The 260666-nt window shown below is 42.2% G+C and overlaps 11 protein-coding genes across 14 annotated transcripts; 8 read left to right on the top strand and 3 right to left on the bottom strand.

The window, feature by feature from the left end:
* Positions 1-19698: 19698 nt before the first annotated feature.
* Positions 19699-63086, bottom strand: ccser2a (coiled-coil serine-rich protein 2a). Its single transcript, XM_079169146.1, is given in 11 exon segments — positions 19699-20333; positions 20336-20995; positions 31668-31814; positions 34697-34825; positions 34969-35034; positions 36934-37114; positions 37230-37338; positions 40258-40351; positions 50707-50918; positions 51013-52493; positions 62715-63086. Coding segments are annotated over 10 exon segments (3114 nt in total). The 5' UTR covers positions 52451-52493; positions 62715-63086; the 3' UTR covers positions 19699-20255.
* A 1779-nt stretch (positions 63087-64865) lies between these two features.
* sparcl2 (SPARC-like 2) lies at positions 64866-71995 on the top strand. 2 transcript variants are annotated; one of them, XM_079168562.1, is made up of 9 exons: positions 64866-65015; positions 65441-65519; positions 66229-66301; positions 66386-66497; positions 66722-66836; positions 66946-67100; positions 69495-69607; positions 70579-70673; positions 71110-71995. In XM_079168562.1, the coding sequence occupies exons 4-9, from the start codon at positions 66408-66410 to the stop codon at positions 71169-71171; spliced, it is 630 nt and encodes a 209-aa protein (XP_079024688.1). In that variant the 5' UTR covers positions 64866-65015; positions 65441-65519; positions 66229-66301; positions 66386-66407; the 3' UTR covers positions 71172-71995. The 2 variants fall into 2 exon arrangements, with proteins under 2 accessions (XP_079024688.1, XP_079024687.1); XM_079168561.1 differs by having other exon boundaries at positions 66718-66836.
* Positions 71996-79262: 7267 nt separating this feature from the next.
* Positions 79263-84073, top strand: ndnfl (neuron-derived neurotrophic factor, like; the record flags this gene model as incomplete). Its single annotated transcript, XM_079168701.1, has 3 exons — positions 79263-79441; positions 80874-80998; positions 82644-84073. The coding sequence occupies 3 exons, from the start codon at positions 79263-79265 to the stop codon at positions 84071-84073; spliced, it is 1734 nt and encodes a 577-aa protein (XP_079024827.1).
* Positions 84074-85620: 1547 nt separating this feature from the next.
* On the top strand, positions 85621-87610 carry dnajc9 (DnaJ (Hsp40) homolog, subfamily C, member 9). Its single transcript, XM_079168887.1, has 5 exons — positions 85621-85930; positions 86400-86540; positions 86808-87062; positions 87197-87283; positions 87373-87610. Exons 1-5 carry the CDS (start codon positions 85757-85759, stop codon positions 87478-87480), a joined length of 765 nt encoding a protein of 254 aa, XP_079025013.1. The 5' UTR covers positions 85621-85756; the 3' UTR covers positions 87481-87610.
* A 126-nt stretch (positions 87611-87736) lies between these two features.
* On the bottom strand, positions 87737-95792 carry fam149b1 (family with sequence similarity 149 member B1). Its single transcript, XM_079169434.1, has 15 exons — positions 95506-95792; positions 94955-95071; positions 94300-94444; positions 93455-93603; positions 93193-93333; positions 92654-92800; positions 92374-92555; positions 92122-92264; positions 90778-90890; positions 90230-90454; positions 89744-89867; positions 89460-89585; positions 89157-89238; positions 88714-88851; positions 87737-88574 (listed from the first exon to the last, which is right to left on the bottom strand). Exons 1-15 carry the CDS (start codon positions 95550-95552, stop codon positions 88492-88494), a joined length of 1962 nt encoding a protein of 653 aa, XP_079025560.1. The 5' UTR covers positions 95553-95792; the 3' UTR covers positions 87737-88491.
* Positions 95793-96344: 552 nt separating this feature from the next.
* Positions 96345-101743, top strand: ecd (ecdysoneless homolog). Its single transcript, XM_079169296.1, has 14 exons — positions 96345-96459; positions 96567-96791; positions 96887-97004; positions 97145-97232; positions 97540-97718; positions 98064-98256; positions 98421-98549; positions 98726-98851; positions 98984-99069; positions 99172-99275; positions 99700-99964; positions 100311-100378; positions 100482-100696; positions 100826-101743. Exons 2-14 carry the CDS (start codon positions 96587-96589, stop codon positions 101051-101053), a joined length of 2004 nt encoding a protein of 667 aa, XP_079025422.1. The 5' UTR covers positions 96345-96459; positions 96567-96586; the 3' UTR covers positions 101054-101743.
* A 101-nt stretch (positions 101744-101844) lies between these two features.
* LOC306703529 (solute carrier family 35 member D3) lies at positions 101845-106401 on the bottom strand. 2 transcript variants are annotated; one of them, XM_079169527.1, is made up of 5 exons: positions 106264-106401; positions 105744-105781; positions 105159-105360; positions 103374-103674; positions 101845-103278 (listed from the first exon to the last, which is right to left on the bottom strand). In XM_079169527.1, the coding sequence occupies exons 1-5, from the start codon at positions 106264-106266 to the stop codon at positions 102872-102874; spliced, it is 951 nt and encodes a 316-aa protein (XP_079025653.1). In that variant the 5' UTR covers positions 106267-106401; the 3' UTR covers positions 101845-102871. The 2 variants fall into 2 exon arrangements, with proteins under 2 accessions (XP_079025653.1, XP_079025654.1); XM_079169528.1 differs by lacking the exon at positions 105744-105781.
* A 1531-nt stretch (positions 106402-107932) lies between these two features.
* LOC306702697 (dual specificity protein phosphatase 2-like) lies at positions 107933-110547 on the top strand (the record flags this gene model as incomplete). Its single annotated transcript, XM_079168353.1, has 5 exons — positions 107933-108003; positions 108150-108280; positions 108394-108562; positions 109316-109452; positions 109895-110547. The coding sequence occupies 5 exons, from the start codon at positions 107933-107935 to the stop codon at positions 110545-110547; spliced, it is 1161 nt and encodes a 386-aa protein (XP_079024479.1).
* A 1964-nt stretch (positions 110548-112511) lies between these two features.
* On the top strand, positions 112512-125134 carry p4ha1b (prolyl 4-hydroxylase, alpha polypeptide I b). Of its 2 annotated transcripts, none has more exons than XM_079169232.1 (15): positions 112512-112638; positions 116368-116450; positions 116574-116670; positions 116944-117095; positions 117475-117612; positions 117816-118055; positions 118992-119209; positions 119314-119490; positions 120544-120614; positions 122175-122274; positions 122453-122506; positions 122588-122653; positions 122958-123026; positions 123450-123546; positions 123683-125134. In XM_079169232.1, the coding sequence occupies exons 1-15, from the start codon at positions 112625-112627 to the stop codon at positions 123751-123753; spliced, it is 1647 nt and encodes a 548-aa protein (XP_079025358.1). In that variant the 5' UTR covers positions 112512-112624; the 3' UTR covers positions 123754-125134. The 2 variants fall into 2 exon arrangements, with proteins under 2 accessions (XP_079025358.1, XP_079025357.1); XM_079169231.1 differs by lacking the exon at positions 120544-120614 and adding an exon at positions 119854-119924.
* Positions 125135-125288: 154 nt separating this feature from the next.
* On the top strand, positions 125289-141979 carry actn2b (actinin, alpha 2b). Its single transcript, XM_079168940.1, has 21 exons — positions 125289-125610; positions 128898-129012; positions 129241-129360; positions 129495-129581; positions 129721-129808; positions 130473-130551; positions 133113-133194; positions 133404-133489; positions 133744-133836; positions 134158-134388; positions 134618-134765; positions 135158-135308; positions 137388-137496; positions 138271-138411; positions 138663-138845; positions 139109-139243; positions 139538-139717; positions 140169-140315; positions 140930-140995; positions 141084-141242; positions 141414-141979. The coding sequence occupies exons 1-21, from the start codon at positions 125482-125484 to the stop codon at positions 141570-141572; spliced, it is 2688 nt and encodes an 895-aa protein (XP_079025066.1). The 5' UTR covers positions 125289-125481; the 3' UTR covers positions 141573-141979.
* A 2650-nt stretch (positions 141980-144629) lies between these two features.
* On the top strand, positions 144630-199880 carry ryr2b (ryanodine receptor 2b (cardiac); the record flags this gene model as incomplete). Its single annotated transcript, XM_079168352.1, has 104 exons — positions 144630-144677; positions 146441-146560; positions 146832-146936; positions 147966-148040; positions 148176-148254; positions 148404-148516; positions 148752-148875; positions 149231-149327; positions 149423-149497; positions 149891-150047; positions 150206-150370; positions 150505-150626; positions 151670-151853; positions 151939-152074; positions 152330-152425; positions 152659-152777; positions 153019-153152; positions 155673-155914; positions 156535-156727; positions 156827-157046; positions 157225-157329; positions 157446-157549; positions 157672-157755; positions 157931-158090; positions 158385-158532; positions 158805-159013; positions 159421-159595; positions 159783-159991; positions 160155-160341; positions 160594-160726; positions 161068-161182; positions 161496-161656; positions 161934-162093; positions 162219-162305; positions 162548-162774; positions 162963-163176; positions 163282-163911; positions 164064-164264; positions 164361-164472; positions 164568-164708; positions 165005-165281; positions 165434-165548; positions 165796-165928; positions 166225-166328; positions 167533-167668; positions 168436-168622; positions 169310-169418; positions 170368-170488; positions 170799-170968; positions 171215-171435; positions 172012-172102; positions 172206-172346; positions 174006-174169; positions 174378-174456; positions 174690-174779; positions 175026-175163; positions 175296-175373; positions 175723-175798; positions 175909-176032; positions 176226-176341; positions 176681-176757; positions 177582-177694; positions 177902-177951; positions 178152-178212; positions 178590-178837; positions 179356-179437; positions 179833-179963; positions 180109-180429; positions 180534-180771; positions 181141-181228; positions 181341-181427; positions 181593-181754; positions 181928-181990; positions 182601-182729; positions 183548-183660; positions 183969-184065; positions 184413-184543; positions 185017-185068; positions 185307-185360; positions 185561-185660; positions 185983-186062; positions 186290-186366; positions 186481-186554; positions 186891-186971; positions 187232-187320; positions 187545-187673; positions 187796-187900; positions 188142-188223; positions 188322-189610; positions 189767-189834; positions 190135-190264; positions 190344-190430; positions 190897-191112; positions 191373-191503; positions 191699-191741; positions 192826-192962; positions 193934-193994; positions 194324-194470; positions 194672-194806; positions 195848-196004; positions 196278-196342; positions 197486-197586; positions 198788-198839; positions 199785-199880. 104 exons carry the CDS (start codon positions 144630-144632, stop codon positions 199878-199880), a joined length of 14865 nt encoding a protein of 4954 aa, XP_079024478.1.
* Positions 199881-260666: the final 60786 nt, after the last annotated feature.

Below are 260666 nucleotides of genomic sequence, written 5' to 3'. Positions count from 1 at the left end.
TCCGTCTCTTATTGTCTCCCAGTTTTCCGTCCTCCCCATCGCTCCCTCTTTTCACAGATCATTATGTTAGAATTATTGCTCGCTTGTGCTCTGCTCCCCATCTGTCCCTCCGCTTAAGTTCGGGTGGCCGACAACAGCCGTGTTTGCATTCCCCGAGGGCGAGGCTGAGCTTGGGTAAAGTGGCTTCTGCTTCACTAGCGTCCCCCCTCTCCCTCCCACCCGTACTGCACTCATTAGAACAAAAAGGCAAAAACACAAGGCAAGCAGAGTTAACCGGCAAAGCATCAAATTATCGACGAGAGAGAATTAGTATTAGCTGAGTTTCGCAGAACGGTAATTAAAGTTGGAGGCTGTCATCTGAACTTAACTATTTCATTAAACACAAAAGGCACAGAGGCCGAGGAAGCGACAAGAGGGCAACAAAGAGGGCAACAGGGCTGGACCTGCTCCAGTTATTGTACGCTAATGGATCCTCACTGCTGATTATATATATATAAATTCATGTATATCATTAGACTATGTTCGTTTGCCATTTCACATTAAATGTGTCCACTACCTTTTTTGTTACATCTGAATTAAAGTGCTGTGTTTATTATCTAATGCCATTTGGCAGCTCATTATTGTTATATTTTATTAGCCAACACATAGGTAACTTAATTGTGTAACAAAATGTTTTAAAATGCCGCAAACAACACGGACGGAAACGTATTTGAAGATAACTGAGAAAAACAATAGCGATCTTGGTCCTTCTGCATTTCGTGAATAATTAATCATTTTTAAAAGGTTCGAGGAAAATTACAGAAGGTGTTTTCTAACTGACGTTTGTCAGGCGACAGAGCAAAAGCCAGTTTTCTCAAATGAACCTTATTGATGTTTCTTTTGAATGCTTCTCTTTACTGAGGGAAGGACGGTGATCTAATACATTATTCACCAATTGAATTAACATTTCATAAACTTGTATTAATTGCATGATTGAAATGGAATTTTAATGAGTCACTTCATGCATTTATAAGAGGAGCAGCACCCTTTGAGTTGTGTTGCGCTAGATTGCAGGATGAATGGTGAAAAAATTCATTTGCAAATATTTATTTATCATCTGAGTCACTCTACAAAACAAAAACACCATTACTTGATTCTGGCTTCTCAAAAGTGAGGATTTGCTGCTTTCCTTTGTTTTTTTTGTGCTAAAACCCAAAGGTATTAATTATACAGTTCGTTGAACAAAACAAGCAATCTGAATATGTCTCCATAGGTTCTGTGAAAAATGTTCAGGAAAAATTGCCCAACTTTCTGAACCGGTAATGAAGTGCATAAGTAGGATACGTAGGGCTGTCCCGGTGACGGAATTTTTCCTTGAAGTAATAGTGATTGGATCAACAGCGCGATATGCTGTATTGTGGTTTTAAAACCAATTAAATAGCCTACTTGTTTATTGTTAAATGCAGACCACAGAAGGGCAACGAGACACAGCGTTGTTTTCCACTGAGATGCTTTAGTTGCATGCATCTGGTTGCTATGATACAGAATATCCACAGAAGTAAAAATGTTGGCACAAGGTGAAGTAGTTGCCCTGGTTGAAGAGAAGGCTGAAGCATGCAAGCAGAGAGGACAAAGCCATCGGTATAGAGTACTAATTTCTCCTTCATTGTTGTTTTTGTTCAGCCCTTACAGCCTAAATTGTGATTGGACGAGTGATCGCAGCATTTTACCAAGTGCTGCTGGCCTTTAGTAGTAATATAGTATAAATATGCAGCGCTTCAATTGCAAAGATTAAAAAAAACGTGAACATAGCGGTTGTGGGGGTTGCGTGCAATCCCCTGCAGTTGACTTGTCAATGACTGGGTATTGCAATATCGCAGTAAATGTATAGTATATTGCACATTTAGCACATTGTTCATTCACTGCTATTATAGGAAATAAATGCTGCTCTGTGAAGTTCTTTGGAGACAGACACTCTGGAGAGGGGTAAGCCAGACTAATTAGAACAGTTTACTTCAAATGAAGCACATTATTTGCTCATGTTGAATAGTTTAGCAAAAGTTTAGAGGAGCCAATTCCCTTTTCGTTGCACTTTCTCTGTTGAGACGAATGATAAAAAAAAAAAAAAAAAAACACTTCAAGACGACAGAGCAAAGAGTTTCTGGATCGGAAGACAACATTTAATGCACATGTGGCTGCTACATCGCCCCTTTGCCCTTTGCGGGAGTGGATGAGTGTGTAAGTTAGGGAGAAGTCGTTCCCAGGCCTGTGCTGATAAATATTTCAGGGAGAGAACTTCGCCTCGTCTCTCTGCATCAGTTCACAGAGTCCCTGTTCCTCCCCACACTCGCACCTACAGTACAGACACAAAACAGAAAACACACTCGTGCCATGAGGACAAACCATTAAAGAGCTGCAGTCGACAGGTAACCTTTTTCTCCTGCCCACTGCTGTTAGGCCGGCCGCAGCGACATCAGAGTTACAGTCAGAGCCGGAGGGAGGACGATAGGCAGAGTGAGGTGAAAGTGGGCAACCAATGAATTCCTCCATTGTGTAATGAAGAGTGAGTAAGTAATAAAACAAGGCAGGCTTTTGACTTTCACGCCGTTGAAAGCAACAATCAGCTACCAACGTCTATAGTGCAACAACTCAAAGACACTCAAATTACTGCGCATCATAGGCTCCCAGAGGTCACGGTAACTTCTTCAAATGGCGTTTTGTCTGATCAGCAGTCCTAGACAAAGATTATGACTATGTGACGATTTGAAGGTTACCTCAGTCGATTGATTAAATTGTTTCAGCTCTAAAGTTCACAAAGATTTTACAAACCGAGAAATCATCACATTTCTTTAAATTGCAGCGAATGTCTGGCATGTTTGCTTGATCGATTCTTTGCTTAAGCACCATAATGATGTCAAGTGCCCATTTGAACTTAATTGCATCATAACAATTTGGATTTCAAAAAAATGTTCCCAAAAAAGAGGAAGATTTTCTCTGAACAGAAAGAATAGTCTTTTAAAATAAATACTATTTCTGTGGTCATCAGCTCGATGTCCCGTCTCTATTTTGGTTGCAGCTCCGTCTTTGTGCCATTAGTCAATCCTACTGCACCTAAACAACATCCAGTGATGCCCAAAATAACAGTGGGAGTGATGCAAAATACATTTGCATTTCAATGGTTTTTCTGCTATATGCTGTTGTAAAATTGCTGCAAGCATGGCTTAAAATCTGTAGTTATCTTATCAACACATTTAAACATTTCCCAGTAATTATTTTCACTCTCAATTAATACTTTCTCAATTGTTTGATTAATCGTTTAGTCTATAAAACATCAGAAAGAAAGACGGGTGAGGTGAAGCCTTCAAATCCCCTTTTTTCCTGATCAAAGATATTTAACTTAAAGCAAATCCACACACTAAAAGAGAAGAAGAAAGATAAGAACTTAAAAGATTTATCAAACAATCTTCTCAACTCAGCGTGCGACCAAGTGACATTTAGATAATCTCAAGCTGTTCTACTTCCACCAAGCTCACTCATAAATGTCACAACATCTACTGCATTGCGACGTTTGCACTCCGGGGAATGACCAGGCCAGAGAGAGAAAAGACAGGAAGAAAGGAGGTTAAAATGGAGAGACACAGGTGCCGAGTCATTTTGACCCGTATGGCGGAGGTCATATCACTGAGTCACTGTGACTGAGTGAGTCCTCTGTCACTCGACATGCAGACGAGGAAGATGTGAAGACCTCTTAAACTGACTTGATAGGGATTTCCTCCGCTGCCTGATGGAGTTGACACTTTTCTACCTCTGTGCCATTTCTGCGAGGGCACTTTACACCAAGCGTCAGTCTACATCACCCCAACCTTTCCAATCTGTCCAAGACCATTGCTGGGTAATTGATAAAAATGTGGTATAGGCCAAGGCCAATGCGACAACTGAGAAAGTCTGCCTGAAATCCTAAATAGGCTATCTGGGGTGAAACGGCAAGCGAAGGCAACTGAATATCACAAATTAGAGCCGTTTCCCCCTGGAACCAATTTCAGCTTGTTGTACCCCGAGTTGAATTCAAAATGTTTGCATTCACTGAAAAGCAATGGAACGTGCCAATACTCTGATACTCATGGGCTGTTATAGAAGATATGCATTCAAGCTGACAAGTGACAACATGTAGTAGCATGTTTGTGACACCTGTCTGACACAGGGGAGGACATCCAGCTGTCCTCTAAAGCTCGGCCTTCAAGCTGGGAGCTTGAAGTTCAGAATAATTGAAAACTGAATGTGATGTACGACTTTTCTCAAACAAATCCACAAGAGATCACTGGAACTTGAAACTTGACCTCAGCAAAGCTTGAATAAAAATGGTTACTGTCCGTCTGGCCTGAACAGCTCACAATCTTCAAAAACAGCTTTATTTATCTCGTTACGGGATATTTAACTCAATGAATCTCTTTGCCGTACTATTTCAAGCATTGTCAAAGCATTCATAGCCCCAACGCCAGGTTCTCTGCCATGGTAATATCCCATTGTAAGGAATATAAATGAGCAGTAGGAGGCTCGTAGAGCACTGAGCACTGAGAAAAGGGCTAGGCGAGGTCTCTTCCCTTTTAAAAAGACCCTTTCATACACCGTCTGCATGCCTGAAGAAATATATTCCAAAAGTCTTCGTTCAAGGACGTATGAACTCTTAGAATCTCAGTGTTCCACTTATTCAGGCCATTGAAGTGTGAGTTATTTTCCTCGCTGGCTCATGCAGGCAGTAATTTGCTACCTCTCCATCTTGTTGTGTTATATGTCGTGGCCTCCAGGGAGGCAGAGTTTTATTACAGCCAAAGCCCAGTTTAGCATGTTTGGAATGGCTCACATCTGTCCGATCCTTCGCGTGAGAGGGTTGCAGTTAGGAGCTAAGTTTTTACACCTGCTGAGATAATGAGGGTAGCTTTGATGAAGCTCAACCTCGTGGCTTTTTGGGAGCCTTCTGTGTGAAAACCTTTCGATCTCGAGAACCTTTTGATTTTCAACCGTCTGTGTTTGTAGCCCTTTTTTTTATGATCTCCTCCCCCCCCATGTCAGCAACTCATTAGATATGCAAGTTTTTCATGCAGAAGTTGATTTGTAAATAAATGTGACTCAGCGAAACCCAGAAAAAAAAAGTAGGGGTCTGAGTATGATCTGAAAATATGATTCGGTGAGATATTTTTGCCCATCAAATATCTTCAGGAGACGTGCATTCAAAGCATCAACACTGTCAATAAAAACCAAAGATAATTTAGTTTCCTCAGCAAAGCTATTCTTCAACCACTACCCTGAGAATCTGTATCCTGTCAAACGGCATACTGATGCATCTGAAAAATGGAAAGGCGCTTGACAGATGTGTACTGGCAAGAAAACACTCTGTGATTGTGTCTGTCCATCACGCGACACCGTGTTCTCTGGTCTCACTCAGGAGACTATGGGAGAGCTATAGAGGCTGTGTCGGAGTGTGTTAATGTGAGCCTGGGCTGACACGATGGTGTCCTAAATATTGGACAAGTCTATTATGTGTTGTGAGATTGAAGACGGTGGTGCAACGGCATCCAGCACTCAGCAGCCAGGGAGGGAGGGAGGGAGGGAGGGAGGGAGGGTGCATATCCAAGCCCTTCTCCCTCCCAATCTGTTGAATACCAAAGCTTGGTCAGCGGCTGATACCGATGCACTGAGGCACCCAATATGAGATGTGCAGGGCTTTCAACCTAATTCAATGTAAACCGTGAGGGAAATTCCACGGATCATGCGCAACGTAATCATGTGAAATTCCCCCGTTTGATCATGCTGAACCTGATCATGTAACCTTAGACTGAGTGAATACTGGCCTGATCGCCTAAACTAACGACTTGTTGCCCATCAGAAGGCTGATCGAGCCTTTGTCCTTTGCACAGAGACATGAAAGATACTAAAAGAAGCAACCAGAGGGGGGATGACCAAGCCAACAACCTTTTCCTAAACCTAACCAACTACTTTTGTTGCCGAAAGTTCACCTATAAACTAAGTAAACCTACGTTTTGGAAATTTACGCTATGCATGTAGGCCTAAGGCTCCTGACCAATTAGTATCACACAATTTCTTTTTGCATCACATAAAAAGGTCTCAGATTTCTGAGCGTTCTTGTGAGTGCCCTCCCTTTTTTGGGCAGATGCTGCTCCGTGAGCCTCGAGGCCAACCTACACTCATTCTGAGCTATGGGCCAATTCTCCGCAGAGCTTTAACTATAGATCTCCTACGAGTCCCCAGTTGTTCGAGGGTCTCTCAGGCAACAGATGTGTTTCCAGACTCCACTTAGGCAGACATAGGGAGCTGATCCATGCAGGGGAGGTAAGGCCCCACAGAGGTGATGGAGATACCTGCCACCGCAGCAGCACCGGCTGATCCGTTACTGACAAATACTTCCTCAGGGACATGAATCTCCCCCCAATCCCTCCAACCGAGCCGGGGCAGACGAAGAAGAGAAAGACAGAGGGGGAACGTCTAACTAGAATATATCATGCAGAAAAAGTAAAGTGTTTGGAGACATGTCCTGCTTTATCCAAAGTTTCAAGGTCGGATGCATTTCTTCAGTGTTATGTGGATGAAAAGAATCCAGGGAGCTTTAAGAGAGTGATTAAAGGCGAGTATGATGGACAAACCTCACGCAACTAAACATGAATGAGCAGCCATGGCCTTGATTCCTTGCAGATTTACAACACAGTACGTGGCTCTGTGTGGTTTGCCTCTGCCACCCTCCTCTTTACAATCACAAGGTGCATCCAAGGCAGAGCTCCAGCCTGGAACCCAAAATGGTCGATTATGCAATAATGTTGTGTGTGTGTGCGAGCACTAATATCCCGTGTGCATGTACTAATACATTGATTGCATTCAAAATGTTGCACAAGTAAATGTGTGTAAGTTTATAATCAAAATGTACTTCAATAATAAAAGTACTCACTGTGCATCCAAATGGGCTCTATACATTGTTACATTATCATATATTAAAATATTAGATTATCATTATTCATGCAGTAACATGTAATATGAATTGTAATGTTGTAGCTGGCTGCGACACGGCTCATTTTATTCATTTTGTACTGTCGGTGGCTACATTCTCTGTATGTAATCCGATCCAAGCACATATGCCAATGCAGCAGCAATGCAATCTTCAAATGATGTCTTTGTTTATAACGTAGCTTTTATGATACCGTCTGTGAAGTCAGTTCTCTTTTCAAGTGGAAATTTGATATTCCCCGTCTTGTTTACTGGTCATCATGTTGCATCCAGATGAGTGGATTTCAAAATAAAATTAAAGAACGGTGTTTTTTTTCCCCCCCAACAGAATAGTGGGCTAGACGTCATGTAAGGTAAAGCAGTATGTATCAGCAGTGTGGGATGATGAACAACAGAAGGGAGGTTGGGTCAGTGTGGAGTTACAGCGCTCCATGAGCCGCTTGTGAAAAGGAATGGTTCTTTTTGCCAAAGCTGATATATCAATCCTACACACAGTGCAGTTTTAAAGCAACTTCTCAACAAGGACGACGTTTTTCTTTTCACGGTGCCAGATGAGACAATCATATAGCCTTGCCAGTAACACCTCATCTTTGTCAGCGATGCAGTCTGCCCGACATCCCCCTGTCAAGACTGACATATGGTTTGACAAAAATCGATCAGTTTTGTTCTTTCACATCGCTGCTGGTTATGTTCACTGTTTCTTTTAGTGGAATGTATCAGAATTCAATCTCTCAAAATTGCTTCAAATCGATATTTTGTTTTTCTGAGCTGGCCAGAAAATAAGCTTGAGGCTAATTTTAAAAAGTAAGTAAGTAGTCACTAAAAGTAGCGATAAGTTATTCAAATGAAATGCCTCCATTTCTAAGAAAAAATTTAACATTTAAACTATCACTTAAATGTTTATCCCGCTGACTTATTTGAGAGAACAATTAGTCATTTAATCAATTTGTCTGTTGGCAGCCATGCAAGTCACTTATCAGGACAAGCCACACATGCATGTGTACCAGCTGCTTGGATGTGAGGATAAGAAGCTTTTCAATGTTTTTCGAAAAACAGGAAACTTAATACTTTTTGGTTTTAGGCTGACAATTTGAAAACGTCCGCTCAGGCTCTGGGGAACTTGTGAAAAATCCCCTTCCACCACTTTTCTAAAACATAAATCAAATAATTGAAGAAACCGAAATAGTTGTCACGATTAATCAATAATGAAAATCATTGGTTGCTTTCTTTGGTTCTTAAGCTTTGACATTGCAGAGTCCACCCATGTGATAATAAAGTATTAAGACCAGAAACAATTATTGCTTGAGTCCACATTTGAAATGTCTGAATAAAATGGCCCGAGGAAAGGAAGGGAGTCGGCAATGTCATATAAAAGAAAAATAGTCATCAAAAACTAAAGTGAACATGAACGTCATATTCATTTTAAAATTGATAATAAACTAAAGCAGAAGTAGTCCTGGAGGACTCACGCTCCATTTGGTCTTAGCTTCATATAACTTCATGTCACTAAATGTCAAATTATCTGAATGAACATTAGGGAACAGCCCCCAATAAAAATAAAATCACCCCACATGAAGCCATTCTTAAAAGAGTACGGCTCTCATCTCTTCTTAAACTAATTATTCAGGGGTTCAGGCACTTAACATGAGAAAGCCAGCCAGCTGTGCTCTGTATTCAGAATGGAGTGAGAATCTGTGATACGAGGACAATTCTGAATCTCACCGAAATTAATTCTGGCAAACAATGTCATGCTGAATAAACTATGCAATGGATTGATGACTCATTTAATTACTTTTTTTTCACTGCATTGGCGTATTCATATCGGCCCGTTCTTTGGCACGATTGTGTGAACCATGCTTCTTTTAAGCTAGCCGCTCATAGATGTGCTCAAACCGTCTGTCTTTTTGTGTTCTTCCTCTGCATGTTGTCAGTGTCTGGATGTCTGTGATCTGCACCATCTGTGGGTGGCTGTGTGGGTGAGTTTAGCTGCATTATCCTCAAAATAGAGAAGAACGAGTTTAGGTTCATGAATGCCGGTCTGAAGCTGGAGACTGATCTGTGCAAGTCGTTAGAGGCTAACAACCTACAGCTCTGTGATTTACAATTACTTATACCGCTAAGTAGTGTAAAGCACAGAGCTGTAGGTTGTTGAATTTCATGTAAGAATCAACATTCTTATCTTCAAAAGATGCTCTCAAAAATCTATTTTTAAAAATGTCTACAAAAAGAAAAGACATTGCACTCCAGTATAAAGTGTATCGAGTGCCTCGCATGCACTGCATGCACAGTATGACGGGAGTCACACATCACTTTCATTGATTGAAAATGTAAATGTAACGTTAGGATGAGCGAGGAATAATTTAATAAGCCACAGCTGTGCTCTCCAGACTGGAGAAGTAGCCGCTGAAAAGATGGGCGAGTTGTACTTGCAGCTTTTAGACTTTCTTCCAACATATCTTTTAAACACAGAAAACAAGTTTTATTTTTTGATATTTACTGGAAATGACACACAACATAGCCAACAGCAAGTAGGCAACTTTCAGCTCCCCAGCCGTTCCTCGTCTATCGCGGCGCTTTCATCACTTTCACTGGGGGACAGTCACAACACGGTTTCATGGAAAAAAATGCATGCGATTTGTTGAGAAAATCCCTCTTAATGCAAGTTTTACTATGTTATTTTGAGCACAGAAATAAAAAGGCAGCTAGTCCACCAATTTTATTGATGTATCTAGCAACATTTATATTTTTTGCTTAACTTGATCTTGTTATTCTTGGAGAAACTGCGGATTGAGAAATACTAAAAACTTTAGTTCAGCGTGAATAAATGTTTTGCACGTTTTCATTATTGCAATCAGTTGGAGTAGATCCGGAAATAAGCTCCCTTATGTACTTTGATTCACAATAGTGATCCCGAGAATCACAATTGAATCGAATAAAAGTTTGTGAAACATTAACACCCCTGCTGGACTTAGACCTCACCTTTCACTGTGATCATGTTTCAGAAGGTTTTAGCAGATTTCAAACACACTGAAGATTTAAATACATGGCAGGTCTGATAAGAAAGAAAAAAACACAATAGCAGAATTCAAAAAATACAATTTAATGAAAAAAAAAGCTGATTTCAGAGCTGAGACGATAAGTAAGTCCTGTGTGCAATGCTGTGAAATCTGGTCAGTGCTGAGGAGGTTGATTATCATCTGTCAGAGGTGCGTGTTGATAAATTTGCAATAACAGATCGGTCAAGACGATCAGGCCGACCGTTCAAACCAGCGCTACCTGCAGAGGAGAAGATCATTATTGTGAAGTAGACGAGCCGTCAAGCTCTGACATGTGGCCTTTTTGGATGGTATAGCGTCAGTTTAACCCTGGATGTCGACATGCATCTCGGATGCACTCAAACCTACAATGGTTTGTTTAATCCCTCTTAGCTTTCTGACACGCTCTTTGCAACTGCCACCACCAGCGCAGTGTCTGGGTTACAAGCCAGCACTCAAGAGTTTGCTTGCTTGCTCTCTTTTTCTGTTGCTTTTCTTCGTGCCTGCCTTTCTTTATGCAATTTGATGGAGGTGATCGTGACACAAGAGCTGGAATTTTCTCATTGAATACCTTTTAAAAAAGAAAGGAGAGTAGATAAAATGAAAAAGAATGTTGCTGCTGACAATCAAGTTAATACTGAGGTGTTAAGAAATGCAGTCAAGTGCTTTGAGGATGTTGTTGACAGATCTTGGAGCTCAGTTTCATTGAACAAAGTTACGTTTTTGTCCTTTCTATATCCAATATTGGTTTCATCATTGATTCAACTGCATTATGATTCATCTTGCACCTTGTAGAACAGAGGTTACTCCACGCAATTTAAGATTTTCTTCTGTCAAGCACCAGTGTTGCTGACAAGGAGGTTTCAGGATCGTCCCGAGTGATTTGTCTGACTTCATTTTGTGCAGACTGTCCTCCGGCCCTCTGATTTCTTTCTAATCCACGACCTCCCTGAGAGGAAAAGTCTAACATACCATAGAATAGGCTACAAAGCAGGCTCCTTTTGCCTATTTATTCATCATCAGCAAGTACCAGACACTCAAATGCTTCCTCTTCATTCAGCCACATATATTACATAGACATCCTGATTCATCAGTGCACACAGTCTGACATAAATAAACAGAAATAATCATTGTAAAAAATCTCAGAAGACAGAGAAAGGTCCACAGAGAAAGTCTATCTATAAAGCTTTCTAAAGAAATGGAGGGTTAGAGTGTAATGCCTTGTCAACAACAACTGGCACAAACACAGACATCTATTATTGCACGTTTAAGTAACCTAATCACAGATACAGGCATTGCTACAAATGTTGATGTGCGCTAGTTTGAATACCAATTAGTAGCATTTGCCAACTGAACGGCACTCGTTTCTTTGATATGCAAGTTTTCAAATGAACATGAGACAATTAACAAGAGCTCAAAAGAGGCCAAATGATCTGTGCTAAATTGCAGGTGTATCAGTCCAAAATTAATAAATTAATTAAATACATACATAGACAACAAGACAAACACAAACAACCTCGGGACCGAGTCACATTAACAAGGATATGTTGAGCTCTACATACGGCAGGTTGACAAAAAGCTCATTAAATTGTCAACTAATGTTTAGCGGAGTTAGCAGCAGGTACTTCAAAGTGTTATTTTGGTGTTCCCGGCATTAGATAAACTATATTGTATGTCTATATATGATGCACATATATTGCATGTCATCCCCCCCAATCTCATTCTCTCCTTATTTCTTGTCAGGCTCTCTGATGTCTTTTATCTAATAAATGCAAAACTGACCCAAGCTCGAAAAGAATGAGTTTCTATCCAGATCTCAAAACTTTTCTCCAAAAAGAGGGACAAACCCAACCTGGTATTTGTCAGGTACAGGACCTCAGCCTTCACACGGAACTAAATATTGCACCGTCAACGTACACAAGGACATCATTGTTTTTATTTGACATCCTACAAAGCCGACAAATACCCCCGACAGCAGGCACTCGTAAATGGTAGACGGTGTGATCTGTAGGTCATTTAAAAGTGCAAACTGATCAGGACAGCGACGCATAGCAATGAGCGTTTGTGAGTGAATTAAAAAGAGTCAGAGGGAGTGGGTCCTGTCCTAGAGGAGGTAGAAGTCAAACAGCTGTCAGGGGATCCAATTATGGTCATGTACTTCTGCCATCGCACAGCGCTCACTCCAATGTTGTGTATTCCCCCCTAAACCTTCCCTCTACACTCAAGTTAAGCCGTCTCGCCTGCAGCGTTTGTGAATATTTGAAAGTATTGCCGGAGGAAGAGAACAAGGTTGGAATTTCTCCTTTATGGGGAAAGGCCGGGTACCCCAGGTGGCAGAAAGTCTCTGCCTGAAAACATAACTCGAGTCAAAAGGCCCTCTTTGCCTTTGTCACTGCTTAAATGTTTAAGAAGAAAAACTCTCCTACACGTTGTCACAGAGGGTCCAATGTTTTAAGTAACGGTGACAGAAAGGTGGATGAGGAGTATGCCAAAAACAAACAAATCCCCCAATTAAAAAGATCAGCTGGCACAAGCATCTGGTATGTTCTCATCCACTGCTCTGGGACAGAGCACAATAATCGGCAGTGACAACTCACTGGAGTAGATGTTAAGGAACTTCTTTTTTTTTCACCTTGTACGAGCTCAAAGTGTTCAGAAAACATGTTTAAACAGGCTTTCAAATGCAAACAATAGAGACTTATTGTATAACTCATGAAATTAAGCTGAATTCAATATACTTTATCTACCTCCCACGCACCACTGAACGCAGAAAGAGCGGCTTGCAACTAACAAGGAGAGTTATTGAGGTACACAGGAACCTGCGACATGCACAATGTGCTATATTAATGCCGTAGCTCGGTTGAAACTTTGGCCTCAGCATAGATGTTCTGCAACACAATCGATACACTATGGAGCTACTCATTAAGCCATGCCCCGTCCCTACATTAACCCTGCTACAACACGCCAGGGATTAAAATCACATTCTGTACAAATATGATTACCAGTGTCCCGTTTACCTTTTATGCACCACTCGCCGTTATAGGTGCACTGTGCACGGGAACTTTCACAAAACACCCAAGTCAAAAGTACAGTGCGGCAACATCCATTGCTTACCAGACAGTCAACGTAACTTTTTATACTGCAGAGCTGAGCCAGCACATCTGCAACAAAGACCACAACATCATAAAAGGTTAAATAAAACATTAACCCTGAATTGATCATGAGACGCTGTGTCTCGGGATCTGAATGACTTACCACCGTGGCTTTTTCCTTTGATTGATTCCTTATGAATCTTAAATAACAGGACCCTGCAAACTGAATATCAAAGACGTAGCATATTAGTGTTTTTCCAGTATTGCTCACTAATTTAATTGCTTTTAAGCACATCACCTGCACACACCTTTTCAGTTCAATGCAGTTACAGTACAGCATCTGGAAGAGATTGCCGTCTGGCGTGAGCAGGCTTCACCTTGTGACATCCGACAATGCACCGCAAAAGGTTGAAGAGATTAACAGCATGACAAGTCGACCTGTCAGATTGAGATGTGGGGTTATTTGGCCCCAAATGTTAATGGATGTTTTATTTATTCATTCAAGTAGGAATATATATTTAAATGAAAGGAAGTTTAAGGTACGGGTTATGGTTAAAGGGTGCAGTAGACAGCCTGTGAGCGTAATGTTGAAGAGCGAAGCAGCAGTAAACAGTAAGGAGCTCAACAGAAGAAATGTAATTATGCCATGAAGAACAGAAAAGCAAGCCGTGACATTAAACCCTTTGATTTGAGGGGTTTTTTCTCCTAATGCACGACAAAAGTCTTGTATTAAATAGTATACATCAATATTACAGGGAAAAAACCTCGTCATTGAGCTGTGTGCATGACAACAATAATATTTACATCTCCAAATTCAATTTACATAATTATTTTTCTACACAAGTTTGCAGTTTGTCGAGAGAAAATCCCCCCAAACAACAACAACAATCCAATCAAGGGGTAAATATGCCACTAAAATAATTCAGCGCCATAACACTGATAGTACCCAAATCAATAGTACTAATATATCATCTCGAAGTGAAAAAAAAACATGACAGCATACAAAAATACACATGCCAAACAACATCAAAGAAAAACTAAAACCAAGCCAGTACACGATGTTAATTCCCAAGTTTGATCAAAACAGACAGAAGCAAAGCAGCACAACACGTGCAGCCTGCAGGAGCCAAGACTTCACGAACAAGCAGAGCACTCAACCTCCTCACAGCAGCACACCACAGAGCCAACACACCACCACATGCAGCTCATCAGCACAAACAGCTTACCTTGAAGAAGTGAAGGCGTTATTTTGGACCTTATGGTTGGCTCCCAAACCGGCGACGGTTTGAAGTGTGCGTTTGAGGCCACAGCTGGTCTGATTAAAGCCTTACCTACATCATCATTTGTCCACAAAAGTCTCTTAGAAGCACATGTTGGCAGGCGAACGCGACTGCATTTGTATGAATTGCCTGCAGCAACGTTAACAGCACAGTTAGGTAAACGAGCAGAGCAGCATGGGTCAAAAAGTGTGATGGAGAAATGGTGTTTTTAATTGGCTGCCATTTCGAAAAAAAGGTGCGTTTGGTTCCAGAGAGTAGAGAAGGTCACGTACGGACACGTGACCATTTCTCCCACCTGATCGGATGCTTAATTAAGTAATTGGTCGTGTTCCAAGTACATTATATTGTCGTAAAGCTGTAGTATTTGGGCCAGGGAATGGTTTGTTTTTAATGATTTCTCTTTCTGTCTTTATTCCTCTTCCTGTTTGGATTTTATATTGGATTAAGTAGCTAATAAATCATCTCAAAAGGATTTTAATCCATTTAACCTCAGGCGCTAGGGGGGACCTAGTTCTTTAAATTCTGGTGGAGGCTTGAATTTTCCAAAGATACTTAATACGCCAGGCTGAACCTGTATGCAATTTGTATGAAATTATGCAGAAAGAAGTAGTCTTATGTTTAAATAGTATGAAGCTTCAATGAAGAGCTTGAAAATACAGCCTATAAAATGTGTGAAAAGATGATTTTTAATGCAAAATGAAAACTGAATGTTAAGGGTTTTACCACCTTATTCGTAGTATAAACCTGCATAATTGAAGAGCCCCAATTGTAGGCCTACATTTTTTTAAATTATTTATCTCACATGAGAACGGGCACTCACCTTAATATTACCCCAAGAATGACCTGCAGAATTCAAACATTATATATTTGCACAGCATATATTTGACAGTCTATGATAAAAGACCCTGGCTTCCTTTCAAGAAACAAACTTGTGCACTCCATCTCCAACTTTTCTAAGTTAATGACGGTGTCACGCTCTTTGCGCTTGGCAGGCTGTTATCCACCCATCGCCTCTGAAGCGTGTAACCTCATTAGTAAGTGGACTATATGCAAGGTGTACAGAGGCTGCATAGTTTGTAATGAAGAGATACGAGTAATGCTTCGTGAGTAATGCCTTTTGCTTGAAGTCCTAAAAGCAGCTTCTGTGCTACTTGTGCCAGGGCTTTGTGTCTGCCTTTGAAGTGTGAAGACATGAACAGAAAACAAAGGGCGATACATGTTCTGAAAATGACAAAATCACCACCAAACTACATGTTTTTCGGATCATACTTTATTTCCGCAGAAATACAACCAGTGGACAGTGAAAACAAGTAAAAGAAACCGAGAATGAGGTTCTCACTTTTCGTCTTGAGGTCAGCAGCTTTCCGTTTGTGTGTGTAAGCGCTGGCGAGGGTCTATGATCTCTAGATCAATGAATAGCAATGACTGTCAAAGAAGTGCCGCCCACCATATGGCCGGGGATTTCACCTGTGGCCTCTCATTGACGGCAGAGCACCATCTTCTTTAACATCTTGAGCATTTAAGATGAACACATCTGGAGGTCTGACATGATGGAAACAAAGCTCGATAAGCTGAAACACCCGGGTCAGATTTTTGGTTCCGCCTTTATTGCTTTCTCACGTGGCTTCCATGAAAAAGTGCCTTTGCAAACAGAGACACACTGGGAAAGAAGAACAAATGGAAGAAACAAAGTAGCTTCGAAATCCAGTTTGATGTTCATTCAGCTTTAACAACTAATGACATTTAAAGTGCTTCAGATCAGAATTTTCGAAAAGATGAATTTGCTTTTTTTTTGCCGTTTGCATAAAAGGTCGCTGAAAACATGATGTAGTGTTCCCTCGTGTTTTTGCTTCAAACAACATTGCACAGTGTACCGGAGACGGTGCTCAACGGCTGAAAGCAGCTCACGATGGAGATGATCTAGTGACGAATACGGTCACCTTGCATAGTGTGGGAAGAAAATATTTTCTACACTACGGTTTTTGCTTTATCTTTTAACTTCTAGGTTAAAATTCAGCTATGATGAACATGACAACTGTTGGGATATGAAACTGCTACGTCAATGGACTGTACCTTGTCTGTTGCTGCTTGGACAACAAATATACTTAAACACAAGTCAAATATAATGATAAAGTTACTCAAAAAAATATGCAAAAGCATATTTGCAAGTTTAAGCTTTTAGCATTTGCCTTTAAAATAATCATCAGGAGCAGAAGTGGTCAGTAAACATATTACATTGATATCGAATGTGTTGGCAAACGGCAGCTTACGGTGTTTACTCGTTCAGAAGATTCATTTGGAGTCATGTTTGGGTCAACCTGTAAAAATGTCCAATTAAAAAAAAGACAAATCCAATATTTTCTAAATGTTTTGCTGAAGGAAGCTTTCACTACCTTCATTTGCCTCTTTGGTGCTGGGCAGGTAGTGTACAGTACATTCATCAGACTCTCTTTTTTGAAAAACCAAATCAATGAGCCAAAAGGCGCTAAAACTATGAGCTGAGGGGAGCTGCAGAGTTACAGTAGCTGATGATTATCTGTGGGTCTGTCACTACAAGACACTGCTTTTAAATTGTTATCAATAATAATTGAATTATATTTGATTATATTGTTAGTATAAAAATATAGATTATAGCAGCTTTGAAGTAAAGCTGGAAGCTTAAAACCGCAAATGTGCCTCCTTTCTGTTCTGTTTTTTGCAGTAACTCCACTAAAACATCAGTTGAAGTCAAGTAATGAGTCTCAGTTGCTGTGCATCTTCCTTGTATTGCATGAAAACATCTTCATAGATAGATAATGTGCGCTCAGTGCCGAAATGCAGCCCCTAAGCCATTCAGAGAAATAATATAGAACAGGGCCTCTTTTTTCCCCCTGTTGTGCAGTGCAGCTTTATCATTTGTGAGTCTTATCGCAATATAAAGTGGATCGAGATCCTGCATTACAATTGATCCGAGTTGCTACAGGGAGCCCAGTTGTGGTTTTGTCATAGCATAGCTATAGCAAGACTGAGTGGCTTCACTGCTAAACTGAGCAGGGACATCGATTTGGAGATAGGGAGTACAGCACGGGGAGAGAAGGATGTCGCTGCCCTGCTTTCCCTGGCACGGGTCTGCCTTTGGCCTGTGGGCAGACACATCTCTCGCTCTCCCTCTCAAACACACACACACACACACTCTCTCTTCCGAGGGAAACACTGGCAGTCAGAAGTGTCTGGAGATGCATGTATACATACACACACACACACACAAACACACACACGCACACAGAGAGAGACAGACACACAAACAGTGGGTAACATTGATTTCCTGTTTGGCATTACTAAGCTGTGAGGGACTCAGCTGGGTTATTCTCTGGACAATGCACGCAAACAAACATGCTACGTATTGTGTGTGTCTCTCTCTCTCTCCTCTCTCATACACACCCTCACAACATTGTATATAAACTAACATTCGCACGCAGAAAAGTTTGCCAGGAAAAAAAAGTCTGTCCTGCTCACAGCCCCTTCACTATTTCATCTCCACATCTATTATTCTTTGCTCTCTCCACCTCCTCCATCTTCTTGTCTCTCCCTCTGCATCCTTCTCCTCCTCTGTATGCATCATTCCCTCTGTTTTCATTAAAAGAAATGGGGCTTTTTTTTTTTCCCTTGGCTTCACATAGCAGTGTTCACTGCTTGGCCGGTTTCGGGCGCAGTGTTGAAACCGCCCAACAGGTAAACACGTTTTATCAGCCGCATACATCCACATTTCCAGCCTCTTCCCATTTCAAATCTAGGGCCGGCCACCTTCTTTTTCTGGCTACAGTGGACAGATGGATCAATGTGCACTTGGAGAGCTCATTTTGTGAGAGCGACCAAAACAACACAAACACACTTCCGAGCACTTTGCTACAGAATTCAAAGTGTATGTGTAGGCGCACTTATTTGGCTACTGGGGAGTGTGAACTGATGTGTGTGTGTGTGTGTTCCCTCCGAGTTTTGTGTCTCTTTGAGTTTTGTCAGAGTTCCTGTGCATGTGCGTCCATGTAACTTGTGTGTCCGGATCTGTATGCGTGTGATGTGTCCGTGTGTCACTCTCTCTCTCCGTCTCACTCCGTCTATGTAGGCTGCATTATTGGACGCAGTAGACCGGACAGTGCCAGAGGCGTACACCAAGCGGTCACGCGGCGTGACAGAGAAGAGAGCAGAGTTGCTGTCAGAAGGCCTTTTTAACACACTGCTGCTCTCCGTTTGGGGACATTTCGGGAGCGTTTGACTGCAAAAGGGCTCCGCGAAGAAGAGATAAACACAATTCTCAGAAGCTCCCACAGAAACACCTATAAAGCCCCAAAGGCTCCCTACCTGAAAATAACGCACTAATACCTTTGATGTTCCCAAAGAGATGAGCGAGAGAGCGAGACGAGGAGAGAAACGGGGGGGAAAAAAGACTGCTCAGACACTCAAATATATATACACACACACACACACACACACACACACACACACCAGGCAGCAGCTTCACACGTCTAACGAGTCCCTGTTAGCTGATGTTTCTTTGCGTGGGTCAGTGAGGGAGACAGTTCAAAGAAGTCAGTGTGCAGCGCAAAGTTATTTAATGAAGTTTGACTCAAATTGTCTGACACCAAATTAACGACGAGACATTATAATGTGTGTCTTTTTCACCTAAAGTTTTCAACATGTTTACAACTAATTGCTTTTTGCACTAGAAACGAGGGACATTTCCTCGCACGAGTGGCAGATGTTTGGTGTTGTATCGATGACGTGACTGTAAGATATTAAATTAGCTCCATTACTCTTCTCTTTGTTGCCTCCTCTCTCTCGTCATACATCATTCTTTCTGTTTCTCTTCACTATTTTCTATCTACAATGTGCTTGTGCAGACTTAAGAGTGAGAGAGCTTTGTTACGCTGCTCTTTTCAGCTATATTATGAAACGGAAAGTCCTCACTTGCACACGGTTTCTCTCATCACATCCCCGTCACCAGTGTGGTATTATTTTTTTTGTAACGCTATATTTCCGTCCGAGTGTCACCGTCTGAAACCCCTTTTACCAAGGTGCACGTTAAAAGGTTCACTCAAGATGGAAGTATAGCAAACTGAACTAGAAAACACGTATATATGCACCTCACCCCATGTGTCTCATCTCTCACTGCCATACAAGCACACACACACACACACACATACACTGAAACCTATATTCAGTTTGGCAGCAACAGCTCCAAAGAACTTTGATACATTTTGTTTTTCAGTCAACTCTTACACCCCCCCCCCCCCTACCCACCCATTCCACCACTGCTGTTATTTTTAATCTTTTTTTCTCCTTTCTTTCCAACTTTTTTGTTTTTGCCTCCATTTCCTCTGGGTCTTCTATTATACTGCAAAGGTCACATTCATATCACCTCCATGTTTAAAACCAAATGCACCAGTGTGTCAGAGGGCAGAGCGGTGTGTGAGGCCAAGTGAACCAAGACTTTTTACATTTGATAACAGCCAGTGGCTACTCGAAGACAGAAGCCGACTTCTCTGAAGAGTAACGCTCCCTCTGTGCGTCAGCAGCATTTGTGTGCAAGGCTTGTAAACTTCTTCCATAAATCCCCCTCAATCTAAAATCTCTCATATACAACTATGGTACATATTATTATTCAGGCTGGGGTTGAAGATGCTAATTTAGAAACAGGCAAAATAGAAAAGTCAACGACACAGGCAGACCCTGAATGGTCCATAGGGGTTAACGAGCTCAGTGTTTGTTCCTTCGACACTCAAAAGGTAAAACTGTTACGCTGTTATCATGGCAGGGCAGGGAAGGGGATGAATATCAATGTCAGAGTGATTCCAGTTTGAAGTTTTGATGGACGGGTTTCAGCTCCTCAGGGAATCTTTGGCTTGGGGAGGCATGAGCGACTCAAAGGGATCCGCATCTCGGCCGACCCGGGGTCTTTGAGTGTCCCCCGATCGGGCTCCTCCAGGTTCGAGTCGGAGCACCACAGATCCCTGCCGGGCTCGGACGCTCTGCGAGGCTGAAGCAGTGAAGTGCGAGACAGGCTCGGAGACTGAACCTGGGGTCCAGTGTTAAAGCAGGGAAGGCCTCTAGACGGAGGGGGCAGCTGCTTGGTCCGGTTAGCCAGAGGCCTTAAGGAACACCCGGGCTTCAGAGGAGCAAAGCCGCCAGTGACCCCTGGCTTGAGCGAAGTGAGAGACACGCGCTTGTGGAGGCGCGGAGGCTGCAGCATGCGAGGGCTAGTCGAACCAGCAGATTTAGGAGTGACAAAGCTCTGCTCGATCGCAGCGGGGGCTCTCGGTTCATGCTGTGCTGCAGACTGAGCTGCTGATGCCGGAGCGTCTCTGGCAGTTACCCCCCGAGGAGCCCCAGTGTCCGGGCGGCGCAGGTGGGTGCTGAGATGACTCAGCTCGTCGGCGTTTGCTCGGCCGGACACGTCCGCCATAAGGTCTTCAAGAGGACGTTCAGCGTCTGTGCGCGTTCCTTCCTCCGATCTACTCCTCAGGAGGTCACTGCGGCCCTCGGTGGGGGGAGTTTTTACTAGTCTTCCCTGGCGGAGGTGCTCGTTGAGGCAGGGCTTGAAAGGCTGTAGTATTTGAGGCTGCAGAAAAGAGGAAAGATGTATCAAGATATATAAAATTCAATAAGATCTTTTTTTTTTTAAATGGGTATAAAATAGTCATGGATCAGTCAGAATATAATGAGGTACAGCTCTCAGTTGTTTTGATCGTGTTCCAGAAATGGCTGGATTTTAAACTTCTCCATTTTTTTTGGTGTGTTTGATCCCTGTGGAATCCAGGCTTTTGAATATTTTTGCGACTGCAGAGAAAATTCAGAATCAAAAAGCAAACAGTTTATTTACTCTTTAATATCACAGCTTGTTTCCACTGCCAGTCGCTGAACTATTCCTAGAATGGAAGAGGCAAAGTCACAGAGGAAGCCCTGATTCAGCACTTAAAAAACAAGCAGAGGAGAATAACCTTGCCGTGTGAGAGACTGGGATCTACTGAAGTCTTTGACTCATTTTGTTATCGCTGCTGCAGAGAGGCTTCAAAAAACGTTCAAACTGAGCGCTACGATACCTGCTGCCTGTGTAAGAACGTGCTGAGTCGTTAACCACATGAAGTTTAGACCAACCATGGTGTTGTCCTCCACCAGGGGACATACAAGGTACACAACACAAAATCATGAACACCTGTACAAAGTAATGCAATTCTATAACAGCCTGGCAACAAATGCTGACTCACTGGCGCTTATGTTTTGTTTTGTGTGTGTGTTAGAGAGCTGCTAATTATCCAGCATGACGCAACAACAAACTACAAATTCAAACAAAAACTCATCACGACTGAACAGAGTTAGCATTTGTCTCCACACGTTTGTTTTGGATTGGTTTCGATTTGTACAAAGTGTTCATGATGGATCTGTCCACTCGCTGCGCATGCGTCACAGATTCTACATACTTTCAGCTCCACTTTTAAAAGAAGGAATGTAGATAATTCTGCTATTTCAAGAGGTACCACTATAAGCCCTGATGATGTATAGTTCCATTGAATACTGTAACCTTGTTTACAACTATTCCGCAACCACAGTTCAAGATAAGCAGAATATAAGGCCAACAGTGTTTATTAGTCCATAAAACTACCAGCAAGAGCAGAGTTGCTCAGATCACAAAAAAAAGTCAATACCGAACTATATATATGAATATTTTATACCGTTTATTAGTCCATTTTCTGAATAGCTTATAACCTCAGCATCTATAAAAAAAAAAAATACTGTGTTTTATGTTACGTGCCTACTCAGTTTGAGACCAATTCTGTAAGCCATCGGAGCTCCGAGGAATGGCCTTTTTCTGTCAATGCCCTTTGAGCAGAACCGTAAGAATCTAAATCCACCTGGAAGCTGCTGAAAATCATGAACTCGGTTTCAGCAGAAACATCCCCTCTGAGAGTTGAAAGTAAAAAGATCTCAAGAGGATGTGAATATAAAGCTGTGCAGGTCAAGCTGCTGTGCCCGTTTCTACCCACAGTCCCACATATTGGGAGTGGGAGTGGGAGTGGATGTCCGAGGCCACAGCTCCATCTCCTGGTCCCCTGCCACAATGCGTCCTTGAGCCTATTACCAAACCCTTGTCCACCTCTCAGTGTCAAGTTTGTTGTTGCATGTTTTTGAAGTCAGAAAAAAAATACTGTTTTTAGATTTCAAAGCCTGTAATTGAAAAACTTAATATGAACTTAACAATGGATGATTGTGTTGCTGCTTACAAAAGCTCGGATTAGTCCGTCACTCCCATCGTGAGCATGTTATGTTAACTTACAGTACAGCTCCTATTGGGACAGTCTGAGAGTGAGCACTCCCTACGTCTCATAGTGCAAAACTAAATAAAAGACTTCCAATCCACCAAGGACAGGTGTCATCAAAGAATAACTCAATAAATCAGACACCATCATTATAGATACAGGCCTATTTTTCAGTTTGGACATGTGGTTCATGTTAAAAATACCACCAGAAATTTCCATTTTTATAAGAACATATGATACCCTTAATTGCTTTGAGTGCATATATTTATAGCTGGCTTATCTGGAAGAAGCCTCCGACAGTCCCGGAAACATGCAGTGTCTATAAGGTCACAGTCCATAATGACTGCCATCCACAGCTGTCTCCTACAGATATTAATAATAACTAGCAATAATCATCATCTTCACTGCACTGCCAGGAATATCTCCGCTCACTAATGATAGCTCTCACTTGAATGGAAACGTTTTCTTTCTAAACCAGGAAAGACGCCAATTTGAAGCACCTGAAAGATGTTCTGCCCAACATAACCGATCTCATCTCATCGCTTCTCTCACTGTGAAAAATGTCTGCGTGATTGGACAAATCAACACGCAACAATTCGAATGAGGATGTAAATGATCCGCCTCATGCTTGTCGGGAGACAATGTGATTGCAGCACATAAGTGGCAATATGGTGGCACTGCCTTTCAAAGCTAGAATACACTTTGTAGTACCATTTAATATAGATGGTTGTGAAAATGGTGATTTGGATCGTGTTGGAATTGACGTAGTGGAACTAGTGTGAGAGCAGAGGATGTGTGGTTACTTTGATTTGTCCTTTGCTCGCTGTGCTTAACCGCTTGGATAGTGGAGTTAGAATGAAGGCGATTAGGGCAGCGGTGATATGCATTCACGTCCCGTAACACGTGTTTTCCTAAATGTTATTCCTTTCAATACACTCAATTTAAATTCTTTAAAAGGTAAGCATCTCGAATGTTTGAATGAATAAAATATAGAAAAACAAAACCACACAGAGAGATTTACCCATGCATGCGTAACAGCTCTTATATAGTACATTTGAGAGGATGGAACAAATTAAAAAAGGCACAGAAAATGAAATGTGAAAAAATAATAATATCAAAACTTAAAAAGCAAACTTTAGAAGAGCAGACCAAAGTTCCAAGTACAGATACACAAAATCCAAACTCCAAAACAATGGAAAATTGAACGCAAAGCATGCAGACGCAGATGTAGAAGGGCATGCTTCAGTTGTGCCTCATGGCGGCAAACCAGAGCCCGGCGTGCAGGAGGAGAAGGCAGCAAGTGAACCGCATGTTAAAGAAATGTTACTGTACCACGCCGTGTCAGTGAAGTACTGCACTAGGTGCTCCACTCCTTGTCATGGGCATTATGTGTGGGGAGGCAAAGGCAGAACAGAGAGAACATGGATGGTTCAATTTCATTGTTTGAGTGACAGAGATTAGAGATGAGCAGAGGAGAATAAAGGGTTAAGAGACTCGGAGAGAGGGTGGAGTGAGACGCAGGAGAGCGAGAGAGAGAGAGAGAGACTAGAGAACGGGACATTTTAAATACAGCATTAATACCCAGCCCATGCCTGCAATAAAAGGTCACACATTAGTTCAACAAACAAACTCATTTAATGCAAAATATAATCACTGCATCCCATTCAGCACAACCTGGGTGAAGAGTTCCTTCTCTAATTAGTCTTTTCTAAAAACTCGCATTAATGGCAGGAACTCTTTGCTGGTTTGGTCACAGCCAGAGCTCCCAGAGGGCGGCCAGAGCATTAGCGGTCACGTCGGATGTTTATCATCTTAGATCTGAATATAACTGTGTACCGACTGTATTCTATGTTTCCGCGACATTTCCTCTTTCCTCCTGTTGTTTTTTCCTCCTACTGTACAGATGATCTTTTGCTGTCTGGTTTAATTAGACCATGCAACCTACTGGTGGGAGGACAAATGCACTTTGACTAAATGCTGGGCTGTTCTCACATATTTGTCAAAACACCCTATAAGCAGAAGGTCACTTGAGATCGAAATAACCTGACATGCACTAAAATAAAACACACCTGTGCCACATTTTCATCACCTTCCCCCTCGATAGAAAGCTGAGCCCCACGGGGATATATCAAAAGAACACAGCGTGGGTTGTTCTCTTTGTCTCTTTCTTTATTCTTTTGCTCTTCGGTCTCGTACATATGTGTATTTTCTGCAGTCTATTTACCCATTGTCATCCTCTGCCTCCTCTACTTGCTACCTCATCAGCACAGCATAATACAATAGCTTTGGTGTGGGATTCGCTGCTTTTGTGACTGTGCTTTCATTGTTTTCGGCAGCCCCGTCTTTCTCAATAAAGTCAAACTGTTTCAGTCGACAGAAATAACGTTAATTTAAAGCATTCAAAGCAAAGACCATGTTGTGGTCACGTGTACCGTTTGGTCAAGGACAGCAGATACATCCTCTGTTAGGACCACCATTATAATATTAGATTGCAGTGTGAATTGATACCGTCCTTAATGCAAATTATGGGAGATATATTGTCTTTACAAACAGTTTAGGGGTGTAAAGTGAGAGTTAGAAATGCAGGTGTCTGCAGGTTTTAGAAAGTCGACAAAGTCAGCCAGTTTCTGACTACACACAGTTCAAGGGGAACTGAAGCTATAAATGGGCAGCACAGGGGAAAAAAACACCAGAAAATTAATTGGTAAGAGGTCAATAAGTCAGACTGTGTTTAGGAAAACTAACAAGGAAAACTTTGCATGCTAGAAATTAGTTTCAAATTCATCCAAAAAGAGACATACGGGACAAACCATCCCGTTATTGCGCAATGGAAAAAAAGCTGCAAAGGTCAAAGACATTTCAGTAGTCCCGAGGGTTTTAATTGGAGATAAAGTCAGGCTATTTACAGACCTATGGATATGTCGTGTTATGAAAAGATGGAGAAGAGGCTGCAAAGAGGATGTTAGTGACTCACTCTGTCTGCGCTGGGGCATGCTGGTACGGGTCAAGCCCTGGTGCTGTGCCTGCCACGGGGACAGCAATGGGGTGGGCAGCGCACCCTACACAGAGAGAAACACAAAGGACAAAAGGCATATGACGTACCAGAACACACACCCACACATTCACACCCACACACACACACAGAGAAGCATGCCAACACAGAAAACACACGCTCACAGTTAATGAGTATGGCAAGCCCAATTTACACACAAACAAACAGATTTGCACGCACATTATACCGACACAAACTCAAACACCGCGTCAGTGTTAAATCCATCCAACCGATTGGCTGCAAAGTTCTTAAATAAAAACAAATAAAAACTACATTTCAGCTTTAGTGTTAATGAGTGTTAGTGTTACCATCGAGGCTCCCTCTTCCCTTTACCCTGAAGTAGCTTTCTATGCTGGAAAAGTACTGTTATCCCACACTGTCTGACAGTATCATACAGCAAACTGCAAAGATTAGGCATCTGCTTGATCCAACTGTTCACTGAAGCTACATACATACAGGATACATTAGTGAAATATTCAGCCCAGGATCCATTTGTTTTACGGCAGCACTATTCCCTCAAATGAAGGTAATTCGGCACCCATTTGCCCACAATTGAGTGCTATTTGGCGTCTGTGGACACTTCGGGATCTCTACTAGAATTCAAAATAAAATGATGTGATTTGAACAATGTTCGGCTGCACACTGACTTTCAACCACAAATTTATTTCAATAGACAACATTTTGGTCCCAGTCTTCATTTCTGTCAACACACACACACGAGTACTATAAACGCTTAAGTTCTCCACCACGTCACATTATTAATGAGATTTTTTTTGTGTTGACAATGAAGCAAAACATTGCTCTCCACACCTTTTGCCACCATAATGCTATAATGTGTGCATTTGCTCAAACCCAGGAGATTAACTTATCACATTGTTTGACACATTCTACTCATCGTCCAATAAAACATTGGCTACCTGGAGACTTCCAATAGTCTTGATGTCGTTTCTCCCCGGGCTACCCTGAAAACCATTTTCGTCCCCCTACTGAGTCATTGTTTATCCATAAATGTAGTCAAATCCATTAAAAACCATCCCCAGTGCCAAGACTACAATCCTTTGAGAGAAGAGCACTCCATCTAAGGCAGTGCAAAAAACAAGGTGACACTGGAAAGGACAACTTTTCCACCCATCACTTTGAAAATTGATAGGACAAGTTTTATAAGCTGGCGGAGGGGGGAGGGGGTGGGGGGGTTGCATAAAGCTGTGATGGCATCACTAGTTGTGAATTTGAGGTAGGTCTACTGAATATGATGAAGATACTTTTCAGATTCTCTTTAGTACATCAGTCTTGGGTTAAGACGATCTGCAGGGATGATAAGTTTACACTTGGAGTATAATTAGCCACAGAAGTCCAACGATCTAATCTAACTGAGGCACAATGTGACAGCATGTGAATGTTTTACATAAATGATATATGTCAGACCATTTGCTGTGTATCTGTTCAACCGTCTCCATTTATCACATTTACTTGTTGTTGTCTGAACATTGTGTTCAAACCAGCATGTGTTTATCTGTGCACAAACATGTACCTGAAAGAAAACAAGCCCTTTTATTGATAGCAAATCTCCAGGTTAAGCAATTCAAAGATCCCTGGCCCCCCCCATCAGGAGAGGCAAAGTGAAGGGGAAGCATGGCCATCACGTTAAGCCGACAGACGGGACTAAAACCTGATCACTCCTTTCCTCTGCTGTGGAGAGGGCCGCTGCTCAATCAGGACTCTGACAGATTCCGTGCTCCTCTTTTCTATAACAGAGGGAAGAAGGACCAGATATAGAGAGATAAAAGACGAGGAGGGGAAAGCAGCAACTTCCCAGCAGGTCCAGCCCAAGCTATTTCAGAGCCCCCCTGGTGCGTCTACTCGAGGGGGAGGAATGGGTTGCCCTGATCTGCTCTCGTCCATGTCCATTCCTTGAACACCAACAACTGCTTCAGCGGGAGATGCTGGCAGAAGCCTCCTGTCGAGGCTTTATTTGCAGGGAGTAAAAACCTTAGGCGATGAGAACAAGAGGGTATGTTGGAGGGCTCTAGAATGTGTCTGACAGTGTCTGGCAGCGTGATTAGACCTCGGTAGCAGCGAAGCCTGTCAATTTCTCTGTTTTCCATATCTGTGAAGACTCTCCAATGAAGGGCTGACAGAGCTTTACAAGGACAGGGAGACAGCAATTGTGAAAATAGGAAAGTTTTTCATATTCCATCAAATTTCATCAAAAACTTCTTTCATTTCTCTCCCACCAGCACAGACACCCTGGGTTTGATGCCTGATGGTAGCTCCAGCTTTTTCCAACGAACACAACTCTTCACAAGTGGAAAGACAAGCGACGGGTTCTCGTCCTTGTTGCTGCACTCACAACTCCTTCCGGTTGGTTGGTTAGTCCGGTTTTAAATGTCATTCTCACCGACATAAGTAACTACCACATCAGTTATGGTCGTAGTAGTCTGTTTACTCGAGGCCCCTCTCATAGTGGTTCGTTAAGCTACTTTGTCTGTGCACAGTCCCAAAGCAAAACTTTGCGAAGTAGGATAAGAATTTAAAAGTCAAGTCAAAAGTTGTTCTTTGTGATCCTACAACCTTTTCATCAAATAACAACAGTATTTAGAGGACTCCGTGATGCTAATCCTCTAATCCACTACACAGAGCTTCTCGTGGTTGGCTACAGCTAATACCTCAGGTTCGGCTACAACGTCTCACTTCACAGACTCTGGCAATTAAATCCTCACCTGTCCAAGGTGACGCCGCTGTGCGTTGCGTGTTAATGAGCGTGCATGTGTGATGGTGTGTCTGTAATGCGAGGGGGCTGATGGGGGGGGGGGGGGGGGGGGGGTGGGGGGTGGGGGGGGTGGGTGGAGAGGTAATGTCAGGATCTGAGAGGCGAAAAACTTGTTCTTTCAACCTATACAGCTTAACACTGATCACTAAGCTTGTTCAAATCCCCCTGCCTCTCCCTGTCCTCCCTCTCCCTGTCCTCCCTCTGTCTGTCTCTCTGACAGCAAATTGATCTAATTACAACTGAGCTAAAAAGTAGAGAGGTAATGTCAAAGGAAGGATGACAGAGACCAAAATACAGGGAGAATCACTGAAGCAAGACAAAGAGAAAGCAAACAGACAGAGAGGAGTGATAAAAAAAACCGAAGAAGAGGTGAATTTAAACATGTTTAAAAAGGCAGAGAGGGAGGAGGAGGGTAGCTGTAATTATCTTCTCTGTCTGCCACTGATGAAACATTGCCTATTGTGTTGCCATTGTTTCACTGCTGCTGCTCATCTGCATGTTTGTTTATCTGGGTTATTAACAAGGTCGGCTCCCTGGTCCTCAGTCTGCTGAACCCATTGTTCATTCACACTGAGTACAAGATATACCCCCCAACACACACACACACACACACACACACAGACACACACACAGACACACACAAACACAAGGCTGCACAGTTTTCTATTATTCTACATGTGAAATTATTAAAAATACTGCTCATGTTTTATTTGTTGCGAAAAGCAGAGGAGGTGAAGAAAACATTACTGCTGCTGTGATTGCTCCGGGGTGATATTCAAGGCGGTTATTTTTCCACAAGTGACACTTGAGTAGTCTCCAGTTCCACACTACATGTGCGTCTTGCTGCGACACGCGTGTCCACTGTTTCTGCTTGACAGACATATACTCACGCCATATTGTGAGACCTTTTTTTCTTCTTCTTTTCCCCGAGCATGCTTTTGGACTCAAAATTGGATTGTAAGCAGATTAAAATGGGAAGCTGCAGGAGCTCGTGCACAAAGCAGTTGGTTAGGATGTGTTGCCAAAGCCTTCCTACAGATTGAGAAGTAGTAAGGAGATGAGTTCATCACAAAACAGTGAAATTGTTTAAACCTACTGAGCGACAGCCCACAATATTTTAGTTCCAGAAAAGAAATGATGGGAACGAATGGCTCTCTAGAAGAGAATATATCAACTGCTTGAATAACGAACGGTAACAGTTCAGCCCTTAAATAGTCCAAGGGTCATAGACCACGAGTTTACTCTATTGTTATAATCTGAGCTCAAAGCACAGCGAGATTTCTCCTGAATCCATGTTCAAGTTGCAGGAAAGACTCTAGACCTCCCAGTCCCACACATCAGCCTGTGGGCTACTGATAAGCCAACTAGATATCAGAATTAAAGCTATAAAAAGATTATAGCTGCTGGCCTTTGACATCAAAAATATTCTGGGCCGATCCTTTCAGCTTAGCACTCAAAAAAATACTATCGCAGGGCAAGAGCTGCTCCAGCGCTATGATGAAGCGGCACTTTAAATGTCAGAGGAGCCGAAAATCAACAGGAAACGGCCTTTCAGAGAGCACGAGGGAAAAAACAATAAAGATGACAGCAGATTATGAACGTGTGTGTGTGCCTGTGTGTGCGTGTGCGTGTGTGTGTTCTGGAGAAGTAGTGGAACGTGAAATACACACTATGAATATGGGAGTGGGGAAAAAGAAAATAATATTTGTCTAACAAATGGCAAAGGTTAGAAAGAGAATAGCTAGAGAGACAGATTTGGAAAAAGGCATTGAAGGATTGTGTGAAAAACACGAGGTGAAAGCAAAGCATTGTTTGAGGAACACTGTGAACCCGGGCATGCTGTAGGTGCTAAACTTGTCATCGTGGTACCAAAAGCTTTGATTCAATATAAAAGTAGGAATAACAGAGAGGGAAACATCCGTTTCTCTCTGTTATTTGTTTACTCTTTCGCTCTCTTTTCTTGTTACCTTGTCAAAAAACTCAGCGCTAACCTTTTAGAGCAATCGCATGCTCTGAAAAACAAAATGCCACTAACATAATGTGCTTGTCCCCACAGCGTTGCGAAGGAAACGGTCTCCACTCTGGTGATGACAAAGTAACTTCAACTGAAGACGGTTGCAAAACACAAAAACAACATCAAAAAAAGTTTGACAAAATAGAGAGAAAAGTCTCGACTGTGTTTGTACGTGTTATTATTACACCGGGCGCTCCAGGTCACAGGTAGATGTTCCCACGGAGACGCGTCCTGTCGAGCACAACTAGCCCTGCTTTGATGGTTGCCATAGCAACTGTTAAACCATATGCTCTTGTGGTAAGCAGGGACCGACTGTAGTTATTAGTGAGCTTTATTTATCCTTTATTTCTTTCCTCTGTAGCTCATGCGTACCCCAATAAAATGAGCTTTTGACAAATATGTTTTTCAAAGGGCCGGGCCTCATTTCTATAATTTATCTTAGGTATGTGTGTGTGTGTGTGTGTGTGTGTGTGTGTGTGTGTGTGTGTGTGTGTGTGTGTGTGTGTGTGTTTGTGTGTGTGTGCGCATCACACACTGAAGGATGAGAGCAGGTCAATTAGGAGAGTGTTTACTAGGCATCCTCCCTGTGACACTCCTGCTATTGAATCAATACTTGGCTGCCACACGGCATGCTAGTGTGGCATGATAATGAACAAGCTGAACACATATCTATCCATCCTCCACCTCTTGGTGTCTGTCTGTCTGTCTGTCTGTCTGTCTGTCTGTCTGTCTGTCTGTCTGTCTCCATGAATCCCTCTCCCTTTTCCTCCCACCCTCCAACTGTTCATCTCCTCTTTCTTCAGTCACTGGAACATTAACACCAGCCTCACAACTCCCTGTTCAGAGTGTGAGACCGTCCCACTGACAACCCCGTAAACTGTACTCCATAGAGGGGACATGATGTAGTCATTGAACAATTCAGACATGGCTGAGAGAGGCAGCAAATGAACGGGAAACTGACTTGAGGGACCAATGTGAGCGTTAAAACGGAGATACGGGCAAGTGCTGGTATCCAACAACATCTTGGTAACTGTTGATATGAGGTGAAACACACTTATTATTCCGGACCAGTGTCAGATTTAAGAAATCTTTGAGCACTTCAAGAGAGCCGTTATGGGTGCTGTGAGTGTTTGGACTCACAGCTTGGCTTGGTGGTCTCCAGTACGTCTGGGTGGCCTTGTCATAGTGAGGCTGCAGCCGTTTGTCCATCTGTCGGTCGCTCTGTCGTAGTGAAGAGGGAGCCCTCTGGTGGTGGCACTGACACCTGACCGGCCATCCTTGAGCAGGCTGAGGGGGCAAGAACGAATAAATCAATATGAGAAAGCGTAGAATGTCGTCTAAAAGTACAACCTAAGCAGTAAACACAGCAGGTTGTAAACTATCAGATATAATGACATGTATTAATTAACAGACAAAAACATGCATTATGTTCTTCACGTAGCTGCTTTAAAATTCACAAATAAAGCTGATGACATTTTTAAAAGAGCAATGCATATTACCAGGCTGCAGCAATGAAATGTCATCCTGTATCTCCACAGATAAATGAGGGGAAATCATCAGCAAAAATCAAGCCTAGGTTGGTAAATGGCTAAAGGTCTTGCAGCAATTTAAACTCGTTGATATTTACTTGAAGCACAAGAAAATTACCTCCTTTTTCATTCGGTGAAACCACGATGACTAACTAACGGATGTGAGTAATACATGCGACTTACGAGCCTTTACTATTAGCAGGTAACTCAATCCAATATAGAAATAAACGACAGAGCAACTAATGAGGTGCGTTAAATCATTAACGTAACCATTCCTGTAAGAATCTCATACTCTTTCTTATGCGCGAATAAATAGCAGAGCAACTTGTGCTCGGCATGCAAAGTATACGGCAGAATCTGACAGAAGTTGCTACTTTTTTTTTTTTTTTTTTTGCCAGCTTTGGTGAAAACTTCAATGCAGCTCAAACCAGAAGAGCGCATAATCACGAGCAGTCTGCCTCAACGGCGGCAGAAGCTGCATCCAAAACTGCATTCTGTCAAGTAAGACTGAGAAATCAGTTTTCTGTCTGTGATAGCTCCACTCCTCTCGCTCCCATTACTTCATTTTCTCTCCTCTCAGCCCTCCACACACACACACACACACTCACTCACTCACAGTATACTGCAACAGACGTTCTCCCTGCCACACACAGCTACTCTATTGTTTTGTTATTACTCCGTTATGTTCAATTCAGTTAACTGTTCCCCCCCTCTTCAGTCTCTCAGCAGTCTCTCTCTGTAACACTTCGCCTCCCTCCGTATACCTGACACTTAACCAACTGTAACATCATCTCTCAACCAATTTTGAGGACAAGCAGCAGGTCGGGAAACTTTCCACGTTCTAACTCTAGATATCGTATGAACTAAAATGTCTGTCAATCTTCACAGGCTCTCAACCAGCGTCGCTCTAATTGGTATTTCCTCACGACAGATCCGAGCTTAATGTGTTTGTTTTATTGGCTTCCTCGTTGTTCAAACCTGTCCTGCAGGAAATGAGAACACAAACCATCTTCAGCATTCCTCTAACCTAGCACCCGGATTGCCCACATGGTGCTTCTAAGACAGAGTCAGCAGAGTAAATATGTTTTCCTCTTATCGTCTTTCTACTCCCCCCCCCCCCCCCCCAACATCTTCCCTGGCTCAGCCTCTACACTCATTAATGTCAGGCAGAGATCAGAAAATATGTCCCAGCTTTTTCTTACTCTCTTTGCTTATTGTGCGTGAGGTTGCGACAATATCGTGCTCGCCTGAAGAGACCGCTGTGGGTGGGTGCTGATTCTAATTGGAGGGATAGAATGCGGCAGGGAGGCTGGAGGACAGGCCTCGCGTTGACATTTTGGTATTTCTCGATACGGCAGGGATTTGAATAATGTCAGCGAAGCAGACGGTTGTTTGGCTAACAAGCGAGCCTGGTCAAGACACTAATGAATGTTAGAGAGTGGAGACGGAGGCAGCTAAAAGCGAACAGAACGGAGGTTATTGGTAGGCATTCGCAACCGCGCGAGGACACGCACTAGAGTGCACGTGTGAGTGCAGAACTGAACTCCCACCTGAGATGAAGGGCCCGACAGTATGTCTTCAGTGACAACTAGAAATCTGAATGGTGACCCTGTACATGCACCCTTCTTAAACTGTGTGCTTTTATCAGTCCCTCTCTGACAGATTCAGTTTGTAGAATTTGTTCTCCTATCATTTTTTGCTCCACTCCTTCCTACCACGCTCTGTCTTTATAGAATCGGATAAATCAGGTATTTGGGTAAACAAAAGACAATGGAAGGCTGTGCCCGGGCATGCTTAACCATCTCAGCCCTGTAAGAGAATTGGTGTCACGGCAGTGAACTCCCAGAAGAGAAGATGCAAGTTTGCAGCACATGAAGGCTACATGAAAGCAATCAGCAAACATGAGCACAGGAGCTATTACAGGCCTGTTTGTATGTGCCCGAGGATCACGCGTCTAGATCCTGGAATACACGACTGAAGATGAACCTGCATTGATATTCTATGTATGATCACGTGACAGCGCATGAGCGCCACCATGCTGCGTGTCATTCATAAATACTTAATGTAGAAACCCCTTCAGAACAGCAAAAATGAAGTCCAAACCATGAATTTGTGTCCATTGCCCAGGTCTTGTCTGAAGCACATTATTCATATACTGTATGTTTTCAGTTAATCTATCCAACGCTGTCATTCAGTTTCTCCATATTGTTCTGTCTGCCCACACTGTGCATTAAAAACACTAATGACATGCTCTTCCTTCCTCCTAAAGATAGAAGCTGTCATCTGTTGACCTGTGAGGTCAATGTCTGCTTTACACAAGCGTTCAATCCTCTCAATGTTGATCTTGCTTCTGTTTCTAATCTCACTAATCAAACAGAAATAACTCACATACTCCACCTAAATAAAAAGATCAACCGTCTAGTGTCAATCCTGCCACAGTAAAAAAAAAGAGCTCTGCACACTGTACTCATAGCTCCCAGCAAATGATTTGTAGAGCGACATTTGGATCTGTCAGACATATTTGCTGGAAGCTATCATCACAGTGTGCAGATCTTTCGTCAGACTCTTGCCTTCAGTTTGTTATATATATAGTATACAGTCCCCTTTTCATGTGTAACAGTCCTGCTCACACAAACTCACCATTTGTTCCCGCTGATGATGTTGTTGTTGTTGTAGCTGTTGACACTGCAATGTGAGCTGAGCAATAGTTTGGTCTCGACTCCTCAGCTCCTCTCTGAGCAACTGCACTTCCTTAATCAGCTCCTCCGACTGAAAACACAAGACAAACATACTGTGAACTGCCGTGGTAGCGGACTACCTCAGAAAGAAGCTGGGGGAAAATAAAGAATAAATATTTTCATACAGCATCTCAAATCAATCACTGCTATAAACCTAAGATGAAGTTTCTTTACCTGTGATGCAGCGGTATTGTCTTCAACCTCTTCAGGAACATCTGCTGGAGATTCATTATCCTCGAGCTAGAAACACACACACGCACACAGCAGCAGGCACACACACACACACACACACACACACACACACACACACACACACACACACACACACACACACACACACACACACACACACACACACACACACACACACACACACACACACACACACACACACACACACACAGAGAGGGTACACGGTGAGCTGGATCAATGACAATTGCCTTAGGCATGCCTCAAGAGCTATATTTTGCTACAGTGGAAGAACTTTACTCTTAAGCATATATGCACTGCTGACCCTGAACTGTCAGCCACCAGTGTAAGACACCTGAGGCTAAGTGTTGCTGTAAACTTTATAATACATTTATTTCACGGAATATAAAAAAAAAAAGTTTGTATGCAGTACTTGTGTATTTTTGTTTTCCAAAGCAGATCCACACTTCATCTCATATCGACAGAATATGTAATGAAACACTCCAATTACATTCTTTGATGATTTTACCAATTCATGTTTGATTAAGTGTTTGGTGATCAAGAATAATGAGAAGTGCCAATCACAGGTCATTTGAGCACATAAAAAAAAAGTTTTGAAATTGCATATTTTATCAGGCCAAGAGTCACAAAAAAAGGTGTTGAATTTACGATGTGAAATGGTTTCTTTTTTGGAAGTTTTTCCTCATTCTAAAATGAATCAAATAGTTGATAAATATTCAGTCAACATCTGACATATACATTTGATTTCAACACTACATTTCACCTGCTCCATATTCCGCTCAGGAAGATTCATTTAGTTACAACCAGCAGTTCTATATAACTGACTGTAAAGCAAAGATCAATTAGGATTCAGCTGGAGGCTATAGTTACTAATGGGGCGACAGACGTACTTTCCCTCATGAGGCTATACAGCCAAAGCGTTTGACTAATTGCAGTGAGCACAATGCATCTGCAGGAGACATTTGATTTAAATGTGACAATTATGTTGCAGAGGGTAAATTGAGTCAAGGCATTCAAGATCATTTCCTTTTACTCAGTGTGCAGAGTGATCTGTGCATTTTCAGCGATGGCATTGTGTGTTCATCTCAAATGCAAGAGCACATTTCTGTAGCTGACATCTTTTTTTTCTCTCCCGGTCACCCTCTATTCTTCCCATTAAATGGAATTCTCAGACTGACAAACTGACAGAGAAAGATCTATTAAGTTATCAGTTTCACACAAGCACAGATATATACATGTATATGCATGCACGCACGCTAATATGCAAACTACAGATCACATAATAATCATTTGAAGACAAGACCCAGAGCATCTAATATCTTGAAAAAAGTACTTTTTGAAGCTTCATGTGCAGCACATTAAAAGCGTGTCTTTACCTAAAATATCTTCCTTTGTTGAAATACAGGGCAGCAGCACTGTGCGATGACACTACTCATTAAACCGATGTAATTAAACGTTTAAAAACTTTTAAATACTTCATTCATGTGGAACCACATTAAAAATAACACTAGCTTTGTTCAGTTTTGTCAGAAAATACGAACACCTGAGGACAAAGATGCAGTATACTCCTAATAAGAGAATTATTACATCTAACAGTCTAGCAAACCAATACAAAGCTGCATTTAATAGACAAAACAGCAGCTGAAATCAAAACTAAAATCCAGACAGTTTACAATACTAAAACTAATTATAAGAATAAAATAAAAGAACTGGGGTACGCAACACTATCTGCCTGTGATTTGAGGGTGATGCAACAGCATTACAACTAAGAGTCAGAGAGTTTCAAGGTCCACGGTTGAGTCTTTGTATGTGTATGTGTTGCCGTCCTGCAGAACTGTACGCCTGCATTCATGCGTGTCACTGTGCACGTTTTGGTACGTGCAAGTGTACATGTTCATTCATCGTTTTGCAACTGTGGGTCGAACAAACCTGGAGTAATGTTTTGAGCCTGAGCAGCTGATTGTTGAGCGAGCTGCAGTCCTGAGTCATGTGCTTGAGTGTGAGTTCATCCAGCATTGCCTTGTAGCCACTCTGCCTGCCTTCAGGTGGAACCGGCCGTGAAGAGATCCTTGAAGCCTTGAGACCGTCGTAGTGCTGGACGACATGGGCCCTGAGAAAGAGACAAAAAGAGAGACACAGTCACAGAGAGTCAGGCAGACAGAAAGACGTTTCTACTTTTTACTTCTTGTCTGGCCACATGTATTAATCTTTCAGGCCTTAACAACCTGCTATCATTGTAGAAGTGATCGGGTCCACTCCAGCGATGGTGTCTACGCCGCTGGCCCTGCCGACCGGCCCTCTCTGAGCGCTCAAAGTGGGACATCCTGTCAGCGTCTAAATGGGAAGAATTTAGCGCAAAGTCAGCCAGAGTAAAGAAACCGGTGCATGTCTGAAACAGAGAGGATGCAAGTGAGAGATAACAGATCATATAGACTGTGCAATCCAAAAACAGTGTTTGGGGTTTGCTGTAGATGCAGTATAGATGCAAAGTTTAAGAAAATCTCTTCTATTTCTGCTCTTATTTGTTGAAATAGAACATGTTTGTGGTTGAAGACGAGCAGTATTCTGCAAAAGATAGAATTTGTTTTTCTCTATTTTCCTCTGACAGTTTCTGTCCATTACTACACACAAACACAAAATGCAAGACTGAGAGTCAGTTTTTCACATCTTATGGTGATGATTGCTGCTGTGTATATCTCAGATACTCTATTCTAGAATATCTGCATATAAATCATGATCTGATCCGCCTCATTCTCTTATTTCTCTCAATTGAGTGACCGGCCATTTCATTTTCAAGAAGGAAAAAGGACACAGCATTTGGTGACACTCAATAGCACACAGCTGTGAAATGAACTGTGACCACAACAAAATTGACAACTAACAGAGCGTGACCCCCAGGAAATCAAAAGGACCCTTGACTTTCTGTACTCCAGATAGTCCCTTTGACTGAGACAAAAAGGAAGAAAGAGAAAAAGAAAAAGAGAGATAAAGAAATATTGGAAGATTGAAAGACCCAATTCAAGTACTGCAGCAGCGGTGGTTAAAATACTTTACCCTGAGTGTCACCACACAGCACAGGAGTGGACCTTCCGCTTTATCATCAACTGTTACATTCCAGGAAAATTCGGTGCCTCCAATAACCCTTTTTCAGCTCAGAAAAGCTCCACTAAAAAGTAAACTTGTGGGTAAAAAAAAATCCACAAAGGCAGAGAAACTAAGAAAGAGAGTGGAGAAGAAATGACTTGTCCAGTCAGTTGGTGAGCAGTTAAAGGGCCAGAGAGGGAAAATCAACTCAGCTCCCACCCTTCTGTCTTTGTTGACAGCCTTGTTTTTCTGGGAACTCCCTAGGAACTGGAGCTGGGGAGAAATAACTGTGGTGTTGGTGGTGAGAGAGCAGCCAAGGTGACTGGTTTGTGTCCAAGCTAGAAAGTCAGCAGCATAGGCAGGCAAGGGAAAGAAGCTGGAGCCTCGCTCTCCTGTCACGGGACGACTGGAGGAAAATATGACATGAGGCCTCTTCTCCCCTTCCTCTCTTCCTGTTCTGTGGCAGAGTCAGGGTGTCTCTGGAAGGGAGGGACCACCCTTCCCGGGCCTGCCTTGTGGGCCGGGTCTAACTGGACTCTTCAACCCCGTCTTGCTTTCTCTCTGACTCTCATGACCCGAGCTCTGGCCATGACATAGAGCGCTATAAATACGGCCGCTTCCCGAAAAGGAGTAGGAAAGGATGGCACTCCAATTCACATTCCTCTGGAGGGAACAGTTCTCTCTCTCCCTCTCTCTCTCTCTCTCTCTCTGTGTTCTTCTCTCAAAAACAAGGAGAGCACTGTTGTTTAAAGACTAAAGAATGACATCAGCTGCCTCAGCAATCAATGTATAGCCAGTTGAAAGTTTATTAGGCGCACCTAGCTAAAACAAATGCAGTGTAATACAACAGGCCTGCAAAAGATTCAACCAAAGGGAAGATTATGATGTTCAGTTTCTATTGAGGCTGTTTTAGAGAAGTAATAATCCAACTTTATGGTCATTTTGGAGGATGTAGTTTATATCACCGAGGGTCGACTAAATATTAGAAATGCCTCTCAGCGTAACAGAATGCAATTCAACAGCACAACAATCAACAACCTCCAATATGACCGTAAAGTTAAATTAACACCCCTAAAACACTGTCAACAAAAGCTGAACATAAGGGACTTGATAAATGTGGAATTTACTGCAGAGCTGTTGCACTGGACTGCATTTCAAAGTGGACCTAATAAACAGGCCACTGTGTGGGTATACGTGCATGTGTGCATGTGATTGTGCCCAGCCATATACTTGAACGAGGCATAGGTGCCCTTTGCATTATGTCAGTAATTCAATGTGTGCAATGAACGTATTATCCAATAATCAGGACTGACAAGAGAAACGTAACTTCATATAATTCATTATGGCTCATGACAAATTACATTCATTTTCCTCAACCCTCCTTTCCCTCTAATGTTTGTGACACACACACTACCCAATGAATACATAACGCTGTAAACACTATTATTATGTGTTAATAATCTGACCCGATAACCTTTAACACCTACAAAGACGCTATTTTACTCAATGCTATTGAGATAACTGATTATATTTCCAAGGCTGAGATATATACGGTATCAAGATGGGAGGGGGTGGTGTTATGTGGAATAGAGAGCTATTAAACCAGTCATGTAAATACCATACTGCCGTTGTCAAGGCAATCAATTGTGAAGTCTGCTCCCACGAAGCCTATATATGCGCCGTGAAGGGGCTGGTACCATACCCAAGTGTGTGTGTGTGTGCATCTGTTCATAAAAACGGAGTCGGACAGCTGACTGAACACTGCTCCAAGTCAGCTGCCCATCTTTCATTAAAGGCCAGTTGTGTGGCAGTGGTGGAGCTGTAATTAAATAACTCTTCAGCAACCACATTTTAAAAGAGTAACAGCACATAATAGACAGCAAGGTGTCCAATAAAAGATTTTTAATGGATGTAGCAGAGGTAACTATTCACCCCCGGCAATGTAGGATTCAATTTATTCCAGCCATTATATGCCATAAAAGAATATTGCTGGAAATAGAATGTTAAGACCTTGGTAATGCATTAATTTACAACTATCATCGGAACAGTTCTGCTAGAGGTTTCCAGTTATAAGAAAATATCCCATCCCAACATCCCGCCAATGAGACTGAAGCATTTGTATTGGCCATAGAATAACCTCACAGTGTGTGTGTGTGTGTGTGTGCTGACCATGCAAGCCATCCTCTGGGAGGTCCACATCGAGCATGAGGTCATCATCGTCCAAGTCTCCACTTCCTGGAGGTTCCAGGTTGTTCAGGATATCCTGAGAAGCACAAAATGATCATGTAACAATCACTTCATTGTAAGGCATTAGATAACATTATAGGTGCATTATTGGCACATTATGGGTGCATTAGACTCATTACATCATTCTGCCTCTGGGCAAAAAAGGGGTTTTGTTCTGCAAAACCATCTGCTGGGATAGAAATATCTAGACCCGAGGGGCCAGACACATGGATGTGCAGGGTCAGAAACAAAACAAAAAAAACAACACATAATGCACAAATGGGAAAAAGAAAATTAAAAAAAGCCTTTTCCTGCAAATAATAAAGCTTTGCAAGCACATTTGTTTCGTGTGTATGGACATAAACCTTACTCCAAAAAGCATACAATTAGCCAGAAATGGATGTAAATCTAAACCAGGAACCTTCTGCCCTTGGTCTGGTATTAACAACCTCTTCCAACATCGTTATCACACAGAGGTTTAATTGATGCTGTGATATGCAGTAGTCGTTTCATTCTTAACTGTGAGAATTAGGAGGCTATGCAAATGAACAGGGTTTGGACACAAGAGCAGGAACGCCTACACAAAGTAACGTAATCGCATTACGTCATAAAAAGAAAGCCATGATGAACTCTTGCATTTATTATGCATGGCGTTTTTTTTAAATTGCATCACGACATTTGAACATTCATTGTTTCGTTATCTATTCATTAACATGCATTTCAATCCCTGTAATTTGTCAATTTTGTCATTAACAATAACAGTTTATGAAGGGCTGTAAATCACATTTGTCTTTCATACCGTTTCACATGAGTCTCTCCCTCCAAAAGCTCAGATTATCACATATATCTGCAGATAACAGGGCAGACTTCTGGAAAATGTCACTCAATTGTGAATGATAATACAGAACACAAAAGGCAACAAAAACACATCTCATTGCAGCCTCAGAATATGCAGTTAGACTAACTGCCGCGCTGCCGTCTACCGAATAATTCAAAGCATACCCAAAAGCAAAAGGACTGAATCAATAGTTCAAAGCTTTATTTTTCAAGGCAATTTTGTGCTTCATGAAACTAAATTGACAGGGCTTTGACTAAAAAGACACAAGCATAAAATTACTCATTATAGGAAATCTCATGTGTTGCATGATAACTGGCTGGTACTCAGTGTTTCAGGCGGAATGATGAAGGGGAAAAGAATAAACAATAAACACTTCTGGAGCCATCCAAATACTGTCAACCAAGATGTGGGGGCGGCATCTTTGTTGTTTGATAGATCAACCCGACTCGTCTGTTGTATTCTCTCTCACTTCCTTACCGTCCTCAGATTTATGTTTCTCTTTCCTCCTCCATCCTGTTGCTCTCTGCTCTCGCACCTTTATATTCTCTCTGTTTCAGAAGCTCGCACAGTAAATGTCAGTGACATATTGACCTCAAAATTGCGATCCTGTGACACAGTAGAGAGCTATAAGTACACGCTTCCTCTGCTCCAAACATTTCAACTCTGGATCTTTTCAACTGTCTGACAGATCACCTGTTTAAAAAGACTCTCTGTACAGTACACCAGCCACACAACAGCAGCAGCAGCAAGAGTCTATCGTCAGTGTCTACGCGGTTTGACAAAAAAAAAATCACAGCTCAGTGCAAAATCATACACTTGTTGCAAGTGGAAAAACACTCAAACTGAAAAAGGCCTCTAAAAGACTCAGTGGGCTGCTTACAATCAGTGGTTACAATTGAATTCTTATTATTTTCCGTCAGATGGATGAACCCGAAACGCATTCAGTGAGGACGTCTTGTGCATTATTACACATACTTTCATCACAGTTGTCTATATAATTGTGCACACTTCAAATAATAGTGTGATGAATCCCTAAAAGACGCATTTAGCTCACAACATATCGCAAAATCGCCTGCATTATGACGACATCGTTATGGTGGGAAATGTGCTTTGATAGTATTGCATTGTCAGTTACATTTAAGATTTCATTCCTATCTTTCATCTTACATTCTGCTCACATACTGAGTAAATTGTGGTGCAATACATTCTTTTTTTCTCTCTCTTTTCTTCATTCACAACTTACTCTCCGTCTCTGTCGTGCCTTCCATTGACTGTCTTTGTTGTCGTTGACTGAGTGCAGCTCCAGAGGTTTGAGAGCAAACCACACGACGGAAAGGTTGATTACTGAAATTACAGAACAGCAAATGCTCAGTATAGCAAATATCCAGTGTGTCCTGTGCATTCACAATATCTCGTTCTGATGACGTGTTGCTAAGCAAGATGTTCAATCTTCCTGCTACAATGACCCTGCACTCTTCCCTCTTCCCTGGAGAGTGTACAAACTATGTTGTTTAATAATGAATTCAAGTTGTGGACCCTTGGAGTCGACTGCAAAGACAATATCTGTTACGCGCCGTTATCAAAATGCATCTCAACAGCTGCTCTGAGCCAATTAAGTTGTAGCTGTTGAGCTTGCTCGCACTAAAAGGAATAATGATTAGACTTGTAGGAGTACATGAATTTGACACATGACATGCAAATTCTCTATCCATCTCGGACTGGTTGTCCAAAAAGCCTGCAGCGTGAGCAGCATTCAGAATCGTAACAGCCGAGGGAAGGTCTTCCGACATACTCGGTTTCATGGCACACTCTCTGATCCCACCGCATCAGATGAATCTTCCAACAAACACAGCTGGATCAAACACAGATTAGAACCTTCAAACTCGCTGGGAAAGTTCTGAGGCTGAACTTCTCTTTGACAGTTTGCCCTCTAATGACCCGAGTTGTCTGCACTCCAGATTTGTGGAGCAAATTAAAAGCTCATTACTAGGTACCTTGATTCTACCCGTCGCTTTCTTTGAGAGTATCTTTTCAGGATCTCTGGTAGATGTTTGGTATTCGTGGGCTGCATGTAAATCAGCATCGCGGTACACAATCAGCCAACGTGGCAAAGGAGGCGGCTAATTTTCTGTTCAAACTTCAGCGTGACACAAAGTGTTTCAAATCGATAAGTGCTAAGGAGAAGGGTTTAGACTCTTCAAAGATACATCTGTCTTTGTCTTCTCTTTTGTCTCACAGGAAGCAAGCCGCTCTTTTCAGCCCAGTACCTTTCTATTAGTTTGTAATGAAATCTCAGTTGAGCTACTCTAGCAGAGACGAGGGCTAGAAATCAACATTTCTTTCTAGGGATCACTAGTTTCCCGAAGGTCAAATGCGTTGCAAAATAATGTCCTGAAAAATACAGAAATACTATGTGATTGCTTATGCAGTGTTTTTACGTCAAGGTTTGGGGGCTGATGTGCTCAGCTGCTGTTGCTGTGTGTGTGTGTAGGTGTGTGTGTGTGTGTGTGTGTGTGTGTGTGTGTGTGTGTGTGTGTGTGTGTGTGTGTCTCCTGTGTGACATTAGCACGTCTACTTCATTCCTTATACTCTATGACTTGGGACTCGCTGGTGGTTTTGATGGAGGATTTGTCCTCTACCCTGATCATTTCCAGATGTCATTATAATCCATTTACCCGACTCATTTGCAGCTGTTGGGCGAAGACCGATTTCTCCTGGTCTGTCTTACTGAATGTGGTGAACGATCCGATTGTTCTGTGGCACGACTGAAGGAAACCTTTGTGAGATGTGTGAAATGTAGGATAATCCAGTACACCCACTGTAATAGTCTTATTGGGCTTACAGCGATAATTGGGTGCTTGAGAAATGAATGAGTGGTGGGAGTCTGAATATCCAAAGATTTAATCCACATTATGGGTTCACAAAGAAAAATACAGAATACCAGGAAATCTTAATTCAAATATAAAAAAATAATCTGTTTTTGTATCGATTCTCGTATCATTCTCTTCCCTTTCAACTTTGGCTAGAATGGTGATAGTGATACTGTTTCACGGTACATATCAGCCTTCCAAGAGGCAACCTGTATTTTGTATTTTCAATTTCATATAGCATCAGTTTTACAGCCTGTTGTGACCCTTTGCCTTTAGGGAGAGTGTTTGTGTAGAGGAATACGGAAGTGTTTGAAATGTTCCTTATTTCTATCATGAAAATTGTATCCCAAAGTTGCCAGTGGGCAAAATGCCACGTCAGTCCCCAGCAACAGGAAGATGTCTTTGACACTTGCACTACTGTCTGTTCAAATGAAATGAAAAGGATCTTTATGCATTTGGTTATTTTTCCCCACTGTACCAGACTCGCATCACACCGTGACTCCTGTGTACAGTTACAGCCCCACTCGAAACATGCTACAAATGTCCGTATCCTTTCTATTAACACTTTATTTCCGTTGTGTTATGCGATGCCCGGGCAAACTTTCAGAGGACGACACAGCAGCAGTGCGGAGGAGGCACACTTGAGTGAAATTGCTTGATGAGTGATGGCAGCTGCAGAACGGAGCTAGATAAGAGTTAGGTAATCCTCAAATCAGTATGTTTTTCCAGTTTTATCTTTTTCACATTTTGTTTGGTGCTCAACATGTGTGTGTATTGTTGATGAAATGACAACAATGTGCGTACTGTGCCATAGTGTAACACCTTAGACATAAAACAGACTGTCACTCAGAAACCTCAGGTTTCTGTGCTGTTTACACATCGCACTGTTTTATAAGATGATCGCAGTTTGAATAGGGTTTGATGTTAAGATGCAGTTACTGTTATTAACAATATAAGTAGTTTCATTTAGTTGTTTATTGCTTCGTATGATATACAATTAGTGCTCTGCTTAGTTTGATATATAATGATGGATGCCTTTTGAGAGAGTGACTTATTAGGATCTTTATACTTTATGCATTTGATTGATCTTGTGTTTGTATAATGTCTTAGAAATCTGATGTAAAAACTGATCTTTCTCCCAAACAAACACGAAAATAATTCTGTTTTATTGAACGTCCTTTTAAAATGATTTCGGAGCAGATTCCAGGAACTCAATCCACATCCTAGAAAAAGGATTTTTTTTGTAGATCAAGTCCCAAAATAGAGGAATCCGCACTCTCAAATATGTGCAAAAATGATTTTATAAAGTGAGCTTTCGGTCAGAGACCTTCTTCAAAGCAAGAATAGGTAGCAAATGAATTTCGCCGTACAAAAAGGTTCAAGGAACATCACTTCATTAGCCTTAATGCAGACAACTTGTGTCAATTAGATGATCTTGTGTGGCTAAGCATCAAGGTAATTAAAAAAAGAATATTCACGTCTAAAATTAAACTTTAGTTTGAGATTACACTCAGAAATGAAGCGTTCTCGTTTATAACATTTAAGCAACAAACGAGAACAAATGTTGCAAAACATTAGACAGATGCACGGCGTCACGGCCAATCATGTAGCTGCAAGTAAAATATAGTCAATAATCTGAATACACTTAATCAACCAAATCTTGTCCGGGAAAAGTGGTTCTGCTTTCATATTAGGAATGAGCTACTATTTTATTGCCTTTATCTCTCACAGGGGACCAATAAGCAGCCAATTTAAGGTTTGTAATATGTGGGGGCCAGTTGAGAGACCGAGTGGGTTTAAAAAGCAGCATGGTAATGATCTGTAGGAAAATAATAGTCACGACTGCGGTCGGAAAATACAGGGAGTCATAGGGGATAATGATAGGAACTATAGGCTGTAATTTTGGGAATGACTCAGACAGCAGTTGACACAAGTTGTGTGTGATGGGCTCTATTGAAAAGCAATGATTGCTTTCAAAACAGGTTCACAAACAACACCGTTTATCCGGAAAGGGCTGCTGCTGTCAATTTAAAAAATCAAGACAAACAAAAGCAGGTGAGCTATTAAGCCTCATTAATGCAAGAGCATAGCCGGTTCACTGGCAGCATGTTACATAAATGGCTAAGCACTCTGCAGACAAAAGGCTTAAGTACCTCACTAATTTAAACACTAATGAATTGACCCGTCTCAACCTGGCAAAAAAAAAAAGAGACTAAAATTAGAGGCAAAATAAATATATCAGGGATAAGAGGCAGCGGTAACTCTGTGGCTTTGAGGAAGCAAAGGGAGAACTAGAGGATTAGGCTATCCAAGAGCAGAAGGGATACAAACTGACAGAGTTATAGAAGGCAAAAGGGAAACATTCAGGCGGTTTCCATGCAAGGTTTCCATGCTGCTTGGAGGGATACTGGGCTGTAACTCAGAGGGAAATGTATTACTTCTAATTACAGAAACCTTACAGTAAAAGTTTGACTGCTTCTCAAAGTTACTTATCTGCTTAAGTGTGACCATACAGTTTGAGGTCATGTAAAGATGAAAGCTGGTGACGGTAATGCAAAGCAATACTATATAATAACCCTGCAATGCATGCAACGTTATGAGACTGTTAATGTGTTAATGTGGTTGATGGAAATCTGGTAGAGATGCGTTGATTCTAGCTATGTTGTATTAAAACTTATATCTTAATTGAGAGGCAAATACAGAGGGGAGACAAAGGATTAGTCCAATAGCAAAACAACCTTCAGACACAGTTTCAAAAGAAATTGAATATCATAGGCTTCACAGAGGTTATATGTGTTGCAGAGGTATTGTACTGGGTTGCAGTTCACTGCACAGGTGTTGCTATTATTGTATCCACCCATATGTAAATACCAGAAAGCCCCTTTTCCTCCCCATACCCTATGCATCTATGATTGTGTGAACACTTCAAAATACTTCAACCATTTAAATATAAATTGTGCCCGGATCTTCTGATGCCGTTGCACTGCATTATAAAATTGCGCTGAGGCCTGGGAAACATCAGCAGTCACTGAGAAGTGGCCCTGTGTTTCACAATGCCAGTGTTTTTAAAGCCGGTACTGTACCGAGCTGCACGGTGCATCATGGGAATGTTATTATCAGCTCAGGTAGCCCACTCCTATATTCTGCACAGAGGCATAAGAATGCAGATAGAGCCATATATAGCCAGAAAAATACTGGGACACACAAACCAGGAACACGAGCACGCACACGCACGTCGGGTCGTCTTAAGGATGCACAGCGCCTCCAAGTGGACCGAGCGCGCCACTGCAGCACAGCAAACTAAACCTGCTAGGAGCAGAATATCTAATTCATTCTCTTATACCAACAAACTAACAAACACAGGGAGGGTTTTAATTACACAAATGCTACAAACAGCAGTTCTAGTCTTTCTTAAAAGGGTTTACTGTTCTTTTGGCTTGGAGCCATGACGGCCTTGCCCTTTTACAAGATTAAAATTGGGCCTAATTACCCTGCATTTATCTTTCTGCAGCATCAAATTCAGAGCAGGAGTAGCTTTTCCTGGCAAACTATATACATGTTATTCAAATACTACAAAAGAAATGCACTGATACATTGTTTGATGGCCATAGATGACGCAGGATAAATCCCCCCCAAAAAATTACAAATCATTTTGGACACTGCTTTTTGACTATATTCATGCTTTTCTTCTGCTCATTACTCGGGATTATTTACTCAGTGAACAAGGTATAGGACTGAGTAACAGTAATTCAAACGGATGAAAATAAAAAGAGGAGTAACAGGGGTGGGACAGAGAGAGCTTAGTGCATTTAATTACAGTAAGTGGACTAATTTACTCTAATCAAATACCTCAGTGAAATATATCAAAGGCCCACTCCCTTTAGAGCTAATCAGCAATCAGTCACTACAGTAAATCTCTCCCTTTCTCTTTCAGGTTCTACTCTTTTCCTCTTCACTCTCTTTTTCCTCTTTAGCTCCCGCTCACTCATCAGACCGTTCCCTCCCTTAAAGTGAGGACTAATAGTATTCCCTTCTTCTCTGCCCAGAGATCAGTACAATACTTAAAGACGTTACTGTCCACGCTGCACATGTTCAGTAAAGCTAATAAAAGGTAATTTCACATTTTGTTTAGAAAGGTTTCAGACAAGCTGCAAAATTGCAGTCATTCGTTTCTCCACAGATTTGTTGGATGCCGTCGCATTGGCCTCGGGGCGTGAACGATGGCAGCTACTGATGCAACAACAGTCTCTGGTTACACTCGCAGGAGACACACATCCTCTGGTCAAACACACCAGGAGCCCTGTGGATGTTTCATTCTGTTAGAATAAAACTGCATTGGATTTGGGCTTTCCATCTCTCCAATCAACCTCTCTTTGCACAGTTATTTCAATAAGAAAATGACATGATATTATCATGTACAATAAGCCTAATCTAGCGTCGACCTGCAGTCAAGTCATGTGAAGAGTATCGTGTACTTTTGAACTGACGCTTCTTTTAGGACCGATTCAAATTCCCTAATCTGTATTTAATTATCCTCCATTTATGTAATCCTGCAAAGATTTGAGGAGTGTTATCTAGAATATTGTGTCAATGTACAGTAAAGTATGAAGATTTAGGTGGAGCACATGATGGGGAAATACACAAGCTATGGTCTGAGCTATTGTCTCCAGTCTGCTATTGCGGAATGTCTATCACACTTTGCCTTTTCGAAACATAGAAACAAGTCTACCCCATGATGACAGTTCAACTAATCTGCTACACTACACACACACACTCTCACACGGCTCTCTCCTCCTTTTCATATTGCTTTGGTAGTTGCTAGAGAATCCATTGTTGTGAGATAAAAAAATGTCAGTGGATCAGAGCTTGTGTCAATGTCACATGGTAAAAGCAGTAAACACATAAAGCTTATTATATCATTTATAATCCTGCTCATTTCAAGCTCTTTACGCATTCCTGAGATGCGGTGCCGTGGTACAGGAATACAGAGCGCCAAAGGGAAGGCCATCGATGCTATTAACATGCAGTCGGGGGCCAGGTCAGCGTTCCTCTCAGCGAGAGAGAGGCCTTGGCATGAAACCGGCAGCGAGAGTCGGCAGAAACCTCTAGACAGTTTTGCTTTCCTTTTCAGTCTTTGTTCTGCCAGTTTAATCCCTAATTATAGAAGGAAGGAGGAATTATTTCTGCTAAAAAAAAAAAGGCCTGTAGCTGTAAGCAGGTCTACAAGGACAGTGTACATGTGCGCCTGATAATGGCCTCTAAGTATATTAGCTGAACAAAGCCAACCTTCTACTAAATGGAGTTGAGCTTAATGGCTACTGTCCACCGCACGTCAAACACTTCGATGGACCAACTTTAAAAAAGTTGAACTTTTCTAATCACGGACCAAAGAGAAGGATGTTACGATTGCATAATACTGCATATCTATATTCTTTACGGATATAAAATACCTAAAATGCATATGTAATAGGATAATAGTGATACAGCAAGGCACGCAAACATAAGCTTTATCACGCGCATGGAATTCATATCGAGTAAAATATATTCATCAGTATGCAGTGTGATTGAGGGTAATCTAGGTTTGGCTCCTGAAGCCTACATTTTGTCTTTTGTATGTATTACAGGCCGACATTGTTTGTCTTTTGAGCTGATGCTTGAACTCTTGTATGAAAAATAATAAGAACTTTATTCATACAGCACCTTAAAAAACAGAGCTTACAAAGTGCTTTGGCAAAGCGAAGCAAAAGCAGGATACAAGGCAATGCAACAACTGAAAGCCAAACAGCGAGGCCAAACAAGTGTAAGAGAACACTAAGGGAAAAGATAAAACACTACAATAGGTACAGACAATAAAAAATATCAATAAAATAGATACAAACAAAGTGGAAAGCAAAGAAAAAAGCAAAAGAAGACGATAGACGGATGATAAAAAGACAACATCCCATAAAGCAAGTCTATAAAAATGGGTTTTAAGTGATTTAGAAGAGATTACTGATTCTGCAAGCCTTATATCCCCAGGCTGGTCGTTCCAGAGCAAATGGACCCCGATGGCAAAAAGCACGGTCCTTTAGTTTTAAGCCTCGACTTTGGAAAAGCCTGAAGGATCTAAGGTTTGCGAGCTGGCTCGTATCGGGTCAACATCTCTTGCTATGTAGCTTAGGGGCCAGACCCAGAAGTGCTTTAAAAGTGATCAGTAATATCTTAACATCAATCCTAAAAAGAACAGGGAGCCAACGGAGAGAAGGCAGGATTAGGGTGATGTGATGTCACAAGTTGAAGGCGAGAGAGTGACTTTTGGTTGACAATTTCTCAAGTTTTTAGCTTTTGTAACCTTATCTTCGCTAAATGGTTTTGGATGCTCTCCATCCATCTTCCTTGGTGAAATATGCTACAGAACAATCTACCAGTTGGCATTAAGCAAGAAAGAGTGGAGAGCACGGGGAGCTTGTTGGCAGACGTTACAAGAAGAGTGCTCACTTTCTTATCAGTTTAATATTAACAATTGAGATAAAGTTGATTTCAACACCTCACATTAATTAGTCAAGGCAGTGGCAAGAAGTGGAACCAGTGGCGAAATAGTTTCAAGAAAGACTGGATATTAGGACGGCCAAATTAACAAAGGTTATGCTTTTTTTTGTACACATTTATGTCACAATTCAATGAAAGTTGGAATCTAGGACTCACCATGCTGTTGAGCTCTGAATCATCATAGCTGTCACATGGATGTGTCCCAGGCCCCCCGATGGGCTCAAGACCATCTTCATCCCACATGTAGGTTCCACCAGAGCTGTTGGAGGGAGACAGCTCCACAGACGAAGCCTGAAGGACATCACTCTGCTCTGGAGACAACACCAGTGGTCCCTGGGAGTCCTGCATCGGGCTTTCTTCTTTATGCCCTGCAGAAGACATACAAATGCTGTCCTGAACAACTGACACAAATGTAACACACATTTTTACTAGAATTTCCTTTCAAATAATTTTTTTTTTTACCTGCCAGATCCATAGAGTCCCAGTCAAGGGTCTCAATGAGAAAGCTGTGCAAGCGGGTTTGAGTAGTGCTGCAAGTTTTTCTGTTGTCAGGCAGGTCCACGTCACTGAACACATCGCTCACAGAGTCAAAGTCATCGAGAAACTCTTCACTGGTGTCGCCTCGGTCTAGAGATGAGGCCGAAGATAAGGACATGTCCTCCAGAGTCTCGCCTGCTGTCTGGCCAGAGCTCTTCCTGAGCCCACCACTTCCTCCTTTTCCTGCTCCAGAGCTTCCATCACTGTCACTCTGGGAGTCTGCTTTGTCAGCCTCACCAGTCTGCTCAATGTCTATTGCTATCGCTAATAGCCCTGCACATTCAGGGGCAGCTGAAGGTCTGATATCCCCCTTGACCCTTCCTGGAAAAAGATTCTTTTGCAGCCCAGATCGAGCCAGCCTGAAACCCAAAGCCCCCCCACTGCCGCCCAGTGATTTGGTTAGGACACAACTGGGGAGCAGTGGCTTCCTCAAAGCGCTGGGAGTGTTGGGTGCTGGGGGGATCGAGAGGGTGGGCAGAGAGGAGGCAGCTGAAGGAGGTCTACTGTACTGAAGTCCTCCACCAAGACCTCCTGAACCTCCAAGGCTGCCATGCAGGCCTCCGAGTCCTAAACTCACCCTACCATTGCTCAGCTGCGGGGGTTTGAGGTAACTACTCCGAGGAGGCCGGAGCTGAGTGTTTGCCAGAGGCTTGGCTAGCTCCACAGCCCGGTTAAAGGAGAAGGACCGTGTCATGGGCTGGCTGCTGGGCGAGGGAATCTGCTTAAAGTGAGTGAAGCTGTGCGACCGCACCATGTTGTCCTGGGCCAAGGTCTTCAGGCTGTCACTGGACTGGGACAGGCTGTCTTGAGAGCTACTTCGGGGAGAGCTGGAGTCAAACCTCGGTCGCGCAAGGCGGGACTCCGACCCAGCTCGAGCAGGAACGCTGGAGCCAGTATGGCCCATTTTAGGACCTCCGTTCAGTGGGCTTTGGCCTAGCTTGGTCCCTACTTTGGGACTCATCTTCAAGGATTGCTTAGGGATGGCTTTGGGACTGGAGACGGCCAACATCAAAGCACCTGACCTCCGCATCTTGGGTGTCGCCGGAGAGCCGTTCTTTACCTCCTTTGCCAATGAGGGAAGCTGTGTCTGAGCCTTGTCTTCAACTCCATCTCTGGGGCTTGCTGGGGTGGTGGGGCTCGAGGGGGTCATCCCCTCATCTCTCTTCCATTTCAGTGAAAAAGGAGAGGCACGGATGACACCATTTGGGCGTGTTGCCGGGGGATGGGTCTTACCATCCTGGGTAGGGGTGGTTGGCTGTGTGGAACCATTGGACAAAGGGCTAGCACCACCAGCTGAGGAGCGTCCACCGAACTTAGGCAGTCTAGATACCATGGCAGACTTGGTGGGTGCTTTTTCTTCCATTAGATGCCAACAAAGGCATGGAGGAACATGAAATCACACTCCACTGGGGAAAGAATAGAAGAAAGACAGACAGATTAGATTCAAGTGTCCATGATTTGACTTGGGATACACTGACAAGCATCTTTATATCTTACTTTAATTGGTTAACATAGTCCTGTTGATGGCAAAAAAAACACTACTGTGAAAAGTTCCATTACAGGTTGAGTGAAAGAAGAAACTCAAATGTAGTTGAAAACACACATTAGCAGACGCAGTGAGACACACACTTGTGAGCGTATGCCCTTATCTGTAATGTATCTGTAAAGATGAGCAGTAATAATACCACGGCTCGTCCTGTCCACCTCCTGCAGTGGCTGCATGTCTCTCTCCTTTCAAAGATCGCTGACTGTGAGGAGCATTAGGGATTAATCTGGCAAGCTTACAGGCTGACTTGAGACTTTGTCACGGAAAGCCTTTGTCATGACGCTTCCACGTGGTAATGTAAGAGACACAATGGCTAATTCAATCCCATGCAACTGGTACATGGCCACACATTTGAAATCACACACGATGAATCTGATGTAAGTACTTGACTATTTTCAAAGTAGACAGCAAAACTGTATGGAACTAAATCCAGTGCAGGGAACTGAAGCGTGTGCTTGTTGTGATTTGTTTGAAATAATGTAATCGTTACATAAAATCTCCTCAAACTTGAGGGTAAATAAAAGAAAGAGTTTCACACATGACATGACCTGTAGCTGCCGCAGGTTTTTGCAGGATATGGTGCAAACACACCTGGCCAACAAAACAACGGGCAAACGGACAAGGCCTGGGGGACAAGGAGAAAAACCAGCGCTGGGAAGCTGGCCAGCACTATGAATAGTGAATGGAGGACGTACAGCATGTAAAGCCAATAGAGGGAGAACACAGGGCTGCTTCCTGTTAAAATCATTAAATTCCAAATCAGCCATGTGACAAGTGTACATGTGTTTGTGGTGCACCTGCGTGTTACATCCATCTGGCTAGTGCTGGAAGATTATGAATAGGAAAGTTAGTGAGATCCAGATGGCTGGTGCAGTTAGTAGAAAGTGATCAATCTGCATGAGGAAGCAAAGCAGTTACTAAAAAAGTGTCTGTAGACTTTTTCACCCCGGTAGAAAATAAATTAGTCTTGCATCAAACTTATACATCAATATTCACTAATTAACTGTTCAGAAATGCCTGCTGTGTTGCTCGTCCACAGTAGATCGAGCAATGTCTCACATGCGAGTGAATCCTTTGACAAACTGGCACAAAGACGCAAGAGGCAGATACTGGAGCAAAACAATCCACTCAATTTTGAAGGGGTGGGGGAGGGGTGTTGTGTTACAATGTGGGTCTCCTAATCGGGGGGGGGGACTCCACGCTGCCCCACATTCCCATGCGCAGACACACGTGTCTACAATCAAAAGAGACACACTCGCCACTGCCATAGAAGTCTGGCTATGCCACCATCCTAATCCGTTGCATAGACACACATGGGCACGAGCACTAAAAACACACAGTTACACACAAAATCAGGTCAGCATGTGCAGGCAGGGCAACCAAAGCCTCTCTGCCCCGGGGAGGGGGGGGAGGTGATTTATGCGTCTATGTGTGTGTTTAATGGGAAGCAATTCGATTAGGTTTTTTTTTTTTTGCCACTGTGACTGAACCCACAACCTCTCAACTTTCATTCACGCCCAGCGTGGCAGATCCACACACTGCTGACGTTTATTCATCTGGGTCATCTCACTCATCATACAGCCGTCTGCAGTGCTGGTGCAAGTCACCATAAAAAAAATCCACAGCTTCAATTCTTGTCATATATAAGTTTTGTTGTAAAAAGTGCCAGAGGACCACACATAAACAACAGCGTTCTAATGAGCGACACACATTCAGAGGTAGAGCAGTAAACCGTGCAGGCCATCTGTCAAACGCTCATATCTGAAGGCCAGCCCCTCTTCCCCCCCCCCCCCCCCCCCCCCTCCAGAGTAAAGAACTGTAAATAAATAGACCAAAGCTTCACTAACATCTAGCAAATGGTTTGTACTAAACCCTTATCAACCAAAGAATGTGCCTTTTGTGCCTCTGCACTGCATATGAAAGAAAACATGAAATCTTAACAGTGTGAAGAGATAAATAATGTAAAGACAACAGTCCAGGAAGACGCGGTCCGACTGAAGTAAGGGTTGTAATCATACCTCTGTATATCGTGAAAACATTACGTTCCAACATTGAAATCTACAGAGATATAACAATGAAGTTTATCTTTGTTTTCTTGTTTGTATTCTTCATTGCAGTTGTATCCCGATTCCCCAAAACCTCAATGTTTAATAGATTGCGTCTGTTTCCTAGAACTGAAAAAGGGCCGAGATGAACATCCAATATCACCCGGTGCTTGTACGGCTTCACCGCGATTTCACTCCCCATCAAGGGACACGAACAATACACACAATGGAATGCACAGAGATGTAGACAGATACTGTTAAATAGTTAGAAATGAAGAGACGGTGAGACAAGACCTCAGGCTTCTCCCACAGATCTGCATCTTAGCATCTCAGCAGTGATCCCCCGTGTCTGAAATGAGCAGGAAGCTGAGATGACATCTTTTCTTACTCTCTGCAGACGGGGAATGGGATCTTTCCGTCTGTCTGCCAGTGAGGCTATTTGGCCTTACTACATTTCCGACTCAGAGGACAGCCAGACAGAATGCACCTGGCAGAGACGCAGGAAAGGCTGAAAAATTGGATTGTGCAAGAATACGGACGTTTATTACTCCTCTGGCAAAGCTTTCACTTTTGAAGTGCACACACACACACACACACACACACACACACACACACACACACACACACACTACAAAGATGCATTCTTCCAGAGTAACAGGATGGATGCAGATAGGATGCGACGGGCCGAGGGCTACGATCTATTGGGTCATGAATGGACGTGCTCTACTACACACAGTAAACCCTCTATTCTGCTGTGTCTGACTCCATCTCCCAATGCTCACAGTTCTCTCCCACTACAATGTCTCTGCACCGCCTCTCAATAGCAGAACGTCAGTCTTCATCCACCTTTTCTCTCTCAACTCTCCTTCATTCAATTCTGAAAGATTGAGAAGGGGAGGATTTTATTTGACTTTATTGAGACTGTGGAAACCCCAGAGATAGGCTCCAGAGTGAGGGATGCCATATATAAAAAAGCAATCTCGTTTTCTATAGAATTTTCAAAAGAAAACAAACAATATCAGAAACTGAAATCAAAGCTGTATATAAACATGGGTGTGAAGCGTACCGTGACTTCTGTCTACTGAAGCATTAAATATATATGTAATATATATTTGCCCAGCTTTGTTGTCCTTGTTCCTAGCTTCTATTTCCTGTGTAGAGTGGTAAATTATAGTTAAATGTTCAGAATAGCTTCCTAAATACAACAGCAGTGTTTGTAACTGCAGAGGCTGAAAATACAAACAAAAAGTAGCTTCAGCAAGACTTAACAAGAAGAGCGCTTTCTCTTTTGAATTAAAAGAAATATATATCATTATATCCTAGCAATTCAAACCATTGTGGACTGTGATTCTCCTCCATAATGAAGACAGTGGAGTGAAGCACAGGAAGGATGCCTGGAGTGAGCGAGAGAAGGTGAAGACTCTCTTGTGGCACTGTTTCATAAATAGTATGATGTTGAAGGCAGCTGCAACTTGCAACTCCTCCCTACCTCCATCTCTCTCTAAATCTTTCTGTCCATCTTGTGATAAATCTGTGTTTCATTGCGCCAAACCAATCAATGATATGGATCAAATGTTATATAAGCCCTGTCTGAAGAGCCTAGTTTGTCATCCAGCTGGCTCCACACTTACACAAGATAAAGGACCACCCGGACGCACACATAACCACTGTGGTTAGAAGAGCCGTGTCCTTCTCGTCTGTGAAGACTCCCAACAAACCCAAAGGCTTGTTTTAACCAACCACAGTACAGATTTAATTTAAAGAAAATATGTAGACCGGATGATTCAAACTCTCTGCTCTGAGGCTGGATGAAGGCTTTACAAATATAACCCGACAATCAAATGAAGCCCAAATTACTTTCTCACCTCCTACTGAATCTAAACCAAAGTGCAGCGTCATTTCCATATATTGACGGAGTCCAGTGTCCCGGTGGAGTAATAACCGGGCCCGTCATCTGGTCTGAGCGGTACTGGGCCGCAGCTCTGTCCCTGAAGAGATTAACAGAGTGCCATTAGAGCAGGCTAATAGAATGAGACAGGGATGAAAGCAACACTGGCGCTAGGCTAATGTGTATTGAGTGAAAGCAATAGTCTGGGCTGCACGGATGCTACGTGATGCTAATCCAATGAGACGGTATAGAGGGTTTGGTAATGCTGTACGCTAACTGTGGTAGATCAAATGGCACAGACCAACAGAGTGTTGTTGAGAGAGAGTCGAGAGAAGTGGAGAAAGACAGTGAAGGTGTGGCAACATGAACAACTACAGTGTGTACTCGTTGCATGTTGTAGTACACTGGACCAGCACAGTAACAAACGATTGCACCATAGTGCACCACAGAAAAGTAGATTACAAAAGATTACCTTAACCCAGTGAACTTGTGTTGACTAGTCCAATCATCTTCATCCCGGAGTCAGAGCTACACCCTGCCATGTCACTCTGAAACATCTACACTGAAAGTAATGTAGCACCCAAAAGAAAGAGCACAGCGACAGGAAGACACTCTTCAGAGGTCGATCTGTCTGCTGTCTGGCTCTCTCCCTGCATGTGTGCATGTGTGCATGTGTAATGTGACGTGTGTGTGTGGTGATGGATGTGCGGGTAGAGAGAACAGAGCCTTTATGGGTGCGTTTAATATTTGATAGGGCATCTTTTAGGAGCCCCACCCAGTGTGCTTCAAGTGGATGAGGAGAAATCATGTTTTGGGGGGAAAATACACTAAAAAGAAGAGAAGAAACACATTACAGACACCCATTTCCAGTACAAATGAGATTATCTGCAGCAGGGAAAGAGGCTGATCAACTATCCACAATATGGTACAAAGTCTAAAGACTAAAGCCACTTAATCCTCCCAGCTCAAGACATTTTTACCAACAAGCCAAAGTAGCAATTTTCAGTGTGCATGCTGCCGCCCCGTAATGTCCTGAGGATCACCAGAGGGGGTAATATAGGCAAACAGACCCTGCATGGCACTCAGCTGCACATGAAAAGTCACTCCAGCAAAGAGGAATTTGTTGTGGTTCTCATAAAGATTCAATGCGAGTTCAATTTCCTCCGACTCATTTCATGGTCGACAGCATACTGGTTCCAGTCAGTCAACCGTTTTCTGCTGAGTGCCGGTAGTAAAACAATACGAGCACTGCCAGCTCCTCCATATCTCCCGTTTGTCAGTACACGCCCTGATAAATCCCAGCAGGGAGTCTGATGCAACCCACACCAGCAACAATAAAGTCAAAGGAACACTTCAGCTTTTAAATTGCTTCAGGTTCGGCTTCCATTAACAAGCTTCGATCAAAGACAGCTGTTGAATATAAAATGCAATTAATTTCCTACTAAATGATAAGGAGGAGAGAGAGATATCTTTTGTGGCGCTGCATTCATTTAGGATGTACGCACAGAACCAAGACAGTGACAAAGAAAGTCTGAACCAAAATGAGTCATACTTGTGAATAAACAGTGAATAACACTCCTGCCTTCTCTCTGAGGTGCGATGCTGAGCAGCAGAAGTCATGGCAGGACTTGGCAGAATCTAATTATCTTCCCCGTTTGAGCCGCTCAGATGTCCACGCCCCAATCACCATAATCACGTTTCTCCTCACACCACCTCTCTCTGCTTCATCGTTCACTTTAAAAATGTACGCCCTGCACGGACAGACGGGAGAGTATCTGTTCTCTCCACGGCCTTCACCTGAACCCCACTTTGAGAGGACTGCAGGGCATTTCGACAGCTCCGTTTAATTCTCACCTTTTGATTGGCCACAAGGGCTACAGCGCAGGTGTCAATCACTGTCAAGTGAGGTCATTACAGTCGTTTGTGTAGATGATAGCCGAAGGCCGCGCGGACAGCAGCCCGAGGCCAGCTTTTCTGATGGCATTATCTGTTATCTTTTTGTAGCCAGTTATGTCAGGTGAGCAGAGAAGTTCACTTTATATACAAGCAAACAACCCTCAGCTGTTTCAAGCTGGACATGATGGCATAGAATGGTTATTATTGAGCTCATGCGCTGGGTTTATGAGTTCTCATGTAAATCTGTACTGGTTTGGAGGTCCAGCAAGTGTTGGTTCTCAGTGGGATCAGCAGTGCAGAATCAATTGATTGAATGTAAATTAAAACGATCGCTTACGCTGAGCTATACTTGTAAAACCATTAAAACGATCAAAAGGTGTTTTCACTGTCGATCATTTGTAGTCGTTTTATTTCTATCGCATTAAATCAATTAAGTTGTTTTTATAATAGCCCGTCTGAAGTGCAAAATGTCAAAAATCAATTATTAAAGCAATCAAGATTACATTACAAATTAGAACTTTTTTTTTTTTTTCCTATAATTACGAGTACAGCCTCGGTTTCGACTCAAAATATCCCGTGGCGAATATCGGCACTAATCTCGTCAACAAAGAATCGAGTGCATGTAACGTGACCGTCAAGGAGCGTTGCCCCGTCAGAGCAGGCGAGCAGATGTGTGCGATCCGATAAACATTCCCCGATAAGCCGAAATCATCCATGAAAAATATCTATTGAAATGTTGCAACTAGGGAGTAAGTCACGCTGTTGTGAAAGCATATTCTATGATCCATTATTAAGATATACCGTTGGCATGGTATAACATTTAAATAATTAGTCTGCTTCAAAGCTATGCTGAGAACTTGACAACATTTATACGAAGCACAATATCACATTTAACTGAAGTTTCATTCTTTTAGATCATAAAAAGGTACAGGCACATGCATCGGATTATGCACCGCCACCAGAGCCCCTTAAGTGGAGGATAAATCCTTTAGAAGCATATTTTCTCACATGATTCATGAACACACACACACACACACACACACACACTCACGCACACACGCACACACGCACACGCACACGCACACACATACGCACACACACACACGCACGCACACACGCGTAGAGTTACGGCCAGTTCAGCAACTGCCTGCCTTCCCCCAAAGTTTTCTTTGATACCAGAACAATGCCATCACATAACCTTCTGCTGAATCAACGGCTTTTCTTCACACCGACATGCGAGTTCATCTGAATCATCTCCGGCTCATAAACCTTCTGTTACACTGCGAAACACAGGCCTGTCATGAGAGGTGAGAGACGAGGCTTTGGTAAGGCCCTGGATATGAAACATTATATTATAAGCGTTAAATAGATAGTGTTCCTGGTGGATTTATCCTCTGTGAATGGACAATGCACTGCTACTTCCTCTCTGCCCAACTTCCCTCTATTCCTGTGCCTCCTTCCTGTTCACCCCATCTCAATTATCCTCTTCGACAGCGCATGCTTCTGCAGTAACTAGCAAACAGTCTCACATAAGGCCGGAGGAGAAAAAGGCCTCCTCGTATCAAATAAGGCCACAGTTCGGGGTTAACATCCATCAAACGCCATACCTTTGTGTCCCGTTTCTCACAGGGATTAGAGCTATAAAGTCAACTGATGAAACCTATCTAAAAGAGCGTCTGATACAATAGAGTAACCTTTCTACTCCCCTGGGATAAACTGGCTGAATACTCATTGGTGGCGGTTGAGGCCAGATAAACCCCGCTGTGCGAATCGCTTTGAGCACAGAAAGGCTATTGTGCGCAGTGAAGTCCATTACATGGTGACGATAAATGCAGCAGTTTGAGCCCGCCATGCAAACACAGTATTTGAATATAAACGTCACGTCTGTGCAAGTAAAAGTCTCCCGCACATTAGTAGAGCAACGGCTTTATCCCAAGCACATAAAGACTCTATATAATGTCACATGACTCAAAGCCTTAAAGGATTATTGAATGAGACGTAAAGGTTTTAAGGAGAGCACCCCTCATGACCTGATAAGACACGGAGGAACTGGGTGAAGCACGGACATAGACTTCTTTTATCGGTCACGTGGGAACACATACTGAAAATACCATGCTTCTGCATCTGCGCTCAGTACAGGAAACAGTTCATAAGAATTACCGTCAATTGACAAATAACGACGACAATGACAGGAACTTCATGTGACATATGTGCTTAAATGTATCTGATAAATGTACATACAAACTATCATTTTTTATCTCGTTAATTCCTACTCGAAGGCCATGCACACTCATTTAAAGCTATATTATTAGGCGGAGACGGACGTTCGACAACGTCAACAATGCACAGTCAGCGTACACGCCCACACACAAGGTGTAATCAGGCCAAGTAAATACACCTGTGTGGGTGCACCATCAGTATAGAAGCATGAAAATAGAACATGACAGTAGGTCACTATAAGGACCAAGCTAAATCCCCCCCCCCCCCCGAGGACTGAGGGACTCGCACACAGTGAAACGCACTCAACCCATTCCATCTACTGGAACAGGGCTGCAAACGGATACAATAGAGCAGTTAACCAATGTGCCATTATCACAATGCAAATAAGGAGATAGTAAATGTATCGAGAAGTCTTTTTTTATTCAAATGGCATTTCCTGATCTTTGAGGGACTTCTAAGCTCCTGTCAATTATTTCTGACCCCGTCAGTGCATCTGAGACCCGATGTCTACACTCTACACATTGAGCTATTCCAAGCCCTTAAACATCTGTGGTCTTACCGAGGCAAACTGATAAGCGTGGCTAAGTATAGCTCCAATGACAGGCCACATACAGAGCAGCGGGCAAGGAGGATCAGAGAAAAGTCAAAGTAAAAATCAAGTACACCACAGCACACAAAACTAGAAGCACAGTGCAGGAACTTGAGTGCCCCAATCTCAGCTAGATCCCTCATCTTACAATAAATGAGAAAGAAACCACAACTCACAGTAAATACTACACCGACAGTGTAAAGGGTGCAGAAAGCTCAAGTCTGACAGTTTGAAAAAGGTTGCGTATCACTCACCTTGATCTACACTCCCCGAGTCTGTGATTTCTGGCATTGCCAGACAAATTACTCCACACTTTTCTGTGTTGTAAGTAGCCAATGTTAGCATCATGCGAGCACACACTTTGACATCTTATCTGTTGGCCCTCAAAGTCATATTACAGTGTCTCAGGAATGACTACGATGCACAGGGTAATGGGCATGAAGTGTATCTTCACACTAGTCAGTAGAGGGTTAGGGCACAGAGGAAGACAGGCAGACAACAGACACAGTCTGGGGAAAACCCCTCACATATTGAACTGCAATTTGGGGGGTCCACATAGTGGAGACATTCAGCTGTTGTTGGGGGGGGGGGCAAATCAGATTGTAAACACACCCTCAGCCAAGGTGGCGCTACAGGACCTATACGCCAACAGGTGCCTGAGGAACACACACATGGATTCTGCATGTATGTGTGTTTGAACACCCCCCCCCCCCGCCTACCCAAAACACCAGGGACGTCCATCTCACTTACACTAAGGGCAATCAGTCATGCCGTATCCTAATTTGTGCCGGCACGTTGATGCCATGGCGCTTTGCACCGTCTGGGCTGTAATAGATCACAGCCTAAAACGGTACACACACATAGTTATGAGACTTGACTGACAGCAACTTCAGTTGTGGTATAAAAATATGAATATGTGAGGCTGCACCGCTGCGTGGTATAAAAACCCTGGTTAAATTTGAACTCCTGTCTGAGTGGAGAGTGAAAGCTTGCATCTTGAGTTACCCTTTAATCCTGACATGTGCACAAGGAGCAACCATCTCAATGGTGTCTCTAAGACAAGATTGAGTTCCCCTCAAGTCTCAACTACAGAGCCAAGAGACTGTGTCTGACACAGTGAAACACTGCAGAAACACTCCATTAATCTTCCAATGCATCTACATTATGGTATCAGTGTGCACAACTGCTGCTATATGTTGTTATATAACGTGCAACTTTTGAATTATGCTCAATACATAAAGGCCTGGTCATTCTCATTCATGGTACAGCAACTCTTTCCAGGGCATGTTATGACTGAGGGTTTATTAGTACAGTATATATATATATATATATATATATATAAATAAAGGCAGTAAACATTTTCTTCACATTAAGTTGAATTGTCTTCCCATAATTTCACAATCATAACAGGGCATATGTGACCGGATACATGATTGCACTTACCTGAATTAAAGCATGTTTACAGCCTCAACGATGGGTCAGCAAACAGTCCGATTGTGCTCTTGTGAATGGCATGTTGTCTCTGAACGTTATGGTTCATTGAAGTAGTGAAAGATAGCAAAGTCCAATGAAAAGCTTTAATATATATATTAATATAAAGTCTGCTTTGTAACTAGGTGGAATCCTGTACACTTAAGACGAGCTAACCGGAAAATAAACACACAACATGGTGAGAATTCCTCGCATTTCCATAAAGTACTTCCACTTTAAGGTAAAAAAAATAGCCCGAAGCTACTATTTCACTGAGCCGTTGGTTGTCACGATGTTAATAAACAACGACCAACTGATGGTACCGCGCGCACTACCGACTGTCCGTAAAGCGACGGGGAAGGCGTAATCAAACGTGTAAATGCGGTGAAATCCTTATACAAAAACATAGTCCCAAGTCTTGTAGTTGAACTGAACACAGCAGACGAGCACACGGTGCAGGGTGACTTCCCAAAGCACTTTATCTGACACCGTCCTCTCGCTCCCAGCTGGGCGGAGCGTTCACAGACACCACCTGGGTCTCAAAGGGTGACAATCAGTGCTAAGCTCAAAGTACTTGTTTGTTTGTGTACTATTTTTGGGAAGTTGTCTACATGTCTACCGTTTTTTTTTTTCGGTTAGTTAATTGAGTCTACGTGTTTCCAAAAGCTGCATATACCATATATGCAAATGAAGCTTGTAGACGACAGCCTTCCGGCTAGCCGTTGATGTGACGTCAGACTATAATAAGAGACCGCGTGCACGGATACCACACCACAGCTGTCCAGTAATGATCACAGTGCTGTAGAAGTACTCATATTTTTGTACTTTGGAAAAATATAAATATAAAGTCCATACAGCAGAAATACTCTGTTACAAGTACAAGTTGTATCCTGCATTTAAAATATTAAGTAGTAGCATTAATATATAGGCTATAAGCACAACAAGTTTAAAATCATTGGATTATGATTAATGGTTATTGATGCATTCAAGTGGACATCACTCAACAACTGTTGAATCTGGAGTTAATTTTTATTTATTTATACATTTTATATTTATCAGAATGTATTTGTAATGTAATGTATTTGTATAATTTCTATTATTAATCTGAATTCTGATTCACACGCTTCCCAGCAGTAACTAAAGTAATTCAAACCAACCTTATTACCATCTGCAACAATAAGTACACATTATGGCATAATTATCATACAATATACATACAATACATACAATAAATTTGCATGCAGTATACTACACTTTGGTATTGCTACTCTTACTTACATAAAGCATTTCATTAATTATTTCACCTCTGGTTGTAGCAGCAACAGTGGTTGTGCAATGTATTATTATTATTATTATTATTATTATTTCATATTTTCTGATTACAATATGATCGCCTAATAGCAGATGTTGCCACACACACTTTTTTACCTTTTTATGTTTTACTAATTCATGTTATATCTTTCATGTTTTGTCCTCAATTTAATATGTACTACGAGAGGATCTTAGGAAAATGTCTAAAGCATGGTTTCATTTAATACAACAACAACAATGACTGACAGGTGACTTGGTTGCTTTAAAATGCATGTTGTGATTTTACCTGTAGGCTCACAGAAGTTGGACCAGTCATACGGTGAAAATGTCATTGATCAACATAACCACTAGAGTGCAGCCTTTTCCATATTATTGCCTTTGAAAGTTCATATTTTCAGAAGTGTCCTTCCTTATTTCCTTTTCCCTTTGCGTGTGTTTGCATGTGTCTGAAATATGAAGAATGTTTGAATGTGAGAAAGACAGAAAACAGAAGAAGTGTGTGTGACCATATGTTCCCTCTGGCTAGAAAATCTTTCTGCAGTGCCAACTTCAATGAAAACCATCCCACCTTCCCCAAAACTCAGCCCCTCTCTCGGCAAGCACAGCTCGGTGTATTTTTCACATACCTCAGCAACATCCAACTGCACAATGTCTCCAAGTAACGCTGAGTTCAGATACCTGTGCACTCAACTCAGCCGCAATCACCAAGGAGCCAATGCGAAGGGAGGAAAGTCAGACAGACGGGGAGGAAAGCACAGAGGAGGGGTTTCAGATATGGCAAGAATGTAAAAATAGATGGATCAAATGAAAAGAAAAAGTAAAGACTGCTGAAGAGGGCTGTACAAAAAGAATACACCCTCACAGGAGCCGGTGAGACGGAGGCAAAGATATCTGGCAACAAGGAAAAGAAGGAGAACACTAACAAGGGAATAACAAGAGAAGAAAGGAGTGACAGAGGCCCGGGTAAGATGGTGTGTTTTCAAGCAGCCAGGGGATATAGAATGACTTGTTCGACTATAATAACTTCCTCGACTGAATGTCCTCTCAGTGTAACTCTACCCTCTGTTTCCTCTGTGATGGAAAATGATTGTTTTCTTGAGACTCAATGAGCGGCATTGTTTCCCCGCTGCATTATCTGAATGACTGGAAATGGAGTAAAAGCCTGTAAATGACACCACAAAAAGAAAGACGGGAAAACTGCATCTAATAACGGAGCATTATTAACTCAGATGTATAATTGATATCACGAAATGTAAAGGTAGATGTGGGATGCTGCTGGAAATAGATACCAATATGTATAACTTGTCTTTTTCAGTCTTGTATGTGTTATCAACCACAGCTATGTCTGCGTGATCAGTGTGAGTTAAGCTAATATTTTCCTCCTGTAGCTCACTGGATGTTTCAGCCATGAACCTCTTGACCTGTGCCTTGTTTCTTCTCCCGAGTCTTCACTCTTGCGCAACCATGGTGAGTCGAGCTTACCGACACAAAGCTTAATAAACGTGATGACCTGAGATCGTTTCATAAGCAGATCACGTGGATATTTTGTAAGGTCTTCCCTCACCTGTTTGTTCGTCCAGTCTTCAGGAATGTTTTGTGATAGGTGTTTAAATAGCATCTCATGACCTATTGAAGCGTGGCACCAGTATTTTGGGTCAGCATTGCACCTGTTTCCAATCTCATCTGGTAGGACATTGGGGGCAGATGTGGTCCTGGCGCCGACTACAAAGTTTTTGGAAAAAGGTTTTGATTTGGGGCGTGTGAAGGAAAATGAATATGATAGAGAAAGCATACCATTTCATTGTGGTTTCATTTGATGTTTTTTTTTTAATCATTATAGTACACATTTTTTTATTACTTAGATTAGATAATAAACGTCTTCACCTGTGATGCATCACACTGATTAAAACATAAATTATTGGCATGTGAGGACACATCATTTTGGCTCTTGATCCAAAGTTTTACTTGTTTACTTGTTTATGACAAGTTTATACTTGAGTTTAGTGCATGCCTGTGGAATGACATGAAAAGAAAAACTTGATTCCTTCAGCTCTACCTAGAACATGATAGGAAACCTGTGCGTGTGTGTGTGTGTGTGTGTGTGTGTGTGTGTGTGTGTGTGTGTGTGTGTGTGTGTGTGTGTGTGTGTGTGTGTGTGTGTGTGTGTGTGTCTCAGGGAGGCAGAGCTCAGCGCAGACAGAGACAAGCTGAGGAAATCCTGAGACCATATATTGGCAGAGTAGAGCCAGGTGAGACTTTAACTGTTTTAGGGTATTTGTTCTTTTTCCAACGTCCAAAAGATAGGCTGCAGCAAATATTTTATATAATTTCAGAAAAGCTTTGTGAGCTGCTGAAATGCCACAGTCCAGTGGGATCTTGGTGCCAGGTAGTTCAGGAAAATGGAGTCCTCGTCCCCAAGTGTGTTTGTCCTCAGTCCTGTCCACGGTAAACACATCACAATTGTCTTTAATTGACCAGCAAGTTTACTCAAATGTATCCTTTATTTGTAAGTTGCTTATTCCCAGAATTTGGATTTGTTAGTGAAACTTGTGTGAAACAAATATACCTTGATTTTGGGATGAAATCGTAAAGTAGAGCGGTTTATTTAATCCAGCTGTGCACCTCACATAATGTTTTGAATGTAAGCACTGGCTCATGTGATCAGGCAGAGGGCACCAGTGTGCAGTGTTCTGGGAAAGACCTACGGAAATGAGTGTTTGCTGCATAAAGAAGCCTGCAGAAAGAGACGCCGCACCGGACTGGCTCACACAGGACCCTGTCTGGGTAAACACACACACACACACACACACACATATATAGTATTAGATATTACACACAATTTCCACTGTGTCCTGCAGCCTTCCAAAGTAGCTCTGTTATCCTTCTTGATCAGTCCCAAAGGCTAGATGCACTGAGGAGGAGTTAAACCAGTTTCCATATCGCCTCCTGGACTGGTTTCTGCTCCTGAGTCGTATGGGGGAGTCCTACGCACCTGCTGCTCCGCCCCAGAGCTGCCTCAGCCACGCCAAGAGGACACAACTAGCACAGGTAGCTGAAACTTCACGATTAAAGCTAAATGCTTTTTGTCTGTTTCCCTGTACTTTAGTGTGTTATATATATTTTTGTACATGTAGAAGGTCCCTAGAGTTGTAAAACTGAAGTCCACGCCCAAAAGGGGGTTACTCTCCCCCTCAGAAACACTGCTACTGAGCCTGAAATGTCTGAAACGACTCAAATTAATTCTGTCTTTACTTCCGTAACATAGTGAGTCACTATGTAACACATTTGCATCATACCTCCAACTGGCTAATTTGGCACTACCTCAAACAAAGCCAGAGAGACGGTAGCTGGAACTCAGTCCGAAGAGTTAGGTTTGCGGCCGTCGTGTCCAGAGGACGCTGTGTTCAGCTCCGCGAAAGGAAATATCCTTTGTATGGACCACCAAAAAAAGATGACCTGAGCTTCATTTATGATGCATTTCTGGTCTATTTTCTTCGTCCGAACCAGGACAATAGCAGCGTGTGCAGTCCGAACCAGGACATGTTTAGGTGTCAGGCATCGGCTAAGTGTTGATAGCTAACGTTCTTGTGTTCAAACGGCTTCGCTAGTCAGCGTTAGGCCCAATGTCACCAAGCATACTTGGTTTAAAACAAAAAAAATACTATTTAAATGCTATGTTTTTACAGTACGTATGAACTGATTAGGCTCGTATTTGAGGAGGTGTTTGAGGAACCAACTCCATTTGTTGTGGAGTTCCAGACAATCCCCAAGGACCTGTCGTCCCAATGTGAGAGACCCTCAAAGGAGGAAGTGATTGCCCGCCATGTGTCCCGCTTCAGTCAAGGAGCAGCCTGAAGCCAACATTCTGAACCAGCCGGATCACGAAACTCCCTGTGTTTTCCGAAATACAACACACGACGGGATGGCGACCCTCATGTGCCGTCCTAAAAAGTAACAACTGACAAAGTTACGGTAGGCGAGAGGCTGGTATCGCCTGTATGGAGAGTCATTGAAACATGTGATTGTAGATTTAAGGTATGGAACTTTTGGAAACTCCTCCATGAGCATTGAACAGATCCCCTTCAAATTTGGTCACCAAGATCTCAAGACATTGTGAATGCCTTGAGATTCGAGCTTTTGTGATGCTATCGTTACCGTGGCTCCGACAGTGTTTTTGGCCTGCCAGTGAGCCTTTGGAGCTGAATTCTGTTTATGATAAGGATTGTGACATTTCCGACACATGCGATACGTGGTTGACCAATCACAACAGAGTGGGCTAGCTGACCAATCACGGCAGACTAAGCCTTTCTGGAGCGAGGAGCAGGTGCTCGGACAGAGCGTTTCAGGGTAAGAAGAGGTGCAGCAGGACAGCCAGGATCGGAAAAACAAGGTGTTTTTGAGTATGTAAACATGTAACTTGAGATAAAAAATATGCACCCGAAGAAAAGCACAATAGGTCCCGTTTAAAGTGAGCCCAAGCAGCAGACTCACTAACACTAAACATGCACCCAAGGGGAGAAGATGAACGTAGCGAACTAAATATGATTTATGATGATGCAAATGAACTCCATTACAAAATGTCATACAAAAGAAACTATAGCCAGAAGAAGAATATGAGATCACTTTCACTCCCAGTGTAACCAGACACTGAACATACAGTTGTTTTTTCATACTAGACACTGTCATCGTTGTCCAGCAAAGAAATCGATGCTAACAACCGACTGTAAGTGGCGAGTTCTTGTGTTGCTTGTGGTGTGGTCTTCAACAGCATGAGACGGGGGCTTTCAAGAACACCATTTATAAATAGGATTTGGTCAATATTCACTAAATTATTCAATAAGATGACGAATGAAGGGATAACTTAACATTCTCACGTCCAGCCACCTTGACTTCCTGGCCTCCAATGAATTCAAAGAAAATGTTTACATTATTTTGATGAAATTACATACTTTTTGAAATAACAATTTTTTTTGTGGTACTTCATACATCTCCAGCATAGTGTGCATTGTGGCTTATTTTAAGATTGTATTCATTAACTCTGGCATGGACAGAAATTAGCTCTCAATGTCAATGCATTCGAACTCGCACACAATGACAATGCTAACATGCTGATGTTTAGCAGGTATGTTTCGTAGTTTAGCGTGTCGGCTTGCTTATTACCTGTAAACACAAAGTGGGCCACAACGCTAATGGGAATGTCATGAACTTTGCAGCTATTTGGTCGTATCATTTTGACCTTATGGTGGCATTGCATGAAACGTCATGGGATCACAAAAATAATTAGCATTCATTGAATGTCAAATTTCATGGCAATCCATCAAATAGCTGCAGACCGACATTGCCTGGCAAGGCATATCTATTTAATCTATTTCCGTATCAATTCTAATAAGCAGACTTATTTCCACCATTACTTTTTTTATCTCTCTCATTCTCTTTCTTTAGCAAAGGTTTACCGTACTGGATAAGAACAACGATGGGAAGTTGAGCCGCAGGGACCTGACGAAGCTGCGTTACAAGAGGATGCCACTGGAGCATTGTGCTTCACCATTCTTTCAGTCAGTCCCTCCTCCAGCAGCAAACGTGTCGCATGTATTTTAAGGAAGCCAATAGCATGGGAGATGAAAAAAAAAACAATGATTATACATGGCCTATTTGATAAGTAGGTAAAATGATAATCCTATACCATAAGGTGACTGAGTAGTCAACAACGGTAGGGGCAGTGTTGCTCCCCGTGTACATGTCACCATCACCTCATGTCACACAAAGGTTCATAATGGGAACCTTCTGTCTCTTGCAATATGTTACTTTCCTGCTAATTACTGAAACACCAAGGGTTAAAAATGTCACACGGTGATGCATTTCGCCCCCTCGCTCTGTGACCAAGTTGCACCTCCCACCATGCTGTTCTCCCTGCACGCCATCTATCTATCCATTCGTCCTCCATGCCAACACCCGCTTCCTGTGTCCTCCTCCCCTCCGATCTCATGACCACGCCATCTCTCCATCATCTTACTCCTCCTCCATGTTGGAACACTTCTTTCCCCCTTCAGTGCTTCCTACTTTCATCTTGAAATACACTTATCCTCTGCTTCCTTCTCTGTCAATCCTTTCTTCATTTTCACTCATTCTTTCATGCTTCCATCTCTCCCCCTTCTCCACCATCCGCTCTCCCAACCCCCCCTTCTCCCCTGCCAGTCTGCAGTGACAGGTTTTGTGGGAGTAGGGCTGGCTGTGTCAATGTCAAGCCATTCCCAGCAATGATAATGTTTATTACCCACTGTGTCTCCCGCTGCCCATGGATTAACACAAATTGAAGGAGTACCCTTCAGAGATAACGCTGCAGGGTGAACTGAAAGACAATGGTTGTTGAAGAGCCCCAATGCAGTTGTTTCCATATACACTTCATACCATCTCCATGTGCATCTGTCATGTTGTGTAAGCACGTAGCATGTACATGGGTCAATGAGAGCGTGAATGCATGCCACGTCATGACGTCACCACGTGTTGTACTGTGTTGTGTTTGCAGGTCATGTGACCGTAACAGGAACAGGAAGGTGACCCTGCGAGAGTGGACAACCTGTCTGGTGGATCGCCCCGAGGCCTGGTTCTACCAATTTATGTGTGAGTCACAACTTTTGCCCAATGTTATTCTAATTCCTCATGGTGACAGATGAAGTAGATGAAGGTTATAGTTGACTTAAAGCCCCTTTTTACTGTATATCTTTTACCGATTAAAAGTAGTCTACTGCATTTCATGCTGTTAAAGAAGACGGGATACTTCATGGTGCATGTTCTTCCATACATTTTGCTTCAAGTTTTACTCTTTAAGTTAGGTCTAAGTCATGAACCATATGCTTAGAAAAATAATTTCCTGTATGTTGATTACACTCATTCATGAAGCCAGCAATTTAGTGTTGCACATCCATTCATTTTTGTAGGACTTCCGAGAAGCAGATTATTATTATTATTATAAGTATACAAGCCGATTGTCAACAGCATTTTTAGTTTGTCTCTACCAAACCGAAATGATATGTCGTTTTGTTTGTTGTATTCACAGCAATGAGAATGGGCTCCCGCAAGCTCTGTCCTACAATCAAAGAGAACTACCTTTTGACATGAAAAACAGCCATGAACTCCTTCCTGCACGTCTTCTAAACTGTAAAGAACTTGCTGAAGACAACATCGTTACAGTTACCTGATTTAAAGGCTATACTGGGTGGCATCTCGACACACTGCTCTCGCATCTGTTTCACGCCAGTGTTGCAGCTCGTAACGTGGTGATTTATAACCTCATCAAATTTGAACGTCTGCTGGTTGTGTGTGCATTCGTGTGTGTAAATAAATGTCTGGACGAACTGACCGCCAGTCTTGTTAATTACATTAGCTGACATTTGTATATTTGTATTGTAAAAGAGCAGAGACGATTGGCAATATTAAGTAATTACATGGCATGCTTTGAATAACCAATTAGAAGACAGCAGTGCAGACAGACTGCGTGATGTTCACTGAATGACAAGATGGGAAATGAAGATGAAGGGGAAAAGAATCGCTTCGCATGGGATGACGTGACCAGAGAAGAGACAAAGGGATCATATAAAGGGGGTGAAGGGGAGAAGTAGAGGAAAGTGTCATAGTGCACTGGAGGAGAGAGAGGGAGGCAAGGAGGGAAGCAAAGTGAGTGAAGGAAGGAGGGAGAAGTATAAAGTGTGTTTGTGAAAGATGGGAGGAGGTAATGCATTGTAAATGGGAGTTGAGAGTAATGGAGTAATGCATAAAAAATGGATCAGAAATGAGGGAAAGACTGAGAACGGAGAGTGAGAGGGGGGAAGGGATGGCTGAGAAAGCGGGAGGAACTGAGGAGACGAGGAACTGCGAGAAAAAAGGTTTTTGATGCTGCAAAAGATTTCCTTTACAGTCAACTCTGTAAATAGCATCACTGAGCAGGATGCGGAATAAACACTTGACCTCTGTCAAGGTGAAAAAACAGAATTGCATGATTGACTGACTTTCTGTTCATACGTACCATCTATAATACATGCTGCTCGAAAAACTCTTGTTGCATCTTGTTTGTTTTCCTCTGTTTTTCGTGTGGGAATGTGTGTTTTACTTGTGTTGGTGCTACAAGATCAATAGGGGGATGTGTGGCCTGCGGTGGTTTCTTTGGTGTGACTGGTTTCTCTGGACTAATTAGCCTTCACATTTACCATGCCTGAAGGATGACGGGGAGTGAGAGAGAAAGACATTGGAAAAGAAGATGAAGAAAAGGGGGGGGGGGGGGATTTTAGTACTCGATGTGAGATGCAGATCAAGTGCAGACGCGAGGCAAACGAGGACCGAGGACTGCTTGCTCTACATGTCGTGCAGAAAGAAAGTGCATCATCATGAATATCAAAACAAGATGTTTTCATTCCATCAGATTTTCACTCAAAAACTTAATAAAGTGGAGTGCACCACTGGAGGGCTGCAGTTCGCCTTGGCATAGGGAGGGAAAACAAGTCTACACTGGGAGAAAAACAAGGCGAGAAGAAGGAACGAAAGCAGAGAGATTAACTGACATGGAACTTTATTTGCTAATGATGAGTGACCTGCGGAACGGCAAGCTGTTGGTGCTGTCCCTCCTCTGTGTAAAAATACAAAGTCTGTGCCCCCGCTACCTCCTCCTGCTAACATCTCTCCTCAATTGCTCCTTTCTTCCCCAAGGAACTACTTCCTTTATCCCAAAAAATAAATAAAACGAGCTATTGGGGCCACCCCTGGAGGTCCAGCATAGCCTACACACCACCTCCTCCTCCTTTCTTTGTGTGTCTTCATACCCCCCTCCATGTGCCAATAGATTCCCTCTCATTACCTCTGGACCACCATCTCCACCTCCTTCCATCCCCCCCATCCAAACACAGAGAGGGCAGTTGTAGATTGATCCATCTAATCCTACCGTGCCTTCCTGTCACACGCACACACACCGTTCACCTCCTCCCCTGTCACACCCCATTTGGATATTAGAGCAGAGACATATCTGTGTGCCACCCACCTCTCTAACCTTGTTCTCTCCCCTCCTCCTCCTTTTGGTGCTGATCAGAGATCTGATCTGTGATGGCTGGCTTGCATCATTCTCTCTCTCTCTCTCTCTCTCTCTCTCTCTCTCTCTCTCTCCCTCCCTCCCTGCCCAAGGGACTCTGACAGCACAGGAGCAGATGGGCGACTGGTGATGACATGTTGTTAAAAATAAGGATTCCTGCTAACCCGTTGTCAGCTAGCACACCCTCCCTCATGTCCCCCCATTTCATCTCATCTCACTCTGTCAATTTCTCATTATCGCTTCCTCTCACTGTCAGTCACCCTTTCTCTCTTTGCTAGTACACCACTATCCATGAAAGCTATTACTCAGTGCTAAAGCCAACTAACTGTGGCAGTGGAAGCACGCAGCCCGAGACCCCCCCGACCCCAAGAACATGATATTTAATACATGGTTGTCATAAAGACGGCCCCGCTTGCATTATGCATGGCTTGTAAGCAGACATCCATAATAGATGAAAAGGCCAGTTTTGCAGTTTCTTTTCATGCAATTATGCCAAATGAAATTTTAACTCTCACTTTCTGTCGCTCTCTCTATCTGCGTATGGAGTTTGTCCGGCGACTGTATGTCGATCAATTATTTAAACGGCAACACAAGAGGAGAGGAGCTGTGCGGATCAAAAGAAATATTCAGGCCAGTCATGATGGCGGTGAAACAGAGAGAAAGAGGAAGTGTGTGAGAGCTTGTGAGTGCGTGTCACCCAAGCTTGTGCATCGATTCCAGGTCTGACACATGTCCGACAGATGTCCGAAGTCTGACTACAATGTGTTTCTCAAATCACAAGAAAAACTGCATAACAGTTGTTAGAACGCAGCTCATACTCAAAGTTGTACGTGTGCAGTAATCTCTCGAAGGTTAATCACCATCCAATCTTCAAAAGCAGCCGCCGTATCGTTCTCTGCCAGATTGTCGACTTTCAGAACTTCTTAGGGACTCCAAAGTGGGCCAGCGAACAGAGAGGGATACAGACTGGTGGCTTTGATAGAGAGTCCAGCAAAGGGTCCTCACTCAAAAAATATATATATATACCAGTTGTGATACAGTTATTAATAGCGCTCATGTGCCACATTTTTTGTATTCTTCTATGAAGTAATGTTGAGGACAGAGAAAGAGAGGAAGGATGCGGGGGGGTCTATCCGATTTAACCTCCGGTCAGACAATATTCCCTCAGGGTGGAGTGGGTCCCATTCAGAGAGACCTCAATAGCCCTACACTGAAGTACCTGCTGAATGAGTGAGAAAAGGCCCCATCCCAGAATGGGAGAGGGGGGGGAGTTAGCACACAATGTGGCGAGCCTCTTTCTATTTTCCTAATGATATTGATTAAAGAGCTCAGGAGAGAGAGAGAGCCGTACATGAGGCCCACCATTGTGTGGAGATGAGAGGGCTGCTGGGGTTGGTGAGCTACTGATATGAATGCTCCCAATCCTCTGAGGTCTACACTCGGCTGGAGGACCTCAAGCCTTCCATATGGATGTGCATATACAGACTTTATAGGTAGTCTTTGTACAGTTAAATACATTGCACCCTCACTATAACATGCAGATGCACAGCTTTTTTTTGTTTCAACTCTACAGTCATTAGGATTCACTCTGAAACCAAGCCTCAGGCAGAAAATACAATCTACAAAGCATACTAGCAAATGCAACAATTTCCCCTAACTTCAGCCAGACTGAAATCAAGACTGCAAAAGCTTAGATACAATAAAATATGCAGAGACAGAGAGAGAAAGTGAGGAGATTTGTTAAAGGGATAGTCTGTACAGTAAATAAGCTATTAGCTAAGCTAAGCTAACCGGCTCAAAGACTAGAAACAGGGGGAAACAATGCACATGGGAGCAGAAATCTCCGTAGGTTTAGGCGTTAGATCTATCATTAGGTTTAGGAAAGCATCATGGTTTCGGTCAAAATAAACTCTTTCTGACAAAAAGCCCTGAAAGCAAACATCTCCCATGTACAGAAACAACTCGCATGGCACTCTCACAACCTAACAAGAAATTGTCTTGCGCATAACCACCAGATATCTTTACTTTACTTTGGTTTTATATTGATTAAACAAACAAGAGATTGTGCGGTAATTAGTGTTGGATTTTCTTACCTTAAGACAGAGACAGGCGAACTGTCTATGCCTGTTTCTAGTCTTCATGCTAAGCTAAGCTATAGCATTATCTGGCTCCAGCTTCACAGTATAGATGTGACATTTGCTGCACTGTACTTTCATTTTTGGAAACTTGAAGACCTGATCCCTAAATGTATTCAAAACCACATGCACCCTAAAATCCACTGAAATCCCAAAGAGATGTTACTCACATTTTTCAAATAGCATACATTTTTAATGTATGCTATTTGTCATCAAATCATTAGTGAACAACTATGTAATGATGATTGTGCATCATCTTTTAATTATTTTTAATTATTTTCTAATGTATTCATTAAATGGAGAAAGATGAAGGTGAAAATGTGTTTTATGTTGCCGCAGCACTGTGTGAAACATGTAGAAAGTTAAATTGTACTCTTTTTATTTGACTTTGTGCAGTTTTTAATTCAAGCACAATATATATTTGCATAAATCCATTAAGCCTCTGATAGGCTGTCCTTCCACATAAACAAGCAGTCTAACAATCGATAAGGGCACAAGGACAGTGTAACCTCCAACATGCTGTCTGAAGCCCTCTCCTGCAGAAGTTATCAGCCAGAGAATGGTTAATGTAGGCTATTTAACTTTTACATCACCTCCCCTTTCCCTATGCTCTTGACAACTCTCTCTCTCTCTCTACCTCCCTCTCTCTCTCTCTCTCATCACACTCTCCCTCTCTCTCTTTCTCTCTCTCTCCTCATCACCACCCCCATTCAGCGACCTCACCGCCAGCCCCCTCACACTCACCCACTCGCTCCCTCACTCTCAGATTGCACATACAGATACACAAACACACTCACACATGAGCCCATTTGAATTGCAAGTGAGCTCTGTTAAACCACCAGAGGAGGTAAACAGAGGGAACAAGTGAAAAGAAAAGGAGGCGGAAAAAACAGTGACGGAAGGAAAACGAGAAGAGAAGAGAAGAGAGGAGAAGAGAGGGACACAGGCTCCAGTGACCGGATGACATTCACACAGTGTTTAGCAGGACAAGCCTCCACGTGTGAAGGACTGACAGACAGAGAGTGAGGGGAGTGTCTGGGGAGCCTTGCACCGCCCCAGAGCTGGGACAGCCCCGAAGGGACACCTGAGCCCTGAGGAGACACCTCCTGAAGTAGGGAGTGAGCAGCACCCCATGGGAGACGGAGTCAGAGGAACACCCAACAGCAACCTGCTGTCGCTCCTCCTCTCTTCACGACCGGCTCTCATCCCCTTCTCCTCCTCCTCCTCCTCCTCCTCCTCCATCCTCGCTCCCTCTCTCATTTGATCCCATCCTTCACTTCCTGCGCAGGAGAGGGAGAGCGTGCACTGAGAGAAGGTAAGGATGCATGCATGTTGTTGTCCTTGCAGAGCACGAGTGTGTGTGTGTGTGTCAGCGTCTCATCTTTCAACTGGATATTTAAGTCAGCAACTTGTTCTTTGGATCAGTTCTTTGTGTGTGTGTGTGTGTGTCTGTGTCTGTGTGTGTGTGGCTATGGAGGGTTTTAAAAGCTGAGACAGATGCGGGGCACTTTTCATTTGTTGCAGGATCGTTTTCATCTTGACAGCATGTTTTAAAGGCCGTGCTCATCTGTTATGTGTATTTTATTGCTCACTGTGTCTGTCTTTTCTCTCTTGACGACCAACGATTCTCTTGTCATTTGAAAGGAAAAGTACGTGGAGTGGATCAGTGATCACAGAGAAAGAGCAGTCATAAAGTATGTATCGAGAAAGGGCACGATACTGTCCCAAAGTGTGAGAGATGCAGGCACAAAGGGACAATGAAAGTAAGGAAGACAGGAGAAGGGTTAAAATATTCAAATGTAGATGCAGCGCGGTAGAAAATCAGCCGTAAAATCCTATCAAGTTCCATGGTCATTGCATTTTTCCCCGCCATCATCCCGTCAACCCCCACCATGAACCGCAGGCCGGTTCTTTGCTCGTAGTAGTTTGGGGGGGGGGGGGGACAACGGATCCTGCAGGGACCACCCCATGCCATTTAATCTGTCCCTGCCCACAGATAACAGAAGGCAGATGGTCCTGCCAGAGCACAGGGAGATAGAAGATTGTGAATACAATGTGCAGACAGATAGCACACAGCACTCAACCTGGACCTCTGAAACTGAGCCTGCATCAACTTCTAAACGAGGGGGCCAAGCGAAGTGAAAAGCAGGCAGAAAAAGAAGGGCAGAGAGGGAGAGAAAGAAAAAAGACAAACAGAGCAGGGATGAAATATCTTTAATTAAAACCCAAACAGTATTTATGCAGTAGGTCGACAGTCTGGGATACACATATTGGAAAGAGGGAAACTCATCTAAAAGAGGAAAAAAAAAAAAGAACAGAGAGTGAGCGGGACCATCAAAGTCATGAGCTCCTGTGTTTAAAGGGGAGTGTGTATTTATTTATAGAGGGCGGTGGTTAAGTTCACTAAGCTCCCTCTCTCTGTAAGACCCAGCCTTTCTGCCTTATGAAAATTCAATTGGCCATAATTTGCTGAGGAGCCGTATGCATATTTCATCAGCGGGTGCGTTTTGAAGAAACAAGCCCGCCAAGCTTTTTTTCTTCATTTTGATCAAGACTGAATGAGGGGGAGTGTGAGGTTGTGCAGCCGTCTGGTAACATGTGACACATTAGACACATTCGACATGGGGGCTAAAGTAAACACCAATCAGCTTCATGTGTCTGGCTAAAACACCGTCACAAATTCATTGCGACCTTGTTGCATGGGGTTGTTTTCTTTTCTCCCCCTCTGATTCCAATCTTCTCTTTTCCAGAGAAGCACTTTCTCCTCTTTTCCTTCCTCCGTCTCATTCCCTCTAATTACTGATCCAACATCCTCCTCTTCTTGCTCTCCATTTCCACAGCCTTCTCTTCCTCAGCCTCCCCTTCCTCCCCTTCCTCCCCTCCCTCCCCTCCCATTTCAATCTGCCTCTCTCCCGCTGCATGTCTCTCAGTTAAAGCTTTATGGGTCGTTCACTCCCTCCCCACTCTTTCTTTGCAAGGATAATGAGCAGGCGCCTCTGTGCGACTTTGTAGCTGTGCGACGGTTTGTGAGTTTGGATCTCTGCGCGTCCCGGGGCCCGAAAGACTCAGATGTACTGTCTGTAACCGCCTCCATGGTTCCACTGTGATTGTCATCTGATCTATAGGGCACAGCACTGACATAATACACCTTGTTAGAGGAAGGCGGGGAGTGTGTTTGTGAAGACTCTGTGACTTTGAACAAATGTGTTTTCTCTGGGGGGAAAGAGGAACAGTGAGACCTGTAATCATCCTATCCACTATCACCAAATCGCAGCCACACACACACAATCACACAGCCATATATAAATATACACATGAAAAAAGACAGGAGAAAGAGAAACAGTAAAAGGGTGTGAAATAAATAGAATAAAAGATAGAAAAGATACAGATACAGAGCAAGACTCGCTCTTGTTCGGCGTTTCATGCTGATTGGATCTGACTGCATCTGAGCACCTCCAGGTGTTGTTTGTGCACCTCGCTCCACATCAGCATGGCGTCGCTTTTCTCCTGATAAAATGGCTGCTAAGACCCATTATGAAAGATATTTGGACTCATTTGAACTCCACCGACTAAAAATAGAAATGTGGATGTAAAGGCGATGACTTTAGAGTGATTGGAAACCCACTTTTGCACTTTGAAAAGTGTTTTTTTATAGTGAGTTTCATGCTGGGCTATACACACACACACACACACACATCCCAGAGTAATATAGCATGGCAATTTCTATTCCTCTGCATGAATAATTCTGTCTGAATAGGATAGGATGTTTCTTCATATCAATGAATCATCAGCAGCCGCTACAGCTCTTTAGTGTATGAATAGTACAGTAGAAATTTAACTGAGTGTGTTTGAGTGCTTTACTGTGTGTGTGTGTGTGTGTGTGTGTGTTGATGTCCTTGACCTTTCCACCATGTGTTGTCAGAGCCCGGGAGAGATATCCAAGACGTGGTGACTGAGGAAAGTCAAAGAGCGAAAGAAACAAGACAGCAAGAAGCAGCGATGGCGCTCATGTCCCTGTGCTGGTGTCTCGGTGCAGCTTTGGCTCTGTTTTGTGGCTCTCCGTGGCCCCAGGTGCACTCCGCCCTGGCACCTGAGAACGAGGTGCCACTTCGCCCGACGACGTGGTTCCCAGAGGGGAAGATCACCTCTGTTACTCTCCCCAAAGGACGCACTCGCAGGTAGGGACAGAGGCAGTACGCAGCTAGGCGGTCTAGCTGGATCTAGTCTGTTCAGATAATTGTCAATGTTGATACATTTGTATCTTATCTTATCCTAATACATCATAATTTATTTATTGATTATATTTTGTACTATTAATCAGAATCTGCAAAGTAAGTTATCAAATTAAAAAAGTAAAACATAGAACATTTTCCCTCTGAAACACGGATCTACTGTCCACCACTGGCTGTGACTGACAGCAAAGATGTTTTTGAACCTCAAGACCGCACTAAATGGCTCCAGAACAGTTATAAAAAGTGAAGATTTTCCCTGGTTTGCAGTTCATTAAGGGCTTATGAATAAATCTTGAGGCCTGCACATCAGATGTGCCCTTCTTTCCACTTCAATAACAAGTCACCAGCCATCCACCAACCACCTTATTGGAGACGGTGGCTGATTCCAGCACCACTGTAGCGAGAGGGAGAGGAAGTGGAGCCCATTTGGCCTGAACCCTACACAACAGTGCCAGCGCCTGCTTTCTGAAACTGGGAGCTGAAAAATTGCAAAAATGCATCTCCCCTTGTGCTGCAGTCTGTCCACCGGTGCAGTGATGCAGAGCCACACGGCAAATAATGGAGGGAAAACACTGATACAGACAGTAATCACTCTATTAAATAAGCCGCAGAGCGCCCTTGAGAATGATGGGTGTCGCACATCTGTTTGGAAACCGACCACCATCTGCACAGAATCATAAATAATGATGTTTGTAAGGACTGACAACTGATATTTACAAACAAAGAACCGGGCAGTTGCTTATTAATTTCATGAAAGGTAACTAGCTGTGAAGAAATGACATGTTAGATATCTGTTTGAGTCAGGTGTCCTCTGTGGAGGAGAGCAGTTCAACATTGCCTCGTGAGTTAACGATGACTATTCGAATCAAAATAAGACCCGACCACCACAGCAGGAATGTTAAACGTTCTTTAACTGCCATCTAAAATGCAAATCTGTAATCCAACACGCAATAACATCTGATCACAATAAGGGACTCAATAGTTTCTATGCAAAGCACGATCCCAGATAGTTACAGCAAACCGGCAGATATCCATCTGAAACTGTCAATGCGGCCTTATCGTCTGATCCCCAGGTCACCTCTCCTGATCCGCTATCAAATGACTGATCAGCATGTAGGCAAATGGAAAGACAGCGACTGGCAACAGCTGGCGTGATGACATTTTCAAGCTTTTGGAGAAAGAGAAACGCTAACCAGCCCCCCGTATCTGCAAAATCACCCAACAAAATGACAGAACGTTGCACAGTATGCAGTGGAACGATATCTTGTCTTCTCATCCATCACCTCGCAGCTGAATCGAAGCAGGATGTTATCTTTTTGACATTCCCTGCGATGAATCAAACAACTTCTCTGCGGTTATCTTCGGTGTTTCTCCCCAGGCTATACTTCACGCTGAAGAAGAAGGCCCCGTCGATGTCGGTGACTGTCAGCCCCTGTGACCTCCCCATTGAATGGAGCTTGGCAGCCCGCACCCTGAAGGACAAACCCCTCAAGAGCCTGCAGTGTGAGTGAACAGTAAGACCACAACCTGCACCTCCAGACACCCGCTTTAGCCTGAAGATCACCACCGCATCAGGCTCAGCCAAGACAATCAAATAGATGTTATCATAAGAGATAGGGATTTAACAGAGGGCAGAGACTCTAATCTTACTTTACTTTGTGTTTGTAGAAGAGAGTTTTCTATTTGGAAGAAGTCGTAGAACAGTAGATACGATGATCAAACTATTAAAGGTCTTATATCGGTTTAGTGCTCATCAGTCCCGTGTTTGCTGCCTGGAGGTCATAGCTTCAATTTGCCACCGCTGTAATAACATTTATAGACCAATAAACGGATTCCCTTCATCCAATCACATCACAGCTGAGGCCTTTATTTTTCAACATGCGATTGTCTCCAAATTTCTTTGTCCCAACTACTCAGGTAGATAAGACTTTCTACTTATCGTCTTATCAGCAGATTGTACCAGTTTGTTTAAGTTCAAAGCACCATAAATGCTAAATATTTATTCTAAATGCCAACCGCTATCTCTAACAACGACAGATACAGTGAGTGTGATCATATCTGATTGTCCCACTGACACAAATGTTATATAAAGCTTTGGATTTGGATTTCACAATCGCATAAAACATTGAATAAACAATGAAATATTTTGTGCTTCGCAAACCAACCAACCAAACAAATCAAATAAACTCAGGAAATTAAAACATTCTATAGAGCAAGAGAATTACAAAAAGGCTTAAAACTAATAAGTGCTCAAAGAAATCACATTTCTAAGCTAAATAGGAGCAGATTTCTGGAAAAGAAAATATACCTCAAAGCGTTCCATGAACACTTTTTCCAGGTTAACTAGAAAGGCTTCTCTACTTGGTGAAATAACGTTGTGAAGTTATAAAATGACACATGAATCATTCAGACAGTGGGTTCGTGGGTCCCCATCACCAGCCTGAATTATTCACTTTGATTCTGTAACATTTGGTCTCATTTGAGAAGCAATTTCTCATCTCGAGAAGCGATGAACAGTGGAGACGAGTGGTGACGGGTTGTTTTTTTTACGCTTGCGTCGTTCCAGTGAAGAGTGTGTACTTCAAAATGAAAATGACTTTAGGTATGAATGGAAAAAATTGGCAACCAGTTTTGAAGTGGCATTTGACATTGTATTTATGTATTTGTTCATTTATGAGGTGTTAGGGTTTTCTTTATATCAGCCAGGTTCGGTGCGCTTTGTTTGTTGTTCTTGTTTTTTGCAATTTGCGGTGCTTAATGTGTCACGCAACTGCCAGCATCATTTTAAAGGTGAAATACAGTGTGTGCTTGTAAGTATAACCGTGTTCACACAGCAGGAAACAAAGCAGAGAGAGAAGTTCTGTAGTTATGGTTTGTCTGTTCAATTACGATTGCAATGATTCACAATTCTTTCTCCATTTTTTTTACTGGTTAATATACCGTATATCTGCTACTTCGATGAAAAGTCCATTCTCAGTGTATGTGCACCAGAGGCAACAGGTCTCCACATCACACTTCACACATCAAACTTCTTCATCAGATGCACAGTGAAGGTCAAACATCCAAACGAAGTAGCGATTAGCAACAACACATTGATCATTTAGATGTGTAGAAAACATGTTTTCATTTTATCTCTCTTTCCTCTCAGGGAGCACCAAAAAGAGTATCCCCGAGGTGTGGTGGCGAGCTCCTGGGACTGAGCAGAAAATGCACAGCTTCACAGGCAATGCAGTAAACACCTACAGGGGTCCTTCCTTTCCCCAGGCTTCCATCTACATCCTGAGGCTGCGCTCCAAACAGCAGAACACCAGAGCTACAGTGTACCTCCATGAAGGCCTGGGGCCCTCAGGCGCCTTCCCTCTCCTCCCAGCTGACCCCAGAGTCCTCACGTTAGGTGTAGGCATGACCAGCGTCACCCTCAGCTGGGCGCCCAGTGCCTCCGTAACCAGCCTCCCGCAGACGCAGAAAAGCTACGACTACTGTGTCCTTGTCAACTCTCAGCGAAACTACCCCAGTCTTTGTGCCGCGCAAGAGGGCACGGGGAAGAAGAAAGAACAGAAAGAAGAACAGACGGAGAAGAGGAGGAGAGTGACAGTGTGGCCGATTCTGAAAGAGTGGTGGTGGCAGCAGTGGGACTCCTATCCTGAACCCCAGAGTCCACCTTCCTCCCTCGCCGATGAATATGCTGATCTCCAGTGTGCGTGTCAGGGGACAGAGAGCGTTTGCACCGTCTCCGAGCTCCTGCCTGACACCCGCTATTACTTTGACGTCTTTGTGATCGACAGGCTGAACGGGACCAGCGCGGCCTACAAGGGGACGCTTGCTCGGACGCACGAGGAGGCCCGGGCGGCTGTCGTCGCTCTGAGAGAAGGGGAGCTGAGGTGGGTGACCTTCCGCGACAGAGAGTCCCACTCAGAGCAGTTCTTCAGTTTCCGTCCTCGCGCCTCGCAGCAGAGTGGCCTCCTCACCTTGCAGAGCTGCGGCGGAGGTGAAAAGGTCAAGGCCACCGTGTCCAGTAAAGGCCAGGTTTTGACCTCACAGCCCGTGGGGGGAGATTTAGTGCACATTTGGCTCCAGGGAAGTCCGTCCTATCTCATCCACTTGGAGAGAGAAGGAACGACCACAGACCCGGCTCTACCAGGAGGTCTGATGGCCTCGGTCAAAATGCAGACCTCCTCAGCGTACCACCGCAGAGGGGTCCCATCTCTGCCCTCCACCTTGCAGATCAAATCCTTCAACCGGTTGCGCGGTTGCAACAGTGTCACCCTGGCGTGGATGGGCACAGAAGAAAGAAGTCTGTACTGCGTGTACCGCAGAAAGCTGGGGGAGCGTGAAGCTGAGGCAGGGGGAGCGTCAGCTCTGACTGCGCCCTGTCTGGGACCAGAGTCCCGCTCTGACACCGAGAGGGTTCTCTGCAAGTATTTCCAGGAGCTGAATCCTCGGCGGGCCGTCACTACAGCTGTGATCGGGGGCCTGGAGCCAGGGATGGCCTATGTGTTTGATGTCTATCTAATGAGACGCTGGGGGATCCCGATCAAGTACGCCAGTAAGATGGTGAAGACCAGGAAGGAATGCTGAGTTGCCGCCCCCCACAGGAGGTTTTTAGACTGTCCCAGTTTAGGGGGAAATGCATCGGCCATGGACATGCTGAAAAAGCTTGACCAAGCGAACGAAGCCATTTGACTGTTGTGGAGAGACTGTTACCATAACAAGGACATATTCCCCCAGGAGGAGCAATGATTTTTTGTTCAAACTCCACTCGCGAGCGGATGGGAAGCATATGAGTAGGATTTGCACACCAGCAGACGTTCATAACATGTACAATACAGCTCTTGTGCTTTATTTTGTTTTTCATTGTTGATCCTGATGATGATGTGCCAGTTGTCCAAGTGCTTATTTCTGTGTCAGAGTACAAAGAACAGAGAGTTTGTGATGACAAGAAAAAAGTCAATACAAAAACAACAACAGAGACTGTGCCAAATATGCAACAGAAACAGATGGGGCAATAATTGGATAACATCTGAGAACGGGGCGGGCGGGGCGGGGGGGGGGAGGGGGGCTTTTGCAGTGTATATCTCCAGTGCTGCATATTGTACAGGCTTATAAACACAGATGGGCGCAATCTACAGATGCTTAGTTCAAAGTCAGTGTGTATCTTTGTGTTCTGCTTTCGCATGAAGCAGTGAGAAAATACTTAGTGACTTGCCTCATTGTCTTTGATGTATTCTTATGCTGCTTCAAACGCACCAATAAATACTAGGGTATCTGTACGTTCTTGACTGAGTGATGCATGTATGGAAACTGGACTGTCAAATCAGTTTTCCTTTGCTACCAAATTGTTTTCAGATAGCTTTCTCTTTTACTGTAGTAGATGAAGCCTTGTGCAGCTCGGTGCCATATTAATATGTGACATTAAATTCATTTTTTGTATCGATTACATGTGTTTATTTTGGTAACATGGGGTTGCATTGGAAAGACCCAGGTTGTAAAATATATCACAGGGTAACTTAAATACTGCATGCTCTGTTGCTTGAACCCTGCATCTTTCTTAAAGACAAAACTGTCTTTTTGCTGTCAAGTATCCTTATTTATATTTACCAAGCAACCCTAGGCTGCAAAAGAAAAATCAAATATTACCATAGACATATTTACACTACTTTAGCAGTATAATTCTGATACTTTAAGTGAGTAAAGTGTGTCAGTGAAGAGTATATGTCACGCTCAGTTAATCATGCATTTAGGATCAATGTAGTTAAATAAAACAAGGTTTAATTCATTCATTATTACCAGTCAAGAGGAGATTTCATATTTAAGCCAGGCTTTGTTGAACCATTTGACACGTGATAGATGAGTTTTAATGGACTGATCACATTTCGTGTAATTTAGTATAACTCCATCAAATCAACATAAACATAAACAGTAAAGATATTGGCGCCACAAAAAATCAACACGGTGTTTATATACGTTTAAATAATATCTAAAAGAAGGTACGAAAAGGTAAAAGACGAAATATTGTATTATATATATATATTATTACGTAGTCTGACGACATCGATAATGGGAACCAATAAGAGGCGTTTATTCTTGTTACGTCAGCACGTCGCCGGGACGCACGGAAGTACGCGACAGGCCAGCGCGCGAAATAGATATCACCAACAAAGGGAAAGCAGGGGAAGACACCTTACTTATTCTGGATATTTAGCCACACAACTAAACTTTAGAAATAAATACTTTACCGGATTAACGGTCAAAGCTGTTGGGATGGGTTTGCTCGAGCGCTGCCACGAGCTCTTCAAGACCTCGAACCTGTACGAGGTGCTGGCCGTCAACAAAGACGCGACCGAGACTGAGGTACGGAGGAGCTACTACAAAGTGTCGCTGAAAGTCCACCCGGACCGGGCTCCGGAAGACCCGCTGGCCACGGAGAAATTCCAGGTGAACTCTCGTTTGAGGCTGTTAGACACACGATGAACACAAGCTAGCTTAACGAGCTACTGTAAGCTAACACAGCTAGCTAAGTACAACAGTGAGTGAACTCTATTTACTACAGTTTACCCAAACTGTATAGATCAGATAATCACATGCAAGTGTATTTGGATTGTTTTAATTGTCCAGTTAATTAAATACCTGACAGATTGTACTACATAGCATTGACAATCCTGTTAATCCAATATTGTCAGGTAAAAAAAATACCTGCTCATTAATTAATTGCCCACAATTGGCTAAATCAGACTATTGAGGAATTTCCCATGTCCCATACTGTTCTGTCATATCACCTTTATACAATATAGATCAAATATATACACACATAGGTCACTACATTATTATGGTTACATACCATTCTTTTTGTTGAGGCCTGCAGATGTGTGTGTAAATCTGTGCATCTCGCCCTTTCCCCCTCCAGGTGTTGGGACAGCTGTATGCGGTGCTGAGCGACAAGGAGCAGAGAGCTGTGTACGATGAGCAGGGGACGGTAGATGAAGAGTCTGATGTCCTGAGTCAAGACCGCTGCTGGGAGGACTACTGGAGACTGCTCTTCCCCAAGGTAACGGAGCACGGCGGGTGTTTACTTTGTTATAAACGTGACTTAATGAGTCTTTGTGTTAGATACGTGCAATGATGTGACACCCGGAGGGAGTCACTTGTATTCCAGGAATTGTATTTTAAATGATGTACAGTAGATCAATGTGGTGTCACGGCACCTGCCATGGTACAACCGATACAATCCTTCAACATGAATGTACCCAGGGATAATGGTGGATTATTACATACAGCTGTCACACGTGCTTTTCTCTCTGCATCCTTCTCCCAGATTACGGTGCAGGACATCCTTGAGTTTGAGACTAAATATAAGGGCTCTGAAGAGGAGCGGCAGGATGTGATCCAGCTGTACGTGCAGCACCAGGGGAACATGGACGCCATCACGGCTTCGGCAATGTGCTGCTCCCAGGAAGATGAGCCCAGGCTCTGCGGCATCATCCAGGCTGCCATCGAGGGCGGAGAAGTCACCGCGTTTCCGGCGTTTACGAAGGAGAGCGACAAGAAGAAGAGGGCTCGCAGGAAGAGGGTGAGCAATGTGTTTGGGGTTGAAGCCACGAAATCCTCACGGCTCATATTGGTTTTTCTAGATATTCTCTCACCGTTTATACTTTTCTACGTATGTCAAAATGTCCCTAATGTTGATTGCAATTAACCTTCCAGGCCAATAGGGAGCGACAGGAAGCAGAAGAAATGCAGAAAGAGATGGGGCTCGGTGATGAGGATGACAGTCTTGTCATGATGCTTAAGGTAACGAATGCACACGTATGAAGTTGTTCGGCGAGTTGTTTGTGTTTCCCTCTCTAAAAAAAATCATCTTTTTCATTCTTATTTTCCAGCAAAAGCAGAAGTCCAGAGAGCAGAATTTCAACGGTTTCCTCTCTGACCTGGAAGCAAAATACTCCAAAAAAAGTGGGCCCCAAAAAGGAAAAAGAGGGAAAAAGTGAGAAGTGTTGAGGCTCTGGTTATAGCAGATACAATGTATATAAATAGTGGCACTTGTTAAAAAAAAAACGTTGAGATTAATAAGCGCATTCGATGTATGAGCTGCTGCCTTGTGTGTTCTTTGTCGGCCTCACAAGCTTTTCATGTGACGATTCTCAAAATGTAAATACATCTTTTATTTCTTGTCTTTTTTTTTGTGTCAAAGTCTTAATAAAAAAATGAATAAACTCATTTATATACTTTGTCAGTACTCCGGTTTTTAATATTTTTTGTACAAAAGAAAATGCATCGAAGATGAGCTCTGATTTTCAAGCTTTGTCACCTGTGTCACATGGCTGTCTGATATATTATTTTATTAACGAATGAAAGGAAAACTACCCTGATGTCCCCTGTCAAAGCATCCCCACATGGCTTTGCTCAGGTAATAAGCAAAATGTACCTCAAATATAGTCATTTGTACAGACATGATGAATTAGTTATTTACAGGTTCTTCTATTCCTACATTTATCTTGAGGTGTAAATGTTAAAGCACGTGGGCTCCAGAGATGTTCAGCCACCATATTCTGATTAATATGATTTTAAAGTGAGTCCTTATAAAAGATACAGTACCGAACTCTGATGTAGCATCAGAGAGGAAAGAAAGTGCTTTTCATCCTCGTCTGGGTGGATGTGTTATTCCCTGCATAGTCATTTACCAGCACAACAACACACCGGAGGATAATATACTGTACATTCACATATAAATAGATATATATACACATACAAAGTACAAATGTCCACACATACAGCTCGTGCTGTACACGACGACGGAGTTACTGTGTGTTTGGCAGCCACGTGAGCTGATTTGTGAAATACAAAAATAGGCCCTCAAACTAAAACTTAACCAAAAGCAGCATAATATGAAAAAAAAAAAAAACCTGCTACTTCTGTAAAAAAAACAAAAGAAGGGGGCACAGATGCTGCACTTTGTTGGAGTGAATAAAGATTGAATGGCTGAAGGGTTTGGAGGCGAACTACAAGCCAGGTCTGCCGGCCCTGGTCGAGATGCTTCCTCTGGTGTAAGACCGAGGTGGGGCTGACACAGGCACTGGTGTCGCTGTGGGAAAGAAGAAGGACAAATAATAAAGATACGGACTTAAATCATCCTACCAGCAGGTACATCTCACTTGAAGCCAGCCGCTGCAGCCTCTTTCATTCAGTCTGGAAGAGCGTCATCAGTGCTTCAATCCACTGACCTGGGACGGGGGCTTGTGGGTCTGGCTCCTCTTCGTCTTTGATGGGCGAGTGTCCCAAGGGGTGGTGGGGAAACGCGTCCAAGAAAGAGGAGCTGCTGATGCCCAGACTGATGCCCGTCACACCGATACCAAGAGAGTCTGGTGGAATGAATGAATAAATCAATTAATGCGTAAGTGAATAACTGATGTGCTACGAGATCCATATCTGGGTATGTGCAGTACAAGTACAGGCAAAACATGAAGTAACCCTAAAACAGGCAAATGAAAAGTAAGGGTCTCAGTGTACAGTATCAGTGATTCCCAACCAAGGGATAGACATTTATAGATTTATATTTATATATAAAATATATATATTTGGGAGCCAATGTTCGTGGTATACCACATCCCTTTTCCAGGAGCATTTTTATGTTTTCATATGCAACGATTGAAGTTGCATTTCTGACCTGTGGCTACGGAGGCTCTGCCCGGCCGCCCCTGCCCGATGTTGTCCAACACTGTGAAGGAACGACGGTAAGGAGTGTCGGACTGAAAAAAAAAAGAAAAACAGGGGTCAAACACACGGTCTCCTATACTCAAACATCGCCACATTTGCCAACTCATTACTTTTAAGACCTAAACCTAATGGGTTAAAAAAAAGAAAACCTCTCTCCAGAGAGATACACAGAATCATTGACCTCTGCCACCTGTGATAATACGCCGTATGTGTATGCAGGACGTGTGATGTGTGACGATAAAGAGCGTCTCACCCTGTATGTGTGAGTGGTGTTGGGCCGAGAGAAGACGTCCAGCAGGTGGTGACGATCCCTCGGCATTAAGCTGCCAGCTTCGTCATTTATAGCACTGTGGGCGCGGCTGGACGGGCCTCTGTGACGCTGGTCGGACGGAAATAACGGACAAATACACCGTCTTTTAAACAGTTGCTCACAGGTGCTTTCAAAAAATGACTTATGTATTTAATAGAAGCTACAATATAATTGTTTCTAAGCTTCCTCTGATCTGTGTGTCTGCTCAGGTGCTGTAACAGGTTCACCTGTGCAGGTTTGCACTGCTGCACCGAGTGAGATGACTCTGGGTCTCCGCTGCTGATGGGGGGAAGCAGTGTGTTCCTGCTCAGCAGCAACAAGGGAGACATCAGGCAGTTTCTGGCTGTGGGTCTGTGGGAAGAAGACACACACACACACACACACACACACACAGACAGTAAGTGCAGATAGATTGTTCTATGGTGCATCTATGGCGCTAACATGTACTTCCTTCTGAAAAGGCCGTGGGAGTTGCGAAGATTCACAGCTTAGGTGTGAGGATGAAAGTCAAAGGTAGAGTTTTACTTTATGTGATAGCGTAGATACTTTCAGAATAAAGAGCAGACGTGAAGAGAAAAAATGTAGATGATCCCACTTTCATATAGGTCTGTTAAATATGAAGCTGGAGCCAGGAGACCGGTTGCTTAGCTTAGCATAAAGGCTAGAAGCGGGGAGAAACAGCTAGCCTTGTGCCACCCAAAGCTTGAACTCACAGACGTGTCCCACGGACGACGTCATCCATGGATCCCGCTGCACAGGACGGACTCAGACTGGGAACCAGCGGCAGGAGGGTTCGGGGCGGAGGGTTTCTTCGTCGGGCAGACTGTGCTGGGCGGGACAGCGAGGAGGAGCTCTGCTCCAGGGCTCTGCGAGGGCACAGTTTGCTGGAGGGGACCACGCTGGAGGCTGGCCTGAGAGACGCCCGCTCTTCTGGCTCCCTGTGTGGCGAGGAGAGAGAGAGTGGAGCGTAATCACTGAATGGTGCATTTCCACCTGCTGCCAACTGGCTGTGTCCTCTGCCAAACAAGGTGTTAGGACCAGGGACAAAAACACGGCATGAGTGAGGCTATGTCTCTCTATAATGTGTCTGTCTGTAAATGGAAAACAAGGACCACAAGATGTCTGTGCCTCTTTCATTCCCATTGGAATATCACATATTAAGGATACACAAATGTGTAGGTGGAGGTGTCATTGAGTTTGCTTTTATTTTTCCATTTTGGCACCAATGCTCATTGGTCGGAAGAGTAAAATGTGTCCATACTGGGTTCTTTCCAGCACACCAAGGTTCCTCTGCTGCAGGGGGATGCTGTGGATCACGATTAGGTCGTTCAGGTTGTGCTGGGTCGCTGCTGCTCCTACTGGGACCCTTCCAGCCTGCAGCATGGTGTGAGAGGAAGTAATAAAGTAGTGTGATAAGAGGAGGGAGGAGTCAAGGAGAGGGAGGAAAAGAAAGAAAGATTAGGAGGGATGTAAGAGGGGACAAGAGACATAATATAAGTCAGATATAAATATATTATGTTATGAAGGCCAGTGGCCACACTGGTTAGTTGATTTCATATGTAGAATACAGCACATGCGTCAAAGCATGCAGTGATGTCAGGAGGACCCCATATCTGCTGTGCCACCAACCAAAAATAACATTCACAAAATGAAACCAAAAAAAAAAAAGCATTCCAGCATTCTCGTTGTGACAGAAAAGGAAGATCTAAAAAAATAAATCAACAGTAGTTCATGTTGAAAATAAATTGCAGTTAATCAATAAAAAAAAGCGGTGGTGATGCTTTGGGGTTAATCAACAGGCACATTTATTCTAGAGATAAAGATAATGAGCCAGCATGGACGGCGTGCACACAACACACCACCATTTTGGCTCTAAGTGAGGGAGTTACATACAGTGGGAGGCCTTTTCTGCTTTTTGGATTTCCGTCTGGACTTGTGCTTTGAGCCCCTTGACTTTGTGTTCTTTAAAAAGGAGAAAGAGGAATGACCAGAGGAAGAGAGTGGAGGAAGGAGAAAGGAAGGGAGGCGAGTAAAGAACATGAAGGAAAAGAAAGAAAAACACAGAGAAAGAAAGACAAAAAAGAATAACATAAAGAAGGGGAAAACAGACAAAGGAAACAAAAAAGGTACAAAACACGTTGGCAAAGTGAAGGGCAAAGAGAGCAAAAGAGGGAAGGAAAGAAAACAGTGATACAAGTTACTGAACTGGAAGCACAGAGAGACTGAAAGAGCAACAGGCAGGAAGTGGACTGTGGACCAGAGACGCGCGACTCTAAGACCTGCTGAGACCTCACAGTAGAACTCTTCTTCAAGACCATTCAAGGTCCATTTGACTAAGACAGTCTTCCACAAACATCATTTCATTCTCATGTTATGTATTGCAGTAACACACAGTGAAGAAAATTCAAGGTAAAATGTAAACGGTTGTTTAAATGCAATTTGAAGTGGGTTTTATATAAAAGGTCACAATTGACTGTGTTTCATTGTTTCTTTTAAAAGCACAAATAGATTACTTTTTAAAAAGGGTCATTTTTAAGATTTATATCGACCTCGTGAACTGCTGACAGTGCTTAAAGTGAAATGAAGCTCCCCTCCAACCACTGACCTGAAACTGCAGCCCAGCTGTGAGCGGGAGCACCCTGCTCTGGCCGAGTTTGGGCAGCATCGTCGGCAGCATGGAGAGCAGCATGAAGGGGTTCTGGGAGTCCTGCGGCGCGGGGCTTAAGCTCCCAGAAATCTTTTCGTCGCCTGCCAATCAAAACACACAATCGCTTACGAATACTGTGCGTAGAGAAATGGACGGTTGTCGATGTAAGTTCGGTCCGGTGCGTGCAAAATAGTTCCAATTCAGGCGTACCTGAGGTGCAGCATTCCCAGTGGCGTTGGACCAGCTCTTTCGTCCAGCCGACCAGCTGCCGCCACACGTCATCGAACAGCAGGTCGAGAACAGCTTGACGGCGACACCGGTACGGAGAGACCGGGGGCATAGAGTGATGCCTCCGACCCGACTCCGAACAATCCGGCTCCCACTCGTCCTGCCTGCAGAAGGCAGACGTAGAAAGTCATTTTAAAAGCTGAGGTTTAGATATTGACTCTGGCGTTAGAACTGTGCCACATAAGGACAGCGAGTAACTCACAAGTCCCTGCTATCGAACGCCAGATATTCCTCCATCAGGCCCTCCTCTTCAATCAGTCTGCTGGAGCCACTGGAGGTGCCAGGAGGCTCATCCAACTCCGCTGAGGAGGCCGTGATCAGCGCCGCTCTCCTGCCCTGCACGTTCAACCTTCACCCCCCCGCCACCAAGACAAGGGCACACATAGTTAGGCACCTAAACATGTACACATACGCTCACAGACACAAGCCCACACATCCTGTGTGTTTTACTATGAATAAATGATAAATAAACCCAAGAGAAGGAAGATCGTGAGAAGAACTTTTACAGTATACGCACGGATGCACAGGCTCACACGAACACACCGCAGACTGACATTAACAAACTCCTTTATGTCAACTTAGTTTTTAAAGTGGCAGTCCTTGCAAACTGTTCATCCCAGCTGGTCAACGTGACCCACCAAACTTGATTAAGAAGCCGGAGCATCTAGGTCAGCCAGCACTATAATTGATGCCCTGACATCAGTCATCTGGACAGCCGACCAACAGCCACTTCGGACTTACTCTGTGCTCTTATCTTTCTCCTGGGACTTCCCGCTGCTCTCTTTGCCTGATGATGGGCTGCCGGCAGAGCTGCCTTTCCCTGAAGTGTCATACCACTGGAAGCCCTCATCACTTGGTAACATCAGCTGAGTCCCCAGGATCCTGAGTGACACACACACAATGTTTTCTTTCAAGAGTTGATTTTTCAGCATTAATCTTTGATTCCCACTTGAACCCTGCAGTAACAGGTGAGGAGGTTGGTGGGGAACCGTGGAGAACATACCGGAGATGTGGGAAACGTGTGGCCCACTGCTGACACTCATCGTGCAGCCCCTGGAGTATCCCTCCCCCGCTGCCTCTCCCCTCGTACAGCTCTTTGTCGATCTCCTCAAACATTTGCTGCACCTGCCGTGACGCTGCCTTGTCGAACTCCTACGGGACCGAAAAAAAACAGAAAAAGAGAAGGAAAGCTCGTCATTCCTCTGTTCTCATACACCGGCTCTATGACAGAAAGCTGCTGCTTTTCAGTTATTGCTACCACATCGCTGTTCCTTTAAAAAAAAAAAAGATGTTTATCTCATGGCAAGCCTCAACATGCATAATAATTAGCCCTTATGGCCCTTTGAGATGTCTGTATGCGTTTGAGGTCAAGCAGGATTGTTTTTATGCTACGACAAAAAAACTGAGAGAGAAAGCAGTGAGTTAGGACTGAGTTAGTTTGTGTAACTGAATTATTATTATTTTTTTCTCCTTTCCCAGACACAGCTTGAGGACAACTCACTAAATAAATAATTGAGTCCTGGAAAAGTTTTGTAGACCAGCTGAGGCTAGAAAGCACAGAATAATAACAAACCAACACCCCGAGGAATCTAAGTCTAAAATCATATAATCATATAAAAAGAAGAAGCCGACAAATGAGGTATCTTCCACGGGTTTGCCAAAAGGTGACAAACGTGAGGAAGTAAATCAAAATCTGACATTAAAATGTGCGTGAAAGTATGTCTTTGGCGTCTTTTTAGCTTTACAACACAATAACTGAGAGGATGAAGAAATGCTAGAGGAAAAACGATGTCTGCGTGTGTGTGTGTGTGTGTGTGTGTGTTTCTAAGATCTCTGGAGTAGACTTACATCGTAGCCCCAGGAGAAAACAGAGCTCCTCTCTGTGGAGATGCCGGTGCCTGTAGAGCTGTGGATGCCGGACCAGGACTGGTTGGAGTCGACTGAAATGACGGTGGGACAGTCGGAATGGCCCGAGGCAGCAGACGTGTCTGAGCTGCATAGAAAAGGACAAGAAGTCGTAGGTATGTATACAGTTTGATAAGTAATGTTTCACCACTTCTCAGTCAATTATACAAACACCCTGACTCTCTATGTCACAACATAAACCTGGCTCTCTGTTATGTGGCTGCGTACATCTTACTGATGGTGGTTGCTGACCTAATCAAAAGGCAAGGTTTCAAAGTGGAAAATAAAGGGCAAATGTCAAAGTAATTGAATATTCCAACAGCCTGACTCATTATGTATTCTTTTAACCGCACGTCCAAAGGAGGCAATGTGCTATCAATTAATCTGCTTCTTGGTGTCTTGTTTCACACAGCGAGAGCCCTGAGAATCAGCGGTCCACTCGAGACAATGTATAAGATTACGAAACACAGAGGCAAGAGTATTTTTGTGTACTAGTTCCAAGTGGTTTCATCTTGGCCTTACTCTGGAAGAAAAGGTTTATCTCCTGGCAAGAAGAAGTCAGGGCTGCCTGTCTGCTGCCTGACCAGGACTCAGTTACCTGTTGTGAGCGGAGACAGCTTCCTGGAGGTCATGGAGGTACCGCTGAGGCATTTGGTTATCGTCTGCCTCCTCTGGGAGAGGGTGGTGGTCAAGGCTGCTGCGAGACAACCCACGTCTGCATGAAAAGATTGAGAACATCAATCAAAAAAAAAAGGTCCAACGATAAAAGGGAGTTTGTGTAAATTACATTTTTGAGAGGCGACTGGTGGCGTGTTTGTTAATGATGGGCTTACAATCACAACATGAGAAAACATCATGAAAATATAGTTAAAACAGCTGATTGTCCACTATCATCATTCTTGTTGTATCTATCTTAAGGATCATGCTGTTGGTTTTGCATTTCTTAGCCCTTTAAACACAAATAATGTGACTTACTTTACAGACCTTGTTCAGTAGCTGGATCAATAAACATATGATTTCCCCATCATTAGTCAATCACTCATCTCACGTCCCTCCAGTTTATAATAAAAACATTCATCCTCAAACCCCGTGTTTATAGTGCTCAGCTGGTAACATCACAGTTACAAATCCAGGTACTTCGGTACTCACATCTCAAGTTTGTGCGATACAGGTCTTCTGTTGTATCGTGAAATCATTCTCCACTTGTCTCCGTTTTATCGGCTCAAGCCCTGGTCTCTTATCCTTGCCTCCACGTCCTGGACTCGCTGGGAACTGTTCAGAGGGAGGTCCAACATCTCCACTAGTCCGCAGATGAACGCCCTTAGAGCAGTGGGAGCTGGACGAGGCTTTGGCTACATATGCTAATAGATAGCTACATATGCTAATAGCTACATATGCTAACGTTGCTTCTAACTGTTCGCAGGATGCTATAAGCTAGCTATCGTTACATGGACGAGCAGATAAAACATCAGCAAGGCACGGTACGGTATTGTACATTTAATAATTAGCATCCTGTGTGGTCCAGAAGCTGCTCTTCAATTACGTTTACATTTTAAAATATAACATTAGTAAAGCGAGCTATCGCCACCTCAGAGGAATTTCGTGCTAACGTTAGCATCAGCAACAACAATAATAAGGCTGTCATGGATACGCAGCTCCGTTGTCTCACGGGAAATAGATTTCAGACTACCTACAAAATAGCCGTAGGATTATCAGCCATTTCACTCCAACTCCCAGAATGCATTGCGCAGCGTGATTGCGTCCCTGAAATGTATTCGCTTGCCGTAGGTGAATTCGTACTACAATGCAAATTATATAATGAATCATGCCATTTTTATGAAATTCAGTAGTAATCTGTTTTATTTAGGATGTACAGACATTATTTATTATTATATTTATTGGTAAAACAGTGACAATATGTCAATATAAAACGTAGGAACTGTTATTTGTTGCACCATTGTGGAAGTCGAGTGGAATTCACAGTAGGACCTAAACAGTGACAGATGGCGTGCTAGCAACGTTCGTGGGAATTAGAAAAGTTACATTTTTCTCCCGCATTGAAATCTCTCTGTCCTACCATCTCACATTTAAAAACAGAACAAGGTAAGACACTTATAAGAGATTTTCCTGTGATAAGTTGTTTGTGGTTAGCTGCATAACGTTAGCCTTTAAACCTTAATACTTCTCGCGTACCTTTTATTTGACTCTAGTCAGTCATTGAAAAACTACGATGGACGGCCTGCAGAGGACAGTGATTCAGGAAGACATGGTTCAGTACAAACTCTTCTTGATCCAGACAGACGGCTCAGCTTCACAGCAGACCGAGGAGCATCTCACACGTCTAGTAGAGGAGATTCTGGCAAAGGTCGCCTCACTCCTGATGCAATACATCTGGCAGCATCAGTCATTCAACCTCAAGTTTCATCCTGAGAAAGGTACTGTGTTGTCAGCACCTCAGAACTTATACATTTATTTCAATATTGGTACCCACAACGATATATACATATGCATACATGTGTTGTATCGACAGGTGGTGTACCTGCTCACATTGGAGGTAGCACTCAGTTTGGGGACAACGTGGAGGACGAGTGGTTCGTTGTTTATCTCTTGCAGCAAATCACAGAGGCCTTCCCAGAGCTCATAGCCAGGTGAGACAAAATGTGCTCTGAGTTTATCTTTTAAATATCAAATGATTTCATTGCCATATTACAGTACTTAAACAGGGAGCCGTTTCGGTTGTATGTTTGTTTATCTGTTTCTAACTTCCATTCCGTGTTTGTGTGTGAAGGGTTGAGGACAACGACGGAGAGTTTCTTCTGATTGAAGCAGCAGATTATCTTCCCAAGTGGCTGAGTCCAGACACCAGTGAAAACAGGGTGAGTCCAACTCATGAGATCTTTTTAGTCTTTAAGTCGTAGCCCTTTAAGTACAAACCATCTCCCAACGCATACTTTACATTTGGTTATTGATAGCCCACCTTGGTTTTCAGTTCATTTGAGTAAAATAACAATAAAAAACACACGTTTGAAACTTTTTGGTCTGATTTGTAAATGGTTAACATTAGTGTAAAGTAATCACATTTGTAAGTATTTTAACAAAACATGTAGAACCACTCATATGGCCAATTATGAATATATTCTTCTTGTCTGTAACCTTTATTTTTTTCACTAATTCTCCTTACAGGTCTTCCTCTATAAGGGAGAGTTGCATATTCTGCCCTGTCCCTCCAAATCCAGTCCGGTGGGGGTCTCGAAAGATGTGGCACCAAGTGTGACACAAGCTATAGTACTGCTCTCCACCCACCCAGGGGCCTGCCGGGCAAGCCCCAAGATATGTTCAGCCCTGAGGAAGCGATTAGAGGGGTGAGAGGACGGCTCCCTGTGTTAAACTCTACCTTTGATACACAAATGTGTTGCAAATTCAAGGCCATTGACGAGTATATATGCTTTCCAGTATGTATGCTCTACCCCCCCGGACCTATTTTTACAGTAAAGAGGGAAAAAAGCTAAATGTCAGAATCCAGATTTCATGGTGCAGAATCAGTGTTTTGATACTTCTTCACTACAAACTTGATAAAACACCTGCATCAGCATTAGACTGGCTTGTTAACGGCCTCATACATATTTTATGTAAGTGGATGAAATAATATATGTGACTGTAAATGTATCTATAATGAAAAAGCAAATCCATCTCTGCTCTCCACTCAGGTACCCAGAGAAGATTAAAGCTGGCCTCCAGTGTGCCCACTGCTTCATACCTTCAGCTATCGCCATGGTGTTAGCACAACGACCAGACCTGGTCGCCCCTGCAGTGTCGGCGTTCTACCTGCGGGATCCAGTAGATCTGCAGGCGTGTCGAAGTTTCAAGACCTTTCCCCCCGACACGAGAGTCCTCACCTCGGTAAATGCACTTTATAGATTCATGATCATAGCGGGGTTTCTTTTTCTTTATTTCAAAATGCTGCTGACTGTAATCACCGTTTGTGTTTTAGTTTTTAATTAGTATGTTCAGCTTTTGTGAAAAGCTGTAACCTTGTACTATACTGTATGTTTATGTATTTCCAGGTGACATTCACCCGTTGCCTGTACGCCCAGCTGCAGCAGCAGCAGTTCACTCCAGACAGGAGGAGCGGCTTCACCCTGCCTCCTCACGCTCACCCCCAGTACAAGTCCCACGAGCTCGGCATGAAACTGGTGAGCCATCATCTGTGTTTCCTCTTTAATCTGATCTGGCTTTCGGTTGAATAAACCTATGCATTTGGTAGAATCCAAGGTGGCCCTTTAGTGTTGTATTTGATGATATGTCTGTTTCTGTGTGTGTGTGTGTGTGTGTGTGTGTGTGTGTGTGTGTGTGTGTGTCCCACACCCAGGCCCATGGCTTTGAGATCCTGTGCTCTAAGTGCAGGCTGCCATCATCCGAGCCGGATGCCCCCGTCAGTTGTAACCCTCAGTGGAAAGGCTTCATGGACAGTCTGAAAAGCAACGACTACTTCCGGGTTAGTCACACTTTTTGAATGTTTGAGGCCAAGAGGAATAGTAGCTACCTTTCCACACCTGGAATATTAGGTTAGGTATAGTAGCACACTTTGTATAAAATATGTAATATACTCAGCATTTATCAACTGCAGGAAGAACTGGAAGGTTCGGCTCATTACAGAGAACTGACGAGATCAGCGGAAAACTTCTTCAAGCAGTCCGTCGCCTCAAAATCCGGGTGAGTACTGTAGCTCTGCATGTGCGTGTATGGACACTGTGTGAATATGCCTGCCTGTGGAATCCCAGTGTATCGGCCTGAATCTTACCTATTGTGTCTCAGTGCTTTGTCCGCGGGTGAGGAGGTTCTCCAGCTGCTGCACAGCTGCGGTCCGATCAACTTGGAGGAGCTGAAGCAACAAGAGTCACAGCTCCCCCAAGAGGACAGTGAGTGGAAATCTGTCCTTTTTGAATATGAAACACTCTTGAAAAGAATTGGTCAAAAAGTTTGTCGATGCGTCTTTTTAAGAGCACACCGACTTGAATTTGTCTCAGTTATATTTGGGTAGAATGGTGACCGGTCCTGACAGCAAAAATAAAGTATCAAAATGTCTGAACATTGAAACGTAGAGACTGGCCGACCTACATATTCATATGTTGGGTAATGTTTGCTTGTGGAGATTTTACTACTTTACTTTCTTACTAAAGTGGAGCTTGTTTGACATTGCCTTTGTCTCTGCCACCTGTGATTTTCTGCCTCCTGCCAAGTTTTTTCAGTTCCTGTCCTTTTTGGTGTGCATCCTCCATTCTCTACCCTCTCTCTCTTTAGAGCATTTCCCATAATTACTTTGTCTTTTGTGTCCATCTCCAGGTGACAGCTGGCTGGATATCACAACTCAGGATTTGGAGCGCATGTTGCAGGAGAGGAGTGGGGGGAGAGCTGATGTTGGCAGCCAAAACTCCAGTTCCACCAAACGGGCGAAACAGAATGTCCGGGGTGCAGAGGAGAGGAGAAAGGAGACGACGGAGGATGAGGAGAAGGAAGAGGAGGCCGGTTACAGCCTAGTAGCAGTCAGTCAAGGGATGAAGAACTTCCTCAACGCCATGTCGTCGCATGAGGGGGCTGAACTTCCCTGGTGAGACTGACTGACCTTTGATCATATTTAGCCAAGATCATCAAATGCACATTTGGGTCTAATGAATACAATGATTTAGGATTATTTATGTATTTATTTTCCATATGATACTAAAAGGTAATGGGCAGAAAACATACCCACACACATGTTGGAGTACAGTAAATTCAACCACGGTAGAAATGATGATTTGGCTGTAACGCATGCATTGTGATCTCTTCATGGTCCATCTGGGCTCCAAATGCTAGTGCATGCACACTGTAGCCTGTCTAGCTAATGTATTCAAGGTGCATTGTCCCACCGATGGTGTTTCCGGTCAGGTTTCACATTGTTTTTCTTTGTATTCCAGGAGCAGTTCGACTCAGCCTTTTAGTTTTGAGCCTGACTCCATGGCCAGCGCACTGGACAGACTACTCGGTATGTTGACGTTATGAAAGTTGTGAAACCAGATGTTAAAATGACGAGCAGAAACTTGCCACATCTTCTCCTGAATCTTTTTTTTTTTTAATTATTTTTATAGGAAGCAAAGAAGAAGAGCTAGATTCAGATGATCTAGATGATGATGACGACGATGATGATGATGAAGAAGAGGGTGATGATGATGATGAGGAGGAGGAGAAAGAAGGTCACACAGAGATGAACGGGACAGAAACTTTGGACGGTCTTAGAAAATACATGGATGAAATGGATCAGGAGCTGATGAGCACTAATATAGGACAAAGCTTCAACCTGGTGGTAAATTATATAATTACATATACTCATAAATTATTATTCATTTTCAAAACGTATGTGAAATAACGCATGTGTATCGTACTGACTCTAGTTATGAAACCATCTGTTTTACTACGTTTGTCCTTTCTGCAGAATTACAACAAGGCGGGCTCGGACAATGGCTCTCCTCATTCCTCTGCTTCTGTCCATGGAGCGGAGAGGGAAGAGGAAGAGGAGGAGGTCCAGCCTCTGGACGTAGACCTGAATCTGGTCGCAAACCTGCTGGAGTCCCTCAGCTGCCAGTCGGGGCTGGCCGGACCGGCTTCTAACCTGCTGCAGAGTCTCGGTATACACCTACCGCCCAACTCTGACCCCTCATAAAGGACGAGACTCGGGTACTGAAACACGCAGCAAGGATTAGCATCTGCAGCTGACGAGGCTTCCCTTAAAGCAGTTAGCTGAATGCCTTCATTCGCATTGGCAATACAGATGTCCCGTAGAGCTTTTATTGAAAGCAAACATTCAATGTTTCTCACTGGAACTTAATGTGCGCACTGTAAAACTGCATTCTTTATGGGTCATAAAACAATAGCAAAAATCTTTTTTTTATGTGTTTAAACCTGCATTGTTTGTAGTTTACAGTTGTTATAACATCATGTTGCCATAAATCTATATGTGGAGTTTTAATTCACGTTCCTTAATTGAAAAAACTAAGTCTCAGACCGTCTTGAGCTAGTATTTAGTTAATTTGGGGAACAGCGCTTACCATCGAACTTCAGCGTCTCCAGTTCGATCCCAGCCGTGGGACCTGTCTCTCTCTCTCTCTCTCTCTTTCTCTCTCTCTCTCTCGCTGTCCCCAATTACCTCCATCAGATAACGGTGAGAAATGGCCAACAAATTGTCTTAAAAAATAATAATCATTTTGAGAATGCACATTTGAGCTTTAAAGGCCAAAGCAGGACGAAGCAGAACTCCACTTACAGAAAAGTGATCTCAGCAAGTTATGACATTTCAATTGAATCCGGTTTATAGAGGATTTTTAATACGTGCAGTTTTGTGTAATGTTGTTGTGTGTACTATTTGTTTTTGTTTTAGTTTTTTTTGAGAGCTCTTACATTTGGCTGTTAGAAACAATAAATATTTTTGGAAATAAAGTCTTATTTCAGTGTAATTTCAGCTTATTAAATGTATACAGATTCTTTATTATATTTGTTTAAGCATGTGAAATATCAGCTTTTATTTTAAAATATAATACATAGTGTGAAAAATAATAAAAGCATATTCTTTAATTAAGACAACTTCTGGTAATAACCCGCAAACCTCTGGTTAAAAATGAATTCAGTTACTCATCCTCGACCCTTCTCATCTGAAAAATCTCAGAATCATCTAAGTTTAAATATGTTAATCTTAAATATTGTTCAGTAAATTATGTCACATTTATAGTGGGGTCCAAAGGTCTTTGTCCACTATCACAAACTCTCTTTGCTTATCAGACAAAGATGTTAATAAAACACAGCAGGTCTCAGTCCGCTGACATCGTCTCATCCTTGCAAATATTTTACTACAAAAGTTCTTGAACAGTATACGCAACAGCAGAAGTGAAAATACTGTATATAGAGAAATGTATAAAGAGCATATAGAGTACATAAGTATAGATTAAAAATAAATATGTAGAGCAAAACTGTAAACCCTTAACCTGTTCTTGTTTACAATATGCTATCATGGTTACAATTTGCCTCTCCGCTGATATTCTGTATTTTATCTAAGTGGCTCAGTAGCACAGGTCGTGTCAGAGGAAAAAAGGTCAAATGTAACTTGTGTTTCTAACAATTTCTCATTCCAACTCGTCGACGCTTTGTCAGACCCCTATTGCGTCACTTTCAAGGTCGCAGTAAACGCGTGTTGTGAATTCAAACAAAAACACTTTAGGCTTAGGTTTAGCCGACAAAACACCATCAACATCATGGTTGGGCTTAAAGATCCCTAAACTCCAAAACGTAAACGTTACATAATTACAGACAACACGTCGCAAACATCACTAACGTAGCTTTGGGGAACACCACAGAACGGGCTGGTTAGTCTCCATAGAACAGAATGACACCGTGGTCATTGATGTGGATTAAATTACAATGTGTGTGTGTGTGTCGCGTTGATGCAGTACAAAACAGTCAGTCATTTTGTTAGTCCTTTCCAGTGAAACTACAAAAGCTGGAGGAACGGCCGCACCAGCTGCCTTGCTGAGTGTAGCAGCGCAGCAGCAAGCGGTGAGACGCACAGAGCCGACATACCGACCAGCAAGTTCATCACCATACCCAGCAGGAGAATAGCGAACAGGTATCCGTGGAAGAGCAGGCTTTGCCAGCTGCTGTGACTCAACACCTGCCAGGGATTGTCCGGATGCAGCAGCCACAGGAGGCCCAGCACGCAGCTCTGGTTGACCAGCTGGGTGTAGTAGATGTCAAAAACGGAGGCTTGGGCGTCCGGGTGGTGGCGGCGCTCGTCCTCAGACGCTTTAGCCAGCCAAGTCAGAGACAGGCTGTGGAGGATTAAAGCCAGAGGTGCATACATGTACTCCAGAGGCTCAATGCCCGACAGACCTCGGGAGGCTGCAGAGAGAAAGAGAGAGACAGGCAGGAAGTTACATAGAGGCGAAGAACCATCAGTTTCAGCCCTAAATAACATCCAAACTTTTTTTTTTTACCTGTGGCGACAAAACATGTCCCGCCCAGGATGGAAATCGGAACAGAGATGTGGAGGGATGGAGTGGATGCCAGCTTCTGAGAGAAACTGAAACCCACAGTTAGCATGGGCAGCAGAGGCAGGATGAGCGGGAAGACGCCGGCATTGGAGCTGTTGGCCTTGGCCCACATGGCCAGTACAGCATGGATGCTGTTACAGATGGAAGGCACCAGCACCGTCTCACCCAGGGACCTGGAGTAATGCTTCAGAGGCACCAGGTCCAGGACATGGAGGAGATTTAAGACTAACAGAGAGACCAGAACCTGGAAGAGATCATGTGTATATACAAAGAGTTATAGCGGCTATAAAACCCACAAAGCATTAAAGACTCAAATAGAAGGCAGAAGTATTTAACTACTGATATGAGGCTGCTAATTAGATGCTTAATTGAAGTTTGACAATTTACACTTGTAGTGCTACAACTTTTGCTACTTCAAATTGCTACCCAGAATCACCACAACTTGTGTCAAACATAAACAGCGTGTACTAAACCTATTTTATTCCAAAACAATAGTTTTTTTGACACTGGTTTTAAATTCCTCCCTCACATGTAAATGATGTGTGTTGATTCTGTGCCTTCTCTTTTATTATTCTGGGATGATAAGCTAAATGAACTATATGAAATGAATGAGCACCATTATTTTGTAATCAATCACTTACTTATGTAATTTATCAAGAGAATTACGTCAAACAATTTCAGGCCCAGTTTCTATAACTCTAAATTTAATATCTTTGGGGTTTTTCAGATAAACACGCAATTAGACATCTGCACTTACACTTTACAGCCTAATTAATCAATCGATAAATCATAAAAACAATAATCTGTTGATTGATTGATAATAAATATAATTGTTTATTGCAAATTTATAGTTATAATTCGATATGTTGTATGGTCTCTTCTTGCATGTTTTAATTGTTAAAATAAAAAGAAATAGTGTTTTAAGATAAATCCCTAATATCCACAGTTAATATTTACTGTCAAGGTCAGTCTGAACACTTACATAACTCATTCACAAAGTCTATAGCGAGTTTCAACCTTTGGATGGGGCCATATTTACATCTCAGTCCTATATGTGCAGCTGTTTGGTTAAACATCTATTGAGTCCGAGTGTTAATCAACACTGAACCGCTTCTGTCACTCCCCACCACCAACACTACCACATGACGTGCCCTTCAAACCAGCCCACACACACGCACGCACGCACGCACGCACGCACGCACGCACGCGCACACACACACACACACACACACACACACACACACACACACACACACACACACACACACACAGCAAATACTGACAGATTTACAATAGCCAGCAGCTGACACTTTATTGCACAGGTATGAAGTTAACTGCTCCAATGATTAACACAAATCCATGATTTTTTGAGGAGTAACACGTTATTATCATTATTATTAGTAGTAAAAGTAGTAGTAAATGTACATGCGGTATGTGTGAGTTTTTTATATTTATGGTACTTCAGTATCAACATACTAGTTGTTGTTTGACAGAAATGCTATAAAGGTACATGTAATCGCAGTATGCTCAATACCCTGGTGTTATGACACACAATGCTCTGTGTATACTTAACAGCAGGTGAGCTACAGTGTGTGGTGTTGTCTTTTAAATCATTCGTAAAATACACAGACACAGGAGGTTAGACAAAGAGTGCCTCCATATTGGATTGCTTAATTCAGATTAAAGCGTGCCAATGCTTTAGAAACCAGCCAGGCAGCGCGCACCAACCTGGGCAAAGCAGAGAGCCACTGCGTATGGGAAGTGGTACTGTGGGATGAAGATGCCGGCCACAAAGTTTCTGAGTTTGTCGGCCAGGCCGTATATCACCACCACCGCCAGGCACAGGGTGGGGACCAGGGGCTTCAGTGCATGGTTAGAGGAAAGACTCTTCGACGCTGAGGCACACCATCCCCTCCTCCACCTCCCTGAACTGCACACATGGGGACTTATTGCACGGATCACATAATAACAATGACACAGCTGTGAATGTAGTTTGGTGAGAATTGCCTTTTTGGTTAAGATTCTTTTTTAAAAGCCAATTTTACTGAGCTAAAAGCAAAAATAAATGAAAACAAGAACTCATGTGTTCATGGCCAACAGCTGGAGAAGGTCGCTTTGTTTGAATGACAGGTGGAATGACAGGTTTAATATTGGCTGTAATAAATCGAACACCAGTGAACTGCAGCTATATGTATGCAAATCAAGTTTGCCTATATGAAAATACAGTTGGCTTTATGATTTGCCTGCCTGGTTCCCAGAATACCAGAAATAATGAAATATGTCTGCCATATGAATAAAAGCCAGTTGGATTACCTTTTACCTAGACATGCTGTCATTCTGTGCAGATGTTGCTGTGTGGGGAAAAGAGAATTTTACAGACCTCCAAAGAACAGAAATAAATACCTGGATTACCCATTATGTCATATCTTTCTCACTAGTTACTGCAGCTGTGCAGTAAACTGGTTACAGGTTAACTCTAAAACTATTTCAACATAGCCTACATGTGTTTTATATGTACTTGTTTTAATTGGGTTTCTCTAAATGCTGCTCATTCATAACGTGTTCTTCTATTTAATGTCTTTTTTTAAATTCAGTTTAGTTTTAATATGTATAATAGTATGGTCTATATACAGTAAATAATAGCTTTTAAAAAAAAATAAAAAATCAAGTTGAAGACATTTAAAAAAACATAACACAAATGCTATTCGCTTCAGCGCTGCTGTAAAAAAAGAAACAGGTATTTACAGAAAACACAAGTTTTATATATTTCTTTATGCACTTTTTTTCGCATACAAGCTGGAAAAAGCGCGAGAGAACCATAAACTCTACTCACCATTTGAAGTTCGTCATGAAGTCGTATTTCATCTTCAAACTCCAACCACTCTGACGGGCTACTTCTGCAAATAATAAGACTGTTATAATAAATTCACCTTGGTCTTAACGAACGCGTCTCTCCTACCATTGTGCTGAATGAGCCCCTCTGCTCTCTGATGCGGACATTCACCTCGTTTGTTGTCTCGCTGTGTCCAGACGGACTTTGGTCCTGCTGGTCTGTTTGTCTTATTGTCTCATTATTAGAGACGACACCTCGGTGGACAGTTCTTAAAAGTTGGCCTCACACCAAGACACACATCGACCGCGTCTGTGGAGTCCATTGGGATCATTGTTTAATGGCGCATTTCATGACACAAGATGTGTGATAGTGACAGACAACAGCCTCGTGAGAGGAATGTCACCTCCTCATCACGCACCTACAATAGATGTTTACGTTTATTGATATACTTTCTGCTGACGAGAGACTAAAACGTTGACACCTGTTTGTGACATCCCCCCCCCCCCCCTTCAGCTTAATGTGGTCTACTCCGCCTCTGTCAGGATCCCTGACATCATGGAGTCCACGAGTGAAAAACACACTCATGAGGCTGAGAGAGGGGTCTCTGAATGAGCATTAAAAGAAACCTGTATAGTGACATATATAACACATGTAAGCTGATATGTGGACATACATACTTGTATTTCAATATATATACTTGTGTATATATATATATATATATATATATATATATATATTCTTCCCGGACCATTCACAAAGTGTAGACCAGGTTTATAGCAGTAAGTTCACTCAGGAGCACAGTAGGGGGCAGTCACACTCTGTTTTGATGTTGGTGTAGACACATATAGCCTTCTCATCTCACAAAGCTTTGGAAGCAGGTCTTTTGGAATTAAAATAAGATGTTTTGATATATTGATCATATGTGGGCTGTATATATATATACATATATATTCAAAAGTACAAAAGTTACAAATTTCCATATTTCAATGAGGCAACTAGGATGAGGTTAAACTGTTTTATATTGGTGAGGAAGTTAAATGTGACAGTGGATATTGTTTATGTTTCTGAAATAGGAAGTAAGTTGTTATCAGGGTTGAATGTGTCTTTTGTATGTTGTAGGAGACACATTCTATTAAAGGATGCTCTGATCCTGACAAAAAGCAAGCTAACTGTGAACAAAGAATACGATTTATCAATTCAAAGTTTTCATGTAGAAACCCCAAAATTACATTTGCTCTTGCCAAAGTTTATTAAGCATTCATATGGACATTACAGTCCTGACTTAACCTGGTGTGAACTGTTAAGTATACCCATGTGCTCTTTCATCTTCTTTCTTTTTTGTTGTCTAAATACTACCATAATCTTAAAACATTGTCCTGACCAAATTGCCATGTACACTGCAACTATTGGGAGTTAATTTGTATGAGGACTCCTATCCATGGTCTCTCATCTCTCACCTGTCACAGCCAGCTACCTCGTTGCTCTTTAGGGCACTTCACCGTTACTGTGTTTCCCAGACTACCAGCTAATTTAAGGGCAAGGCTGAAGCGACGCTGAGTAAGAATCACAGCCTACAACAAATAGTGCATAGTGTTGGGCTTTTTGAGCGAATCTTTTTCAATGTGTTTCACAGTATCTCTTTGTTTCCTTAGTTTAGCATGTTCTTCTAATGAGGGGCTGCTGGGAACAGCTGATGCAACTGCCAAATGACTTTAACGAGATGGGCGTACTACTGTCCAGGTAAAGGTTTTTAAATTGTGAAAAAACAAAATCAGTGCTTTGGTGAGTCATTTTTAAACTGGTTTTGTGTTCCATCTCCAACGAAGTTGTATTACTGTATTGAGAGTGCACTTCTCTGTGTGCATGTGTCTCCGTGTCCGTCTCAGAGTGAACAACAGTTGCAGAGGAAACTCCAGAGAGCCTGTCAACACGTCCGAAACAGTGAGCAGCATCTGTGACAGAGAGGTCACCAGTACGGACAATGACCATTCCTCCATCATACCTACGCAGAACAAAGGTAAAGGGAGTATTTTTACGTCTAACTCGCTCTGTCTTTACGCACGGAAATGATTGCCCACACTGTACACACGCAGACAGACTGTACTTTGTATTTCCTCTACCTGCATACAGTGCATGAGCCGGAGGGGGTGCTGGTTCCTGCTCCTCCAGTAACAGCGTATGTGGAGAGAGGCTACATCACCCCACAGCAAGTGTACAACCTGCTGAGCGCAGAGGAGGGCCAGCCTGCCCTGTACGATCCGTACTACATCCTCATCCTGGACTGTCGCAGCACAGAGAGGTCAGTGCTGCACAGACGCACCAGTCTTTTACATATACTATATATATATATATATATATATATATATATATATATATATATAGATATACTGCACCGTATGTATGAGTCAGACACAATAAATGAACAGCTGTACAGTGAAACGCAGTCCATCAACTACACAATCTGCCCTCAGACGTTATCTGCTTTGAATCAACACGTGTCTTGACAAAAAGGTCACAAAGACAGTAGTTATTGCAGGGGTCTGTACATAACTTTGAGGTGTTGCTTTTCTTGTTTGGATGAACGTGATATGGGAAAGTTTGTTGTCTTTATAGCCATAAGGTGACCTCACAAATAATGCAGGGACTAGCTACCTGAAACACAGTTTTTGGGACTATTTCAAGGATAGCCTTTGTGATGTTTTTCTGAATGAAAAGATGAAAACCAACAATGAATTGATTCTACTAACAAGTGTTGTCTGTGTTTTAAAAGGCTGACAGGCTAACTTGTTGCTCTGTGCCATAAGTCTTTATTGATTAGTACTTCATTAAAATGAAGCGGGGCCACTGTAGTTCATTGTGAGTTAATTCCACATAAGGACACCGTCCTGCTGCCGGTGCCAGAGCACCAGCTGTGTATTAGTCCGCTTTAGAAAATAGTTCCCAAACAAATGCACTATTGACTCCTATTGAACATTTGCTAAAAACTACAGTGCCCAGCTGTTCTCCCTTTTTTTCAGTTATGATACATAATCTTTATGAATTTGTGTGTCAGGTACGAGGACAGCCACATGGTGACAGCGCGGGCCGCTGTGACGGTGATCCACCCTGCGCTGGGCTGTCTGATCAGCTGTATAGAACTGCAGAAGTATTCTATAATACTGCTGTATGCAGAAGAAGGATGCAGCCCAGGTCAGCAAACCACATTCAGACACTCATAACAAGCTGACATTTTAGGCTTTTACTGAACTGTCTCCATGTGTTGCCTGGGTCTAGACCTTTTGAATCAAGTTTGAGTTGACACTTTTGTGATCCCTCAACTTTAAAATTCAGCGCCATCATCGGGTCAAAATTTCAATATTTTGTTTCACGACCAATTACATGTGAAACGGATAACATTCCCATCAGTCTCAGCTGTTCCTATGCGCTAATTATTTGACACAATGCTACTAACACAGTGAACATAGTAAACATTATATCTGCTAAACTTGTTATCATTGTCATTGAGAATGTTAGCACGCTGACCGTAGCATTTTACTCAAAGCACTGTGCTGCATACTCGTAGTCTGCATACTGCATACTGTCTGTGTTCTGTCACTGTCATTGTTTCCATGTGTCTCTGGGCCTATTTCAGTGGGCAGTGTGAAGGCCAGGACCGACTCCCCAGACCTCCTGCACTGTTTCTTCCAGATCAGTGGTTTGGGAATGGACCCTGTCATCCTGCTGGGGGGATTTTCAGCCTTCCAGGCCCTCTACCCTTATCTCTGCACACCACGCATGGTCCTGCTGGAACCTGAGCGGCACACTCTCACCATCTACCCCTCAGAGATCCTGGAAGAAGCTCTCTACCAGGGCTCTGCCTCCCAGGCCTCTGACTACCGCATCATCACGAATCTACACATCACACATGTGGTCAACGCCACTGCCAGCTGCCCCGATGCTTTCCCCAACATGCTGTGCTACCTGAGGCTGTGTCTGAGCGATGACGCCCAGCAGGACCTGGTGGAGGCACTGCCGCTGGCCTCCAGGTTCATCAAGTCGGCCCTGATGGGTGAGCCTGCCGGCCGCATTCTGGTCCACTGTAGCGTAGGGAGGAGCCGCAGCTCAGCAGTGACGCTGGCCTTCCTCATGGAGCATCGCCGCTGGTCACTGCTTCATGCCCTGCGCTGGTTGAAGGAGAGGAGGGCGTGCTCGGCACCTAACGTGAACTTCCTGCGTCAGCTGCTCACCTACGAGGAGCTGCTGTTTGGGAGCAAACTCACCTCCCTGAACGACATCTGGCGATGAGTGGAGTGAGAAGGGGAATGGAGAGGAGGATACACTGGACCAGTGGCGGACTCAGAATGTGGCTTAATAGCTGGAAACATTTGGATGGGCTGGAATTTTTTTTAAGCTCAAGAATAAAAAGTTATGGGGAGAAAAAAACTGCCGGACTGGTAGTGAATTTAAGTATGCCTAGTACTCATGTCAGAAATACCACAGGCACATTTATCTTGTTATTCTATTAGGCACTGGTGTTAGTATTACTTCTTACGCACTATTTACATGTTTATTCCTTTTATATTTCACTTTACTTATTCTACTGAATTCATCTTACTCTTATTGTTATTCTAGTTCACACTTGTGTTAGTATTACTCCCTATACACTTTATATTTATTAATCTGTTGTGTTGTTTTTTCTTATATTATTGTGATTTTTCAGCAATCTTTGCACAAGAATTTCCTTCAGGATTAATAAAGTTCTCTTATCTTGTATCAATGAACCAGTCAGATGAATGGCTATCTCATCTAAACATGAAACAGAAAATAACAACAAGTACTATTTAGGGCTATACTGAACAGTTGGATGCTTGGGCATATTTTTGAAATGTCTATTTATTGTGTTTAAACCGGGTATTTCTGCACAGTTGCAGCTACACTAATATTATTGGTATTATACTATTTGTAGAATTAGATTATAGTGGTAGCTGTATAGGCTTGCTTCCGACTTGTTTCATCCAAACATTTCCAATAAAGTCCAAACGTCAAAATCTATTGAAAAAAGATAGATGTGATCATTTCCAAAATTTACAGCATGTTTTTACGTAACAAAATATTGTACACAAAAAAGGGAAAAAATGTCCAATGACTGGACCTTTTCCCCCCTGATGTCTCTCAAAGCTGTGATAGAAGTATTTCCCCGACAAGTTTGACATTAATCTTGCTTTTTCATCAAATCCCTCACACAATGTTACTTGTGCTATACCCCAATATACACAGTAATATTAATACTGATGTTAAATGTAAAACAGAGTATAATATAATCCTTTCTATGACATTTTGCTTGATGATAGTTGATAGAATGTATACATGAATAAAGTGTATCTATAGTGTTTTACATTAGAACATTTTTTTCTTCAATTCTCCTACATAATGTGAGGGTATTATGATATTCTTAACATTATTCATGCGGAAAAGTATTTAAAAACAGAATGGAGGCTTGCAAATGGTCTTTGTTTATCATAGACATACACACTGCGGTGTTTACACAGGGCATGCCATTGAGATTTGTTGTATATGCAGTCAACTTAACAGTTAGCCTCTCTCTGTTTCATTCTCTCACACACACACACACACACACACACACACACACACACACACACACACACACACACACACACACACACTTAGCTCCACCCTGTTGAACTCAGTAGCATGCAAGCAGGAATTCCCTCCCTCCAGTCACACTTTTTTTCGGTTGGGAGGAAGGAATTTTCTGGAATGTGGGAGAAAGAGGAAGAGGAAAGGCAGGTGAAAACGGTGAAAAATAAGTTAGTTTGGCCAAATTAAACCGTTCAAAACTACAGAAGAACATTAGTTTGAATGGGGCTATTGTATCTATGGGCACACAACACATTCCATGTCAAAGCGTTTTGTCAATGAAATACGGTTAAAGTGATTTTTAATTGATGGACTTGGCCAAAGTAAAAAAAAAAAAAAGAAGGCACATTGAAGTTTTGAGACACGGTTTCAACACGTGGCAGAAAGGTGACGTTAGCTTTTTCTTTTTTTTACCATTAAGACCTCAAACAGCCTACTCATCCATGGCTGTCTACTGACAACAAGACACCTCCCCTAGCAATCCAACGCCAGCCCCCAAAGTCTCCAGTAGCGGGGGGACCTTATGCATGTGAGGTTCTGCACGTAGCGTTCAGACTTTTTTTTTAGGAATCCAGCCCTTTACCACCAGATGGCCAACAGTGCGCAGAGACATCCCAGATAGGTCGAAGAAGAAGTAGCAGACCTCTCTGTGCGCGTTCATCTGCTCGCCGCTCACGAGACACCAGAGGACCAGACGACCAGGGGACACACTTTCTGCTGCAGGATGCTCTCGTTTAGGTAAATATTGACTCCCGATGGACTGCTGTTTTTAGCTTGCTAGGTTAGCTGAAAACTAGCTGAGCTGGAGGAAACTTTTTAATATGCACGACAGCTCGCGGCAACAGCGAATAACACGACACGGCTGCACTGATTAATACGGAGTAATGTTCGCTCAAGTCGGTAAGCAAAAGCCGTAAATGGCGAGAAAAGAAAACCGATCCGGAATTTTCCACCCTGGTTCATAAAACTTGCGTCTGTGTTGTGGCATTCCTGTGCAATGCAGCGTGGGATGCTGCTGCAGCTTTACATTACACACACACACACACGCACACGCACATATACATTAACAGCATAATATGCACGGATTGCATTTGTTGAGACGTTCTGCACGGTAACAGTCACATGGTGTGCCATAACACACACTTCAGTGAGCTCACGGTATCAGGCTATTTCGGGATAAAAAGCTACACTGGAAAGTTTTTTTAAAAGTTGCATTCGTGTTTGTTTTAGCTCATGTTGGTTTGTGAGTTAACGAACAGCACAAGCTGCCTTCCACAAATTAACAGCCCACACCCCCCCTACTCCTCTCCTCTCCCGCTGTCAGTGAGTTTTTCTGGGGTTATTGAGGGGTTATTCCTGGGGAAGTGAGTCCGACTCCATTGGGCATGAGTTTCCCCCGGCGGGGAGGGGCGAAGACGTGGCAGTCAGTCCTCTTCTTCATCCGCATCCTGTGTTATCCGACTCCACTGCTTCGCTCCGTAGAGGTAGTGCAGAGGTGAAGGCCATTTGTGCTAAAACACAACGTTAGACTCGAGTGAAGGAGTCTTAAGTTTACTGAAAGCTGTAGTGAGGCTGACACAATGTGTTAACTAATGACCATGTGTAGTTTAAAAGAGCTCACATGTGTGAATGCTACTCAAGTTTGTGGGATTGGGACCATTTTAGCAGATAGTACACTGTCAACAATTCTGTTAATGAATCTATTACTGTTGTATTATTACTGATCTATTCCCTGCGTATATTGTGGATGAATGTTTATGCCGTGACAACAGTTGGGTTATTTTTCATAGCTTCTTTGTTTTTTTATGTCTTTCAAATCAAAGAGCAAGCTTTGTCAGATATTTATCATCTGGCAATTCAAAAAGAAAATCCTTCAGAGAGAAATCAATTGTAGAAGAAATAGAAATGCACAATTTATGCCCAAAAGCAGCCTTGAGAGTACTAATATATAATCTAATTAGAGTACTAATATTATGTAGCCTTATGAAAAAGGGGTTAAGCTTTTTCCTAACTCCACTCCTTCCCAGTATTTCTATGGTGTTTGCTTCTTCTCTGTCCTCCATTCAAATTCCACAACTGAAAGTTAACTGCTTCAGTCCGGGTTTCAGCGGTTTGTTGACAGTAATTCCATTCAAAGTACGCAATAGCAGAAGTGACAACCGTAAATCAGTACATTTAACACTTTTGGAATGCAATAAACATTACAACTCATTATTTATCAGTTGGTTTTTTAGGGTGGATCCTTCATCCAAATGTGATGAATCCTCTTTACCCACAATTTACATGCAGCTGATTGTGGGGGCGAAAAACAATCCTCCTAATCAAACAAGTCTGAACAAAACCAATTCACACATAGTTCTAAAGGTCAGGAAATAAAAACGTTCAGGCAAGTTTAATGCAAAATAGTTTTCTATAACCAGTCTAAACAAACAACCCCTCAAGTGTCTGATCATTGACATGTTGAATTGCCATCAGGAATGTTTCGGAGTCTTCACATGACGCGTACAAGCATGTATACATACAAACACTCTCACTACCACTCACTGTCATGTGTGACATGACCCACAGATCTTAAATATAAGTGGTATACTTACAGCTTTAATCTTGACATTACACTTAAACAATATTATTACCAGAGCAACACCTTTGCTGACAACCTGTCATTATAATAATTATATTCTATTGAGTTTTTGTCCTGGAAATCAAAGTGGCAGAGGCATATTTATGGCATCGTGGACTGAGTGGCACCACACTGGTAGCAGTCGAGGATAATGGTAATTTGTATCTTGTCATGGAGTGTCTGCTTGAATATACTTTAATATAATTTAATTATGCTTTAATCAAATACATAGAGCTCTGACAGATTTATTTTCCATCCTCTCTGCTGCGTGCTGCTGACCTAAATTGACACGTCATATGGAGTCATTCTTTTATTTTCACTGAAGGCTTGTCCTTGTGGCAAAGACGGAACCTGTCTGAGCCTGTTGTCTGCTACCAGTGAAGGCAAGCTTTCGAAATCTGCATAGATGCATGTTTCATGCATGACCTTTAGTGTGTGTGTGTGTGTGTGTGTGTGTGTGTGTGTGTGTGTGTGTGTGTGTGTGTGTGTGTGTGTGTGTGTGTGTGTGTGTGTGTGTGTGTGTGTGTGTGTGCGTGTGTGCGTGCGTGCGTGCGTGCGTGCGTGCGTGCGCGCATAGCACGAAGGTGTGTGTGTGTTGGTTTGCAAGGGTTTTTCTTGTGAGTGCAAGTGTGTTTGTTGTGGATATTTCCAGTGGTATTCTTATTATTGTACCTGACACCTCTTGCGTTTGTATTTGAAAAAAGTCCTAATATTCCAAGAATAAAGTCCTAATATTCCAGGAATAAAGTCCTAATATTCCAGGAATAAAGTCCTAATATTCCAGGAATAAAGTCCTAATATTCCAAGAATAAAGTCCTAATATTCTAAGAATAAAGTCCTAATATTACAGGAATAAAGTCCTAATATTACAAGAATATAGTCATGATATTACAGGAATAAAGTCCTAATATTACAGGAATAAAGTCATAATATTTCAAGAATAGATCTACCCGCCCTGCAGTTTGCTGTAGCCTACATGAAGTTATTGCTCTGCACTCTGCTGTTATGGTAGTATTCCTTTCAGACCGTCTGACAGACGCAGAACCCGTTTGAGACTCTCGGGATGTGAAATGAAAGGGAAGCGGCTGTTCTCTGCTCTTCAACAGAAGTGGAAAACTCATAAATATCACCAATGTGAGGCGTGTTGCGCATGCAAAAATTTACTTCGACACCTCCTAAAGAAGTGCAGTTAAAATCTGTTCCCCCAGATTCTCACAAGTCAACGTCAGAACCCATCGGCGGTGCCACGCCTCACAGGCCAGAAGCCCTGTAGTAGTTATGACTATGCCAACTGCAAAACCAAACCGGACACAGCGTAAGCAACCGCAGACTTATATTTGGCTTTGTGTGGTCGTCAGGAGGCTGCACTTGTAAAAAGATGAAGGAGATGCTCCCAACTTTTCAAGGCTTTGATGACTCCTTTTGTTTTACCTTTTGATGCACCTAAACATAGATTTTAATTTGTGTCTCTTTCTTTGTCACCCCCCCCCCCCTCTTTTATGAAGAGAATAAAAAAGATAAACTGCCCACTGTAGGTCTGCGGATTATCTGCTCTTAAATGGGACTAACAACCAGGTTTTGAGTTCAATAGGAGCAGCACTGTAGGGAGTAAAGGAACAACAACATCATACATCAGGGAGGTTAAGCAACAACCGAGGAAGAAGCATTCTAGATGAGATGCAAGGTCACTGATGTTTGATGTGGCTCACTAGAAATGAAAGCCAGACATTAAATGACTAAAACTTGAAACGTCTGTCCGAATTTAGAGATGTTGGGTATGTTAGTTAGTGTAACAGCCTGCAATTAAGTCATGGTTAACTAATCCAATTCTCTCCCTCTTTCTTCAGGATGGAGCTGCCATGTCTATGTTTACTGCTGCTGAGCTGTCTGCAGTCGCTCTCGGCCAACCATGACTTCTTCACCTCCATAGGTAAAAAAAAAAAAACGTCGAGCAAACACACACACCTGTAACGATGCGATAAGATTAGCGGTGCCCGTTGTTATTCATTGTTGCAGTATTGACGTTGAAGTATCTCTGATTTGTGCTCCTCAGGCCAGATGACGGATCTGTTATACACAGAAAAAGACCTCGTCACCTCGCTGAAGGACTACATCAGAGTGGAGGAGAACAAGCTCGAGCGGGTCAAACAGTGAGTTTGTGGACACGAAGCTACACACACACACACACACACACACACACACACACACACACACACACACACACACACACACACACACACACACACACACACACACACACACACACACACACACACACACACACACACACACACACACAGATATGCATCCATGCACACGAGCATACAGTATCAAACACACGAATGCACTCAAAAACGTATTATTGCTTGTGGATTGAAGTGCATGCGGCGTATCTTAATTGTATATTGTCACCCTTGCGATAGGTGGGCTGACAAGTTGGAATTGTTGTCGGCCGCAGCGATACAGGACCCCGAGGGCTATTTGGGGCACCCTGTCAATGCCTTCAAACTGATGAAGAGGCTGAACACAGAGTGGGGGGAGCTGGAGAGCCTTGTGCTCAGTGACACCACTGAAGGTACAGATGAAGCAGACCTGGTTTGGTTCAAAGTATAACCGAAGTGCCAAGAGTTTAGAAAAATCACAGGAAAGTATTCGAGGATGTATATGTTCGCTTGTTTAGAGCAATCCTGTGCTGCTCATTCATACTTCATATATGTTGATAGAAATCAAGTGCCTCGCCGGGTCGCCTCAACATGAGTTATTGAGATAGAAGAGAACATTACTCCTAAATCCTTGCCACATGTCTGCCTAAATACAGTATAATCAGTCACTCCATGCAGTCCCACTGACTGTTACGAGAGAGTAATTCATGTCCACTTGTCTGGTTGTTATGTATCCCATTCATAATTATCCTACGATATCTTTCTCTGTGCTCTCCTGTCCACCTCTCTCAGGATTTATTTCCAACCTGACGATCCAGAGACAGCACTTCCCCACAGATGAGGACCAGACCGGGGCGGCTAAAGCGCTCCTCCGGTTGCAAGACACTTACAGACTGGACGCCAACACTATCTCTACAGGAGACCTGCCCGGTAAGCGCCTTCAATCTGTGCATACCACATCTACCCGGCACAAATATCCCACGTCCGTTTTTTTTTTTTTTCCAGGAAGCACCGATAGTCACAGTAAACAGCGGGCAATGAGGGAAGAGAGGGTTTCTATGTTTTTTACATTATAAAGAACATGGTTCAGTTTTCTTCTTTGTCAATGTTCCCCTGTATCCTCTGCATACCAGGAGCGAAACACAGGGTCATGATGACCGTGGAGGACTGCTATGAGCTGGGGAAAATCGCCTACTCTGATGTCGATTACTACCACACAGAGCTGTGGATGGCCCAGGCCCTGAAACAGCTCGATCGGGGAGAGGAGTCCACTATAGACAAGGTGACGCTGCTCGACTACCTCAGCTACTCCATCTACCAGCAGGGGGAGATAGAGCGAGCCCTGGACTACACCAAGCAGCTGCTTGTACTGGGTGAGTCCCTCCACACTATTAAGTGCACCAGGAGGCATCCTTTGCAATGTGAAGTGATAGCGTCACTTTGGATTCTAAAATTCCTGCTCAAGGCAAATAATGTCACATAAACATCAGATAGATTAGGAATTGATGCTCTTTGTTTATCGTGCAAGATACCAGACTTTATTTTGTTTTTGTAAAAATGTGGAAATAGCCTTTACCAAGACATTACCAAGAAAGAAAAACGCATTAGGATTGATCTAAACTGAATTAAGTCCTTAAGTAAGTTGGAGAAATTAAGCAGCGAATAACAACAAATTATTTTATTTTTTTATAAAACTGTTTTTACTGTTTTTACTTTCTACAGTCAGATATCGGCCTGATAAAAATCTCACTTAAGTGTGTTTTTGGGTTGTTTGGCCTCAAACGATACAGTCTTCTGTGCAGAGTCCTTCAGAGATATAACCAATTGTTGATGTATGTAGTAACTGTGCCATCTGTCTACTTTAATGTATTACCATCAGGGATTTAACTGAAATAAAAAAGGACTTTGTTCATGTGTTTTTATTCATTCGACGTTGAATAATTGCAGAACTCTCTTAGCTGCGTCCGATTAGATTAGTCCCGGATGTTTTGTGATCACTCTTGAGAGATACAGACTGTGAATATTGTCTAATACTAATACTACTAATACTCGTGCTGTAACACATTTCATGTCATTACATCTGAAACAATGTTCTGATGAAGCCTCGGAGGTGACCTTGTTATGCTATGTTCAAATGATCCCCTGGATAGAGGCGGGCTGAATAAATAGCATGTAATTATGTCATGTTGGAAGCTCAGTTATTTTGATTACAGCGGGTGTGATATTCTTAGGTGACATCGCCGCGGTCCTCACTATTTGTAATCACCTCTATTAATTCTGTTGGCGTCTTCATTTTCTCATATTTTTAGACCCAGAGCATCAGCGCGCCAATGGCAACCTGAAGTACTTTGAGTTCCAGTTGGAGAAACTGAAAAAGGCCGAGGAGGACCCAACTCAAAAGGAGAAGGACCGAGGGAAAAGAGAAACGACTGAGAAGAAGGAGAAGCACAAAAAGAAGTTCTTAACTCCACAGGTCCCAGAGAGGAAGAAGTATGAAATGCTTTGTCGTGGAGAGGGCGTTAGAATGGTGAGGGGGACAAAAAGCTACACACAAAACACAATTACTAACTCAATAAAGACATATTGGTCTCAACTCCTTTTTGTTCCTTGCTTTCCCTTTCTCTCAACCAGACCCCCCGCAGGCTGAGCCGGCTGTTCTGTCGTTATTATGACAACAATCACAACCCCATGTATGTGCTGGCGCCCGTCAAACAGCAAGACGAGTGGGACCGGCCCTACATCGTCCGCTTCATCGACATCATCTCCGACAAAGAAATGGAGAGGGTCAAGCAACTGGCAAAGCCACGAGTAAGTGATTCTACGTGGTTTTGCTGCTCCCAACGGTGACATTTGATGATTGTGTAGAACGTTTCAGAGCTCGGGTCCAATGTTTACTTCCTGTCAGCTTCTGTCATTAGCATGCACTGCAACAGGAAATAAACTGAGACACATTCGGGATGTTTCTGTGTAATGGTCGTAGTGGGGACATTCGTTCGGCTTGTTTCTGTCACGTGGTTTTAATGTGTTGAGGGGTGGGAGGTCAAAGCTGTGAGGCTGGTTGATGTAATTCTGCTAGTTTGGCAAGCACACACACACACACACACACACACACACACACACACACACACACACGTATGTGCGTGTGGGTAAATCGTGTCCCTGGCTTCACAGCTACGCAGGGCCACCATCTCAAACCCCATCACAGGAGTGCTGGAGACAGCACCGTACCGGATCAGCAAAAGGTAAGGCCTACCCAGGAGCCGCCAAGAGGATAAAGGAGAGAGAGCTGAGGAGGAGAAAGTGAGATGGTTTTCCTCCTTTTTCCCCCTCAATAACTCATCCCATTTATCCTCTGCCCTCCCGTCCGTGCACATCACTCCATTTCTCCGCCCTTCCCAAGCTTAAAGGCTCTTGAGCTGAGGCACACGATCCAGCTAGACACATTTGTAACACTGTTATTGGTCCATAAAAGCAGATTCCTTTGCAATATTTTACCTCATGGTAATATCACCAGTGACACGGGTGAAAGAATGCTTTCTCAGAGCTAGTTGATATTAACATAGTGGCTTTTGTGAGCCATGCGGTGTATCAGAGGCACTCATTGATTCCCTGCTGGTATATCTTATTATTTAGAATTATTTTTTTTTTAGCATTGCCTCACGGAGCACTCTCTTGGCTCTGCTAAAGAATAACATTGACAACTAGTGACCGGATCTGCCTTTCTTTTCTCTCCCTCTGTCCTCTTAACCTTCCACTCGTCCTCTTGTGTGTATCACACTCTGTCGTCTCCCCCCCCCCCCCCCCCTTTCTCTTATTCCTCCGTTTGTCCTCGACCTCCTTGTGCTGCGGGAACTACTGTAGTTAAGGCGAGCCACGGTGCATAACCCCCTAACCGGGAAACTTACCACGGCCCAGTACAGAATCTCCAAGAGGTAAGGGGTCCCAGGTCACAGGAGGACCACAAGGCCTCCTACATCCTTCTCTTTATCTGTATCTCCTGTGAGTTTACATTTTTAATGGAACGGCACACCTGTGGTAGATTGTTTTCTTTCCCCCGGCCATCCTTCCCAGGTTATTTGAGATCCTGAGCACTGGACCTCTATTCCCCATTGCACTTTCCAGGAATGAATCCGTCACAAATTCTCTCGTCTGAACTCTCTACAGCTGCTGCGACTCTTCTATGCTTCTTCAACTAATGAGTCAGCAAGAGAGATTAATACACTTCCTGAGTCTGGGTGCACATTCTTAGAAACACAGATGGAGATATGCTGTAAACGTGTGGAAAGAGAGATTGTGATTTTCATTGTTGTAGATGTTAAAGTATTATCCTGTAGTTCGAGGCAGTGTTCCACCTCAATAGATACGTTCTCTATTTGTAAGTTAAACTTTCTCCCCACCCTTACAATTGGCAGGCTTAGCAGTTTACCAAAAGAGCCCACGTCTCTTTGGTTTTGCAGTTCTTGGTAGTACATGTTTGGGTGCGTGTGATTACGGTGGAAGGGCGTGGTGTTCCTTTGATGTGTGTTGTAGGCGTACGTGTTAGCCAGCCTGTATTTCCATATTCAGTGAACAGAGGGAGCAGAATGGAAGAGTTTGACGGCTCGCTGAGCTGACTACAAGACACATCAGAACACATTTGGTCCAGCATTCCTTTTAAAAAGATCACATATTATATTACCAACAAAAAACACTTATTAAAAAAAGCTGACTCATCTCACTGACTCTCTCATACACACACACACACACACACACACACACACACACACACACACACACACACACACACACACACACACACACACACACACACACACACACACACGCCTTAAAGTAGTTTATTGTTTGAATTGATTCTGTCTTTGTCCGTCACGTCACATATGTGTTAATAACTTCACATAAATCATCTATAAAATATCTTCAATGCTCTCTTTTTAGTTGTGGTTTTGCAGTTTTGTATGTGGATACTGTGGCTTTTTTAAATGCTTTAGTCAGTGAAAAAAATACCAGTTTGAATTGAATCATGCGCCCTGCAGAACTAGAGTCGTGTCGTGTTTTTCATATTTCACAAGAAAGAGTTCATTTGTCACGCTGGGCGGGCCTTCTCTGAGAGGGAGTATGAAAGGCAGGTAGTGTCGGGAAAGTTTAATCCATGAAAACATTTCTGTCGCAGTTCTGAACCAGACTCTCGTGTGAAATGTCCACATTCTGAAGAGCACACACAGCTTGAACCCTGTACCCAGAGCTGATTGGAGGTTCTGAATCTCGGGCTTTCCTATTTTTCAAGTTCTTCATCCCTCCGCTCCCTTTTCTATCATCTGATTGATCTGCCCAAATTGCATGTGGCATGCCTCTCTGTCGCCTATTTCAGAAGAAGTCTTTACTACCATCTGGTGGACAAATATATATATATATATATACGTGACTCACTGACCTGCTGTGTAGAAATGTCCGTCTTCTGTCTCAGTTGTTCTGCTTTCCCTCCTGTATTCCAGCGCTTGGCTCACTGGCTATGAAGATCCAATGATTGACACGATCAACCAGAGAATTGAGGATCTCACAGGGCTGGAAATGGACACTGCAGAGGAGCTGCAGGTGAAGAGTCTGATTCAAAACAGCGTTTTCTCTTTGGTTTAATTTTTTTCCTGAATAGTCCTCATATACATGTGGTATACATTCTAACAAACCCCTGCCCATGTTTGTGTGTTTGTCTATTGGAAACCTGATTTGTAGATTTTGTAAGACTTAAATCATATTTTATTGATCTCTGTAGGTTGCAAATTATGGCGTTGGAGGTCAATACGAGCCTCACTTTGACTTTGGAAGGGTAAGACACACGTTCGTTTCTCTGCATGCACAGTACTGTTAAGACGTCAGGACAATTAAACCTGAGCTTGACTCTCCACAGAAAGATGAGCCAGATGCCTTTAAAGAGCTGGGCACCGGGAACCGCATAGCAACATGGCTCTTCTATGTGAGTGAACTCTCCCGAGAGACACCTAAACCCCTTTGTTGTTAACTTTGAAGGAATGTCCTTAGGTTTTCACTTTAGAAGGTTGAGGGTAGATCCAGGAAAAATGAGGCTTGGAGTAAAATGTAGTCACTGTTGTAAAAGCTGCGTATAAACTGCCAATATATCTCATTTCAATATTCATGTGAAATATTTCAATGGATTGTAACCATTCAGAAAGCAACGAATGTGGCCTTCCAAAAATGCCCTTCACAGCAGTAGTACTGCAGAAATATTGTCTGTGACAGAAAAACTCTTTTTGTTGTAGATGAGTGATGTGGCAGCAGGTGGAGCCACAGTATTTCCAGATGTTGGCGCAGCAGTTTATCCCCAAAAGGTAACCGCTTATGTTCCAGCACTTATTACGTACAGTACATTATGACGGAGTTGGTCACATTATATAACCAACAAATTCCCAGTGTTTTTGTTTGTTTTGAAGTATAGTACACACTAAAAATATCAATTAAAAAGAAACATTTTTGCAAAATGTTGTTTTTGTCACATAGAGAGGAACAGTACATTCATATGCTATCTCTCTCTCTCTCTCCCACACAACACACTCCTCTAATAGGGCAACCAATTACTGCAAAACAAGATCATGCACTCTAATAAAATGTCCATTTGTTCGTTCTCAAGTCCACATACCATGTTTAACCATCACAAAACGTGTATTTAGGAGACTGAGGCTGGCATCCGGGCTATTGCTGGAGATTCTGCAGCACCGCTAACCTCTTGTTGCCTGTTGTTTGTTTGATTCCAGGGCTCTGCAGTGTTCTGGTACAATCTGTTTCCCAGCGGGGAGGGAGACTACAGCACCCGACATGCAGCTTGTCCAGTGTTGGTCGGCAACAAGTGGGGTGAGCTCCTCTTTGTCTTGCTCCCTATAAAACCCTCTGCAAAGACTCGAGTAAATAACTCTTGCGGGTAAACATTTGTGCTGTTTCTAAAGTAATCAAAGGGTTATAAGTTTATCTTTTTTTTTTCTGTCTTTAGTATCAAACAAATGGATCCATGAACGAGGCCAGGAGTGGCGGAGGCCTTGTGCCCTGAATGAAACGGAATGATGGCAAACATAAAAGCTTCCTCTTCACCTCCTCGGCCCTCTCACTCCCTCCTTCCTTGTGAACCTCCCCGGACCATAGAACACTGCAGCAGATCAGACAGGACACACACGTGGGGTCCAAACGGCTCACCCCCCCCCCCCTCTCTCTCTACAAACACTCCCTTTTCCTCCCCAGCTGTTACGCTCTGAGCCCACAGATTGTTTGGGTTAACGTCGAGCCCCTGGACAGTTTTAGCAACACTATGACGGATAACGTATGTTCTTAAGATTGTTGGATGGTTTTGGAGAAACGCCCTTTTTTCACTCCAATGTGTCCGTCTTTGCACTCTGTATGAACTCTGTGTCTGATGTGAGGTTAATCCTTCAGGAGTGAGGACCAGCTTCCTCCCCGACAGTTTGAACCTTAAAGGAACAGCTCACATTTTTTTAAGAGGCCTTTCTGATTCGTTGGATCCCTTTCATTTCATTAGCAGAGCAGTTGGGCCTGTGTTTTTTTTAAACATTTTAAACCATGGGAATGCATTGGGGTTGCGCACTATCTCTTTGTGAAATGATTTTTACACCTTTTAAAACAGTTTATGTTTCTGAAACTGGCTTATTCTTTAGAGGGATTGAATTAGGGTACAGTAGGTTCACTCCATTTCTTTCTTTATTTACATAGCAAAGTCTGCCTCCAATAACTTTGATTACATTTTTAAAAACCAAAGTAAGTGCTTTGTGGAAGGAATAGACTCAGTACATCAGAAAATGGTCGGACTCCAAAAATCTGACAACAATTCAGCGTAGTGTTTTGGTAGACAGAAACGCTTTCAGTTGTGGTTTTTCACATTTCACATAACGTGTTTGTCTGCCTCAAAGACAAGTGTTCTTTAGTTGTTGTTTTTTAAGTCAATTGAATGGTCACACTATGAGATATTGTTAGATTTGATGTACTTGAACATAGGGTGATTACAAGTGCAGCTTAACAGCTGGACACAGACACAGTTACCAACACCCCGACGCTGCGTAGAATTTAGTATGTGTTCATCCCCATTGTACCGGTGTTGTGTGAGGACCCAGACGACCACCAGCTGTCGTTGAAATAGTAAGAGCACCAAAGGAACAATAGTAATGAACATTAGTTGGAAGAAGAAGAAGAAGAAGAAGAAGAAGAGCGGGCTGGACACACCACATTGTGCCATGACAGTTTTTTTACAGAGTGAATGATTCTGGTAGGTTTTTCTAATGGTGCCCAGTGCTTTTCAGTGTGAGAATATGTGTGTTTTCCAAGGAAGAAACATTTTATTTATATGTCCCAAGCCAGTTTTGTGTTATTTTTTTTGTTTTAAATGAAAGTCTGAAATTGTTTTTTTTTTCTACAATAAAGACTGTTGATCTCAAGTTAATAAACTGTCCTGCTGCTGTTTGTTTGAGTGTGTGTGTTTGTGTGTGTGTGTGTGTGTGTGTGTGTGTGTGGGGGGGGGGGGGGGTAAATGGGGAATTTTGGGGGGGAGGTATGAGGGCGTCACGTGGCTGTCCGGTACTAATGATAACTTCGCTTGTTCATCTGTGGCAACCAGGGCCAGACGACTGTCGGGTCGGGAGGACAAGGGCAAGCGTGAGAGAGAGAAAGAGAGCGAGAAGAAGAAGCAACTCACAGAGAAGAAAGTCAGGCTACTCTCACGTCGTCAGCGATACATTTGATCAAGCAGTTGAGTTTCAGGGGAACAGAAAGTAAACCGGCGCAGTGATGATGATGACCCAGGTTGAGACCACGGTGCACTATGATAACGGCTACGAGTATGAGTACATGAACCAGGAGGATGATTGGGACAGGGACATGCTACTTGACCCTGCCTGGGAACAACAGCAGAGGAAGGTAAGTCAAAAACACCTATTTCTAAATAATACAATTACATTAAATCCTAGATATATTTACGCACTGTGTGATGGGAACAGTAGAAGTTAGTTTTTAAAGTTAAAACTCTTTATTTGACATTTCCATTTAACGCTAATACTCTGCTAGTAAACTTTTTTTTACAGTACAAGTTTCTAACAGCTGTTTGGTCCGACATCAAACTTACCACAATAAAGAGCTTAACTTCCGGTTAACACTTTCAAAATAAGACATGATGGCGAACATAACGTTTTCATGAGCGTTAAGTGTTATACTCATATACTCATACACGCCAATATAATGAGGCATTTTTCTTCAATACTTGCCGATTTATGTGTGTAACGTTACAGGAAATGTAACGTTATGTGGGGAAAGGCGCTAGGAAACGTAGCCGTTAGTAACCGTTAATAGTGCTAACGTGACTTGCGAGGTAGCCCACTCCCTGGCACCAATTCACATGCAACTATCAAAGAAGTGAAATGAACGTATAGTTTTATTTTGCAGGACAGCATCACTTAACTTCCGGTGTGGTTCTATTTACGTGCTGCTCACTTGACGCATCGCATGCCGGGCGCGTCCATGGAGGGCGTCTTTTGACGGACGGATGCGGTGGGTCGTGGGTACCAGGCAGCTAACAATAGCGCTGCCTTCCAGCGGCTCTCCAGACCGCTGCCTCTCCACTGATACGCGCGGAATGCGAGCTGTCAACAGATGCTCCTAACACATGATGACGCTCTCGGGATTAGAATGGACGCTGCATCTAATTTTAAACCTCAGGACCAAAAGGCATTACAGTAGGGTTAATCCAGTGTCCTTGGGTCGGAATTCTTTTGTTTATAGAAACCAGGGAGAAATATTGTACCAGCAGCATCGGCTCAACTCAATATAGCCTCGGCCTCCCACATTGTCAATTGGTTTTAGGGCTTTAAAAAGTTGGCCTGGGCCTTAAACTGCAGCTCTTTGCACAACTGGAGGCCACCAGCTCTGCTGCACATAACCTTCTTTGGCCCCCACGAGGATGACAAAACTGTGTATTTGTAGTAACACAAGGCAGCAATAGGTCCCTGGTCTGTATCCACAGCTATTTTCACACTGTTTATCTTCTTACTGATTGTATTTTGAAGTTGACAAGTAGGGTCTGGTTCTCGTAGCAGCTGTTTAAAAATGATCAGAATAGATAAAGCACCAGCAACACTGGTATTGTGTTTCTTTTCTTTTGCAAGGTGGGGTGCGATGACGTTGTTCTTTTTGCCAAAAAGGCTTTTATTTTTTTTTCCAAAATAATGTCTCTCCAGTACCCTTAAATCTATAATCTAGGTCAAGCCCCGGGGCAGCAGCCTTCATTCAAATCCTACTCGCAGCTTTCCTTCAATATTAATGTGAGCTTCGTGAATCTATTAAAGACGGCTACTCCTCGAGTGCCCACTCATGTTACAGAGCCTCTGTTCTTTTCAATATGTTAAACATTCGGTTCTCATGTATTTTCCATCGACCCGGACACAAGCCTGCCAGCCTCTGACCCAGCGAGGCCCCCAAAGGCATCAGTCAGTTCAGTGGCAGGAGTGGTCCTTTCTGGATGCGATTCATAATTATTTTTAGCTCTAACCGTCACTGGTCGGTAGTGCTGCAGAGGGAGGCAGGGGGCTTGGAAAGTGGGCAGCAGGGGTCGGCGACTGTGGACAGGGGTAAAATTTGCGGGCCACGTTTTTTTTTTTTCTAACAAGGGAGTGCAGCAGTTCAATGTCACATACACCCCGGGGACTCACTCAGGGGAATGTGATGGCCTTTACTGTAAAGCCTGCAATATTCTGTTCTCGCACGGCACCCAGAGGGGAAGCCTGAGTGGCTGGCTGCATGGGCACCCAGAGACACCCGCACTGAGCACAGGCATGTGTGAGAGTCAGGGTCGGAAAGAGTGCTAAAACATCTTCCTCAAGCGATGTGACTTTGTTGAATTTATATATTAGCCAATAGGTCTACAGGCGATAAAACATACTCATGTAAATGTTAAAAGTATAGCTCAGATAAAATGACTGAGCTACTCATTCACTCTTTTCTCTCTAATCCAACAGGATAAGAATGCAAATTCATTACACCATTTTATCAAAAATGCAAATAAACTGTTAAAATATTCAAAATGAAGTGAAGCCAAATGTGAAAAAGGCTCTCAGTCTTTCCTGGATGACTATCAACTGCTAATAAATGTTTTAAAATATACTTCAAAATAGTAAAAGTACTCATTGAGACCTATTTGTTAGGTAGGAAAGTAAAAGAGAAAAATAAATGTCAAGTCTAGCATCCACTTCGCTTCCATTATAGACCATTTAAATATCTATGAAAAATAAAAATGTGATTTCTAGCTGATGACGGTATTTAAATGTTTTTGTCTGACACCTTGACAGACCCATTCATTGGCCCTCAGCATAGTAATGAGCTGGAAGAACAGCACACATGTGCTGTGATAAAGCTATCTCCCCGCAGCTGTAACCAATCACATCAGAAGTGGAGAAATAGTGACAGAAAGTGACGTGAGGCGAAAACTCTCTCCGCATCCACGTGACATTTTCACTCATGTTGACACGCTCGGACGTTGTGTTTCCCCCTCCTCCGTCTCTTATCATGAGCCACAGCAGAGCGCTCTAAATTTAACGCCTTATATCGGTTTGGAATGTGCTCTGCGGTCGGCTCCCAGCTTTCATCCATTGCAGCGCCGAGCGCCCCTGAACTCTGTGGCTCGCTATTGACAGACTTTGTAAAAATAGGAGGAGGAGAAAGACAATGAGCCTGTCTTAACTTGATTTATAGTATTTCAGTACCCCCCCCCCCCCCCCATATGAAGCACGTTAGTTTTGATGCTCGTTAGCTGTGGAAATACAGCAAAGAAAAAGTTGAAATTGGACACGAATGGGTCACTGAAGGTTAATCTGAAAATGTAGCAGTGGTCAAACAGGTCAACGTCGATTTGGCGCATAGTCTTGTTGGGAAGACTTGTTAAGCTGTTAGCTGCCTCAGTTTGTTCAGGTCTACAGAGAGGAATACCATGCTTGTAGTGTAATCCATTTATAATGGGGTTAAAGTCTAACTTTGGAGCTTAGTTAGTTTTTCAAGCTACATGCATTCTCATGTGGTATTCTTTTTTATTTAATCATCTGTGGTGCAATCAGCAAAGCTTTATAAGCTTTATTGTCATGCGCAGAGTGCTGTTCGTCTGTATGGTGATATTTGATCAAATCCCCTTTTAATTGACCTGGGTGTCCCTTTCCTGTTAGACATTCACAGCCTGGTGTAACTCCCACCTGAGGAAAGCCGGCACTCAAATTGAAAATATCGAGGAGGACTTCAGAAATGGACTCAAACTCATGCTGCTTCTGGAAGTCATCTCAGGTTAGATCACGAAAGGATTATGTTTCTTTTATAACTTTATGTGTTCAGGATTTATTCTTTCTGATACCGCACCAGTAGTGCACATTTTATTCGCCGTGAGCTGAATTTTCATCAATGTAGTATTTGTTTTGGTGCCTGTTTTGCTCATGATGGGATACAATTGTTTCAGTTTGAGCGCATAAGGCGTCTAACATGTCTGACTCTGCCACATGTTGTTCTGTTTTGCAGGAGAGAGGTTACCTAAGCCAGACAGAGGGAAGATGCGATTTCACAAGATCGCTAATGTCAACAAGGCGTTGGAATACATCACGAGCAAAGGAGTGAAACTGGTCTCCATTGGAGCTGAAGGTATCCCAACACCTTCCTGTATGTATGAAACATACTACAGGGAATCCGGTGTCCAATAGGGACTCACAAACAGAATAATACTGTTAATAATCACTGTTGTGCAAACTGATTGCAACAGGTTGTTCACCTTTCAGAGATTGTGGACGGTAATGTAAAGATGACTCTTGGGATGATCTGGACCATCATCCTCCGCTTCGCCATCCAGGACATTTCTGTGGAGGGTGAGCTAATAAACTCCAAATAATCCAAATAAAATTCTCTGTAGACACTGTGTGTCCACTGAATGTCTAAACATTGAAAAACTCTTACTATGTTCTCACTAATATGTAACCAGCTCCTGTGAATTGATTTCCTCCTCAGAAACATCTGCCAAGGAAGGTCTTCTTCTGTGGTGTCAGAGAAAGACTGCTCCCTACAGGAACGTCAATGTCCAAAACTTCCATATCAGGTGAGGTCATCCAACACTGTTATAATGTCATCAATACTGTGATAGTTTATGTGATTGATAGCTAATCTAGGTTGTCCTCTCATTCTATACGGTCATGTCATATCTTAAATATCATTACATATTCCAAAGACTTTTTTCATTTCAATTGGGCATTCAGAGAAAATTATTAGATATTAGATATAACGTGAATACATTTATATTATGTCAGTAGTAAGTTCTTCCTGAGGCTGACTTTAAAAAGTAAAACATAGCTAGACTTGAGAATGGCATCAGCAAAAAACGCTGCCACCGAGTGCTGTTGCACCTTCAATAGTCAATGCTAGCACTGGACTCCGTTATCTCTGAGCGGAGAGGGTCGTCCTCTGTAAAACCGGCGGTTCGATCCCCGGCTCCTCCAGTCGAGGTGTCCTTTTAGCAAGATACTGAACCCCAAATTGCTCCCAAAGGCCGTGCCACCAGTGAGTGAGTGTGCTCGAATGTGCCCATCAATTTAGATCCTGATGGACAGGTGGCACCTTGCATGCATCAGTGTGTGTGTGTGTGTGTGTGTGTGTGAGTGAGTGAACGGGCTGAATGTTGACATGTTTGTGCGAAGCGCTTTGGGTCCAGTCCGTTTACCGTTTGAACTGACGTGTTGGTTCTCTCTGCTCTTTGGCGTGTGAAGCTGGAAGGATGGCCTGGCCCTCTGCGCCCTGATTCATAGACACAGACCCGACCTCCTCGACTACTCTAAGCTCAACAAGGTGTCGTGTGGCTTCACGTGTAACCAGGATGCTGTGTTTCAGCCCCTAAAACTAACACCACTGATTTCCACACGATTAACACCTCTGTCACAGTGTGAACTGATTCAAACAAATACAGATTCAGGATTATGTCACTTTTTGTGGGGCTACTTTTTATGACTTATGTTGCGAAACACTGAGGAAAACTAGTCTTTATCTAGGACTGGAGGTGTATGCTTTCTAGTTTGTCGGGACTTGTGGCCCTTTTGGATACACTAAAAACATGTCGTAGGAGTTATAGTTTGTTGGATGAAGTAAGCCGTCGATAAGAAGTCCACTCTGTTGTCACAGGCAGCAGCTGTGTGCTGTAATGTAATGTTTGCTGTAGATAAACAGTGTGTCATTTGGCTAATGGATATATTGCGTCTTTAATCAAGTTATGTGCTTCTTCTTTACAGCTTTTTTATCCTAAGTGCATTCATTTAGTGCCACGTCATGCTTCATTATTCTTACCTAAAGCAGTTCACAACTTTATCATGATTAGCATGCACTGTGCCCAATATAACATTGGATTTAATGGAGAGATGGCATTTCATATGCAGATCAAGGGATGCCTACCTTCAAATGATGACAAATCAATGCACAGTTTGACTTTTCTCATCCGGCATATCACGGTGTGTGTGTGTGTACTGCTTGAGCTAAAATGCTTTTTCAGGGAAAACAGGTCCACAGCTCATTTAAATGTTGTGGGTTAAAAGGACGCCCAGGATTGTCAGTGTTTGAGTACAAACAGGCGAGGGCCTCAGTGAGCTGTGCTGCTTATTTGCAGAGCTACCGAGCCCAGCTGACAGCCCTCCAGTGTTAGTCGAGCAACAATACCGCAACCTTTCCCGACTGGAAGAAGGAGCTGTCTTAGACAGGAAGGTCGTCTGTGGGAATAGTTGAGGCTTCTCTCTTCCACTGCCAAGTCTGTTTTGGTATAAAACTGCAAGTTGGGGCGAAAAAATGACAATAGAGATTTGGTCCATATGGTTTTATTGTGATTTTAAAAAATGATATCGGATTGCAGAGGTCAAATAGGAACATTTACTTTACCTCGGCCAAATTAGGCCCGATACCGTGTATATGTATAGTAGGGGAACACCATGTCCGATTACGAAGAGTGACATTTTCATTTGTTTTGGAAACAGAAGCGCTCTCTTTTCAGCGCACAACTCACTGGCCTGGCTTGGAGTTGACCCGGAATAGTCACAGAAACACGAGCCTAGTCCCCACAGAGCTCAGGCTTAACTTCACCTCTGCTATTGTCCATGATGTCATGTTGTGTCCCCCAGTTATAGGTCGCCGGGCCTCCATGAAAGGCAGGAAGATGTCTATGAGATGTGTATTATGATATTCATCAGTCACATCTCAAGTAAAGGATGGTGTCGATTTTCATTGTTTGGAAAGGGCACTCGGGGTAAATATGAGGCACATGAACAATCTACCATATCTATTTCTCTCTACGGCTTTTTCCTCACTCTTTAAATCTCTTTGATATACATACTCGCACACTTGGTCACACCTCGACTTTCAGTTCTGCTCATGCTGCCGGGAGACGGTTGCATTGTGCGCCAGGCAGCTGTTGAGTCTGGCTCCAGGTGAGCGTGCTTGTTAAGCTCGCATTGTTACAGCCTGCCGAGACAGCTCCGGTGTGGAGCACGCACACACACACACAGACACAGACACACACACAGAGGCACTGGGGTAGCCTTCTCGTCATTCATCCTTCCCACCATCACTTTACCACCCTATACATCCATCTTTGTCTCCTGCACTGGATCTGTGAGCAGCTGGCCCTGTCATGTAGTGTGCCAGCCCCCCAGCCCCCTACCTTAATGGAACAGTGGTACAGAGATAGGGACAATAGCATCAGCATGATAGCATGATCCCTTTACCCCATTGCACTCTCACTGACTGCCCCATTAGCAGGGGAGGGCTCGCCGTCAGCTGTTGGCTTAATGCACCACTGTCACTCTGTTAAAACACTTGGTTTCCCCTGTCAGAGTCACCTGTGAGCACATTTCAAGAAATATATGATGTACAGTGTAGGGATGAAATGTTAGTGGATTCATTTACTAGCTGATTAACTTGTAGTGATTTACTTTTACTGTATAGCCGTTCAAGTAAATTATGAAGTAAAGATTACAAACATCTGCTGGTTTTGGATTCATAAATGTTATTTTCCCTCATCTCAAAGACATCACTTTAACATGATACAAACTAACAGATCAACTGCGTGATTGTAAAATAATAATCGATAAGTGTTGATAAAAGTTCAACATGTGCATGTCACGGTTTTGAGAAGATTATAACAAATCATTTTCCCACTGAGACTGGTTTGGTGAGACTGATCAAAACTGCAGTCATCAACACGTTTAGTTCCTGATAAACATCCGGATACTACAAACTAAAACGAGTGCTGTTGAACTGCTGTGCATGTACAGGAGGTGACGTGTCCGCCATAGCATGGAGGTCAGCGTGGGGACATTTTAAGTCCAGTACTGCTGTTCGGTGATGTAGAATTGTGTTTCTGTATTTAGGATGATCCTCTGGGGAACCTGAACCTGGCTTTTGAAATAGCCGAGAAACACCTGGACATTCCCAAAATGCTGGATGCAGAAGGTAATGTTTTATGGAGTAGAGTCATCTGGTTAAAAATGTGAGCTTTCTCATACACTATACTTTGAAATATGTGTTTGGAATATGAACTTCACTGTATGAGGGTATTTAGTCTGTTGGAGGTCTGCTTGTGTTTGCAATGTTTCAGTCTTAAAATCACACTTGAAGTAGACTTCTGCCACTTTGATTTTTCCTCCGTCTCGATACCATAGATATCATCAACACCCCCAAGCCCGATGAAAGAGCGATCATGACCTATGTGTCCTGCTTTTACCATGCTTTTGCTGGAGCGGAGCAGGTATAGTAGTTTAACCTATAACATTACTAATATCTATTGTTTTTTAGATGAGTTAGCTAACCCTATCCATATGCAGTTTGAGAACAGGCGCAAGAATATATTGCTGATATATTTTGTTTCTGACTTGTCATCTTGATCAACACGTCTATTGTGAGGATGACGTTGTTGGAGAAATGGAAAGGATCAATGGGAGCACGGCCCGCTGTGTTTCTTCGCCGATGTTATTACATTGTTGTGGTGCGCTGTGCTCACAGGCAGAGACGGCTGCCAACAGGATCTGTAAGGTGCTCGGTGTAAACCAGGAGAATGAGAAACTGATGGAGGAATACGAGAGACTGGCCAGTGAGGTAAAAAAAAAAATTAGTAATTTCATGAAAATCCTCTTGAATGATGACGACACATGGTGCAATGCAATCTTTTTCAAAAGAAAATGAAACTTTGGAAACTTTGTGGATAATGATGTGTACAGTATATTACACTAAAGTTAGACTTGAATCTAGTTCAAAGTAAAAGTGCAGATTTAAATTACTGTTATGCATCCCGTTGATGTGATAAGCGGAGACCCAGAGAATCAATAATTCATCACAGTCTTCCTGAAACACTGCTCTCTTAACATGGAGCTCTCTCGCCTCTCCACTTATTCCCATGTCATCCCGTGTGGTTCCCAGCTGCTGGAGTGGATCCGCCGCACCACTCCCTGGCTAGAGAACCGGACTCCAGAGAAGACCATGGCGGAAATGCAGCGGAAGCTGGAGGACTTCAGGGACTACAGACGCCAGCACAAGCCCCCGAAAGTGCAGGAGAAGTGCCAGCTGGAAATTAACTTCAACACCCTTCAGACCAAGTTGCGGATCAGCAATCGCCCTGCCTTCATGCCCTCTGAGGGGAAGATGGTATCTGTAAGTGACAACTCCAAATTCCTCCACTTCCTATAATTCAACAGCCAAGACGTGTTTGTGATTTTTTGCACCCCTGTTTATGTCGAGTCCTCTAGAGGTAACATCTTACACAGGATGAAGAAGTTACAGGTTCTGACAGAGAAGCAATATACGTTTTTGCAGCTTCAAATAATATTTATCTTTTCACGATCAATATCTTCAGTGAGTTTTTTTTTCATTGTGTGCACAGGACATAGCCAGTGCATGGCAGGGGCTGGATCAGGCAGAGAAAGGCTTCGAGGAGTGGCTCCTTACAGAGATCCGTAGGTTGGAGAGGCTGGACCACCTGGCGGAAAAGTTTCGCCAAAAAGCCACCAATCATGAGAACTGGGCCAGCGGTCAGTTGTAGTTGTACTTTTGGCACTTTTAACTGTCTGCATGCTTGCTTTCCTACCCACATCTCACTGCTACAGTACGTCTATAGGTCTGCATATAGTATGTCTGTGTGTTTGTTACAGTAGCTCCCTGGAATCTGTAGTCCTGCTTCTCTGGCTGCTTTTCAAGTGTTTCCACTAACCTCGGAGTGTATTTACACTTGTTCCTAATGAGGTTTGACTGAAGGTTTTAGAATCTGTCCAATTGCAATCAGCCTGTAGTGGACAGCAACAGGTCATTTTCTCCATCGGCAATGGCCAAATAAGGCCTGTGTTTAGACCTAACCTACTAATCATCTTGTGGTTCCGCTCTCTTACCTCATCCCCTTCTCTCTTTGCATACGCGTGATATTCAGGTAAAGAACTGATCCTCTCCCAGAAGGACTATGAAACAGCCACCCTGATAGAAATCAGAGCGCTGCTTCGAAAGCACGAGGCCTTTGAGAGTGACTTGGCAGCCCACCAGGACAGAGTGGAGCAGATTGCCGCCATTGCACAGGAACTGAAGTAAGCACTCCATACAGCAGACATTTAGTCAATAGAAAAATCAGCTAATGCCATCTTGTTTCCTTTTCTTTTCTTTCTTGTGAATATTACTTAAATAATATTTATGGCTTTAGACTCTGTATGACCTGCAAGGGGCACCTGTCTGGATATAGTATTGAATGAAAGGCAACAAACAACATAAGCACAACACTCACAAAGAAATGCAACATCTATTTTCTGTTCATATTTGAGACAGAAGAAGAAGAAAGGGAAAGGCTGTGCAGTCTCTTAAATGTGATTTGCATGCGAGATGATTTTGAACCACTCTGGGAAAAAAGTCTTCATGAATATGACTTAAACGCTCTTTTCCTTAGTTAAGAACATGTCACTCTATCTCAGTAGAAGGGTGTAGTTCACGGTCGTGCTGACGTTCTCAATCAGCACTCAATGAGGAACACCTGTCCATCATTTCCTTCTCAGTCTGGGATTGGCCACAGAGTACTTCCTGTTTTGTATTTAATGATTCTGAGACCAGAAGACGTCATTTCAGCTCACGAGCAAAATGGCTACTTGGGTTCTTCCAAGGTACGTGACGGTTAAATTACTATATTTGCTTCACTTTCTATTCACGGTGTTTATTTTACTGTTGTTTTTGACCTTGCTGTTTTCTTTTACAGTCAGTTGCTCCTCATTGCACTGTGCAGCTGGAACGTCCTTTGCTTTCCTGCTGAAAAAGGTAAATCATTTCATGGTGACTATAACTGTACTTTGATGCTTACAACCTCTCATTTGAAATGTTCTCACACTTTAGCTCACTAAATATTTTTTACCATTTTTTTCCCCTTTTAGGCTGGAGCCAGCATGACCCTTATGAGGGCAGTTTGTCTAACATGGCGGTCCGAGCTGCTCCTGCACTGTTTTCCAGGTTGAGTTACCCTCCTGTGGAGGACGTAGTGTATTCTAGTCCTGGAGCCTATCCAGCAAGCGCCAGCCTCCCTCCGGACAGTGAGGCTCCGTGGAGTGCTCCTCCTGTTTGGGATCCTGTGGAACAGTCTGCGACCGCATCCAGAAACTCTATGCCCGCACCTTACATCGGCCCTCCCCCTTTCTTTAAAGCAGGCGAGCTTAACCACTATGAGACAAACTTGGAGCACGGCAATACAGACAGGGAAACTGAGGAGCTAAACTTTCCTCCACCACCACCACAACCTCAACCTCAACCATATCCTGGCTACCAGGCTGGTGAGTTGAGTTGGTACACGTCGGACCTTGAGCATGGAAATAGAGAGTGGGAAACGGAAGAACAAGGTTACATGCCACCGCCTCCCTATGCCGCAGCGCCGCAGGGAGTTGAGGTGTCTGCTGCTTCCACGTCGTTCTCCACCCAGCCAGTTCCACTCGAGCTGACACCAGTTGGATGGAGCCAGTACCACCTCTTCTTGACTGGTCAGCTTCCTTCTGGCACGTACACTCACTTTCAGGAAGACCATGAGAACGGCGGAGACTACTTTGACGAAGACCGTTATGAGAGATCCCACTTCCCCACTCGGGCCTCAGCAGACCCAGGACTATAGCAAAGCTGAACCTGTGCTGTAGGTCGTTAAAAGAACTAGAAGCGGATCAGAGGAACGGTGACTCTAGTCTTCTCTGCAGTTCACTCAGATGTGTATGTAAAGTGCGCGCAAGTTTTGTTTGTGTGAATTTTGAATAAAATGCTCAATAACCTTGTGTTCTTTTCTGTGGTTCAGATCAACTGTTTCAAATCTGAGGTGGGTTTTAGGCTAGCTGCTAAAATGTGTCAAGTAAGTGGCTATGGATAAAAATCTCCTAAATCCTGGTGTTTCACTGGCTGCCTGTCTCAAGGTCCAGGTTTTTGTGGTGTCTCACACAAACATCGAGGTAATAAGAGTCAAATATTTGCATAATGCCTGGTTCTGATCTCCTGAGAACAATACACACGATTTGCTTAGCTATACTTTTTTTATTTGGTGGCTCCGTCTGACTTTGCTTTGTGTATCCTCTAAAAGGTTGCCTAAATGCCTGTGGAACAATAACGCAGTAAAGCCCCGTTAACCAGTTTTCTGTGCTTTGTTTTCCCAGTGAGCTGGACTACCACGATGTGGCTGCTGTGAACCACCGCTGTCAGAGCATCTGTGACTTGTGGGACAAGCTTGGAACCCTGACTCAAAAGAGGAGAGAGTCTCTGGAGGTGAGGGCAGCATTCAAGTCCGATATCAATGACTCAATGAAAAGGCACTCATATCCGCTCTACAGGTTCTCACATAAAGTTTTGAAAACTTTAGGTGTCTTTCTTGGCATATTTTAGGATAAGTTAGTAAGCCTCCACAAGAGTGTGCTAATGTTCCACATGGACCCCAACAGATGAAGAATGAAGTTGCATACAAAACTAGCTTAGTCAAAATGTCAGTGTAAGCATATTTAGGTGTCTGTCAATGACAACTGAACAGTGAAGACATAAATGATTGATGAGGAGCGAGAACTGGATCCCCTCTAAAGTCCCTGACCCAGATAGGGTGGGAGGGCGGAGGGGATAAAGGAGAAATAGAATCAAGAGTCCTGTCCAGGAGGTGATTGGCTGAGAGCCCACTAGCCACTTCCTCTGATCCATGCTGGCCATTTCAGACCTGCAAATGTGTGAGGGCCCTGGGGAAAGGGCCAAGGATTAAGTCTGAATGACAGGGACAGAGGTCTGTTTTCTGTCCTCCCGCCATCCGCTGGCTGCTGAGGGGAGGGATTCTGTCAGGAACAACAGAGCCAGAGTTGGAGGTTAACAAGGCCACACTAATGTTATGCACCCTTGGATTAGTCATTAAAACAGGTGAGGGGATGTTTGTTTGGGATTTGTATGTGAGATATGAAGACTATGACTCGGAGCATTATGCTGAGCTCGGTTGGATATTTTGGGGTTTACGTGATGTAAAAATATACAAATCAGACATGTGATATCTTGTAATCCTCTCAGCGGACAGATAAGCTGCTGGAGACTATTGATCAGTTGTTCTTGGAGTTTGCCAAGAGGTCGGCCCCTTTCAACAACTGGATGGAAGGAGCCATGGAGGATCTGCAGGACATGTTCATTGTGCATACTATTGAAGAGGTCCAGGTAGGCTCTTCAACAGCACTGTAAACTCACACACTTACTGCTATTCTATACTTTCCTTTCACAGTATAATATAGCTAATGTTAAAACAAAGTCTAGTTAAGATGAACCTGCACACAATTTTCCTATGATTCATGTTTGGGTGTTTAATGTTGGTATACCTGTCGCACTCAAAAAGGACCATCATTGTATTTCTTTTGACAAATATGAAATTTTAATAAAATTCCAGGACTTCCCTTTTTCCCCCATTTCAGAGTCTAATCTCAGCTCATGAGCAGTTCAAAGCTACTCTTCCCGAGGCGGATGCAGAGAGACAGGCCATCTTGGGAATTCACAATGAGGTGCTGAAAATTTCGCAGAGCTATGGGATCAAGGCCAGCATTATCAACCCATACAGCACCCTCACAACCGAAGAGCTTCTGAAGAAATGGGAAAAGGTAGCGACAGCTTTAGAACTCGCTTAACGACTCCCATAGCGAGGAATAAAGTCATTATTCAGATAGCAATCCTCCTTCATAATTAATGCTTTTATATGGACAGACAGCTAGAGTGCTACTATAATGTTTTATCACTGAGTTGAAGGACTTGGCAGCCAGATTGAACCTAAAGCATAATACGATTATAATTCAGTTGAATGTAAATGGCTCCTTCAGGGGGATCCAGCTTCTTACAATTCAACCCTTGTCTGTGTGTTTTCTAGGTGAAGAAGCTGGTTCCTCAGAGGGATGGTGCCCTCCAGGAGGAGATGGCACAACAGCATACCCATGAAAGGCTGAGACGACAGTTTGCCGCCCAGGCTAATCTCATTGGTCCCTGGATACAAACCAGGATGGAGGTTAGACATACAGGCTTCATAAGCAATTTAACAGTCATCTTCATCTAATCACAGATGCATAAAATGTAAGATGATTATACTTAACTGTACATTAGGCAATGGTGGTTGTATTATAATGCACATAAAATATTCCTTAATCAGGTTATATAGCTCCTGACAGAATTTACTCTTAGCCACATGTAAATGACTTCCTGCTGTATTAGTGAGCAAACCATGTGATCTTTGGATGAGCGGTGCATCATCTGAATTGGTCCAAAAGTGAAGTTGACCTTGTTGGGTGTGTTATCCCGACAGGAAATTGGGCGCTGCTCCCTGGAGATAGGAGGCACCCTGGAGGACCAGATGACACAGCTGAAGCAGTGCGAGCACGTCATTGTTGCTTACAAGCCCAACGTCGACAAGTTGGAGGGAGACCACCAGCTAATCCAAGAGTCCCTGGTGTTCGACAACAAACACACCAACTACACTATGGAGGTACGGGGCAGTGGCAAACAGCATGGACATGATCACCGCATGCATGTACAGTCTATTCAAACGGCTTCACACGCTCAGAGAACCCATTGTAGCTCTGCATTAATTCTGACATTGTGTAAATACATTAAAGTGACGTGCACATATGTTTGGTTATAAGGAGAGCCCACCAACCCACAAACTGTGAAATAAGACAAGCAGCCTGGGCTTTAAAGTATGTAAACATGTTCTAGTAGAAACCCAAAATACAAGTATGAACCTGAAGGAGCAATATGTCTCCTTTTTAAAAAACAAACATACATTTAGATATCCAGTTTTATATATATATATATATATATATATATATATATTCATTCATTCATTCATTCATTCATTCATTCATTCATTCATTCATTCGACTTCTCAAGATGTGTCTTTTGTGTTGACATGCCTTCTCTTGTCACCACATTGACAGCATATTCGCGTCGGGTGGGAGCTGCTCCTCACGACCGTCGCCCGAACCATCAACGAGATAGAGACCCAGATCCTGACCCGGGACGCCAAAGGCATCAGCCAGCAGCAGATGAAGGAGTTCAGATCCTCTTTCAACCACTTTGACAGGGTACAGCTCATTCACAGTTTCACATCGCTGGAGTCTGGGTTTTTTTTGGGGCAATTTCAGTGACTGATCTGACGCAATCAGAGCGATTCAGAAGCAGAGCAGGGGGTGGTGGTGGTGGTGGTAGCCCTGTTTTTAGAGTTTGCCCTGTAGCCTTCATTCAAGCTACATCAGTATTGTAGGAATTCAACATACTGACTATGCCTCACCATGCTGGAGTAACAGCATGAATGATACACCTGCCAAATACAAATTAGAAATATTGCTGTGTGCTGATGTCCCAGATAAGAAACTCATGAGTCTGTGTATACAACACAGGTGTAGTGTGTATATTACAATTCTTTGCTGTGTTTTTAAGCTCTCAGGCATCAGTTATCATAACATTTTCAGCATCTTTAATGTCTTATCACAAAAAACTTTCCTATTTATTTTATCGCAGTGCAAACACCTGTCAGTGTTGATTTGGATAAAGTCCTTTAGGATGTAGTCTTACAATATTGCTGTCATGTTTTATGGTATATTGAAAAGCATGTTCTGTATATCATGCATTTGGCCCTGTCGTCTCCTCTCACTCTACTTTCCTCCTGTCTGTATCGTGAACCTGAAAATGACTGTAGAAGAAGAATGGAGCAATGGAGACTGATGACTTCAGAGCCTGCCTCATCTCTATGGGTTATGACTTGGTATGATGTTTCAAATGTGGTTGGGGGGGCTTTGTTATCAGTATGTTACACATGCACTCGGCTCATTCGCCATCCATGCCTTTCTCAGGGGGAGGTGGAGTTTGCCCGTATAATGATCCTGGTGGACCCCAATGGTACTGGAAACGTCTCTTTCCAGTCTTTCATTGATTTTATGACGAGAGAAACTGCTGACACAGACACCGCTGAGCAGGTTGTGGCATCCTTCCGGATCCTCGCAACTGACAAGGTACGTGTGTGTGTGTTAGCGTGGCTTACTCGCATATGGGAAGACATTCTTAGCCAGCACTAATCTATTCTTTTTCAGTCATTATTTGCAATGGCGTGAGCTCAAAATAAAAAAAATGGGAGCATGAATGTTTGTTGAAACATGTCTGAAGCGTGTTTCTTCTCTCCACAGCCCTACATACTAGTGGAGGAGCTGAGGAGAGAACTTCCCCCCGAACAAGCAGAGTATTGCATCATGAGGATGCCGCCTTACTCCGGCAAAGGAGCACCACCAGGGTCACTGGACTACACTGCCTTCTCCACGGCACTCTATGGAGAGAGCGACCTTTAACCGACTAGAAACACCCTCCATCTACTGACGGTGTACCTAACCCCCCTGATGAATTTAAGCAATCTATACAAAAGTTGGATCAAATATGTTTAGTTGTTTGTGACCGTACCAGATCTTTCATCATCAAAATCCTTTTGATCATTGTCACTTGTCTTGGTCCTCTTTAATGAGAAATTTCCCCCTAAACAAATTGCCATGTTTAAATTATATTGAGAGAAATAATGCATTGTACATGTTGTCTTGTGTGTTATGGTGTTGGTGCAGAAAGTAAGGTTCTGTGATGGAGGTAAACCTAGAAGAGAAATGTACTCCAAGAAAATAGACACTTAGTAATACTTACAGATAAGCCAACAGACTCATGGTGTTTCTTTAGTTGAAGAAATTCGACATAAAAGTCCTGTTTCATCTAGCTGTGTCATGTATTGCTTTCATGTTTCCTCGCAGTGCCTCCTTTTAGGGAATACAATCATCTGATAAGGCATTTTGAGATGCTTTAAAGTGAATTAGAAAGGAGCAGTTTCAGACCTACTGCCATGCAACAACAAACAGTGTAGGAAATGGGTTCCCAAAAGTCTATAAATATACAACACCAACCCAACGGAGGGAAAGAAGTGGGAAACCACATGATTGCGAAAGTAAATGTTTACAATTGCTCAGTGGTTTAAAGGCAGAGAACACAGAAAATGAAATGTGCAGTATTCCTGAGTATCGTGTTTTAAGATTAAACATTTAGTCAGGCAGCAACGCGTTAATGCTGACACATACTAGAAAAAAAACTCCAAAAGTAAAGTACACAGATCAGGAAATAAAGTAAATAAAATGAAGCTCTCGGGTCCTGCTTGAAGTGTTGGCTTAAAAAACATCTTCACTAATCTTTGTGTTGTATGCCTTTAATGTGTGCTGAAGTTGACACATTCAAAATGTCCATATTACACAGCTGTTTGACTGAGTTACCTTGAAGTATTCTCACGTTCTATACCATTTGAGAATAAAATTAATAGATTGTATTTAGATCGTCTATACTATCGTATGCAAATAGAGTATTTAAATAAACAGTAGTGGCAATGATTTAACCAAAATATGCTAGTTATGTACATGCGGATAACACCATTTCCTTATGCAAATTACTTTCTGCTAAATAAATGTAATGCGCTGAATGAAAATGATAAATCAAACATTTTGTGTGATGGTTTTCACATCCATTGGCAGTTTGTAAGTCATGCAAGAGTGCTAGAATACTGTGGAAGTTATTAAAGCGATGACACTTTCTGTGAAGAGGTATCATTGGCCACTTCACACATACTGAAGCCAAGGCAGTGGAGCACATTCATTTAAAATCTCAGTTTAGATCGCTGCAATCCCCTTTAAATGGAAAGTGTACTTCCACTGTAACAAATTAACCTTACGTGACTCACCACTGATCTCTAGATCCAAGAGATGTTCTCATTTTTGGTGAAAGCTTTGAATTGTTAGTCCGAAAATAAAGATACTCTGGCGGTACTGACACCTTGGAAGACGTTTGCTGGCTCTGTTTTCAACGAATTCAGTGAGTTAAACGTTGAGGGTGATGGGTTAATTAAATTGATAAAAAATAAAGTTTGTGATTAATTCAAGCAATTAAATGCTTGTACCATGTCCTTTTTTTGCAATATGTCACCATACTAGAACATATTTAAAGCCACATATAAACTAAATCCGCATGGCCAAAGGTCACAAGTCTGGAACCTGCTGTCACACCCGTACTGATGGAGAGGCTGATGTCTGATGCTGAGAAAGATGTATTTACAGCAGTAGTGGTTGTGGTTTTACTTGATAAAGTAGAAGAATAGTGATATCTGCAATGATATCTTCTGAAGCTGCAATTATTCCTTCCTTATTCCTGTTTGGTGTAGGAACTTTTCTACTCAGAGCATTGCCTCTCAGGGCTAAACATATAGAATGGGACGTCTGGATTGCCTGTCAGGGCAATCAACTTACTACATTATGCAATAGCTTCTATGGAAGTGGAATTTTGGTGCGAGGGTGCATCAAGTAAAGGTCATGTAACCAAAATGGTTCGAGGGGCCCCCTGGGGGATAATGAGGCCATCAGTGAATGTTATTGCATTCCATATATTCCATATAGCTGGAGAAAAGTCAGGGGGTCACAATAAAACATTGTAGGCTATTGACCATGAATATCCAAAGTTTCAAGGAAATCTGTTTGTTTTCCAAAGAGATACAAAGGGGACGAAGGGATTAGTCGAGCAAAAGTTATGAGCAGATATCTTTTAAGGAAATGTTGGGGGGGGGGGGGGGGGGGGGGGGGGGTCATTAAAATCAAGTAAAAATACACAGAGAGGGAATTTGAATAGGCCTATCTATGGCAACGCTTTATGTTACGGATTAACTTATAGTTACTTTGAAGATTCACATTATCAATACAAAATATACATGTACTATTACATTATGATGTGTTTTTATGTGTTTGATGAAGTTACCCAGAACTAGATAATGTAGTTGGAATTAGCTCCAACTTTACCATCTGCAACATGGGTGACATTAAATGCATCAATTATAATTAAAAAAAATATAATACAATACATTCTGAAATGGACCATTCTGCACAATGAATACTTTCGCTTTTGGTACTTTAAGTATATATTTGATGCATATACTTTTGTACTTTTACTTAAGCATGCTTTTGAATGCAGTGCTTTTATTTGTAACACAGTATTTTTACACTGTGGTATTGCTACTTTTAAGAAAAATAAATCGGAGTACTTGAGACCCACGATTTTCTGTATTTGTGGTGCATTTGAAAATAACTTGAAACTTGAAAGCACTTTTTCAAATTAAGACTCCAAAAGAATTCATCCAAGTACTCCCGCCAAAATAACAGCTGTAAAAACAAAACAAAACATGGACTCGCGTCGGCGGGGTCCTGGATTTGAACAGCTGACTCCGCCCTCACATGATCAGCTGTACACCTTGTCTGTTCCTCGCGGTCCTCTTCTTTCCCCCTCAGTGCCACCAATGCTCCTCAAGTGTGTCTCATGTGGCCACTTTGTTTCTAATAATGGCCGACACTGGCGAGGGAGATGACGAATTCCAGTTTCTACGAACGGTGAGTCAGCCATGTGTCAAACTAGTTTAAATGAATTAACAGCTAATATTTGGTCAAGCTAGAAAGGATGCGTTGGCTAGCTCAGCTAAACTAACTAACAGCTACCTAGACTAATGTAGCTCTTTGGAAGGGCGCCAGTGATACAATGTGTCATATTTTAGTTTTAAAGCGTTTTAGTTCAGATTTGAAAACTGTTCACTCTTTGTTTGTGTTGCGAGGACTAATCCTCTAAAGTGTAACATTATTCTCTGAGTATAAAAAAGTGATGTTAGCTGCTCATCAGAGTTAAGTTAAGTTACATACTTGCGTTTAACACTAGCTACAGATACCCGAGTAGCTCTAGAATGTTTTCTCTCATTATTGTATCACCTCAGTTTTAATATTGTCTACTTTTACTGAGGTATTGTAGTAATAGATGAACATAACTAACTTTAGTTAACCATCAAAATTAAGTATGACCTTATGTCCCAATTCTCTCAACTTAAAGTTCTTTGTTTTATTGAAATGTTTTATTCACAAGTATAAGTAAATATATTTAGGTTCAATTAATAACAATCACATTTCATTTAGAAGTGTGCTCTACTTTTGTGCACTTCTCCCAGCAGCATTTTCACTATCTTCATCAGTTTGTTTATTTTAATCACCGACAGTAAAGGAAGACCACACATGGCTTTTTTCACCCTCACTGCAAGATGCTATCATGTTGTAAGTCGTCCCCTCACAGCTCGCTATCTTTAAACTCTGATAAGGACATGTCATAGTGAGAGTGTCTGGTGATGCAGATGGGCTACTGAACCCAGTAATGATACACAGATTGAGACGTTGAGTCATTTTGCAAGATCAATCCACAATATGAAATTGCGTGAATATATCTGTGTCGTACATTATTACATTAGGTGCTGGGTTTCCCCCAAGAAATTGTTCAACCAAGGCTAGAATTCCATAGTTGACAGGAAACAAAGTGGGTAAATTAATGGCGTTTTTGAAATGGCACATTTGCTTTTGTCCCTGAAGTCGTAAAAGTGTAATCATGTTTATGATGTAAGTGTAGGTGGTCCTCGTTTGAGGCACAAAGGTGTTCTGCCTCCTCTTTGTTACATCACCTTGAAATATACAGATTGGAATAATACAGACCAGCGTCGGTTTCAAGACCCTTTCCAGTCGAATATACATGTTTTTCCAATTGCCAGTGCTTTTGTCATTTGTATGAAGTCTTGTAGCCTCGTGACTTTTCATTTGCCAAATGTACCTTGAAGAAGAGCGGAGTCCTGTAGCCGCCTGAATGCCCCACAGTGCCTCAGCACTGGGCAGTGTGTTCGACTGATAGCAGAGCACTGCTGATATGAAGAGTGGAAAGAAGGGTGAATCTGGGGTGAGACAGTGCAGTATCTTCCCAATACGGAGGTATGCAGCCTTTACAGAGAGGTGTTGGGAGACCTGGCTGGACTTTGTAGACCAGTCGTCTGTTGTCCTTCTCTGCAGTTCTTTAAATAGATGTGAAAAGCCTTATTCCTTTGACGTGGTCCATTGGGCTTTTAGATAAGATACGTTTTAGGTGAGAGAGCTCTGCTGTACATGCATTTACAGTAGGATGTGGTGATGTATTAAGGCTCTGCTCTTAGGGGCACAATTCATCTTTTTATACATTTACATTGCACGTAATTGGTTCAGGGTTTCTGTGACCCTTATGCACACGAGAGTTTGTGTTTACTGGTGGCATCTCTGTGTATGTGTATGTGTGTGTGTGTGTGTGTTTTTCTCAGGGAGACGAGGTGGTTTTGCAGAGTACCTTCACCTCCCCGGAGGAACACGTGAAACTCTGTCTTGCAGCGGAGGGATTTGGCAGCAGACTCTGCCGGCTTGAGCCCACTTCTAACTGCAAGGTAAAGAGCTCCACCTCCACGACTGTCTTTCCTCATTGCCAGAGCAGTCGGTTTGTCAATTACCGTCACGCTTCATCTCACTTGAAATGTTTAACAGTAAAAGAGAGATGTGTAAAATTATGCAAATGCTGATTTTGCCCCTATTATCCACAGTTTGCCCTATTCCCAAATTTGCCGTGGTTTATCACTGCCAACTACATTGTGGGACGGTGAATGGAGTAGACAGATATGAAGCTCACTTTAATGCTTTGCTGCCTTTCATTTCCACCAGAATGTGCCTCCAGACTTGTCTGTGTGTGGCTTCGTCATGGCCCAGTGTCTCTCTGTCCGAGCCCTGCAGGAGATGCTGGTCCATAGTGAGCACCTGGCTGCAGAGGTGAGACTCTTCTCTTCCCTTCTCTTCTTTGCTCGTCTCCCAATGCGTCTCAACACTCCTAAAACAGATATGACTTGCCATTTATCAATATTATTCATACTATAATTTATGGTATAAATTGGATTTAATTATCATAAGTAACTAATTGGAATTCCAAGATGCCACAGATGCTTTCAAAACAACACCGCCACAATAAGTCAATGGGTTCAACGGACCTCATTTCAGCCTTAAGTAAAATAAATGTTATTGTACTAAACTACTATTCTGTGAACTGATTTGATTTTTAAATCGTCTGCAGCAACAAGATAAACACAATCTTATAGCACAAGAGACCAACGAAGCCATTGTGAAGCTGGAACAGCTGGTGTTGACCAGATAAATAAAATAGGAGTAGAAGGACATTCCCATTCAAATCCACCTAGCTGGATGGTCAGAGCAGCATTGCGAGCGTTGCGGCGGGCTAAGTTCCGTGTAACCGAGACAGACTTACGGCAAGTTGCGAACTCACTTAGGTGATGTTTTGCAGTAACGAGTAAAACGAGCATCGGAGTAGTAACGTTTGGAAGCACAGAAAGCCAGAGTAAATTAGTAAAATGTAACGACTCAATGCTTCATCCACACACTCTTGTGCCAGCGTGAGAAAACACATTGATATCGCCAGATGAGTGACAATTTAGTTTTTCTTTAACCAGTGTAGCATTTAAGTAGCGTGGCTGTATGGCTGGTTGCCATTTTCTTTTGTACGAGTCAAATGACCACTGAAAACAATTCAATGTCTGTTCTACTCTTATTCTATTTCTATGGTGTTGAGATAAAGTAACAAGCAAACAAATGTAATTATTCTGATGATTGCTACTTTTATTTGCTCTCTTCTGTTTCATTATTATTTGCCATTTTTAGATTTAGATATTTTTTTCATTTAGTCTTTTGTTTCTATTTCTTTCTTTTTTTCAGTTTATTCACTTTTCACACCACTGCTATTGTGTTTACTCATACTCTTGAGTTGAATAATGTTCGTGTGAGTCACAGGTGGAAGCTGGAGGAAGCCATCGCACCCTTCTATATGGCCACGCTGTGTTGTTCCTACACTCGTACAGTGGCATGGTGAGTCATCTTCATACGATACAGCTATACATCACGGTCTTTATTTGCCGACAGTTCTATTAAGTTTTTCAAAACATTTGTTCAGATGTTCACTGAAATGTACAGTCACATATCTATTGTCTATTTCTCTCCCAGTATCTCAGCTGCTTGTCCTCGTCTCACGCTTCAACAGACAAGCTGGCCTTTGATGTCGGTTTGCAAGAGGATAAAGCAGGTATTTGGTGTGCGGTCCTTTTTAAACAAATCCACATTCTAATAGTTTGTATTCTTTATTCTAGATACTTGATTTTGTTTTACCACGCTATATATCATCTGGAACAAACCTTCCTCGGTGTGTATTCTGTGTGTGTGTGTGTGGCTCAGGTGAGGCTTGTTGGTGGACTGTCCACCCAGCATCCAGACAGAGGTCAGAAGGTGAGAAAGTGCGTGTTGGAGATGACCTCATCCTGGTCAATGTTTCCTCCGAGAGATATCTGGTGAGTCAGTAAAGAAGTAACGTCTTTCATGGCTAGATGATCTACAGATCTGATGTGTGACTAAAACCATGACGCAATCGGAACCCTGAGTTGTGTGAAGCCGTTGCATTCTTAGTAGTCGGCAACCCGTCTGCCTCTGATGAAATGAGCATAATTGTTTATGATAACAGCTATTACAGGAGAACAATCAGAAGTTGTATTCATTCTTGATGAGCCCGTAATTGTTTCTTCCCAGCACCTCTCCTTTGGCACCGCATTGGACAACAAAAGCTTGAGTGGAAGCCTGATTGTTAATGCAGCCTTCCAGCAGACTCTCTGGAGTGTTGCTCCCATTTGCTCTGGGAGTGGAGTTGCTCAAGGCAAGTTTCTTTCCTCTTTAAGCATATTGGGGGAAAAAAAACCAACTTCATTTATGAAGGATATAATCTGAGTGATTGTCCAAGAAACGTGATTAGACAAAGAGGTATTCCACATGGAATGTCCCCTGATGTTGGCCATGAGTCCCAATCAGGTTGCAAATGTTCAAATGCAGACTTTTAAGGTTGTTTGTTAGCACTCAGTATAAGAGCTGTACCTACAATCAATATGAAGCCTCAATATGAACCCTCTGCTATTTCGCTTGTAGTAGTTACCCTCGTTTAGATACCAGTTGTTTCAAAGATGCAGTAGAAATGTCTCTTTCAGTGTATATTTTGTCTGTTGTGCTAATTGCAGGATACCTGAGGGGGGATGACACATTGCGTCTGCTCCACAGCCATAGTGACGCATGTCTGACTATTCCGTCCACAGAGCAGGGAGAGGAGCTGCAAAGGTCAGTTGAAAAGACCGGTCTGCTGTCGTGTCAGCTGTACAAAACGCCCTTTACAATCTGTGGTCATGTTGTTTGTTTTTTTTCTTAATTTTTAGGATCATGCATTATGAGACTGGATCAGTTTCCAGCCACGCCCGCTCTCTCTGGAGGCTGGAGATTCTGCGTGTTGTGTACGTATATACAGGGGACGTGATGACGAGTTTACAGTTCTCAACGTAATATTGGAAAACTATACATTTTTATAAAATATAAAGCTCTAATTAGTCTATAAGTCTCATTTGCAGAAAAAGGAAAATAATGCACTCATACGCACAGTAGTTGATTGTTGTCAATGTTATGTTGCACACATTGCTGCTGATCATTGGCAGAGCGGAGCAGAGCAGAGAATTTCTGTTTTTGTTGTTTTTGGCCACAAAGGCTGGAACCACATTTAATATCACTTGCCCAGAATGGAATTGGGGTTGCATGTCGCTTGCTTGCTTCCCAGCCATTTCAACAATAAACATTTCAGTTTCCTTCAAAGGAAAACCAACTAAAAACACAATGCTCTTGATATTTCTCAGTTGGAGCGGCAGACATGCATGCTGGGGGCAGCCTTTCCGGCTCTGCCATGTGACTACTGGGAGGTACCTGGGACTTACAGAGGAGAAAGGCCTGCATCTGGTCGACCGAGACAAGGCCGATGTCAACACAACCTCTTTCTGCTTTCGATCATCCAAGGTCGGGAGTCACGGGAGAAATATCCTGACATTTCTTTCAGGCTGCAATTATCGATCCACATTCCAAAAGATTCCATAGAAGGTCGTCAGTGTAGATACGTTTATTATCTGAGAGAAACACTGTTTGTGATGCATTCAACAAAAGATTTCCGCCCACAGGAGAAGCTTGACACTGGCACAAAGACTCATATTGATGCCATGGGGATCCCAGAGATCAAATATGGAGACTCCATCTGTTATGTTCAGCATGTAGAGTCTGGGCTCTGGCTCACCTACCAAGCTATTGATGCCCAATCTACACGCATGGGATGTGCTCAGCGAAAGGTAAACTTTTAGGTTAGAATAAAAGTTTTGTATTGACTATATTATGAGGATGTTGAGTGTGAAAATGTATCAAATTGCATCTTAAATATAGCAAAAGACTCCATAGGTAATGATTGCAAATGTTGTGTTTCCAGGCCATTCTGCACAGTGAGGGTCACATGGACGATGGGCTGACGCTGTCCCGTTGTCAGAGGGAAGAATCTCACACTGCCAGACTCATCCGGAGTGCTACTCTCCTCTTCACTCGCTTTATCAGGTGCTTGATGCCAGGTCTAGATTCTCAGTTAGTGTAACAATGTCTCTTATCAGTGTGGTATCCATGAATGAGTGAAGGTTGCTGTTTAGCTGTCCGTGTTAGTACTACGCCGATAAATCAGCCGATACTAGCGTTTCGCAGATGTGTTGGTTTTAGTGTATATGTTGGCTGATCGTTAATAGGAAGTTTCAGTACAGAAACGCCAAACTAGGTTTGAAGTAATTTAGAAACTGACCAGTTGATTTTTCAATTGTAAAATGTAAAAGGTCACATTTAGAAAGCAAATGTGTTATGATGCGTATGAAGAGTATTTATTATGTTGTGTTTTTATGTTTAAAAAAACTCAAATATTGGGCAGGCTTCAAAGGCCTTAAAAATCCATTATCTCTTCGGCTTAAGTCGTATACGAGTGGTACTTGATTTAGGTGTCGCAAAGCATCCTAATTCTATGACTATGTACGAGATGCGCCATTGTATTGCACGTTAGATGTTGCGCGCGAGCGCACACGCATAGTACCCAAGTACACCACAGCAGATTTCGGCTGTCTTCGGGAAAATATGAAGACATTTCTTGTGATATACAGGACCATAGCAATACTCAAAGGACATTTCCAAATACCATCAGAATACTACCTTGCCTTTAAAAAGCTGGTACGGTATAAATACTGAGAGAAAGCTCAGGGAGGTGGACTAACTCAGATACTCAGAGTTTCTGGTTTCCCTTTTTATAAAATAAAACTCAGTTTTAAAAGACCCGACAGACTCTATCCATTATTATCTTAGAAAATTCCTAGGGTCAGTCATACTGGTCAACTTACATTTTTTTTGTCTGGTAGTTTGTTTAGGCCTGAAACGTATTACCTATATGTAGATATATTGTTGCATTGTACTTAACCTGCCATTTCTTAAAAGCTATTACGGCAACCTTGGATGAAAGTGGCAGGTTCTTGTTATCCTGTGACTCGCCTCACAGCATCTCTAAGTAAATTAAATGTCCTGCTTGGATTATAAAAGTACTCTTATCTATTTTTATCCATCTTTAGGAAACTGGATAGTTTTAGACAAGAAGGAAACCTCACATCTGTCAGCCTGCCAATGGAGATAGTGACGTGTAGTCTGCAGGATCTGATAAACTACTTCCAGCCTCCACTGGAGGGGCGAGGCCATGAAGCTAAACAGAACAACATGACGGCTCTAAAGAATCGTCAGAACATGTTTCAAGAAGAGGTAAATCTGTGTGTGAATTAATAAATCCACCCTACATGTGATACGTTTGTCACTGTTCCCTGAGTTTACCCTCTTTTCTTCCCAGGGTGTGATAGATTTGGTCCTAGATTGTATTGACCGTCTACACCAATATAGTGGTGGCTCTCATTTTGCTGAGGCTGCTCAGAGTGACACAGGAGCAGAGTGGGTGCACATCCTCAACAATTTCTATGAGCTACTGGGTGAGAATGAACACACATCTTCTCAGTGTCGATGGCTCAAAACCACATTTTCATCTACTGACACAGATGCACCCTTTTCCTGTCAATTACCCATTTAATTGCATTTTACTGAGAATACCTATCTTGTAAATGATCCAAGAATTGCCAAAACATTTGAATTCTGACCGTTTTGCATGAAATCCATTGGTTGTGTTGGTGACCAGTCTTGTGAATCCTGAACACTCTTCAAATAAAATCCCTCTTTTTCTCTTTCAGCTGCTCTGATCCGGGGAAACCGTCTGAGCTGTGCACATTTCTCAGCTTCTCTCGACTGGCTGATTAGCAGGCTAGACCGTCTGGAGGCCTCTTGTGGTTGGCTGGATTTTTTTGCATTTCATTAGCAATCCTAATTTTAATTTGCAAAACATAAAAAAAAAACATGACATCAGTGATATTATGTAGTGAAATACCAGGTTTACACCGTTACCTGCTGTATGTTGTTTCTAACATTGGGTATCATATCATATCTATACATAATAATCTGATATAAACAGTAAATATAGGGTTTCTTTCCTACAGTAATGAACAATTGCATCCATATATAGGAGTCTTGGAGGTTCTGCACTGTGTCTTAGTGGAAAGTCCTGAAGCACTCAACGTCATCAAAGAAGGACACATTCTTTCGATCATCTCTTTTCTAGACAAGCATGGATGCAACCACAAGGTAATGTTTGGGGGGGGGGTTGTGTCATTTCTATGCTTTTCATTTATTCAGTTTATTTCTCAGGGACAGCACATATTAATATCCATTACTGTAAATATGCCAGAAGTAGTCGGGAGGCTGCTTTTCGTCCGGTTCCATTGCGGCTGTTGTGGCAGAGTTTGATCTGTTCCCTCATGTGGGATCATTTTCAAGTGTTCATCAAGCTTTTGCTGGATGAAGTGCTGACAGGCTTGTGTTCCAGGTGCTGGAGGTGCTGTGCTCGCTGTGTGTGTGTCATGGTGTAGCTGTGCGATCCAATCAGAACCTCATCTGTGACAACCTGCTGCCAGACAGAGACTTGCTGCTTCAAACACGCCTGGCTAATCAAGTCACAAGGTACAATGTATAATGTGTTTTCTAAATGCAACTAATTTGTTCTATCTTTCAGTTATTTCACTGCATTTAAATATGTAATCTGTATTGCTGCTTGCAGCTTTCTCAAGAACTGCTCATTGCTGGCTTTTGAGCAATACACCTGTCATGACATAGTTGCGTCACACAGAGGTGGATACTCAGAAAACACCCGGTACTCTGTTTCACGAGTAAGGACAAACCCAAGTTCAGATCCCTCTTGCTCAGACACACGGGTAAAATGTGCTTTGACATAAACTCCGCGGCTATAAAGTAGAGCTTGGATTTAATCAGTGGTGGTATTTTGCCTTTGCCGACAGCAACGTTGTAAAGTTAGTATTGCAAAGACCGCACTCGTTATGATTTGCAACGTCGGAGTGCTTTAGAGCTGTACATGTAGGCTTTCAGCTCGCTATACTCATTTAGTATACACAAAAATCATACGTACAAAAGTTACACTTAAGATATCAAAATGAGGAAAGCAGCGTTGTGAAGAACCGCTCGTTGACTCCAGGGAAGTGAAGAAGACTCTGGTAGTTACATAAGTAGGGGTGACCCTGAAAAGTCTTCAATTTGATCTGAGGAGCCAGATTCGTCTGCCAATCTCACAGTTGAATCATCGCAGTGATGGAAATATGTGGCCGTGGATTAAAGGATCATTCATTATTCATAAATAACAACATAGCTACTTCAGAATCAAAGATTGGGTTATGCAAAGGACATACCCACATACACACAGACAGAGGTTCTTTGCTTTATAGGTAGATATCTATTATAAAGAGGCGCATTTTTACAAATAACGTGTGTTGCATGGAGTGCATGTTCCATTATTCCATCCTTGCTTTTATTCACTTTTGGCGAATCACTCAGGGCTTTTCTTTTTCTCGCTCTTAGGCTGGAAAAGAGCGAGAGTTAGTCAACTGTAGAGAGCGCTTGTACAACAAACACTTTCTCCGCAGCACTCGTGTTTTCTCTGACGTCCTTGTGTAAATTAAATCATTGTTTGTGTCCTTCATTCGAGTCTCTTAATAGATCAGAATACATCAGACCGATAATGTTGACGTCCAAGCACAGAGGATTTTGTCTCGGGCTCTTCCAATGAGATTTTGGAAAAGTTGCTTGCTGCCTGAGGTGTTATGGCTCTCGGATTTCATCTTTGGACATTCTTTATCTTTTTTTTTTCTTTTTTTTTTACCCTTTTCATCGCATTTCATCTCTGAATATTTTGGCTGACTATGCCAGTCTGATCTTATAGGCAGTTCCCTTTTCCTTTGAGCTTGTTTTTTTGTAATTTTTTTTTTTTTACTCCATCTGCCCTTTCTTCCGTAGCAGCTGCCTTCTTTTATCATGCTTTTCTCTATCAGCAGCCCATTTTGTTCCTCGGGCCCTATAGCTTATTTTGTTTCATATTCTTCACACCTGCTCAGTCAATTCCCTGCTCTCACTTCCTCCTCAAGCCATTTCTCATTCTATCACTTTTGCTCCTTGTTCAACTAACCTAAAAGCCTCATTAGTTCATCTGCTTTCCTTTAACTCGTTAATTTATTTTCTCTTTTCCATCTTCTCTTCCTTGTCCACCACATTAAGTCTTCCAGATGCCCTTTTTCCTATTCTTCTTCTATTTTTCCATTCTACTGATCCATTTCTATCCAATCTCTTGTAGCCTCTTAACCAGGTCACACATTTCTTTCCTCGTCCTTTCCCCATTCTCTCAATTCCCTCCGTCTCTTTCCTTATGTCTTCACTGTCACGAAAGCTTTGTCAAGGACAAGGTTAGTGTCACTATAGGAACTAGCATTTTTTTTCTCAAGACACCGTGTTGGCCAGACTGAATTTCAGCAACATATTGGTGATTTTCTCCATGTTATTGTTTGTCGAACTCGGCTTCTAAATTGTCTCAGGTAATTCAGTTTCGGCTTTGATATTGGGAGGGCAAAAGGAGAACCTCTGCAAGAGCCCGGTTTTGTATTTGTTCATCAATGTATAACTTCATAACAATGCAATGTGCTGTGCCCTTGAGATTTGAGTTATGTTCTGTGGGGACTGCAGAGGGAAAAAAACAACAAGGCATTTCAAAGTGCTTCACATGAAACCATTAACAGCATCAAAACATAAGGCAAAAGAAAAGGAGATTTAAAAACAATTAAGAACATTCATTCAAACATTAACAGTCATTAAAACACTAAAAAGCAGTGTAAGAAATAAAATATAGTGAAATGCAGGAAATTGATTAATATCCTTGAATCTGGTTCAATTAAATGCAGCAGCAAAGGGGCTGAGGGTCTCAGCAGGTTTCTCATGGTTTCCTGCTCTTCTCACTTGTTCTTTTTTTCATGTCATAGTCATAATCATATTGCTGTATAATTTTAAAGACCTATTCATGTTTTTCAAATGAATATTGTCCTAAAAAAACATTGTAATCAAGCAATATCCAAAGGAATGCACCACTATCGTCTGTCTTCTTTTGTCCTCTTGTTTATCTCCGGTGTTCTCTGCGCACCACAGCATGAGACCGAACATCTTTTTGGCTCTCGGCGAAGAATCGGCCCAGCATCGTAGGTGGTACTATGAGCTGGTTGTAGATCATGTCGACTCCTTCCTCACATCTGAGCCCACCCACCTGCGTGTTGGCTGGGCCCGCTCTGAGGGCTACCAGCCCAGGCCCACAGGAGGGGAAGGCTGGGGGGGCAATGGAGTGGGAGACGACCTCTGCTCGTATGGCTTTGACGGGCTTCATCTCTGGTCAGGTGAGGACGAGAGCCAACAAGAGATCCACATTTCAGACTACAGTGGAAGCAGATTTGGGGAACTCGCTCACTAAAATGTGAATATTTCAATCTTGTTTAGTTATGTCAGGGCACATAGTTCAGGGTTTTTACTGATCCCTTGAGTTTAAATGGTATCAAGGAGTGCAAGAAATCTAAAGAGTATAGACCAGCAGAACAATGTTAACAGACTGTTCACACACACATAATAGACACATGTCTTCTAGGATTGAGACAGAGCGCATTTAAGTCCCGTCCACACCTGATGGGACAACAGTTCATTGCTCTCCATTGACTTTGTGTTATGTGAAGGTACCCGTCACTTTCGTCTGCTAGCAAACAACAGAAAAATGCCTCAAAGCTGCTTTGTGGTGGGATCCACTACCAACATGGCAAACGACCCAGAACACATTCATTATAAGCTGCAAACCCGAAAATTGAGAATACAGGCAGTGGGACGTGAGGCATCAGCAGGAAGAATGGGAAGACTGGGGGATTCTGACACTCAGTATTTTTAGTTGAGGAGAAAGTAACAACCAACTTTACATCAAAACTACATCTGAACATGGACGACATTAAAGGCCGTGTCTCCTCATTCTCAGGCTGCGTGGGCCGCAGGGTGAGCTCTCCGTTCCCTCACCTGCTGAACGATGACGATGTGGTCAGCTGCTGCCTTGACCTCGGCGCTCTCTGCGTCTCCTTCCGAGTCAACGGTCTACCTGTGCAGGGCATGTTGGAGAACTTCGGTGCCAATGGACTTCTTCATCCTGTGGTCAGCTTCTCTGCAGGAGTCAAGTCAGTAGCGGAGATACCCGAATTCATGTTGTTGTCTCCGTGCGGACCGCGATACATCCAGTAAATGTCTTCCCTGTCCCCTTTTTTTCTGGAATGCAGGGTTCGCTTTCTGTTTGGGGGGCAGCATGGAGAGTTTCGCTACCTGCCCCCGCCAGGTTTTGCTCCGTGCTCCGACGCTCTGCTCCCGAGAGTCAAGCTGAAGTTGGAGCCATGTCAGAAATACATCTTGGACCGTGGAGAGGGGACACAAGAGCTCATTGGACCCTTAGTACCTGCAACTCCATTGACCTTTACTCCCACACCAGTAGACACCAGCAAGGTAAGAAATCAAACGGATGTTTTTAATGATGCTTACTTTTATGTTATTTCGTCTTTGTCCAGGTAGAGACTTTATATTTAAAAAGATATGATAATAAATTGGATATGAAGATATTATAGTTATATCACAGTTCAATGTAGCTCAGTTACCCTTACTGTACTAATATTACTCTCCATAGGTGGTATTGCCCCCACAACTTGAGGATATCAGAGAAAAAATGTCTGAGAATATCCATGAACTCTGGGCGATGGATAAGATTGATCTTGGATGGACACATGGACCTGTAAGAGAAGAGAAACCACATCAATGATTTAATTACGTTGCATACATGAAAACCACTTGTCACATCTCTTCGGTTTCACTTGCGGCTTAAAAAAAACATCAGCTTTTGTCAAATAGGTGAGAGATGAAGTTAAGAGGCACGATCCGAGTCTGCTGGAGTTCTCTAAGCTGTCGGAGCAGGAGAAGAACCAAAACCTTCAGATGTCTCAGGACACACTCCGGTGAGCCGTCGACTATCTGCATCATACAATACACAAAACTTTGAAGCTTTTTAATGTGTACATGTCTCCGAGGCTTCGTTTTCATGGTGAGTGAATGTCTTTTGTTTGTTTTTCTACTGGAGGACTCTCCTTGCCCTTGGTTTCCACATTGGTTTGACTGATGACCACGCTGAGGAGAGAGTGAAATACACCAGACTAGCCAACAAGTATGTACAGGTTTCGTTGTTTGGAGCCCTTGTTCATATTAAACATTTGGGCCGAGGGGATGGGATGAGCTATTTTTTGTTGAGTTTGCCTGATGATCTTATTCATGAATACTGTTGAAAACTCAACTACATCATAACAACTCATTTATGATTTTTTTTTAATTCCCCTTCACAGGTATGAGCAGCCCAGTGGCTATAAACCGGCCCCAGTCGACTTGAGCCAGGTTTTTCTGAGCCCGGCCCACGAGGAAGTGGTTAACTTGTTGGCAGAGAATGATCACAACGTATGGGCCAGAGAGCGCATCAAGCAGGGATGGACCTATGGAGCCCCACAGGTTTATGTTCTGTGCTGTATTGCTGCTTTGGTCAGACACTGCTGTGGAGGAATCTGAACAACTTGTTGCTCAAATGCAATTCAGCTTGTTTTCAGTCTTAATCATGTATATAACCTCACTCACAATGAGACTTCTTGTTGTCAGATAGTATTAAGAATATAGTATATGAAATAATATTCCCTGCTCATTGCCTCCCAGTCACAACATAGACATTCACAGGGTAACGGCACACGCTGATACTGTTCTTTAACAAATATAGTTGCTCATTTTTACTCCTTGCATCTGTACTTTTAGGATGTGAAAGGGAAGCGTAGCCCGTACCTCGTGCCCTACGGCCTTCTTGATGAAAGGAGAAGGAGAGTGGGCAGGGAGGCTGTCAGAGAGGCTGTCTGTCCTCTGCTGGCCTACGGCTACAGCGTGGAGCCTCTCAACCAGGAACGCAGTATGTCTCAAAGCCCTGTCATCAGTCTTATCCGTTTAAAAGCTCAGTTCAGTTCACTTTTGTTTATAGTAACCATCATAAGATAACGCATTTTAGTTCAATAAAAAAAAACTAAATGTATACGAGTTTCACCATTTTACAGTATACTCACAATGCTGCAACACTTGTCAACGTTGTATTACAAAAAATTTCCCCGAGTTTAATGGGAGTTGAATGCAAATGTATTGTTTAAGCAGATAACCATGTTTTTTTTCTGTTTCTTGGGTTCACAGCCACATTATCAAATGCATGTCTCTTCTCTGCTGAGAAGTGCAGAGTGTTCAGACCCGATAAATCATACTCTGTGACCCGGGGGAAGTGGTACTTTGAACTTGAAATAGTGACAGCTGGGAATATGCGAGTGGGCTGGGCCCGACCAGGCTGTACCCCAGATAAAGAGCTCGGCTCAGATGACCAGGCATTCGTCTTCCATGGATTTGAGGTGGGAACATTTTAATTGGCTAGTTCTCAATATGACCACATGACAAGCATTTCTGTTAAAAGAGCAATACATCCAATCCACTCATAATAGCACATTGCATTATGTTGCCACAGTTCTTAATTTCTTGATTTACTCTCACAGTATACAGAATTATTATAAAAAAGTCAACATGAACGCCTGAAGGGAATTGGACTTAAGGATGAATTGATTAGAATTGGATGCCCAAAGGATACTGTGATCTCACAAAACACCTTTTTGGCCATAACTCAATAATTCATAGGCTCATTATGACACTTTCTCACAAATGTCAAATAGGATAAAATGATGAATTGATGACATTTTGGACGAACAACCTTGAGGCAGTAATTGTAGTTCTTTGTAACTCCTTTTCTTCCTTTTGCTTTCAGGCTCAGTGGTACCATCAGGGCGTTGAGCCCCTGGGTCGTCCGTGGCAGAGAGGCGATGTGGTGGGTTGCTTGGTGGACATGACTGACCGCACCATGATTGTCACGCTCAATGGAGAGGTGCTGTTTAATGACAGAGGATCTGAGCTGGCTGCCAAGGACTTTGATATCGGAGACGGTTTGGAAGAGTTTTTTTTTGTTTTGTTGACATTATACAGTTTATTTGATGGTCTTAGTTGCTGTTTATTTAATTGAAAGATAATGTGGCGGTACTATCCCTTTCTTGAGCAAAATCCAAACTAAAGACAGAAATATATTTATCCCACTGAAGTATTTTTCTTCTTGTCTCTACTCATATTGCACAGGCCTGTTGCCTGTAGTCAGTGTTGGGGTGAACCAGGTGGGAAGGCTGAACCTGGGCCACCAAGTGAGCTCTCTGCAGTACTTTACTGTGTGTGGCCTGCAGGAGGGCTATGAACCATTTGCTGTCAACATGGCCAGAGCCCCAGCCCTGTGGATGAGTTGGAAACAGCCTCAGTTTACCTCCATAATGCCTGAGGATCAAAACCTACAGGTTAGTTTACCAGACCACAGGCTTTCTTTTACCTAGTAGCTGATGTTATATGTCTTCTCGAGCATGTAGTAGGGTGCGGTGGCTCTCTGGGACCCTGGGTCGCTTACAGCACTTGTTAATTGACAGCGCTGATCCTGAAAATCTTGTTCAAATCTTAATCAAGGTCACCAGAGTCAGCGGCTCAAAGGATTCCTTATCCAGCCTGAGGGTTTCTCAGCGGTTGTTTGCGCACCACGGTGGAGGCAGTGAGATGGGCTTTTACCGGCTCAGCATGTCCGTCGAGTGTGCTTCCATTCTCACCAGCCCTGCGGGGGGCGGGCTTCCCGTGGCCTCCAGCTCTCTCTCTCCAGGTTTCAGACGATATTACATCATATCATATATCCTATACAGTGTGTTCAAGTCAGCCACACAGATGACCTCACTGAGGACAACTATAAGGACTTGTTTGAGCTTAAAAAGAAATGGCATTACCCCTGATGCAGCATGTAAAAATGGTGTGAAACAATTAGTGTGTGAGTTATGCAGCCAAATATGACCTTGATGTGTTGTTCTGTTTAAGCTCCCCTGGGTCCTGCTGTAATTAAATCCCATTGTCCTTTTAGGAAGGAAAGAGCAGGAGGAGTTTGACTCTGACTTTGAAGTGCTGATGAAGTCAGCCCACAGCTTTGCTGGCTCAAGAGATGAGCTCAACCATAAGGATCACAGTCACGACAAAACCTCAAGACTGAAACAACGGTCGGTTGTAGGGAACTGAAACTGGGATAATATGTAATGACTTTAGAAAATGGAAGCGTGAACACAAAATAATGAATATTTGAGTCAACAATAATAATGTACCAGTTATATAACAATGCTGTGTATTGTATTCTTGTCCATATTTGTCTGCCAGGTGATTAAAATGACAAAAGCATGGTTATGACTGAAGTTTTCCCAAATTAAATGAGCGAAAACAGGAAATGAAGATTGTTAAGAGACGCAAAGAGAGCAGACAGGCTCTCTGCAGATTAATAGTGACTGTGGTGAGACAAAGTTCTTTGTGCTGCGTATGAATTAATTTGTGTTTCTTTTCTGCAAAGGTTCATGCTGAAGAGGACAAAACCAGAGCTAGTCAGTGGCAACTCATCTGCACGGCTTCTAGAAGATGTCGTAGTCGACAAGGATAACTATGGTCACCTTCTCCAGAGCTCCAGAGTAAGACTCTCATTGTCTTATCATCTCACTATAACCAGAGAGTCACAGAACATAGAAATATCCCGCTTAAAAGAAAACCAAATGTCATGGGCTTTTATTTTTGATTTATTGAATAATGTGCATAGATAATGACAGAAAGGACTAAATGTATTTAGACACTCTGCTGCCTCATAGTGCACTATTGCACTGCAGGGTTTATGCACATGCACTGTGCAACTCTTCAGCTCCTGGCGGGTCGATACTAAAACAAAAACAAAGTAGAAAGCAAAATGGAAACTCCAAACAATGACACCAGCTGCCCTCTCTGTTTCAGTATTACTACTCAGTGAGGGTTCTTCCAGGCCAGGAGCCGTTTAATGTGTGGGCAGGCTGGGTGACCTCTGACTTTCATCAACACGACATGACTTTTGACTCCGACGGTGTCCTCACAGTGACTGTCACCCTGGGAGACGACAGTGGAAAAGTCCAGGAAAGGTTAGGAAACAGCAAGAGCGTTTTTATTTTCGGTATCGTTGACTCTGCCAAGATTTTAATTGCATTTAATACTTATTGCGGTCGGAGATGATGATGATGATGTCATGATTATGCTTGTCCCACCATAATTACATACTGAAATTATAGTTACTGTATTACTGGAACACTAATTGTTACTGAATTTCAACGCTATTAACTCTCAGGAGTTTATTTTGGAGTTTTCCTGACAAATTATTGGCAAACTGCCAATTAAACACATTCCCATCATTGTGCACAGTGTGAAGCGGTGTAGCTGTTACATGGTGTGTGCTGGAGATGCAACAGGCCTGTCTCAGAGTCGCAGAAGTACAGGTTTGGAAATTGGCTGTTTGATTGACACAGCCACTGGGCTGCTCACCTTCACCTCCAGTGGAGTGGAGATGGCCACCTTCTACCAAGTAGGTCACACAGGAATCTTTTTTTTACTATTTTACTATTATGAAAATAACTTATGAAAGTAATTATAGTGAGCAATGTTTAACTTGCATTATTAAACTGAGGTAGTATTGTTCTGTCTTATCAGGTTGAAGCCAGTACAAAGCTGTTTCCGGCTGTTTTTGTCAAGCCCACTACGAGCAGCATGTTTCAGTTTGAGCTGGGACCCATAAAGGTAAACAAACTCTCCATTTTTAATCAAACGCATTAGAAAGACGCGTTTTCACTCTTTGCTAGATAAAGGCAACATAATTAAGAAATTCGGGCGAATTGTTGTTCAAAGACTGGATCAGTAATTAATCAGGTTAATTAGGTTGCATCTTTGCTTTCAATCAGTGTTTCAATCAGTTTTATTCTTTACAAATGTTTAGTGGTCTGTTACATCCTTTCCTTGTATTTGTCTTCCTCTCGTTCCAGAACGTGATGCCGCTGTCAGCAGGTTTGCTTCGCAGCCAAAGAAGGAATGCAACCCCTCAGTGTCCTCCCAGGCTTCAGGTCCAGCATCTCAACCCGGTTTCATGGGTCAGAGTGCCCGACCATGCATTAAAAGTGATGGTGGATCGGCCAGATGAGCACCGCGGCTGGAGAGTCCAATGCCATGAGCCCCTACAAGTCATGACCCTTCAGATTCCTGATGAAAACAGGTTAAATAATGGGAATAAATGTTTGTATCGATCATCCATCATGCCTCTTATTCCTCATTGATTTGCAAGCACCAGGCAGCACATGCTTGTTTAGTATACTAATATCAACAGGCTACAGCATTCGGTGCCGCCATTTTGCCAAGTTATCACACTAAAATTGTCTTTACCTCTTGATCACATCCTTCAAGGTCTGTTAACATTTTGGAGCTGTCGGAACTGGATGACCTCTTGACCTTTCACCACCACACACTCCTTCTCTACTGCTCTTTATGCGCCCTCGGAAACACCAGAGTTTGCCACGCCCTCTGCAGTCACGTGGACCAATCCCAGATCCTTCATGCCATTAAGAATCCCCACCTCCCTGGCCCCCTCCGCTCTGCATTTTATCAGCTCCTTACTCAGGTAATTGCTTGTTTGAGTTAATGTTTTTCTTGAGGTAATTCATTCATAAACAACAGGATAAGGAAACTTTGGAGAGTAAATAAATGTGTATTCTTGTTCTTTTAGGTTCACCTCAGCAGCCACACCACAGCATGTCGCATGATGAACCACGAATATATTGTGCCTATGACTGACCAGACCAGAGAAATCACCCTTTATCCCAGCCCTGCTAATCGTGTTAATGGGGAGAATGGTCTACCTCTAGAAGGCATTTCCAGCACCAGTCTCGGCACATCTCTTAAACCACAGATGCATTTCTCATCTCCTTGTTTTGTCAGGAGTGATGGGATGGAAGGAGATGGTACAGGGGATATAGCCTGCACAGACAGCCCAGAAATCCCTCTGGACATGTTGAAGAACCTGACAGTGGAGATGTTGACCGCGGGCGTATGGGCTGCGGGTCAGGGTGTGAGGGATCCTGTAGGAGGCAGCATTGAGCTTCTGCTGGTTCCCCTGATTAGACTGTTCTACACCCTACTGGTCATGGGGGTGTTTGGGGATGAGGACCTGGGGAAAGTTCTGAGACTGATAGAGCCGGGAGTCTTCTCCATAGATGCCAGAACCATCGAGAAGGAAGAAGAAGAAGAAGAAGCTAGTGATGATGAAAAAGAATGCAACGGGTGCAACAAAAAAGAAGGTTACCCCCTTAAACAAGGACTTCTTCAAATGAAGCTTCCTGAAGCTGTCAAACTTGAGGTGAACGAACCAGCAGATTACTTTCATGTTTGTCTTTCTTCTCCTTTCTTTTGATGTCATTTTGCATTAGCTTCAGAAGCTACGCTTATATATTCCTACACGCTATCTAAAATGAATCGTAAAAGGAAGATTTCATACGTTTCTTTCTCCAGCTCTGCCATCTGCTGTCCTACCTGTGTGATTGCCAGGTGCGCCACAGGGTAGAAGCTGTGGTTGCGTTCTCTGACAACTTTGTGGGCCAGCTGCAGGAGAACCAACGCTTTCGCTACAACCAGGTCATGCAAGCACTCAACATGTCTGCTGCTCTCACCGCCCGCAAGACCAAGGAGTTCCGTTCACCTCCACAGGAGCAGGTTGAATTTGCTGAAACGTGCTTAAAGAAAAAAAACAATTAAAGATTTCTTAGATTATCGTCTATACTGTGTCTGTCATCCGTGCCCTGTCTTTAGATCAACATGCTGCTGAGCTTCAAAGAGGATGAGCGGCAGGAAAACTGTCCATGTCCAGTGGAAATCCAACAGCTCCTGCAAGACTTCCATCACCTTCTCAGCACACACTGTGGTTGGAACACAGCTTATCTTTGACTATGAAAAATCTCCTTGAAGGCACTTACCAATATTGCCACTGAGTAAATCTCATCTGTTGCTGTTATGCAGGCATTGAATTGGACAGTGACACAGAGGACGAAGAGGACTCAGAGATGTCTCTGAAAGACCGACTTTTCAGTCTAGTGGCGAGAGTGATTGGACTGATGAAGACACCGACAGAAGTGGAAGGGAGTAGAACGCAGAGCGCCAGTAAGTGCATCGATGGTGTCAAAGCCCCCTCTTTGTCTTACTTTGTACATTGTGGCCGATTCATTTACGTGCACATGGGATTGTGCAACCTTTTTGGTTTCAGTATCAATACAATATAGGAACATAGCTGAATTAAAATAAAAGATGAGATGGGTGAAAATCAATGTGAATATCAAGTGTTAACCTCTCATCAGAGATGTCATGTTCAATACAGCCAACTAAACTCTGTGTTGGACAAACACCTAAAATGTAATGACATATTCAGTCTCATTACTTTCCACCTGCTTTTTCTTCAGAGTCCCTCAAAACGCTGATCTCTGAGACGATGGTGCGTTGGGCTCAAGAGACCGAGATGGAGGACCCTGAACTGGTTCGGGCTGTCTTCTCATTGCTGCACCGCCAGTATCAGGGCCTCGGGGGCCAAATGACAGCACACCTCTGCAGAGCCTATACGATCAGCCAGGCATCGGTAGAAGACACCATGGCTCTTCTCTCCTCGCTGAGCCAAATCCGCTCCCTCCTCAGTGTCCGCATGGGGAAAGAAGAGGAGAGGCTGATGATCAGAAGACTAGGGTAGGGGGACATTTCTAATGGGACATGGGTTTGCTTCATTTGACACCAATAATGTTATTTGTATTGATCTATTTCTAACATATATGCATCATAATATCCTTTGTTATAAATATCTTTCATTTTGTTGTGGTTTTTCACTGATTTACGTACAGAGACATTATGAATAATAAAGTCTTCTACCAGCATCCTAACCTAATGAGGGCATTGGGGATACATGAGACCGTGATGGAGGTGATGGTCAATGTTCTTGGAGAAGGGGAATCAAAGGTGAGAGACAAATCTGACATTTATAGTGATAATATTGGCAAAATGTGTGTAACGAAGAAGCATGTCTTTTCATCAGTAGTACGGTAGAGTATCTGTATTCCATAGATCATGTACTAAAGGTAAAGGTTATACTGTGTTGTAGCTGCATCATCCATAGAGCAATACTCTCTGCAGTGCAGTCAGTAGTGCCATGACCTCCTCACATCTTGATTTTCTTTATACCCATGCATTGATTTTCCTTTGTTAGGAGATTACCTTTCCGAAGATGGTGGCCAGCTGTTGTCGATTCCTGTGTTATTTTTGCCGCATCAGCCGCCATAATCAGGGAGCCCTGTTTGACCATCTCAGTTATCTGCTGGAGAACAGCAGTGTTGGTCTAGGTAAATCTTTTTTCCTCACTCTGGCAATTTCCGAGGCCATAGCTTGTGGTGCTGTTGCAAGGATGGCGTTAAATTTTTAAACATGTAACATTGAAAGTTTCACTCAGGTAGTTTACTGAGTAAAGTCGTATTAAAGTGTCCACAGATGTCGTATTGTTTGTGACCCTTTTACTCTATGCGGGGACATTATTTTGCACTTAAGAAAATAACCTTGTGAAGGTGTAAGCCACAATATCCTGACATCATTTATAGTTTATGAGTCGGGGTTTAGGTTGTTTAATGACTTCGTCCCTTAGCTTCACCATCCATGCGTGGGGCCACTCCTCTGGATGTGGCAGCAGCCTCTGTTATGGATAACAATGAACTGGCCTTAGCGCTGCAGGAACCTGACCTAGAGAAGGTGAGTTTATATTTGCTGCCTTCCTCTACCGTGCTGATGTTAATGGTCTCCATTATGTCCATAAATACTCTGGGCTCTCATTTATGTTCTTTGCAAATTAACAAAACGGGGCCCGAAGGAGGCGTACGCGCTTCCCATGCACAAGTTGCGATTAATGAAAACAAACTTGACGGGAGAATGTTCGCACCCGTACGGAAACTCTGACCCATGCATACCCACGCTATGGAGACGAGGGACACCGTCAACGCAGATGGTGAGGTGGTGAATTCTAACCACTGTCGAATTTAAATGTGAGAGTACATCATTATCATAATAATGTACTCTCACATTTCATTTAATTATCATCACATTACTTCTAGAGCCACTTTATCATTAATAATCAAACCAGCAGTTATATTTGAGCCATAACTATTCCATAAGCACCTTTTCAATCATAAAAGATATAAATCCACTCAAATCTCGATCCAAATTTCGCTAAATATTTCATCAGTGCCATCTGCACCTTACAGCGCAGAGTGGAGAGGGCCGTACTACAGAGCGCACCGTACCATCGGCTGTCAAAGACATCACATCAAATAGCATTAAATAATAATAATAAGTACCATTTAAGTTTTCATAGTTTTTGTGCGTAAAAATTGTGCAGTGAACACGACTTTATTTATTAATTTATGGTTTATTTGATAGGGACAGATGTGGTGCATGACACGCCATCTCCAGTCACCTCACCTGGCACATCTTCCACCTGCACTTATGGATTGTGGAAATTAGCAAAGTGTGGAAATAAAGGCAGTGAGAGCTTTTGCACAATCACTCCTCCATTGAGTCCTAATCATAATGCTAGCTAAGTTCAACATAACAAAACTAAAAGGCTGAACGACATTGTGTTCCCCTATCAAACCGCCATTTTCAAATGATATCCAGGGTGGGGGATACCACCGATTGTCGCGATCAATTAAGAAGCAAGAATTAGCAGAGAAAGAGTGTCTGTACATGTGGATCCTACACACTGTTTTATAGTTGACACGCCTGGTCTGTAATGAACATGCTCTGACATTCAATATTGTTTTGCAGCGTCACTCATCTATGTTGTTTATGTTTGTGTGGGTCTGTCACTGAATTCTTGGTTTTCTTTGTTGCACCCCATTAGTTGTACAGTAGCTGCAATGAACCAGTGTCTGTGAAACTAAAGTCATTTACTATCCAGGTGGTTCAGTACCTTGCTGGCTGCGGTCTCCAGAGCTGTCCGATGCTCGTGGCTAAAGGCTATCCTGATATTGGATGGAACCCTGTGGAGGGCGAGCGCTACCTGGATTTTTTACGTTTTGCTGTCTTCTGCAATGGTAAACCCTTTTAGTTCTACGCATAGTCCTCCCATTCAGAGCACATCCTGTGATACTTTTAATAAGATTTCTGTAGGCTCGTGTGTTGTTTCAGTCTGTTTATATATTTCAGAATAAACCTAATTTTATACACTTCATCGTCCCTTTACAGCATCTAGCTTGATTTATTTTATTTGACCATTTGTCTTTAAGGGAATTTTAGTTTTTTGGCAGCCCTTAAAACGTGCTCATTATTAACTGTATTATTTATATATTCAGTTATACTTTTGACTTAACCTTTTCAGGGCATTTATCACTTCTCAGATATTCGCTACTAGAATAACACGAGCCAAATACAAAGTTAGAAAGGTACAAGACGCTGCATCATGTCAGGCTTCCAATTAAGTGAGCTATTTGCAATAGAGGTAATTAACTCTCTGGGTCTTCTACTATTGATTTTTCTGACACTGAAGCGGTGCCCAGAAAGCATCAGTTAAAATTGTCCTTGAGGTTGCTGACAGTTCAGCTAAATGGCATGGAATTTTAAACCTTTCATGTTGTTGTAGTTTTTTGCTCTTTTCTATACAGCCTTCATATAGTGACCTGGGCACAACCATTGGTTGTCTTGGTTTGTTTTGAGTTTATTGATTTCCTTTCCTATAAATTCAACAAGAATATCTGAGATAAATATGATCTAAAACAAAGAAATGCATTCCTACACAATCCACAATTTCATCCAGTCCCCTTTTTGGGTTAATCTTTATCTTCTGTGCGTTTCTTAACCACAGGCGAGAGTGTAGAGGAGAATGCTTATGTGGTGTTGCGGTTGCTGATTCGTCGGCCTGAGTGTTTTGGCCCTGCCCTGCGAGGTGAGGAGGGAAATGGCCTCCTGGCAGCCATGCAGGAAGCCATCAGGATCTCGGAGGACCCTTCTATGGACGGACCTTGCATCACCCACCAGTCCGACAAAACACTGTCAGTATATGTTGAGTCCTGCAAAAACAAAAATGGTGGTGTATGTGCTTATATGTGCAAACATATAAGCTAATATGCACAAACTCTGCAGTTGACAAGAGCACAGACAGTTTTAGTGCATTTTCAAAGTTGAAAATGATTAAACTTAGTCAGCATCAAGAGATCTGTGTATAACTATTTTATCTAAATGCTACACTTTCTGTAAATGGCATTAAACAATCATCTAAAGTAGTGTAACATCGCATTGGGTATAAACCTGTTTAGCACTGTGTCTTTATGTCCAATCATAATAAGTCCCAGGATTAATTTCCTCTCAGGCTTTTCGGAGCAGTTCTTTGCTTGAATACGGTGTTCAGCCAACCTTCCCTTGGTAAATAGAGGTTAAATAAGCTACGTACAACAGTGGAACAGTTTAATGACACTGATTATTTTTAAGCTGCTTAATTCAGGATTTATATGGAGTGGGAGCTGACCACTGCTCTGTCTGCATTTCTTCTATTGTAACTGTCAGAGTTTTAGATAAATATTGAGGTCATTAGAAATGAGGAGGAAAGATCTTATCTTATCCTGCTAACGGGCGGCTTTATTTAGGAATAATCAATCATTAGATTCTATCAAATATTGTGATTAATGATATAATTCAGTTAATGACAAGCTTTGGACTGTTATGGTTGTCTCCTGCAACAGAGACGTTGTCCAGGACACCGATGATGACCTCATTCACATGGGCCACGCCATCATGACCTTCTACTCAGCCCTCATCGACATGCTGGGACGCTGTGCTCCAGAAATGCATGTGAGTGTTTTTCCAGCTTTCAGAAGCCCTTCTGCATCAATATCCGCTGACGTATCAAACAATAAAGCCTAATGGAGAAAAGAGTGGGTCAGAGAAAAAAAAGCCCTGCCCCGCATACTCTTTATGTTTAGACTATAAAACTGAAAACATTTAACTGGTCATTTGATGACAGAATATGTAATGCTTCAATACCAATGCTACGACTTGACTGTACTGTCATACTGCATTAATTTCATTAAACTCCACATTCTAGTTGGACCATACTGTATTGATATACACTGAATGTGTAGAATATTGAAGACACTATGTTCATTAATTATACATATTGTCATGTATGTTGTCAGGTGGTCTGTGATGTCCATCAGAACTCTAAACTCCCCGGTGCTATTTGCTGGATATTGACAGAGTAATTGTCTTAATTCTGTCAGAATGTACACACTAGGCCAGCTTGGGGAGTGAGCAAGTGTACCCGACTGTCAGCATAAGGACTTGATAAAAAAAAAAAAAAGAAGCCTTTTGAAAGGATGCGTTTCTTTTTGTGCGTTACAGTGGCATTGAAGTTTAAAGGCAAAACAAGACAGGGGACAATGTTTGTGTTGCATCTTTGAAACACAAAGCCGGTTAGAAAATGCCTTGCAGACGTCTTTTGAAATGCATTTCATTCTTTAAAAGATCAAAGTTAATAAAATAGTAAAAAAGTAAAAGAAATGTTTCAAAAGACAAATAAACAGAACTACAACAGCCCAAAACTACAAAATGGGCTGCAACTCATCATAAGGAAGATGTCGTTATAATGTTATGACCCACTGTAATCCTTCCACTGATGATGCCTTATAATACAATATATGTACATAAGAATGTCTTTTTCCACTGTGTCATCACATATTGTGAGAATCCTTTTGTAAGCTGTAAATGACCAATAAGAATGTTTTGTTCTGAATTGTTGCAGTTGATTCAACGAGGCAAAGGAGAAGCCATCCGGATCAGAGCCATTCTGAGATCGCTCGTCCCCATTCAGGATCTTGAGGGAGTCATCAGCATCTCCTTTCAAATCCCTTCAGTGTCTGAAGGTCAGCCCATCTTACAGTGCTAAAAAAACATCCGCTTGTATTCAGTATTTACACAGAAACCTGGCTTGTTTACTGTGGTTGCTTTTTAAATTATACTCTAAAGACCCATTCAGAGATTTCTGTAGTTACAGTGTTCCTTTTACTCTCCTGTTATGCACCATCCTGTACACGATGGTGTCAATGGTTGGACGAGGGATCCAGAACCACACACAGGGATCTGCTCACATAGTGCAGATTAATATATAATACGTGTCTCATTATGACCTTTTGGTCTTAACATCTAATCTTTACTTTTCGTTTGCCTGTCCAGATGGTCTGGCGGTTGAGCCTGACCTGTCCACAGTGTTCTGCCCAGACCACAAGGCAGCTGTGGTTCTTTTCCTGGACCGGGTCTATGGCATCGAGAACCAGAACTTTCTTCTCCACCTACTAGAAGTTGGCTTTCTGCCCGACCTTCAGGCAGCTGTCTCTCTTGACACTGTGAGCAGAGAACATTTTATTCTGTTGCCCTGTTCAGAGAAGATTCATTCTAATGAATGAAAGTTTTGTTTTCCATAAAACTTTAATAGTATTTCTCCCACCTGATAAAAGTAGATTTGAACACATTTCGAAGTTAAATCTGAGGACATGTTTTTTGCATTCCTGATCTTGGTCACTCCATCTTGTCTATTTAGTTCCCGTTAGTTAATTGGACTCTGTAATTGTAACCTCTCTTTTTCATTGCAGGCTGACTTAGGATCCACTGATATGGCCCTGGCCCTCAACAGATACTTATGTACATCTGTTCTCCCCCTGCTCACCAAATGTTCAGCGCTCTTTTGCCCTTTAGAGGACCACGCTTTGCTGGTGGATTCTCTCATCCAGGCCATCTACAACCTCTCCAGGACTCTGAGCTTGACCAAGGCTCAGAGAGACACGATCGAAGAATGTTTGCTAGCTGTGTGCAGGTAGTGCTATTTGTTGGTATGATGAAGCTTGTTAGGGTTCTCTCTCTCTCGTTATTATCATAAAGAGTTGTTGCTGTCTGCAGATAGGATATAGATATTTCATCAAGTCGCTAATAGATTAATATATGTTATGCGTACAATGTTGTCTTTGGAAGCTGCATCTTATGTGGTGTGCCATTTGTAATTTATAAGTGATTGCACCATTAGCTTCCTGTATCGATTGACCTGACTGCATTTTTGCTTTTTTAACCAAATCATACGTTGAGAAGCGAAAAGAGACACGGTAACAAACCATTGCTTCCTCATGCAAACGCATAAGTGCACTCTTGTTCCTACTAATTATATTTAATGAATCGCCATGAAGCCTGTTTTGCCCAATTTAGACGTTATTTACCAAAGTCAATCAGAAATGATAACAATCTAATTGGATCTTGCCCATGGCAACTTCTCAATTATATGCGAGGTTTTTCTGAGACATGATAGTTACTCATGACATCATTCATCCGTTTGTGTGTGTTGGTGGATGTGATTTGTATCTGCTCATGTGACAAATTCTGCCCTCGTTGGTGTCCTCAGTAAACTCCAACCCTCTATGATGCAGCCTCTTCTTCGACGTCTTGTCTTCGATGTTCCCCACCTCACAGACTACAGCAAGATCCCATTAAAGGTGAGAAATATTAGTTTACGACAGTATATGTGAAAATATACAATTGTACACAGAGTTAAAAAGATGCATTTTATTGACTTTGGTCAATACTGTCATCAACCAGCTCTTGACCTGTCACTACGAGCAGAGGTGGAAGTACTACTCACTAGCTGGAGGGCCGGGTGACCATGGTTTGGCCTCTGAAGAGGAGCTCCACCTATCTAGAAAGTTGTTCTGGGGCGTGTTTAAGGCCCTGGCAAAGAAGGTAAATCATCTCAAAATCACATGGAAATGATGTACAGTTGGAAGAACTAGTGCACAGCCCCGTTTCTGGTCGTGGTCGTTTGGAATGGGATGATTGGTCGGCCCCTATTGCTTGTTTTGAAGTGCTGTCGAGAACTGCTCATTGCTTGTTGACTCCAAGGAAGTGAAGAAGAGTTCGGTTGAAACGTATATCTAGTACATCCAGCAGCAAAAGTAAACTGCAGTCAATGAGCTGCGACCTGTAAAGGTTCACTAAAGACGACATGCTAGACTCAGTCTGCAGAGCTCTGAAGCTCCGCCCCGCTGCTGCACAGAGCGCTGTTTGCTTGTTTATTCAAAGTTAGATTATATGGCACCAACTCTCACACTGCACATCCTTGGGACCCCAAAAACACAGCCGCCAAGTGTGAAGTAGATCGGATTAACAGTTCTCGAGATATGCAAAGGACATGCGCACACACACACACAAACACACACACACACACACACACACACACACACACACACACACACACACACACACACACACACACACACACACACACACACACACACACACACACACACACCTACACACACACACACACACACACAGACACACAGAGTACATAGAGATTCTTTGCTTTATAGTTGGATATTTTCATGGAGCACCAGAAAAATTGCAGAAAAATAATAAATATTTGATTCCACTATTGATTTAGTGGCTGTTTTTTTTTCGACTCAGAGTACATTTCAGGTGAAACACCATAATCCGTGTTTGATTTTTTTCTCTACCAGTAAACTTAATAACTTGTGTGGCGGAAGATGCAACACACTTGAGATTTACAGTACATATCCCTGTATGAAACCTCCAACCCCTTAACAGAGTACATGCAGAGAACAGAGCATGTACCAGCTTATGTCTGAAATGAGACTTACCCGACAGATGGAGAACATGAAATGAAAAAGAAGTTAGTTCATAAAATCATTCTGGGCCCACTTGTAACCCACATCAAACAGCTTCAGAAACTGACTCAACAATGCACAGAAGAATCTCTTCAGAGAAATATTACAGAGTGTAAAGTGTAGCTCAGCCCTACAGTATATTAGCTGCCCTATTTATTGTACTTTGCTTATTTTATAAATTATTTTAAATGTGTAATTATAATATCTAAGGACACACGTTACAAAGCTCCCAAAATCAGGCTAAACCAATATTATCCAATTGAGTTGTAGTGCCAGTCCTGCAATTGAATGTCTCTGCAAAATGCCATATTTGTTAATAAGGTTAAAATAACCTAGTTTCATGTGTGCATTTAAACATAATGACAGCACTAAAACATACAGACAAATTAAAATAAGGTGCAAATGTGGAAAGGCGCATTATGTACCAACCATGCCATGTTAAAACACGGGGCCAACACATTCATGATATTGATCCTCTTAGTGCAATTACCGTTTTCTTGTAAAATGTGGACAATGCTGACAAAAATGTTCTTGATTATTTCTTTATTTTACAGATAACAGAACAGGAGGACAGAGTGATTTCCTTATAGTATATCTTAGTATTATTTATCCCATTTCACAGTATTGCCCGGCTTCACTTGACCCTGTCTCTTTTTCTTCTTTCCCTCCTACAACATTATGTTTCCAATACCCCCTCCCTTCTCCACCTCTACAGCCCTATGAGCCTCAGTTGTTCAGGCTGTCTGTCCAGTGCCTGGCTGCAGTGGTAATGGCCCTGCCCCCTGACCACATGGACTCAAGCTGTGCGTCCCATACGGAGAGAAATGCCTCGATGGACACGGAAGGACACTTTGACCCCCAGCCTGTAGATACCTCCAGGTAAGATACCAACCAGGGATATCTAATGATTATGGATAAAGGTATAAATATAGAAAACCTTGCTTCTCGATGACCTGTTCAGCCCCTGGAAAAATTTTTTATTTTTTAATGCTCTTTATAAATATTTCCATTGATAATGTGCTGGTGTATCCAAAGGTGTTACCGTGTTATAGAGCTAAATGATGTTTTATTTCTTTCCCTGCTCTAGTGTGTCAGTGCCAGAGAGACTGGAGTTTGTAGTTAACAAGTATGCAGAGCATACTCACGAGAAGTGGTCACTGGACAAGGTAATACCATAGTAGTTGTTCTTTAAATCTGAGCGGCCTGTTAAAGATGACAAAGTAGAGTTGATTTGTGATATCCTGGCCAGGACTGAACCACTTAAGACTACGTTTACAAGATGTTCTCTGTCTGAAAGTGTCAAAACATCGGTCTGTGTTGTGTGGTTGAGCTAATATCACGATGTCTGCATATTTTCTCACGTGGAATTTTGACTGAATCTGTGTCTTATCTCTGTCAGTTTGCCAATGGCTGGGTTCATGGGGAGCAGCTATGTGAGAACACCAAGGTTCACCCTCTCCTCAAGCCATACAGGGCTCTGGCTGAGAAGGTAGAGTGAGAAGTCCAAAAAAAAAAGAAAGAGAGAAAAAGACAGCAGCGAACTGAGAAGTCACAGAGGCACTTGCCTGCTCAATGTGGTGTGTGTGTGTAACATAAAAGATTAAAATGCCTCGGTTCGTGGTCTTTGTTGTATGGAGTGGACAACAGACTTCTTTTCAAGTTTTTGGAGGTTTATTGTGTTTTGCGCTTCTGCTGTCCTTCGACGACCAATAAAGTTCAGTTTTACATATTTCAGGAGAAGGAGGCATACCGCTGGGCAATTAAAGAAACGATGAAAACTATGCTGGCCTTCGGATGGAGCGTAGAGAGAACCAAAGAAGGAGACGCATTTGGCACGCAAACCTGCACACGCAGGGTGTCCCAGTCTGGACAGGTATATGCACTCAAAAGGCCACACTCGCACCAAACCTGTCTGTTCTAGTCATTCACAACTTCTCCTTACTGGCTTTCACAATTTTTTTTTGTTTTTTTAATTTAATAATCAGCCATTTGTTGTGTGTCCTAGTTGTGTTTTGAAGGAGCATCAACCTTCAGCCCCAAACCTATGGACATGAGCAGCATCACCTTATCATGGGACCAGTGTGTGAGTAATTGTTCTACCTAAATCTGCATTATTACTAATGTTGTGTAATAAGGCAAATACATTTGAATAATTCAAATAATATCTTGCATGCAATCTGGGCTACAGTTGTCAGATGTCATGTAAACCTCTTAAGTCATCTTAAAAAGAGAAATCATCTACCATTGGTAGCATGTTTGGAGTGCTGTGTAATCATATTTGGGCTACAGGACTCCTTGATACATTCCTTCACCAAAGAGGTTTCCTTGTTGGAGAAGTGGGCCTGGACTTTCCTCCTGCTTTGAAAGTGGAGTGTAAGGAGCTGATATATATGTGCCAGACAGAACATAGATTTTTACTTTTGTTGCTATAGGCTATGGCTGAGCAGTTGGCTGAAAACTACCACAACGCCTGGGCTAAGAGGAAGAAATTAGAACTTGAGAGTAAAGGTACCGTACCATGCTGTGACCATATATTTCTTCACATCCTCTCCTCTTCTCGTAAGAAGCACAGAACAGTTAACAAAATTGCGACACATTTGACCCATTTCCACTCGCAGGAGGGGGCGGCCATTCGATGCTTGCACCCTATGATACCCTGACTGCCAAGGAGAAGACCAAATTCAGAGAGAGAGCAAAGGATGTCCTCAAGTTCCTTACGCTCAATGGCTACACAGTGTGGAGGTGAGCGCAGAATGAGCTTGTGATTGCAAAAGGGCATTGTGATACAGCATGTATGAGGTGGGTGGCAAGTGAGCTGTTCCATTTTCATTTTACAGTGCCGTGCGGGCAATTCTGGAAATTCAAAATACAAAGTCCAGATTTGACAGCGATTTTAAGGGTTCATTTCTCCTGTTTGATTTCACTTCCTCTACAGGGATAGGAAGACAGTGGAGATGGACTTTCCAGCCATGGCCACCTGCTTTGGCTACACTCTCCTTCAGCGGCTGCTGTCTCACACCGAGGACGCCCAAGAGCAGATGTTGGAGCTGGGTAAGATGACCGTGTTCATGAATGTTGAGGCCAAAAACAAAAGTCAAGGAAATGAAATGCATAAAAGATTGCACATCCCAAAGGTATGAGTACTTTATGTAGCTGACTCTACATTTTGAATATTTCACCGGGGCTTGAATCTCCACGTTGTATCAATAACAGCCAGCAGTCTCTTCAGCAAGTCTGCCTCAGGGTAGTTTTGATTTGAACCATCAGACCAGGCCCCTTGGTATGTGAACTGGAGACCTTTTATTATCTATATCGCTCTGTTTTTATCTGACGTATCATTGTAGTTTAAGTCTTTGATTTTCTTTTTCATTGTGCTTTTTTTTTTTCCAGAGGTGATGCAAGCCAGAGGACAGATGTCTCAAGGAGAGAAGGCTCCACACCAGCAAGCAATTCATTTTTTCTCCAAGGTTTGCCTACCGATCAAATGCATATCTCAACGATCTTCTGTCCGATATGGAATCTCTAACATTGACTCAGCCCCCTTCCAATTGAATTTTTCCAACGCCATCTTCTACCCTCCCCTTCGCCCTTTTTCTTTTTCCATTTACGTCATCTAATTAGTTTTGTTAGATGGTTACCACGGGCAACCCCTCTAAGTAAAACCCTTTGTGGCCGTGTAATTTATTTAACCATTTTAGAAATCCATGTGGGCGTGTCGATTGCCATCAGGACGCTGATTAAAGCTTCCCACACAGTTCTGCCTCTAAGGAGACAGCGAATGAACAGGGTTTATTTTTCATTGATGGGCACCACTGAGTCAGACCCAGTCAGCCAATACCGTCAACAGTCATGCCTCAGATCTCTACTTCCCACAGCCATGCAGTCTGTCTCACTGTGAGTTGGTAATGCTTCATAAGAAAAGCTATTGAAGTGAAAAATATTTTAACTCCCACGGGTCGTTGTTGGGTCCGTCATTACAAACGCATGTTAAACAGGCAGTCACTGCTCAGACCACTGACTTTTGAAATTCTAGTCGTGGTCACGAGACATTCAGATCGGCTGAATTAAGAGAAAGTGGGAAAAAATGTACTTCCAGAGATCTATTTGATGTAATGGTGCGGTCGTAAAAAAATGTTTTTCTCAGCGTGTGGGATGTAGCTTCAATGAGGCATTGGGACAAGCAGACACAAGATTTTTTTTTTTTTTTCATACACAACCTTGAAGCTACAGTAGTCGGAGGAAATTTAAGGGGAATGTGGTTAATGAATCTGTCTATTACTCCATTTAACAGGTTATTCTTCCTCTCTTGGAACAATTTGTGAAGAGCCACTGTCTGTATTTCCTGTCCACTTGTCTCTGCTCGAGAAGCTATGCGTCAAAAAAGGAAAAGGAGATGATTGCAAGGTATTTATCACCCCCGACTAAACACATGTGCTGATTACACTGAGAGTATTTTCGTTTTATGCTCTTGCACATTGTATTGTACTGGAACAATTCCTCAGACTTGTTTTTTTATTAACAGAAGAAGCCTCATTCTTCTGATTGTGTGTTCTGTCATTTTCCCACTCCCCTCTCCTCATTACTGCGCTTGTCTTTTCTTCTCACCTCCAGCCTCTTTTGTAAGCTTGCAGCTCTGGTAAGGCACAGGATTTCACTCTTTGGTAAGGATGGAGTGGAAATAAAGCTCATTCAGACATCAATTGTTCTCTTTTTAGTTGATTCCTTGGTTTGCTCATTCAGATGTTATTGTGTGAGATTCCAATTCATTGTGTGTGTATGTATGCATGTTCTGTATTTTACTTTTTCTCTGTGTGTGTGCTGAAATTCTGGATTTGGTGTGTGTGTGTGTATGTTTTTCCAGGAAACGAGGTCTCATCAGTTGCAAGCTGCCTCCATGTTTTGTCTCGGGCTCTGGATGCCAGGTAGCTAGATGGCACTACTGTCTCACTCTGCCTGAATCGATCTCCCTGCTCTGCCTGCGGTCACATCAGTGTCACATCAGTATCACACCTGCATGTCTGAGGATGAGATGACTGGTGTAATTGAGCCACTGATACGCTGATGCTATCTAATTGTTGTTGATATCACTTTTACTCCTTGAGGACGATGCCTCTGAAGCATGATGCCAGAAGTAGAATCTAGGCTGAGCAAAGATTGATGTCATTTTGACTGGTCTGGTGGGATAGATTAGCAGCAGATTTAGTCCATGTAACAATTTACTACAGAAAATAAATGATTATTTTAATTACACATATGTCGCAGGAATATTAACTGCCATTTTCTCATCTTTTGGCCTCAGGGCATTGATTAACTCGGCCCCAGAGTCTATCCAAGCATCTCTGCATTCATTCTTTGAGGCAGCCGCCACTGATCTGGAGACGACTGTGGAAAACCTGTCTGTGACCCTGGTCTGTTTACCTCAGAGTAGGAATCAACCGGCTAGAGGAGTAGCCAAGGTTCTCAGCTTCACGACCTCCGTTCTCCTTCCCACCCTCACATCCCTCTTTCAGCATCTTGGCAACCAAAACTATGGCGTGGACCTCCTGGGTAAGGGGCGTCCTTGATGTAGACCACCATTCAGGAACAGTGTCTCACATTATTGTATGATGCATTTTACATCCTGAAGAGCACACTAAAATACACAATTACAAATGTAATGTGTTCACATAGCTTCCTGTATCAGTAGGTCATATACAAGCACCACCACATGTGTTTACAGTAGTCTCATTCATTTCCCTCTGTATGCTATGAAGCTGGATGAACAGCTGGTTTCCACATCCCTGAAATCACTCTCAGGGATTCCCTCTCAAAGTCCTACCTTCTCCGTCTTTGAAACCAGCTCTCATTAGGTGTCTCAGGGATGGCCACGGAGCAGCAGGAGCATATTGTCTCCTCCACTAATATCCTGACCTTCCAGGAATCATTCATTACTTGAATCAGCAGCCATCCAGCTATTCTGTCTCTCTGTGATTGTAAGCTATCAGCTTTCCTACTCAGTGCCCTTTGCGGTGCCTGAAAGAAACCTAACAAGGATTTCGGCTTAATCCATCACCTTTTCTTTGCAGTGGGGAGTATCCAGCTCTCCTGTTACAGGATCCTCAACAGCCTCTTCTCTCTTGGCACCAGTAGCAGCATCTATATGGAGGGGTACTTCCTATATTGCTGTGATTTCAGAGTTTGTGCTCATGACCATACTGTCTTATTTGAATCATGTTTTCTCTCTATTTTATTTCTAATGTTTTTTTTTCACATAAGCTTTTGGTTAAAATGTGTTTACTTCTTACTTAGTGTATACTGTATATAGAATACGTGATCATAGAAATCACTGAAGTTATGAAATTCTGTATTCAATAATGTGTTATTGTTGGGCCTTTCAAGTATGTATTAAGGCTATTGATAAGTGTATTAAGGCCAAGGTAAGAGAGGTAAAGAAAGCAGCTGGCAAGTTAACTTAAATTAGTAATCCTAACGCATAGAGTTTGATAAGATTTGGACGTTGGTCAGCTCCATGTCCTACGTCCTAACACAGCATTCCAATACAGGCAGAGGACAGCAGCAGGTGCTTGTCTGGCAGCCTTGGCTGGGACTTTCCCTGTGTGCTTCCTGGAGCCATCCTTAAACCAAGACAATCCCTACTCCATCTACAACACCATGAGTGCTTCTCAGAGAGACGGTAATAAACGAACACACTGCATACACACTGATATTTATCTGTGTCGTCTGTATAATCTTGGGTCCTCTTGAATAGCTCTGACCCCCCCACATCTTAACCCCCTCCCGGTTTTCGCAGCCTTATTTTCCATATCTGTTTTTGTTAGACATGGGGCTGCCAGATCAGGTGGAGGACATGTGTCCCCTGCTGCCCTCTCTGGAACAGGCTGTCGGGGAAGTGGAGGAGTTGGCAGGCGCTGGTGCCGGAGCTCGCCAGGCCCACTACATCCGGGTCACGGAGGTCACTTTGCCTATGCTGTGCAGCTACGTGTCCCGTTGGTGGCACTGGGGCCCTGAGGGCGAGCCAGAAAGCCCAATCTGCACCGCTGTCACACCTCAACATGCTAGTGACCTTCTTGGCCACATTCTCCGTATTATCCACAACCATGTGGGAGCTAGCCAGGGAGACTGGATGAAACAGCTGGCAGGTATTGTGATCACATGCAGTTCTGTGATTGTTGTGTGAATTTCTTTATTCCACCATCAGTTGTGCCCTTCATTCTTTTCCACTATTAATAGTCATATCTTTCAGTTTTTTCTCAGCCAATTACATGTAAAGCCGGCACTGAGCTGTTAAAGAGCCACTTCCTGCCGCTGATGGAGAAGTTGAGGAAGAGGGCCAAATGTGTGCTACTAGAGGAGGAGCAGATGAAAGCAGAAGGGTGTGATACCTCCGAAGCAGAGTTGGAGATACAGGAGAAGTTCACTGTACTGGTGCGAGACCTCTACGCCTTCTATCCCCTGCTCATCCCATTTGTGGATTCTAATCGGTAAGGCATGCTGCCAAGGAGCTAAGATGTGGGCACTCAATGTTATTTTCTGAGGCCAAAAGCTTGTGGAGTAAGTACAAGTTTTTATAGATTCGGTGGAAAGTGAAACCTATTTCACTATATTTTATGATGACATTACCCCTCCAGTAATCATCATCTGGCCTTGTGAACACCAAATGTTCCATTTAGGTTTGTGGAACAACTATTGGTGGTAAATAAGAAAAAAACAAATAATCATGCATTGAAGATACGATGGAAGTTCTCGGAAGGATTGAGTGGTTATTTAAGTTAGTGTCAGGAATATGTTAAGCTTTACAGGAATAAACTCTGCGATAAAACTGTGCTGTGTTTTGGTCTGTCCTGTCTCAGAGCCAGCTGGCTGAAAGATTTGAACCCTGACGCTGAGCAGCTGTTCAGCATGGTGGCAGAGGTCTTTACATTCTGGGCCAAATCTCATGTGAGGATGACATATAGTGTTTTTTTTAATGTATTCCTCTCATTTCAGTGCAGTTAAGTGAATATTGTATCCCATAAACATTTGTTTTCTTCACTCTTGTTTGCTTTAACAGAATTTCAAGTGGGAGGAACAGAACTTTGTGGTACAAAATGAAATCAACAACTTGGCTTTCTTGGTCAACAACGACAAAATGTCCAAGGTCAGCCATTTTCACTAATTGGCCTGAGGACATTATGCTTACACTGATGTGCAAGTGCAGTGTATATATGGACACTACTAGTGGTTGTATGGTAATCGCATACAAGTTGTCAACTGTCGTTGAAGTCTCAAAGTTAATCTATTTCCATGTCTTTTTAATGCTCAGTTCGACCATGAGCAGAGGAGGATGAAGAGGAAGGGGGATCGTTATTCCACACACACCTCTCTCATTGTGGCCTCCATGAAGAGACTGCTCCCTGTGGGACTCCGGGTTTGTTTTCCGAGCGACCACAGCCTGATCATGTTGGCGAAGAGCGGCTTTACTCAGGTCAGTTGGAAATGTGCCATCATTAATGTAGTGCTCATGATGACAAAAAAGCCCTGACATATTGAGTGCATTTATATGGTAATCTGCAGTGTAGTACGATCGTACTGAAGGTGAGTGTCTGAAAATCTCCTTGGTATATACATTTAATGTTGGCCATTCTTTGCTTTTCACAGAAGAACACTCAAGATGAGATTCGAGAGCACATTTTTAATCGTCTTACAAATCTTCAGAATCAGGTAAAGGCTGTCACTCGCTGTTCATTTCTTTGTGTTTGCACAAGAATCCTAGACAACATCCATAAAGAACAAAAACATTTATTTATTCATTCATTGATTGAAGGTGTATGACTTCTCTACATTCTGCTGACACTCTGCATATTCATTGCCATGCCTGAGCGCATTTGACTTTTAATTTGTGGAAGGCATCAAGTGTGTGGTAAATTAAATTGAAGAATGCTCTCGTACTCGGCTAAATCATAATCTGTTTTTTTTTTTCAATGTGACACACTCGCAATATTGTTCAGAATATGCATGTGATATTTGTTTATTCATGAGGCCGTGTTAATTGTGTTTATTCATAGGTAAGTGATGAAAGCATCAATTCTGACTTGTCATTACCATAAAGAAACTTTTAAATAAACATTTGAGACCCATTTCCAATTTCATGTGTTTTGAAGGAGCTTGCTCTGAATTCTCTTTTCTCATTACTATAGTCCTATTTTCCCCTCAATGTAGGACCTCTCCAGCAGCCTTTCTCAAAGCAAATTGAATTGAATGGTTGAGATAAGAAAAAAAGAAAGAAAGAAGTCCAATGAAGTAAACGTGCCATTCTTATTTCTCTTTACAGGCGTCGGACTGTTTGAGGCAGGAAACCCTTTATGCAGAAAGCCTGAGCCAGCTAGGCGCCGTCCCTGACGCCCAAAAGACTGTAGACAGGATTCTGGATGTAGCTCAAGTCCTTCATTACCTGGACCAGGTGAGCTTTTAAAGCAATCGAAAAACATTTTCAGATTTGTATGCCTCTGGCAACAGCCGTGGCTGGATGTTTTTCAGGTTGTCTGTCCGGTTCATTCTTGTGAAAGCGATATCTCAGGAATGCCCGGAGGGAATTTCTTCAAATTTAGCACAAGCGTCCACTCGGACTTACGGTTGAGCTGATTAGAATTCCGTGGTTAATGGTAACCGAGACCTCACTTTTTCGGCCATTTCTTAAGAATTGATATGCTGATTATGACAATTTCCCCCAAATTTATCTTAAGTGGAGGCATACAACCGCGAGGCGATAGTTCTAGTTTTTTTTAATCAAATCTGCTGAAAATATGTATTACTAGTGTTACTTTACTGGTGGGAAGATATATTTGTTGGCCATAGTTTTAGTGATGGTTTTCTGTTTTGTAGGCTTTTATTTTTACAGAAGACATTGACACGTCACAGTAGGAAAAGCACCGGAGTAGATCATAAATAAACAGTCTTCTGGTCTTAGTTACAGTAGTGTTGCTGAATCGGAATTTCCAAGAGCTGTTAATACGAGTTAGGATTCACCTCCTTATCAGCTGTTGGATATTACAAGGCCTGGGGGGCTAAAGGGTTATTTACAACGTATTTTGAATATATTACATTGAAAAAAAGTAATGCCTGCAGTGCTACTGCGTGATAAATGCAAGACAAATGCATGAGGGTGAACCTCTTGAACAGCTATCACTGAAATCCCTTCTGGTCCATCGGAGGTTCATGTGCGCTACCTTACTTCATTATCTATGTGAAATCTTTGTTTATCTTCGGTGGTGGGTTCAGGTGGAGCATCCTCAGAGAAGTAAGAAACCTGCGTGGCACAAGGTCTTATCCAAACAGAGGAAACGAGCGGTGGTGGCCTGCCTGAGGATGGCTCCCCTCTACAACTTACCCAGGTACAAACACATGATGGTTACAATAGCATTAGCATATGAAAGGCCTGTGGTTAAAGGCATTGTATTTTATGTTTGTGTCTTGTGCATTATAGCTGTGGTGTAATACTCTTTACTCTCGTGGATGTTAAAACACGTCACCTTGTATAGGCATAAGAGGCTTTGATGAACGAGCAATACTTGGTCTAATCATAGCTCTTTTGTATTTTAATAGTGTCCTTCTATGCTGCCTGTTTTTCATTCTCTTATTTACATTCGTCTGCATATGCTAATCTCTTGTTGTCTCTTCACCCTTTCCTCTTCCTCCCCAGGCACAGAGCTGTCAACCTTTTCCTCCAAGGCTACAATAAATCCTGGATATCAGCTGAGGAGCACAACTTTGAGGAGACGCTCGTGGAGGATTTGGCTGTGAGTTGAAAAACAAGCCGTATTGACATTAGTAGTTTAAAACAATTCTGTAACATACAAGAGTTAAGCCTGTATGTTGAATTATGATCAGGTCAGAAACAGACATTGCCACATTTCTATCTATAACTTTTATTGTTTAATCAAATCATCATTTGTTTATTAGTCAATCCACACTATAACGATTACTGTACAATTGAATACTTAGACCAAAGCACCCATTAACGCACTAATGGACATAAACATGATCATGTTTTGTATATTTGTGTATAGTGTGTAAGTGTGTGTTTGACAGACCGCTAACCAGTGGCTGTTAACAGCTTTACTTTCTCTCTCTCTCTGGCCTGCAGAAGGGAGGAGTGATGGTGCTGTGTGGAGGTGACAGAGAGGAAAAAAAGAATGTGGACGACGGCGCCAAACCAATCGATCCCCTCGTACAACTCATTACACACTTCAGTCGAAGCGCCCTGATGGAAAGGAGGTGTGTGTGTGTGTGTGTGTGTGTGCGCGCTGGCGTGTATATTCTAAAAGATCACATACAGAAAAACACTCTTCTCTACTTTTATTACTTATCCAACCCATCACCAAGAACATCAACATTACATTTGTAGGTTCACCCTGCAGAAATGTTTGTCCCGTCGTGCTCTTTTTAGTCATGCATGATTTGGTCCATCAATCCCAATGAGGTATCGCTATGATATTCTCATGATATTCCTGCAGAGACTTGCATGCCCTCTGAGAGCACAATATTAAATTAACAGTTTCCCTCGCTCTAAAGACTTGAGGAGTGGGAGGGCTCACTGAAGAGATGTGATCAAATCAGCCAGGTTCCTGGTGTTCTGGTGTGGTCAATAACAATGTGCAATACCACTGGGTAGACTTGTGAATAACATTATCATCTGTCCATACCTTGATATACACTAATATGATATTCTCCATCTCTCCTGTTCACAGTAAGCTTGAAAATGACGGCCTCTATAAGTCCTACGCTGCCATTATGGCCAAGGTAATGGAGCATAAGAATGATCTCACTTGTGGTATCTAAATGTTGGTTAATATGTTTAAATAGTGTGCCGTGCATTGAATTGTATTGCTCTCGCGTCTTTGTGCATGTCACATGCAATATATAAGAAAATGAAGTGTTTGTGCATGTTGTACCTCTTCTATATTGATTTATTTTCTTCTTCTTTTTTAACACCTTTTATTTTTCATCACACCCCTGTGTTGTATGTTTGATCTCCCAGAGTTGCCACAGAGAAGACGATGATGATGAAGAACAGGAGGTGGAAAGCTTTGAAGTGAGAAAATGGGCTCTTACCTCTACAATAGATTTTAAACCTTACACTATTTATTTGTAATTCCCTTAACATTTTTCATCTTAATGTTTTCTTTTGCAATAATTATAATAAAAAGCAATCAATTTCATTCACATTTGAGTTCTGTTCCATGAGCAGAGTAGCAGAGATGCAGTTAGTGAACTAACCTTTCTGTGGCTCAGGAGAAGGAGATGGAGAAACAGAAGCTGCTGTACCAGCAGGCCAGGCTGCATCGCCGTGGAGCTTCTGAGATGGTCCTGCAAACCATCAGTGCCAGCAAAGGTACAGGAAGGAACATTCTAAATGAATGAATTATAGTAGTCATTCATATTACGGTTTTTCTGTTGCTTAGTTAGGAGGGGCATTCTCTTTTGGCAAGTTGTTGTCGTTACTTTAGATGAGCCCGTCGTAAGCTACAGACTTTATATTTGCTGAATACTGAACCAAAGACGAGCTCTCTCCTGGACTAGTTGAGAATGAAGTAAAGCATTTATTTGTGCTTCGCGCCTTCTCTTAAAATGTCAATTAGGATCTATAGAAGCCTATTTTTATGTGAGTTGTTACTCTGCTTCCTCTGATTGTGATCAAATTCCCATCCTATCAGGGTCCTTGGGCTCCATGATGGCCCCTACATTGAAGCTGGGTATTGCTGTTCTCAACGGAGGCAATGCCACTGTTCAACAGGTACAGCACTGCATTGGTGTCTACCCATCAAATCATACACTGTGTTTATCTTAAAGGTACCCAAAATAGGTTTGCATAATGACAGATCTCCGATATTGGCTATTTCTACTTCTCATGCAGGGACTAGATAGCTTATTATCATGATGAATTTGAAGTTCATCATATCTGCCTCAGACGAGATCCTCCTCCATTTGTCAGACCGTGTCTTTGATGCTTTTGTGTGATAGAGAATGCTGGATTACCTGAGAGAGAAACAAGACGTTGGCTTCTTTCAGAGCATGGCTGGACTCATGCGGTCATGTAGGTGAGTGACTGTAGGAAGATTTACTTGAAGAGTTCCGTCAACTGATTGATGAAGGAGTGCAAAAAGGTTTTTATAATCCTTTTGTGTGTGTTTGTGTGGTTTTCTGATATCCAGTGTTCTGGATCTGAATGCATTTGAGAGGCAGAACAAAGCGGAAGGATTAGGCATGGCCATGGACGAGAGCTCAGGTACTGCATTCATATGGAAATAAAAAATATATATGTGTGTATATCAAGCCATGTCATAGCTGTAGAGCCCGCTGTGAGATCCCTAGACTTGAACATACTCTAAAACATACTCTAAATTCACAAAATCCAATTTCTTTCTCTATATTTCTCAGTGTAGAATATTACCAGCAGTTGTCTCCCTTCACTCCACTGTGGTCCAATTCTCTGTTTTCAGACCTCTTTCTAAATTCTTCGTACGTTCTCTCATCCATTCTGTTGTACCTTTTCCGCAGTATGACTCCGTTTTGTGCCCTTCGTCCTTTTAACTCTTGCCAAACCTTTTTTTTTTTCCCCCAGGAGAGAAGGTGATGCCTGACAAAGACATAACCTGTGACCTATTCCGTTTTCTACAGCTGCTTTGTGAAGGACACAACTCAGGTTATTTGCCCGATGCTGTATCCACTTACACACTGTCGCAAAGTTCACATAGATTAAATTGTGACCACATACTGTAACACATACCATTGCAACTTCAAAATGATGGCATTAATAGTTTAGCAGTAATTCATAATTGCTGGGCAACACATTAGCTTTGCTACAGCTGATGGAAATCCTTCTTACATTGTCTGCATAGGATGAATTTTCATTGCAATGCTTTTTTCACGTTTTATTCAGCATGCTCTTCCTTCATGTGTTAGATTTCCAGAATTACTTGAGAACACAAACGGGCAACAACACCACTGTCAACATCATAATAACCACTGTGGACTATTTACTGAGAGTACAGGTAAGTCTACTGTGATGCTACGACTAACTAACCAAACTAGTATTCAGATGTTCCAGTTATTGTCCAGAAATATTGTTAGGACCACAGTGGTTTGATGATCAGTGCAAATATCAGATGATATTTTGTCTTAACCTCTTGAACCCTAGGCCTATTTTTAGCCTATGGTAAGGGAATGGTATATTTCAGCTCATTAACCACGAATATCATTCTGTGCCACACTGAAGGAGTCAATCAGTGACTTCTACTGGTACTACTCAGGGAAGGATGTGATTGATGAACACGGGCAACAAAACTTCTCCAAGGCCATCGAAGTGGCCAAACAGGTCTTCAACACACTCACTGAGTACATACAGGTCAGTCAAGTCTGTGCTATAGTGTCAGTGTGTTTAATCCATTCTGTGAGCTTCTACTGAATACATAAATATTTGTCAGAAAGTTAAAAAACGCAGCTCACATTATCAGTGTGTTCATCCAGGGCCCATGCAGTGGAAACCAACAAAGCCTAGCTCACAGTCGTCTGTGGGACGCTGTCGTGGGTTTCCTCCACGTCTTTGCCCACATGCAGATGAAGCTCTCTCAGGTATAGCATAATATTTCCCTCTAAAATGCATAACTTTGTTACACTAGATGCTCTAGGTGAAGTGTTTCTTTCCCAGGCTCCTCATTTTAGTCTGCTGGGAATGCTATTACAAAGCATTTACTGTTAATATATTGTTGCACTAAATGTAAACTGCCTCTAGTATTGTGTCTTGTAGATATGTAAGATGTGAAATGAGTTTGTGACTATTTTGAAAGATGTAAATGTATTTTCTTGTATACAGGACTCAAGGCAAATTGAGCTTCTGAAAGAATTGATGGATTTAGAAAAGGACATGGTGGTTTTCTTGCTTTCCATGTTAGAAGGTGAGATTTCCACTTTTTCTAATGTTTCTTCACAATGAATGATTATAATTTGTTTACGAATGATCACAAATTCTGAATGTTATTTCTATGCCATAAAGGTACTGTCGTTAATGGAACTATTGGAAAGCAGATGGTGGATATGTTGGTGGAATCATCAGGCAACGTGAAGATGATTCTCAGGTTTTTTGACATTTTCCTCAAACTCAAAGACCTCACCTCCTCGGAAGCCTTCAGAGAGTACGACCCGGATCATAAGGGCTGCATCACCAGGAAGGACTTCCAGAAAGCCATGGAAAACTGCAAGCGTTTCTCCCAAGCTGAGATTCACTTCCTCCTCTCCTGCATGAAGACAAACGATAGTGAAATTGTGGATTATGAGGCCTTTGTGGATCGCTTCCATGAGCCAGCCAAAGACATCGGCTTCAGCATCGCCGTTCTCCTCACCAATTTGTCCGAACACATGCCCAACGATTCCAGACTTAAGGCATTCTTGGAACTGGCAGAGTGCGTCTTGACGTACTTCCAGCCCTATCTAGGACGCATTGAGATCCTGGGCAGTGGGAAGCGCATCGAACGCGTCTACTTTGAGATCAGTGAATCCAGCCGCACACAGTGGGAGAAGCCGCAGGTCAAAGAGTCCAAGAGGCAGTTCATCTTTGATGTGGTCACTGAGGGCGGAGAGAAGGAGAAAATGGAGATGTTTGTCAATTTCTGCGAGGACACCATCTTTGAGATGCAGCTAGCAGCCCAGATATCCGGCTCTGACTCTGGAGAGAGGCATGCTGATGAAGGAGGAGAAGAAAAGGGTGCAGATGAAGACGTGGGCAACAAAGGAATGTTTTTCATGCATCACTGGTTGTTATTGCTGATATCTCTGCTGTCTGTCAAAAACCTGAAGACATTGATGAAGATGACCCTGAAGGACATCCTCATGTCAGCTGTTCTCTTCTTCAGATTCATTTTAATGGCTCAGGTCCGCTGTGTTTGTGTTGTAATTGGCAGCATCTCGTATGTGCTGTACATAGCCTTCGTTAGTGGTGGGCTCATAGAGGGAGCCAAAAGGATGAGGGTATCAGACTTGCTCGGTGGTATCCTTGAGCCGACTCTTGATGAGGTCATGGAGGTGCCGACTGGTGTGGATCGGTTGAGGAAGTACTCTGCCACTTTCTCTTCCCAGAGAGAATTGAGGGAGATGGGGCATGTGGCAGCTGTGACCTCCCCCAGGGAGATGGATGTACTGTCAGACATATTTGGCTTCAAAGTGAAGAAGGAGGGAGGTCAATATAGACTTATAACAACAGACCTCACTGCAAGTTTGACTGATCTGTTCAACACAACCTCCAAAACGATTACCTCTGCTGATATCTCTGAGAAGCATCAGGGGACGGTATGGATTCCTTTGTATCTTTGGAAATTCTTTTTTAAATCTTTGATGCTCAGTATGTTGTATTTCATGCACGTTTTGTTCAGCATACTTTTCTTAAGTTTTGTGTTGCTTTGATACTGTGCTGATTGATATCAATTTAGAATTTCTATTTTGCAGCTTAAGGCCCACTCCGCCACAGAGGAAAAAACTGAAGATGAGACAATGCCCGACTTAGAGAATGCAAAGTAAGTCTCCTGCTCCCTCATTACATTCCTAAAGAGGGATTATTCAACTTGATGAAAAATCGAAATATTAGATGCTGAGTCAATTCAGGGAAAAGATATCAATAGTATTACTTTACAATACTCTTGGTATTAGAGACAGCGATGGTGCGGCTGAAACCAATATTATCTACATTCTCGAATTAAGCACTGGTGTTTATGCCACACTTCTTCAAGAAAGACACTTGGAAGTTATTAAGAAGTGAAAGTTTGATTTCATCATATCTTTGACCCTCCCTCTGTTCGTCGTTGGAATGTTTGCAGAGAGAAGAACACTGGGAAAGAGAAAGCCGAGGCAAGATGCAAAGTCAAGAGATATAATAAGTCAGAGGAACCAGAGAGCCAACACTCTGCCTTCTGGGAGATGATAATCACTCATCACAAAAGCCTGCTGGTAATATACAAATACACTCACTCACACTTATGCATACAGATACCTACGATGAATGTTTTTTTTCCTTTCTCCCCCCCAGAATTACTTTGCAAGGAATTTTTACAATATGCGCTTACTGGCTCTGATCGTTGCCTTTGCAATCAACTTCATCCTCCTCTTCTACAAGGTGAGATAGTTCGCTTGTGAGAACATTTTTTTAATTACATTTGCAGTGGTATCCAATTTAGAAAGTAATTAAGTACATCTACTTAAGTGTTGTACTGTATTTAAGAAGTGTAGGAGTTCTATCTCATATTCAGAGAATATATATAGCAAAAAAAACCTATTTGCCACGTAGAGATCGGCTCGATTGTCGTCATGTTAAGAGCAGCTTTTTCTACTAATACTTTTGTACTTCTACCTGAGTAAAATGTTTTATTCATTCACTTCAAACTGTAATATTATATTAGTATTTTCAGCAGATACTGTGCCAGAGAGGAGTTGACCTAACTCTTGTTTTGGATGCTATAGTTTGTTGCTGTCCCAATCGTATTCCATTATATTGTGTTTTTCTCATATTTTTCCCAAAAAGTATGCTTGTGTGTGGCTTTAGTGAAGTCACTCTAAATTTCTGTCATTTACTGTCTTCCCAGGTAGCGTCCTTGCCTGCATCTCAAGAAGAAGAGGAAGGAGTCGTCACATCTGTCAACAGTGATGGACTGAACCCTTCTGGTAACGACGACAACAAGGGCAGAGATTATTTTGTGCTGGAGGAGAGCAGTGGATATATGGAACCGTCGCTCCATTTCCTGGCTGTAGCTCACACAATCATCTCCTTCTGTTGTATTATCGGGTACTACTGCCTCAAGGTAAATTGCTCCAGCATAGTATTTTTGCAGATATGTTCTGACTTTATTTCACTTCTTTGAAATGGTTTCTCTCCATCATTTAGATTTAGGCTCTATTTTAAAACCACAGAAGAATTGACAACTAAGCACATTTTGTGAACAAAGACGGGCTTTGACTCACACGGCTAATCTGAACTTCAGGGATTTGAAGTTTTGCCAACTCAACACAAGAGTGTTCATTTAAAGAGTTAAGGGATCACTGTAGTGCATTTGATTGGCAGGTACCGTTGGTGATCTTCAAACGCGAGAAGGAAGTGGCACGAAAGCTGGAGTTTGATGGGCTGTATGTGATAGAGCAGCCGCCTGAGGAGGACATCAAAGGGCAATGGGACCGACTGGTCATAATCACACCGTATGTTCATAACCACATGTTATATTAACATCAAACATGTTTAATACTTCTAAACCTTTTTAGAAACATGCTGTAGGCACCTATTAATAGACCAGCTACAAGTTTTACACAACAGAAAACTTACACAGCGATGCCTCTGCTTTAATATATTTTCTCAATAGAATATTTTGTTATGCTTTTTGTTTGTCTTTTCAGATCATTTCCAAGTAATTACTGGGATAAATTTGTGAAGAGAAAGGTAAAATCTTTTTTAACAGCAAATTACAATGCATTATATTCTAAATGTGCTTATGGATGTATGTAATTGTGTGCATATTTCACTAAGTGACACTTAATTAAGAAGCTAACTGAAATGTAATGAGCCATTTAATGGCAGGTGTAATTATTCTCCTCTCGGTTACCAAAACAGTTTTATTGTCTCCAGCGATAGGGTAACATGTTTAGCTTCCTCGTCCAGGTTGCCTCTCGTGTGATGAATATTATTCTTTGCTTCAAGAACATTTAGTTCACTTGGAGAACTTTCAACTGGATTTAAGAAAAGAAGGTAGATAATAAACTTTAGGAAAAGAAAAGCAGGGCTGTCTGATTAAACTACAATACTTTCCCTGGTTTTACTAGTTCACAGACGCATTAAAATCAGAGAGCCAGTCATAATAGTCTTAAAGCCTTCAGATGGCTGCAAAGAAGCATATTCCAACTCTATTGTCAAGTGTTTCCGTTCATCCTTTTGTTGAGTTTGGAGCGTGTAGATATTGCTTACCCATACGTTGAAGTGCTTATGTTTATAATGGTTCGCTCTTGTTCAGAGTATTTGGTGACATAAAGTCTCTTACAGCCAACGGCATCACAATGAGGAGGAACTCTGAACCTGTCGTATGATTAAATGAAATAAATATTTACTAGACACTGTTTACTGTAGAGATACATTTGAGTAGGAATGTAAAAAGTAAAATACACCTATATTAATACTAATCATTGATGTATTGTACGGTTGCACCGATTAAAAATAACGGACCAGAGTAAACACCAGTCGTTTACACAACCAGCATGCTACTGTGGGGGGCACAACCACTGTGCCCTTTAAAATCATGTATTGGCAACATAGGTATAAAACAATCCTGACTTTTTTTGTTCAGTAGCTAACATAAGCAGCACCTTTTTATGATCTTGTCAGCAAAAATATGCTGCCATCTCATTATGGCACAGACTGCGTAGACAAATTCAGCCTCTTACCTCCTACTATCTCCTGTCATTCTTTATTCAGATGAAAAGCCACCGGAGAGACTATTGTGTTGTGTAAACCTGTCTTTTTGTCCTGTCAGGTGATGGATAAGTACGGTGACTTTTACGGCTGTGAGAAGATTAGTGAGCTCCTGGGTTTGGACCAAGCTGGATTAGACTTTAGCTCTGAGAGAAAAGAGAGGAGGAGACTCGAAAGACAAGCTGCCTGGAGTGCTCTGTAAGTAAAAGAAAAGTCCTTGCCGTCTCGCAAAAGGATCCTTGAAAGGGATCCGCAGGAAACTGCAGCTACCTCGTCTTTCAATTATTTAGAATTGTGTGCAGTTTCAGTTTCACACAATTATGCTGGATTATTTAATAGGATTGCATTTGAATAGTGTTTTCTTGTTCACGTTTGTCACAAACTGATGCATGATGCATCAAAAGACAATCATTGTTTTCTTTATTTTTGTATTATATAGACATCAGTGTACATAATGAGTAGTTCTGGCCTTTGAAAGGTATCATAGTATGCAGTTGTGTAGGTAGCTGTACTCCGAGCAGCCTGCGATGAGGAGAGCTGAGTGTATGTTTGCTTATAAACCATCAATGTAATGACAGAAATGTTCAAATAAGGAAATCAGCAGAGCTTTTTCTCTCGTGTATCTTACTGTCGAGGTAAATGTGAATCCTAAATGACCCTTCTGATGAGCATTACCGCGACTGCTTGTGCACTGCATATCCAGCTCTTGTCTTGGCCTTGTAAGTTACATATTCAAATAACGTTTTCCACGATTGGATTGTTGCTGTCATTAATTATAAATAGCCATTTCACGAATACTCTCTCCGTGTTTTTTGAGTGTGTGTGTGTGTGTGTGTGTGTGTGTGTGTGTGTGTGTGTGTGTGTGTGTGTGTGTGTGTGTGTGTGTGTGTGTGTGTGTGTGTGTGTGTGTGTGTGTGTGTGTGTGTGTGTGTGTGTGTGTGTGTGTGTGTGTTAGCTTAACGGGGGTGGCCACACAAAAGAAGGTCCTAGAACAGAATGTTGCACTTGAGGAGGAACAGGACATTCTGAAACGAAGCCACATGTCAGACGGGCCTTTTTAGAAATGACACTGTAGCAACAAGGGTCTGGTTTTCAGCGATGGCCATTTCGGCCTTGCTTTCCGGGTTCTTACCATCGTGTTATCCGTGTGATGATGCTGTCTATTTCAGATTCAACTCCGTCGACATGAAGTACCAGATCTGGAAACTAGGTGTTGTGTTCACTGATAATGTAAGTTCAGTTGTGTCTAGTACTTTATGGCTTTAGCAGGAAGGTGTCACTTCCTGCAATTTATATTAACAGATAATGTAATATGACCAAGCAGTGTGTGTAAATACATATCTGATATTTTATGACTTATCCCTCATTTGTTCAATCTTTTGTTCTGCTGTGCTAAGATTTAGTTTGATAGAATTACACATGTTGCAGGGGTGATGTTGGTAATATCCTGTGATTCTGCCTTATCTAAAATACACATTTGTCTCGCTGTCTCTCCCAGTAATCTATATTGCCTGTTTTTGTGTGTGTACGTCCTTGTGTGTGTGTGTGTGCGCTCACAGTCCTTCTTGTACTTGGCCTGGTACATGGCCATGTCCGTTCTGGGTCATTACAACAACTTCTTCTTCGCTGCCCACCTTTTGGACATCGCCATGGGCTTTAAGACACTTCGTACCATCCTTTCTTCTGTCACACACAATGGAAAACAGGTGTGTTTGCGTGTGCGCCGGTCTGTCTTTAATTCTCCATCCATCTGTCTTAATGTGTGCTCATATGTGTGGTTTGCATGCATGCGATGTTTGCTCTCACGCTGTCGGGTTATATTGGGGCTTTTCTAAGATGAAGAAGCGTATTAAAGCCCATCTGCCTCTGTCTCCATCCCTTTCGAATTATGTGTGTGTTTCTGTCAGTTGGCCCTCACGGTGGGCCTGTTGGCGGTTGTGGTGTATCTCTACACCGTTGTGGCCTTCAACTTCTTCAGGAAGTTTTACAACAAGAGTGACGACAACAACACCCGAGACATGAAGTGCAATGACATGCTTACTGTGAGTTAAATGTACACACACACAGACACACGCACACACACAGCAGTCTTTCTCTCCACATATCTCTATCTATCCTCTCTATCTCTCTGTCTTTATCTTTATCACACAAACAAAGCCCCACACACTCATGTTCTGCCTCTTCAGATTGAGAGGAGTAGAGGAGGATTCTGACAGTGATCCCAATTGTTGAAGTAAGAACAGCCTCGCGTCTTTGTCCTTCCACTACTTCTTTTATAAAATGATGGAGACATGGGTAGAAAACACTCCCTCAAGCCTCAGCATAGCTCTTTATTTGGCAATTTACAACATTAACACCCCACCGCCTGCTCAATACTAATGCAGACTCCACTGTCACCCACATAAGCGGGCGGATGGGCAGCGATAGCGTTTGAATAAAACCCTACTATTACAGGAGGCAGGGGGTATTACATTAAATCACTCAATGTGTTATTGTTTATGCTGGACTCGCAGCAGCACTTTTGCAACAGTGATTTGCAATCCCTTTCCCATCATAACAGCACCACAACAGCAATTGTTTTAGACAAATATAATGCAAAATGAAAAAATAAGAATCCGGAGGTGTCTCACTCTTTACCGTTAACATTTTGTTTTTGTTCAAGTTACTTGTCATTCTTTGCCATCTTGCAGTAAAAGCACTGTACAGTCCTCGCCAGACTACTAGAATGACTAGAACTTCTTCTTTCCTCATATGCTTACATGAACTGAAATACTCTTTGAGGCAAAGAATATTGATTAAAAAAACCATCAACTATTCAGTGAAATTGTTTAATAATGCTGCTTCTTGTTTGAAACTTTTAAATGCCCTCCCAAAAGCAACTACAGTTGCACGTGTCAACTGAATAAATTCTCATTTTGTTTGGTAGCTTTTGCTTCTCGGATGCTTTACATGTTTCACCATTACCTCATACACCTGTCAAACAGACAGCCAGAGGAAATGGCTGCTGAATGAAGAGTCCTCATCCTGAAGTGGCAAGCGTTCTATACTAGACGATGAATGACCATGTGTTTTTTTTTTGTCAGTGCTACATGTACCACATGTATGTGGGAGTGCGTGCGGGCGGCGGCATTGGGGACGAGATCGAGGACCCTGCAGGAGACGAGTTTGAGGTGGAGCGAATCGTCTTCGACATCACGTTTTTCTTCTTTGTCATCGTCATCCTCCTGGCCATCATCCAGGGTGAGTCACACGGCAAATTTGTTTTACAAATACAGCTCGGCTCATGTATTCCACATGCATTTACCAAGACGCGCACAAATAGATTTTATTCCCCTTGTTTGACTACAACGTGTTTGATGAATTTTTCATGCGGAATTGGAAACAAAGTATGTTTATTCCACTGAGTCCTTTAGTTTCACTGACACCTGTCACTGACGGACGAGCACAGCAGTTCACATTCATACCTGTGAACAAACACTGACACACACAATTGTGTCCTTTTTTTCCCCCCAGGCTTGATAATTGATTCCTTTGGGGAGCTTCGTGACCAGCAGGAGCAGGTGAAAGAGGATATGGAGGTGAGATTTGACACTTTATCTCACGCGCACAAACTCTCTCTCTCTTATATGTATGCACGCATATTTGAATACAGACACCAGTACACTACTGGTGTCGTTTTGAGCATATTTTATGTGGAATCGTGGTTGTTTAGTATGCAATGCTGTGTCAGGCTTCGACACAAAGACGATTGAAGGAGACGTACTTGGAATCAGTTGCCAAGTAAGCTTGAGGTCAGTTGTAATTTGAGTGTGTGTGTGCACAAGATTAAGTAGATTCAGCTCGTGTCACAGCAAACAATCGTACCATTGACCTTAGTGAAAGGATGCCATTATCTTTTCCTCCAGAATTATAAGTGGATAATAACAGATATTTCAATCAAAGAAAAAGATCATCCTTGGTGTTTAAGTGTATCACTGTATTTTCCGTTGCGCGTTTCCTCGTTATTTTCTCAGAACTCTCTCTCTCTCTGAAGGGTGCACATGTGATGGTACTGAATGCAGAGTTGTCATCGTCACTCCTACTTGAGTGTCAAGCACACATTACTCGGTCTCTGCCTTTGCACATTCACGTGTAAAAAATGACATTTAACGTCTAGGGGGGGAAAAGCAGCTTTAAGAGTTATGGGGCCGTTTTATTTAGTTGCTCTGCTGCAGTCGGCTGTGATAGTCAGTTTTAGCTGCTACTTCCATACTCTCATAATCTGTTGCCCTAATTAGGAGTCCACTAAAACACATATATTGCACTATCCAAAAACCCTTTTCATCTCTCATTTTACCAGCACAAAACCTTTTGTACAGACACATAGTAAACATGGACTGTTTAGTACCCAGAATGATGCAAACCTCAGCAAATAGGGCCCTCTGTGTCCTATGAAAACCTGGCAGCCAGCGAGTAATCCTGGGAGTGTTAAGTTGCTCTCATTTACACTCTTTTGCCTTTTGTGGCCGTCCTTTTTTGTTGTAAAAAGAAGCGACTTTAAAGAGTGTTGTACCAGCAGACTAAACGCCAGGTTTGAGTCACAGAGCGCTTAAACAAAAGGCCTCTGATCTTGGGGTTTGGGTTTTATTTCATTATTTTCCAATATTCTCTCTAGAGGACATGATGTTAGTTTTAAGCCTGTTTCATGAATCATTACATGTCTTACATCTCTCCTCCTGCAGACCAAATGTTTTGTATGTGGAATAGGAAGCGAGTACTTTGATACAGTCCCTCATGGCTTCGAGACTCACACTCTACAGGAGCACAACTTGGCCAACTATCTGTGAGTTGATTTAATGCTCACTACTGTGCTGCCTCGGATTGTCCCGATCCCTCATCATTTTACAAATACTAACACTCACAACTTGATATGCTTTCATTAAAAGGCAGGCCTTTGTGATTTTACCTTTCACAGATGTAGAGAAGCGACTGGTCTCAGTATCTATAAATAGACACAGAAGGAAATCATCTGTAGCCAATCAGATGCCCCCTCCATTATTTTGTTTGAATTAGAATATAAATATTTTTCATTGCAAAAAATGTTTTGTGGAGAAAGTAATATATCACCAAAATGCATCTGTGAATCCTCCTATGTGCATTTCTTAATATTGAAACTGATCTTACCCCATCATATTATTCTGCATGCTCCACCATCACTACACCTTCATGATAAACAAATAAAAGAACATAAAAAGAAATGACTCCTCCATCGATGTTCCTATCAGACAATCATTTATCCTCTTGGCTGCTTAACAGTTTATCCCTATAAACCGTGATTCTGCTCTAAACACCTTTGGGCCTGTTCTTGTTGTAAAATGTTAACAGCAGTTTTATGTTCATCTGGCCTCATAGACCGCTTGGCACTTACATTTATAATTTAGATTCAAACCATTGTCTCGTTTCATAATTATCAATAATTTATTAATATGTGCAACATGTCCTTTTGAGGTTTCTAATGACAATCATGCAAAGCGCTGCACACCTCACAGTCTTTGTAACGGGTGCTTCGGACAAAACTCTGGAGAGGAAGCAACAAATCCTGCGTTTTGGGACGTAAAGAATCCGTACAAGCCTTTTTGATTACCAACAATGTAACCGTAAAATATAAGGAGCCTTGTGTACTGTCAGGAAATCATGATACAATAAAAAAATCATTACAGAAAGATGAATAGCAAATAAAAAGGGTGAAATGTTTGAGGAATGACAAAATATTTGTGTAGAGCTAAAGGCAGAAAATCAAATTGATCACATCACAATTTTCTTTACATTTTGTAATGGTTTTGCACATGATACACAAACCACTGATTGTCATAATGTAGCTGTTACCTCGAGCTGTATTTCCACTTGTAATACCTAACGACTGTTTCCATAATCATCACAATCCCTGGATTTGTGCACAAGATCTTAATAGCATGCTAACAGCTTTCTATGTGTGGGAGGGTATGTGAGTCGCTACATGAATTCCATCTTCTGTGTCCTTACAGATTTTTTCTGATGTACCTTATAAACAAGGATGAGACTGAACACACAGGGCAGGTATAATAGCTCTCTCTTGTGTTTTATTGCATGATCCAATCAAAGTAAGAACACGGTGTCCACTTTTAAAGCTCTTGAACAATTCTAATGTCATTGCCAGATGCCACATTTCTTAATACACCCATCCACAACGGGTCCTCCATGTCTCAGTGACCCATTTATTTCAGCCATGACAAAGCCGTAGTGTAACCTTTTCAACTAAGACAGAATCTGTATTCATTCTGTCTCTCACAAGCGCTATCAGCCCTGACACGCACATTTTATGACAATGCCCATGCCAGGCATGATTATAATATCTCTTTTGTTTTTCTCATAAACCATTGCGGTATTACAGCTATAAATATGAAGTGGGGGGTTTGAAATTGCAAGTGTTTTAATTTATTTGTCTTATCTCTTCACTGTAATGTATTTTTAACGACGAGTGCTTTACTTCTTTAAAAGAGCTGCACCGTTTTCTCCTTCTGTCTTGTGTCTTGGTGTACATAAATCTATGAAAGGGACGTCCGGTAGAAAAGACGAGGACAAGTTGAATTCTAAATGCTGCACCGTGTAATATAAAAATGATAAGTATTCCATTCTTATTTGGAATAATTTTGAATTTTTCTTGGTTGGACTGCGATGCTGCCGAATTGATTAAAGAAAGACAGTTTTACGTTTTATCTTCCTGACAATTGGGTGCAATTTCCAAAGGGAGTTGGATTCAGAGGCTCATCCCGAGATATGCTGCGTATTCCTTCAGCGTGGTGTTTTTCTCAGGTGTAGCTTAAAGAGGACGTTGGTAGGGTGGAATGTGGAAAATGTCTCTCTCCTGCAGGCAAATATTGCAAGAGATTTAAGTAATAATCTTTGTGGACATTGTTTAGATTGTTATTTCACTGAAGCATGGGTGCATTTGGCATAGTTAATGACTCAAAAGCTATATTACAACTCTGTTGTCTTTGCCAGGAATCCTATGTGTGGAAAATGTACCAGGAGCGCTGCTGGGAATTCTTCCCTGTGGGAGACTGCTTCCGTAAGCAATATGAGGATCAACTGGGATGAAAGGAAATCTGAGAGATCTAAAGCCGTCGTAGATAATGGCGTCACACCGAAGCCATCCTGATTGATGCCCTCCGACTCACTAAATTGGCTTGAATTTTGTGTGTGTGCACTATTCATTTTGGAGTGATTTTCCCACAAAGCATATTTCTTATTTATGCACATTAGTATTTCTAAATGAAATTGATTAAATTATGTGGACTAAAGGATGTGGACCACATGTTATGTTCAGACACAAAATGATTGTGCTGTTGGTCTCTTTTCGTTTCTTGAGTCTACAAAGAAAAGTATCATTATCTCAAGTAGGCGAAGCCGGCAATGCAAATTCACTTTGACGGCACTTTGCTGGCTTCATGTGTCTCTGTACAGCTCATGTTTTGTGAATGAAGTGATTTGTCTTTCTAATCACAGCCTCCCATCCCTTTCCCCTGTGTGACATGCAGATAAACACTCTCCCTCTGGCATTTGTTCCATTTACCCTCCTCTTCCCTGTTTCTTCGCACCCTCTTCTTGTCTGCTGTGTTCATCTCTGCAGGATCCTTCTCCGCCTCCGGCCCTCGCTCCTTATTCTTGTTTCCCTCCCCATCTTTCGGGTCTCGTCTCTCATCTTCAGCTCTTTTTCCCTCCTCATTATCAGCCACTATGTACCATGCCGGCAGGTGTCCCATTGCTCAGGTCAGAATTATGCCGTGGAAGAGGATCACCGAGCTTAATGACGCGTCTGACCGCTTGCCTCCGATGGACAAGAAAGTCTTTGGGGAATCCTCGGTTATTACTTCGTTGACTAAAAGAGCGTGACGAGTTTTGTTACACTGTCAAAAACTCTCAGAGCTAAACAGCGGGATGACGGGCGTGGGACGGCCTCCTAGAGATATTGTCCTCATTATGCAAAGGTTGAATGCTGGGTTAAATCACAGTCTGCTACTGATATGTATTCATGTTGCTTTTGAGTTATGACTTGTATGCATGGTCACGACTCATTGGACGACTAGGAAAAAAGTTTTTGGGGGTAAAAGATGAGGAACTCTTGCTTTTTTTTTTCTGAGAAATGGAAAGGTTTTGGATGATATACATTGTATACACAGAAATGTAAGTAATTAATTACAAACTAAGCAATAATTAAAACAACGTGGCCACTTCACGAGTCGAACTGAGGAACATTTTGATGATATCATTAATCTACGATGTGCGAGAGACATCCCTGATGTGAGATAATGATGAACATATATTCTCATTCTGTTTCTTGCTGACTGACTAATTACTCCACATTAGAGATGTCTCTGTTTGGTTGTTTTTGTCTTTTCTTGCTGGTTTAAAGTGGGCAGAGTAAAGGTTGAACAGGATGATGTTCGATTTCCATGCAACAACCAGGATGTTGCCTCATTTGAATGAGAATCTGGTGACATGGTGGTGTGCGGTGTGCTCATGATGTTAGACCACTTCAGTGCATGCAGGTTACTATGTTGAGCAGGAAATGGGGGAGGGGGGGACTCCATCTGGTTCCTGTGGGATAGTAAGTGATCCAGAAAAGGAATTTCATCGTGCTCTGTATCGACTGAGGAAAAACCAAGCCTCGGGGTTGGAGTGGAGTTGGGGAATCATCTTACATGATCTGTCACTTCATATGTCACGTCAGCATGGTTAGGAATATTTATTAACATAAATGCTGACAATCGTAGCCCTGTTTTCTCCATCCTTTACTGACATCTAAGAGCAGTGTCACCATGCAACGTAGTTCCAAATCATTCATATAGCCTCATAGTTCCACTGTTGTCTCTGTGGTTTCAAAGCTACATGAACTACGATACAGTATATACTGAAAGAAATACGTTACTTATATCAAAGTTTAAATACCAATGAACAGATTATTTTGACAATTTTTTACAGGACCATTCATCTTTCAATGCTACGATCAATAAATAAGCACCTTAAAGACCATGTCACTGTTGAAGAGTTATAAGGATCATTGCTGCCAGCTCCGGAGCTACCAGAGACTGGAAACTAGTTGATCAGGTGCCATATCGGCCTCAGTCAGGAGGTCGAGGAATGAGGAAAAACCTCATCAAAAATCGATTTCATTTGGAATTCTATCCCATTCTAGTGTGTATAAAAATCAATCAAACCGTCATAACACCAAACCCACAGACATCCAACCCCTCTCTGCAGGAGAGAAAGTAGCCTTCCACCAGCCGATTTACCAGAGCACCATGTGTTTGGAGCAGGGCACCCAACTCCCCCAAAACAACCCAAATGAAATATACGGACTGTTCAGCGGGTAATTGCCACATCCGCTCGATCAAAGGATATTGTGGATAAGATGGATGTCCGTTTGCAGCCGCCAAGCTTTCTGCTCTATTCTTTCCGTCCTGCGTTCGAGGCCAGAAGGTCTGGATGTAGTTAAGGTTGAGGAGCATAATTCACTCTGTCTGCTTGAAGTTGTACGGTAAATTAGCATGTCATGACACAGATCAGGTCCCTTATGTTTAAAAAGAAAACAATGTACCTTAACTCTGGGTTTCCTTTGCAAATCCAGGGATGAAACTTATTGTGAACTTGCTTTGCAGCAACCTTTTCGCTGTGGCTATTCATTATGTTTACTGTCTCAGTCACAACGTTGCAACACCAAGTCTCAGCCAGACGTACTGATATTAAACACTTGCACATACTTGTCTAAGATTTATTTGACATTCACAAGGGAAAGTCATTTCCTTTCCACAGTGGAAGGTGCTGAAAGTGCAGACCTAAAAAATATAACCCCGGCCAAGCAAGCGTTTATGACATGCAGTAATTGTGACCTATTGAAGGTTGAGCACACCGGAATGTCGTAAAGTTATAAATACACCCATCTTTTTGCACTGTGGAAGTTTTTAAATTATGATTCAAGTTTTTGTACCATAACAACAGAACAGGAGCAACATTAAAACAGCAGAGGAGATAAAAATGTGTTTTGGAGCACAGCTCAGTAGATTTTAGCCTTTGAACTACAAAATACGCAGAGCTTTACAGAGATTAATATCTTATCATATTGAGTCACAGAAATTATTCTTTTTTTAATATATATATATATATATATCACAATTGCTTCACAGCAGAGCTCTCTTGTGTCACACAACCCGTTTAACAAAGCCAGTCAGCCTGGCAGTGACATAGAAATAATATTAACTCATCTCACCGTGTGACCTTCGAGCAAAATGCATTCAGTGACTAATAGACACAGCCGTGTTTCTCACAGTCTTCAATGGGAAAATCAATGAGTTTACGGATCCATCATGCATAACCTTCGCGTTTACATTATTGAAAGACATGCTGGTAATGTGCAGTATGTGGAGCCAACAATGAGGGATGTGGGAATTGTGCAATGGCAGATGGCTGTTCTGTAGGTTGGCATACAACAACTGTATAAATGATTATGGGTATGGTGGCATGTGGCTGGATCATTCTGAATATCACCTCCGATACTTGTGATTATTTGGGAGATAATGCCTCTGCACCCAATTATATCATGGAAATTTTATCTGACTTGTAAATCAATAAAAAAGTAGAAGAGGACACAAAGTAGGGGAGAGAGTGCAGCTGTGAATTCACTCCTACCTGAGGCCAAGTATGCTGAATTAAATATGAGCAGCGGCTCCTTTTTGTTGCTGCCTCTGATTTCAGTTTGGGAGCTATTGTCTGTCTCAGTTTGTGGCTGTTTTGCACATAAAGTCCGGGTTACGAATCGGGAATTGAATTTTTTTTTTTTTTTAATCAGTGTCGGGCACTCCTTTTCTTGCTTGCTTGTTTTTGCGGTCTCATAACTGTTGTAATAATCTGGTTGATTTTTGAGTGCCGGCACCAAACATACTGCTTGTGTTTCAGTAGAAAAAGGACATATTTGGTGATGTGAACAAATGATCAATTGCATCCTCTCCATTTAGCACAAAGTGGGAGTATGCTGTGTGCATTTATGGGCACCTTTTGGATTAAACTTAAGTAATAGTCTATTTTTCATCCATGCTGTCATCCCCAGACATTCCCTTTCCAAAGTCATGTTCTTTGTTCAGCCTCTATCCTTTTTATTTCCATTGACCCGTCAGGAAATCACTTGAAGCCTGTCTGCTTCTGTGTAGCATATGAGGGCTTCTTAGGGAGATACACAAGGAGAGTCTTGGTCGTGAATTAACAATGAGGCAAGTTCTTGGGTTTTAAGTCAGAAGAGTTGCTTTGGGGATATAGACTCTTTCTTTTTTTGCTCGAAGCACAAATCGTTTAGGTACACACAGTATTGGCTTAAAAAAAAAAAACTTTTCTTCCTATTCTCTTTCATTCACAACACCATTGAGTGTGTCCAAAAAACAACTTGATTAAAGGTATGTGATTTACTTTTCAAGTCATCAGCACAGCCTCCTTAATTTGAAAAGTGCTGCGCCGTGACGCATGTTGATCCATTGTGGGGACGAGGTTTAAATCAACACCAGGCTGCTAAACTAAGCCATATAACACTTTTTTTTTGTGACATGGGACATCGGCACAGTCTTGGCACAGATATCTGTCATCACAGATATTGGATGAGTTCTAAGATTAATGCAAGGTTAGAAAACAAGAAATAAAGCAGAGGACATCATGTAAGATTACTTTCCCAGATGCGCATGACTTTAGTGCTCGAATGCATTTTCGGTGAAAAACAATGAAACCAAACCGAATCCAAACTATGCAGAGAAATCATCTTGCTCTAGTTATTTGCTCACCCTCATTTCCTTTTCCAATAGATATGATTTATTGAGTTTATTTACTCCAGTAGTTGTGTTTCAGGTCAGGGGGAGGCAGTGACGCATCTAAGACGGGTCACATTCATCAGACAGAATGAAAATTCTTACCTTTTGGACTCTAACGAGAATCCAATACACTGACCATGCCTGTGTTTTCAATATGGGGATGAAACCAAAGCACCTGGGTAGAAGACAAGTAAACGCTGTTAGAGCCGATACACTCAGAAAGGGAAAGCCATATTTTCGTTTTTTTGGGATCACGCCTGCTGTGCCTCAGGCAATATGTAGTTTATCACACAAAGTGCTCAAGACCAGATTCTCAGTTTTGACATGTATTGTCTCATGACAGTCAGACAGACCCCTTCCCTTCTCATTACAACTCTAATTTTTGTATAGAGTAACTGTCTTCCAGTAAACAAGCATTACCACCAGTGACGAGAGGAGGGCCTTCCAAATTACCATTTATATTGGACAACTCAATGCCAAGAGAAAGCCAATTACTCCACGAGGCTTTAGTGAGGAAAATGGATGGAAGAGGGCTGGAGAGTGAGTAGATATCCCAGCATGTGAGGTCTTTTTGCATCGCTCCTCTTTGAATCCCGTATCACACCAGCATCGTCTTTCGTTTCAATGGCTTGTTACTTTAACATCTGCAGACAGAGTGGATTTTGTCTCTGCAGGGCTGTTCCCGCAGTGATCAGAGCCACTGAAATTTGAAAGGAGACAGGTGCTGCCTTTAATAATTGAAACTGGCAAATTGGCTCATTCAAAGGTAAGCCAGAGCAGTTGGGGAAATGACCCATTTTCCAGCCAAGTGGAATTATGTGCATTTCAAAAAATCCGGTTTGAGGAGCACTTGTTTATTGGCAGGAATTATTAGGTATTTAACATCAATTTGATTTCTGTCGTTCAAGCCAAGAGAGATGAATATCAATATTATTCTTAATCATCATTGTATTCACTTTCTAACTACTTTAATCCGAGGACTGAAGCCTGGCTTGGTTTAAAAGAAAGTATCGTCCAAACTGTTTTTGTATCCACAGCTGTCTGGACATATGCCTGCTCAGCTGTTATCGTGTGTGTGTGTGTGTGTGTGTGTGTGTGTGTGTGTGTGTGTGTGTGTGTGTGTGTGTGTGTGTGTGTGTGTGTGTGTGTGTGTGTGTGTGTGTGTGTGTGTGTGTGTGTGTGTGTGTGTGTGTGTGTGTGTGTGTGTGTGTGTGTGTGTGTGTGTGTGGAGATAAAGGAATGCAATATTTCACAAAACTAAACCAAGTTGCTCACCCATCAATAAATAGACAACATGTGTCAACTGTGTCAAATACTGTTACTTGTGTTATGGAATGTGTGAAAAGTTTATTTTTTAGCTTTTTGTTTAACCAATATGGATATTTTAGAAATGTCCAATTGAAGGTACAAAGAATGTTCTTTACTGCACACGATTAGTGTTTAAATCTAGCTTTCCATCTTCTCTGGTACTTTAGCACATGCAGTAATGCAGTAATAATCTGGCCACTAAAACTCAAACTGTTTTCAAGTGGGATCACAGAAATAGAGAGGGGAGCGAAAGAAACACTGCCACAGTTACATTCTGTTATAAATGCCAGACAGGCGCTCCCGTCTGATGGATGCAGAAGTCATCCTGTTCAGTATGTCCTGAGGTTCAGTTTTGCAGAGAAATGCGACAAACACGGCTCACATCCAGAACCTTCCCTGTCTCGTTTCTTCACGAAACACAAAAGCTTTTTGCCAGACTGTCAGTTTACATAAAAGAAACAAATATATGTTCAATTTGGCGCACAATTTGTGCACAAAAAGGTTTCAGAAATGGACATTTTTAGAACCGAGGTTCTCTGTCTTTCTGGGGATAAATGATGCGCCTGCACCAACGTATCTTACCTGCACACTGCATGGTGGCAGATGGCAGATGGCTTTGATGGCAACACAGTTGAATGAGGGCAAATGTGCTGTGTGAATGGCCTCACTGCTGGCAACTGGCTTGTTTTCGGTCTCCTAAAATGGCCCAGATATTGCCAAGGGAACTCCACATGTGCACACATTCATAATTAATCTTGGTGTTTAGAAATGACTGGACCAATTAAACGTTGCGCAGATAGTCCTCTAGAAACATGTAACTTGGCCTTCATTAATGCCATCAAATTGTTTAAAAGTACAAACCGCTTTTTAGCGTCTGTTTGCGTTAAATATGACTGAAGACAATGACAGACTTCACGCAAGCCAGTGTTATTCACAGTAAATCCTCAAAATTCAGTTATGAAAACACAGAGCAGTATTGACTTATATAAGCCAGCATAGTTTCTTAGTTTGGGTTTCTTTCATTGTGTAGCCGCTGGCTCTGAATGCCTGCCACGGCTGATCGCTGTAAATCAGAAAGGAAACAGTCTTGCAGTTCTTGCATGCGTCACAGAGAAGCATAGAGGAATGAAATATGTCTGCCCCTCTGTCAAGGTCATGGAGAGACCGTTCCCCCGTCAACAGGAAGACTTGACTGCAGGTTATCGAGGAGATATTATCGCACGCCAAGGACAGATTTGACTCAGTTACTGACTGACACTAATCTCCAGCGTTTCCCTCGGGGGTCAGAGTTCACGCTGAAGCATGTTTGATTAGCGGTCGCCATTTAAAGCCTCTACTCCGGCAAATATGCTGAGTTTATATTGCTCTTGAGGCATTTCCTGCAGGTGTCAATTTGATCGATATGTTGTGTAATTGCACAATGTTTACTTGCTTGTTTTTTTTTAAAATTTTGCATATATTTGTGTGCAGTGACCACAGATGAACCGGAACGCATCGGATTGCGCTCGAAAGAGATTGATGCTTCGTCAGTCAGTCGAAACATTTGTGTCCAATTTGTTTTGCTATTAAACTAAAGTCTCATCGCACACCGAGCACAAGACATCGCCACAAGTACCGTCACGGTCGATCTGGATTCACCATGCAAACGTCCCTCTATCAACAGTCCTGCAATCAAATCTGCCTCTATATAGCTTAGTCTGTGTGTGTGTGTGTGTGTGTATATGTGTATGTGTGTGTGTGTGTGTGTGTGTGTGTGTGTGTGTGGTTTACGGAGGTTTCTGAATATAGATACGGGCTCATTGTTGTGAATGTGATTTGGATGGATGATTGCTGTCTGTCTCTCACACTTATCTTTGTCGTTATATTCAGATCATTAGGCTATGGCTTCTTAGACTGATTGATATCAGTTATCATGGATGGCTTTGTACTCTGTGCTTTGATCAGGTGGCGTTTATTTTAATTTGATTCCATCGAGTTTGGTTTTGGTTTGTCTCTCACTCGATGGCTAAAGCTTAGTGAATGTGAGAATGTGCCAATGCCCGATCTCTATCTATGTGTTCGTGCCAGATCCGAGTGATAATCCAGAACCATTATACTATGTGTCAGTTCGCAACGGCTATCAGAGGAAATCTTAAAATTCCAGCCACAATTCATTAATGCCGCTGGAGGAACAATACTGAAAAATACAAATTAACTTGAGGGAAAGCCAGACAGAAATCATCACTGTCAGGCAGATGGGGAGGGGATGATTAAAGTCGATACAATCCATGTTAAATCAGAGATGACGCTCATCGACTGGAGTGCTGCTCAGCAGTGCTGCCACTTGGAGCCATGGTTAATATTACAAATTAGTGACTGACATGTTTTGGGTGAAGCCGTTCAGGACTGTGATGCAAAGTATGAAGGTGAAGCAAGCAACAAACTAGCTGGAAGGTCACTGTTGTATCAATATGTTGAGTGCTGGCAAAAAACCTCTTAAAAAGATACAGTGGTGGAATGTCCCTAGAATTAGCACATGCAAAATGAGAAAACCAAATCTAGTCATGCTAAAATGCTAGTAGTTATTAGGTAGACTTAGGAATAGTCAGAAAATAATAAAACAAAAGTTCTAAACATATACTTCAGCTGTAGTTTAAGTCCAAAAAATGAGTGTTTTATCAAAAGGATGTAATCACCATTATTCCTTCACTCTCTCCTATCAAAGAATTAGTTGTTTGTGAACTAATTCAATGCAACCCCCCTTTCACCACATCGAGATTTCACAGGAACAAATTAAAAAATTCTCTTCCATTAACGTACATAACGTTCAAATAGCAGCGTCTGCTTTCAAGGCGGACAATTTTCTATACAAAGCTGGCCCTCGCAAATTGTATGAACCTCACTGAATCCAGCCGAAGGTGCCATCAACCACGCTCGCGTCTCCCATTATCTTTGCACAATCCTCCTTAAAAGCATGCGGATTAAGAGGAGCGGTCCACCTCACTGATTGCCCCTCAAATGACAGGCAAACTGCTTCCTAGTGGCTGCCCCTCGTTTGATGAACAATCAACATATCTTCAAGCATGAACGGATCTGCAATGAGGTGCAAAAAGCTTCATAAAATAAAGTTCAGGACTCTTTACACCTGCAGATAATCTGAGATCCAACTGACCTCTTTTACTTGTACCATCCTGCACCAAAAAAATTGAAAAAAAGCACTCTTGTGAGTTACAATGTGATGCTGTGTTTTCATATTTACACCAAGCAACCACGCATACATTTCAGTGTTAAACCCAGTTGCCCAAAAGCTGCTCCATTTTCAATATTTATACTTCTGCTGGAGGGATTTATGGTTATGAAGAGTAAGACTGCAGCTCTGCAATACTAATACGTTTTACAAGGGGGCAGAAAAAAAAGTTTCAATATTTCTTTGCCCATGGGTATGTGATGTACAACTCCCAGAACATTGTGCGGCTCTGATAAGCATGTCTTGCCATCATTGGGCTCAGTGTTCCCAGACAGCAGTAGCTGCTAGCTCAGTTTGTCTGTCTGTCTGTCTCTATCCACTCCCACTGACAGATCAGGAAATCAGGCCTTGCCTACAGTCAGACAGGGGTGGTGGGGAAGAGTGTGTCAGACAGATGGACTGAGTGTAGCAGACAGTGAATATGTCAGGTTAAAATGCTGGGACATTGCTCCCCTGTAATCCCTTTGGCTCCTTAGATTAGGACAGACATGATGCAGTGCCAACTGCCAAATTTGTATTCTGGTTTTCTTTCAGCAAGAAGCAACTTTTGGCCATATTTAGCCCCCCCCCACCCCCGTTGCTTTCAAGGGAAAATTAAGCCAAGTCGGGGGCTTAGTTTGCATTATCAACAGTTAAGAGTCTGGTCCTGAATTTATTTGTGACCTCCGGAAATACAGCAGCTGTAGTCGGGTTTAGTCTGCTTGTCCTCTTCACAGAAAGCCAGTGTGGTGAAACGTATTCATTCATCAGTGTCAGAATGAGGGGAGAAAAGGAAATAGTCTCAAAGCCACAATGTTCAGGACAGTGAAGATGATTAAAGTGGAAGATGCTCATCATGTGAGCTGCAGTAAAAAAAAGTAACAGCCCTGCAGCTCTGTCAGCCTGCACTTAAGCACAGCGGCGCTTTGAGCTAAATCGTCTCGTCAGTGACAATAATTACATGCTGAGGTTCAGCCGCTGTTATACCTGTTTTGTATTCTACCATTGACACAATCTTAGTTTAGCGTGTTATCATGCTCTAATGTGCACACAAATCCAAGTTCAGCTGAGGCTGATGTCGTTTAGTTTTGCAGGTATTTAGTCATAAACCAAAGTATTTCATGACGAAAGGAATTTCACTTTGTCCCGGTGGTGGTGCTCGAGGAAAAATCAGGGGCTCACCAATGTTGCAATGATGGGATCACCTGGAGTCGTTAGTATTCTTCTCTCATTTCATGCTCATGCTCAGTGGACTGACTGACCAACAGACGGTCATTGCCGTGTCCAGAGCCATGCTGCTAGCACACGGATGGAAGAGTTGCCTTTCTCAAACAACAGAGTAGTGGCTGAAGGGTCGCAGTCCCTTGTTCTGGTCAACTGTCTCGTCCTTTTAGACAATGATATCTTACTGTGGAGATTCCAAAGCAGCATTCTGCCTCGCTCCTATTGTCAGGCTGAACACTTCGCCTTTCATTGTCAACTTTCCATTGTAATAGGATCTGTCTCCTGTCTGCCTTCACAAGCTATCTGTCTCTCTCTCTCTCTAACTAACACACACACTCACTTCACTATGTCTCTTATCTAAATCCTCTGTATGGTGTCAATAAGCCTCCGAGTAGACAGTCGCTTTGCTATTGGAATTGTTCAGTTACCTTGACCTGTGGCTGCTCATCGCCAATGCAACCAGTCGGGATCCAATTGTGATTCCCTCAGCTGTGTCTCCCTCTCTGTGGCTCCTTTTTGCTCCTCTGACTGTGTAAGTGGATAGTGCAAAGACTCATATCACAGAGTGTGGCTGAGGTAAATGTTTATTCATTTGAATTCTCCTCTTGTAAAAAAGGAAGAAATATATATATATATACACATATTATCATTGAAGCCCTGAGGGTTGGAAAGAGAGGGGGGGGGGACCTAGTTTCTGATTTTAGTTACTTTAATTGTCTCCATAAATTGGACTTAATTTGTCAGCTGAAATTGCATTATGATGATTGGCACAGGAGGGGATGAGAATTTGAACTGTTCTACGCAGCACTAATTGGTTTCTCACCCACCCCAATTTAGAGTGAGCAGCCAGCACGTCACGACCCTTCATCGTTCTAATAAGGAACACAAACATTCCTCCCTGCCTGTTTGTGGCATTCTGTTTATTTAAGGTGCACACACACACACACACACACACACACACACACACACACACACACACACACACACACACACACACACACACACAAAGTTTGTGTAAGGGTTAATTTAGAAGCTTTTTAATTTGATGGCTTTAAAACTTGGCTAAGTGTTGTTAGTAGTGCGGAATATCTTGTATTCTCATGCTGGTGTTTGTTAAAGGAAGGAAGATAAATGTTTTGATTAGAGTTCAATGTTAAAAACAATGTAGAGTTTGTGAAGTTAACGCCAGCGGACTGTTTAAGCCCTTAGAAGTGCTTCACACAACTTTTGTTTAAATGTAATTCTCATCACCCTATAGTGAGGGTGAACTGGGGACGTCTGAGTGAAGCCTGGTTCCACAATGTCCTAATGTCCGAACCCCGGATCATTTTTTTGTGAATCCAGGAGGTTGAGACGTGGAAGTTGCGGAAGGGTTTTGGCGGCAACCTAAGAACCCAATAGCGGTCAGCAGCAGTGAAGGAACGGGTCAAATTGAAGTTCTAGGCCTTTCTGGCTCGGTTTGCCATGTCTGCTGTTTCAGGAGACTCAACCTCAATCATCTTCATGACAACTGAGCAGCTCAATGAGCTGCAAAATGTCACAAGATGTCGTTTGGAAACGGCAGCTTTGTCTGAAATCAAGCCCTTGTTCACTCAGTCACCTTCATAATACACAGCAGTGTTCTCAATAGAGAGCAGTGAATTGACATTTCGCACACTGTCATCACAGAAAGGTGCACAGCAGCAGTTAAGCCTCTATACAATTGGAATCATGACATTGTGATTGTTAGCAGAAAGAGAAAAGTTATTTTAGTGTTAGCAAGGACATAGCTTGTTTTCCATTGTGGACATTTTAAGGGCAATATACAGTATGCTGTAAAAAATGACGGACACTTGCATAAAATGGTGGTAAATATAGTGCAGTGCATAGTAAATAGGGAGTAACGCCAGACAAAGCCACCAAGTAAGCTGGATCTTGTGTTGAATTTACATTATTATACTCAACGTTTTAAATCGATTTTTAAGTTGCATCAGAAAGATGCGACAATGCATTAATCCATGCATGAATATGGTGGCGTCTGCGCTATATCAGTCTTTTTTTCTGTCTCCCTTTTTTTTTTTGTCTCTGCATTTCTTTGTGGGCACTGTCCCTCCCAGATGTTATTTGCACCTGCGATACATGCGATGTCAGCCCTCCCGGTGGTGGCAGTATCTTGGCAGTCGTCAATGCAGAAACAATATCGTGTGATCATAAACACCTCGGAATCCTGGCACGGTGGAAAAGTGGTACTAATGCGCGCACACACGCACGCATTTCTTGTCTACAAAGAGAGAACGTATCTTTACATGTTTATCAAGGTTATTTTTCGAGCAAAGTTATCAGCCCCCATGGAGGGACTGTGCTGACATGCTAAGTGATTAAAAAACACACACATGGCATTAACTGCTCTTCAGCAGAATGTGAGGAAGGGGCAGCCAAAGTGCAGCTTTGTTGTGGAGTTACCTGAGAGATGTGAAAACGTGATGTTAATACAAACTTGGATGCACAAAACAAGATGCAGGTTCTGCTGCATATTAGGTTGAAATAATCATGTTATTGGAGCTTGCTTTAGGGTATTTAGGAGAGCAACTGGCAGCCTACTGTAGCTGTATATTGATAACGTCTTGGAAAATGACGACAATGTTGAAAATGACCAGAATACTCTTTTATCAGAGGACCAGCCTGTAATTCAGAGTACGTTTTAGGCTTCTCCTAATCATTGATGAATGTACAGTGTAGTGGCTGCTTGGCTACTGCTTGGCTACAGGGAATGTCACATGCCTTTTATTACTGGGTTTTAATTTGGTCTGGGACTTTAGCTTTATGTTCAATTTGTCTTTCTTTTCCAGTCATTACCGCCTCTCTCGATAGTATAAACATGGGCTGGATTTAACTAAAGAAACTAATGTAAATCTGCTTGTATTTGAATTCCATACTTGAGAATCAGAAGCAATTTGGAGGCAGATATATCTACTTGGGGTGTTTTGTATCTAATCTACTTTTTTTTAATTAACTGACGCTGGAGTGTTTTCAATCTTTTTTTTATAATCAAATCTGTAAATCTCTATCTAAAGGATGGGTGCTGTCCGGTGAGTTATTTGATCAAGAAAGAACCATGCGGACACGTTTCACACGAAAGCCCAGAAACTTATTTTGAGATATTAAAGGAAGGAGACACCTCCTGGCCTCTCCGGTGTTCAAAAGTTTAAACACAGAAGTTGAGTTTCTGAGTTTCTCAACGACAATGAGAAATAAAGTGAAAGTGTCATTTCACTGGCTTTGAATGATAGTGTCTTCATAGAACATCTGTTATGAAAGGGAGAGAAAGGCAGAAAAGTTTGTCGAGTGAAAATAACATTCTCTCTTGTTTTTCCTCTTCCTATCTATGTTTTCAACTCCCCTCTCTCTTCATCACCAGGGATATGATAAACAGCCTGTCGATTTTAATAACCTGAAATTGTGTTGTGTTGATGGGTAACTGGAGTAAATCGCTCGGCTGTGAGACATTTTTCTGTTATTTATATTGTTTACTATGATATTATATGTACATGATACTTACATTTTTCACTCTGAATACATAAACGTGCAGTGTTGCATCTTTTATCAACAAACTGTTTGAATCTTGCTGGATAATTTACATAGAGTGTGTTCGGTGATTTGCATACACAGTGGATTTATCCCTGACAAATGTTGACCTTTCCTGAATTGATTTGAATTCTATTATTTTTAGTCACACTTGGGGTTCAGCCAGAGATGACAGTGTTGGTCGATGGGTGCACTACTTTGGTCCAAAATTAAATATCTCAAAAACTGTTTGATGGATTGCGACAGAGTTTGGTACAAATATCCACGGTGTCCACAGTGTGAATCCTAATGAATTTGGTGATCCCTTGTCTTTTCCCCACCATGAGGTCGATGTGTGTGGTTGTGAGTGAAATGGCTTGAAAAACAAATTGACATGACCTATTCATGTCCCTCTGAGGATGAATCGTAATAACCTCAGGTCAAAGTTTTGATATAATATTTTGGTTTATGACTAAATACCTTTAAAATATACTGTAATTCCCTACGGAACATCTGGTTCCATCCCTAAAAAATGCAAAAAATACAATATTTTTACCTTTGGAGGTGAGGTACCAATACTGTTTCTCATTTTCTCTGCCGGCTTTACTTAATTATACCGTCCTGTTCTCCTCCACTAACATAACATTCGGTTTGCCGTCCACCTGCTGCCTGATTCCATGTGAAAGCAATATTATACCTGCTAAATATAAGCATTTATAAACATTAGCATAGCGCTTAAGCTAAGGGTGTGATTCTTCGCTGACCTCACGATTCGTTCCGATTATGATTCAGCCCAATGTTGTTGACAACAAAGCAGCCAATACTGGTAGGGAGTTCAACAAGTTTGCCGACTGTGGAGTGCCGTCTCTCTGCTCTGCACACGGTGTGTGTGTGTGTGTGTGTGTGTGTGTGTGTGTGTGTGTGTGTGTGTGTGTGTGTGTGTGTGTGTGTGTGTGTGTGTGTGTGTGTGTGTGTGTGTGTGTGTGTGTGTGTGTGTGTGTGTGTGTGTGTGTGTGTGTGTAAGATCCGTCTTTGGTGAAACACAAAGATCAGAGGAGAGAAACAAGCGCGACAAACAATGAATGACAGCCAAATGCAGTAAAGACTAACACTGAGCTGAAATGAAACTAGACTCACAGTTATGTTCTGTCACTGTCTCTTGATGCATCTTAGAATCGAAGAAATCTCCACAGCTCTAGCTTAAACGCTGCTGTGCCTTATTTTTTACATGAATATCCAGTTAATCTTGTTCCTAAAACAATAACGTTTAGTCCTAAATGGATTTTGAACATGTTCATGACCGGCACAATAATGTAATTTGTTAAATCATGTATTTGTGTCAAAAGTATGACCTCTCACTTGTGGATTTTTAGTTTTACATTAGCAAAGGGCAGATATCGCAACGCTGGATATCTCCCCGTGAGGTAACAAGACGTGATAAACTGTTTCCCAGTCCATCAGAACAGTATGACCCAGCATTATCCCGTAAGCCTGGCTGGGACGGCTCTGATTAGTCCTGCATGAAGAGCTAATAAGAGTCTAACAACCAAGACCAGATGTGTTTTTTCTTCAGAGGGCTGATGGAGGACGAGGATATTTATCAGCATTTAACCTGATTGTGTAAATGCAAAGAGATAAGCAGGGTAAATGTGGGCGCTTAAAAGCAGACCTGCAGACAGGCCTGTGCCGTACAGCATGTGTGGGCAAACACACTCACACACACGCACACTAATTCGTTATTACATTGCATCCCTTTATTTGCCTTTGCTTATCTTGATTATTGCTCCCATCCCTTAGATCTCTTTGGGATTTTTAACATCTGGACGTTTGGATGTTGAATCCAGTAACCGAGCCAAGAATCTGCTTGGGAGACCAGAAGGATGAACACCCTCATTTTGGCCTTTGAAGTTGAGCTATTATCCAGTACATATAAGGGTTCAAAACTCAGAAATTGTGCTCTGTTACTATCCATCCTTCCACTTGTTGTTTTTCTATCGCTTGTGTCCTCACTGCCGCACTAATTTCTTATCGCAGGCGAACACGCGTGCCCCCGTGAGTGCTTGCGTTTTGAACTCTACCCAGTAAAACCCCGTTGGGTTTCTCTCCTCTATGCATATTGTAAGATCAGTGTTTGACTAACCAGGTGTGCGGTTGGGTAATCATTAGGAAAGGCGTGGAGCTGGGTCTCGAGGAGGAGAGACAAAGCAGCATATGGTGAGCAGTGGTTAAGCCATGGCATACTGATACAAACAAGTGATTTATGCATTGTGTTGTTCAATCGGGGGGAAAGCCCCGTTTTTGTGGCTCAAGGAGGAATTAGTCTAACTGGGTCTGTCAAAGCTCCGAGCCATGCTGGTAAGTTATCTCAAGCATGGCAAAGCCTCAGTCTACCCCCCTGTGTGTTTGAGAGACAATGAATGCCGGCGAACCCAATTCATTGCAGAATTCAGCAGTGCAAATTTTGCGGAATATTTATGTCTGACGTTCAAGTTCACGCGTGTTGTGAGTTGACTGTACAGTTGCTGAGGAGCTTACTGAAGGGAGGGAGAGAGAGGTCAAAAGATAATTAGATTTGGTTTCTTTATCGGGATGTTCCGTACCACTGATAGTGATAATTAATTAGTTTAGACCTTCAGCATAATTAAAACCCTCAATAATCTGACTTTTGTTCTGACTGAATAGCTGCTGACTGATGACAGATGGGACCCGGAGAAACAGGGCGAGTCTGGGGGTGTGTGGGGGTGGGGCTGATTGTGTTTGTGTGTTGCTCCTCAGGTCACTTTCGCAGTCATTTCAATTTCATCTGATTCCATTGAGGAGAATACGTGCGATTTTATGAGAGTCGTCTGTGTTAACGTGCATCGCAATGAAGCGGTGGTGGCAGCTCCTTCACCTTGAGTCTGACAATGAAAGCATGTCGTCATTAAGAACACTCTGATTTTCTGAGTGTCTGTGGATCAGGGTGATATTATGTGAGCCTCTGAGTCACACTGATGACAGGAAGTGGAAATTTAACCATGTTTAAAGGGGTACCTCACCGATTTCACACATGAAGTGTACTTGTTATAAGAAGTGCCACTCAGACTATGAAAATTGTTGTTTAATGTCGCCTGTGGAGCTTTCTAAAGTCTGAAAAAAATAACCCTCATGATAAATACATTGCATCATAGGGACTTTTGATCTAGCCTGAGACTACGTGCTAGAGGTGTGGAGAAATGTTTGACGCTGTCAAATGTCATTGTAGGAAGTGAACGATCCAGGGATTTTGTGACTAAAAGTCAGGATATCTCAGCCTCTGCAGATTATTTTATTTCATATCTGGAGATTTCACCATGTTGAAGCCGAGCCTGCGGCTCATCGCGAACAGTGCTGACAGCGCTAACAGTGCAAAAATACGGCATACGGGCTGACGGAGCTCACAATGTTTACACGAGTACGAGCCGGAGAGTGAGTGCTACGCTACCGCGACGACGCTGTCAGTCAGGACGCCGTTATCAGCTGTAACCGCCATATGAAAGCGATGTAGAGCGGCAGCCGTGAGCTAACCAGTGGGGCACGCTCACGTGCACTGACATGCACTAAAAGCACGCGCGGCCGTGAGAGTGACTTCATTTTCTGCTCTGGTAGACATTACTCCACTACATCTTTACATAGACAGTTGTTTGCTGCTATATTAATGTTCAGAATGTTAAATACAGCTCCTGTAACAAATTTGCTATTGAACCAGAGCTGTTGATTTACAGCATGTTGCCCTCCCCGTATTTACCCAATGAATAAAACATTGTGACGCTCTGCAATCCCTAGTTGTGTTTCCAGTGGTTTCTGCTCATCTGAGTTGGGATGAGGAGTTTCAAAGCATGCATATACAGCCAGATATTTTGTGTAGCAATCGACACTATGAAGAGCTTTCATGGTGATTGACTGAAGATCCCGTTGACAGGCCGCAAGGCAAATAAGTTCTGCTGGGAGACAGTGAGAGACCGGGCCTACTTGTATATTCTACTAACAACTCGCTAAAGGACAGGGATGACATTGGGGATGACGAGTCAGGCTGTGATCAAGGTCGGTGCTAAAGTGTCTATGAAAATGCAGAATTCTTTGGAAATAGAGGAGGTTTTTAATTCATGTGAAGAGAGGGAGGAAGAGATATAAAAGGGACAATAATGGACTGAATAGTTGAGGTAAGACAACTGTTTGAATGAAGGTAGATATTGGAGATGAAGAAACGTAGATGAATGCTTGGTAATGCAAAACGTCATTGGTATTCAGATGCTCTTATCTCATTGCACATGTCAAGGAAGGATACGGACACACACACACACACACACTCAGAAATCACCCTGAGGGTATTAGTTTCTAATTATTTTTCAGGGAAAAAAACACTTCTTCTAAATTGAAAAACCCTCCAGAAAACCAAAGTTGTATTCAATATGTCATCTGCACCAGTACCCAACCAGCATCACAATATGAAAATGCATGTATTCATTTTCCTCTCTGTAAATGCTGCCCGAGTGCATATTAAAAGTATGGTTATGTAAACAAATGTGATAAACACTTCTAAGTGATGGTAATTTGTTGATCAGCGCGGATGTGTTTTTCCGTGAGTGTTAGTCAACATGAGGTTTTAAAGCTTTCTCTCGGTATGTCTGTGCTGTAATCATCGGTGGAAATTACTCGCGCTGTGAAAAATGTAGGATCAGGCAGACAATATTTTCCCTGAGTGTAACCCTGAATAACCCCAACTGTGGTTAATATGAAACATAAGCAGTGATGCATGATGTTTTCATGCGGCAACTTGTCTTTTTTTTTTTTATCAAATTACCAAATATTAAAATGAAATGGAGCTTATTCAGGGTTTTTTTTTTTTTTTTTTGTCTGGTCAAACTTACTTCTTGGGTATCTTTCCCATTAAATGCTGTTGCTCTGGCACAAATTAGAAGTTCTCAGGAGAATATTATATATTGGCAGCACTGTAATTACTTTATTATCTTATATTACAAAAACTTTATTATTTCAGTCCTCTTCATTTGTAATTTGCCAAAATTCAGCTATCGATCTACTGATCATTGCAGCTCTATTCCAATGTGAATTTTATCTCAGAAAAACTCAACTGAGTCTTCTCTTTCTGACTACTTGTTCATGACAGTTTCCTGCACCTCTTGTCCTGCGCTGCACCTGGGCAAAGCGTTTTCCTCTTCTTCACTGAACTTTATTTCCTGTAGATGAAATAAAAAATGTTTTAGGAGAAGTTATTTTTGTTAGGATCTAAATCTTGCTCTGATTGTTTATGGAACCTTGTTTATTTTTTCAGCTCAAAAGCAAAGACGTGTTCAGCTTTTACGTATAGGTAAAAGGTCATTTCAATGTTTCCACATTAGGTCCTTGTAATTGGGTGTTTAGCTGATGCTCTTGAGAGTGGGAATTGGATGGAAGAGGACATTATGAAGTAAAAGCTGTCTCTGTAGACCAGTGGGCTACTGTGACTTGGTTATCGGTGTGTTCATGCAGTTCATGCAGGAATCAGACGGTGTGAAATTGCAGGAAGGTGAATGTTGAGGCTCAGCTCAGAGTGTGTTTATCGAGGCCCACATAGCAAGTGTGCTGGACTAGAACCGCTGACTGGCTTCTCTTCACCATCTTATTATTTATGATGTGAAAAAATAAATCCTGACACCACCCTAACTGTGTATCTCACTTGGAGATGTCTGACACTATATTTCATTACATACTTCTCTATTTGTGTGCTATTAACACTTCAGGTACGGTTTATATAATGCAGTGATCATGTCCCCAGATGTCATTTGCAGCCTTCATATTCAATGTTTGCTCTATCAGCCTGGGCATAGTAAACACTGAAATGAAATAAATTGGGTTTTATGTCAATATTTGCCCTCATTCTACCATGATTTATTTGTCTCTTTCTTCTCTACTTTACATCTTTGCATGATTCTTTTAATACTCACAGATTAGCAAATATCAAGGAGGTTATAGATGAGTACACAGCACACCCAACATGAACCTCCAAAATTAACCAACCAGATCAGCAAGTGTCTAAGCCATCTACATACAACAGTCACATTATGTTACCCCACACACACACACACACACACACACGCACACACACACTCACACATTCATATACACCGGTGAAAGAACTGGTTCCCCACTCACAGGGTGCAAACAAGCCGCTGATGGGAAAGTACACACAGACACAGTGTCAAATAGCCTACGAGGCATTAGGATGATGAGAGCCCTGTAAATGTCGGAGGAAGTCTGCACGGTATTCTATTCATGTCTCCGGCCGTTCTGTATATTCATAGAGATATTGCCCGCGTACATGGGAACAGGAAATGTGGTCCGAGGCTCTGCAGTGAGTCTGAGCAGGAAGCTCTGAGGCTCCATTCCATGAGTCCCTGCAGCCAGCCGTAATTGGCTTACACATTCCTCCAAGGATTACCACTCTCCCCTTATTTATGTTTATAAAAAAAAAATATTAAAACATTTGCTTTGGCTCCTTGAATAACGCTCAGTGTCAAAACACATTCAGTTTCCGCTTGCCTTGTTTTTTCCCCCCACACATTGGGTGAAGTAAACAAGTGAAATTATGATTTTTTTTTTCAGCTCTGATTTAACACTTCCATATAGTTTGATTTATGTGTAAGTGTCCGAAGAATAAGTCTGCAACTTCACTGCTTTTCTCTTCCTCGTTCCCTTATCCTCCTTCTCTTCTCTCCTTAGCCCTATCAGTAAGAATAGCAAAAAAATAAATTGAAAACCGCATAATTTGTACCTCTTTTGGCAGCTTGATTGTCTAAAAAACGGATAATTTGCTTGCAAAGAAATAAATGAAATAGAAGCACTCTTTTGTGTTTTTAAATTGCAGCAGAATCAGTTTTGGAAAGAGACTGCAATTATAAAACAGGACATTGCTTGCGCCAAATCACATAGCAGTATGTTGTGCCAAAATGGAACAGCTTGCAGCTTTGGGTGATGACAATAATGTCCCATTATTAAAACGGATATAGCGCAGACGCTTGTAGGGAGACAGAGATGAAATAAGGAGGATCCTGACCATTCTGATCTCGCATGAAGTTTTGTCGCCTGCATCTGCCAGTGTGCGTGTTGAGCTCCCACAGTGCAGAGCTATTATCTATGAATGAAACTATACTTCTTTATTCGCCGGGTGTGCCACCTGCCGGTGCGTCACGACCGCTCTGGCCAATCCTGACGCAGTGATCCTTCGTGCGCCCTTGGAGATCCCGCGGTGCTCCTCACATCGCCGTCCGATCTACGGCTCGGTGACGGTCGAAGGCGAGCCTAGTTAGCCGTGAACCGTTAGCGCTTCAGATGTGATCAGATTGGACTGCCGTAGCCGACTGCTGCTGTGCCAAACGCGGACCCGTGTCAAGTTTTGACTGGATTGCCATTTCCACATCTGCTTCTGCTGCTTCTGACCCGCGCGCTATTGAATGTTATGAGGTAGGTGAAAATAAGACAAAAAAAATGAAAGTTTTATAATATTTTGTATCCGTAAAGTGTTTGGTTTTACTCCCAGAACCGGTTCCCGGCTGCTTTATTTTGCCACACGTTTTCGCCGCACAACGCTGCACTTTGAAGTTGCTGACACAACATCATTTTAAGCTGCTGATGAGGCTACTTGTCCACAATGCGCATACTATATTCATGATACTATTGGAAGGTCGTATTAGATGTGCTTTTCTTTAAATGCAAGTTTGGCAAACAAGTGCTGCCGCCGTCTCCCCCCATACCCCCCTGCTCGGCTCAGCATCCCTGCCCAACCCCTCTGCGCTCTGCACTCTTCAGATGCTGCTTCTCCGAAAAGGCTACGTGGCCTCTCAAGCAAATCTGTGAAGTTAATTAAAAACACGGACAAAATATGTTTTCATATCCGAAAACCTCTAAAGTCAAAGTAAATGAAAAAGAAGAAAATCATTGTCACCAAAAGGATTATTGTTCATGTAAGATTTGTAATTGTAGAGATCAGATATGAAGTATGTGTTACTGCATCGTCGTGGACAGAGGAGGAAATTAATTGTGTCCTTACATGGCAAGTGGAAGGCTTTCATGATTTGGGGTGACTGTTTATTTATGCTGCCCATAGATGGCAATGTGAAGGAATGTTCCCTCTTGGTGACCTGGGGGTACTTTGACATTGTGCTGGATAATGAGTAAGAGCAGAGGGAATGGCATCTGTGCCATGGTGCAAATATTTTCCTTCTAGTCCACGGCTGCCACTCTTTATCACAGGGGCCGGAGTTAAAGTTTGACAATACAGTAGCCGAATATGAATCACAAACTATTCTCTCCATGGCTGCAAACCCTGATATAACATTTTAATATGTTGCATGTATCAACACTCCCAGCGTGTTTTTCTATTCATATATCAACACAGGCATTGTTAGGGAACAGTGCAGTCTCGTTCTGTGTCGTGGTGAATGCACGGTCTGTTAAAGGTGGAGCAGGAATGTGTTTAGATGATTATGACTTTCCATTGCCTGCTGTGGGGAGAGACGCAGTGGACGACGTTCAGAAAAAGAGACACATGAAGGAAAAGGGTGAGAGAGAAAAGGTGAGCAGCGATAGAGCTTTCACGGCTTGATGTATTGTTTGAGCCACGGTCAATATTGGCTGACCGATACTCTTTCAGGCTTACCTCTCTCTTGATAGATGGTTTTGTTTTGCACATTGCTACTCTCGTATTGATCATCATTATGACTTTTCCAGATGGGCTTTGGGTGGAGGATAGCACTTTGTGACATTGGTGTAGATGGCTGAAATAGGATGGAAATGTCTTTGCTTTTACCCTCTGCTGTACCTGTGGTTTTGCGTGGGTGCTGCACACAGTGGCTTGTTGGCACAGACGCTTTTGGTTTATTGGTCCCAAGCTTGTCAATATTTACCAATGCTGTTGGAAAAATAATAATGTACACTGTGCAAAGTTAACCTGCCATTTGTAAGTCATATATGGGGTGTTATTCTGCTATAGTTTACTGGCACATAAAGTCAGTGTTTTTCCCTCTGTTTCATCATCAAAGGAATAGTCTTGTGAAATACTTGTACTGCTTTCTTGTTAGATGAAATGATCGATACACTCTGATGTCTGTAAGGTAAATAGGAAGCTACAACTAGCAGATTAGCTTGGCATCAAGACTGGAAAATGCGGGTAAGCCGTGAGCCTGGCTCTGTCTTTTGGCCAAAAAATCTGCTTAAAAGCACCTCTAAAGTTCACATATTACTAATGCATGTACTGTTTGTTTATTCCTTTCAAAAACCAAAGAGTAAATTCAACAAGTTGTGGTGCTCAGATTTCTTTGCCTTTGGACAAAGTCAGGGTGTCTCCTCAGTTCCAGTCTTTGTGGATAAGCTAAGCTAATAGGCTCTGGCTGTAGCTTCATAAATAAGCGTATTTCCCAAAATGATGATTTGTTCCTTGAAAGCAATAATATGGATATGGTGCAACTCATTTTAGTTTTAAATGGGAGTGTGTTAGATGTCTTTGGGAAAGATTGACAGACACTGCTGTGTTATTGGTTTAAAAATGGCAGATTGAATAGAAAGACAACAAAAAAAACACAACAATATGCAATAAACATGTATTATTAAGTGAAATAGAGAGTTTTAGCTTCTCTATGATCCTGAAAAAGCATCAAACAGTAGGCTATAACCCTCAGGCCGCAGCTTGCACTGACTGGCACCACTAGGCTACTTTTAGAGCGGGCAACAGGAGACAGTGATGGGGATTTTACAGGAGTCAGCTGGCCAAACAGACAGGCTAACTCCCCCATTGGGTTTCATTAGGGCTCGTCTTGATGTTAAAGCCTTTTTTAATCCACTTTCACAGCCATGCAGACCACAACAGAGCAAAGCACAGCATCTATCTTTAGACAGAACGCGGGCAGAAAGATTTCCATCTCGGTTCAATCATTAAAATAATAACACAAATTCCCCGTAGTTGGCCTTAAAATGTCTCAGTTGAAGAGTTTTTCTCTGCGAAAGTTGTGCTGGTAACTTCCATGCTCATGGGAAATGTTGTTTTCTAGTGATGCAGTGATTAAAATGCCAGTATAATATGTATACAAGCATAGAACTGAATCAAACAAATGGGACCCATTGTCACCGATATCCAATCAAGCTATTCAAGTTAGTATCCGCCCAATATCCAATCTGGTATCAAAGCAGCTCGAGTGATTTCAGCAACAGATAGAACGCTCTCAATTAGCGTTGATTACATTGTTCACAAAGGGCTGTGTTTACGCAGCTTTTCACTCCTTCCTTGTTTCTCTGAGTAGACGAGCTGTCTGAGGGTGTGATCACAGTAAAGCCTTACGGGGTGAGTGCTTGGACTCTTTGTCTCCACTTTCTGCGCGGCTACTGTTGTTGCCCCATGTTCGTAGCATCTGCTTAGCTTCAGAGACGCAGTGCTGGGAAGACACTTGACTTCAGTGGCCTGACGAGCAGCTGGACGTTTTCAGCAGACATTTATTATATATGGCCATTAATAAATACTATACGTAAGAGGGGCTTTCATCATAATTATATTGGCGCCTAATACAAATAAGATGTTATTGACTTAACTTGAATTTGGTGTCGTCTCACGGTTATATTACTTGATATATTGGCGCCCTGCGGATGCCATTGAGGCTTTTATAGCTAACATAACGTGTGTTAAACTGACACTCATCACTCTCTGACCTTTACTAGTTGTCACAAGCTTGGCTGGAGCTGCCCCTTATTGGTGGCAATAAGGTTCTCACTTCAGGGCTGTTAACAACTGCTGCTCCATGTTTATCTTAGGATATTGTGTATGTTCAGCACACAGCAATCCGCACGCACAAATCCAGATAATGCAAGTGAGATGCAGTTCAAAGGTCAGATATTTGTCAGGAAAGGAAGGGTGATTTACGGAGGCCGGGTGGAGGTCGGCGGTGTTATCTACATAGGTTCATGTAGGTCTGTTGGGTATATAAACTCTCCGGTGGTGGGTTGCACATTTGAATCTGTCAGCCGTAACTGTAAATGTTGCACTAGGAAACAGCCCGCATGCTGCCTTTCAGACCAGTATTTCCATACAGTTTGCAAATGTCTCGCAAGCTGGTACGCTCCACTGCACCAGCAATTTTTCTTCTGAGATTTTAGCTTTTTCTTCTTTTAACATTTTGTTTCTTCTGTCCAAATTTAAAGTCATTCCTTTTCTCTGTCTGTCATGTTTCACTACCCCCCTCCCCCCTCCCTCTGTCTCTCTGTCTCCCCCTCCCTCTGTCTCTCTGTCTCTCCCTCCCTCTCTTTGCTTCTGTTCTCTTGACAAAGTAAACCTCACTTGAGGGAATTCAGACTCCTATCTTATATACGGCTGCTCTTTTATGCTCTCTGTCTGTGCTTAGCAAATAAATTAATAACCACTTGCCACTCCATCATTTTCAGTGGAGGTGCAGATGGTCCGTTTCCAGGTAAAAGAGAGCTGTACTAACAAGAGACGGGGACAACAGAGAATGATAGAGCGCTCGTGAAATATGTATACTGGGAGTCAAAAACTATTAACAGAGAGTGAATCTGCACCAGCTCCAGTAATGGCGGGTGTAACACACAGAAAGGGAGAGATTGTGATGATGATGGATGTTTGGCTTGGCCTGGACGAGCCTCTAACTCTCAATTTTCAGCAGTATATTTCTTTGTTTCGATTAATGTTGCTTGTTTATTATTCTGAGTTAATGTAGTTTCACGTTGTATTGATTACATTAAAGATTGCTTTGTAAATTAAACTCTACCATACGGTATGTTCTTTTTCTCACTGATCTTTCAAAAACCATCCACAGTAGCTCTGGACCATTGATGCTTATGTAAAACTGACACTTCTTCTTCTCTTCTTAAACATTTTGAGGTAATGTGAGCTAAATGTTTAGTCCTCTTAATAAACTTTTTTTTATATCGCATTGGCTTCAGTTTTATAATGCTCTACAGCTAAAGATACTGAAAGTAGCTCGTACAAGATCATCTTTAGAGATCGGTGACTAGACGCCTTTATGAATGTGGATGATGGGAAACTGAAAGTAGGAAAGAGGAAAGAAAGGAACAAATGTTTCATTGTCACACCAGGGAACATAACTGGTACAACAAAACTAATTTCAAATACCTTTTGAAAGTATTGGAAAAAAAGAGTCGAGGTTGAAAACACAATGATGCCATTTCACAAAGCATCTTTTCCTTTTTAAATAAACCCTGTCTTGATATCTTCAAAGGGAAAGAGAGAGTGGTCTTTCTATGTTATTGATTCTCGTTTTGCACATTGCTGAATTCCCCAAATAGCATGTCTGCCTTCTACAGCCCCCTAACAATGCATCATTTGTAATTTTTTATTTCAACAAAAATGATATGTTGTCTGCAGCACAGCCATTTATGTACGATTGGAAAAATGCTGACAGTGAACTGAAACACTTTTGCTCATCAAATGTATTACGCTCTAGGGAAGCTGTTTCTTAACATTAGAGCAACACTATAGACGATTTGCAATTTGCAGTTATGGCTTATGATTACATAGTGACGGAGTTGTCTGTCAGTGGGACGTGTGATTGGATTTTTCAAACTGAAGGAATCTGAAGAATACCACATACTGCGACATGTTGTATGCACTGAATAATGGCATGACGGGGTTCAAAGCGACGCTTTTATACACCGAGATGAATGGATAGAACCCTGTCACACCTGCTGAATATTTATGTGTTTCAGATCATTTATAATTCATGATGAGAAAGTCTTGTGACAGATGTTGTTGTAGACAAACAAACATCTGTTGTTGGTTCAATACAAAAATGCTTCTTTAACTCTTTGATGGTTCAAGTTTAATTCATTTTATTAATGTTGCCCAATATCAGAAATCCCAATTTGTATCAAGGCACCTTAAAGTCTGTAATGTAAGACACCTCGGGAAGATTCACAGAGTAGGGATCCCTCTCCAATGAGTTTACAATCATGATTACATTTCACGTAATATGCTAAGTAGGGCTGTATATTGGCAATAATCTGGCACAGGGCTGGGTGATAATGCAAAATTATAATTGTTTGTCTTTCAATGGAATCGTATCGTGATGAAATCTTATATCAAGATATCATTATACACAATTACCATGTCTAAACGGTATAACAAGCACATACTCAAGTTTAGCAGTAAATCTGAATTGATAATCATTCTGCTTATTGGAATACCGCCGCGTAGTTTTCTTCACCTCATTACTCGCGTGTACACAAGAGTATGCATCCCTATTAAAAGCTTGACGGTGCTATTACTTAAAAGCCCCATTGCAAAGATATTTTCTTACACCTCAAGCTCAGCTTCATATATTTCTTGGATTACTGAGGATACTTTTTCATTATAAGTGTGAGATGATTGCCGATGAATCATATTTCACTAATGTCACAACAAGCACCTCCTAATTTAAAACTAAATTGAACGTGTTTGAAGTCTAATCACGGCAACGTAAAGCTCGATTAGATGCTGCTGTGTGATTAGGGTCCTGTCAAAATGTATTTGCCAGAATTTATCAGTAAGTAAGTTCCTTTTAGAACTATGATGTGAAATATTTGGCAAGTTTTTTTGGGGGGTTTTCTCCAGTTTATTTCTGGCTGACACCTGCTCGCTTTTGTAATGCAGCTCATCAAGCACATATCAAGTGAGTCAAATTGTGTGTCAAGCGCTCATCTTTAACACGCATCCTGACTAAATCACATTATTTTTGCCTTTGTAACGTTCCATCTACAAATCATGTTAGAGGTTAGATTCAGGTGAAGAACGTAAATGATTTATCTTTGCTTAATACCTTCTTCATTTCACGCAGTTTTTGTTTTTCAGTCGAGAAAAGAGGCAGCCATGTCATGAGGACTAGTTTCACCATATCGTGGGAGTTTTTTAATTACGGGTGAGGACAAGTGACATGAATATACTCTATAGTCACTGTAGTTATGTATTTGGCCCTGGGACATACTTACTGAATGACATGTTTTAAGAACTGAAATTGCTTCAGTCTTATGTTGTTTTTTTGTGGATCACAACTCTGTTTAATCTTCTTTCAGCAATGTGCCTCCACTGCTCTTGTTTTGACATCATCTCTCCTAATGGGCCTCTGTAAGTTGAGTATAGGCCCCTCTTTTATGTAACACCTGTCACACAATTAAAACAGCGTGAGGGACTTCCAAATCAGAACTTATCTCAAACTACTTGTGGCGCAGCATATGGCACAGGAGAGACTGAATGGGCTGGCGATTATATGTACTGAGAGGATCATAGCTGTGGGTGTCGATAAAGGACACTGTTGAGGATTTTTAAACAATGACGAGCTCATGGGATGCGTTTTTTAAAAAAGCGAGCGCGTGCTTTTTCAAGGGGATTTGGAGTTGCTGATTGCCCGCTGTGCCAACCTGTTAGAGCTAATATCGCTGCTGAGTCGCTGCCAGCTGTGATTTTGATAAGATTTGGGCAGAGCTGCTGTGCAAAACAGCAGCATCTCTATATGCTTACTATACAGTGTGTGCTGTGGTTTGAAGTCCTTCATTTTAGTGTGTGACGTGTTTAGCTCTTTCTCTGCTACTGAGTTATGTCCATTTTTAGACATCCCAACAACAGTTGATCAGTTATGTTGTTGATTTATGGCTGTGATTTTAAAAGGGTATTCTAGCCTCTTAAAATTCAAAAATATTTTTGCATCCAGAAGTACCACGAGAGGGTGGAAGTACAACCGGAAGCTTCATAAGACATATGGAGGCGACCAAAATGTTACAGTTAACATTCATTATCTGAAAACAAACTGTCAAAAGGTTTAAGTTGTTAGACGAAAACACGGACTACCGACAGACCTGACAACGCAACCTGTCCATCACATGATAGCCATGCCCCAAAGCCTCCCCTGCTTTATTGTCTATTTACTCTAAATGGGACCAGACTTGAAACTAGCGATTGACACCATAAACTAATATTTACAATGTTTACTGAGGTAATAAATCAAGTGAGAAATTGGGTCATCTTCTCATAGGCTTTTATACAATTAGGGTTTTATTTTGCAACCAGAGAAGGCATAGCCTGATTATTAGAAAGAATGCATGTTTAAGGGACTTCAGAATTAGCTTCACTCTCAGACCCGGAGATTGCCAGCTGTGAAGAACAATGTCTGTGCCTTTTTTTTTCCCCTGAACGGTCCTACTGAGAATTTGAGCAGATGCTGCAGTCATGCTTTGGGGATCAAATATTGATCTTTACTTTAATGTTACAGTCATGGAAGTAGTTAATTGTCAACACAGCTGGTTTTCATTAAACCAATTCACCTGATTCATCGTTTGTTTTGTTCTACCTGCACTCTAAATGATGCTTGAAAGTTTCCTCCTGTCTCAGTATTACAACCAGCCCAAGTTCCCACCAACTGTCAAAGTTAGTCTGACATGTTCAAAGTAAAGTCAAATGGACAACTGTTCTTGAAATTTCGATTTCCTAGTTTTTGCCCTGAAGGAAATACAAGAATGACAATTTACCCGGTTCTTTAAGGGAGTTCAAACCAGCACCTGTCTTTGAGTCTTCCTCCTTCCTCAGTTTGATTGACAGTTCAGAAAGAGACAGAGAGTTGTAAAACTTGCACCAGGCCTGGGTGAGATGCAGAGCGAGCCCTCTGGCTAAACTCTGTAGAGGAAAATTAATCTAAGCCAACAAGACTCGCGACCTCCAGGCCAGAGAATCAAATCCTCAGCTGACATTTACATGAGTCTAAAAGCAACAAAGGCGAATGAAAATAATTTTACTCCAATTTGCTCTTTTGTCAGCGTGCGTCTGAAGAAGTGTGTGGTTCAATACTCTATTGTCAATGCTTTACTGCAGAGTGGGGCTCTCCTGTTGGACAGGTTGAAGGCTGAGACAGAATTACACAAGAGGGACGCAGATGTGCAATGTTCCTTTGGGGATTTGAGGTGTTTCATAATAGTAACAAGCTGACAACGGCCTGATTTATAAAGTAGAGTAAGTGAAACCCTCTTAGTCCATCAGCTGAATTGAAAATGTTGCCTTGAGGCTTTCCAATAGCTCTTCACTCCTTTTATTTGCAGGCCTATATATTAACTGGTCCCATTTCTGTTACACTGAAAGAATAAACATTTAAAAAAACGAAATTAGGAATGATGAATAATTAGTTAGTCCAATCCTTTACATAAGTATCAATACAACAATGTAAACATACAAAAGACCCAAACAGGATGCAGCAGTGGCCGGAGGCATTATGTCAACACGATATCTCAGGAATGCCTTGAGGGAATTTCTTCAAATTTGGTAAAGACGTCCACTCTGACTCAAGGTTGAACTGATTATAATTTGGTGGTCAAAGGTCACTGTGACCTCACAATACACATTTCTGACCATAAGTCAAGTATTAATATGCTATTTGTGACAATTTCACACAAATGTCTAATAGGATGAAGTTAAGTGATGACATTTTGGACAGACATGGATGTAAACTGCAACTTGACTTGTTGGCGACAGGCGGTAATTCTACTTTAATCCCCAAAAACTAAATGAGAGTTCAGTCTGTGCCACACAGTAATTGAAAACAATAGATTTAGTCTCTAGAGGCAAAAATCCCTGTGATGATTAGGGAATACCAGCTTTCCCTTGCTGGTATTTTCAGCCCTATATGTTTTGTAGATGGACCAATGTTAACCCTTAACACCTCCTCAGGGATTACTTCCACTTAGCGAAGTGATATTAAACTCGAGCTCATCACAGGAATGTGTGTAACTTGGCATGGCATGAAAGCTTTGTGGGAGAAGGGCAATGACATGAATCACTGGAGTAGATTTTGGGATCGGTCATCTGTATTGTGTTCATCCTTATCGGCTGTGCAAACCCGCTGGCAACAGGCACAGGCACAGGCCTTATCAAACAGCTTTGTAAAGGAAAAGTTGTGGAAGTGTTTTAGTTTCCTTCAACAGAATTATAAGGTCTTACAGAATTGGGGGAGATTTGGTGGAGGACTAGACTGCCAGAGTACATTAACTTTCGTGGTGTCTTTGGGATGAAAAGCAGGCCAGAAGCGAGAGAGGATGGATGGAATTGCCTGGCATGTCTCCATACAAAGGTTTCTGGCAGGGTACGTGGTAGAAAAAAAGGAAACTGTTTATTGGCTTCGTACCCTCTGTGTTTCTTTGAAATGTAATCATAACCCAGGCTGGGCATATTTATTGCATATACAGGCAACACACTGGAGTTACGGGAGCTTATTATTTATCAATGTTTATTCAGCTAAATATATGGTGTAAACATGAAAATACTATGGTTAAATCAGCTTGATTTACAAAGTCTGGATTCCTGGCAAAGAGCTCAGTTTCAATCTCTTCAAATCGAAGTAGCAAACAAGGACTTATTCTCCAGCAGTAGCAAAGCTGGCAGAGGCACATGGCAAGAGACCATTTTAGTTTCAGTTTGGGAATTTTGCTGCTTCAAACAAACCTGCTTGAACTGAGGCGGATAGAGTCGCACAGCTATTTATCACTAAACACAGAGTACGGCTGAGGCTAATGGAAAAGTCATTAATTGTAATGCTATTTGGTCATAAACAAAGAACTGACATTTTAACCTTATCGTCGCGGAAAAGTCAGGGGATCACCATGATGGTTACAAATCATTCCAATACCTCATATCCTCCCAAATTGAATGGCAACCCATTCTGTAGTTGTTGAGACTTTCACTCAAAACCACAAATGTCAACGTCATGGTGGCGCTACAAAGGGAAAAGGAAGGGGACCATCAAAATCGTGAAAAGATTTAGCCTTTAGCGCTGCCCACTGGTAGTTTGGCAGACAACACTGCACACTGCTACAGTTTGGTTTTACCACATTTAGTTTTAAGGGACCATGTACAAAAAACATGAATCTCGCACAAGAAGAAGAGATGTATTGTAACAGCTTTAGCTGTTAATTCCCGTCTGCACTCTCTGGGAAAATGTATCTTACCTGCGGCCACTATAGGAAGAATGGGCTGAAAGCAACAAGCACGTTTTCACCGGGATTCTTTAATTTAGCGCTCCACAAAAACGTAAAACAATTTAACAGATGCTATAATTACATAATAGTTCTGCACAGAGTGGCTTTAAATAATTAAAACTTTCAACGCGGCACTAGGGTCTAGCAAATACCTATATGCTGGGAGTGTGATTACAGAAGGCTTTGAGCTGGTTGGATTAATTGCTGCTGTTCTACTTGCATTCGTAATGATATTTCATTAAAAAGGGTACATGTTGTAGATGACCTTGGGTAAACGGAAGTTTTCTCTCAGGATGTGCCACCGCTTTGTTCCTTTCTCTTTACTGTTCATGTTTATTTAACCACTGTTTTTTAATCCAGATTAGTCTCACTAAAGCTCTTTACATTAATCTTATTAAATCTCTTTTTCCTCAGAGACATGGAGGGGCAGTTACAGTTAGTAGTCATCTGCCTGGTTTTCCTTAAGCTCCTATCATTACATCAGTCACATCCTGCTTAATCCTGAACTGTTGAGAACCTCCAGGGGAGCGGGATAACCCTGTGACCTCTTTACCGCCTCTCTATTTGTTATTTTCATGATAGATATCAGGGTCTGAGGTGATATAATGAATTAGCAATGATCAATGGTTCCTTTGAGATCGAGTGAAACAGTCTGAGTCATTCCCCTGTTTTGGTTATGACCCCTTTTATTGTATCTCAGCTTTGGCAGTAAGGTTGAGTGCAGCTCTTTGCTCTCCATATATCATAATCAGGATGTGGCAGTGGTTATTTACATTGTTCACGATCCAGAGATTGGAGTCATTCTTAATACGATGCTTAGTTTCCAAACACTATCTTTCACTAATGTGAAGAAAGTTGATCACGTTACCGCCAAATCTGTGTGTTTGATCATTTGTGGCTTGGTGGATTTGGGCTTGAGACTTCTTGGCTGTTGTATGAAATGATTTGTCACTGAGCAGTAACATAAACAAGGCATGAATATTGATGAGGGCTAGAGACTCCAGACAGTCGAAATTCCTCAACTTTTCGGTCTTTGCAGCGCCAGGTGTACCTGATGAATTAACGAAGAGCTGCCGAAGGGTGAAATGAGAAATCTGTCAAAATGCTTAAAACAGAGTTGATCAGTTGGCCATAGTGTTCTAATCAAGTTGTTCAATTAACCGGAACAAACTGTCCTGGCAGATGTTTCAGATTCAGCTGTTTATTGGATCATTCTTTACAGATATACAATATGCAGTGTCATCCATGCAGCTTGAACAGGGTATGCTGATTCAGTTTTATACCTAAATGCTTCCTGTAGGAACCTGTCGAACAGGCGGATACTTCATGACTGACCCTGTTCTCCACAGGCAGAGCATAACTCAGGTACTGTAGCTTCCTAATTCACTGAATGCTATTTTGACTGGCTGTATAAGACACTGGAAGCTTAATCCAATTGAGAAATAAAAAAGGATAATTCGCATTGCAGATGGCTGAATCAGAGGCAGACATTTTCCCCTTGGAGCTGCAGATGCTTTTTTATGTTTTCTTTTGCCAAAGCATTGATATTTTCAGTTTAGTTATGTACGTTTGTCATCATTACTTACTACCATTTGAACAGGAACAATAATACCTCAAAGAAAGTAATTACAATGTTTCTGTCACTGTAAGGATGTTACTTTAGTTGTCCTTGTTTTAACAGTATACCGTACATTAATAGAAAGTGCAAGTATCTGCCAAGTATGAACAAAAGTTTTAATTATGTAGTATTGTTATTCAGTCAGCTTTGAAAGTGTGTCCCTATTAGGATTTTGTTTTTCGGGGGGTGTTTTTAATACATCTTTCACTGCAGGGAAATGAAAAATCCCTCGTCTTTTATTGTTCGCTGAATTGATTTTCTCGCAGAGTGCTGCTGGGGCATCGATATTCTTGAGTTTTTAAATTCAGTCAAGTATTTACTGACAGCATTTACTTCAGTTCTACACTACTTTCTCTGCGATAGATATACTATAGTAAATGCATTTACATTGATTAGCTTTTACCCCCCCCCATCTCGGGAGCACTCATCCCTCACTGCCATTATTGGTGTGATTGTATGGCCGTGTTCACGTTCAATGCAATCGTTAGTCAGTGGAAGTGACAGGACGTCGCCCGACCTCACGCAGCGCTTGTCTAAGCAGCGAGGTCACTCGATCCCAGCTCCCGCCTCATTCATCAGGATGACATGTGCAGATGGTTCGCTGTACATCCGTAAGACCTCTAGACATCAGAGTCTCTCCGTGTTTAACCTGCTTATAAGTCCTGTCTGAATAAGACCATCCATTTCAAACATGTCTCTGGAATTTGAAAAGTTGAAGCATCCGTTGATGTGTTAATTCATTTTTTTTTCTGATGTTAATCTTTTGAAGACAAAAGCTCAAAAAGTGTTGGCCATGTGTTGTACTGGAGATTTACAAGCTCCCAGCGTTTTATATTGATCAATTCAAACGGGAAGTCGACTGAATAATCCACGCGTGTGCTATTCCTTGTGACAATGATTGAGAGGAAAGGCAAAGCATGGGGAAAGGTGGGAGGAAGGGATGATATAACATTGGTGAACTTGAACAACACTCCCTAAAATAGAAACTAGAGAAGCAAGACTCTAATCTGTGATGCTCGGCTGAATTTACAGCCTTGAGGTGATCCGTGGACACGGGAGATTAAGGGGTTTGTAGATTTGCATGTGCAAACCTGAAAAGAGCTTTCGTCTTAGTTATGCCACAAGTTCTGAACCAGAGAAAATAGTCCTTGTGTGTTGCACATAAACTGTCCCAAAGCACATCATCAGTAAAAAAAAGTGTCTTTTAATGGAATATGCATGTACTGCACATTCTGTCGTTGCGCAGATTTCTCTGCATTAATAATCCTGTCAAACTGTCAAAACATGAACCATCACATTTGTATGATGTCCTCTACACCGTCAAGCACCCTGCAGAGTCAACAGAGTCCTAATTTCCTCTTTTATTATTCTTTTTTTTTGTTACAGTTAGGACTCAAGTGACTGGCCTGAATGAAAATAAAATGGCAAATTCATTTAGACGAAAGCCCTCGGCTGAGCAAGCAATACATCACATTTATAATGAATGATTATGATGTCGAAGTTTTGGGGTTTTAGATTTCTTTTGTAGTTTTCAGAAAGAAATGTGTGGATCTGAACAGCACATTTGGCATATTCTCTCTCTCTCTTTTTTAATCCTGTCGTTTTACAAACCAGTGCTGCTTTTGACTTCTTCGGTGTGCATATGGGGATATTTTTTAGCTGTTTGGCGTTGGATGTGTGTAAATCCATTTTCCTCCTTCACCGGCTCACTATTTGCTTACACTGGGCATAATGAATCATTAATTCACTGCTGTCACTTGCAGCCAAGAGTCACTCTGAGCAGAATTAACTCTTGATCCAGCAGAGCAGAGAAAGAACAAAGAAGTGCAGGAGCATGAGCCTCTCTCTGTTTGTTTCACTCCAAACAGCAAACTATGGATCCGTTAATGTGTTGACAGGGTGCCTGTTTTCTAATAGACTGTTAAGCTGCACTCTCTGATGCGTGTTGTTTTCGATTGTGTTTTGCATTTTTATATAAAAAATGTTGACGCTCATTGTTCCCCCGATCTCCTGGTTATCTTTGCTGCAGGCATTTTTTAGACTTTGAACAAGAGACGACTTTCTGTTCCGCGGTGGGTTATAGAGCAATGCTGTAGCTGCTATTTTTTCACTTTCAATAAAGTACCATCTCAAACCCGAAACACAACACTATGTCTTATAGAATAACAGTTTCTGATCAGTGCTTGCATCCCAGGGGGTACTTCTGCAGTTGCCAGGAGTTATGTGGAGAAATTGTTGAGTAGCTCAATTAATTTAAATATATATATACGCCTGAAAAATGTGTGACTTGCTGTTGGACTCGGACAACAGTAGCTGGCATACGGAGCTCTTCGGTGAAGAAGCCACTGGCTTGACATGACTCACAACACAGGAATGTGGCATGATGTGAGAGCACAACAACAGGTGCACTAGGGATGCCATGGTGAGGCAATTTTCCCATCAGGTAACAAGAAAAGATGTAATATCTGTAGAGCCCTTACTTTGATCTTCAACGTTGGACGGCTGTCGGTCTGGCCTCTCCTGTTAAACTTTCTCTGCTGGGCTGCCGTAGGGAATCACTATTACAGAAGCATTTTAGTCAAACAGATGAGGCACCACCAAGGAGTATCTCTCTCACGGATGATGTGGAGTGTCTTTTTCATTAGTCTGTATTGCTATTCCAAAATCTCTCATTAATACCCAGTTGAAATCAGTGTCTAGTTATAATGGAGACATTAGCATGTACCTGAACATCATTATCTCTTTACTGGATAATACATTGACAATATGAGGTTGTTGGCATCCCACCGGACAATGACAATGACACAGCTGCGAAATGAAATAAATCCTAGACTGACAGATAGACTTTGTTGCTTTTGTTGTGGCGACATGTTTTTTTTAAAACCGAGACACACTGCACGATTTCTTAAGGTGACTGCAGGTTGCCTGGAATTCTAAAAACACATCCCTCGGTTTCATTTTCACCAGCTGTAGGGCTCAGTTTCTAAATCCTTTTCTCCTTTCCTTCCTGTTTTCCCTTCTGTTGTCTTGAGGAGATTTCTTTTCCCCAATAAGGCTGGTTGACTGCTGCTGCTTGTCTCTCTCTTTGTCACCTCCTGAGGCAGAGGCTCAGCTGTTCTGTCCCCCCCGACTCTCCCTCCCTTATAGTCACACAGGCAAAGAGACACAGCCGGTCTAATTGGTAATAACCCTTCAGCTGTCATAACTGTGTTTCACCGCAGCTTTTCGGCGAAATGTGAAGAAGTTGGCGTTAACATGCTGCCGTCTTATAGCTTTCAGCATTACAGGGATGGTGTGTGTCTTAGACGTAAAAATATTTTTTGCTTTTTTACAAGCAAGCTCTGTCTCTGTACAAATCCTAGTTTAAATATTGTGCTTTCTCTTTACAGATGCAGCTCAGATCTCTCCTCCATTATTGCTCATTTCTCAATATGTTCTCTCAGTGGAGATCCTGGGTCCTCACTGTTTATGACATTCTGTTTGTGCAGCATTAAAAGGTCAAACTGGACAAATAACTTGTGAAAAGGAAAAACAAATGGCCAAAAGATGTTGTTCCCATGATTTCTAAAGGAAAGTTTTCACGACACTGGTAAACCTATTCTCTCTGAAGCGATTCCTTGAACACACAAACACTTTTTTACATTATGCATGTCAAATAATGGCCACAACATATTAAAAAATCACCCAGAGAGCCTCACTGATGTGTGAGAAAAGACTTTGTCCTCATCTGTATGTTTGTTTGTGTGAGACATACAGTGTTCTCTGATTCGAGAAACCAGGGGAGCGAGGACTTCATAATGAGTTTGTTCTCCTGATGATGTAAGCCTCGACCTTTTGCCTGCATTTTCTGCCTCTTTCAGAATCCACAGGAAGTATTTCATGACTGTCAGTGGTCTTGCAAGATGAAGGTTAGAAATAGCTTTTGCCTGATGGTAGACCATCTTTATTTGAAAACCAACAATCTTCTTTCGTTGGTGCTGGCGCTGAGACAATGCAGTTAAATTCCTCTGAGCATGAATAATTGCTTTTGCTCTTTTGGGACATTGTAATATAGCCTTCTTTATTTTCTCATTCTGTCGTGTCTCAACCGATCCTTAGCTAAACGATATTGGAATGGAGTGCAGTTTTTTTGGGAGACGGTGTTCTCCCATTTCTGATGACCGATGGCAGGAGAGAGATGAAAGGCCTGATGTAAAAAGCCATGCCTCCCCCTCTTTTCCTCCCCAACTCCGCCGCTCTTTCCTCCCTCCTCTCGCCAAAGCTGCAGTGCATCTTTTCACAGTCATGAAAGAATGCAGGGGGTCTGCCAATCCTGTTCATAGACACAGCACATAGATGCAGAGACACGCGCACACATATTCCACCACCTCCTCCCGTCATCCCTGCCATCCTCCTCCTTTATCCCATTCCCACCTTTCTTTCCATCTTGTTTCTAAGGTGCAGCACACTATACGGGGAAAACAACCCACACAGATTTGGCTGAGTAGCCACGCCAAGAGCTTTGAGCTTTTGGGATTCTGAATTGTTTTATGCTACTCTGTGGTATGTGTGGTGATGAAGCCCCAGATGATGGCCGGCTAAATGGGCTGAGGAATTACCCTCTGGGCGGCAAAGGACACACATCATTTGTCAAGCAAGCTGCCTTCAATCATCAATCAAACACAGTGCTAACCGTTAACATGAACTTCAATGAAAAGCTTATTTGTACACCAGCTGGATATCACACACTCAGAGCAGCTCATGGACAGGAATTAGGTTGTGCTTTGCTATCAGACACGGAGCTGGTGCTGTTAATTTAATTTCTTTCTTTTTCACGATTTTTTCCTCCTGCAGTTGGAGAGAAGATTTCATCTGCTCTTTTTGTCTGTGTTGCTCAGTTTGTGGTCCCTTTTGTCCTGATAGTTGCATTTATTTATTTTTTCCTCCTGTGTCGTTCGCACCTTCCTGCCTCACGCCTCCTCTTATGCTGTCGACTCGCATTCAGAGTAACTCTAATTGAGTTTTTTGGACAGCCGGCCCGGTCTCAAACGCTCCGTGAGAGATAAAAGAAATTTTGCATTGCAACATCAAAGGGCCGCTTCCGCACCCTCACCCCATTCCACTTCCACACTCACCAAAACACGACGAGATAAAATGAACATCTAAGGTCAGCGTAGCTCCGAAGGGTTAATGATGTAGAGACCACGCTTGGATTCTTAATTCACACTCTGGGCAGATAACAACCCTCAGCCCATTTAAGTCTCATCCTCCCACTTATGATGACTCATGCACTTTGCACTTTACGATCAACCTGTTTATTTGAAGCTCTTTATATGAATTTGTTTGACTATAATTTGATGTGGCTCAGCTCAGATCTGTCATTATGTGACACTGTCGACTTTCCCCGGGATCAATAGGCTGTTAATGGCGGCAGACACGAGGTAGGCGGCACATCTAAATTCAGCAGTGGCATGAAGTATCCTGTAGTACAGATACTTATTTGAAGTTGGAGGTAATTCACAGTGAAGTGGCACATTCCTGACATCTTTTCTCCAAGATTCAACTTCTGTTTTCTTATTTTTTATCATGTACGATATAGCTCTCTTAATCCTTATTTCTCTCAGCGTATATAATAACGGCTATGCTTCTTACCCGGACAGAGAAAATGATGCAACTACATTATACCGACCGCGACATTTCTACTTCTCAACTTCAACGAAAGTGAAGTGGGGGTATTTGAAGTAAACTGCTGTACCCTCATGCAGTATACAGAGATTTATATGAAGCTTTCATATCCGGCCCTACAAGACAGATTGTAATCCACTGAACTCAACTGAGTAAAGTAAGCTAGATAAACACAGGGATGTGTGTGTGTGTGTGTGTGTGTGTGTGTGTGTGTGTGTGTGTGTGTGTGTGTGTGTGTGTGTGTGTTTGCATGGCCCAATTCAACACAGGAGATTCATTATTATGGCAATGTGTCATTTGCCTCGATGACAAAAGGTTTTATCCGAGTGGCCTTTCAGCACAGATGTTATATCAACCCAGCAGGTGTTACAGGGTGTTTCAAGAGCCGGTTATTACGCACACAATCAGCTATCGTTTGAACGTTGGTATCACTCGCATCACAGGGTCATTGTTGTCAATGACACACATCACATGAACTCTGGCCAGAGGAAAATTCAAGGTAACCTGTGGAGTCTTCTTGCGTGTGTAATTAAGCAGATTTTAAATCCTGTGTTGTTTACATTCATGTTTACTACAGTGCACTCTCTTCTCTCTCGCTACGTGAAACTTGAGTGTGAACATCTTTTTCCTGATACGCGTGCATGATGCAAACAAAGTGGGTACCCAGTAATGTGAGCTATGTAGCACTTTGCTGTCACACTCCCATTAGACTTGAACATAATAGCCAAATCTTTCCTTTTTGACCATATAAACTATGGCTGGATTTACATATATAACTGAAGGATTTGTCTTAAAGTCACATTGTCGATTGCTAAACACAACGTTAAAGATGTGTCCCTCCTCTCTGGCTCAAGGAGCAAGCAAGAGACAGAAAGAGGGAGGGAGAGTGCAGCGGTGGTCGATCAAGCTAGAGAGTGAAGGAAGAGAGGGACCGGCCTTAGTGAGAACAAAGCTGGGAATCGATAGAAGAATAAAACGTTATTTTCTCATTTCTCTCATGGCGGTTACATTCTAAAGCACAAATAATCACATCCACACCTCCTCTCAAACCTACGGGTAGGTTTTGACTTGTCTGTGTGAAGCCTACACCGAGGGGCGTGACAGAGAGACGTTGATTGACTGGGAATCAGAACGGACTGCACTCTCTGCTTATTACACCCCCACGTGGGGTCCAAATGCTATTTGCTGATGCCCAGAAACATCCCAAACAAAAAGGCGAAATACAATGTTAAATACAGGCAGATGGTAGGGTTTCTACAGACACCACCACATAGTAAGTGATGATTGAGAAGGATTAATTTAGTATCAGTTTACACATTGTTTTTATGACATTGTTGCATATTACACCTTCAGTGACCATGGCAAACAGCTTCCAACAACATTGATGTAATATATAATAAAAGATGTGTTAATTTGGGAGCACTAAGCAGGTTCATTTAGAATTTTGATAGCTGGATCAAGGATTTTGCCTTCGAAGGGCTTCACAACTGTCTCAGACTCGAGGAGTTTTTTGTAAGGTCACAAAGACCCGCTCTGAAATGTCTGATTGAATGAATCTTTAATCTGTCTTGAAATTGGCTTTGACGGCGAACATGTTGTCTGTCAGCGGAACTCTTTAGAAAGATGCCTTGTAACAAATGAGTGTGAATGAATGCTTCGCTTTTGGCACATTTTCAAGGCTTCTCCGTTGTTCCCTTGTGTCCTGTTGCTTAGAAAGATTACATAAGAATACAGATTACAGATTGCTTTCAGTGTTTTTAAACTCCTTTAGCAGATAAGTTTTGTTCAAATGCATTACTGACGGTTCTGAATGTCACTGTTCAAAGTTGTACTTTTTGTTTCGGATACCTAGACAAATACAGACCTCAGTTCATTGATTTTAATGAGGAAATTGCTTTATTCTAAAATTCTCCACTCTCGCTCACTCGGTCTCGTTTTCATCTTCACCCCTCATCTCTTTCTTTCCTTTACAGCCTCGTGGGCTTCATAGTGGCTGCTTCTCTTCCATCTGGTTCCCAATCAATTTGGTCTCATTTCCTGCCAATTGGTCCACCTCCACGGGCTAACGCTCATTTAACAGGAAGCATTGCATGTAGAGATCATCAGCTGTAGTTATGGTGATCAGTCCCTGAACCTCTCTGCGTCACGGAAGCTTGCCTGGGGTTTGGCCACTTGATTGAAGTTTTGGATGTAGCCCTTTACAAGACCACTGGGGGAAGGTGTGCGCGTGTGTGTGTGTGTTTGAAGTGGCAGTGTTTTAGCAGATGGCTCACAGATATACTCCTTTAACAACATGAATTTAATGAAGAAACAAAGTTTGTGGTTTATTGATGTAGGGCCATGGGCTCTGCTTGTTTCATATGCAAGTCATGTACAGTCAACTCACTGCAATCTGCATAGGAGCATCGGTTCATTTTAATTGCAGAATCGCGTGTCACTGTTTGCAAACAAAAACCCATCCTCCCAGTACAGCAAATATGACTCTTCATTACTTTATTGCCACTTTCTTAAACACTGTATAATCTGTTACCAACATGGCGCCTATCTGATCTCTATAAACAGTGATGTCTCACCCATACAGTTTTTATTACCACCCGTATTTCTCTTTCTGTTAGAGCTGCTGTCCTTAACTGAGCTTTATTCTCGAATTCATGTTGTTCTCGGAGTACAACAGAAGGCTTACAGGAAACCAAAAAACCTGAAATGTGTCCTCACTGATGTGCCAGAGAGATCTTTTTTTTGTCTCATACATTTTAACCTTTTGCTACCCAGCCCTATTTTTAGCAAGCGCTAGCTGGCAGGGTGGTGACTGAGTGTTGAACAGGAGGAAGCAGATTAATCCTGCTGGACAGCGAGTTGCACTTGCACCTTACCATTTTACACGAGCTTGAGATGTTGAGAAAACATACTGTATGTGGCCTGCTGACAGTCTGGTTATGGTCTTATTTGCGTTAAGCTGTTTCAGGCCACTTTGATAGTCTGCAATTGAGTTTCCCAGCTGAAATGCATAAACCAATTAACAGAATATACCTGTCCACCTTTGTGGCTGGAAATTCTCCACTGAGCAGTGCGTGTGACTGCACTGTGCCTCCTCTGCTTTACAGTAGCTCATACATGGACTGTTTTTCTACCCTATAGTACATCTTTCTATATTAAAAAATGCACCAGTGAAGTCTTTATTTTAGTCATCTACCCAGATGTAGTGTAACATGACATCTAACTAGATGCCGAAGCCCTTTTTTACATTTAAAGACATGCATATATCGGCCTATTTATGAGAATACTTGTCATCTTTATTGTGAAAAATAGACACACGATCCACACAATACAGAGCTTCAGTGTCTGTATGCTGCACATGAAGTAGCCGGTCTTATCAGTGGGAGCGGATGGAGAGCGTCCAAGTGAGAGGCTCAGTCTGGCTCCATGTATGTCATAAGTAAGAGGATGGCCTTGGCTGAATTTTAACTGCAGTTCATCCATGTCAAACACCCACACACACACACACACACACACGCAGACACACACACACACACACACAGACACCTTTTTCTCTCTGTACCTCTGTCTTTTTGACTCTCTCTTTACACACATACAAACTGCCTTGCTCCTACACATTCCTCTATACAGTGTTACAGCTGGAGACAATATATACTCCTCCGCATCATCACTTCATCAAATAGAAAAAAAATCCATTTGTTGGACACTCTTGCAGAGCCCTGGTGGTTAGATACTGAGTCATTTGTTCTAGTTATTACGTTGGGATGAAGTATTTGCTGCAAGGTTAAGATGTTGCTTGAAAGTTAATATCAGGGGCAGATTTACTCAACGAGCTCTTATCCTTTTTCTTCCCCGAGCATTTAATAACGTTTGAGCCCCATTTTTTTTATCATGGCTTCTAAATCAACCCGACACTGGGTGTTTTTCATTCATGTAACATAAAACCCAAAAGACATAAATCAAGGGCGGTTTTTCGAACTTTGTTCTCTCCCAGGGCAGGATAAACAGTCAGTGAGTCAGTGAAAGCTCATATCGATGTGTTTTCGGCCAATAAATTTGAAGAGCTTTGCTAGTAGATTTATATTGGACCACAGCTAGGTGAGATAAGGGGCTCCATTTAGGAGGAAGACAGAAGTGGTGCTGTGAGTGAAAGTGCCATGAGATTTGTACAATCCAACCTATCATGTTGAAGTTGCTGCCGCTGTGGTTTCTATCTGGACCTCTGCGGCCGTGTGCTGCAATGTTGGCCTGAGGAGGCTGTAGACTCCCGTGTGCCTCCTTTAATACACATGAAGTCACCAGGTGGTTCTTTTCACCTGACACTGTCAAGTTTTACTGTTGCATAAGACATGCAGAGGTTTACCAGCTCTTTGTCATTTTATACTTTAGCCTAATTATTACAGAAGTGCTAAGTGGAGATGTATGCATCACAACATTATCTAAAAGAAATAACCAAAACGGTATGCCATTATTAATGTGTTCAAAAAGACCGAGATACATCAGCTAGTTTAGCATAATTAGATATTTCACAACAGATACTACACAATTTAGAAATTAAAATATTGTTTCCCCCCTAAAACTGTCATCTTAGGAAGCAAAACTAAACGTACTTTTTTTTTTTTTTTAGCTTTAGCTCAAGAGTCATATCCATGCAAGTACACACATGAAATTGTACCTCTCCATTACCTCATCCTAAGCACGAACAGTCGGCTGATGTGAAGCGTCCTGGGAGCAACTTGGGGTTCAGTGTCTTACCCGAGAAGCCGGGATCATCCGCCAACCTTCTGGTTTAAGAAGGACCTCTTCTCACGGAGCTACAGCCTTTGATTGGACTGCGCTACAGATGTTTCCTACGAACCATTTTACTCTTTACACATTAAATACACCATGTTGTAGGACTCACCATAACAACAACCAGAACAAGATCTGTTGCTGCCTCCCAAACCACAAACACCACTTTTTTTGTTTTGTTGCGGGGAGGTGCAGGGAATTGTTGCAGTGTTTTCCAAATACCCGCAGTATAGAATGATATTCTCACATCTAACAAAAGTTTACTGATTACGTTTCTTTTCCTATTCCTCAGAGTTGCATCTCAAAAATGAGCACTTCAGGATTTTCTTCTTCAGAGTAATTCACTGTGAAACTGAGAACTAAAGCTTATATAATTACTTGACCTTTTATCTGTTACTTTAAAGGAGTGGCTTTGACATGTACTGCGTTTCAGATTGGTAATGAGCTATTGTACATTCACCCTCTATCTGGATAATTACCATTTCATATTATTGTGGGAAAAGCCCACTCAGTCATAGGGTATTTAATGCAAATTGAGACTCTGATCAAGTTGAGTTGCAGATTTGATGAGGAAACTTGAAAAAATGGTAATTGTCTCGTTGAGTCCTCTTTATGGCTCACTTGAGAATGCCCCTGCAGACTCAGCTAAAATGTGGAGCAGATAGGCCAATGAAGTTGTCAGAATTACGATAAAGTATCCCATCTTGTTCAAATGCATGAAAACAATTTTCTATTTTTATTTAAATTAGTTTGGTCTTCATGCAGCCAATGATAATGTCAGTTTTACTAAAAAAAAAAAAGTCACTGTAAAGAGAATTGTCCTCGCCCCGAAATGTCATGTAACTCCGATTAAAAGAGAAATGTTTTAGAATATATCACACCTCAAAGGTCAATCCTCGATTGAACTTTGAGGTGTGATATATTTTACTGTAACATGAAAAGGAGAGTGTAGCGTGCTCATTTGTTTCACAATACTCAAAGCTTTTGTGAACTATTCGATTATTAGCAGCGAGCCTTTGCCTTGACCGTCCTTCACTCTGTCACCCTTTTTTATTCACCCATCCAATCGAACTATGACTTCCATTCTATATAAATGCCTTTTCAGTCCGGGAACTGCTCCATGACTTCTGATTATTTTTAATGGCAAGCTCATTTTTTTGTGGTACATTCGTATTTATCGCTCAAGACTTGAAGACCGTTTTAATGAGCTCTCATAAGGTCTGCTTCCTTCGCCCCTGGCTAGATCTAGCTATGTGCAGCAGGCAACTCTACTAGACCAAGACTATATAAGGCATGAACACTTCCCTAGACATGAAGACATGCCATTCTTCCCTTTGACAGATATTATCCAGTGGGGAATGGTAGCTACACTTCTCAAGTAGATCCTTGATTAAAACATATTGCATGATTCGAGATTCTAACACTGCTGCAGATGGAAAGGTAGATTACTCACAGCAACATGCTATTTGGCAACGACGCACATGAAAAGATATACAAATTAGTTGATGACTGAAGACCTTTGGCTCTAGTTTGAGAGGCAAAATTTATATTTTTATGGAGAGAAAGATTGATGGTCTTTCCTACCTGTTGAAATATGCCCTCCATTTCCAATGCTAAAAAAAAAAAAAGGTTAGCTTTAGGTGTTCCACTTCCTAATTTGGACACATCCTCCCGACACAACTCATTCTTTCCTTTCCTCTTTTCCTCCCTCTGCCCCCTTGATTCCTGTCTGCCTCCCAGACGCCATGATCCGACCAGAGGAGGATAATCATGCACCCCCAGTAGACAGCATGGTAACCAGAAGGCCCTCCGCTGAAAGCTGACCTCCAGACGCTTCACCTCCCGAAAACATTTGGTGAGTTAAGAGTCACAGAATCCATTGTTTTCACAAATGACACCATATCCCCCGTCGTCAACGTTTGGCAAGATGTGCAGCTCCAAATCATTTGTTAATGTACAAGTTAGACATTTGTAATGTCCTCTACAACAGTTACCTTGCATGGCAACTGGATTCTTGCAATGTCACACTGGCATGACAAGCAAGGCGTTTGTGTCCGTTGAGTCAGAGCACGGACCAATCAGTGTAATGTGAGGATCAACGTGCGTAGCTTATGTGTGGGCGAGACGACAAGGAGAGGCGAATGTTCATTCTAAACGACAATGGCGGCTTCTAAAGAGGTTAGCCTAGATGCTGCAATAGTATTAGTTGCGTATGTCAGAGAATGGCACTGAAGGCTTTTCTCAATGGAAACATTTTCTTTCGCTCTTCTCCCGACTTCAGTAAAAGTTAGTTTGACAGATGCTTCATCCAATTACCACTCAGTATGTTTTGAAAGTGACTGCCCTTTTCCAAACAGTTTCCAATGACTGCTTCTCAGATGGTTCTGTGTGACAAACATAGACTGTGTACGATATGGACATATTCTCCGTGACGCATCCCATGGGTTTTTGAAGAGCCATTGTGAAGCTCAGGCCGTCGCCATTTTGGCAGTGACGACACAGCCTAATGTGAGCGACCTAGTGCGGCATCCACTTGTCACTCAAAGCGGCCACGCCCTCAATCATGCCTAACTTCAAGCCCTAATATAATTCAAACAGCTGAGTTGTATGAAGATTCACCTCCTTTAACGATGTCAAGATCAGGGAAATTAGCTAAAGATCCAAAACAAGGTTTTTTTTTTGTAACAGGTTGTAAAGATGTTAGTTCTTCTGTAAATATGGGTATTTTAACACGGGGGTCTTTGGGGATTGACTCGCTTTTGGAGCCAGCCTCAAGTGACCACTGCATGGTTTATGTGGGATTGACTCAAAATAGACTACAGTTGATGTTAATCGTAATTAGGGAACATATCAACCAGTGCAACACTGTGGCTCAGTGAATTGTGGTAATCATTTTTAGGCTTTGGCTACACATACAGTATTTAATCTATTCATTGTTTGTAAGGTGTTTTCATCTGCTTTTATGATAAATACTAGAATCGCACGTCTTAAATCTTATTTGTTAAATCTGAAAAAAAGAAAAACCCTGTGTCTCATCCATGAAGCCAGTGCAGATCACTAAACTAAACTAAAGTGCCCATGTGAAAACATTGGTGAATCATATTTGACCTTAATTTGGATGCACATTTCTGCCAGTGTGATATTAGCATAGTAGACAAAGGCACATAGGGAAGCAGTCCTTAGAGACGGGGGAAAACCATCTGTAACTTATTATCTAAACTAAAAGTTTGCGCACACAAGACTGAAAAAAATAAACATAATAATAATAATGACAACTACAATACCCAAACGCCAATCCTACCAGTACTTATACTTATAATATTGTGATGTGTAATAATGTGCAATGTGATTGGGATTGGAAGGGGGGGGGCAGAGAAAGACAGAGCTTGTGATAACGTTAGCTGTGCTGCCTGAACACGGCATATGTGTGGTTTGATCAAAACAAGTGGTTTGATAAGAACCTTAGAAATGTTGTTCGAGACAATGTATTGGTGCTTCAGGAGGCGGGCAGGCAGCTCCTCAACAACGGAGATGGATATGTGTGTTGACTTGGAGTGGCTGGGATTTTGATTGTAAGGCCTGAATTGCCACTTGTGACCTGGCAGCAGACATACAGGCAACCAGGTTACTGTAATCTGTTCGCGCATATGCCAAAGGATTTCAACTAGGGTGAGAACATAGTGACAACATTTTTTTTATATTTAATATTTTCATCATACAGGTTATGCTTTATCTATTAATCCAAGGCTTCAAACATTTGGCCTATGAGCGGTCATGACCACACATGGAAAGCTTTTGCATTCACTGTATTTTTTTCTGAATGAAAACAAATGGTAATCGTAAAAAAAAGAGACATATGGCTGGTTTTGAGTGATAGTACTACATATACAGTGCATGATGCTGCAAAGCTTGCTCTGTGATAAAAAATAAAAAATTCCTACAGCTCATGAGCTGTAGGAATTTTTTAGATGCTCTTTTTAGATGCATCTAAAAAGATGCAATTAAGTGAAATAGCCTATAGCGAGAGAGCCTCTTTATGTAAATCAGGTTTGCACTGAAGCAATGATTGATAATAGACTTGCATTCATATTAGTGGAGAACCTCAGGCTATAATCAAATCAATCTCTGTATGTGAAGCTAACACACAAAAAAACATTAAAATCAAGCAAAAAATAATAACTTGTACTAACTGGCCAAAGGCAAGGCTCATTTGTCATTGGAAAAAAAGGTGCATATGTCCACTGTAAATGAAGTTACTCAATAACGAGTTCAGTGGGTTTTCAGTTTGTCACCCTGTGTACAGCAGGACTGGTTAAAAGCATTCGAGCATTGGATGGAATTCAGTCAGCGTGCATTTAATTTGAGTTCTCAGTAACTGGAGGCGCAGACAAGGTTATAAAAGATATATGGTCGAGCACATTTATGCATGAGTGTAGGAGGAGATAATCCATTTCTGTCACCTCGTTTTTTTTGGAATATGATTACCTGTCTGAAGTAATGTGTTTGTACGACGCGTCTTCTATCTTATCTGTTTCAGCTATTGCTTACATAGATTTTATTGGACTTTCACGATGTTTAGTGGCAGATTGTAATAATTGATTCAAGGTTTGTACTGCTTTGAGGAATTGTGTTGATCTGAAACCCACAAGTATATTGATATTCCAAAAACTTTAGGACATGTTCTTCAGTCATATTTGTTACTTAGTTCAAGTTTACAGTAAGATATTGCAATAACTAAATGACATTTTCTCTACATTAAAAAGTTTTTTTTGTTGCAGAAGTTACTCTTAAATCACACTGCACAGCTGATCTATAGAAGCTACTCTTACTTCCTGCACGCCTTACAACTCTAGTGCACGTATCTCAGATATTAAAAATAACTTGTAGAGATCTCATGCTGCAATTCTGCAACAGCGATTTGAAAGAAACCCTCAAGTTATGCAAGAGTTAATAAACGCTTTAGTTTTTGCTTATTTCTGTAGTTTAGTCTCAGATGTTGAAAAAGATGCAAAATAATCATGACGACATACAGAACTTTTGCATTTATTCCACTTTTTAGAGCCACAAACTACGATAATCTGTGGACTGTAACTCGCTGGATATCCTAACCATTTGTGTCAAAATTTAACTGATGGAGTGTTTGAGAGAACAAAGGGTGAGTTATAGTGAAAACCAGTCCAGTGGGACTTCATTAGGTTGTTGGGTTCTGCATTATGATACTTCAAACATTTAATAAACCTATTCAGCTGCAGCTCTCGGGGGCTAACTGCAATTGCAGAATAATCCTTGACTAACTTAGGAAATCTCTGATATACCAAGTCCATTAATACACACATAGAGGCGCAAACAAACACCCACACACACACCCACACCATAACTTTACTCTGCTGAAGTCTTCACAATCCACTTCATGTTTTGATGAAACTAAAGCAGAATTTGTCATTTTTTAAAACACAGCAATGTTTGTTCTCAGTCTCCCCAAAAAGTCTACAACTTTGCCAAATTAGTATCTCAGTCTTCATTAATAGTGTTTTCAGTTTCAGCTTAAAGTTTGTAAACAGTCGGCAATGATGTGTGTCTTCTAGGAATGCACTAATCATGTTTTTTTATCTGGCCCAAATCCCGATCCAATTCTAAAATATTTAGTAAAGTTGACCTTTTCATTAACATAACAGAGCAGCACATTGAATACTAAATTAGGTGTATGCTAAAAATACTAAAACAGCTTATGCTACACTTTATTTCAACATGCTTCCCCCTACATATTTTTTACTGAATCAACATGTCATGAAACCCCACTTGAGCCTTCGGATCTGTTGGGACAGGAAGGTTTGGACAGCCTCTCTGTCCCAGCACTGAAGTTCAAATACAGTTTTTAACCAATTGCTGCACTTGAGAAGCATGGTGCTTGTGAAAAGACGTTGCTAAAACAGATGCACATTGACTCTTTGTTTAACCTCTACTGTCTTTGCTGTCAGTGTGTCTATATGTCTTCATTGGAACTGTCGGCTGCTGTACATTTTTGGTGTAACTCTGTCGTTCTCTTGTTCATTAATCAAGCTGTATTTTTCCAACAGTAAGTGTTTCAACAGAGCACGCAGTGGAATATTTTGACAGCTGCACAATTGGTTACAATGAATAAAGGATGTGACTTGGATGCCCTGTGGTAACACAAGCATTTAACATGAATCAATATGATTGAGATGGAGGCTAGTGAAGAATGTGCATTAATTATGGCTGAAGGGGCCGGCTGTCAGTGTTGCCAATTTGGCGACCTTCTTGCTAGATTTAGAAACTCTCGGAGCTAATTCTGCTCGCTACTTTCAGTGGAAAAGAGTTGGCAACTCTGGGCTGGGTTTTTCATTTGATCGCTTTTAAGGATTCAACTTAGAATTGTATTATTATTTTAATCGATGACTTGATTTATTGATGGAATGATCGGTACTCAATTACTAAAATAAATCAGGGGTTCTCAACCTTTTGTGACTTAGCCACTGTTGTGGCTATTGAACAAACATAATGCATGATTATTGCAATATTAATTATATTTTCAGAGTATGTAATATCTGGTAATTGAAGTCTGTCTATATGACATACCTGCAGATTTGGATTGACTAATGAAAACCAATAGAAATACATTGATCTCTGACCACACAGGTTTTTACAGATATAGTGCTCTGTCTAATCCTCAATTTGTTTGATGTTATGTAAAAAATGGAACTACAGCATACCTACAAAGAGTAGGTGTATCATTTATTGCCAGAAGGTCGTCTTTCCATTCTTTACAGTGTAGAGCTGTATGTATGTGTCGTATGTATCAGTAGCTGTAGGGGACCGCGATGAACTTCACAAACACCCGGGTGCTGTGATGGAGCGTCCCTGTGGGTATGAGTTGAAGCCTCTGGGGGACAGATTGAAGAAGTCATGGGTGTTGAGGAAAGTGAAAGTACCGCAGCTGCAACACTGCAGAACCACAGCTGTGATATTGTCTCTGATGGCTTTTTATTCTGGAGTTCGAGCCTTGAGGTGCTATCATGTCAAGAACGCATGCTGTGTCATTCTCGCTAAAGTATGCAAGAGAAAGTGATACTGTAGATAGAGTCATTTGTACTGTTAAACAACGTATACAAGCAAAACCTTAGTTGTGAGTGCACTGTTTAGTTGAAACTGGTGTTTTAAATATTTGGTAATTATTGTTGATTGGCATTTGCGTTCCTATTATCTCCAGTATCATCTAGTCTTTTGTCACCCACTCACCCACCCACTGAGGTTTGGGGGTGGGGGGACGATGGCAAGTATTATGTTGCAAGTAATGAGTCTAATTAGTTTCCTTCCATATTGCACAACCCTTAAACCAAGTCCCTTTCCTGCACTTCGACAGCTCATGGCTGCTTTCTCCAGAGGCAGTTTTTGCTCAAATTGCTGCCTCTTTATGTCAATATGTTTGCTCCGCAGCAATCTTTCTTTTCTGTGATGAGTTTTCCTGCTGCAAAAAGCTTTCCCTATGCTCAGCACTAATCTTCAACTTTGGTTTACTTAGTGTCTGGGCACTTACTTTGCCTTTTAGGAACTTCGTTTTCATTGCTTTATTACCTTGTAATAGCTCTATACTCCTTGCTGCTGTGTGCACCCTGCAGACTTGATATATTGAAGGCAGTTTTCCTATACAAAACCATACTGCTCATACAAAGACTCACTCCCTGACCTCTCCAACATCTTGTAATGTCTATGATTGCATCAGCCAAATGAAAACCATGCTTTCCTAACATCTAGTGATACAATACTTTTACATTACAGAACTTTACTTAAACAAAATTCTCCACCTCCCCTGTTTCCTTTCCCTTCCTCCACACAATTCCCTTGTTTTATTATCCTTCCTCCTTCAGCTGCCAGAACACACTGTCCCACACCTGCTGGAGACAGTGTCCAGATGTATATCCCCAACTTTTCTCCTGTGGCATGAATAGATTTTTATTTGGGGGTTTTCGACTCGTGCAGCTCTTAAGTCAACCTATAGACATGTTATTCTGCGGCTTTGGAATGCGTTGGTGGAAACAGAGCTGTAGTCTAGCCTCTGTCCGTGTTTGCAATATGTAATGCGTTCTTTACGCTGTGCCCTCTCACAAGACCCTCCAGGAATTTAAATTGCTACACCTTGCCTTTTGTTGGCTATCATGGATTTAGCAATATGAAATATTTCTTTTCTGGCGACATAACTTGGAAACCAAAAATACCAGACTTTTTGTATTTGAATAAAAACTACCTATATTATTTAGCTTCTGTTCGTAACAATATGAAGTAACGAAATACCCATTTAATTAGCTGAATAGTCTTACTGGACCTCACAGATTCTGTTAAGTAAATACTTGTTAGAGGACAGCACTAAAATACACTCAGAAAAACACATTTTAAAGCAGTCCATTTAAAGGCAAATAGTCAGAACACTTAATTCAATTTTATTAGCTCAGAATGACTCCATCACACTAAATGTGTTGTTTTAGCACTGAACGTTATTGACTGGAACAAGGCAGCACTAACTGGTATTACATAATGCCAAGCAGCAGCTTTATTATTTGAGGGAGGGGAAAAATGGCTTTGATTCTGTTTCTTTTCTCTAAATCACTTTGTAGCCAGGTCTTGAGTTTAATTTGCCAATTGCTCAGCTGCTGCTTGATCAAGAATAGCAATGCTGGTGTTTCACTGCTGGATCGATAACACGGGGGGGGATTTAAAGTGTGCAACACTAGAAATTAAATAGAAGTGGCATGGCCTCAGGGGTGCCAGTGTTGGCCGGTTGGCTGGTCCCACCACTTTGGTCCAGACTGAAATATCTCAACAACTGTTGTTGACTGCCTTTACATGTTCTTCAGTCATTCACAGTCTCAAATGGATGAATCCTAATGACTTTGATGTTCCCTTGACTTTTCTTCTTGCAGCACTATGATGTTCACATTTTTGGTTTTCAGTGAAATGACTCAGCATCTATGAGATTGCTATTGCTAGAACCTTTTGTTTCAAGCATTCATGCCCCCCTTGAGTGCCATCATCATATCAATATCTGTATATGTCCATTTCAGGCATCTTTCTCATCTTTCCATGTATGATTTTTTTTTTTTCAGCGTCTCTCAAATTCATTAAATGATCCACCAGTAACCTTGAAAAGGAGCATACACACATTCTTCCTTTTGTCTTTTGGCTCTCAGTCATACTAGTTTAGTTATTTGGTTTACACAACCCCTTAGGAATTTTTCCTTTTCAAATTCAATGATAGAAATCACAGCTTGTGTCATAATGGTGTGCTGATGAATCAGTAGAATTGTATCTGCCGAAAAAAGGTCTGTTTCATTACGTTGATAAACTATTACAGCTTCCACATACGCCGAGCCACAGAAAGTCTGTGAACGATTGAGACTCCTGAGCAGAGCGTCTTGAGTGCTAATTTTTCGTTGGACACTTCTGACAATCAGACATATTTTATTCACAAAGGTTTCAAAGAGCAAACCAAACACAGGGAAAGTCATCTTTTTTTGACATATAAGTCTGAGAGTCAAAGCCAGTGAAACATCTTCGTTAGTGAAGCTTTTGACTCATCTTCCTTTGTCCCTCTGTGTGGGAAATTCTGCAATATCTTTGCTCCACCTGTTCCTAAGCTGAAACAGAATGTACTGTATATTTTCGTTATCTCGAAACTGGTAATTTGATTTCTGTCATATTGCACCTTGCCAACTCCCTCCTTGGTTGTTCCCTCTCTCAGTCCTCCCCTTTTCTTTCCTATGCTCCTTTCATTACTCTTTCACCAGGCCATCCATTAAAGGCAGGGGGTCATTCGCATGCTGGTCCTGGTGTGATGCATTGTGTGTGGTATAATTCACAGATACGGCTTCTGTGTGATAAAGACTGCTTATAGAACGAGTGGACATCTGTCCTGTGGACCCCTTCTCTGCTCCTGTGCTGCTGAGATGCACCATGTGTTCAACACTCTCACACTCCGCTTGAGTGATGTGAAAACATTTCCTTTTCCCCCCTAATAAGACGGAAACAGATTGTTTGTGTGGTATGTAATGAGCCTATTTTGGCAAGTTTAACTCACAATTAAAAGTGTTGTTATTCTTTACATTTACATTCAGTTAAAGTATCCAGTTTATCATGTCGTTTTCTTGTATCTCCCATTCATCTCACTCTCTGATGCTAACGTTTGATTCGTTTCCAGCTTCAGCTTCGCTTGGAACCAAACCTCTCTTCCGTTTTTAGGGGTCAAGGTCTCCGAAGATCTGAATTGATGATTCTGGCTTTAATTAGTATAGCCTGTTTTAGTGATATCAGCAATTCTTTACAGGCTATGCTAATCTGTGCCAGAATCAGCAATGCGATTGGGACGGATGCATTTCTCCATGACGCACATTAAGGCCGTTTATTGTGCTGTTGCATTTCCTTGACTTTCTCTTTTTTTATTTACTGCTGGTTTTGAGTCTATGCTTTGAAATATAACAGAGAAAAACATTCCTCAAGATGGATGAAAGTTTGCAAGGTGCAGGTCTGCAGACGTGATATAATTTATAGCCAGAGTGAAAAATACGAGTGTACAGTAGGTCTGCCTGTATTTGTCTTATGTGCTGCAATCAAGTGGCCTTTTCTGAGACATCCACTTGGCAATAATGAGTGTAAATGCCAAAGATAATGTCGCCTCATCTTTGTTGTTGGCACAGGTGGATCATTTGTGTCAAAAACTACGGATGACACTGGCCCTACAGCTGCTGACATGTTCTGTTGATGGTATTTCCATTAACCTACTGTGTGAGAGGTGCCTAACCTGTAGACACTTAATTTAATAGCATCCCAGTCCTTTTAAAAAAAAGCCATTATATCTTCAGAAGCTTGTTTGACCTCTACGATGATAAATGTGCAATGCTGTGTCTTGTTCTTAATGCACAAATTGTATGGAGAACATATTCCCTCTGGAAAGCTTGATAAGGTTTCATTCTCTCATTTTCACGTTTTTTTTTTGGAGTATTTGGAATAATCAGTTTGAAGTTGTAATCATTCATATTTTCGTTATTGTGATCGTCATTACTCTCATCTCACGATATAGTAGTTTGTAAGGCTCAATGTGTTGACCCCTCAGTTGACTTAAAGTTCCTCACGTTTTTTTTTTTTAAAAGGCTAGAACTATGAAGAACTTTGAGCTCTAGTATAAAAACAATGTAATCATAAACAGATTGATTGTATAGATATGAAGGGTGATGACGCGGCAATAAAAGTCACACCGACAAAGCATAGTAAACAAGACAGGGCCCGTGTCTTAATAACGGTTGTCAACATCGTCGCAGACACGCACTGAGGAGACGGGAAGCGCCGAGGTCCAGGCGACAAGTGCTGTAAGCTCACGGCCAGAGTTGCTAGTCAACCCGGGACTTCCCAAGCCGAGCTAGAGGCAGTCGCGGTGCACTGCAACGGAGGAAATGCAAGGTTCCACGAAGGGATCCTTCCACACCAAGCGGCCATCACTGACACTCCGAGTTTAATCCCTCAACGCAGACTGCGCGGATCCCACCGGTAAATATATTTTCCGTTCATGTGGCGGGCTGCACGATAATAGGGTCAAAGTCATCACTGAAACTCGTGCAAATGGGATTTCTTATTGCCAGATAGTCCAAATGGAAAAAAAGGAACGAATAGTAAATCTTCATATGGAACAGCCACATTGTAATGATCCAGAGGTCACATAATAATGTAATCTGTAAGAGCTGATCATTCGGTCCCATGCATGTTGAAAACGGTCTTCTGTAAATCCTCTGGCTAAAGACAACATCACATTTTCATCACGGCTGAAAGAATAGCTGCTCCGAGTGTGTTCTCTGCCCCCAGTGATTGATAAACGTGTCACTTCAAATTGAACTGGGGCTTCGCCAAATCAACCAGAACTGAAATCTAAAGGATTAAAACTTTCAGTTTATTACTCCTGGCAGTTGATTACATACTAATGTGATTATACATATTCATAAACAACGTATTTAAACTAGAATATTCTGTGCTCTTTGCTCACAACTGATAAATGGTGCTCTGACTTGAGTGACTTAACTGCTACAGGGGTAGAGCACAGTGTGTATCCGGTAATACTGAGATACAGGTAAGCCGCCTGTAAACCAGGGCTCTCAGGGACTGGCATTCTGCTGTGGCCTTTGAATGGCAGGGGAGCAAATGGCACCAGCATCTGGAGGCACTTGGATCAGACCCTGATAAAAAATGCAGACACACACAGAGAGGAACGGATAAACACACACACACACACATGCATGGTGCGACTGGCCCCACACTAACCCTCAAGCCCTCTCTGCTTTGTGTGGCTCCTATAACAGGAATATCAATCCACCTGCGTAGGCTTCACTTTGAAACAGCCGAGCGAGGAAATGTGCTCCTCTTAACATAATCACCCGTGGAGTTTTTCTCTTGTACGTTCTTTAAAGCTTAATGTTTTAAGTAATTTGCCATTCGTCATTATTTAGATTTCAGGAGGACATTATTAAGTTCTACAGTCTCTCCACCTCTCACACACTAAATTTTCTCTGAATTTTTGTAACATGCTCGAGAATCGGGGGTGATTGATTTTGGTATCTGATAAATGAGTCTGCTGGCCACTGTGTCATGTTATCTACATCTATGTTGATGAATCATCTGTCTTTATGGCTCACGGCAATTAACTTGCCCGTTGAAGATTCCATCCATCTTGTCCAGCTGTGTTTAAAGCACTAATGTAGCTGTTTAAATCAGACCCACAGTACATTCTACTTTACAGAAAGCCAATGATTGCATTACTCCCCTCGTTACATCAGTTTAGGCCCAATGAAGTTAATGCTCTCAATTATCTATTCCCCAGTCTGGCTTTTATCCCTGTCTGTCTTGTGTCTCTGCAATCAGCTCATCAATGGAAATGATGTTTTAATATTTCTGGGTAATTATAATGTAACTTTCGAAAAACTTAGGTAATTGGTGTAACTTCTCTCTCTGTCTGTCTGTGTAAGTTTATGTATATAGTGGCAACATCACACTTGACTCAAACAATGCTTTTCTATTTTTGTATATATGTAAGTATATATATGTATATGTATATGTGTATATATATATATATATATACGTATATGTGTATATATATACTATATATATGTGTATATATATACGTATATGTATATAGTGGCAACGTCAGACTTGACTCAAACAATGCTTTTCTAACTTTGTAAAACAAATGAATACTTACATATAAATGTACAGAATTTTTATTTATTAAAATAACACTTTTCGATACCATATCAGCCTATTGTCACATTATCGGGCGATTATCCAATATCAGTACCGGTATTGGTACATAAAGTTGTATTGTATTGATAAACCTTTTGTAATTTGAATAGATTGCATATTTTTGTGACATTTTGGACTAATACCTTCCTCCTCAGTCTGTTGCCTTTAATCCACCAGTCAGTGATAGACCCCGTTTAACCTTGCTGATAACATCCCGATGATAACTGCCCATCTACAGAGAGAAAGAGAACTGAATAAAGTGCAGGGCCCCCTGAGGTCACCTCTGCACAGTGCTTTACTCCAGAGCACCAGGCCCCTCCATTTAGCAAAGTAATTCGACTCATTACCTCCCTCTCCAAACTGTATGCATGGAAAGTGTTATGCCTGAGCAGCAAGGCTCTTAAGCTGCCTTACTTCATGAGATACCCGCTATGTGTGTGGGTGCATGAGCGATCGCACATGCTGAGTATTCTCCCTCTGTCTCCAAACATTGATAAGACGCTCGGAGGGAGAAATTCTCTATTTTGCACCATAGCCTGCAGCAAAAATAAACAAACTATAACGCAAGTTACATTTTCACTTTGCAGTAAATCAAGACGAGAACTTATGATAAGTAATTGGAATCCGAGTAATTTGCGAGTGCACTGAGGAAAATTAAATTGACTTATTGAAGATGGAGGTGCTGGGTTCTGCAGCGTGCAACATATTTATCCTCCCCTGTGTTTGGCATCGAGGCATTTATATTATGATTTGTAAAATCTAGATGTAGAAAGAATCTGGTGTGCTGATTCTGACGGTGACATATTTTGAGTAAATATTTGATGCGTTGTTGTGATGGAAACTGGGGTTGGGTGATGAGACGTAAATTTGTCATCAGAGATTGATACAGTTACATTTTCCTCTTTAATATCTGTGTGTAGTAGGCTATTGTGGGCAATGTGGCAAATCAATGAGCAGCTTTGTTTTGGCAATGGTGGATCTAAATTTTCGTTTTTCCATTAATGCAATGATGTGCCATTTGTGTCTGCTAATTTTATTCACCAAGCATTTACCTTTGTCTCATGTGACAGTAAAGTGTATTTCTTTCGGGTTTCGAAAACAAACAATTTGAAGACTGCCTTTTGTGTTTTGGGAAATTAAAATAGGCTTTTTTCATAGACCAAGCAGATAATTGATTCATCAAGAAGACAATAGTAGGCAGATGAATAAATAATGAAAATACATTTTAGTTGGGCTGCAGCTACGGTAACTTTCATTATTGTCATCAGCCATCAATTCATCTTTGGGAAAATCACAATCTTCATTATCTGAATTCTCTAAGGGCCTTAGAGAATGGAGATGTGATGCGTTCAAAATCACTTGTTTCAAATGTCAGAAAATCCTGACAATTGAGAAGCTGAAACTAGAGAATGTTTGCTTGTTTTTTGCTGGAAAAATGACTTTGATAAGTAATTAACTAGCATTATAGTTGCAGGTACATTTTCTGTTGATTTACTATTAAATTAATTGTCTAATCGTTTTAGCTCTAATCGTTATTTGCAGCCCTAATCGACAGATGTTATTGAAACTTTGCTCATCACAATATATTGCCAAATAAAATCACATACATTGTGATCCTCCACCCCTAGTGGGAAACGTAATTCATGTCTTTCCTCTTAATTTATGTTGCATGATATTTTGATTTAATACTGTCACTTCCGATGCTATTCTGCCGTCGGCTTATCTCGTCATTCTGTCTTTTTTCTTGACTACCACCTATAACAAATGACAGAAGGATGGATATGGGCTGGAAAGTATTTCTCAGAATTTTTTCTCAGATTCAGAATGTGTGACTTCATAATAGTGCATCACTTCTAATGTATGAATTCTTGTTCATTTCTCGGGAACATTCAAGGCTGACTGCTCCTTGTCCATCAGCTAAGGTAACTGCCATTTGTGCGGTGCAATAATGCTCACAGCTATTTCCTCTGAGTTATTGAAGCCGAGAATATCACCCTGTCCTGCAGTAAATGACACTCCATCGATTCAGCCTATTTCCTCTTGGCAGGAAAAAAAGCCCTCGAGAGGACTGTTCCTCCCTGGGGATGCTGATGTAAGTCACACATTTTGCTTAATGCATTTAGTTTAAATGTTTCTCTGGGGACATAACCAGTGGAGCTGCACCACCATATTAGCCTTAACAGACCCCACTTCAAGAGTCCACTCAACATTTGATTTGCGGGCCTGTGCTGCCTGGTTTCTTTGCAAAAGCTAACGTTGTGTTAAAGTGGATTTTTATGCCCAGTCAAACACGTGTGCTTTTCAACATTTCACTTCACCCAGTGAGACTGAGGTCAGTCCTGGCTGTCTGAATATTCATGATCAGTTCAAAGTACTGTTGGAATTGGATAAAGAAAAAAAGATTCCAATGAGATTCCATTAAGAAGACTATTACTTACATGATTTGATTTGAAAGCCAACATTTAAATAGTAGTGGGGATTATTTCTCACCCCAGAGGATTTCAGCAGCAAGGCTTGAACCGGTCTCTGACATCTCATGATATTTCTCCGTTGTTTCTTTGAGGAATAGATCATTATCCTCCACCAGGTCTCGCTCACTCTGTCATGATACGTTTTGCTGCCTGTTACTGTTCCTCCTCTGCCTTTACACAGCATATTGTAAGGCCACAATTTGCCAGAAATAACCTTACAGATGAACTTGCGTCCACACTAGCAAATTCACATAGCTGGCAGATGGCACAGAAAAGTCCTCCATCAGCGTTATAGGGTGAGGGACTGTGTTATTGGTCAGCATCCAATACTGAGGGACACAGAGTCCTCCAGTATGGGGCAGAGACGAAGGCTTTTGAGAGAAGAGTAAAAGCTCTCAATTCATGTGCTGAGAGTGATAAAGGAGAGAGGTTGAGAAAGTTTTGAGTAGCATGGAGTTCAGCTATAAAGCTGCAAACTTTTGAAAGTTATGGCATGGAGCATAAAAGATTTACCTTGAATGAAGCCAAAGTGGATTTTCTTCACCTCCGTGTCCTGATGATAGTTCGATCTGTGCACACTGAGAGACTCTGACTGCACACTGCAGGTTATAAAATGTAAAGAAAAAGATATCACATAATACTGTGTTCTTGTTTTACCGCCCTTGAGTTACTTCAACCTTTCATTTTACAGTATCATCTTAACAGTGGTAGATCATAACCAAGAACATTGTCTCACATCTTTTATTACATTTACTCAGACTTTTATGCTACTTTTACTTCTACCTCACCGCATTTCAGGGCAAAAATATTGTACCTTTTACTTTGCTACATTCATCTTATTTGACATCATTATAGATGAAAGCAAAAGTGTATCACTTAGGGGTCATTCTGTTG

This window comes from Pholis gunnellus (genome assembly GCF_910591455.1).
Source record: "Pholis gunnellus genome assembly, chromosome: 11".
In the NCBI taxonomy this organism is placed as follows: domain Eukaryota; kingdom Metazoa; phylum Chordata; class Actinopteri; order Perciformes; family Pholidae; genus Pholis; species Pholis gunnellus.
The sequence above is the reverse complement of the archived record's forward strand: the minus strand, read 5'-3'. Positions and strand labels throughout refer to the sequence as shown.

Coding starts and splice junctions, on each gene's coding strand:
- sparcl2 (XM_079168561.1), top strand. CDS start 65,460: ATGAACCTCTTGACCTGTGCCTTGTTTCTTCTCCCGAGTCTTCACTCT. Junction 66,837..66,945: donor TCACACAGGACCCTGTCTGG/GTAAACACACAC, acceptor CTTCTTGATCAG/TCCCAAAGGCTAGATGCACT. Junction 70,674..71,109: donor CTGGTTCTACCAATTTATGT/GTGAGTCACAAC, acceptor TTGTATTCACAG/CAATGAGAATGGGCTCCCGC.
- dnajc9 (XM_079168887.1), top strand. CDS start 85,757: ATGGGTTTGCTCGAGCGCTGCCACGAGCTCTTCAAGACCTCGAACCTG. Junction 87,063..87,196: donor AGAGGGCTCGCAGGAAGAGG/GTGAGCAATGTG, acceptor TTAACCTTCCAG/GCCAATAGGGAGCGACAGGA. Junction 87,284..87,372: donor GTCTTGTCATGATGCTTAAG/GTAACGAATGCA, acceptor CTTATTTTCCAG/CAAAAGCAGAAGTCCAGAGA.
- fam149b1 (XM_079169434.1), bottom strand. CDS start 95,552: ATGATTTCACGATACAACAGAAGACCTGTATCGCACAAACTTGAGAT. Junction 90,455..90,777: donor GGTGTGCTGGAAAGAACCCA/GTATGGACACAT, acceptor CTCGCCACACAG/GGAGCCAGAAGAGCGGGCGT. Junction 88,575..88,713: donor CCCACAAGCCCCCGTCCCAG/GTCAGTGGATTG, acceptor TCTTTCCCACAG/CGACACCAGTGCCTGTGTCA.
- ecd (XM_079169296.1), top strand. CDS start 96,587: ATGGACGGCCTGCAGAGGACAGTGATTCAGGAAGACATGGTTCAGTAC. Junction 98,257..98,420: donor ACACGAGAGTCCTCACCTCG/GTAAATGCACTT, acceptor ATGTATTTCCAG/GTGACATTCACCCGTTGCCT. Junction 98,550..98,725: donor ACGAGCTCGGCATGAAACTG/GTGAGCCATCAT, acceptor TCCCACACCCAG/GCCCATGGCTTTGAGATCCT.
- LOC306703529 (XM_079169527.1), bottom strand. Junction 105,361..105,743: donor ACAGCATGTCTAGGTAAAAG/GTAATCCAACTG, acceptor CCATGTGTGCAG/TTCAGGGAGGTGGAGGAGGG. Junction 103,675..105,158: donor TGGCTCTCTGCTTTGCCCAG/GTTGGTGCGCGC, acceptor GATCTCTTCCAG/GTTCTGGTCTCTCTGTTAGT.
- p4ha1b (XM_079169232.1), top strand. Junction 122,275..122,452: donor ACACTGCAGAGGAGCTGCAG/GTGAAGAGTCTG, acceptor TGATCTCTGTAG/GTTGCAAATTATGGCGTTGG. Junction 123,027..123,449: donor CAGCAGTTTATCCCCAAAAG/GTAACCGCTTAT, acceptor GTTTGATTCCAG/GGCTCTGCAGTGTTCTGGTA.
- actn2b (XM_079168940.1), top strand. CDS start 125,482: ATGATGATGACCCAGGTTGAGACCACGGTGCACTATGATAACGGCTAC. Junction 135,309..137,387: donor GCCATTGCACAGGAACTGAA/GTAAGCACTCCA, acceptor TTGTTTTCCCAG/TGAGCTGGACTACCACGATG. Junction 138,846..139,108: donor TTCTGAAGAAATGGGAAAAG/GTAGCGACAGCT, acceptor TGTGTTTTCTAG/GTGAAGAAGCTGGTTCCTCA.